The sequence below is a fragment of the Sylvia atricapilla genome, chromosome 5 (assembly GCF_009819655.1).
Source record: "Sylvia atricapilla isolate bSylAtr1 chromosome 5, bSylAtr1.pri, whole genome shotgun sequence".
NCBI lineage: Eukaryota > Metazoa > Chordata > Aves > Passeriformes > Sylviidae > Sylvia > Sylvia atricapilla.
In genome coordinates this window covers 62379424-62652683 of record NC_089144.1, presented here as the reverse complement: position 1 = coordinate 62652683, position 273260 = coordinate 62379424, and the positions used below count along the sequence as shown (strand labels likewise).

The following is a 273260-nucleotide window of genomic DNA, read 5'->3' as shown; positions in this document are numbered from 1 at the left end:
CTGGAATCACCATCCCTGAAGTGTTAAAAAAAATGTGTGGATGTGACACCTGGGGACATAGTTTAGTGGTGAATACAGTGATGTTGGGTTAACAGCTGAACTCCATTACCTTGGAGGTCTTTTCCAACCTAAACAGTTCTATGAGTCTGTATTTATTTTAAAGTTGATTCCTCTGTAGAAACAAAGGTGATAATAGAGCAGATCAGTGTTCTGTTGTTCTACCTTGTCTGGCAGTAAATGTTGCAACTGTCAGGAATTACAAGCCTGTTTCAGTAGAACTCTAAAAAATGGTATAACAAATGGGCAACAACTTCAATCCATGCGTGTGTGAGGCCTGACACTTCACTAACTTAGATGCTGTGATTGGTTTTAGTTAAAGCTTTAGTATCTCATGCAGACAATGGTTACTAACTGCTATCTGTATGCCTTGTTTTGGGTGAATAGATTTTTAAGTGGTCATTACCAAAAAGACACTCCCCCCTTCTATCCAGTTTGAAAAACATACATTTCTAAAGCTTAATTTCAGACTTCATCAGCCTGAATAAAATGCCAGAATCTTGGTTGGTCAGATAGCAGCTGGGACTGGAAAAGCTGAAGCACATGGTGTCATTGTTGTGAAAGACAATCCTTTCAATGGAATCAATTCAGGACACCGGATGTCAATATATTCTTTATTTTCCATTCATGTCTTCCATTTAAAACCAGTTTGTTCCTAAACTTCTGTCTCAGAGCCAAACAAGAAGGGGAGATGACTAAATTTTCTTTTCTTTGTCCACCCCTCCTCAGAAACATTTTGGATGTGCTGTTTTCCTCTGTCCCTTTCAAGTAGCTTGAATAAAACTTTTGTCATATGAACAGAGGATACTTTTTTTGTGTTGCTCCATATATATTACCTCTTGTTCTATCAAAGATTGTCGTGTGTCCCTCTGTCCTTTCCTTTGTGCAATGACTGCTCCATGTAGTTTATTTTTTTCTATTGTATCTGTGCAAAACCAAACCTAATAATTAAAGAAATTCCAAGTAAGAAGCTGAAATGGATTCTGACTGCTGTTGCCCTTCATTCTGCTAGCAATCCTCCTCTAATGAGTACAGCTAGTTCTTGTTCAAGAACAGATGGACTAAGGGTTTTTTTGGTGTATGGAACAGGTTTTCCAATACCATGGTAGCTTATAATATTTCAGTAAACAACTTAATTTTTAAATACAAAGCTAGAATTCACATAAATCTAGAAAATTGTTTCGTAGGAGGTGTCCCTTTTATGATTGAAAAAGACTGAAACTGAACTTGAATCTCTATAATTTTGAAGTCAATTTGCTAAGAATTGTAATTGCTCCATTTTTTAACCCCGGAAATGCATAAATGCATACAAATCTGTAAGTACATCAAAACTAATCTCTGAGCCACTGTCTTTATTTTTAAGAGGCAAAAAGGAAATAGTGTTGCTGCTTTTCATGATTCTTTAATGCTGAAAAGTTTTTATTATTAACAATTGACAAGTTGAATAGGATATTGGCTTTCTTCCTTACTTTATTGTACTGCTGTTGCTGATGGATAATTAACTTTGGAGTCCATATAAGCTCAAGAATTTTTTGATTATGGAAAGATTGCTTATTTAGGGGAAGAAAATTGAATGAAATTAGCAGCGTGAGTCAGAATGGTCTACTGGTCCTGGAGGGCAAGTCGGCAGACCTGTGTTTTGTCCCACATCTTTCACCAGTATCCACAATAACCTTGTGAGTTCTGTGAGTTCCTCCTGGAATCTGGGTCCTCTTCAGCTTTCTGTGGTGGGGACTTTTGTGTGGGTTACAGATAGTCTTGTGCTGTCAGCAGGGATCTGAAAGGCTTCCAGTGGAAATGCACCAGCAGTTTAATAGTGGTGTCTCTTACCAATGTAAACTTCACTGGGCTTGCTGTGGAACAGCACAAACATCCTTGTGCAGCGAGGATGAGGAAAACTGAAAATTTGGGTGGGAGGAGAGAGAAAATCTTAGAGCTCCATGCCTGAAACCACTTGCAGAAGAAGATGTGTTTTTGTGTCCAGCTCAGGGTTTTTCAGTCTTTTAGAGGAATGAAGACTGGTCCTGTTCTGCAGGACCAGCTAGAAGATTAAAGGAGAAAGGAAAGCATTTTCCCTTCCTCAAAAGAATAATTTCTAGACCTAAGTTAGCATGCAGGAACCTGAGGTCCAAATTTGGTGCAGCTTCAAGTAAAATTACCCAGGTTTTTTTGACACACTATTAGTCATAAGCAGTGAGTGGTTTTGAGAGTGAGGCAGAGAAAGTTCGTGTGAGTCAAGGCTATTGTACATTCAGTGTTTCAAACCTTAAATATTTTGAGACTGTGCGACTCATCAGTATTTAAAACCTTAATGTGTTCTTTCAAAGGCCTTTTATTTTGCAGAGAAGATCATTATCGGTTGGATGTGAAAAGCCACTTTCCTTTTCCCTGCAGACATCATCAGTGGGAATTCTCTGAGCTGGTGCACACACCTTCACTTGTCGGTGTGGAGCTGTGCAGGGTCTGCCTGGGTGAGAGCAGAGGTGTCAGGTACACCTTTGAGATGGGAGAAAAAAAAAAAAAGGCTTTTCCAGACACGCCTCTCCTGGCAGTGCAGCAGAGAGACAGGGCAGTTTTGCCTGCTGCTGAATCAGCATTGATCTAGGCAGATGCGGAGCAGATAAGGCTGACAGAGACCAAAACAGAGGGTCTGTGCAGTTCTTGTTGAGCAATAGGTTATGGTATTTTGAAGGGAGCAATTTCAAAGTCCGAGAGATAGAGGTCAGGCAGCAACCGTTTCCAATCGTGCTGAAATCAACCCCATTCAGGGGAAACAAGCCTGCCTTCAGAAAATCATTTTGTCACATCCCAGCTAATTTCCCCCGAGCGCTCTGTTTTAACAACTCCCGCTTAGCCTCACCTCCATCTCGGGGTGTGTTCTGTACCCCCTGCCCAGGGCGGGAGCGGGCAGAGTCAAGGTCAGAAGCGGTGGGCAGCTTTTGTTCAGGTGTGGCGGCTGCCTGCGAAGGCAGGGCACCTGGCAGGCATGCCCAGTGAGCCCTAGAGCCGGCTGCGCCTCGCCCGGGCTCCGCGGGGCTGCAGCACAAAGGGCGCTTGTTGCCCCGCTCCCCGGGAGTCTCCCGGCGCTCCACCACGAGCCGGGGAGGGCTGGTTACCATGGAGGCTGCCATCTGTTCGCTCCCTGCTGGAATGTGATTATCCTCGCTGGGTTGGGAACCAGCAAAAGCAGGGGAGCGTGTGCTGCCGGCAATTATCTGCAATGGAGTGCGTTAATGGAAGGCTGGAATTAGCTAGCTGGAGGAGCACATAAAAGGATTTTTACCAAAACTGTTAATGATTTCTAGCCAAGAGGAGCGAGCTTTTTGCCAGGTCGGTGCTAAAATTCATTTCGCATGTGGGTAATTTTTTTTAATTGAGGTAGTGGCTTTAAGATTTGAGAATGGCAGCACCACGGAAATAATGCTCATTGTTAGGAGGGTGTGGGGGGGATTGTGTTTTAAGGATCCTCGGTTGTGTGTTGCAGTTCAAGCAGTTTAATCTGGGGTAGTTCAAGTAGTAAGTCAGAACAATAACTGGCCGAACTGACACAAATGGAGCAATCCAATATCTCTTGTCTTTATGAAATGCTGTTTGCTGCCAGATCTCTTTGATTTACATGTCTTTTCACGCCGGTTGCTTTTTATCTGAGTGATTTCTTTTTGGATGTGATACGTGTTTGGTTTTCCTACTGGCATGACGGGTGAGAAGAGAGGGAAATGTTCGGCCAGAGCTGGAGATACAATGGATGTTTCGGGTATTTTATGCAGTTTGCCCAGAGGAAGCAGAGTAAGGGAGGCTGAATACAGGAGCCGGTTTTCCACTCCTCGTTCCCACCCTCTGTCCCTCTTTCTAACTCACCAACTGACCAAATATTTTGGACTATTTCTCTTACAGAGCTTAATTGTATAAAGACTTGACGTGAGTTTTTTGGGATTCTCTGCAAATATTGTGACTGTTTTGATTTACAGGATTTAATTTAAAGGGGAAAATAAAATTAGAAGTATATCTTTGAAAGATTTTCTTGTCCTATATGATACTTCTTTTGCTGTGTTGCAAAAGCTAGGGGTATTAATATTTTTTAATAATATATGCACGGTGAACATTTAAGTGCCATTCAAATTGCTGACTTAATCGAGAGACATTAAAATTTTGCACCCCCAAAATGCAAAACGCTACCTCAGCAGACGCTTTTAGTCACATATGGGCTTTCCCTTTTCAAATAAAGGTATTCTGCTGCATCCCCCATGCCAGAACTGCCATTTTTATTTGGTGCAGGGGAGAACACTACTAGAGGCTTTTAATTAAAACTGTGTCAGTGCTAATTCAACTGCTCTGTCCTCTGCTTTATGCACTGAAAATGTCAGTGTACTGGAGCCTGGACGGAAAGTTACTGATAGAGTTAATAAGTCACGATTGCAACATATTTGAGTAAGATAAATTTTTAACCTACAAGATGCTTTTCAAGTCTTGGTGCCTAACAAAAGTGTGTGGGAGGTTGAGAGGGTTTTTTATTTCTTTGAGTACTTTAACTGCTTGTGGTGAATGAGCTTTTCTTGTGCCTGTGGGAGGCTGGTGTATGTGCCCCAAGTCCTTTTCAGACATCAGGTAACACTCTCATATTGGTGGAACTGGGTGACCACCCTTAATGAAACCTGTGTCAACTTGTAATTAAAAACCCCCATCCTTTTTTAAAAATTCCCTTCCTTCCCCAGAATTTAAATATTGCATTGCCTTTGAAGTTGGTGATTTATGCAAAACTTGCTCTTAATGGGCTGCAGCGGACTTGTTCACACGTGCACGTCCCAAGTCTGTAATCGCATTGTCAGGAGGAAAGGGGCAGATTGGCTTTTGTGCTTGGCAAGAGATTAGATTAGACTTTCACCCTTCAGGTGTTACCCTGGACCTGCCTGGAGTGAAGGGCAACGCTCCCAAGGTGATGTGGGATGTGTTTCTCTTCCCTGCTCCCTTTTCAGCAAGGCAGCTGGATTCACTGTCACCGCGTGTGAATTACTGTCTCGCTGGCAACTCTTCACAGACGGCAGCAATCCTGAGGGCAGGAAGGTAATGGCTTGTGCACCCTTTCCGGAGGGGATTTCTCCTGATTGCTAACTGGGGCTGTGCCGAGGAGCCTGTTTTCCCACCGCCTCTGCTAGACCTGTGTCAAGGATAAATAGGGGACTGCACATTCGGCACTCTCCAGCTCTGATATTCTCTGATGAGCACCATGTAAATGTCCAAACAGTCTTAGGCGAACTAATTTTTATTTTTCTTTAATTTCTGTCTTGATTGGTCTATGTGTGTCTGTTGGATACTTTTTTATTATTAATTTTTACTTTAGGTCACTAGGTCAGTGTTGATTTGTGGATGCAGGATTTAAAGGCTAGACACTGTTTAATCCATTTGAGCATCTGGCCTTTCATGGTAGACATCCTATTTCCATGTAAGAGAGGAACTGTTTAGTGTCTGGTGGAAACTAATGATTTATTTTTTTAAGGCTTTTTTTTTTTTTTTTCCTAATCTTTGGTAGATTATTACAAGTGGCTCTGATGTTTGTGCTTAATGCAAATAAATGATTGTCAATGTAATCTGCTACATGATCTCTTGAAGGAGATTTAGTCTAAAATACAGGCTTTGGGGGCCAGCAGAGATGATGGGTCATAGTGAGCAGTGATTTGGTTTGGGTTGTTTTAAGAGGGTAAGCTAAACTTAGGTACATCGTCTCACAATAAAAGGGCATTTTGAGTGAACTCTCAACTAAATAGTGTCTAGAAATGCAACCTAGTACATAATGAGCTCATAATAATCTTGTTTATAGTGTCTGTACTCACTAAGCTTCCAGGAGACTTGTGATTAAATGGTAAAATCCTGAGTCAATATATAGGAAAGTGGCTTGTGCATAAACGATCACAATTGTTTTCTTCAAACAGAGGAGTCTTTCTGCCTTTCACTTGACACATGACTGTGGAATGCTCTTTGACATGGTTTGGGTTTATTTATACATTGTGTTCGGGCTGCTGCTGCTTGGTGGAGGTTTTAAATACGTTTCATTTTCAAGACACTTAGTTTTTGCTGTTTACTCTTGTAGTGGATATTAAAAAAAAAAACAAAAAAGCTCAGGCTCCTCACTGTCTTCTTACACAGCAGAAAGGCTGTTTCAAGGTTAAAGACTGCAGCTCCCTCTGAAGGGCCAGCTGTTTTGGAAAGTCCTGGTGCCTGTTTACAAACTGTTCTCTTTGCAAGTCCCATGGAATAATGGAGTTCTCCAGGCACTGGATGTGGGAGGATAAACCTGCTGACACAGGCACTGCTGCTGTTGGTCTGTTTGCTGGGCCTTAGTCACGTCAAATTGCTGGTGCCTTTTATGCTTTCTCTGGGTGGGGTCAAAATTCAAGCGTTAACACTTCTTTTTCCCACGATGCTGGAAAAGGCCGTACCAGATTGTGGAAAGTAGAAAACATCAATTTTTTATGATCGTCATCCTAAACCTGTGCAGTGAAATGGGGGAGACTGGAAGTTGAATTATTTCTGTGAATTGTGGTAGGTTTTTTTAGTGTTTTCCAGAGGGGCTTTTGTCCTTCCTTGTGGTTCCTACTCATTAAGGTGTCTAACTGCAGAACCTGAAGACTCAGAGGTGTTCTGCAAATAGTTTCAGAAAACTAATTCCTCCCAAGTAATTGTTATTCAAAGTTGGAAGAAGAACAGAATGGGAAGAAATGACTGCATGCCAGCAACAGAATATCTTGAAGTGGAATTCTTCTTCCCCCCAGTTCATCCAGTTGCTTTTACTATATAATTAGCTGTTCATTTTAAGTATAAAAATACTACTTGGACTTATAAGAGCCGTGGGAATTGTTTACTTTTTGATGAGTATCTCAGCAAATTAAGTCCTTGAGTGCATTTGGGAATGTGGAGCTCAGGATTGGAAGGAGCCATTTGGTCACTGAGGGGTTTTTGTGTGGGATTTCCCCACTGCCACCTTCAGGCACAGGCAGCCTTATAATTTACCTGTCATTTAGATGTTCAGCAGGCTTCTCTTCTGGCATATTGCAAATCACAGGCTGTTACGACTCTGGGAAGCAAACTTTAAAGAGAACTTTAAACTCTGCTAAATTATGAAAAGCCACTGTTGCACTATGCTTCTTCAGAAACTGAACAAGAAAGATTGAACTCATTGCCAGTGTCATGAGATCTCTGTCAGTAGAAAACTCGAGCAGGCACTCTGAAATGTGAATTCTGCTATCAGGATGATGCCTTCTGGGTTCAAGCCAGTCTCCTGTGCTTCAGAAGAATGGTGACCCAGAGCAGGCAGATTTTGAATTGAGGGAACAATAGCCTTCTAGTCCTGACAGATGGCTAGCAGAAATGCTTTTTCAAGTAGAAGTACTTTTCCACCTGCTGATCTTTGGAGGAACCTCCATGGCAGTTTTTGTGTACTTCTTCTTGCCTATCTGTAGACATTTTCTGGCTTGTGCTTTCTTCAGATTGTACTTTTTTGCTGTGGTTTTCCCACTACCAGAGACTCACTATACCTTCATGGAGAGGGTGTAGGTGCAGCTAACCCTTATATTAAACACTGCTGTAACTTATCTGTTCCACTTCTACTTGTAGTAACATTTACCAAAACTGAAAACCAAATCCATGTTCACCTGCCCAATTAGGTGTGGTCCATATTTCTGAGTATCTATTTTTAAAAATGTTAGCTAAGATTGAAACAAGGATTTATGCAAAGCTTTTCAGCAAAAGCTCATGAACTGGGGATTGAGGCTGCAGAAGACCTGAATTACAGACTTTCTACAATCAAGGGGTTTGTTTGAAGGCTTTAGGTAGTGCCATGGGTGGTATGGTGTATTCCCTGGAGAGCTGTGGAACATAGCTGCTGTTTGAGTAGTAGAGGGAAAATTAGCTCAAGAGATTGTAATAATACTTTAAAGAACAACTTCATTCTGTAATGAGTCATTCCTGCAGGGCAGGACCTGAACTTCTCACCTGGAAATTTTCTTCATCATCTCTCCTCCTTTGTGTTCAGCACAAAATATCTGCATCCTTTGTATTCTCCTACACTGCTGTCCTATTTTCTACACAAGCTAATATTTGTCTTTTTATTCTCTTCCCTTTCTTAAGGAGGTCACTAATGCTCAGGAAGATGAGTGAAAGCATGAAGTGGCTTTTCTGTGATTCAAAATAGTTTTACGGCTTCCCATACAATGCTTGTAGCAGTTACATTGAGATTGAGACACAGAATAAATAATTTATGCTCATTTTACTTGTTCATTGTGGTTGAGTATTGTTCAGCTCTCTAAAATATCGAAAGGCTTCATAGGTTATTTAAGATTACCTGTTGCCATTCTTTAAAGATACCGCATCACTTTTCTCTACAGCTGAAATAGTTTTTCTGGCAGCTCTATGTGTCAAGGCAGTTTCCAAGACTAATTTTGATGTCTGTTCTCTGCAGTAGCTCTTGTTCACGCCATTGCTTGGAGCCTTATGTTGCTGTTATGACTTGGCCACCCACTATAATATAACTGGCAAGTGTTTTAGTCCCTTGGCTTGTCAAGATTTCTGTAAGTCAGTTTCAGCTGTGGAAGCTGCTACAAACACTCTTAAAGATAGCTGCTATAAGCCAAAATAAATTCAAAGGCTCAGTGATGGGACTAGAACTTTGCCTGAGAACAGAAACACAACAGTGAAAATCTAATATGATGAAATACTCACAGCAGTGTGAGCACTGTTTGCCCTCAGTGAAGTCAGCAATGCTGCACCCCTCTGTTGTCTGCTAGCAGCCTGTTATTTTGGGGATATGCTCATTATGCTCATTTTAAAATCTCAGTCTGGATCACTGGAGATTAAGAGCCTTGCCCATGATTTTTGCCCACTTGTTCTGCAAGCTGTGGCTTGGTTAGGTCGTAAGAGACTGAACATTTGTGTGTATACGTTTATAAAGCTGATTTGATTGATTTTAAGATATAGTCTTACTAAACAATTGAAATAAATTTTTCCAGATTTGTCACTGATTTTACTGATCTTATTCCTGGTGTTTCCCTGGTTTGCCTGAAAGTATTCAAAAAATTTTCCCACTGTTGAAAAATTCTGAAAACTGTTGAATGCGTTTTTTAGTTGCTGCTTAACACAGGAACAAAACTTCAGTTGGCAGTTGAGGTGTTTTTTTTTGTGTGTGTGTCTTCCATGGAATGTCCTCAGTTTGTGTGAGCAGAAGTGTGATATTCCCTCAATCTGACACTAAACATTTTCAGTGCAAAACAATGCCCAGGACACAGTCATGATGAGAGGGAAAAGCCTCTCAATCCGGTGTGATCTCCTTACTGTTCTTTGATACTCTAGTCTGTTCATCATGTTTTAATGGATTAAGATTTTCTTTGCACTACATTAATCCTGTTTATCACAAAATCGGGTGGTATTTTAGAATTAGAAAGACAGCCATGAAACCTGGCTGTGTCTGTTTTATAGCTGGCATCTTCTCTGATTCCAGGTTTTTAGAGTTCAGGGACTGCAGTAAAGGAACTGTGGGGGAAAGCTTATTGATTGCTTTTGTGTTGAAATAAATGATGAAAAGTCATTACTGTCTGGCTGATGAGGTCTGGTGTGTGGATGGCAATAATTTAAAGGAAATTACAGTTTCATTAGTGCGGATGTGGTCTCCAAGGCTATGTTTAACTATCAGCACAACTTCTCTATATAAAAACAGTCACAGCTCCCTCTGATCTTTCACCCTTACTGCTCCAAAAGCTGAGGTACACTTGTACATTCTCTTGTCACCACTGTCTGTATTTCTACCTTCTTTCTTTGAATCAAATTGGTCTCTTGAATTCCTTGTGATCACTTTTCTCTGGGCAGTTGAGGAGCACAAGGCTGGATGGACTGGAAAAAAAAATCAGCTCTATGTATTAATACCAGGGCAGAAAAACCCTGCAAAGAAGGGCTTAATTTGCTGACTGTCCTGTAAATAATAGATTACATTTGCCCTAACAGGACAAAGTAAGACTACAGCTGTCAATATATTTGAGGCTGAAGGAAAGAACTGTGAACACATAGTGACATTTTTTGTCCTGAAATTGATCTGGTGAAAGATGTCCTTGCCCGTGTGGGAGGGCTGGGTTGAATGGTCTCCATCCAAATCATTTTGGGCTTCTGTGACTTTTAGGAACTGATGTGTTCTGGAGAAAGCTCATCTGATACTTTCTATAGTGTGACAGGGAGGATGGAGGAAGGTGGAAGGGGAAATTTCTTGTGCTTTCAAGTTTCTCCTTCTCAGAAAGCATAGAGGCAGATCTGAGGTAGAATAGGTTAAAAATGTCTGTACTGTCACATACTCTGTTTAAGCAATGTAAACAGGATTCAGGGAAAGACTAAACAAATAAATTCATGATGAATATGGCTCTCAGCATCTGGTAAAATACAGTTGCACAAATGAAGTGGCTGATCCATAAACTGACGCTGTCAGCCATGGGGCTTCTGTGTTTGATGCCTTCTGCAGTGGATTACTGAAACATTTACTACTGCTTCTTGTCAGATGAAGAATATTTGACTGGTTTTTCAATAATTTTTTTCCCCTGATCATATTTTGTGTAGTCTTATCTACCTCAGAAATGTATTAATGCATTCCACTCTGCTGTTTGTTGTAAACCTTCCCTGCAGGTTTTATTAACTCAAACCAAGAATAATTTGTACTTTATTTTTAGCATCTTGCACTGCCCTGATTTGATTTTTATGTGGAAGTGAAATCACAGTCATTGCAAACTGATCTGCTTATTTTGTGAGTCTGTTGTTTGGATTTTTAATGTAGAAGGGGTAATTTTAAAGTTATGAATTCATCCTTTCACTGTACTGCTGAATCTAAGGACAGTTCTGTGTAGTGGTCTTCCTGCATTGGGTCATGGCCTTTTTTTGTGGGGTGCACATGTGCTTTGTGTGTTTGTGTGTGACCAAAAGCTACAGTGACTGGAGAATGAGTCTGCTTCCCTAAATAATAACATGATTTTGCAGGATATATATATATTGTTTGTATATAGAGAAAGGAGGTTTTAGAAATAAAAACTGTTAAAATATTTTTTTAACAGAAGAATTTTGCAAATCAAACCCAGTTGATGGAGACAAAGCCTTTGACTATTTTTCATGTCTAAAACCAGAAATCCTTTAACAATTGCTGATCTTTCTTTAGTAAAGATTAATTGACAAATGAACTACAAATTCCTGACTTTTTTTTACCTCCAAGTATGGAAGATATTTTAAGCTACAGAAACCCATCTTTACATGATTGGTGTAAAACATAGAGTTGCCATAGAAGAAATGGTCCTTTTGTAAACTCTAATAGAACAGATGTCACTCAATGATCTTTGATATAGTTCTCTGATTTCATTGAATTGCAACCACTTCATTATTTGTTTGGAGAGTTTTGCAGTTGCTTGTATTACTCTTACTCTTGTATAAACTGCAGACACCAAGATGCTACAGTGACAAATGCTGTGCAAACATAGGACAAAAAGTTATTTTCCTTAAAGAACTTCTATTGGTCTCTGAACACAACCGTAGGCTTTCCCTTTGGGACATATAATGCAACTGAGCTGGAAAGAAAGAAAAATAGGATGGAAAAATACTGCTATTTACTTTCTAATTATGGCATGGTAATTGTTCATCATGTCTACCTTGAGATTGCTTTTCTTGCAATGCGACGAAGTCACAATCTCCTTGCATGTGAACCAGGAGAGGAGAGTGATAGATGTTCCTGATTTTCAGAATTTGGAGAGGGAAACGTCCTTTCAACAAATGTTTTTCTGTTGGGCTGCTGATGCAGTGTCCCTTAGTGTTTCTCACCTTCTTGAGGGTTAGCCCATCTTTTTAGCCCACATTGTTGCTTTTCCTTGTTGCAGCAGTCCTGAATACCCATTCCTAAACATCCTCCTTGCCCACTTCTGTGTGGACTTGCCCTCCTCCTTTTTCTGGTGGTCACTGATTTCTGTAAGTCATTTCCTTAACATAAAATTTCCCCCATCCTTTTATTCATTATATGCCTGCAAATCTTGAATTGTGATATGGCTGATTCTTCTTTCCTTACATGCCACTGGGGCAAAGATTGAAGGGTGCAGTTTTAAATAAGTTGTGCGCTTTGGGGTTTTTTTAATATATTTTTTTAAGCCATCCAGGCTTCTGCACAAAATCACTTGTTACTGATTTTAGTCTATCCCATGAGTCATGAAAAGGACAGCATGTGGAAGGTCCAACAGAAGTGAGGGTCACTTTAGGACACGGCTGTGTGGTGTCCTGTAGCCGATCCCATTTCCCTAAGAATAGCTGGGAGCCAAGTTGAGCCCCTCTGCAGACTACTGCCCAGCTCGTGAGAGGGGCTTCTAAGAGCACCTCAGGAACTCCTTCGGGATGAGGACAAAGCATGCTTTTATTTCTGCCCATGCCCCAAATCCTGTGATTTTGAAGTACTGGTGTGTAATGGAGAAGAGAAAGGGAGATCAGTGTGAGTCAACCACAACTGCTTTCTGGGAGCCCTGTGAAAGGGGCCTTCCTCTCTTGCACTCACTGAGATGTCTGTAGATCTCTCACATGGAAAAAGAAAGTTGGGAGGTGTTTCCATACTGAAATTCAGAAGTTCACCTTTGGAATTCTGTGTCAGGGTGTAGGTGGGTTACTGGTCCTTTGTCTGGGGGACAAAAATCCCCCTCCATTACTGGCTTACACAAACTGTGCATCACGTTCTGATGCATGTCCTGCAGCAAACCATTCCAAGCACTTTGTGCCTGAAGTGAGTCTGCAGGAAGGAGTAGAGAAGCAGAAGACAGCCATACTGAGTGCTGGACTGTGATTCACTGTCACATGAGACAGTTTGGTTTTGGGGGCTGTGTGTCACAGTGACACACTGCTCATGTAGCTCTTTAATACTTAGTTCAGCTTTCCAGGTTTCCTAACAGTACTCATGTGACTTCCTTCTCAAGTTCATCACATTAAGAATATTCAAAAGAGTTGTTTACACCGTTTGAGTCTCCTTGTCTGCAAAATGGGGAAAGTATTGACAGAAAGCTGGTATTGCTTAGTCTGAGAAGTACTTGGAGGTGGAAAAAAAGTAAGTGCCAAAAAAGAAGTGTGAGACATTTGTGAAAATTTTTAATTATTGAAATGAGGAACTCACATATGAGCCAATAATTTCAATTTGGGCTAACATAGTTTCATAGAACTAGTCTGCTGTGCAAGGGCTTAAAGCATACTGTGTTTAGTCTGTGTAGTTTTTCTGGTTATACTAAATGATGGCAACTTCTTATCTTGCTAGTATGACTATTATGACACATTAAGGAGAATGTTTGTTTTATTTAACTAATTGTTCTCCATCCCTCTTCATCTGCCTTTTAGAGAAAATTAATAAAACCAAACTTAATTCTTGGCTAACTTTTCTTTAAAGCTCATAGGTGTGTTTTGGTGACAGGGAAGACAGCTGCACCTCTCGCTGATGAGTTTTCAGCTAATACTTGCATTGTGCGATTTGCATGTTTCTGCTTTCAGAGAAAGCAAAGTTGGGAGTAAAACACTTGTGAAACCAGGGTAATAGGTTAATGAGATATTCCCCTTCTAGCAGTTTAATCTCTTCCAAATCTCCTTATCTGCTAGCTAATCAAATAGATACAGCACAATTAATATATTACCTTTTTTAAAAAAAAGGACTTAAATATGTATTTCAGAAATGGGGAGTGGTGACTTCTTTATACCTGTTCAAATGTTGCTATTTCTGGAACTGAAATAGGGTCCCTGTTTTCCTTCGTGTGTGTAAAATCTCTTTATTCTGAGTGGTAGCAGAGCTGCAGTGACTCTCCTGTCTGGCCCCTACTTTTCCTTGTGTGACCCCTTCTCTTCTCTTTGCTTGCAGTGGTCAGTAACAATTTATATAGCTGCTTATCTAAAACAATTGCTTCTTAAATTCTTTTGGAGCCATTTCTCTTGTAGTTTTCTAACCTACTGTATTGTTTGTGTCAATGTTGAAAGCTATATTGCTGATCCAATCTGAATTTAAAATCTGGCATGTATGACAGGCATTATCAGTGGTTTTCCTGAGTTGGGGAGAGCAGCCTGAAGAAAGGCTGGCAAAGCCCTCACTCACCAGCAGATGGACAACCCAGACTCCTGGGGAAAGCGGTTTGTTTCAAATGTGGGAAACTGAGCAGAAAATTTATCTTCTCAACAAAGGCTTTCCTGGGGCAATAAGGCGTTCTGTTATAAAGGCACTTCTTGTGCAAGCCCAGGCAACAGGGGCAAGCTTTGAACTCCTGGAGGTGAACTTTCAAAATACAAATATAACTTACATATTGGAGTTCTTTTGGTCTGATTATGAAGCTCAGCTAATGCCATTTTTTATTGTAATGGTGCATTGATGACCCGGGTGAATAAAATTTGTACGTGTCTTTAAGGAGCCTGGGATTGCTTGCTAGGAGTACCAGGGATGAGGAAATGCAACTTCCTAGCTCAGCAGTTGAAAAATAAATGCTCAAAACAGAATGAGAACTTGTAAATCTTGGCCAAGGTGCTAAAAACATGTTCCATTTAGGTTTCAACTCCATATGTGTGGAGCTTGCATCTGCTCATCTCAAGATGAAAAAGGCACCAAAGTGTTGAAATAACTGGAGGAAAGGTGGTGGGTTTTTTTTTTTTTTTTTCTTTTTTCTTTTTTTTTCTTCTTCTTCTAGTTTTGGCATTATCTCTCTGCCCTACAGCATCTGTAACAGAAAGGAAACAATTAGCTGCCCATTCCGGAGCCCTGTCCCCTCAATGACAAACAGATTCGCAGGGATTGTTTTGCAGGCGAGTTGCCAGTAACCCTTGGTGCTCTCCCTGCGAGCAGCTCTGCGGGGCTGTGAGTGGCAATTGTCAGTGGCTGGAGGTGGAAAGGGCTGCAGGGAGTTGTGCTTTGCACCAGTGCACGGATTGAAAATGAGCTCAGCTGGCTGCTGTGTTCTAATTCATATTGTCAGAATGGAGAGGGCTGGATTGAAATCCCACTTTTTTTCTCCTGCTGAGATGAATGTGTGCCAGCTGGGGATCACATGGTGTGGGAGCTCTGAACAATAAAAGAAAGTTACTCGGGGTAACTTCCCTTTCCAGTTAATCCTTTTGCTTTTTGGAACTGTGCGTTTCCCCAGTTCATAATTCACTCTTAATATCTTTGTGTTGTGACCTGGAGCACGATATGTGGTTTATGTAATTTAAAAATTGATTTCAAATTATTTTAATCAATTTTAATCTATGCCAAATAAACAAATGTTGGCATAACAATTCATTGTTGTTGATTCTCTTGGTCAGTTCTCTGGTATCCTGTGCGTCCTATATACTTAATTCTAGGCATAAGTTTAAAGAGGTTAGGAAATGCAGATGATCTGAAATGAGCACCATGCAATCCAAAGGGAGAACAAAGCACCAAACAGAAAAATGTACTAACTCGTCTTTTAACCTTGATGCTGCTTTGGTTTCAAACAGCCACGCAATTCATAGTGACAAAACTTTCATAGTGGTTGAGGTATTAGACAAAACAACTTACAGTAGTCCCTCCTCCTCCTCCTCCTCTCTCCAGCAGTTTGTACGTTACATAAGCTGATTTCTTTGTTTTTCCTCTTTCCTCGTGAACAGACTTCGCTCTTTTCTCCGAGCAGCCTGCTTTGCTTACGCTTCTCCTCTCAGCACGGGCTTTCTCCGAGAGGAGGAGCATCGTGCGGCTGAGAGCGCCAGCATGTGAGCTGTCAGCACATACCCAGCATCTGGGGAGAACTCCTTTCTGGCAACTTGTAGGGTTTGTAAATGGGATAAATGTGAGCCTCTCGTAGGGTTGTTACCATTGCAGAATCAGTTTCCTCGGGCAGTGGTACTGGATTACACTTGCAAACAATGTCTTCTGAACGAGGTAAGGCTGACCGGGATGCTGCTGGGAAACTTTCATCTCTCCCAGACTCGGGGTGTGTTTGTGTCCAGAGACACCAAGAGTTAAACTCTCTAGTCTGAGGCAAATAAACCGCTCAACATCAGCTGCCTTGTGATGCAATACAGCTGGAATGCTCTGGTGGCTTTTTCCTCCTATTCGCAGTAAATGAGCTTGAAGTCTCCTGAACCGATCGCCTGATACCTCTGCCACACCAGTAACCCCGCTGCTTCGCCTTGTTTTGCTGCTGCTTTCACCAGCTCGGGACTTTCTTAAAAGCAAATCAGTTTTTTGGTGTTTATAAGTGGTTTCAGTTCCTGGCTCGTGTGCCAGATTCACTGAGCTCTGTTGATAGCTGGAAGGTTTCTATAGGACATACCCATGAGAAAGCGTTGCCTCTAAGATTTATATTCTTGTTCCAGGAAGTAGGTGTACACTTGTGACTTACACCCAGCTTTTCACGTATAATGTTGCAACAAAATGATGCTTATGCTACACTTAATGTACAGAATTGGCTTCCAGAATTTTTTAAAAAAAATCTTTTACTGCACCATCCACATGAAAGGTTTGGAATTTTTCCCATCCTATGCTTGTAAATGAGATTTAAAGAATACTATTGAAAATACTGCTTTGCTTCTGAGTGCATTTTCCAGTTCTGAGAAAAACTGAGGTTGGGATAAGTTCAATCAAAAGGCATACCCAACCCTAACACTTAATATAAACCAGCAAATATTCTGAATTACGTTTTTCACAGAGAGAGGGGTGACGCTGATCTGTGGAAGGTTTGGGTTTAGCATGCCAGTCTCTCTCTCTGGAAGGAAGCTAAAGAGAGGGAAGGAAGTGAGTTTGAGGGTTGCTAGAGAAGCTTGGAGTAGATGTATGCAAATAGTTCTACCCAGTTCTCCTGATTTCAGTAGCTGTGGGTATCTGTGTTTTTAGGAGAGTACAAAGAATGCTTGTTTTTAAAAAAATTCTATTGGCTCCTTATCTGCTTGATGAGCAAGTTTGAAACTGCAGTTTTCCCTCTAGCTTTTAATAATCAACAAAAAAGATGGAAATTGCACCTTTCCTCCCACACCTTAAATACCATTTTGTTGTATCCTGAGAAGAATTTCTATGTGGATGTAGCTTTCTTTCTCTGATCCGTCTCTTAAGAGCTGTTTTATAGGCTTTGTAATGTGTATCCTGTTCCTGTAAATGTGATGTGAACCCTTATGGATTTTTCAGGAAGGATAATGTGGTGTTATAACCACTATTTCCTCTTTCTCTTTGGCTTACTTTCAGTCTGCAAAGGCCTAGGCCTGCATGATTCTTCCATGTAACAGTGCCAGTCTGAACACTGGATAGAGTGGTGAAGCTGTGATATTTAATGTTTGGGATTTTTTTTTTTTAGATGAACTATGTGATGCACCAATAAATTTGGTGCATTAAGGTGACATAAATTATACTATCAGGAGTAGGAGACCTATGTCTATAGACAGTCACAGAGAAAGGGTGACAGTAGGTGGGTCCTGTCTGTGTGCATTTTAAATCAAGTGGACAGATATTCTTGGATTCCCCTAAACAGTCTCAGAGAAGCAATGAGTGTCTTGCTGAAGCATCGGCTGCCTCCAGTCTGAAACACAAAGAAATCCTTCCAGTGCTGATTGCTGGGACTGGCTGAGAGGGCAGAAGGAGGGCCAGTACCTACAGGAAGTATAAATCCACATAGCAGTTCATTCATTGTTATCACCATGGACAGTTTGGGCAGTGGAGTGTCTCCAGGTACCTGAGCAAAGCAGTTTTTCCAAGCACTAAAGGCCCACAACAAATATTTAGGATGTACCCTTCCTGGAGTGTTGATGTTTTTTAAGAATTGACCTTGATAGATTTATATTCTTGTAGTAGCAGAATTCACTATAAGGGAAACAAACCTGGGTTCAAACAATGCCTTCTCAAAGGGTCACTGATACCGTGACTCAGAAGTCAATGGGGGACTCCAGTGTTTTCATTAGTGCCACCATTATGCTTTTCTTTTTGCCTGCAGCACTGAGTTTTATGTTGGTCTTTTATGTGACAAGGGCTATATAAACACAAAATGCCTGTTGGTTTACATCAATGCTTGTAAACCCAGTGTATTTATTGAGTCTTTACTAAAAATTTGAAATATTGATCTAATCCTCCTCTTCTCTCTCTCTCCCATTTTGCCCTGGGTTCATAATTATTATTAAGGATTAAATTCCTTTAGTGTTAAGAGTTTGGAATTTAGTGCCCATGTATTCCTTACAGTTTGACAGGCAATGCTTGACCTTGAGAAGGACAGATAGTTAGGAAACACAATCTTTTCTTTACATTGCCACAAAATTTTTAACACATTATGATTGCTCTTGCCAGTGAAAAAACCCTTGCAATCATGACCCATCACTATAAAAAAAGAAACAAGAAGGGGAGGCAACAGCTGGTTTACGTCACGTGAGGTGGAGAGGGATTGGAGTATTGCCAAACCTTGTATTAGAAAATAAATTAAATGCTTAACCTCAAACAAACGTTATTTTTACGAATTTCATCGACTTTATTTATTCTCTGTTTTGGAAAACTTTTTTCCCCATCCTACAAGCCATCCACATTTTTAGTGACTATTACAGTGCTCCTTCTTCTGATGCCAAGAGCTCAGGCTCTAAGGAGAACACTGAACACTACACAGGAGTCAGCAGCAGTCTGTTGGGCTGCAGTTTGGTGAGCAGTTTGAGTGATCCAGTGGGCAGCTGCTGCCAGGTCCCTCCCTGGGGCTCCTGGGCTCATCCAGGAGCCAGCTCAGCTCACTCCCACTGCACGCAACTCTGGTGGTAAAACCTGTGTCAGCTTGGCCGGGAGCTGTGTGGGGCTACACTGACCTGGAGAGAAAACCAGAGCCCTAGGGCTGGTAAGAAGTGGGAATTACAGGGATGTGGAGGGATGGAGCCTCTCATCTTGGTGGGGGCTGTCGCACTCTGGGGTAGCCGCAGTTTGGGTGGGAACAGCCTTTTTTTTGGTCTGTCCTGGGGCCTTCAAATATTCGCGTTTCGAAACATTTACAAAGTGAAAGGTTTGCACATCCTTGAGGTGCGTCGGATAAAACTTCAGCCTTTTCAAAGTTATTTCTCTTCTTGAAGTCTAGTTCAGTTTCATGTATTTTTACATTACATTACTATTTTTAATAGCATTTCCTATCCATTTTCCCCACTTAATGATAAATATCCATAGGAACATTAAGCTTTTTGGAACAGTATGATAAATTTTCAAGTTTGCATAGAAACAAGACATAAGCTTCGTAACAAGATCCAGCTTCATATGCTTTAAGAAATGACAGTCAAAATTCATCATACAGTTGCTTTTTTTCTTATTAAAAAAAAAACCAAAAACCCAGTAGATTTTAAATGGAAGTCTAGAAAAGAGAGGAGAGAGAACGAAACAATAGAATACTTCTGAATTTTAATCTCTCAGCCTCTTCAGAGCATGAAGTGTAAAGCTCTTTCAATCTGTGTTATGTTCAAGCGGCAGGTGCGTTCATGCGCAGGTCTGTTAACCTGGAGTGAATTGTGTGGACAGCACAAAGAGTGGTCATCTCTGGAAATTAAGGTCTAAGGGATTTTTTTTCCCCCATTTGGATTTCAGGCAACCTGTATTTGGCTCCCTTACATAAGGATGATTACGAACCAGTGGGTTAACGTGAAATGGTGATTGGTTTCTCGTTCCTTACGGAAAAGAGGCGATGTAAAAGCTGGCACAATTTGTAGCAGGCTTTGAAGAGTCTGGACGAGGAAGGTCCTTCCTGAATGATTTCACAGGAAGGCTTTAAATGCACTTTAACGAGGCTTTTTTTTTGGTGGCTATTCTTCACTTTTTTTCCCCCCTCAACCAGGTCAAAAGCAGGAAGCACTTGAATTCTTGTGAAGTGTCCAGCTTCGGGTTCTTTATATTCGCGGTGTGGCGCGGCGGAGCGTTCCCAGGGAGCCGCTGGCGTTCGGTGGCCGGCGGCTGTCACTGCCCGGGCACGGAGGCTGCCGTGGCCCTGGGGACACCTCCCGGGCCCGCAGGGCTTCTCCCCATCCCGCCTCCCTCTTCATCTCAGAGTTCACCAGTTTATGTTTGCTTGTGACCTTTCGTGTAACAGGAAGCGGGGCCCGGTAGCCTCTTGTAATGCTATTGTGCAGTTAATACCCTGCTGCCTGTTCTATAATTAGGGTATGTTTCAAGCCATCCGTTTCTAGATAATGTTTGTTTTTATTATGGTGGTTTTTTTTTTTTCCCCTTTCTGTCTTTACTGTTTTCTCCAACCCCCCTGAGATATGATTCAATAAAAGCAACATTACCTAGTGGCTAATTGCTTCTGGAAAGAGAATCTTGTCTTCCTTTCCCTACCGATAAATTTTCATCTCTGCCCGGGCTCCAGTGCATCTAAGGTGAATGAATGCAGGGAACTGGGTGCTTTATTTTTTTGGTGGCGTGACATTTCTGATGGCTTAACTTTCCCATACCACATCCTAAGGCTAGATGGGTGCCAGCTCTGGTGCACGGAAAGTGGTGGGAGCCGGCAGCCAGGAGGAGGGAGGGGAGTGGGTGGAACAACTTGTGGCCGTGACAGCTGGCTGCTGGATGAGCTCTGGGCTGTCAGATGCTGGCAGGAAGCACTGACTGCCTCAGCAGCTGGATCAGGGGAACAGTTTCCATCTATCAGTGATAATTTTATTGACTTGCATTGAGTAATTGACTTCTCTCTGGATCTTTGGCTGTTCTGCACTTTGGATATACTATATTACGTATTTATTTCTTTAAATTATTTGAATGGGCATGTATTTTACAACTTCTGGTCAGATCTTCTGAAATAACAAATCAGTTACAGTTCCAACCTTCTGTAACTAGATACTTTTTTTTTTCCACCCTTTGGGTCTGGGGGGGGGGGGTGGTTTGCTTTGGGTTGTTTAGCATCCTGTTTCTAAAAATGCTTTCTTTTAGTCCTTTTATCTACAGAAATAGCTGGTTTCATGTCTCAAAGCCTATGGATAGTTTCCAAAATAGCTCTGAGTTGAGATGAAATAACTGCACAGATAACTGGGCAGAGAACAAGATTAAAGTGTCAGTGACTTGTTAGAGAAGTTCAGAAGCAATGAATACTGAGCAAAATGATGAAATTTGTAGCTAGCTCAAATTTCTCTAAGCCCACTGTTATTTTATAATGGCTTATGAATTATAGAAGGGGAGGTCTTTCTGTCATTTTCAGGACAATCACTGCACTTCCCTGGTAAGTGTATGCTAATGAATCCTCTTGAATTATTCCAGTGATTCATATGAGATCATCAGCTGCATTTTTCCTTCAGCTGACCCCAGTATTGCAGGTGCTTTCCTTAATATGAAGTTAAATTGGGCTGCCCGACATGGTGTCATACTGTTTATCTGATATATGATAGAATAAAATAAATCCTCTTAAAACACAACAAATAAAGCGGAGCACCAGGTCAGTGCAACAACCCTTGCCCAGACAAGTGATTCTTCTGTGATCAGTAAATGTGTTTTTACAAATGGGGTGTCTTGTTTAGTAAATAGGAGCTTGGGGCACTTTGTAAATGATGATTGCCATCTGTGCAGAACGTGCTGGTGACAATTAAAAACTTAGTGAAAGTTTTAATTGTTGCATAAAATAATAGTTGGGGGGGGGGGGGGACATTGCTCACTTCACACAGCTCTGTGAAGAAAACTAAAATGAAAAAATAACTTTGGGAAAATGTGGAGGAGATGTATCCTGTCACTCTTTTGTTGTGGTAGGGTTCGTTATCAAAATGACCATTAATGCAGTAGGAACTCAAGAAAGCCACACAAAACTCTTGCTCAAGCCCTTCCTTCATCAAACAGGGAGGAAGCTGTAAAGAGACCATGGGCTAGGGAGAGGAGGAAGTGTCCCTCAGGTAGAGAACTCAGCAGTGTTCCCATTACCACGATGGGGGATGAGGTTGACAGCTGTAGTCAGGATGCTGCTGCAGCTTTGTGAAATGCAGTCATGTGAGAAGCAGCTCTTGAGCTGAAAGTTGGCATAATGAATGATGGCACTGGCAAAAGGCGTTGCTGACAAGGAGGGAGGAATTACCTGAAGTTACCTGATGCAGAAATGGGATAGTAAGAGCAGGGCAGCTGACTTGGGCTACAGGCTCAACGTGCCCTGCCTGTTCCTGGAGTGATGGAGCTGATGCTTCTCATCATACCCATTTTCTTTCTTGGTGTTCCTTGTTTTGGATCCTGTGATTCTAAGCTCCATGCAGTTTATGGTACGTGGCTGTGGGGTCAGGAATTGTATTCACTTGTAAGTCTTGTAAGTTGTAATAAAGGCAAAGAAAAAAATACTGTCCAAATCTGCAGAAAGATTTTGACATTATTTCATGAAACACAGGCCATGAAGAGTCTCTACAAGTAAAGGAATACTATTGCATATTTTCTCTCTGAACATGTATTATCAAGCACAAAGTCTAAAGACTAAAGTGAAAACAAGGCTTCGAAGGAGCATATTGTAATCCAGGAACTAAGTATGTGGAAGAGGAGTACTTTATTCCTGTAAACAGAACTCCTTGCACTCAGAGCTCTCCCTTCAGCCATGTCTTTCTGGAGATATGCTTTGAGCATTTCTTTTCTCTATGTATTTAAGAAACCTCTATTAAATAACTGATGAACTATTCCACCATTACTCACTGTGTACCTACACAGTATAAGTGTAGGTGAGTAACAGAAACCTTAGTGAAGAAATGGTGTGGTTGGCAGAGGACCTCAGTCATAAACTTCTACTTTCATACTACAGTCATTAGTGGTTCTGTGCAGTGCTTTTTGTTTTATTGGAACTGCATCAGCAGTGCGTGTTATATTATTGTGCTAATCTGAAATTGAAACAAATGTTGGAAGATAATCCCATTAACTGTTGACTCATTTTAATAAGAGTCACAGCAGATGCGCAGGTTTGCCTGCAAGGAAACGGCTATCAGAGCCAAAAGAACAAAGATCACAGCCAGACAGGACATCAGAGTGAAGTACACGGAGTCTGCCTCCTGCAGCCAGCATTGGCAGGACATTTGTAGTGACTGTGGAATTCATCATTCAGCTCCCTACTTTCTGTGATTCACTGTATGCTGAGACTGAGATCAGAGGGTTACTGATAAATCTAATTTAGTTAATATTTTGGTGCTTCCTGTTAAAGCTTGGACTTTATCATCTTGAATTTGTTGCCTTAAATATGTTTCTAGTTAAAAGTGGTGGCATCCGTAGCAACTCCATCTTTCTAGTAGAAATTACTGAAAGCTCTATTTCAGTCTAGAAATGAAAGTTGCTATCAGAAAGATGCATGATTTCTTCCAACCAAAACAACTGTAATATGTGGCAAAACACGGGAAAAGAAGCGTGGAATGCTCAAGTCTCCAAATACCAATGCAGTAATGTCTCAGACCAAGAAAACACGGGAACTTTTGGTATTGAGTTCTGTCACCTGATGCTCTGCATAACCTGCCTCAGTTTATTAAAAATGAAAGTATTTCAAAAGTAGTTTCTTCTTTTAGAATAATTTGGGTGTTGTGCAAAGTTCAACTTGCTGAAGTGTCTTTCAGTTTTCCTTCTGTATTGCTGGGCTGTCTATTTGTTTCTAGTGGTTCACCTACTGTTGTGCATACCACAATTTGGAAACATTTGCTCTCTGTTACTAAGTAAGGTACCATGTCTACCAAGAAGTCAAATATTTTCTGGTTTCTTGGCAAGTGTCATGTAGCAAGTGTTTGGTCTGACAGTTTGAAATTCAGTAATGTTTCCTGTTTAACTTCACCATCCCATGTTGTGAGTGCGTTCACAGCGGTCATTAAACTAAAAGAGCAGTATTTATGTACTTTTTGCAATCTATAATTTATATCTACCATATTCACTTGAAGGTTTATTTACTCCATGCAGAAAATGCTATGAAAGGCAGGTAATATTGGTTTGGTAGTCCTGTAAATGTTTGTATGCAGTGAAAAATACTAGTTTCATATGCTTTACATATTTTTTACTCCCAGAAAATGGTCTAGCTTCTTCTGTTGAACTTAGAATTTTTTGCCTGTGTCTGGGGAATAACTCTGCAAGAAAAAAACCCTACATTTTTGCATTTTTTTCAGCATACATATCTGCACTAATCCTTTTATAGAACCTGATCTGTCCCATATACTTTGCCAAGTTTCCAGTTTTCAAAGATAATTCTAAACCGTCTGTTATTTGCTATTTATTTTTCTGGCCAGCACCTTCTTGCAGGAAGAAAACTAATTTATTTGGTGAGACAGCCCTCCTGACTTCAGCAAAAGTGTTGGTTTTTTTTTTTCTCTTTTTGTAGTGTTTGGTTATCAGCTATTTACAGTACTTCAGCAGTGGCTCACCACAGTAAAGGCTGGCCTGGTGTTTAACCTTTATAACTCATCTACACAGACCAGAATATCAGTGTGGAGTTTCTGCACTATTCTGCAGATGGAAGCATTCACAATTCTATCACCACTGCAGTGGGAGAGGTGAGGATGTATCAAAGCACAACTGTGTGATTAACTTGGAATGATAGCTTTTAATAGAAATTGTAGAAGGAAGATTATTTTTTTTTAATGAGAGAAATGTTGACTTCCAGACTTCCTGCTCTCTTCCTCCGTACTCCTAATTCTCAGATAATTTGAGTTTAGTCCAGTTGTTGTTGACATTGGGTATGCTTCAGCAGTATAAGCCTCTTAGGAGCACGTCAGTTTCCCTCACAGAAAGAATAAATCTGGGAAGGGGAGCTACCAGGTGACCTGAGACAGGTTTGAAGGCAGATTTGAACACAACTGAGTGCAAAATCTGTCACCTCATGTACTGGATGTCTGGCTCAGGCCTCAACATGTGGTGTTGTAACTGAGAAGCCACTTTCTGCCTTCTTGTTAGTGATCAGGAAGCTGCTGCTCCCTCTTGCTCTGTCCTTGCCACAGCTCCTGTAGTGTTTGGTGAGTAAGTGGATGGGTTGGAGTAGTCTTTGGTAGTGTCAGTGTTACTTAGCACTCCTCAAGCTGCTCAGGAGTGTGTCTGCTTTGGTTGCTGTGCCTGAACCAGTGCCTTGGCTGGGTCTGTTTGCTGAACCCCCACTTTTGTCCAGGGCTGGGTAGGAAGTGTGAAGCTTTGCACTGATGTCACATCCAGCAGTAGAACAGCAAGATCACAGCCACTGGGGTAAGTGCTCTTGGGACTTAACACGTGGGGCATGCATAGCTATATAATTTAAGAGAAATAATTTTGAACCTTTTATTTTGCCTCTTGTCACAAGAGACTGTTACTTTCCTCATAGATTTTGTTTATATCTAGAAACACTGCATTTCTTTCATTCGGAATGTATGAACAAGGGTGGGATCACAGTGGCGGTAAAAATTAGACAGTGCTGCAGCAGTAGAGAAGCACTACGTGCTTGTAAGTGGGAATAAAAATAAATACAGCAGAAGAGTTAATAGTGTTGAGATTGGCTTCTGGAACTGCTGATGAAAGACCTATCAAATACTAAGACATTAGTGTAATCTTCGTTAATATAAATAAGCCATTTTTTAATCTTAGCGGCATTTCAAGCTGGCTGATTGTTTGTCTAAATGCTCATGGATCCAAGTTGTTTCTAATTAAAATGCCCTGAAAAAATAGATAATGCATCACGTAGCTTCAAACATACTTGCAGATGCAAGTGTGTTTGCAAGCATTCTAGCTTCTCATTTCCTTGCAGATGATAAGCAAAATAATTTCATGTTTATCAGATCTGCACTGTTTCTCTTTTCTATTAGTTATTATTACTTCTTTCTCCCTTACAATTCTTAAATCTTTCCCCACCTTTCTCTCCTCATGAGTGTATTTAAATGATTCCTGATTGTAAAAGGGGGGTATTAATCATCTACCAGTCCACACAGTAAGTGGCTGGTGGCATTTTGTTGTGCATGGCATTTCTGACTTCAGGTGAAGTTTCTCAGTTTTTATAATTGATAAGAGTAGCAGAAGTGTACAAGTCAGGTGAGATATAATCATGATGGAGTTCTCCTTCGGCGCAGTAAAAGGTGCAGGTTTTTGCAGCATGTCTGCATTTTTGTGTATCTGATGGGATTTTATGCTGTATTTACAGGCCAACAACTGGATTTTGAAGAGGCTAAGTGTGTTACTGCTTACTTAAACCTAGAGAATTGAGCAGCCCTACTGAAATGCATGCTACTGAATGTGGAGCAAGTGTTTGGGCTGAATATTGCATGTTTTGGGCTTTTGTTATAACAAAATGTATTATTATATTACAATGCACTTGCATACAGTATACTAGATACAGGAATTTTCACCACAGGTTCGTGTCTGCCACAGTTTTATTGTGTGCATCACTTGGAAGGTGGGATTGTTCGTTGTCTGGAAACTAGGGCTCAGATTTCTACAGATGTTAAAGGATGCTTTTTGCCCAGAAAATTTGATTACTCAGTTTTGTATAGAAATAAGCTGTGGCTAGATTTCTGTTACCTTTTACCATTCCAGCTTTACAAGGCTTGAAGATGTGACACAACTAACAAAATCACTAGCTCGAAATACAGGTTTAATGTTGGTGGTTTATCCATCTCAAGCAAATATGGCTGCCAGAGAGGAAAGAGATTTTGTTTAATGGCTTGTACAAAAATAGCAAATTTGAAGTTGCTATGTTTCCCCACACCCCCACGTGCTGAGTTACTGGTGTGAAGCCAGAACATCTCTTGAATCAGAACACCTCTTGGAGCTTTTGTTTCCTGTAAGCAGTTGCAAAAATCCCATTCTAGAGAAGCACTCTTTTCTGTTGCTTGTGTTACCCTTCTGTATTACAGCGGATGAGATTTACAAAAGGGCTTTTGCCCACTGAATGCAACTAAGATTTGTCAATCTAGTGGGGACCATGTGATGCTGGCAACAAAATTGATTCTTAAGGCAATCTAATATTTTTGCATTAAAGATTTGTTTTCAGCTGCTGCTGGTTTTGCTGGACTCTGTGTGTGTGTGTGTGCATGTGTAGACCAAATAGAATGGAAGTCTGAACAGTTGCTTGAGGAACTGGGGCTGTGCTAAAATGATCTCATCAGGCAGGTCTCAGGAAGGGCTGCTGCCGCTGCTGCTGCTGCTGCTGCTGAGAAGAGCTGTCCTCTCCCCTTCCAGCCATATTCCCAGCTGTTCCCTTGTGCAAGCAGCAGTGCCAGGGTGGCTGTGGGGTCACACCGATCCAAAATTCACTCCAGCGTCCGCCTGCCATGTCTGTGCCGCTCATCTCACGGTGCAGTGCAACCAAGGGCTGGTGCTGGCCCAGGGGAAGTAGTAGCCAGAAGCAGAAGCTGGAGCAGAAGGTGACAAGGAGGGGGGACCGTGGCCAACCACAGAGCAGCTCTATTCTCAGCAGCAGCTCTGTGTTAGGCTCAGTGTTGTGTGATTGTGAGCGATAACCTTCAACAGGTGTCAGTGCCCCGATAAAGCTGTGTGTACAAAGTGAGTTCCTATTCTGACCACAGCAGAACCTCATTTTCTTAGGAAATCCTTTTAATAAATAAGGTCCCATTTCAATGGAGATTTTTAGCCTTGGCCTGAACAGTTGACACAGAAACGCCCCTTACTGAGCTGCACTCTGGGAGCTGTGGATTTTGCAGCATGTTGGCTGACAAATCTGCAAGCTAATTAGATCTCAGAAAGGTCCAAGGCTTCACATTTTGACCCTCATTGTGAATTTGTAAGTGATCTGAATCTAGATTTATAAATTCTGTGCAATTGACTACCCAGTTTGTGCAACCTGCTGATCCCACAAGAGTTACTCTTCTTAAATTTGTTTCTGAATTAAGGACTGCTCAATTAGAGTGAAAACTGCTATGTTTGTATGGGATTCTGTAGGAAAGGGAAATAAATCCATCCTGTCAGATAGAGACAAGGAGAACTTGGTGGTGCAACCCCCTGTACCATCAGCTTGGTCTTTCTGAGAGCTTTCAGTACTCCCAACCCCACAGGAGAGGCAGATACGGCACTTAAAGTACCTTGTTAGGCTTTGAGGACTGATGTGGGGCAGAGCTCACACTGATGTAGTACAACACAACTTACTGTGGATGAGACTGATACCAAAGGAAACAGAGTCAAGTGATCCCTGCCTGAGATTACAGGCATCTGGGATGCTTCTGTAGGTTGGAGGCCTTGTTGGATTATCCTCATCACTCTGGAACAGCCATCTTTATGTTCTTGGGAGATCCCTTGCTACTTGGATGAACTAGAAGAAGGGAAAGATGCTGTGCTGCTGGTATGGGTGATGTGCTTGGGTTACCAGCCAAGTACTAGGGCTTTGGTAGCATGGATTGTTGATCTCACTGTGGACCTCTGCAGGAGTCCGTGTTGGTAGAGGCAGCTTTGGGATGTAAGGCTACTTCAGTGTTTAACAGGAAAAACAGGCTTCCAGGAAATAAAGAATAAGTACTTGAAAGTATTGTTGGAATCCCGAAAATGCCAAAGAGTCTTTAAGCAGCATGGGACAATAGTTGTAGCATCCTTTTCCATTGCTGTTCTAAGAACAAGCTTGGAAACAAAATCCACCTACCCCCTTGGCTAGGGGTGGGTGGATTTTGCAGTGGGAGAGGGAGTTGGATCAGATCAGAGGGTCCAAACTCTGCAGACCAGTTGTTCAGAAGATACAGGAAGATCACCTTACGAAATGGTCGAGTGGGTTTGGGATTTGCTTTTTACGGAAACACACAAAGGAAAACCCAGCAAAGGCAAGCAAGTGGAAAGGGTGGCAAACAACAAGAGTAAATAGAGGTACAGAAACTCTATCCTAATTTTTTTTTAAAACCGAAAATAATTGTGAGAACACTACAATAAATGACAAATGAGCTTTTCTCCTTTTCCTTGCTCCTCCCACAAAAATGTTGTGGGTTTTGTTTGGTTTTTTTTGATTCAGAGGCCAATGAATATATTGACCTAAGTGACATCTCAAAATCCTTCATATTATTCTTCCAAATTTTTGATTGTGTTCAGAGAACCATTTGCTTTTACATCCCAAAACTAGAGTGGATGGCTTTGGCTTCTGTAATCACATTCTAATAAGTGCTTTTATTACATTTTCCATTGTTTGAAGATGATTTACTTTATATTTTCTTCCATATTTCCTATCAATAACAGCATATTGATCCTATAAATAAGAATAAATTCCATTCTGCTAAGAAAAAGTCAGCTGACTTTCTGCTGTGCTGTTTTTGTTTTTTTTTTTAATACTTATAATAGGGCCCTTTCCTACCAAAAAAGACACAATTAATTAAGCTGAGTTTAGGATCCTTCCATCAATAATGAAATAAATGTTCTGAATATACAGCATTTTGTCCACACTTTGAATACAGAAATAGAATAGTTGAACAAAAATGCTGGTTTTCTACAGTTCTGTTGAACAAGCAACAATTCAAAAATGAAAAAATCTGTTAGATGTTGTCATGTTCCTAATAGAAGAGCTTAGGCTAGTTATGGTGGAAGTATATTCTTAATATCCAACTCTTCAAGGTTTAAACATCATAACAAATTTCAGTGAAAGTCAAAGTGTTCTTATGATGGGAAACTCTTAAATATTTTAATATTCTCAGTAGAGAATTGTTAGCACTAATAAATATTCTTGTATTCATTCTACCCTATACTCAATCCTATTTCTTACTTTTGTATATATTTATTTTTCAGGCAGCAGCATCTGTCCAAAGCCCTTAATACTGTCTAGAGCTTGTGCAGTGAGTGCCACAGCCAGGCTCGTGGAGCAGAATGTACGCAGTGAGGCGGCTCAGGGAATAAATGGAAGTGTGCCACTCAGACAGTCCCCACATTCAGCTTCGAGTCCAAAGCCACAAGGTAAGTGCTCTCAAATATTTTTGTAGAGAAGTTGTTCTCTCAGGCTTCTGAGAGCAACAGAGCACCTTGAGAGAAGTGTATTTGAAAGAGGGAAAACCACGGGGCATAAGCTTTCTACTGAAATGCAAGTGTTCTGTAAGTGCCTTATGATTCTGTAATTTCTGGCTTATTTATCAAAAGTATTGCTGGGTTTGAGCTGGGAGGTTTGGACACTATTTTTAAACTGGAGTGTTTGGCAGTCTGGCTTCAAGGCAGGGGTGGTGGTGGGAAGATATTCAAGGTCTTTGGAGTTCTAGCAGAGATTGAGAGGAGCCTTCCCACAGGAGTATGGGGAGAGATGGGAACTTCATGTTTGTGCACCAAAAGCTGACAAGCTGACAGTAATGTACACAGGCTAGAAATAGAGTTCCCTTGTTTCTGTCTCTCTCCATAAATATCTTCATTTTTAAAAACTAAATAGATCAACCAGTATATATATATATACACACACACATATATATACATATATATATGCACTTTATATGTATATACATATAAATATCTATGTATAATTTTTATATATATAGATGTATAATTTATATATATATAAAATCACTATATATATTGTCTCAAACCATCTTTTTGTGTGGTCTTCTCAGTAATATTGTTGATTCTGCTGTAGCAAAGGGTCACTACCTTCCAGAAATCTTGACTTTTAATCAAATCTAGACTGATATTTTTGAGAGGTGACATGCAATAGGAATTTTGGTCATTTTAAAACTTAAAAAATTAAGAGTGAGTTTAGAATGTGTACATCACAATGCTGCTCAGTGCATTGGATTCTGAGACATGGTGCTGATAAGACAGAAATGAGAATTACTTACAGAAAACTAGATGTGGAGGGCTGACCCTGGCTGAATGCCAGGTACTCACAAAGCTGCTCTATCACTCCCCTCTTCAAATGGACAGGGGAGAGAAAATATAACCAAAAGATAAGGAGAGGGGGAATCATGAACTGATTACTGTCATAGGCTAAGTGTTGAAATATATTATTAGCTGAAGTCAGAATAGGATAATGGTAAATAAAACAAAAACATCTTCGCCCTACCCCAAGCTCATTCCTGGGGTCTGCATCCTTTTCCCAGGGGTGGAGAGAGATGGGAATGGGGGTTGTGGTCAGTCCAGCACAGATTGTTTCTGCCACTGCTCAGGCCAAAGAGTCCTCCTTCTCCAGCTTCAGTGGGAGACAGTTCTCCATGAGCTTCTCCAGCATGTGCCCTTCTGTGTGCTACAGTTCTTCATGAGCTGCTCCAGCAGGAGTAGGGGGTGCAGCCCTTCAGGCACAGCCTGCTCCCCACAGGGTCACAAGCCCAGCCAGCAAACCTGCTCCAGTGTGGGCTTCCCATGGGGTCACAGCCTCCTCTCAGACATCCACATCATCCCCCATGGACCTCCATGGGCTGCAGGTGGACCTCTGCAACCCCATGGACCTCCACGGGCTGCAGGGGCGCAGCTGCCTCACCATGAGCTGCAGCACAGGCTGTGAGGGAATCCCAGCTCCAGGACCTGAAGCATCTCCTGCCTTCCTTCTGCACTGACCTTGGTGTCTGCAGAGTTGTTCCTCTCACATACTGTCACTCCTCTCTTCACTGAGCACAGTCATGTCTGTACAATAACTATTTTTTCCCCCTCTGAAATGTATTATCACAGAGGTGTTACCCCCTTCTCTGATCAGCTCAGCCTTGGCCAGTGGTGGATCCATTCTGGAGCCAGCTGGTTTTGGCTCTGTTGGACACGGAGGAAACTTCTGGCGGCTTCTCACAGAAGCCACTCCTGTAGTTCCTCCAGCTACCAAAACCTGGTCACACAGTACTAGAGCACATCTAAATCAAGGACAGAAACTAGAATCACAGAGTAATTATGTAGTGGACTCAGAAGTACCTGTGTCACTCAATGGGAAAATGCACCTTGAAGAATCTTGCATTAGTCCTAAGTTTGTCTTAAAGAGCATTAAGAAATTTTTTGAGGTGTCAAGTAAGTTTTGTTTACTTCAGGAGAATGAGAGCAAAATAAAGCTGTAATTTTTTTTTGTGTCGTTTGCTTTTACAGAACATTTACCAGTATTGTTAACTAAACTAAGATGTTTTTCCCAGTCATATGTAAACATCACTTATCAGAGGAGCCTTTCTGCACCATTTCCTAGGTCTGTGGAATGAATTCTCTACAGCAAAGAGAACATGTGTTCTTCCTAAGAAAAATATTTTGGAAGTTGGTAATGGATAAATAGAAATGTGCTATCAATAAAAAGATTTTAAGCCTTTCAAAAACAAAGCCAACACACTTACTATAAAATTTTAGCTATTAGATAAATTAGGAGTTGTGTATTATTGGATCCCATTCATTCAAGTTACACAGCTGTTGTTGCTCTTTCCTAGCCGTGTTTCCTTTTGTTTGTTAATATTGTGTACTCCAAAATGTGCCAGAGCCAGAAATAGTGTTGTAGTCTAAGAAATGCAGCTGTATAGATGAAATTCAATAATACTGATGTGAATAGTATTTTGTGTCTCCTTTGTTCATGGGTCTGTCTCCATTTATTAATATTAAATATGTGCATCAGATGGAAGTTTACAGTATATATATATATTTTTTTTTCTTTTTACTGAATTGAAGCAAAAGAAACCAGAATTAATGAGAGAGGCATTTGGGTGTCTAAATGCTCTAAGCAGACTAAGCTACTCTGGTTTATTGGTTTAAAAGTGGCCAGTATTTTTTAAAAGAGCTTTTATGTGGAGGTACAGAAAGGTTTTTGGTTTATAGCAGCAGGAAACATTTTTCCATATGGTTGTTCTAGTTGTTCAAATACTAAGTGGCATTTCACAGTGAAAGGAAACAGGATGACAGACCTGAATTATAATGCTAGTGTACTTGTTTGTGGAAGAACTAACTACAAAATGACATCCATCCAGCCTACCAAAATAATTAAAATGAGAGATATAAACATGACTTTGAGGTTGTGTTGCAAGTGTGGTACAGCCATTTGCAGCAAATTTTGCTTTATTAAGGGAAATAGAGCTTTAATATTGAGGAAAAATGTTCAAAATCTTGCACTTCAAGTGAACCCTGTACTTTTGTCTGTACTTGGTCCTCAGAAGTAGTTTAAGTATTTGGAAACAGTTCACTCAGGGTAGCTAGGTCAAGTGAATAAATTTCTGCACACAATCCAATATAAAATTCTTTCTTTTCATTCTTCCCCCCTGGCATTTCAAGGAGAAAAAAAACTGTCTGATACACTGTGAGTAAAAGCAGGATTTTTGTTCTGCAGTAAATAGTTCCATCAATATTTTGTTCCCCAATAATTCCTTCTATCAACAATTTAGCAATTCATGTGTCAGGTTTCTGTCTGGAGCAGAGTTTGATTCAGGAAAATCTATGGAATAAATTTGGAAGAAAGCCTGAAACTGGCTGAAGGCCGAAGAGGGAGCTGAGCAGATGAATTGGGGCTGCAGAGCAAAGCAGTCACAGTCTGTGTGTCTGTACCAGCTGTGAGATGTGGGGCTTTGCCTTTGCAGCAATGCAGTGCATTCCCTGATAAAGTGGACTAATCCAGACTGGAGGCAGTCAGTGGAAATAGCAAAATATGTTACCAAGTTCCAATATGAATACAATCCATAAGAGAGGAAGCAAATTGTTAAATAATTTGAAATTTGCCCTTACCTACAAATATTTGGGTAGCGATTTGAACCTTGCAATAGCAGAATTCATGTAGAGTGACACATAAAAATTGACCTCTTTTTTTCTGGTTTCTTCTATTGCTTGCTCTTCGATCCTCTTGCATCAGTTTTTTTTCATGATGCCAAATTGCTAAATACTGGGCCCTGAAACTGCTGTCTGTACCAGGCAGTTTTATTATAGGATGCAAAATATGTGGGAATGCCAACACTTCTTCAAAGCAGTGAAGTGTCTTGTCAGTTCAAGGCTGTGCATCAGTTGCTCATTTAAATTTTTCTAATGAGAGCCTAGGAGTGCTTATGAATCTCCTGCTGAGGTTGAAGAGGCATTTTTGTTTGGGTTGGAGGTGAATTTCCACTCCAAAAGTTGGCCTGGTTTGTGCTACTGTGAAATGATAAGGATGCAACAGATTCAACATGTAGACTTTGGCAGTCAATTTTAGCTGTCTATCTGTTGTGCAGTGTGAATCCTGTCTTCCTTTCTCAGCTATTATATAGTCTGTGGTTAAAAGTTTTCAGTGGTCTGGGCTTAAAAAAGCTGGGAGACCTCTTAAAGGTGTGGGATGTAGATCGTACTTCCCTGGCAAATGAAACTTGTGCTGTTAAAGGTGAATTGAACTAAAACTGACAGCTGTTCCTAGGTAGGCTTCTCCAGTCTTGGTGATCCTTTAAGAAACCTGCTACAATGTCCCTTTTATCAAAAAAACTGACAAATACCCAAATTATCTCTGTGAAGAAGACAAAGGAGAGAACAAAACACGTTGAATTATTATTGGTCCTCTTTCTTGAAATACTGCTGGAAGATTCTTCTTGTGGTATGAACTAAAAATGTGGAAATGCACATATCAAAGAAAAGATGATTTTTTTTTTCCTCTCTTTCTGCTGAGTTTAGGTCAATGGTTATTTCAAGTTGCTCTTAAGAGTATAAATCATTGGCATCTATTCAGGAGTGCTCATTTGATATTCCTGAAGGTGATGGAGCACACAGGGAGGTGATGACAGATGACTCAGCTAGGAGAGCTGTAGTTGCTTACCACAGGAACTTTTAACTTCATTTTTATTGAGTCAAGGCATAGCAGCATTGAACACATTATTTCTAAGACAAGAGATAAATGACCTTTCCTGTTATGCTTTGGAGTCTGCAAAGGTGGATGTACCTTTTGAGCCATTTATACAGCATTGCCCTTCATTTCCTTATGTATATATGCAAAGTTGAATGCACAACTAGACAATGCAGCATAAATCTTGATTTTGGCCAGTGGTTTACAGTATCAGCTACCTCAGTATATGGAAGGCTTTTCTTTGGGCAGAATAAGCAGTTCATATCTCCTAATGAGCTCGAAATTCTACAGTACAGAGACAAGAGTATTTATAGACTAAAAGAGAGCTTTTTTTTACTACAATAAGGTTACTACAATAGGCCAGTCTTTTCTCTTTTTTTTTTCTTAAGATCCTTGCTCTGCGCACACTGAAAAATAATCTGATTAAAACAAAACACTACAGAAGTACATTGAGGAGAGAATTAATGGAATTTGCTTTCCATAATCCCTGCTAACAAGGCTGACCTTACAGGAAGGTTTGAGGGTTGTGGGTTGGGGGTTTTTTTCACACTACTGATTCTTTTCTTTTCATTGATCTTGTGACTATTCTTTCTTCACTACACTGTTTCTGAACTATGTAGTAGCTACAGCAGCAGCTGGTAGGGGAAATGCTGTCTGCTAGGTGCTGATAGGGAGTAAGGAATAAAACATTTTTGTGTAAGTGAACTGGCTGTTTGGTTTGTGGTTCTCTTCTGAAGACATTATGTGGATTTTCAGTACATGGGAATTGTCCAGTTTAACAACAGGTTCATCATTGCTTGCCTTATGTAAATGCTGCTTAGCTGTGGTTTTTCAGTAACAGCTGCAAAAAGCGTGTGACACTTCCACAAAATGTCCTAGAATTTGATTTTTGTCCCAGTGGATCCGGTATAAAAATACCTACCAACTAATTCCTTCTGCTTTATCAGTAGGCATTAATTCCCTCAAGTTTAGTAGTTTTAATATATCCTTGTGAGGATATTAACATTTCATGAGATGTACAGAAGAATTGGCGAGATGTATGAGTCTATTACACAAGAGAATTCACAGGACTGGGATTTACACAGAGTCCATTGCAAGAGCAAGAAATGTTCCTACCAATTGCTGTGGTGCTGGTCAGCAAATCCACTCTGTGTCCCCTTTGCTGTCCACCTCCTCCCCGAGGGGATGGCAGTGCTTATGATCAATTATGTGTCCTGCTTTTCCCCAGCCAGCTTGTGTCTCCTTTTTTCAGCTGTCCCATGGCCTTTGTCAGCACAGCCAGCTATTCAGTGCTTGGACAATTATCTGATGCTCGCTGGCCTAATTCTGCCAGGGCTTGCCCGAGCTCCCTGAGAAGAGGGAATTTGGGGAAAGCCATTCCACTGCATTGCAGCTGCAGCCAAGCAGCTGCACGGGGCTTCTCAGGAGGGACTGCAGTTACTGCAGACACTGAAGCAGTTGCACAATTTCTTAATCTACTTATTTCAGGGTTGCAAAGTAACTCTTTCAAAAGAGTTCATTCTGAGTCGACTTTCTGTACTGCATCCTTCCCCAAACTTGCTTTTTTTGCATGTGTTAATAATTACAAAGCTTCTGAGGAATGAGGGTGCATATATGCACAGTAAAAGCGCCTGGCCTGCAGTAATTGTCTTCCTTCTCCCTCTGATTATTTAATCTGTCAGCCTTTGCAGTTGATATGATTGAAGTCTAAAGCTTTTCGTGGCAAGTTCATTTCTGCACAGAGTCTCTCATTGTACGTTTCAGACTGCAGTGATCACTGCAACCCCACTTAACTGCAATTAGGTTGTTGGAAACACAGACAAATATTACCTCCTGTATTATCTATAAATTTAATGAAGGGAAGAAATAAAAAATTGCCCTTAATCGAATGTTTCTTCAAGTTCATCACCATCTACGATTAGCATATATGCACGAGTTTTTTCAGCATCCTTTTCAAGTGTTGATTGATGGGATTTAAGATCATTCCTGTGATGCATGGGTTTTCCAGGGTAAATTAGGAAGATGTTCTAGCATCAGCAATGTGAGGAGCATGGCTTTTCTCCATCCATCTATTGTGTATCCTGTACTAGAGCTTTTTTCCCTACCACAAGAGTGACGTGTGATTCCTAAAGCCAATTCAAGTCCTCCTTCCCTTCATGGTTGCTCACTGGCAGAGTTAATTTAAAGATTTTCGTGCTGTGACTTTAGTTGCTTTATGTGTCACCTTGTCTTTTGTCTTCTAGTCACTGCTGTATTAAACAGTGGCTGATCATTAGCAACCTAATTAGAAGGACCTATGGTAAGGATGGGGAAGAAGCAAGAATAAAAAAAGTATTTTCAGGGGGGAAGGTTTTCAGCAATATAATTAGACAAAGGTTCAGTGAGTATGGGAATTTTAAAGCTGAAAGCAAATACCTTTTCTACTGATGATTATTATTGAGGTCGTAAGGGATAAGGTAAAGAATGAGAGTTTTGGGGCAGCAATTTAAATCTCTCTCTTGAGCTCCACAATATGGCTCTTTCCTTTGTGCTTAGTTCTTTTTTATTACAAGACCTGCAATCATAAACCTCTCATATCTATTTCCTACAGTACACTATAAAAACAAACACACAGACAAGAAAACTCCCTAATTTTCTAGCTTGTTAAAGTAGCATATGGTTCAGCTTTTAGTCAAGAAACGTAACGAGATCCATAATACCAAACAGTGCATGAAGAATTATATGAAGTCCTTGTATTTATAAAGCAGCTTTAAGGTTAAAACCAAGAGTATCTCTTTTTCATTGTGAGAGTAACCTGGTCTTGCAGAAGGTGTCCCTGCCCATGCCCATTGGAACTGGGTGATTTGGATTTGGAACTAGGGACTAAGGTCTCTTCCAACCTAAACAATTCTATGATTCTGTATTCTAGCAGCTCAGAGAAATATGACTGATTGATTTTTGTTGCTATTGTTGTTTGCAGTGCCTCCAAAGCCAATTCATCTGCAGAAGGCAACATACCAAACCCCTAGGCATAAAGCTTTAACAAATCAGAAACCAAGAATGGCGGAAGAGACACCTGCTGCTGTTTCTACTGTGACAAAGGAAAAGTCCAGTAAAGTGTCAGATCTCATCAACCGTTTTGAGGGAGGCAGGTATGTAATAGAATTTGGATTGGTTTGTGACTCTTTTATTGTGTGAGGATTGTTGGAACTTGAAGCTGTGAGGAAGAATGTTGGTACTGTGGTAGGGCTCACTCCTACCCCTGCTAAAGGACTTGATGGCAAACCTGAGTGTGTTTTGAAAGTGTGGGAACCAGTTGTATACTTGGCTTTACAAGGTGTGCTTTTTCATAAAGCATTAGTCCTAATTTTCCCTTAAAAAAAGAGAAACTTGTATCATTTTAAAAACAAACTGAAAAATGTCAGCAACTTGAAATTCGTTTAATATTGAAGCTAATATTAAATACTTTTGTTCATGAAGAGGAAAAAAATACTCTTATGAGTAAGTAGAAAAGCCTGAAATACTGGTTTTAATTTTATACTGTCTTCTTAAATCATTCATGTGAAGAGAGTGAACTCTACCAATTATTTGTAGTGGTATGGCAGGCATCCCTGAATGTTTTGCTTTGTAGTACTTGGTGATTTTGGTGAAAAAGTGCAGTGTTCTTGAGTTTTGATTCTGCGGTTTATGGGAAGCATTTAGAACTTTGGGAAGAAAGAACCACAGTGAACACTGCTTTCACAAAACAGTGTTTCTTGGGTGTCTTTAATTAGATGCAGGTGATGCATCTCTAAGTAGATGCATTATAAGCTCTGAAACAGAAGTTTCAGATATATCTGCTCTGTATAAGGAGAGCAACTTTCCAGAAAGTCCATGACAGAGGGACAGCTCAAGAGGCAGTCCATTGACTGTTGAGCATTGCAAGTTTTGGATGTGGTTTTTTCATGTTTCCTTGGGACACTGGGGTTCTGAAGGGATGCCTCTTGTGTGAGTGAATGCATGATGTTTAACAAAGCACATGAATGCATGATCTTCTGTGGAGCCAGAGGAATAGGGCTTTCATTGAAAGAATTTCCTCTCAAGATGGGTGAAGTTTAATCCTTTGTATGGAAGCAGCTGAGCATTGCAAAAGTGTGTTTGTCCATGGGAATAGAAATAATTTCAGAGGTTCATCTGCAAGAAACTTCTGTCATTAGGCAGAGACTAAATTGCACTTGGTCATGACAGGTGCTCAGAGATGGGAAAAAGAGATTGCTGCAGGATTGGAGGTCCTGTGAATACTTTCAGCACCAGTCTCTAATCCTGCTATCACTTTATTTTCCAATCTTCCTCCAAATCATCACCCATCTTTTAAACAGTGCAGTATCCTTACGAAAAAAAAATAATTATCCTTTCTGAAAGAAAACTCTTCAGGTTCATTGCACCCTGCACCACTGAGCCCTACATTTCTTCATCCTATGCCTGCCTGCTGTGTTGTGCAGGAACTTCTTCCTTATTATGCAACGAAAGAAAACTAGAAAGAAAGAAAGAAGGAAAACTTTCTTGTTGATAGATCTTTACAAGTAGGGATATTTTGTGGACTATGGGAAGGTGAGTTGCCTTTGGGCAACATAATTTATTAGATACACCAGTAATATCTGTCCAATGGCTAATTCTACTCAAGTCTATCATCTCTGCTTATGAGAAACTTTCAAGGTAACATGCTGAGTTCTGGATTATCCTGCTTTGGCAGTGGAGGTAATTCCTGTTTTTTGAATGAGCTCAACTCACAAAATTTGTCTTCCCTGAAGCTGAACTTCACTTTTAATTAGTGATCTTGAAATGGCTAGGTGTCATGTTCATGAACTGCAAACTGTGATTGTCAACTATAATAGCTTAGTTTCATTAGTCTGTACAGCCCACAAGCATGTAGGCATGGCAGAAAGTTAATTAAACCTGTTTACTCTGTGCAGGCAATTGAAAAATGTATGTTAATTTTATCCTGGAGTTAAGCTGATTTAATAAAAAAAGGCATAGTCTTTACATGACTAAAGAAAAAGTGATATAATTTTTTTTTATTTTGTTATGTGATGGAAGAAGATAACGCTAGAGTAAGTTATTTTTGATCTGTGTGCACAGAAGTGCACAGTATGTTTGCGACATTTGTGTGATGTAGCCTATAAATACGGAGTAAAAGTACAGTTTGTAAGCAGTTTTCATCCTTCCAGAAGATGGAGGTCCATACTAGGAATAGTTAGAGGACAGTCAGGAACAAGAGACAATGTGTTTAAAGCAGAGATAAATTTTGGAGGAAAAAGATCTTCAGAAAAGATGTAGCATGAAAAAAGGACATTGCTAACTAAGGAAACTGGAGAAAAAATGAGATAAAAATGCAAAAGTTCTCATGTAGTATTCTGAACTAATGAAAGGGATGCTAAATATTCTTGTATGCGTTTGATTAATTTTTTGTTAATTAAAGAGCTGTTAGGGAATGGGCTACTTATCAGTTTAAGCAGTGGACTAGGACTAGGGAAACCACAAGTCTTGCTCCATTTCTGCCAGCAGCCTTCTGGGACACTTTAGGCAAATTGCTTCATCTATCAATTTTTGGGTTTCCTGCTATCTTTCATGGAGCTAAGAATGGAAAAATTTAGGTTGTAAAAGATCATCGACTCCAACTGTTAATCCAGCACAGTCAAATCCACCACTAAATCACATCCTCAGGTGCTGCATCTTTACATCTTTAAATACCTCCAGGGATGGTGGCTCAAAGTTTTCCCTGGGCACCCTGTTCCAATGCCTGATGATGCTTTCAGTGGAGAAATTTTTCCTAATATCCAATTTAAATCTCCCACACACAAGGGATTCAAGACATATTGGGATTCAAGAGATATAGGGATGCAATGGTTCAAAATTCCCTCAGTTTAGGAAGGACGTTGAGATGCTTGTACATGTCCAGAGGAAGGCAAGAAAGCTGGTGAAGGGCTTGGAACACAAGCTATATGAGGAACGACTGAGGGAGCTGGGGTTGTTTAGCCTGGAGAAAAGGAGACTCAGAGGTGACTTTGTCACTCTCTACAACTTCCTGAAGGGTGGTTGTGTCAGGTGAGTGTTGGTCTCTTTCTCCAGGCAGCAACTGGCAGAATGAGAGGACAGAGTCTCAGGCTGCATCAAGGGAAATATAGGTTGGATATTAGGAAGAAGTTTTTCACTGAAAAGAGTGATTAAATACTGGAATAGTCTGCCTGGGGAGGCAGTGGAGTCACTGTCCCTGGATGTGTTTAAAAAGAGACTGGATGTGGCACTCGGTGCCATGGTTTAGTTGAGGTGTTAGGGCTGGGTTAGACTCGATAATCTTAAAGGTCTCTTCCAACCTACACATTCTGTGGTTCTGTGATTCTGTAAAATGGACGGAGCTCTGGGTTTCTAGTAAGAAAAGCGTGTTTGTAACTGTTTGAATGCAATTCAGATCTCAGTTCTTCCTAACATTAACACAGGAAAAAAAAATTTTTTTTTGGAGGGGGACTTGGTTATATGATGCAACTCTCCTATTTCCCATAACAGGATTTTCTGTAAGTCCACGTTTAACTCTTCTCTCATCAATGTCCTGTTTGCTTGGTGTTTTTAGCTCGCTGAATCCTAGTGATCTGAAGAAAGACTCCTCTATTCTCCACATTACTAAAACTCAAGGAAGATATGGGTCCACACCATCACCTCAGCCAAAACTCCCCTCCCAGCACTCACTACAGAAGCAGGGAAACAGTAGCACTGACAAAACTCAGGTTGCACAGCTGCCCACGGCCAACGGTGTCGCGGCACAGGACCGGCTGGAGGACGAGGACGGGAGATTGCTGGAGCACGAGGACGGGAGACTGCTGGAGCGCGGCTCGGCCGTGTCCACCCCCATCCCAGAGGAGGCCACGGAGAGCAGCCTGACCAACGGGGAAGGGGACAGCACCCGCAGGGAGTCCCTGTACAGTGTGACTGCCTGCGAGGAGGAGATGCTCAACAGCTGCCACAGGACTCCGAGCAGCGACACGCTGCCCCCTCCCGAAAACGAAACTCTAGAAATTGATTCTAATGTCAAGGAAGAACCAGCTGAGGAAAGCAGTAAACATGATCAACCTGTAGAAACAAAGGTAAGGAGAGAAATCGTTTAATTCCTGATATATCATTACTTTTTTGTATTTTCTCTAGGTTTTTATATACAAAAATACTCCTTCCAGGAGCAGGTCAGAAATTGAAAATATTTTGGTTGTTTTCCCTCTGAGAAAAGATGAGGAAAAAAATTTGCTTGCCCCTTCACGCACTCTCCCCCCACTACTCTTCTCCTCCTCCCCTTGGATGTTCCCCCATTAGTTATCTGAGCTTTAAAAAAAAAACCCCAAAACTCAAATATGTGTTTAGCACCATGTTTCAGCTGTGCCAGCCTACAAGGGACACATGTTAGTGGTGTATATGAAATAAAATGCCATGTGTAGTAAACTGTAATGACAGAGCTTCAGGCAGAAATGTTGTGTGAATCCCTAACTTGGATGTAGTTGTCAAGTCAAAGCTGGAAAGGCAGTGGCAGTCTGCTAGTGATCAGATAGATGCAATGTTCAGGGTACACAAAATATATGACTTTTTAGCTAGGAGAATTGCAAGGAGAATTATCATGGTGAATTTGAGCTCCCTTGTAAGGAAGGTTTTAAATGCTCAAGAGAAGCAAGTGGGTGGAAGGAAATCTGTCTTGGGAAATTAATTGCTGAAAAATGGTGCATATTTTTCACTTGTAAAAGTTTACTTATGCAGTTCGCCTCCTTGTACCAAAGCAGTAAATGTGATTAACAGCTCTGGTCCAGCCATCCCCTGTTTGGCAGGGGGAGCTTGGCAGACCCTCCCAGCCTTCCTCTTCACCATAGAGCCAAACAGCTGGTGCTGAAGAAGCTCCTCACTGCTGGCCAGGGGGGTGCCAGCACCAGTTCACTGCAGCCCTTGAGTCTGGTTAGCTGGGGGTCACATACACACATGCCTGGAGGTAAATTTTGTGACTGGGAAAGGTGGCTCTCAAATTCTCCTGTATTATTGGATGAAATATTCCAGGTAACGATACGAAAGTGGTGGGTTGTGTGGGTTTTCTTTTTTTTTAGGGCTTGTTTTTTTTCCAGTAAGCATAAGCCTGGGTACAGTCCAAGGCAGTTTTGACCTGCCACACTATGATAGTTTTGACCTCTCATAATGTTTCTGTCTCCTGTTGGGTAGTGCCTATTTCCACTATTTATGCCTATAAAGTACTGAATTCTCAGTGGGCAATGATGTTAAGCTTGAATCCAAGTCATGCAGTAAGGTGCTGGCAGTATTTTCAGGAAAAAGCTGAAAAGGGAAGCAGTTCTGTTTTAAAGTTCAGGAAGGAACTGGGCAAATGCTAATGGCAGCAATCTCATTAAAATCTGTCTTTGAGCTGCTGGGACCAGCACGTGTGATCTGTCTTGTATTGACAATGAGTCAGCTTGTGAGGTGTAATGTGACAGTAACTAGTGCTGTATTGTTCACTGGTGCTTGAAGGGTACAAAACCAAGACAAACCCATGCAGGATGACTTTTAAGCTTGCACTGATGCAGAAGTGAATCTGTAACACTGAACTGGGTCGCAGCAGCCCTTCCTGACATACCTTGTGCAACAAGGACTTCCCCTTTAGCCTAGTGAGGCAAAGAAGCATTTCTGCCACCCTTTACAGAATCTAACACTGATTTAGTTTGGATTAATGCAACCTGGAGATGGAAATCAGCCCTATGGTGGTCTAAGTAGCTGCTGCCATGCTGTCTGGCTTAGGAGAAGGATGATGAGCAGCAGGAGAGTTCTGGTGGAGCTTTAAGCTGTTTTTGTGTTCAAGCACACAGTGGGAAGAAGTAAGAGCATGAAACAATCTGTGATTTTGCTAAATGCCTACTTAGTCATTATAGAATATTAAAACTGGGATGCAGTCCAGTTGAAGTTGCACTGCACAGGATAACAGCACTCTCCTGCCCTTTTGATTAAAAATATGAGTACAATTGAATAAAAGCAAAAGGAGCAGATGCATGTGAGTCATAGTCAAACTTTGAGTCTGATATATGTATTTTGATGCTGATGCAAAGTATCTTGTCTCTTGCATGCCATGTCTCTTAGTTCAGGAAAGAGAGTGGTGCTCTCTCTCTTTGCAAATGTGTACTTGTGCAGTAGAAGTAATCTTAAATCCCCATCTGGTAGGAGTGAATTGAATAGGTGTGAAACCAGTGTAGAAATTACTTTTTGGACTTGGAAAAGAAGGCTTGTTTTGAAATAGTGTTGCTCTTACAATTATTTCCCTCCCTTGTCACTGTAGATCTGACTAAAGACAGATTATTGCAGGTTCTGGAAAAAGTTGAGCAAAATTTATTAAATTTGGCAGTGATCTGAAACAATTTCCCCAAACAACTAGAGCAGAGTATCCTTTATTTCTCATATTTACTGAATTAGTTTGAAAGTAATGAAACACAATCATAACAAGCAAAAAGACAATTAAAAGTGAAAAGTTTCCTGCCTTGCAGCAGAAACACCTCCTGTCATAAAAATTGGTTTGTCTAAACTGCGGAGGCTGAATAGTACAAGAACATCTCAATCAATTAACTTCCTGAATAACATCTTGTGGGGAATCTGCTGCTACAGCTAACTGAAGACAAGAGGACAAATGTGTCAGTGTTTATTGTGAGACTGGTAGAAAATAAGGCTATAGACTGCCTGTGTGCCACAGATGGGGAAGAATCTACTGAACATCTTCAATAAAGTCCTTACATGATGTCTTCTTTTAATGGTAGTGTTGGGGGTTCTGATGTTTCAGATGCAAAACCTGGTGGAGATACTGGATTTCTAAATGTAGAGAGATGTTTTAGTTTAACCAGGGTAAAATGTTTGGTTTTATGAAGTTAATTCTCTGTTAAGAAATGTTTTACTGTTGAAAGGCTTGAGAGGCTCTACCAACTTCTTGATTTTACATTTTTTGGTCTTCTTTAGGAGCAGTAATGGGAACAAAGCTGTGTATCTTAAGCGTAAGATATATATAAATATATAAATGCATTATAAATACGTAAGTCTTCTTGTGAACTTCTTTAGGGATACCAGGATCTTTCCACTTTCCTGGTTGCTGTGCAAGAAACAAGCAGAGTGTGATTTTAATTATATTTGTTCATACTCTACTTCTCTCACCCTGTCTGTGTTGTTTAATGTATTCCTTCAAAGCCCTCGGGGCAAGGGCTGTGTCTGAGTAAAGGTGAATCATAGACATCACTGTCATGCTGGCAGGTAGTTTTCTTGACAGGAGATGGCTCCTGTTTGGTTTGGATAATAAGAAAGTTCATACTTTCACCAGCATTTTTCACACCTCTTCTTAATTTCAGAGTTCAAAATTACTTATTTTAATTTCTTAAGCCTCTGTAGTAATATAATTATTCTAAGAATGAGCAGCTTTGTACTATAAAACTAGAGCCAGCTGAAATATTTACTGCAAACATTGGAACAGAGATTCAGGTTTGCAGTCCCTGCTGATGCAACCCTTGGTCTCTCACACTCCTGATGTTTTGGTCTGCAGATGAAATTGTGTACCTGTGTAATGTAAATGTAAGTTTTAAATATATAGTTCTATACAGCACACTAGCCATTTCTGCTTGGTTTTATATGTTGTGTTGCCATGTGTTATGGATTGTCACAGAAGCTTGAAATGTTCTTTGAAATAATTGTTCCCTGAAATTACCTTCCCCTCCCCTCAACAACACCCTCTGCTTCCCCCCTGAGGACACGATCAAAGAAAAGCAGTAGTAGAGTTTTCTGGTATTTTTGCACTGATCTAACCTCGTAGGCGGGTGTTCTTATGCTGGAATGAGAACATGCCGCAGTGATTAAAATATAAGTCATCCGTGATGTGCATTTTCCCCCACACAGAGGATCCCTCTGTCAGGTCGCGCAATGGATGTAGAAAGGAGATGCTGCTCAAGAATTAAGATGTGTAAGGCTGATGCTGAGAGGATTGGAAGTGTAGGCTCAGCTCATTTTATGAGATTTTTTTTTTGCATTTGTTATACATGATTTTCCCTCTCTCGGTTAGTTCAAGTAATCTTCTGCAAACTACAGATTGGTTCTATAGCACTACTTTAGGGAGCAAGTGAGGTTCTGGGGTGAGGGGGAAAAAAAATAAAATTAATGAGGAATCAGTAACCTCTGTGGTTTTGTGCTTTAAGTCCACATGTGAGATTTTTTGTAAATGGCTGCACTAAGCAGCAAGCTGTAGCTGTAATAGCTAATCCTCCAGCTCCCTGCCATGTCTCTTGACAGCACTTAAAACACTATCCTGTAGGTTACTGTGGTTGCTATGCTGATTTAAACAGATTTAATGAACAGCTTTGAAGTCACTATTGAAAGCCTGTTTTTAGAGAGGAGGTTTGCCATGTAGCAGTGTAACTGTGAACGCTGCAGATTAGAACTGAAATACGTTGAAATTTTGAATACTTACTGAATACCAAAATGGGGGAAAATGCCCTGAGCTCCCTAAAATATAAGACTGTACTTTATTATTTGGTACTCTTCACTCAATTTTTGTAAGGGTACTTGCAAATGTTTATGATACCCTCGTGGGAAAGAGTGTGCAGTTTGAAATCAGAAACCACTCTCTCAAACTGTCCTCTACTTTTTTTTATGAAGAATTTTTATGATTCATCTAGCAATTACCAGCTTCCCATAGGCAGTGTGATGATACTGCCATTTATTTCAGGAAGACTCTGATGTCGTTAGATGTGAACAGACTATCACTAGATCTGGAGAAAGAATCTTGTGATGCAAGTGTCAGTTTGTTGAGCCTGACACTTGCAAGCCTTAGGCATTTCCCTAATGTTTTGATATTGTAGAAGGCTGTAGTTCCATTGTTTGTTTTGGAGTCATTTTGCCCAGCAATTTATAATTATATATTCTAACATATTTAGTTTAATGTTGAAAATTGAGTGAATGTTTTAAGTTTCTGTTTGGCAGAAGAATCAGAAATATATTTTGTGGAATAAAAGATTTTAAAATTAAAACTCCCCTTAAAATGCAAAAACTAATTCCATAAAGATTTAATGAAGGAGTCCTCTAATTGCAGTCAACAATTATTCAGCAGTGAATGTATTGATGAACATAAAAACATTTTGTACCACGTTTTTCAATAATTTGTTGTGCAAAGGACATGCAGATCAAATAACTTCTGAAATGGGGCGGGGGTGAACACTGAGTGCTCCCATCTGTTCCCTCTTACTCTGCAAATCAGTTCTTCCAGCTCTAAAGGTCAGTGGTACTCAATTACCAGGATGTGAGCAGATCTGTTGAGTAGGGAGTTGGTGCTTTGGCAAAGATCCTTATACACACTGGAAAATACTAAATCTTTTAGGCTTTGAATTTTGCTCCGCAATTTGACTGATTTTTAATGTTCTCTGACTTTTGTATGTGTTGATTATACTGCGGGAAATGATGTATTTTTCAAAGTTGGTGATTATTACTAAATGTTAAACTTGTATTTCAGTTTTTGGGCTATAAGGTACTCATAAGTATTTTCAATTATTTTATTATTAAATTATGTTTTCTTCAGTATCCTAAGAGCTGCTCTTATTTTCCTTCAGGAGACAGACGAGCAGAAACGTCACAAAATTGCCAATGAACTTCTGCAAACAGAAAAGGCCTACGTTAGCCGACTTGACCTCCTAGATGGGGTACATTTTTTCTCAAATTTGCTTTTATTGTGTTGCCTTGAATTCATTCAAATGGCTGTGCATCAGTGTGGGTAAAAATTACATGAGATGTGGCACGTGTTTCACATTTTGCTGATTTTCCAGGCAGTCATTTTCTTCTGCCACGTGGCTTTGCCTTGGCTTCTATTTTAAGAATGCTATATTTTTAATAAGTATTAGAATTTTGTGGCCTTTAAAGGAATATGTTCTGTGTGTGGAGATGTTGCTATAACGAATCATGCTGGTAACCAACAAGGAGGATGGTTAACCATGGCTTCCAGTGAATTGGAGTGAATGCTGCAATCACCCACTCATTAGAAAATTACTAATTCCTTCTAATTTGAACCCCTCAATCAGAATTTTTCTTTAGTCCCAAAGAACCTAGAAGTTGCCCATTCCAAAAAGTATATCCTGTATTTTCCCATTATATATTTAGAAACAGAAATTACTGTTCCTGCAAAAAAAGGTTGGACTCTGATGCTCTGTATAATCTAATCTGATATGTCTTAAATGTAAAAGTCTGTAATTGAGTATTTTCCTTCCTAAGACTTGTTTACTTTCCACATAACACATATACATTTTGCCTAGATGCTTTGCATTGCCTTACTACAGGATATTTTTCTCAGACTCTGCAGTTTAAGTTTCTCAGGTCCAGTGCAGAAGTTTTGTACAAAGAGTGGATGAAAAGTAAAAAGTCTCAACTGATACAATAATTGTTCAGGCTGCTTGGGGATCTAAGTAAGTGTCCTCATGTAAGTGGATTTACACAGCAGGCCCACATTGTGATGGATATATGATGACTTCTAAAAGCAAAAGTATTGAAAGAAAAAAAAAAGATTTAGAGAAGTTAAAAAGACCCCACGTTAGGTCACAGACTTTTCTGATGGGTAATATTCAACTATTTTCCTTGATGTGTTCATAAGTGCACTACTGCTATGTCTGTTTTCCAAATATTAACTGGAGAGAATTCTGAAAAATGAGTTTCAAACACAGCTGCTCAACTGCTGCTAATGAGAGGAAAGCAGAAGACTGGGAAGGGAGTGTTGTGTTTCTAAACTTGGTTAAAAAGTTGTGTAATCTTTATGATCTTCAAAGTAACTAACTTTCCTGTTGGCAATGCAGCAAACTGGGCATGTCTTAGAGTATCTGTGGCACTATTTAGCTATTTTTCCTTTCAAGACACTGAGACTTCTGCTGTCTCAGTTGGGGTGATCCAAGTTCCTGTCCTCAGACCCTTTTCGTCTTTTGCAAGTCCTTACCCAGACTTCCAAAGCCCTTTCCAGGGAGATGCAATCTGTTCAAACGTGGGAGAGGGTGGCAGAGGGACAATAGCTCTCTAAAAGCACTGGGTTTTTGTGGTGATGTGCATATTAACAAATGCACATTTTGTAGCTGCACCTAGTAAAGTTGAGCCCACTGAAGGAGAAAGAATAATTTAAAAGAAACTATAGTCCACACAGAACTGGGTCCCTTCTGTACTTTAAATGATATATGGGGACCACTCATAGGCTGCCAACGACTTTGATAAAGGATAAAGGGATACAGCATTCAAGAAAAGCTGTGGGGCTAATGGTGATCAGGCATCATGCTAATTGCCAAGAACAGAGGAGTGGAAAATACTACTGGAAGACTGGGAAAGCTGAGATGATCTAGCTGTTAAAACAGACAGGATGTCTGGAGCTGATCCAAAATGGCACAGCTTCAGCTTGGCTCTCCTTATGTCAGCCCTGCCTGCAGTGCTCTCCTGGCTTACCAGAAAGAAAGTGGGGTGTAAGGGGAGGAGAAGTGTTGAAACACTTCCCGTGAGGGAAAGGCAATGAATGAGTTCATCACTACTGATCTATATTATTGAAATACTAATCTTGCCCCAGCTGTAGCAGGGGTGGATAGGTGGTCTTCCATTGGTTAAATACATTAGGCTGACAGGTTTGGGGCTCTTTTTCTGTATTGCAGGTATTCTATTCCAGACTTCTTGAGGAAGCCAACAGAGGTTCATTTCCACCTGAAGTGATTAATAAAATATTTTCTAACATTTCATCAATAAATGCCTTCCACAGTAAATTCTTACTTCCGGAACTTGAAAAAAGAATGCAAGAATGGTAAGAGACACTTCACTGGTTAATACACTCCTAAAACTGTGTCTGTAGAAACTCTCTTCCAGGGTTGAGGTAGGGAAAGTATCTTCAAATAAAGCTCTCCAGGCCCAGGGACTACTGTGAGTAAGAGAACATCTGCTTTTCCTCTGATCTGACAGGATCTGACTCAGCAGAGGACTTGCATAATTTACTCAAAATAAAGGACATGGATCTCATTGAAGCCAGTGAGATTACTCATGATCAAATGTCTTGCTAATTTAGGGATCCAGACTCAAATTATGTGCTGCCCAGTGAATTCATAGCACAGAATACAAAGTTGAGTTAAATAACATGTATGTGGTTTATGATAATGCTGAAGTACGGTAACCATTGTTGTTACTGCATTTTGTAATAAGGGGAGATTCTTCTTCTTCTGTGTTCTAGTTCTGTGTTTAAATTAAAATCCATCTCAGATATATTTCGGGGCCATTTTCCCCTCAGCTTTTCTTGACCTTTGTTTGCAGCCAGCAAGGATAGAACAGGTGTAAATATACTCTGTAATAATCAGGTACAGATGTAGTATCTTTATCCTACCTTGGGGTATGTGTGTGTGTGATTCTGGACATGTTAAAACATAGCCATGCATATTTGGTCTCTTCTGTGTAATTGAAAAAAATAGAAAAGCTCTCAAACCATTGCTGCTTCCCTACCTTCTTTGGAAATAAGAATAACTTCATTTAAAAAGAAATTACAAATACAATTTCATCCAGTTATTTGACCTCAGCACTTGTTTGGCTCCAATCTTCTATGTTATCTAGAATTTATTATGAGGAATACATAATTTCCAGGTACACTATCACATAACTCCTTTATTGTCAAAAAACACACCAAAAATGAGAAAAAAAAGCACTTTTTATGTATGAAAATCTTAGACCATACAGTGGTGCTTTAGAGAGCAGCTGTCCATGTTCTGACTATGTAAGATGATCCCCTTTTAAATGTTGATTCTTTAAAATAGAATACTTACCATGCACAAACATGTGGTAGCTCTGTCTAGTCTATAATGCAAGGAAGTAAATAAAATGTAAGCATTGTGAAATATAAGAAATCTTACACTTTATGTTCCACACAGAATTACTTGAGTAAGTAAAACCTACCCATTTCTTTTAACAAAAGTTGAAAAAAATCTGACAGAAAATAGGAATATGAAATATGAATGCACTAGAGTGCATGTTCACGAGAAGTAGAATTTAGATGTTTAAAAAACAGCTCACACCACATTATGTTGGTGCTGTGTAATTTGAAATGAAATTCATGATGTAATCTTGAAATTCTGCTCTAGACCTTTTATGGAGCGCAGAATATGGGTTGCCTTACTTTACATATTTGCAAAATGCTGAACTGCTCATTGCCATTGTGTGTATAATTATATAGTTTCAAAGGTTGAAAAGTGGTTTTGCAGATAAGCTTTGACTCTTGGTGCAGAGCTAATAAATTGCATCACGACCATATTATCTTCGCGTGAAAACAACCTTTGTGCCGTACCTGGGACAGCCTGTTTACATGTCCTTGAAACGTGCTTTTGGGAGGAGTTGGAAAAAAGGATGCAGTTGAAGACAGCTTTTTCTGATCATTGCTGAAAGAAAAATCTGGGGTAATTTTCTCTCCCCATCACTGGTCTCTGAAATTTTCTGGCACAATAGCTTCTGTCAGATACAGTCTTCTCAGCAGTTCCTCTCATTTGATGCAAGAAATCAAGTCTGTTCTATGGGTAGCTTTATATGCTTCTATTATTCTTTATCTAACAGCAAAAAAGTTGGATAAAAATTTCTGACTCTTTCCTTGAGTTTAAATTGAAAACTTGGAGTAAAAATACTTGATTTTGTAACTGGCAAAGCAGATCAAAAGCAAATTATTTTTTGGAAGGAAAGGCAGTGTGAATCTAAACTTATCAAGTGAAAGTGAAATTTTATGGGAGCTGCATTTTGAATGAGTTGAGCAACAGCTGGTGCTGAATATCTCTTACAACATATGGCTTGAAAACACTGGAAACAGCATTGTTGCAATATATTTCCCATGAAAAGCGTGTAACAGAGCATAACAGGAGCATAACAGTGATCCCACGCCATAGAATCATCAAGTGGTTTGGCTTGGAACAGACCTTAAAGATCATCTCATTCCAACTCCCCCTTCCATGGGCAGGGATACCTTTCACTAGACCATCAAACAAAACCATTAGATACAATACCCTGGGTCTTCTCTCCCCAAGGATGACCAGTAGCAGATACTTGAGAATAACATAAGAGCACTGCATGATTTCAGAGACCAACTCCCCGCCCTGTCATGTCTCCTCACTGCCAGCTCCAGCAGCAGCCAACTCCTCTGCCAGGTATTACACAGGAACTCTCTGCCCTGCTGGACCAGCTTTGGACAGCCCTGCAATATTCACTATTCAAGTACAATTTTTCTCTTCTGGGCACCTTTTTCTCTCAGAGAAGTGGTGTGCTGGAGTGGTCTGTAGAAGTAATTGCAGTAGGTTTCTTCATTTTAGACCACTATGGGAACATTGATTTCAGACTTTCAGAAATCCATACTGAGACACTGAGTTTCTGAGTCTGTCCATGAAAATGAGACATGAAATGTGCTTCCTATTGTAGTTCTTGGAGGTGCCTGTGTGCTGCTCCACATTTTTTGTGTGCCTTGGGAGTGCAGCTTCTCTCGGCCTCTCCATCTGTTACTTTACTATTTTGTTTTATCTGAAGATGCCATCAGGAATTGAGAAAAATGCAGGAAAGTTCTTGCAAAAGACTGGAATCCAAGGGATTATCTTTCCTTCATATGTTTTCTTAGATAAATAATAATTAAAAAAGGTGTTAATATATTTGTTGATACAAGGCACAGAGTGGAAGCTGTACAGAATGGGTTTAGCTCTCAAACCTAACCACAGGTTAGACATTTTAAGGATTAAATTATGGTCAAAAGAAGATAACGTGGTTTTAAGGAACTGCATATTAAATAAATTAGGCCATATTCTGTAAATAAAATCTTTCATGTCTTCAGTTTCTAGCTTTTCTTATTTTAGTCCTCTGCAAGACCTGTGGTGCCTGTACATCATCCAAGGGGATACAAACACTCTTTCTGTGTGAATTCAGATTTAATGCTTACGTTGCAACTCCATATGAGGCCATCTCAAACAGAGGGATTCTCTGTTAAACAATTGAAACCTTTTATAACCGTGTGTGACTTTTTTTTCTCTCCTGTTTGCTCTGAGATTCCACCCTCTTACTTTGCAGGACTACCACCCCTAGGATTGGGGATATTCTGCAAAAGTTGGCTCCTTTCCTCAAGATGTACGGGGAGTACGTGAAGAATTTCGATAATGCAATGGAATTGGTGAAAACGTGGACTGAACGGTCACCTCAGTTCAAATTCATTATTCAAGACATTCAGGTAATGGAGAGAATAATGTAGACCCTCAGGCAATACATAAAAATACATTGGCTTGTGGATGAAAAAAGGATTAAAGAGAAAATTAAATACCAAATCCCTTAGAATTAAGGTAGTTGTTTTTATCCACTTCACTCTGCGTTTTTCCCTTCTCCTTCCTTCATATGTGCACAACTGACCCACAAAAATCCAGATTTTTCTCCTGCAAAAGAGAGGAGAAAACTGTAAAGGCTGAAACGTCTGAAGACTAAAAAAATAGTGCATTTTTTTGTAAATACCAGAAGTAAATACCATTTTAGGATAAAGTGAAAAGGCAGTGCAATCCTAGATCCCTGTGCTGCATCCAGTAATATTATGCTTGCTCACAGTAATGTTGAGCACAGAAAGCTGAAGAGCCCGGGGATGCCAGTCTTTTCCAAAGGCTCCATTCACACCCTCTGGTGCTCCCTGTAGGTGTCTCTGGGAATTGGCAGGTGTGTGTCCTGCTTCAGTCTGAGCACACAGAAATAGGATGAAATATTTCTACTTAAATTTTACTGCTCTGTGGGGTCATGTGGTTGTAAGCCACGGAGGAAAACGCTTTATGTTTTAATGTAATTTTCATTTTTATAATCTAATGGCATCTAAAATTATGGAAATGAGTATGCATCTTAAGATATGAGGGAGGGACACTGCTGAGTGAGTTGACATTGTAAATAAAACTCAGAGAAAGCATTCCCTCCTCAGATAGGTAAAATATACCTTTTAAGTGATTTTAGTGGGCCTTTAAGCCCCTTTAAGTGATTGTTTATAATATGTGGTCATGAAGTGTTCTTATTAATCCAGAAGTAATTAATCTTGTCTGTTATTACAACCCTATTTTAAAATACACCGGAGTTTAAAAGATTACTTTTTTTTTTTTTTGTAAGAATTTTTGGTAAGACTGTCAAATACTTAGAATTAAGTTTTTACAGTAATTTTTTTGTGAAGATTATCTGATTATGTGGTTTGGTAAAATAGTTCTGTATTCTTTCAGATGATCTACCATGCATGTTTCAAAATACATTGTTTATGTTTCATCGACCATAACTTTTATTTTATGGGACCGTAATGACATTTTTGCCTGCTTCATTGAAATATGTTTACAATTTTTTAGAAGGAAAAAGTGTGTGGAAATTTGACATTGCAACATCACATGCTAGAACCAGTCCAACGCATTCCACGCTACGAGATGCTTCTAAAGGACTACCTAAGGAAATTGCCTCAGGATTCCCTAGACTGGAAAGATGCTGAAAGTAAATATCTTCAGGCCATTAAAGGAGAAATAATAAGATATTAGTAAGAGGATAATTGTAAATTCAAGATATTTTCAGGAAAGATCGAGTGAAGATTTTACCCATGAAAAGAATGATAGAATTTCTTCAGTGGAATCATGGAATTCCATGAAAAAGAAAGCTGTTGGAATTGAATTTAATGTAAAAACCACAAAGTCTTTAGTATTCTCTTAGAGCACATAAGTTTTACTTTGGTTTTGGAATAGCACACAGGTTTTGATTTGTTTGCTTTGCAGATGAGCAGGGCTTGTGGTGGCTTTTTTTTTTTTTTTTTTTTTTGGCATTTTAATTTGCTTTATGCACATTTGCAATGTGTGACTGTTATTTGTAAAAAAGTGAAGTTAGACTCATTGTATTTTTAAGCTTCTGCAGGGAAAAAGCACAGCCCACTTTTAAATTTCTTCCTCTCTGTATTTACACAAGAACAGTTCAAGATACTTGCATGGAGTGTTCAAAATCACTTGCCAGATAATTACTTTAAATATTTCATTTTTAGTACCATTACAGTAAACACTTATAAGATGAGTTGTTTCAACTGAAAAAATATAGTTTGACTTTCTGAACTACTTTGAGAAAAGGAGGGAGAGAACCATGACTGTTCTTGTCACAGAAAAATGTGATTCTAAATGCTGAAGTGCTACAGTAATCTGCAGTAATTCTCTTCTGGGCTTTCCGTATTATAACTTCTATTTGGTATCTGACTTTTTAATGCTTTCTACTTCACCTTGTTTTCTTTTTTATTGCTAACTGAAGAAATTTATTGTAGTTTGTAATTTACATAAAAACTACAAACATTTTTGTAGAATTTCCGCTGCGCCCCCCTTTTTTTTCCGCTATGTAGTACATAAATAAGTGAAAGTGCAGCTTTTTGGTTTTACTTATCTCCTTTTTCTTCTGTCTAGAATCCCTGGAAATTATATCCACTGCAGCGAGTCACTCAAATAGTGCAATAAGAAAGATGGTAAATGATCCTTGTTTTCCTGATATATTCCTGATATATTTCCTGATATATTTTTCCTGATATACTATATTCACTTTTTGATATATTATATTTCAATGTTTGGTGAAGCTAGGACAGTGAATTGCAAATCTTCCCTAAAATGGCAAGAATTGGTTTCTTGGGTCAAAGTGATTGTTCCTACTTAATGTATTTATACAGCTCCTAGAAATGATAGACAGAATCTGTCATTGCAATAAATTCTCTAGAGGGGAAAATGGGACTGACTTAGTTCTTCTCCTGGCTCAAATCACTGATACTGCACTGAATTCTTAACCTTGTTTCATCTGTTTCTGTGGGTGCAGGATAATGTTTGTCAAGAGCAGCTACTGTTTCTCTGTCTGATTGGGCTGGAATGATAGGATCTTAATTGAAATGTGAGATGTTTTGGGCAAGAAATAATGCAGACATAAATAAACAGCTGTATTTTAAAAAATTATCAAGGATATAACATTTCTAAAAGTACTTTTTGCTTTATCAACTAAATTAATCAGTCAGACCACACATACTGGGTATAAATATGTTTCCCAAGGCTGTCCCCAGATTTTTGCCAGCTCCCATCACTCAGTTTAAACTGCCTAAAGATTTGTCCTTTCAATTAAAAAGCTTTATAACTGTATTTTCACTGTAAAGGAGAATCTAAAGAAGTTGTTAGAGATCTATGAGATGCTGGGAGAAGAGGAAGACATCGTGAACCCTTCGAATGAGCTCATAAAAGAAGGACAGATCCTTAAACTGGCTGCTCGCAACACATCCGCTCAAGAGAGGTATCTCTTCCTGGTGAGTATGGTGGCTGCTGGTTATGAGAGCTGGGAAATTCTCATTAAACTGAAGCTCAGGATCTTTGCCCTGATGGATTGTGTGTTGAGATCCCAGTGTGTAAGTCTTGTGGTTCTGTGGGAGCTTTTTATCGTGGCAGGTCATTGTCTCAGCTGGAATTCAAAAAGCACGGCCATGCTCCCTTACAACGGCCTTGGAAAAGGTTTTGGTGTGGTTTGCTGCTCTCCATGCTCTGAAAATTGATGATAGGTTTTTGGTCAGGGGTCTCTGGCATGGCTCCTCTTATAATAAAGGGTAGTGACAGGATGTAGAGGCACAGCTCCTCCTTATCTGTGCTTCAAACAAAAGGAGAAATCATAGAATAATAAGACCTCAACTGGGGCTAGACAGATGACCTAAATGATGTTCCCTTCATATGAGAGGTGACAAGCCCAAATGTGCTGTGTCTGCAATACAGACTAGGCAATAGTTTCTATGAAACAGGATTCAACTGAAATGAGTTTTTCTTTTTAATAAAAAATTTTGAGAAAAATGAGAGGGGATAAAGTGATAAATTTAAACACTTTATATCTTATTTAATAACTGTGCTTCTAGGCTGGGACTTAAGACATTTAAACATTATTTAAAGTTCTAATTTAATAAAGGAATATATCTTTGTCCTGCTCATTTACTATTTTTACCCCCTGTGATATGGAGGGTTTCAGGGAATAAAAACTTTAGGAAATGCTCTTTTGTCTTGAAGAAAAGACAAATAATGTCTTCATATAACATTAGTTTGTACAAAACTTGTACAAAACAAAATTATTTTGGTATAGGATACATATAAGTGTATACACTGAAGGGAAGAGTCCTTATTCTGCAGTTTACAGTAGGTTTTGCAGAGTTGGGGCATAAAAACGGGTATTTGCTTAGAAAAGCTTTACATTGGGATAGAATATCTGGTCTGAGTGTAGTTTGATAATAAATACTATGAAGACTGCTGCATATGCAGAACAATTATTCTTAAATTCATTGAAGCTGTCCTTGAATTCTGTTCCTAAAGAAATAAGAAAGAGAAGTTGTCTTGCGTTAGAGCTTTGGTCTTCTCATGTATCAGCTGATCAGGAGAGAACCTGCTTTCTCACCTAAAGGTCCAGCTTTGTGATATTGTCCAGCTCTCAGGTGGACAAACTGTGGCTTTATCTGTGTTTTCCTTAGTGCAAAACCACGTGTTTGTTTTTTCCCCCAGTTTAACAATATGTTGCTCTACTGCGTCCCCAAATTCAGCCTGGTAGGATCCAAGTTCTCAGTTCGAACAAGAGTTGGCATAGATGGCATGAAGATTATAGAAACTCACAATGAAGAATATCCACACACTTTCCAAGTGTCTGGAAAAGAGCGCACACTGGAGTTGCAGGCCAGGTAAGCAGTCTTTTTAGGCAGTTTCTTGAGATCAAATATTACAAATCCACACAGAAGAGTGGATTAACACATTTGAAGAGTGATGCAGTAGATTTCATCTTAATATTGGTGTTTTGAAAATAGCCTAGGCTGCCAGAAAATCATGAATTGTTGGCCCAAGAATGTCTCTGATCAAAAGATGCATCTAGGGTGCATAGCACATTGGCTATCTTTGCCAATGCCCAAGATAGCTGTGAATGGGCTGGCTGGGAATTCGACAGTAGTGCCAAGGCAGCCTGTCTGACTAAAGGGTTTTAGGACACTGGGTATGCTAATCACTGGTGTCTCTGGGATCTGAGCTGCCTTGGTACCAAGGAATCTGTTCACCTTAGGGCAGGTCCAACAGACAAAGCTCTCCTTCCCAGTGGGTTTATCTCCACAGAACAGTTTTCTGCAGCAGTAGGTGGGCATCTGCTTTCCTCTGTTCTTCAGGCCCATTTCCCATCTACTGCTTTTCTTCCAGTCCCAAGCATCAATCTCCTCCTGGAAGGCACCTCTCCTTTTAGTTCTTGGGTCCTTTTCCTCCATGTGCACTCTTCTGGCTGGCACTTATTCTGCTTTCCAATTATTAGTTCTTGTATCCTCCTTTTGCCGAGTTACCTTCCCTTTACCTTTTTGCACTGCCTAGACTAAATTGTCCCTGTCTAGACTCAAATAAAGTGAGATTATCCTCCTCTCCTTTTGGGCCTGGTTAAAAAGCATGTTCTTAGCAGTCAAGATTTTATTGCAGAAAGGTGAGGATTAAATAAGCAGGAAAATGTCCAAGTGTCGGCACCATGCATATGGGGACAAACCAAAGCTTGCTAGACAATGAGCTTTCAAGCTATTTTCCTTTATGGAAAACCTGTTATATTACATCCCTGAGAATGTGCAAAGATAACAGCATATAGATATTTACCTATGCTTTAATTCAATTTCAAATTAAAGATATACTTTGAAAAATGATACAGAAAACCCCTTTCCACTAAGATCTGCAAGATTTCTGGGACATGTTTTTTGCTATCAATCACATCTACTGTAAATTACTGTGTGATATCTTGCTAAGTATTTTGTAAATTGTTATGCCATTTACCTATTTCAATGGTGAAAGGTGGCATCTTGCTATACTGTTTCTGAAGCATGTTTTAACTGGAAGAAAATTGATACAACAAAGTAAGCTTATTTTTTTAGCTTTCCTACATTAGCAGTAGGAGAAAGTTTACTGCATTAGTTTATTTTAGGTGAGGGAAGCACAGATTTTTATCTTTTGCTTTGTGATCACTATTAGAATACATAAGGTCTGTACAAAAGTGTAAAGGAGTAAGTGCCACAAAGCTCTTATTCAATTATAGTAGAAAAATCTTTATTAATATATGAGTAGTGTATGTATCCTATATCTTAATGTCCTTAATTCATGAGCTTGTATTAACACTTCATGTCCTTAATTCATGAGCTTATATTAACACTATAATAATTTTTAATTTGCTCTTGATGTATTCTTTAATAGCAGGCTTATATTTATTTTTCAAACTACTGTTGGAGTACATTTTCAATTACTGTTTTTAAACAGTTGGTAGATTATTTCTTTGGAAGATTGCTGGTCAGCTACTATGCTTAATAGCTCAGCTTTTGGTTTTTACTGTAAGCAGGTGGAAAGAATGATTTTGGCTGCTTGGACAGATTTCTTCTTCTTCATGTCCAGATGGTAGCTGGGAAGGGCAAACAGTTGTTTAGGATTCTGCCTGCTTAAAAGTTCTGCTAGTACTGCAAAGCAACACGTGGGGAGGTGTTTTGAGGTATTGTGAAGGTTCTCTTGAGCATCCTTCAGAGCAATCTATAGAAAAACTAAATTTTGTATGACTGGTATTACATGGTGCAGCAGGGGCTTTTCCCCCCAACACATTATCCAAGGAGGAGGCCACTTTTGGAGAGCCACATACACTGAAATGTTAATTCTCATATTTCTAACTTTTGTCTTCTGGTTTGTTTTGTTTGCTTTTTTTTTTTTTTTTTTTGAAGTTGAACAGTTAATTATTAGTATTGTTTAAATTCTTGAGAATTACTGCAGAGTTTCTTGGCTTTTGCAAGAAGTTGTTGATAGTGGGATAATGTTTCCTGAAGTAGTCTCAAACTAATGTGTCAAATATTTCTTTTAGTTCTGAACAGGATAAAGAAGAATGGATAAAGGTAAATTCATCTACCTTCTTTATTTTCTAAACAATTTGTCACTGAAGCAATCAGAAAATAATATTCATGTTTTCTGTCTCTACCTTCTCTCTGCTTATCAATAACTGGTCAGAATGTAGAGTCTGTTTTAAATTTTACCGTGTCTGAGGAATTTCTCCACTGTTTTCCTAGGCACTTCAGAGTACTATTGAAGCTTTTCAGCAGAGGAATGAAACTTTCAGAAATGCAATTGCTAAAGAATATGAAGACATGCCTGTTGAAGTCTCTGTAAGCTGCTGTTATTTCTTTGTAAACTTCTTAATACCTATTGTGTTCTTCATTAAGTGGAAAAAGTTTGGCAGAAACTTTGTTTTCAAGCTCATCATTCTTATAGCAGAGTAATCACAAAGCAGTCATCTTGTTGGTAATTGTTTTTCTTCATAATGTCAAATCTTGTAAACAAGCCTCTTTCTTTCTTGAAACACATAACAGAGCACCCTTTCAGTGATGCATCATGATTTTTGACTGGCTTCTTTGTAATTTTTTTTATAGATCTCAAAATACATCTCAAGCTATGTTTTGTAATTTCCTTTCCAGAGGAAGAGAATAATTATTTTCCCTATTTCAAGTACTGTGCAGCTTTTTACTAGCTTTTTAAATTCTTTCATCCTCCTCCTGCCCCCTCACCCCTTTAGAATGCTGAGCTTGGGAAGAGAGCGCCGAGGTGGATCCGGGACAACGAGGTCACCATGTGCATGAAATGCAAGGAGCCCTTCAATGCACTGACAAGGAGGAGGCACCACTGCCGAGCATGTGGACATGTAAGTGCAAACCCCAGTGCCTGCAGCTGTCCAGCAGGCCTGGGAGGCTCTGCAGGCACCTGCTTGGCTTCTCATGGCTCCTTGTCATCACAGAATCATAGAATGGCTTGGATGGGAGGAGACTTTAAATATCATCTAGTCCCGACCCCACTGCTGTGGGCAGGGACGCCTTGCACTAGACCGGGCTGCTCAGAGTCACATCCCACCCTGGCCTTGAACACCTGAGGGATGGGGCATCCTTGGCTTCCCTGGGCAGCCTGTTCCAGTGCTGTGGAATCTGCTGCTGCACTTGCAGCTGAAAGAAGCATCTCTGCATACTACCAAGGACCCTCTGCCTGCTTTAGCTGGCACGGTGAATTTGGAAGTCATTAAGCAGTGTACATTCATGTATAATGTCCCAAGGCCCTGCACAAAGTATATTGTTAGTTTTGAGAGACCTTTACTAACATGAAGCGTTTCAAGGCCATATTAAGATGGTATAATCCAGTATTATTATTTCAGGCAGCATTGTCTGAATCCACCAAAAGACCATAAAACCTGCAGTTTTTCCTTAGGTTGACTTGGAGATGCTCCCAGCTGGGTTCAGTGTGTTATTGTGTGAACATGTGCAAAGCATCAGGGAAGGAGGGAATGTGAGAGTGGGCAGAGAGTATTGCTGCTGCTTTCCGGGTGGGATGCTACAGTAACATACCCAGCTTGAAAGCAACCATCCAGCAGTGGTAGTATGAATTGTGAGCTGTCAGAAGTTAACAAAAAAAGACTAAACAATACTGTGCTTTCTTCTCTTGCCACCCAGCAACTCTGCCTGTCTCCACCAGAGGGTAGTACAAGCCCAGGTTTACTATTTGTGGTACAGGATGTCTTGTCTGATTCCTTTCTAATTTTTTAAGGGCTATGAGGGCTTGCTGCATTCATAATGCCGCTTTTATGCTTTTTTCAGAAGCTCTGAATTATTGACTTTACAGTTATCATAGAGAGTTTTCCCCCCAGACGTTTCTGTCATAAAGTTCTGTTAATGTTAAAACTGCACCCTCCATTTTTATTTCTCTTTTCGTTTAGACTCCTAACTACTTCCCTCTATTACAGTTCTGTCACATCTCCTTGTGCTTTAATTTCAAAAGATTTTTTTCATGGGAGTTGATTTGAGCTAGCAGTGGTGGCTTTCCAGAAGTGACTAATTGGGAATACTTGTCTAGAGCTACAAGCTGAAGGTGCTGATCTAGATTAGTACTGCAAAGCCTTGGTCCACAATAAAGTTTTGTTCAGATGCATTAATGGTTCAAGTCCATTTATCTGCCTTTCTTTCTTGAAATAACTACACTCATGTTTTTTATTCAAGGCATCTTTTTTTCATGGGAAAGAATAATTCTGTGGAAAAACACTTCTAATGAAACAACTCTGTTATCTCTCTTGCATTTCAGTTACATATATACTGAAAAGAAAAAAGCAGGGAAAATCAGTGGATATTGGCTTATTCATTCTGTGTATTTATGTTTGGATTTTAAAATTGTAAATTTTATATGTATAGGTATATATACATTTAAACATGCTAATATTTCTCAGCAAGTTAAAAGAGTAGCCATTTCTGATTTTATCAGACTTTCATCGTTAAAAGGTCATCTCAGTTGTAGGTTTTATTCATTCTAATATCCTCATTCCAGATACATAGAAATGTATGTTACATAAATGTACCTTTTCAGATTGGCATATAAAGAAACTGCCAGCATGGCTTATGCTGTATTCTGATTCTGTACCTGACTTCAAACTACAGATATTATAAAAAGCCTAATGCAATTTTATGCAAAGTACAAAATTTCCACCAGATAAATAGGAAGAAGCACTTCTAGTTAAGAAGCAATGGCACAAATTTGGAAAACCATTATTTTCAAGTAAGCTATTGTTGACTTATTATAAAGACATCTTTCTTGTTCTGTATAATTTAAAAATATGCAACAAAATAGCACAATACCAATTTTTAGTTATATTTTAATAGACTTCTATAAATACTTAAATCTTATACGTATGTTTTTGGTTTTTTTTCCTAAGGTGGTTTGCTGGAAATGTTCTGACTACAAAGCACATTTGGAATATGATGGTAATAAATTGAACAAAGTCTGTAAGGATTGCTATCATGTAATAATTGGTTGTACAGACAGTGAAGAAAAGAAGAGGAAGGGTATCTTGGAGGTATGTCATCCAAAAATACCATATTTTTATAGCTCCAATCATTTTGGTTCATCAGTAGGTGAGAAGTGGTAGCATTCTTGCAGAGTTTATTTTTCCTTTGAGAAAATAAAAAGTATGTGGATTGATTTCATCCCATTCCATAGATTTTGGTTTCCAGCAAAATTTTAAAAAATACTCACCTTTGCAAAATTGCTTTGTTTCTTTCAACTTCACATTTTTAAATTTTATAAGGCTTAGAACTTGCTTGCTTCTTTCAGTTATGTCAGCTCCTGTAACAAAATTTAACCTTCCCTCAAAAAATTTTCAGTTTTCTTCTTCTGTACTTAAGCCTTCATAGCAACAAACTCCACTACTACTACTACTTGATATTTGAAAATATATACCCAGAATGAAAGAGCTGTGGAAAGCTGTGGAAAAGAGGAGAATGGGGGAGAATTTTGTTCTTCCTTCAGAGTCTGAATAGTAAGATACTGTTTTGATCAGTGTATAAAATGGAGGTTTAAGTTGTCAGGTTGCCCTCACCTTTTGGCATCTGAAAAGTCAAGGTCAATGAAAATTTGACCATTTAATCATTTTGTGTTCTTTCTTATCATCTCAGGTTCGCTATTTAACTTGAGTAGCATTTTACTCTGTCTACAGATTTTAAGCAATTAATCTGATCTTTTCTCTAGGATTAGTGCTTGAATGTTTATGTTATTCTTAGAAATGTGTTTGAATTTGATTCTGTCGTAATATTTTGACTGCCAAAGTAGATAAGTTGTCATGTTGGATAGTAAGTGGCACTTCAGTGCCTAACATGGTGTTATTTTGGAAATCAGGCATTGTTGTAGATGCTCAGATACTGAGAAAGGCTGACTGTGGTGGCAAAATGAAAATTGGAGTGATATAGAAGTCTGTCATCCAAAATTACTGATGAAAAAAGGAACAGATTACACTTGCTTAGGGAATATGTGTTGTGACTGTATGTGTTTAATATCTATATTCTCCATAAATCCAGTCCTTCATGATTTTTTTTTGGTATTTCCTGAAGCCCTTTAGCAGAGCTCAACTATTTAAGAGTTGATGCGAATGGTGATAAATTTCCTGCTTTTCTGTTCTTTCTGTTTTTAGTCTTTATTGAGGGAAAGTTTATTTTCCTTTTATGCTTTCTGCTATCTCCTAGATTGAATCTGCAGAAGTCTCTGGAAATAGTGTCATATGTAGCTTTCTTCAGTACATGGAGAAGTCCAAACCCTGGCAGAAAGCATGGTGTGTCATACCCAAGCAGGAGGCTCTTGTGCTCTACATGTATGGTGCTCCACAGGTATGTACAGGGGAAATGCAAAAGATATTTATAATTATGGTCATTGGTATTTGAAGAAGAGACAGCAAATAGTTTGGGAATGGAGGAAAAATCCAAGGGTTTTCACCAAACTGTACAGCAAATAAAAAGTACTGGGTAGAATAGTTGTCTGTTCTTAATAAAGAACTTTTTCTTCTTAGGATGTTAAAGCTCTGGCTACAATTCCTCTTCTGGGCTACACAGTGGACGACACTCCAAAAAGTGCTGACCTTCCCCACAGCTTCAAACTGACCCAGTCCAAGTCTGTGCACAGCTTTGCTGCAGACAATGAGGAACTGAAGCAGAAGTGGCTGAAAGTTATCCATTTAGCTGTCAAAGGTGAGACACCAGAGTGTCAAAATGAACTGCAAGTGAATTTAGAAGAGCAGCCTGAATCTTCTAAAAGATCTGAATGCTGAAGCTCAAGAACACATGGCATTTTAAAAAGATTTCAGTTGAAATTGTGGTTAACCTTTGTGTTGACCTTTCTTTGCTCAATCAAGAAAAAAAAAAAAAAAAAGAAAGTTCTTACTACCATACACATCTTGGCACTTTATGTTTGGGAAAGAATTCTGGTCTTTTTAGGGATCTTTTTCTTATATTTATGTTCTGTCAATAAAAGTGATGTACAGGTCCGTTTCAGAGACTTTTTAAAGAAATGTGAATGCTATTAAAAATACTTACTAACTTTAAAAACTACTTGTTTGTTGTAATGCAATTTTTTTAAAATCCAGTTGCTCTTCAGTTAACATTTGCTACTTTCATTAAGAATGCAAATATTTTAAGCTTCCTACTTACATGTTAGGACTTGCAACAGGATAAAAGATATACCTCCACATTGCCAAAATAGATCTGTACTGAAATATGCAGGGACAGTTTGGTTTAATGTATGTAGTTTATAGATTGATTTCCACAGTTCTGTACATATGTTGTATTCACTTGTATCTTTTTAATTAAAGTAATGCAAATTGCTTTCACAGGTATATTGGCTTTTAAGGTTTCAATTTATCAAGGAAACAATCTAATGATTTTCAATCTAGAAATAAATACCTAAAATATGAGAAAACTATATATAATATATGTACAGTATTAAAAATGTACAATATTTGATTATTGCTTTGATTTCATGATACTGGGTTCTTATTAGTGAATAATTTATTTAAAAAAAGCATGTTTTCTATTTGAAATTAAACACAGTCCTAAATTGAAAAATACTGTTCAGTGATTTGTTTTAAATAGCTGACACTTAATGATCTTGATATTTTTATGCATCAAAAAATTAGCAGTAATGTAAGTGGCATGCAATGGACAAATGAGTTCCAGTTGTGTTTAAACAAGTAGTTGCTTTTCTTCAGTGTCCTATCACTGTTAGCTTTTAAGAGTGCAGTAGTTTGTTGCACAAATGCAGTATGTGGTTTGAGAAAAGCAACAGATTCTAGTAACCTCCTGGGAATGTGTATTTTTGCTGTGAAGGTTATTTGAACAAAAAGAACATTTTGAACTTAATTTTTTTTTTGAAGGTTAGGTATTGTAATGCTTATTTATGACAAAAATCGTCAAGGATTATTGTTTTAAAGTGGAGGCTGGTTATAAAAGTTTATTATGAAGTCTGAGCTTGCAAATCTGAAATTTTATGAACTATCATTATTAGTTTTCTGCTTCTGTGTATAACGACTCACTGGCTTTACAATATTAAGTTGCTTATGAACTTCCATTCCTATGAAGGTATTTATACATAGAGGCAAATGACCTCCCTAAATTTTTTACTGTAATATCCTTGAATGAAATATGGCAAACTCAGAGGATTGGCTATCAGTTAAAATCATTGCTGTCTTTCCTTTTTGAAACCCTTAAAGGAAGGAATACATGTAACTTCTACAATCAACTTGTCATAAGAACATTCAGGGGTCTTACTTCTCAGTAAATCTGCAATCCATATTTTAAGTTATGTCAAGCTGAAGAGCTCAGGTTCAATTTTCTTAGTAACATGACAGATTTAAATTGTTGGGTTTTTATAATGAATTTGCCAAACTAACTATCCACTGAACTCCTATTCCTGCTCTACTCTTTCTGCAACAGTATAGGGGTAAAAAAAACCCCAACCCATTTTGCATTTAGCAAGGGATTAATATCTGTTTGTAGTGTCAAACACACGAGCGTGCAGTGTCCATCGTTCCTTCATAAGAATGTTATGTAACTTAATGTTAGTGGGATGGATTTTGCTCTCACTTGCACAGATCCAAAATCTACCATAGCCTTTAGATTCCACAGCTTTACACCAGTGTTAATAATGATCAGGACATGCTGTGGTAGAGTATTAACTCCCCAGCTGACTCGGTGCATGTCAATTCTGAATTTTCTTCCTTGGGTGCTCCCTGTGTCCAGATTATTCTAGACATAATCCTAGTATTACTTTTATCCAATGTGCAAGCTCTTCTGTAATTTTCTTAGAGATTTTAAGTGACTTCTACTGGCAGCTGTGTTTACCTTTAGCAATGGGCAGCTCAAGCCTGTTTTGATTCATGTTGGTGAATACCATCAGATTTTTGCTAAGGTAATAAAAGATCTCTCTAGCTAATATATGTTATCTTACATATACCTTGCCAAGGGATAGGGGAACATTCAGGTAAGCAAGCAGAACTCTTGGTGGCTGTCTTTCCTTCACGGCCATCTCCCAAGAGTGGGTATCTTCTACAAGAACCTTAAGTGCAATTGTGGGATGTGGAGGGTTGTCTTATCACATCTCAGTGTATAAAACCACTTTCCCGTGGTCAGTGTGTTGAGTGTAAAGGAAGAAGTTTCTTTAAAGGAGTTCTCAGATAAGAAGGACTGAGCTATACTGAAAATCCGATGATATGACTGAAGAATCAATTAGGTTGGAAAAGGCCTCTAAGATCACTGAGTCCAGCCATTGCCCAGCACTGCCAACTCCACCACTAAACTATGTCCCTAAGTGCCACATCTACTCACCTTTTAAATACCTTCAGGGATGGTGACTCAACCCTTTCCCTAGGCAGCCTGTTCCAATGCTTGACCTCTCTTTTAGTGACAAAATATTTTCTAAAAGCTGATCTAAAACTCCCCCGGCCAACTTGAGGCCATTTCCTCTTGTCCTATTGCTTGTTTCTTGGGAGAAGAGACCAATCCTCTCCTTGCCATCATCTCCTTTCAGGGAGTTGTAGAGAGGGGTAAGGTCCCTCCTGAGCCTTCTTTTCTCCAGGTTGAACGCCACCAGTTCCTTCAGCCACCTCTCACAGGACTTGTGCTCCAAACCCTTCACCTGCTCTGTTGCCCTTCTCTGAGCCCACTCCAGCACTTCCATGTCCTTCTTATCCTGTCTTTCATGTCCCAGAACTGAATATAGCATTTGAGGTGCAGCCTTGCGCATGCCAAGAACAGAGAGACCATCACTGCCCTGCTCCTGCTGGCCTCACTTCTGCTGATACAGGCCAGGACACCACTGGCCGCCTTGGCCACCTGGGCCCACTGCTGGCTCTTGTTCAGCTGCTGTCAAACCAACACCCCCAGGTCCTTTTCCACCAGGCAGCTTTCCAGCCTCTCTTCCCCAAGCCTGTAGCGCTGCAGAGGTTGTTGTGACCTAGGTGCAGCACCCTGCACTTGGCCTTGTTGAACCTCTTAGAGCAGGCTGGACCCATTGATCCAGCTGTCTGGATCTCACTGCAGAGCCTTCCTGCCCTCCAGCAGGTCAGCATCCTACCCAACTTGGTGCTGTGTAGTACATTCTGTTTCTAAGCTCCTGAAAACCTAATTCTAAGCCAGGTAGGAAGCCCTATGCCAATTAAGTGATTAGAAGTTTCTGTGTTTCCTCAATGTATTGAGTAGTTGAAGCTGCTTGAATGGCAGCATCTCCCATACAAAGCCCTGCACTTGGGGCATAAGCAATTTGAAATGAAGTTAGCACCGGGAATTGTTTGTTTGGACGTTAGCCTCATGTTTGCTCTCAGCCATTACATTTTATATAGTACAGTATATTTTATTTACCCCAGCAAAACCCATTTCGTGTTCTCATAATCGATTGCTTGGTCAGAATTGTTCTCTTCTGAGTCAGAATGCCTTGGCATTCAAATACATGGTTCTGTGTGTATTTTGTGGGAAAAGTATGTATTGCCAATATTAAAGGACATCAGAAGATGGAGAAATTGCTTCTAAATTTAACCACCCTGTTGCCTTCATTCTCCACAGACAAGCCCTTCTAACAGCATCCCAAACTTTAAATTGCAAATTATGACTGCAGAGGAACAAATACAAAGTTATAGCTGCTGTGGCTTAAGAACACTGATGAAAGCAGTGAAATTAAAAGTATCATTCTAACAAGGTGGAAGCTGTTCTCATTTGAAATAAATTCTTAAATTCTTCAAGGAAAAGAAAAAAAAGGCATTAAATTCATGAGCATAAAGCTCTGTGTGTAAGGAGTAAACTGTAACTAAGCATTCATTCATAATGCATGAATGCATGTGAATGACTCTGCTGAATTATTTAAGTTTTGCAGCTTGTGTTCAAGTAATGCTTGTTTCTCACTTTAAAAGTGATCACTTCTCTGTGTGATTTAAAGCAGATTAAAAGTTATTTTAGTGGTTTTATCTGTGTTCAACCAGAACAAGACTTAATTTTATCATTCATATTTTTGATCATAGCAATATATTTTTTGAAATTACTTATTTCTTCCCTTACTATGGGAAAATATTGTATAATGATATCTGCATGTCTACACCACTCCTCCAGACCCTCTAAAAATTCTCTTTTGGTATCAGGTACACCTGCTTAGTTGAAGAGCTGCTATAAAACCTGTATTATGTAGTATTTTCAAATCCCTTTATGCTGAGTAGTTTTGTTTATTCCAAAATGTATTTAACTTATATGTGCAAAATAGATATTGAGAGTACAAAACATTCTCTTCTATTTGGAGTAGAATATTAAACCACTTTAATTGCATGTAAATATAGTAGCACCTTTTTATGCAAAACCATCTCAAAGTGCTTTATCAATCTCAAAAGATTCTAACTCCCTTTCATAGAAAAGCAGATTTTTATCGTTCATGTTTTAAAGTTATGGATGAAGACAAGGCACTGATTAAATATAGAGTAAATACACTATCACCTAAGTAAAATTTAGGTGAGATTATAGAAGTATTCCCCACAGACTTCCAAGTGGAGTCAGAAGGAAAAAAACCTCATATATTAAAATGAGTGGGAAAGATGTGGAAACACTTGACAGGATGTTTGGGTTCCTTATCACATAGCTAGTATAAAAAATCAGCTTTTCATTTCAAGCAAAGATTAAATAAAATTAAGAGAGGGAAGTTATTTCTTATACTGAAGGAAAGACTTTCAGGAAAGAAATAAACATTCCATGTAGAATGAATCCTAAGCAATAACAAAAGGTCATTCTCCATATAGCTGGTATAAACTGGCATGGACCTGCTGGAGCTATTATACCTTCAATGATTTAAATTCACATAGAATCTGCCTTACATTAAATAAGGACACTTGTGGAAGATGAAACTTCCACCAGTTTGGGAACTGCTGAGATACCATGTCTCACCTGGGGTCACAGAGCTCAGGTGAGCTTCAGATGGAGGTAACTGATGTAGGAGTGAATGTAAACAATGGAAATATATATCCAAAGGTAAATGAGAGGAATAATTTTGTGGCAGAATTGATTTATCCTTAAGGTAAATCCCTTGGTGAAATGGGCATTATTCTTAGTCTCTGTGGTGTACTGTTATTTGAAATCTGAAATTAAATACGTGGGGTTAATGTTTTTTGCTCTAGTTTGTGGCCCTGTTGGTGTGAGGAATTTATCTAGCTGGTTCTGACCCATGGGACTGTAGTAAGTATGTTCCTCAGACAGGAGTTTTAATCTGCTAGTCAGATTGTTTCCTAAATCCTTTTCCTTTAACAGATCATAACATTAATTTAATGATTATATGTGTGTGTGTTTATACACATATGCATGTGTGTATATGTATATATGTGTATTTATATATTTGAGACTATTGTTCAGATGACTTGTTTTCAAGCAGTATTTTACAATCAAAAAATACACTGTGCTGCATTCAAAATAGAATGTATAATGACTGTGTTGAGTATGCTTTCCAGAAAAAGATGGAGGTAGATCTGCTGTTGTGGCATGTTTACTATTTCAGTCTATAAAAACAGACACAAAAGCCCCCACAAACATGCAAATTCCAGTGAGGCATTTCAATCAGCTTCCTTTGAAACCTTGTGATTAACTTTCTTCCCAGAATAAACTATGGCATTTTGTTTCACCCTTTCCTTTTCCTAGCACAAGTGAATGTAGAACATATTTTTTCTCAAAATCCTCAAGGAGATTTCTTTGAATAAAACATGTTTTCAGCCACTGTGTAACACCAACCTACTTCTGTTTATAGTTCATCCTCCTAGATTCATTAACTATTTATGGTGGAAACATTCAGAAAAGAGGGAACTATATCAAAGCATTTTTGCATCTATGTGCCCTAGTATTTTTAAGCCAAATTTATTGCATGTAGAGAATAGTTTGCAATAGAAATTTTTTTTTCCTACCTGTGTATTTTCTATTCTACAGCCCTTAAAGCAGATTAACACATTAATTTTAGTGGGAGCTGTATCAGCTGTAATGTTTGACATCAGAAATACGGGCTATACATGTTAATTTCATTATGGAAGCATTTCTGACTGTAATTGCAAAAACATTTCTTAAAAGAAATAATGATTGGAAGAAGTGTAAATTTGGTTTGGTTTTGCAATAAAGTGAATAATATTAAAACGGTGAAATACAAATGCCATTGTAAGTTGTGCAAATGTAAGTCGTCATTTTTATGGTTTAGAAATATATGAATGTAAAAAATTGAAGATATTGTACATATTTTCTGTAATATATGTATATTTGATCCTAAGGTGGGCGGAGAATTGTAAAAATTAAGCACTTTAATTCATGTTGAGTACTTAAAAAGAACAGAAGTTTGTATCCTGTAAAATAAAAGCATCATTAAATAAGTATTGCTGTTGACTCTTATTTCATCCACCTACTGTCCATTTTGCTGACTAAATCTTTAAGCTTTGTTTCTTGCTGTGTGTGGTGGGGATCTAATTTGCTGAAGTGCTGGTTCCTCACAAGTACTGCTAAGTTGGTGAAAGATGTGTTCTGAGTTTATAAAGGGTGTGTTTAATGCTATGACATCCTAGGTGGCAAAGATAAAAGGTCTCTGCAGTCCTGCACAATTTGGTCCAGATTTCTGTAATGAGAATGTGACCAGGATGTTATCTGAGCACCTTATGGACTTCTGTACTGCCATCCCCATAGATAAGTGCAGAAATAAAGGAAAATGTTCAGCATAGCTCTAAATCTTTCTTAGTATTACTCAGTACTAAGTGATCAGCATGATCTCATGTGCTGAACTAAAGTGGTGCTGCAAAGCAAAAAAATGATCAGGTAATTAGCTGGATGTGTCCTTTAACAGACCAAAAGTGGTTGCAGTTGCCTCCAATTTCCATCATCTGCGCACATTAAACCTGTTTTGATTGTATCTGATTTATTCTTGGTATTCTTCTGCAGGTGAGCACAATGTTGCAGAAAACACCCCAAAACAGAGAGAGGAAAAGTTACTTACTGTAGTACTTGGTAGTTCCTGACTGGAAAGAGTTGCATACAAGAATTTTTATTTCATTTCTAGATCTTCTCTTTGCATACACTGTAAACGAATCAGTTGAATTAAGCACTTGATCAGTTAATCAGTTGATTAACCACAGAGACTAATGCTTCCCTTTCTGTTTATGTATCTTTCTGATTTTTTTTTTTTTTGCACTGTGGTTAACTCTGTTCCAAATCTCATTTTCCTCATTAAGCACAATGCAATGCCTTCTGCATGGAGACAAAAATAATAGCATTTACTCTAAAAATGTGCTTTAAGAAGAGAACACAATTATAAAACTCAAACCATGGGAAATGCGTCACCACAGGTCCTACTTAATGCCTTTAAATCAGCAGGGTTAATGAGCACTGATATTTCTATGTGGCAGCAAATTGGCCAGTGCACATCAGGTTGGTGAGGAAGTGGTGGGCGTTGCCTCCTCTGGCTTTCCCAAAGAGCCTAAGTAACCCTGCCTCATTACCACGGAATTGTTCTTGGCATTGCATCAACTTCCTGACATGAGAGAAGTGGCAGACCAGCCTTTGGCAAACACAGTATTTGGAGCTGGTTTGCTCTAAATAAATTGCTCTGGAGGGTTCTGTGGCATCCCTAATGGACAAGCAGGAGGAATCCTTATGATTGTGACCATTTTACTTGGGATCTGTTCACCCTCTGCCTTCATGGCCCTGTGCAGCAGGCAATCATGGCAATATTCAGCCTCACCAGCCCCAGTTCTTGTGGTAAGTCAGGATGAACACTGTGGAGTTTGGTTCCTTGAGGAACACCACATGTTGCATGGTGCTGTTTCTATCTCAAAAGTACAGTGTCCTGGTGTCATGAGCAGGAAGTGCTGCCTGCCCCTGTCTGAGTTGACATGGCCTCCAACCATTTTCTTACCAAAAAAATACATTAATAACTTCAACTGCCAAATTTGAATATGTTTTTGTTTGCTGTTGTCAGAAATTCTCCTTATGGAATAGATCCTTAACTGGGAATCTAGGGTAAAATGAATTTCTGGATCCCAAAACATCTTCATATTAATTTTACTGAATATTATGTTATTCAACTTACAGGTTCCAGAGGTTTCTGGATTTGATTTATGCATTTGTAATATTCAAATAACACATGGCTGAGGAAATGGAGATTGGCTTGGGAGCAGAATCTGGAATTACTCTCTCTTTGGCCTCATGTTCTCTTCTGCCCCTTCCTACTCCTGTCTTGGAGCCAGGCAGTCACAGCACTCTTGCGTGGAGAATGTGGAAATGAACTCTCTCTTGGGTTCACTGGACACTGAACTTGTATCTCTGATTCTGTGAGCTTGTGCTTGGAAACAAGGCTGCAGGTTTGTGCTCTCCTTTGAATGTGTTTTAACTTCATATGCCCAACTCACTTTTCCAAACTCTAGGTAAGGGTCCCTGCTTTGGGGAATTGGGTTTCAGACTCTGACTGCAACTGAAGAGGGGAGCCTTCTCTCTGTGAAATTGAAATAATGACCCTGTGATGGAAGAAGACAGGATTTAATTGTAGTTCTGTTTAGATGTGTTGCCTAGCATGTAGAACTACCTGCCTTACCTGTTTTATCTTACTTGAATATTTCTTGCTAAGTAAATCCAATTCTTACAGCCCAAGGTTCTGGGATGCGGCATTTGCAAAAGGTCTGCCTTATCTATGTTGTATTTTGGAATTTGACCTCAGACTAGCACGAAGTTGGTCCTATTAACTGAATGCCCTTTAGCCGTGGAAGTGCATCCTACAGTTGTGTTTCACATGGAAAGACCTGCATCCCTGTGCTTCAAGACAAATCTGCAGCACAAAGCAGAGCACAGCAGGTGAGACATGAAGTATCTGCTATCATTACTCTTATAAGAAGGGTGTGACATTGTAAATCACATAAGCTCAATTGTTACATTGCCAACTTAAAATTGGGCCAATCATAAGTAGCAAGCACAAGAAAATGTGTATCATAAAAATAAAAAGTGCTCCTCTTGGCATACTATTTTATCTTAAAAAGAATACAGGAGATGGTCTTATTCAACTACTAGATCCAGAAGTAGAAGATACAAGCTCAATTCCTCCTGAATATCAGCAAGTTTTGGTTGAGGTAAGGTTTGGTTGGGGAAAAAAGAAAGATTTTTTTTCCTTTCTAAATATCTTGCCTCAGTTGAATGCTAAGTGTGCATTTTGTTTAGCAATAAAAGTTACTTACTTGATAGCAGACAGGAGGTTACTTTATTCCCAAAACCTTGGTCCTTTAACATAAAAAGTTTTCACATGAAAATTGAACTGCAAACCATTGGGGTGATGAAAATCTACTGAAGCAACTGTTTAAGCACTGTGTCCGTTGTTTCAAGTGACCATCCCAGTGGCAGCAGGAGCGAGTACTAATATACAGGGATCCACAAGGATACAGAGATTACTTTCATCTCCAACCGAAGTTTTTATCCCTATTGGCCCTGTGAGAAAAGCTGATGTCTTCCAAATACCGAAGTGCTTGGGCTTTGTTACTGATTTATGAGGTTTGACTGATGTTCTTGCCTTGTGGCTCTCGACCTCTGCTCTCCCCTCCCTTAACTCAAAACCTGCTTTCAGTTTCACCAGCAAGTTTTACCAGAAGTCGTGTGATACTCCAAATAGCAAGTGGATTTTCATAAATAACTTCCCAGAGTTCAGATTAAGAAAATTTAAGGAACTCTCTCTTGTTTAGTTCATAATGTCCAGCAAAGTTGCATCCCTACCTCAGGATAACTTTGTCTTGTCAGAGACTGGGTGTCAGCCCAGGTAACACGTTCCTCACACTCAGGAATTCCTATCAGCACTATGATTTCTTACAGCCAGCTGAAGCACGTAGGAGAGCTTACTTTGCCAACTCAGCAGAATTCCTGGACTGTGGATTTCAAACCTCTGACTTCTGTTGCTTCTGGGAAAAAAAAAAAAAAAAAAAAAAAAAAAAAAAAAAAAAAAAAAAAAAAAAAAAAAAACCAAAACAAACAAACAAAAAAAAACCCACAAAAAACAAACAAAAACAACAACAACAACAACAACAACAACAACAAAAAAAAAAAAAAAAAAAAAAAAAAAAAGCAAGATTTAGATTCTCTCAGCTTTGGAAATCTGTGTAGAACAGCCAAACAAAGGGTCATTTCTGTCAAGAGATTTCAGGATTTTATCTCATCTTCTAATAGAGTCTGGTGTAAGAAACTGTTACAGTTACATCTGTGATGAGGTTGCTCTGGAGAATACAGAGACACCATTCAATTTGACTTTACATAATATCTGGTCTCTGCCAGTCCCATATAATTGCAGTACTGCATGGTTCCAAAAGGTGACATTAGGAAGGAATAATTTATAGAAGTATTTTGATAATGATGTTTTTGGAGCATAAAGCAGTATGAGTGTATGAGGCATAAATCTTACATACTTGATATATTTCAGTAATAATTCTCTAGACAAAAGAGGATGTCAGGAAATATGCTTTGCTGAGGTGCTAGTTTGTGGTTTCCTTGTTTAGCATAAATGAACAAATGGCAAATGACTTGTCCATTACTGTCAGTATGCCAACAAAAGAGACTCAGCTCTCTAAGAAAAATGGAAGCAAATGATGATGCAAAACTAAAAAGAAATTCATATCATGGAGAAGATTGTCTGGAAATGTTCTCCTGAGGTCAAACATAAAACCGAGGAGGTATACAGAAATTAGAAGATGACAAATACAAAACTCGTACCAAATTGATTTTTTGCATTATATATAATTAGATAATGAAATTTACCACCAGAGGTTGTCATTGGAGCCAAGAATTTAGTGTGATGGGACAAAACCATTATATGTTAAATAAAGCAATCTAGTTTGCAGTAACATTGAAGAAATATTGAACTGTCTACCTTAGCTCTTACAGTAATATCAAAACTATTTAACACACAGTTTTGGAATGAGAAGATCTTAATACTGCAGTTTTATATTTTCCCCAGAGGGCTGATGCTGGAAGGTCTTACAGATAAGGTCCTGAAGTAGATTGATATCAGGTCACATTTGGTGTGGCAGTTCCTGCCTCATGTCAATTAACTTAAATAACTAGTCTGACTAATACTGCCTTTATCAGATCTTTGAGTTTCTTGCTCAGTACCATGTAAGTCAGCCATGGAAATTTAGAGTTAAAGCTACAGATAACCATTGCTTGTTAAAATATTTATTGCTTTGTCACAGTCCTCACTGGGCTGAGGTAACTGTTGGTGCAGGCCATCACACTTCATAGCAGAGGTATTTCTGGCTCTCATTTTTTAGCCAGAAATGTAAAGTGTGTTAAACATAGCATTCTGATGCTTCTTAGCTTTCTTTTTTGCATCTCTTCCTTAATTCACTTCCTCCATGTCCACTGTGCTTCTCCGTTGGTGTATCCAGCCCTTGACAGGCCTGTCAACATCTCTGCTGGGCAAGCTGGCTTTTCTCAACTTGGTTCAACAACTGACATTTCCTCTGTGTGCTCCTTGAACTATTACACTGATAAAATTCTAAGAATAGCCCTAGTGGGACAGGCTAATGGGTGAGCTCACACAGTGCTTCTGCAGGCTGCTCTCCTAGCTTCCAAATGTCAGCTCAGATACAGCACAGCTAGATTTGATCCCCAAAGAGCTGTTTCTGTACATGCAATGCATTTCTCCTTCTTAAACTAATCCATACATCTGAATCAACTTAAAGTTTTACTGTCTACAGCATCCTTTGGCAAGGAGCTCAAAAAGTCACCAAAGCACCCGTAAGGGGCTACTGTCTTTTTTTGTTCTGAGCTGCCTCTTGCTTTCATTAGATGTCCCCAAAATGAATCTACTAGAAGAGAGAGTAAAGGAATTGAAAAAACCTGATTCTCTGTCACCCACTCCAGGTTGCTAACGATTACACAGATCTCTGGTCCTTGTTACCTTGTGCCAATTCTTTTGTAGAGTGAAGGCTCCTGGCTTTCTTAGTTGGTCTTGATACAGACCCTGTACCACACCTTTCACCATCCTTGTTGTCCCTCTCTGACCCTATTCCAGTTTTACATTCTTGCTGAGATGTCCCAGTTCTGGTCTAAATTAAGACATAAACCAGGTTTCACTTTCTCCACTTCACAGGGGTGTCCATGAGGTCATAGAGCAAAATAAAAGTGGTAGGAGAAAAGAGATCCGCACAGAAAAATAAGCTGGTGTTATCCATTGGGAGCCAGCAGCTTCTTGTCCTGTGCAACTGGGATGCTCCCATCTTCCTTGCCTTGCCTTGCCTTGCCTTGCCCTTGCCCTTGCCCTTGCCTTTGCCTTCCTTTCTTTCTTTTCCTTCCTGACACTCAAGGAAGGAGAGGAGATCAGCCTTGACAGGGAACAGCAAACCTTTAAAAAAGATTATTTGCTGTGTCAGGGAAACATTTCCTTTTGTCCTGGAATCTGGAGAGGTGGATGCCAAATGGTCTTTTGGTATTAATGGTCTCTGGGAGCCATCAGCTGTGGGATGCTGAGAGCTAATGGGTGAAACTACTGGATAATGTTTTAAGACAGGAAGCTCCATCATTCCTTCAGGACCTTCTTCCCAAAATTTTACACACGTTACCTGCTTCTATCTGTGCTGAATACACTGAATTTTGGAGTGCTTCAATTTGCTTAGCCATCTTTATGCTGTTATCACAAAGTATTATTTCTCTGACAATCAGAGTGAAATTGCTTGGCCAAGAATGAGAAACTTTATTGAAAAGATGTATAAATAAGAACACATATCCTTGTTTTTTCCTTCCATATTTGAGTGTTTCAAGACGTGAAGACTGGAAAAGACTGATTTGTATAGGACAAGAATAAGAATTCTAATGCCATCCAAAACTTGAAACTTTCAGAAGCCTTTTTACTCTGTTGCTTACAAGAAAGAACAAAAACCAAATTAACTCAGTGCCAACAAATTCATAATTTATCTTTCAGAAAATGCACTCAAATGAAAGACATTTGAAGATGAGACAGCTTATTTGTTGTGATCTTGCATCACAAGTCATCTTCTGGTTTCATTCTATCTCTTTATAACACAGCTTATTACAAGTATTAGATCTCGGAGTTTCTCACTTCCTAAGATACCTCAACCTAACCTATTATTACACACCTAAGTTACAGTATTTCAGATGATTTTCCAAGAGCCTCACAGCAAAACAAATAATATCCACGAGAAAGTGAACAGAATAAATATAGCCGTCCTAGTTGCAATTCTCGATGTGAGAACAGAAACGGAACCTTTTCACTGTGCAGTCTGTAGGAGCAGATCTCCAGGTCTGTTCTTCACCAGAAAGGATGTCCGCTGTGCCTCTTCCCTGCCCCAGCAGCTTCATTTCCCTGCTCTGTTGGCTTTGGGACAGCAGATGCTCTGGCAACTCGCGAAAGTGACAGGACAAAGGCACATTGTCTTAAACTGCGCCAGGAGAGGTTTAAGTTGGACATTAGGGATAATTTCTTCACAGAAAGTGTGACTGGGCATTGGGATGCGTTGCCCAGAGAGGTGCTGGAGTCACCGTCCCTGGAGGTGTTTAAGGGAGGACTGGGGGTGGCACCCCGCGCCTTGCTCTATTGACATGGGGGTGTTCAATCACAGATCTCGGAGGTCTTTTCCAGCCTCACCCATTCTGCGTAATGCCTGGCAGTGCCTTGCGATACAAGACCACGGCAAAACGCCGCTAGGCCCCCGCTCCGCCCCAGCAGGGCGCGGCCTACAACTCCCATGGTGCCCGGCGGCGGCGCCGGTGCGCGCGGAGGCCGCGCAGAGGCTGCCGGGGGCCGGGCCGTGCGCGGGGGCCGGCGCCGATGGCGGCAGGCGCAGGGGGCGGCTGAGGGAGCCGCCGGTGCCCGTCGCCTCCATCGCCCGCCGACGCCTCGCCCGCCGCGTCCCTTCGCCCGCCGCTATGGAGGCGCTGATCCCCGTCATTAACAAGTTGCAGGACGTGTTCAACACGGTGGGGGCCGACATCATCCAGCTGCCGCAGATCGTGGTGGTGGGCACGCAGGTGAGGCGGAGCGGGCCGGGGGCGCTGGCGTTCACCGCCCCGAGGGCAAGGTCGGGGTGTCCATCTGGCTTCCGCCGCCGCAGACCCGCGGCTGCCTCCGCCAAGGGCACGGGGGGACGCGGGGAGACGCGGCGGGCGGGGCGCCCTCGGTGCCCGCGTTCCCCCCGCACGCCTCCCGCGGCTCCGCTGCTTCAGCCCGGGCTGCGCCGGGAGCGCCTCGCGCGCCGCCCGCCCGCCCTTTGGCGCTTCTCCGCAGCGCTTCGGGCGGCCGAGGGGCTCCGAGGGGCTCCGAGGGGCTGCGGCCATGGCGGGGCCCGGCTCCGGCCGCACACCGGGGCTGCGGTGGCGGCGGGGCGCCCGTGGAGCGGCAGCCGCCCCGGTGCGTCAGCGTGACCGCCATCGCTGCTCGCTCCGCGGCTTCCCTCCTCCGACAGCCGCCCTGCAGCCGGGGCCGAGTAACAGCGGTGTGCTAGCGGGACGACATCTTGCAGGCGTGGATGGTTTTCCTTTCCCCCGAGTTCTTGTGGCGTTTGGACCCTTTGTCTTGGCTGGTGGTGCGGAGGGAAGGAAGGTGAGAGGCGAGGCCGGCGACTGTTGGCCGCGACAGTTGTAACACGTGCGTGGCAATGCTCCTGGGCTCGGAGATAGCTCGGAGCCTTCCGTATCTCTTCGAATGGGATGCTACTCTTCGGCAGAACTTCTGGCAGCTGAACGTGCCTGACCAGAACTGCAGCAGTCGCAGGGGAGTGGAAGATGAAGCGCTAAACAGAAGCAAAACTTGAAGCTAATGGATCTCTCATTTTGTTTCTGTGATATTTAAATATCTATTGAATGAGCTGTGCTCCTTGACAATAGCTTGCTCACCAGAGTCTTTAACACCACGTACTCTGTGCTTAGGATTTTTATTAATAACTTGAAACAATAGCTGTGTATGTAAAGGCAAGGGCATTTTTCTATGTAAGATTAAAAAAGTAATTTTTCCAGTTTCACTCTATGAAATATACTGAAGTGGCATTTTTTAAAAATACTTTAACCATTCTGTCCCAGTTACCTTTTCCTACGTACCAGTAGTTTCCATGAGTAAATACTGAGAGTTAAAACAGTATTGACATGTCTTTGCTTTCAGTAGCCTCCCCATCAGTATCAATGTCTATTCAGTGCTGTATTCAGGCTGTTTATGAACCCCTTTGAATTAACATGAAATTTCCTATCATACCAAAACAAAGTCCTTTATGGACTCCAGAAAAATACAGAATAAAATATCCAGCAAGCTGTATCTTGGGTTTTTTTTTTATTTTTGTCAGGGTTGCTGGAAGAAAAAAAATAGTCTTTACTGATATAGTAATTCTGTAGATGGTTATTTTATGCAATTAGTTTCAGATGAAATAAAATTTTATTAATCTCCTTATTTGAAGTTACTTTATTGGAGACCAGATTTTTGGAGATGTGTCAGATATGGCCTTAGAGCTGATAGTTTTGCTGCTGGTAGCTTGCTTCCTTTTTTTTTCCCTGTGCTTTTTAGACCATCTTGTTTCTTTGTGGCCTTTAAGTTTGTTCACACAGTTGATGTATCTGTAGCCCACTGGCATATGCTGTCTTTGCTTTTTCATCTTTGAATAATGTTCACAATAAACAGACTTGAATTTTTCACCTCCTTTTTTCTTGTAGGAAACAAATGCTGCCAGTTAAGGTTTCTGTAATTCTCTGTTAATTGAGTTATGCTTTTTTCCTTCCAATTTGCCACTTGCTTTTTTTAAATGACCTTTTTACTTATTCAGGAAGGAGAGGAAAAATGCTTTTTGAGGTAGTTTTCTGTTTATTTTCCTCTCTCTACCCTTTTGGAGTTTTGTGCTTATGTCTTCCTCCACTTCTCATTCTGTGCATTAAGTTAATTCTTTTCTGGAGTGTGTAGAACTAGAAGCTGTTTATAAGCCTTAATTCAGCTGTGAATATTTTCTGTTTCCTATGTTTCCTTTCCCCCACCTTTGTCGTTTGGGATTTGTTTGCTACCTGCCTTGTGCCCTGAACAATTGAAATGCTTTAATTTTTCCTCTTTCTAGACACATTTTGGTGCTAATTGCAAATTGTTTGTCAGTAAATTGTTCACAATTTGGATGGCCTCTTGCATTTGTAGTGCCACTTCCTGCCACTCAGTCATGAGAATTCCTTCTCATTCTCCCCATAAGTATTGTGGAAGTTATTTCTGTAACCCAGCACAGGGTCATTTAAGAAATCTGGGGACTGTGCTGGTAGAACTCAGAGGATACCTTCAGACTGCCAGTTTTTCCTCACTCTTTCAGAGTTTTTCTGCCATTCCTGGATAGGTGTTCTATTTTTTCCCCAATTCAGTATTCCAGTTCTCTTTTTAGAACTGTATGACTGAAGTGCAAAAAAAAAAAAAAAAAAAAAAAAGTGTCCAGGTTAGGAATATGATATAAAAATATTTGTTCAGTAGTGCTGTAATACTCAGTGTTCTGGTTTATACAAATACTTTGTGCACTGTATTTGTTAGGGATAACAAAGTGGTATTGAAGTGCCTCAACTAAACACATTAAAAGTACAGTAAAAGGAGGCAAGGAGGAACAAAGTAATTTGGTTAATTATGGCCTTTGGTGTGGGTAGGTGGTATCACAAAAATTAACTGCCTACACTACCAAAGTGGGCATAAGATTTAGAATAAAGTTAAGAAAATCAGCCAGACAACAAAATATCTGCCTAGAAGTAGGTAGAAATGAACTGTCTTGATTTATTTTTTGTGCCATTAATTTTCGGAATATATTTGGGATTTTTAGTAGTCATCAACTTAGTTTTATACAAACTTTAGTATCAACTTTGTGGCAAAATTCTTCTAATACTGACCTTATAAAATCACCTTGTGGGCTTTATTTGTACTTGGTAGTGTTACTTGAAGTAGAGACATTTTAGTGAACTTGATGTAGCAGCTGATGGAATTCACAGGTGAGATTCTGGAGTGACCTTTCATGTGTGCATTTATAGAGTACTTTTGCTCAGTCTCCTGTCAATACCATTTTGAGACTCGTTAGGTGTTCCCCTGGGATTGACTCACAAATGAACATTACTTTTTTTTTTTTTTTTTTTTTTTTTTTTTTTTTTTTTTACTGTTTGGTGTAAGTATCATGTTTGATGCTAATGCTGAAGCACTTTTTATTCCAAGCTGGAAGATTTCTTGATCTTTAGTCACAGCCTGAGCAGGTGAATATGTATAAATTTATATTCTGGTAAGATAAGTAGTCGAAATGCAAATTTTGCTGTTAAGAAGTTGACAGCAGTGGGAATGTACAGTCCTGACTGGTGGGATAAAGAGATGAATCCAGCAGATGCTGTCAAAGCATCCCATCTGAGAGAGCCTGGCACCTTGGTCTGAGAGTTCAGGTGCTCTGCAGAGCTTCTGTGACTTTCCCTGGCAGGGGAACAGAAGTTTAAGCCACTTAGCTCATTCAGTGCAGCCCTATGTTGTGCTGGCAAAAAGCCAGTTTGAGGTGAGAGGAACTCCAGTTTATACCAAGCAATCAGGAAAATCCCATGCCAAGCACAGCCATGTCTCACTCCTCTCCTGCTGGTTTGATTTTTGTGGGATTTTGTTGTTTGTTTTGAATTTTCTTTGGTGGTGCTTGTTGTTTTGTCCAAGGATCTTTCCTGGCAATTCAAGCAGATCCAAAACCTCATTTGTATATACATTTGGATAGAGGATGTAACCAGAGCATTGCTTCCATGCTGGCTGGGGACAGCTTTTTTTTCTCCCAAAAGTTTTGCAGACTTTCTGATTTAGTTTGGTTTTTTTCCCCTTTGTTTTCATATCTGACATTTACAGTCTCGGGTTTTGGGTGTAACTGTTTTCCTTTTTGCCATCCTTTGCTCCTGTCCAGTCATGCCCGGACTGTTCTGTTGTCTGTTTCAAACAAGCAGCAAAGTCAGGCTGACATTAATTAGCTGTTTACATTTACCAGACCTAATATAAATGTTGCTGCTGGTAGGATACAGTGCAAACAACATTTAGTGTTGTGCTGTTTCTTTTCTCTGATGGACTCCTTGTGTTTCAGAGCAGCTGAACTTTTTGGGTCCTGAAGGTTTCTGTGATTGAAAGGATGGCACTTTGACTGTTTCTATCTGCAGACTTCATATGATTTCAAATAAAATGATAGGTCTAAGAACTTGGTCCTTTAGCATTCTGTGATTCTTACTATGAAAGCATTATTAAATACCTTTTAGAGAAGATATTAATGTTCTTGTTCGCAAATGCTGGGTTATTTTGGAAGAGTGGAGAGTCTGCACAGAATTCACACTTGGAGAAGAATGTGGATAAAGAAGTCTTGTACTTCTCCTTTTTTGTTTTGTTTTGTGTGCTTTGTTTTGTTTTGATGTTTTACTGCAAGGGTCCTGTTCATCTTGTGATTGACAGTTTTGGTTTTTTTTTTGGAAAACCAGTGTTTTAATTAGACCAGGTGAATCTTGCACGTTATCCAGGGGGCACAGTGCAAAGAAAACATATTTTCAGGAAGATGGAGGGGAAGAGCATTAAAACAGCACAGGCATTTGTTTTTCACAATCTGGAGAGAAAATGGCTGTGTACTTCTTGGAAAAAAATGGTTGGTGTAGTAGCCAGAAGGTTGACTAAGTTAGAGATTTGAGGTTTTTTTAGTAATATTGTTGCTTAGAACTTTTGAAATCTAAATATGCAAGTCGGCTTTGTTTTGATTCACTTTACTGCAAGTCACGAATGTAGCAGCATACACAATACTGTGTCAGGATATCTGGCTTCCCAGTGTGAATCTTCAAATACCATAGTTCCATGACGTAACTGAGAGTCTGCAAGTTGTTTCTACTTAGATGAGGCTTTTTTTTTTTTTCCTTAAGTGAATTATTGGAGGGCTTTGGGAATTGATGGACTGAGGAAGAAGACATCTGTTAATCATTGCTGTATTTGCTGTTGTTTGGCACATGCCTACAGTTAGGTATGGTATAAATGTGGGTTTTCTGAAGAATTTTGACTGAGCTGTGTAAGTTCTGGCATTCCTTGCTACTTGTACATAAGCTGTTTTATGTGGGGATGTTTCCTGTGGCTTGGAGTCTCCCTGACTTACTCAGGAGAGTTCTCTGTTCAAGTAAATGGGGAATGCCCTGCAGGAACAACAGTCTTGTAGTCTGGACAAGATCTTGCATGTATTTTGCACCAATGAGCAGTGCATTATGCTGGTTTTACTGCTTCCTCAAGTTGGGATCAGCTTGTTGTCTCTTTTGCATCTTTCAGAAGTGTTGTTTTGTTTCAAACAATGTCTTAAAATAATTCATTTGGCCTGCTTATAGCTTTAACATTCTTTTTTGATTAGTAAATAAATTTTTAAATTTGTTATCTGTTTAGAACCAGCCTAGCTTGGGGCATTCCTCGTTTGAATAGTAAAATTTTGTTATAATACCTGTTCCAACCAAAGCAGTTCCTTTGTGGAAATTGCATGTGTACTCGCCTTTTATGCCAGAATAATTCGTATTTGCAAAATAAGGAAATTAAAAAAAAAATACTGCTACTCTTCAGTTATAGTGGGCTGAACTCTTCTGGGATGGCTACAGCAAATAACTTTTTAAAGCACCAGTGTGAGTAATATCCCTGTGGATGAGATCCCAGCACAAGTGCATTAACTTCTATTTCCCAGTGATAGAATGAAAAATTAGGAAACTCTGTATGTATGTATTGCCAAGAGCAGGATTTGCCAGCAGGACTTTTATACTTCTTGTATGACAGAAACTACAGAATTGGCACCATTTCATCTCAGATGTCTAAGGCAGATGCATTGCTTTACTTAATAGAACTCTTCAGGAATTATTATGTCTCATGGAGAAGTCTCTCCTACTTCACAGTTCCTTTCATTCCTGAACGTTTGCATTATGCCACTCCAAAAGTCATGGGGAATTCTGGCATCACTGCCTCCATTTTCTTATGCTGTCCTGTGATCTTTCTCTGTTGTGTAGAAGGAGTTCTTTGCATTTTTTTCCCTATTGGATGAATAGTAAAAAAAAACAGCAGTTTGCCCTGTTCAAAAGCAATGAGCTAAATTTTATACTCCTTTCAACTGATTTTTGTTTTGGAAGTTTCCCAGTAGTTTATTGGACCTGTTTCCTGAGCAAGGTTTTTTTTCCCCCAGATGATAATGTGCGTTGGCTCCACAAAGACATTCTGAAGTCTAAAGATAGACAAAGGTAGGCAGGGGATTCTTGTAAGGTAACTTGAAATTTGTTGCAGCTGATTCAAGTCCATTATCATTTTAATAGTCCTTGAAATCTACAACAATCAACAGTCTGAGCATGTGACCGTAAGAAATGTGATGGTTCTTGTGCATCAGTGAGACTCCAGGTGAGCCTTCTGTTAATTTGCTTTCTTGAACTACTTTGACTTGATGGACTTCATAAGAGTGAGAGCAGACTTGGCTTATTTCCTGGGCTGATTGGTGAGACCCTGTGAGCTGAAGGACAGTGGATCACAGGGGACCTGTGATTTGAGGGCTGCCTCATTGAGAACAAAGCAATAGTCCACACACCTGCTTGGGAAAATGAGTGGAGGTCCAAGGAGAGCAGTACTGAGGGAACTCCTGACAGCCTCAGCACAGCAGGCTCCTGCAGGAGGCAGAAACGAGGACAAGCTCCCTCAGGGATCGAAAAATCCTGCCTGCATGGGCAGAGATTGAGAAGGCCTCTGTTACTGGTAGGGACATCAAAGGCAGCAGGAACTTCCAGCCCTGGATCAGGAGTGAAGGAGCAAGAGGAATGAGGGCTGTACAGGCATGCTGCTGGCTGTGACAGCTAAAATACTGAAGTCAGTCCTGTGTGTATTCTCTTTTTATCTTAGCACTTTGGGGGGGAAATGGTTTTAGCATCCTCCAGACTCAGGTGTGTCTCTGTGAGATTAATGGTGGTTGACAGAGCAGAGTGTCAAACACTCAGCCATGGTAGTTTGACACAAAGGTTAAAGGAGTAACACAAGATGTTCCTGTATTTGTCCCTCCCTTTTGTTTCTGAGCAATCTCTGTTAAGTTCCTCTAGATAGCACAGCTAATAGATATTTCAAATTAATCAGAATTATCAGGATCAGAAATATCCAGAGGATAATCTGCCTGATCTGCTACTAAAGGTTAGAGTTTGTTAATGCTTTTCTGGACCCACTGTTAAGTGAATTTTTGGAGTTCAGTCCGCGCTTAAAATTGAGACGAGCAGTTCAATGACATAACAAAACAAGTGTGCTGCTTCTGCAGACTCACCCAAAATTTCTGTGGTATCTTTGGTCATCTGTAGTAGTGTCTGTTTACATCTATGGTGTGAAGGACTGCCTGAACTGAGTTTGTATTCTTAACAGACCCATATCCTTTGCTTCCCCCTCGCTGGCAGAACAAAATCAGCTTTGTGTTTACTGCCTTCCTCACTGTGTTCCCAGACAGCTCTTGGTAATGGATGCTGAGGAGTCCAGATTAAGAAGTGCGTCATTAGATAATTGTGTTCCAACAACAGATTGCTTTAGTCGGGAGTGTAATGCAATTTGAAAGAATTTCCTGATGCACGGAGGACTGTAATGTTTCCTTTAGTGTGTTTGCAAAGGATCCAGATCATTCCTTCCCCATCCAGAGGTCCCTGGGAGTGGTGTCGGACACAGTGGTTTGCTCCTATGCATGGCTTGGTGCCCCCATTTTGGCTTCCTGCATTAGCACTCCTTTGGAAGGCCTGAAGAGCAGCAGTGTGAAGCAGCTTGTCCCACACATTTGGGTTTCCTTTCGTGGTGAGGTTCTTGATAAGGATTCCAGCTATTTCTTATTATCCCTTATGTGCTTGGATTATATGTGCATGAGAAGCCACTTCATCTAAGTCTAATCTCCAGCCTTTTGAGACTGAGTGATCATTTTTCCCATGCCTAAGAAAATCTTGCTCAAGAGACCACTCATCAGGATTGGAAGAGACCTTCAAGATCATCTAAGGCCAGCCATAACCATCAACCAGCTTAGTCACCTCTAAGCCATATCCCCAAATGCTACATCTAGATGCCTCTTAATGTTTGAAATATTTTTAATAAATTAAGCACTGGTCTTCTTTGTTGGCTTTTTTTTTCCCAGTGCAGAAGATCATCTCTCATTTTCTGGTTAGGCATTTCTCTTTTTTTAAATAAGTTTGTTGAGAAGTGGTTTGTTATTTGTATCTGTGAAGTTTGTTTTTTCACAGTATAATATCAGTAGTTCTCCAGAAGTGGGCAGGAACAGGAACTCTCTCAGGGAGGCTTGCAGACCTTGTTCCTTTTGGTCAGATTGTTCTTAAGTTATTTGATAGGAGTTCAGTGCCCACTGGTCTGTTATAAGCTGCTTGCAGGGAAGGTGCCCAAAGTTGATTTGGAGAAAGACAATTGAAGAAAATTATTAATAACTTTCTAGGGTTGTTTTTTTTTTTTAAGGAAAAACAAATCCTAATAAGGCTGTATTTCTGTTTAACCCTGCTCTTTTTCCAAGTCTTTCTAGACCATTGATCTCACTGATGTCAAATGTGAATTAGATTTACTTTGAAAAATAGACATAATCTGCATTGGTGTGTTATTTGCCTATTGAGACAAATCATATTTTTGATAAAACATCTCTTTATTTCTGTGCCATAAAGCATATACAAGAAAGTCATACAATTAAAAAAAAGGCTTTAATTTGTTGCTGTTGAAATTTTCTAGAGGTTTGGCCTTTTATTTTAATATTTTTTGTCATTCTGCATACAAGCCCTACTTCAGTAGGTTTTAAAGCTCTCATATAATATATTTATGTCTTGTTTTACTGTCTGATAGTAACGTGTTGCTTGACCTCTGATCTACTTTTGAGGTTTCGAAAAGTCACCTAATGTCACAAAATTTGTGAGATTTAAGGGTATTCATCACTTCTTCTGTATCATGTTATTTAGGTTATATACTCAGCATTTGCTTGGAGTCTCAAATATGTTACTTCAGAACTGGTAGGCTGAGTGTAGGTTCTATAGCACTTACATAATGCACTTTCCAGCTGTCAAAAGCATCTGTTGGTTTCCTCTTTTTGGTTTTGTTTTCTTGTTTGTTTTTAAGAAGAGAATAGTTTGGTAGTTGCATTAATACAGAAGCATTTCCTGGATGGTGGCAATGCCTGTCAGAGCAGGTTTTTCTCATGGCATCAGTATGTAGACTTAGAGCTGCTGAAAATTGGAAGAGTTTAATACAGTATTATTAAAAAGACAAAATCTTCTCAATCAGATTGAATATCTTCAATCAGATTGAAGATTGAATAGCTGGGTCTATTTTTTATTGTTAGTTTTAATATGGTGTTTTTCTGAAATTGCTTTTAACACCCAGGCTTTCACAGATGCTTGTTGGACCAGTTGTGAATCTTACACAGTAGTCCTGCAGGAGAACATTTTAAATGTAGTCTGTCAAAGAGTGTTTGTAATTCACAGCCTTTAAGTATTTTCCAATTTTTTGCTGTTTGTTGTTATGTAAAGACTGTAATCTGTACAGAGAGAGAGTGTGGGATACCATGAAACAACGTTTATTTCCATGTTCAGGGTGTAAAACAACGTCTGTACTTAACGAGCTGATACAACGCATTATACAAAAAAATCCCAAACCAACCTAACAAAAAAACCCCAAACAACCCCCCCAACCAAACCTGAAACTGAAAGGAATATAACATTGTAGCAGTCTAATGAATACATAGTTAATATGTTTGTGTAATGGCTGAAGTTGGTATCAATACAGCCGGCCTGTGTTAGCTAACAGAGGGTTAAATTCCTCAGTTTACAAAGCAGTCTAACTTCAAGGTGTTAGAAAATAACATAGTATAAGACATGGAATTTCTTTCCGAGCACTATAAAGAAAGGCATTTTTTCCCAGAAATGTTTCTGGAGAGTTTGATATTTGTGGTAGAAAATGTTAAAATAGATTAATTTTTCTGACACCTGTTATGAATTTCATTTAACGTTAAGAGATAAAAACCATGGGACAGTTAGAAACCATGTAGCTAGAGATCTGTTCTGAGTATCCCAAGGAGGTTTCGGTGGTTACTGGCCCTTAGCAGACTCGTTTCCTTGAGTGCTTCTGCAGGGAGTCTGTCAAATGCTCCTTCAGACACTCTGCAGCAGGGTGCTGTTTGAAAGCAAACTGAGATATCACAGCATTTTTACGTTTTGGAAAGTAACGTAGCTGTACTCCACTTTTCAGAGCAGTGGAAAGAGTTCTGTGTTGGAAAGTCTCGTGGGGAGAGATCTGCTCCCACGAGGTACTGGAGTTGTCACCCGGAGACCCCTTATCCTGCAGCTGGTGCACATTTCCCCTGAGGATGGTCGGAAAGGAGCTGGAGATGAAAATGGTAAGTGTGATCCAAGGATGTGGTTTGCTTTTTTGGAAAGAGAATTCAAGTCTTTCTTGTCCTTTTAAATGAAAAATCAGTTGCTGTAATTGTAAAACTCTAGTAGGTTTATTTAATATTTGCTTGGAAGAAAACACGGCTCTTTTAACATCTGTTTTTTCCATTTAGCAAATGTCATGAAGTCAAAATCTTTTGGATATTCAAAATACTTTTAATGTTTTAAGCTCTCATATTCTTGGGAATTTCTTTTGAGAAAAACAGGCTGAAGAAAGCATTGTAGTTGTAAAGATAATTGTCTGGAGTGTGGAGAACATGATTTTCTCGTGTGTGTTTTCATCCCCTCCGCTTTTGCTGTATAAATAAGGTGTTTTGTTGAGAGGGTGATGAGTATGAGGGTTTTTAGGAGGAGGGTAGGTAATAGCTAAGTTCTGAATGAAGAGGAAGGAGGAGAAATGAAAACAAACTTGTAGTAGATGCAAACAGAATTGAATACAGAATACATGTTCTGTAGCTTGCAGATGCCACCCTACTGGGCTGCACTGAGAGACTCCAAGTGCATTAAATGTTCTGAAGCTGTTTGCTTTGAAGCTTGTCTTCTGTACTGCTTCTGTTTTATCCTTCAGCAGATGAAGAAAGTGATCTCAGTTGAAACCCCTGGGAGTTTCAATGCTGATTTTATACCAACTAATGCTCCTGATCTTAGGAAGGAGCAGCAGGGGCATGTCCACCTTCTGATTATAAGAATGATCTTAGTTGTTGGTGGACACTAACAACTGCACAGGCTTTTGTTGGCATGATAAACTTGGGACTATAAATATTAAAAATACTTATTGTGTTCAAATTTTTCTTTTTTTTTTTTTTTTTTTTTTCCACCAATACAGAGTCAAAGTTCTTTACAGTATTTGCTTTCCTGTAATATTTATGGCCTTTGCATTCTGAAGGACAGTTACTCATATTGTGCTGTTTGAAAGGTTTAAGCTCCAATCTTAATTACTGTCACAAGCAGAGAACACAGAGTTCATAACAGTTAGCCTGCAGACCATGTGAGAAATTGTAGGGACAGTTCAGGCTGGAAATGATCTCAGGAGACCTCTAGTCCCAATCTCGTCAAAACAGGCCCAGCTCTGAAGTCAAGACCAGGTCTCTTTGGTCTTTATCTGCTTCGGTCTGAAAACCTCAAAGGATGGAGAATTCAATCTCTGTGCAACTTTTTAGAAATGGCACATTAGATGTCTTTAAATACAATTTTGCATTGCTTGTACTGTGCAGTGTATAGTTTGTATTTCTACAACTTCCCAGAATGCTTGGATTCTGAATTGTAGGATAAAATATTATTTTGTTCTTCTTTGCAACTTTGCAGATGTAAAAGGAGGTTTTCTAATTGGAGTATTCTGAGAGCAGAGCCTTTTTGTTTTAGGTTGTATTTGATTCAAAGATTTGGATTTTAAATTTAAAATTCATAGGGATGTTGAGCTAAATTATTATTTATTATGCCCACTTAGATTTTTATTTTTTTTTTAACAATCAATATCTAAGATGTAAATGTTATAATCTCATCTTGTTTTTCTGAGAGATGTGGGCTTGTTTGGTAAGAACAGAGATTTGATCAGAACAGAAATTATTATTTGCCAGCTGAATTTGAAATGTCTCTTTTCTCCAAAATTCAGGCAAATTGTTGTCTAAATGGTGTTGTCACTGATCTGGTTTAGCTTTTGTTCACATTGTGGTGTTGCATCTGAGAAAATGGGATCAAGTAGCTTGGAAAGAAGAAAGCTGACAACCTATTATCCTGGCTGTGCTGTGCAATGTTGTAATAAGTGCCATTAGAGGTCTGTTTTTAGAGGTAGTTTTATTTATAATGAGGTAGATGTTCAGGTAGGGTTGAATATGGATTTGGGATTTCCCAGAGGGAAATAGTCTTGCAGAAAAGGATTTTATCCAGATGAGGGATTTCTTCTTTACAAGTGTAATGTTGGACGAGAGACTATCAGTCTTGGCATGCTGCTTTCTGAACGCTGGCACTGAACTCTCTGTGCACACAGATAGTTTTATGCAACTCTCTCTTCTCTTTTGACTCCTGTTTTCTAATTGTCACCTGCATCCATCCTAATACTTGCTCTACTGGTCTTATGTATTAACACAGCCATTTCTAAATAGCTGCTACTCTGTGGTCTTTGCAAGCTTTAATTTTACCTCTCTTGGAATGTTGGCATCCAGAAAACTCCCCAGTTTTTAGCACAAAGCACTTTTGACTGCTGGGCTGTTCACTTAGGGAGGGACAAATTATACCCTTGTGCTGTGATCACTGCAATAAATTAAGAGAGTCAAAAAGAGCAGAGATAAATTTTCCATTAAATGTGAAGTTCTGTATTTTTATAACAGGCTGATCTGTATATTTTGCAGAGAATGTGTGTAATTTGATGTGAAGGAAATGTTCTCATCATGCTTTTGCTGTTTATTGTTGGCCTCTAGTGATTCAGCACATATGGTGTGTTTGATGTGATGATACCATACTGTGGTGTTCTCTGATCAAATTGCAAGAGAAGCAGCACTTACCAGAGAACTGGGCCTGGCCTTGTGAATTATTCAATTGGCCTTGCAGTGAAGACTTATAATGGTAGCTCAGAAATGGAAAATAGCAGAGAACATACCAGTGGCCAAGTAGTAAATGCTTATAAGGGTTCTTTTGGTTTGTTCCAGGATAGGAAACAGAATGTTGTTCAAATTCTGGACAGACAGAATTGATACAGAGCACGGGAGTATTTAGTACAGATCCCTTACTTGATAAATCAGCTCTGTTTTGTCAGTCTTTTGCCCTCCACTTCAGATAGGAATCTCTTACCCCTGGCTCCCAAACAATGTGGCCTGCTTCACTGGGCTTGGCTTTGTAGAAGCACTAGAGAGAGAGAGAGAGCTTTGTCAAGGAGGGGAAGAATGGCACAACAGTTAGTATTTGGGAAATTCTCTTTGCCATGCTGCAGGAAATCCTCTGTGGTGGTGGCCTTTTCTGATTCCCAGCAGCTTCTCCCGCTGGAAATGACTAACATTTCTATTGCTTTAGAAAGGGAAAGGAGATAAATGCATAACTCACTCAGTCATCTGTGTATTGTATTGAGCTTCTTAAAGGAGTGTTATTGAGTAGGACATAACTAGTCATCACAAATTTGGTGGAGGGCAGTCCTGAGAAAAATCAAGTAATATGTGTGCTTTTCCTGAGTATTAAGTAAGGTTTTCAGGTCTTACTACAGGATATGGAAAACCAGAAAAATATGGACTGTTGCTTTATTCATGAGATGTGGTGGTGGTTTTTTTTTTCGAAAAGCAGGATCTGTCTGTTCTTAATAGCTGCTGTTCTACTAATTTCTTATAATGTGTAATACTGGATTTCATCATGCCCAAAGTGTCATTTCGTCATTTCTTTATCTAGCATTTAATCTTCAGTGCAATCATGGAAGCCAGAACAGTGGGTTGCTGAATGTAGGCTAATTAAAACACTTTCTCATTGCCTTGAGCATTGTTAAATTTACAGAAATGCAAGTCCTTCCTCCTTTCCTAAAAAACTGTTTTCCATTAAGTTAGATCTGTTGGGAAACTTTTCTGTAGGTGTTAGCAAGTTAAAATGCTGTCTCTCTGACCCGAGTGTGTCTTTTTAGTATTTATTTTAAGAAACTTACCAATAATACTGAAAAAAAATTATTTATACAAGAAAGTAAGCCTAGTACCTGGCTACAAATTCCCCATGCCACCAAAGGGAATAATTTAAGACAAAAACAGTGTCTGAGAAGGAACATATATTCATAAATACAGTGTCTTGCTGTATATTTTTCTTCCTGGCTTTAGGCCTCTCTTTACTCCCTTAGATTCAATTTACTCCCTTAGATTCAAGAGGAGATGAGCAATAAATGTTGAATATACTGTGGTTTCTTCTTCTGTGTGCATTTTACTTTATTTCCTCTGAACAGTAAATAAAACCGGTTAAATAACTTGGAATAGAGGAACCCTTTCATTTTGCACTTATTTTGGAGACTGGTGTGACATTTTGCCTGTTTACCAAGAAATACAAACAAAAGCTTTTTCCTAATGATGTTTTCTTCATAGCTCATGTGCCTGCAAAAAAGTAGGGATGAAGTTTCTCTTTAACAGATCCAAAATCATATTTCTATTGATGATACACACACATTTGACTGAGCAAGACATCAACTCTCCTGATGAACTAAGCTTTTCAAACAGATGAGTTGATTATTGTTCTGCCACCTGCATTTGGTATCAAACAAGCACAAACCAAAAATGTCTTCACCAGTTTGTTTTGCTGCTTGCACTTTCAGGGTGTTGTACAGAGATCACAGGAAAACAGAGTTGTAAATTCATCAACCCCTCGATAAGAAGTTTGGGGTTTTTTGTAATGAAATTTCCATAAATACTTTGAAAAAGTTGAAAGTTGAGATGGGCAATGCATATGTTGTCTCTTCTTAAATCTGTCTCAGAACTGATGTTATTCTTTAATTGAGTCTGAAAAATATTGATGCACAGATTTCCCTCCCATACAGTAACACTACTTCCAGTGACATTAAAAATGTTTCTTTATTCTTTCTGGTCCTTGCAATGAGTAGATGATGAGAAACATATTTTGCCAAAGAAGTTGGGCTTTGTGGAGCCCCAGTGGTGCTGTTTTCTGTGCTCTGATGAGAAAATACTTTGAGCTGTTGGAATTGAGTTAATGGCAGTAATAGTCATCAACAAGTAAACTTTGTTGTATAGAATATCTGATTAATAGGCATCATTTATGTGTGTTTAATTAAGGTCTTATTTCTGTGCATATTGCTAATATGTTACATACTCTCTCATCAATGCTAGAATAGCATGCACATCTGTCTGCATGCATTTGTGTTCTTCTTGTAATAGAATCTGGTACTGAAAGTGAATAAAATGCTGTATTAAATATGATTAAAAATGTTAAACACCATTCAATGCTGTTTCTCTTTAACTGCAGACCCTGCTACATGGAAAAATCCAAGACACCTTGCTAAAGGTTGCCTTTATCCACTTGCTTTTTCTCCCTACACCTGAAGTGCATGCTTATATACACTAATCACATACATTTCATGCCACATGATTGTTGATTACACTTTTCCTTTCACACCTCAGCTACTGTGGTGATTATTTTGCTGTCTTTTGATTTTCAGTTTTCTGACCTTGATGCATTAGAATGAGGTGATTTTTTTGCTTTTCTTCTGTGCTGTTGCTGCTTCATAGAACTTCCTGCACTTTTAATTCCCAAATCCTTAAAAAAAAAAATTTGTTGATAAACTTCAATAAATTTCAGTTTAAGTGAAAATGTTTTGAAAGATTACTTGATTGTAGGTAAACCCTGTGTTTGCCAAAAGGCTAGATTTCTTGTAGACAGTTCTTGTAGAGCAGATTGCTGTGTCAGGGGGCACAGAGGAAATGACTGCAAACAAAAATTGGAAATAGAACTTGCCACTAATACTTAGAAACCTAATAGTGAAAGTGTGAATATCTTGCAGTGTGACTCAAACTGCTGCCTGTGCTACAAAGCAGGAATTGAACATAAACCCTCCTTGGCTGTTTCTGGGACTGCTCTTGCATAGTCCCCAAGTAATTCTGGACCTCAGTGGACTGACAAGAGTGAAGGTGTTTGGTCCTTGACAGATTTGGGAAGAGACATGTTCTCCTAAGGCTTCCTTGTTATGCAGAATTCTTTTGTATTTTCTGTTTGCTTGCCTTTAGTTCTACAGGTTTTTCTAACTTTTTCTTTCAGCTGTAATTTGATCTCACTTGCATGGTAAAAGCGAAGATGCTAAAAAGCTAGATGTTTTTTCCCCAGGTTTTTAAGCTATTGCTAATAATTCTTTTGTTTTCTGTTACAAGCTGATATTTAGTGAACAAGACCATTTCTGAAAGATTGCAGGATAGGTGATTGGCTCAGGCATAGGTAGGAAGGTGGACCTTGTGTGAGACAAATTAGACATAGTTGTGATGTGCAATGTTTCAATAGACAGAATCATAAAGCTATTTCATGTCTAACTGTAGAAAGCTAACTCATTTTTCTTTTGCTGCTTGAAAAAAAAAATCTTGTAGTTTCAGTGAACAGGCCTTGAAAAAATATTAATGAAACGTCTACTTCTTTCTCATGTATCCATCTTTGTTTTCAGACGTAGATGCTGCAGAATGGGGTAAATTTCTTCACACCAAAAATAAGGTATGTTTACTCTCTGGATGAAGTAGCAGTGTCATAAATATGTTAACATATATATACTTAATTTTGTTATCTCTTCCCTTGACTTTCCTGCAAAGAAGATATTTACTGGCATTTTTATACCTGCTGTACTATATGGCAGAATATTGAGGATTTTGTGTTTTGCTTTTTATGAGTAGAAGACTCCAGAAAACATAAATGTCTGTTGTGCAGGTCATTGATTCTGCTGAGTTATCATAGTCCTTTTTGGGTTATTTTGTTGATTATTCTATTTTGTGCATTGCCAAAATTAGAATGGCTGTCACAAAGCCAAGGATAGGTGTCAGCACAGGTCATTTCAGTCTGTTGAGGAATTGGCTACTTTGGAGGTTTATTAGAAAGCGATGAAAAAGAAGGAAGAGCCTCATGTGCATCAGGGTCAAGGAGCAGAAACTGAGATGACCTAGCACTTTGGGAAGAGAGTCAAAGCTTTATTCTTGTTTGAAGACAGTCATATTTTTGTTGGCAGATCAATTATACACGTGTTCATTACTTTAAACTGATTTCCTCACCTTCTAGGCAGTGCTAGAAATTTAAGGAAAGCTAGAGAGGAGTATAGAGGGAATCAGTGGAAGGGTAGCTCTGTGCTAACCTTTTTTGTGATGGTGGCAGGAGAACAGTTTTTACAAGAGTGGAAAAATTTGAAAATTAAACTGCCCTTTGTCCTCTTCAAGATGAGAAGTTGTTTAGGCTACATGTTGCTTACTAGGTTCAAAGGATTAAAACTACACTCAAAATGGAATTGTTTGGAATTCTCTGTAGGTGGACACAAATTAACTTGTGTCTGACATTGGTTATAAGTGCTAATAACTGCCATCTCACAGAACTAGTCAACAGGTTAAATATCAATTTCTATAATTTTTAGCACTGATGAGTCCTGTTAACATCAGTTTAAGGGCTACTAATAGTTCTTATAATTTTTTTTAATATGCTGTATACTTAGAGAGTTTTTCACCACCTCTTGGAGAAGAGAACATTATTTTGCAGTCTTTGCATGCTGTGTTTGATTTTTAAACTTTTTTTTCTTCCTTTAGATCTATACAGATTTTGATGAAATTCGTCAGGAAATAGAAAATGAGACAGAGAGGATTTCAGGAAACAATAAGGTAAATCCTGTACTGTCCATCTGTTGTCTTGCAATTGATTTTCTTGCTGCCTAAACCTTTCTTAAAGAATTCTGGCAGCTAGGAGTGAAAAGCACTTAACTGTCCTAATGAAGAACACAGGAATGCTGCTTGCTGTCTTGAGATTTTTTCACTGTGTTCATGAGATAAATTACTTCAGCTAAAAGACAAAGAATTGTTGCTTTACTTCAAGATTCTGTAAGAAAAGTGCAAAAAAATAAACTTTCAGTTAAACTTGCTTTTATTTTTCCACATACCTAGCGTTACATGTAATATATATAGGACAAAAGACTGCCAAAGACAAAATAATTGGTTGGCAGATGTTTGACGTTTTTTCCTTGCTGTGTGTTTTATGGTATGTGATGAAAAAAAGTCTTTGTAGCATGAAACTACAGCCTTTGGAATTTCATTTGATGAATTTAAATAATCCAGGGCAGTAATGATGACTTCTTATTAATTATTTCTAGGGGATCAGTCCTGAACCGATTCATCTTAAGATTTTTTCAGCTAATGTTGTAAATCTGACTCTTGTGGACTTACCTGGAATGACAAAGGTAAGGTGCAGAAGTGCTTCTCTTCTGACTCAGTGTGTATTTTTGAACAGGGTGTGCCTGTTCATTCTGTGCCATTGTTCTGCATTCTCAGAAAAACTGCTTTCCTGGGGTGTGTGATGTATATTTGGTATGTCACTGTCCTCTAGGGTAGTATTTGGGTTTCTGGTGCACTTTGCTGATGCCAGAGATAGATTTGTTTATGTTTTTCCTCTTTCTACATATAATTGATGGTAAATGTCTAGGCTGTTATATTCCTTTCCATAGGAGAGGGAGCACTCCAGGTCTCAGAGCTGTACTGCAGATAGATGATATTTGGCAGCTTGGAAAATCTCTTCCACATTGCTTCTTCAGGAGTTGCTATGTGTATTTTGTGTAAGAGGCTGTCTAAAGTGAGAATATCCTAGGAGAAATATTCAGATCCTGCCTGTTTAGGTTACATATGGAATAATTTTCTGAGACATGAAGAAGACAAGATGACTTCTTTTCCCTGCCTGTGCACTCGTACACACTACACTCTGCCAGTTGTGCACATGGTTCTTGAAAACCAAGCCTCATGCAAGCATAAAGACACAATTTTGAACAGTTCCATACTGGTTTTTTCTCTAGGTGCCTGTTGGTGATCAGCCTAAAGACATTGAACTTCAAATAAGAGAGCTCATCCTTCAGTTCATCAGCAACCCCAATTCCATTATCCTGGCAGTTACGGCTGCTAACACGGACATGGCCACTTCTGAAGCACTGAAAATAGCTCGGGAGGTGGATCCAGATGGTAAGCACCAAGGCTGACTGGATGCTGTAATTCAACTGCTTTTTAAAACTCAATCCTAAAATAAAGCTGAAGTCCTTTTGGGCAAAATGCAGTAAGTAAAGTAAATGTCACCACATTTCCTAGGAAATACAAGTTTTATATTTGAGTAAAGACTTCTTGCTGCAGTCTCTGCTACTCAAGAGAATGCTGGGATGAATCAATAACTGATAGATTTTTGGCTTGCCAGCAGGCCAAGTAACCATTCTAATAGTCATGGAGTCACTTCTGTTTCCACAGCAGCAAAATGGTGTTAAGAATGTTGGGGATTTTTAGAGTTTTAGTACTTCAGAGTGGTCTGTTAGGGCATTTCGTGCTTTATTGTCCAACATTGTTTCCTTTGGCTGAGAAAACATGCCATCCTGCAGCTAGTAATTGACTGTGTAGCTGATAGTTTAGTGACCTTTAGTAAAGATAAGCTGAATTTTGGTACCCTGTATTTATGTGGGGAGAACTGACTGATTTAATGGAGTAGGAAGATTATCATTTTGTATTTACGTAAGTACTTGGAAACAGATCTGAAGCTACTGGCTGCCTGCTTCTTGTTTTTGCAAAGTCCTATCAGTACCATTGAGTAGCAAATGGCATTGTATGATTTGAAACAACATGGATTTTTACACTTGAAAAATAAGCATACTGAAATTAGGTTAAAATTTAGTGTTGTTACCATCAAATTTTTTTTCCATAAAATGTAACTCTTTCTTCGTGATTGTTTTCAAACTCCCAAGTTTGCTTTGGCTTGTCTGCCACATAACCTTGAGAGAAAACCTCTTCTGGCAGTCTGCTCAGTTAAACTGTCCTGGTTCAAGGTATCAGACCCCTTTTATTTTACTTCTGTAAAAATGACTGACAGTGTCTTTTGGATCACTTCCCAAAACTTTAAAACTTAAAGGTCTAGTGGTAGATCATGTTGCAGGTTCTGCAGGAGTAATGCTGTATACTGAGAACCTACAGTACCAAAGTAGCTACACTTCCATGAAGGTTCCAAGACCCAAGAACTTACTGATTTTACTGAGATGCTGGTTTATTTTTTTAGATGCAAAAAGTCTGTTATATTTTAAAGAAACAATTCTTGGCACATTTTTTTTCAGACCGAGAGCTCAGGAAATATTAAGGTCCCAAACAAATCCTGTGTGTGTTAGCCTACTGGTTTAGATAGGCAGTATTTACCTATTCAATGAATTTAGGTCACTAATTCTCCACTTTGCTGAATTATGAGTTTTAGTTACTCTGATCAAATCAGAACATCCCTGTGAGTGTTTTCCTTTTGGTAGGTCGAAGAACCCTTGCTGTTATCACAAAGCTGGATCTCATGGATGCTGGCACTGATGCTATGGATGTGCTCATGGGAAGAGTGATTCCAGTCAAACTTGGCATCATTGGAGTAGTGAATAGGTCTGTGTGGGCACACTGGTGCTATTTTTAAAACTGTTAATGTGAAGTAATGTTTCTTCTTTTTTAGTCATGAATATAGTTTTAAGAATAAGGTAACAATATTGAAATAAACTTCTGAATAAGCAAGGGAGAAGTTTGTTGCTCACTTCTCAAAAGCCTTTATTCTGCCACTCAACCACCTGCTAATGCAGAGAGGAGTAGAGACACTTCTAAAAGAACTGTAGTGTCACCACTTCTGCTGTTGTTCATCAGCTTGAGGGGTGCTTCTGGTCAGCTGTTCACATTTGCCCTGATCCAGCACAGGTCCTGTACATTTTAGTCATAACTGCATATAACTGTGGTACCATTTGCTGTGGTTTTTTACATTATTTAGGTCAAATCTCATGTAGTTTTGATGAAAGCATTGGTTAGACTGTGTATAGTTGCTACCAATACCTGTTTGTTGACTATGCTGCATGGAGAAACAATAAAAACCTTCACAGTCTAGGGAAGGTGAGTTATGTATGTAAAGCAAAACCCAGTTGTTAAATGTTCTGTCCAGAAAAGCAGAAGTGTAAATTACTTTTACTTTTACTTTGCATCCATTAACTAGTGCGTAACTCTGCCTTTTACCCTCAGGAGTCAGTTGGATATTAACAATAAGAAGAGTGTGGCTGATTCCATTCGTGATGAGTATGGGTTTCTTCAAAAGAAATATCCTTCCCTTGCCAATCGAAATGGAACCAAGTATCTTGCTAGGACACTGAACAGGTATTACTTGAAGATATAAGCTGATGTGTTAGACATATGTGCAGACCTTTTTTTTTTTACCCTTAGTGCCTCTTTTGGTGCTGGAAGAAAACTCTGGTTACAAACTCCTGTTCTCTCAGTTGCTGTAATTTTCCCAAGTAAATGTTTTCCTTTGGTGGCTATTTTGTGTCTCTTCTCTGTTTTGATGGAGATGATAAAGCTGAAACTTTTCCTCCCTTCTAATGAGGGACTGTTTTCTATTTTTAGATTGCTGATGCATCATATCAGGGATTGCTTGCCAGAACTGAAAACCAGAATTAATGTTTTAGCTGCCCAATACCAGTCTTTACTGAACAGCTATGGGGAGCCTGTTGAAGACAAAAGTGCTACTTTATTGCAGCTGATCACCAAATTTGCCACAGAATATTGTAACACGATTGAAGGAACAGCAAAATACATAGAGACTTCGGAGCTGTAAGTACAAATGCTTTCCTGGAATATTGACTGAGTGGTTAGGTTGACCCAGTGGCTCTCACTGGCAATATTACTACACAGGACCATAACATACTCAAAAATGTTTGAATCTAAGCAACTGTAAAAAAATGGTTTCAGTGAGAGATTTCTTCTACTTATTTGCTACTTCATTTGTTGTTTTCTTCTTTCAGGTGTGGTGGAGCCAGAATCTGTTATATTTTTCATGAGACTTTTGGAAGAACTTTAGAATCTGTTGACCCACTGGGTGGCCTTAACACAATTGACATTCTGACTGCCATTAGAAATGCCACTGTGAGTGTTCTTGTGTATTTCTGAGTGTTGTGTCTGTATGTTAGATAGGAAGCTAAAGTTTAATTCTATATGAGGGGCACAGCTTTGAAATGGTTCAGTGTTTTCCAGACAGATTTGGTTTCCTGCTAGTATGGGAATTGGTGTTGCTGAGAATTAACAGAGTAAGGCCACTTTTAAATGTCGCAGTATATAATAAAACGTTCAGTCCTTCAAGCTTGATTTTGGATGTCAGACATGTCAGTCTGCTGTTGTACTGCCTATGGACAGACTGGCAGGATTCTGCATGGTCCTGGAGCATGAGGTACTCCATAGCAATGATCTGTGTGTATGTTCCTATCCTCCTGTAAATGTAAAATGTAAAAACAGGATTTAGTAACAGGGAGGATATCATATTTCAGGGTAAAAAAGTGTTATATCTGTAGCTAAGCATTGGTCTGTCTGGTCATAGAAGAAATTACTCCAAACACTGAAACCCACCCTATCTTCATGGTATGGTATGGTATTATATGCCCAAGACTGTAAATAAATAATGGCAGTTTTTCTCTCTGAAATTAGAAAGAAAATGTCTTTCCCTTTGTAATAGATTTCATCTACATTTCATCCACAAATGTGAAGAAGCATTTGTTCAGATTTGTAAGCCTAAAGTGACGTGAGTTGGTAGAAATCTCCAAGATTCTATAAGGATGCCGGTTAATCATTTTGTCTTAAAGATAGCAACTTATAGGTTTAATTTTTAAATATTCTTGTAATATATTTTACTTCTGAGACCTGTTCTGAGTGTCAGGTGTCATCACTGTGACCTAATTTATTCCGGGCCTCATCAGATACTACTTCTTAGAAATGCATCTTGTTTTATGCCCAATTCAGCAGCATTTTCCCTTCTTTTTAACCAGGGTCCCCGTCCTGCCTTGTTTGTTCCTGAAGTTTCTTTTGAGTTGCTGGTAAAAAGGCAAATCAAACGTTTGGAAGAACCGAGCTTGCGCTGTGTGGAGCTGGTTCATGAGGAAATGCAGAGGATTATCCAGCATTGTAGTAATTACAGTACACAGGTAAAAATGCATGCATTAGGATTGGGTTTGTTACTGCTGGGGTGTGTATGTGTGATTGCTTGCTTAAAAACTTCTGGAAGTCTCCCCAGTAAAATTTTGGTTTGTTTTTAGGAATTACTGAGGTTTCCTAAACTGCATGATGCCATAGTTGAAGTAGTAACCTGTCTTTTGCGTAGGAGACTTCCTGTCACAAATGAAATGGTAAGTTTCCATCTACTGAAATTTTACTTTCAGGTAAAAGTGCATGTTTTCTGGAATCTTGATGCTTCTGTTTGCACAGTCAGGAATCCCAGGTTATTAAAGGAATCTTAACTTATTTGTTAAATTGATAGTTATTTAATATGTACATCTTTTGAATAGTATTCTATATTATAGGTGCATAAATAACCAAGAGGTGGAGTTAGGGTTAAGCATATTGTCCTGTGTTTCAATTTCCCAAGAAGAATTTTACTAAAACTTCAATTTAACATCTTCTAGTCTTCCTTATATAGGTTGTTTCCCTCCCTGGTAACAGAAGCAGTGCATTTACTGTAGAGTTTGGGATGCAGGGATGAAAATAAAATTGTAATCCTTATTCTGTATGTTTCAGAGGCATATAATGCTCTTCAGCTAGTGCAAACTAAAAGTTCAACTTGTACCTTTTTATATAAATAAGTTTTAATTTTCAAGTCTGATTTGGACTGCCTATTGGGGAGTAAAGAGTGTTTCAGTATTTGACTGCATTTGATGTGAAAAACAAAAGTCATTTTGTATACATGCTAGCTCTCATAGTGAGCCATCTCCCCTGGTTCACATGTTGTAGGTGCTTTGTGGCTGAGTGGTCTATTGCTATGGGTAGTTAAGCTGTGCTTGCCAGCACTGTAGGTCATTGGTCTGCACTGGCATTAGGTTTACTCCCTGAATTTTTGATCTGGGGATGTCTTGCATTGCAGGTCCATAATCTGGTGGCCATCGAGTTAGCTTATATCAATACCAAACATCCAGACTTCGCTGATGCCTGTGGGTTAATGAATAACAACATAGAGGTAAGAAAGTACGTTCTATTAAAATGCTTCTTGTCTCTTTAAGTGGAAGTGAAATTGATAAAGATAATGAAGGCATCAGTTTCTTTCATTGAAGCAGATTTCTACATTTTGAGGCATTAGAAATGTGATGAATTATGAATATGGTGTATACTCTAGTGATCTGTGGATTTGTTAATTTCTATTGCATATTACATTCATGATCACTGGCTGGTACTTCACTGAAAGGATTCTGCCTGCTTTTCAGTCTGGAAAATAAGATGGGCACCTAACTGAGTATTGTCTGTGAAATAAAAATTTTTAAGGGGAAATTTAAATATGTAGTTGTGAAATAGTGTTTAGTATCGAAGGTACTCTATTTTGTTTCTTACACAGTGTATCAATACTGTTCCTCTCATTCATGAAAGGATAATACAAATATTGTTTCCTCTGCTTAGGTTCTAATTTCTGCTTGTTTTTGGCATTAAGCTTGAATCTCTGTATTTCCACACTTCAGTCTCCCTGAGACATTCTCTCTATCAGTCTCCTATTTCAGCTGGTAGAGGGGTTCGCTGCTTGGGACCCAGAGAGCCACAACCACCCCAAAAGATGTCTTGCTAAAAACAGCTTCTTGGGGGGTCAGGGTGCTCCTCAGCTGGCAGAGGGGCTTCTCAGTAGGAGGGCAGAGCAGTGATTTTTCAGCTCAGTGATTTTTCAGCTCAGTGATTTCAGCTCCTGCCCTTGTGAGTTTGCCCCTCTTTTAGCCGGCCGTGATGAGAGAGAGAGAGAGAGGTTTCGTGTGGAATTTCCGCAGGTGGTACTTTATTGAGAGGGTACCAGTGAAGGGGATCCAGGGACGAGGTGCCTCTGCCGACCAGAGGAAACCCAGGAGTTTTTATGGGACATCAGGGTGGGAGGAAAAGAGTACAAAACCAATCAATTGTAACAGATCTACATAAAATCCCGAGGGGGCTTGTGGGTCTCCGGACAGGTCACTGTAACTAGAAAGTTTGTCTTTTGTCTTAGGGGCTCTGGGTGAAGTTGCGAAATTCTTTCTTAACTCCTCAGCTTGGCTCCCTCCAGGGCAAAGCAGTTAGGGCTCTGCCCACCCCCACAGTCTCCCATCAGTAATCTCGTGTTTTTCAATCCCAAATTGATAATACATTTTACTGCCATCATCCTGTGGAAGCAGTTCAACAACCGATCCGCTAGATTGGGAGAATCAGTCTGGTGTTGCAATACTTGATCTCCCTGGCTAAGAGCTTATTAATACCCTTGTGTTTATCCAACACATTGTTTTCTTTCATCACAAAATCACAGAATGGCTTGGCTTGGGAGGTCATCTCATTCCAACCCCCCTGCCATGTGCAGAGACACATTCTTCTAGACCAGGTTACTCATGGCCCCATCCAACCTGGCTTAGAATACTTCCAGGGATGGGGCATCCACAGCTGCTCTGGGCAGCCTGTTCTGGTGCCTCACCACCTTAGCGGTAAAGAATTTCTTCCTATGGAATAGGTAATTTAAATCTACTCTCTTTCAGTTTAAAGCTATTCCTCCTTGTCCTGTCACTACATGCTCTTGTAGTGTTCCTTTTATAAATGCTTACAGTACAGTTTCTACTCTAGTTTTAACCCTTTACTTCCTTCTATACATATATTCTGTACTGAATTTGCCTTGGTAGACTGCTCTTTAATCTAGTTCAAAAACAATGTGTAAGGAAACAGCTGTGAGTATAAAAATTGAGACTCAGTGAAGTTGAACATACAAAATTGTATCATCATGTGTTACTCAAACTAATTCTTTCCTAATGTTTTCCTAAACAGGACACTGAAAATTTTGAAGACTCAAACCATGTAAACCCAAGCCTTATTCACTAGACAATCAATTGTTAATTTTGAGCAAAATCAGATATTTCTTTGTCCTGATTGCTTCAAATTCTCTTTTGCTGTGAAGCAAATTCTGCCTCTTCCTTCATTTTGGACTTATCACATGCTGGCCATAGAATCAAGTCCTTTAGATTGCTTGGAGGATTTACAGCTTAATGAGGGCTGTAGGGTATCTGTGCTGAGCCAAATTGTGGAGCTTTGATGTTGTTTTTTTAAAGGCTCGGGTTTTGATTAGGGAATGTGGTACAAAAAAAACTTTGCAAAACTTCTTATTTTGAGAATTTGGTTTTGACCAGGTAATCAAAGTATCCAAATAATTGAGGGTTTCATAGACCACAGTATTAGCATGGCACTGGATGCGAAGAAATTACTCATGTTTGTCTCTCATATGGAAATCTGTAAAATGTGAATCCTGCCTATGTGTTGGTACAGAGTAATACATAACTGAGATCTTGCTGGATTGTTTTTAAAGGAGCAAAGGAGGAACAGGTTAGCCCGGGAATTGCCGCCTTCTGTGCCACGAGACAAGGTAAGTGAATGTTTGATTTTATTTTTTACATAAAACTTAATGCATTCTCCTAGATTCAATCTAAGTATTGGAGATTTTGATATGCTGCCCTAGTAACAGTCTTGGGAGCTTCTGGGTATTGAGTTTTTTCCTTTCAGTTTCATAAGATATAAGTGGAATGTCATTTTCTTTAAAAGATGCAGTTTTTGGGAGGTTTTAAATCTGGTATTTCTGAAGACTTGTTCTGTAATTGTAACTGTAATATTACACTTATTACTTGAATATCATCTCAGGTAAGGTGTAAAATGCCTGCAGATGTTGAAGATGGGCTCAGAACTTGCATGCTTATATTTGTAGCTGAGGCACACTGATTTGAAAAGATAAACAAGTGATTTAAAATATCCAGTGCCGACATAGTGACTTGTGGTTGGTTTTTGTTAAGTCACTCTTAGAACTGCAGCTTGTTGTGGTCTTACTTTCTTTGGGAGCAAGGCCTTTGTTGGAGGTGACATTTTTGGTTGTTCATCATAATCCAGTCATGTATGCTGTCTCTGGAGTTTGCTTAGTTTTACCAGGTTTTGGGATTAGTGACAGGGGTGGAAGAACCAACCAAGTGTCATGGAAAATATGGCTGTAGAAAAGAACAGTCTGACACTAAGCTGGAATTTTAGACTGTTATTTAATACTATGTGAATTATTAAGAATTCAAAGATACAGACTATAGATGAAGTTGTAACGGGAGTTTCTACAGCTGATAGAAATCTGTTTGCTAAGTTCATTACCTTAAAAAGTGAGACAAAGTCCCAGAGTAGATCTAATACCACTGCCTTTAATCACTCTCCCAAACTGATGGATCAACTGCGAATTTAAAGTAGCTATCTGGAGATTGCTTTTATTTCCCTTTGATCCTTTATTTTATTGATTTCATAGTTAAAACATCAGTGTAGGAGCTTAAATGAGATGGAAGGTCAGATAGTCCAAAATAACTATCTTGGAGATGCTTTTTTTTTTTATCATCATCTTTTCTTTCTTCCTTTTTTCTTTTTTTTCTTTTTTTTTTTCTTTTCTGCTTCTATTTCTGTTTTTCTTGCAAATTCAAAATATTTCTTTTCTGGATTTTGAAAGATGCTAGTGGGTAAAAGCGTATGAATTTTGCTAGGTAAATTTGGTGGTCTTCAGTTGAATTTTTTTTCCCTCCCTACATTTTTTACCTTCCTTAGTCTACTAAAGCTCCAGGTGCATTGGCACCTGCTTCCCAGGAGACTGTTACTGCTGCTTCTGCTGAGGCTGATGGCAAGGTCTGTCTTGATTTTTTTCCTCTAAGCACTGCATGCATGTTTCTGTTGTGGTGCACCCCAGATGTAAGGAAAGTAGTTTGTCTCTAGTAGTTCTGTCACCAGCAGTGTGTCCTACCCAGTCTGGATGTCCTCCCCAGTGTGGATTACTTGGCACTACAGGTTCTGTGTGCAGTGGCATGTCAAGACATGCCATGGGGTGGCCAAGTCACTGCTTTCTCTTTGAGCTCTCCTTTCCAATATATTGTGGTGCAAATATGCACCTAATTTGCCTCAAACTGTCCATAGATTGTTGGGTGCAACAGTTTTGTAATCAAAAGTCTTCAGCATGGCTGTTAAACTGCATGTTTTTAATGTGTTGACAGTTAAAGAAGGAGGACAGAAGATATGCTAAAATGTGAGTTTCCTGCTTCCTGCAGGGAATCTTTACAGGCTTTGTTCAAACTGAACCTCCTTTGTGTTGTTTCACATAATTGTTGAATCCCTGGTTTACTTACATTTGTGAAATGTGTTCTGCAGTGTTTTTTTACATGTTAGGTGTGCTGTCTCATGTGTTAAAATAACAGCTCAGTATTTCTCTGAAGGCTTTTCTGCTAATTGCTCTTGCTTGGAGTCAGAAAAGATGGGCAATCACAGGTTTGTGTATTCAGAGTACCAAGGGAACTCAGGCTTTCTGCTTTATTGCACATTCAGATTTTAATGCAAAGCTTCGTTTTCTGTCCTGACTAAAGTGGTTAAAATCAAAATCTAGTCAATAGTAGAATTTTAACTATTATTTTCATCAATGTTTTAGAGATTTTGATATGCTGCAAAAATCAAAAGTAACCAAGACCCACTGTGAAAATAGTGTTGTGACTTAGGAATTTGCAAGAAGCTGCAAGATTTGGTTTGCATTTCCCATAAAACCTGTCCTCTATGAGATGATGCATTCAACACTCACCCATGTAGCTTTTTTTCTGAAACTACTTTGGAGGTAGAGCAGACTCCACAGTACTACAGGAGGAGAGTGGTATTTTTGTCATTTTGAGCAGCTGTCTTGCAATCAGAAATCATGCAGTGGATCTTTCCTTAGCAATAATTTTCTCTTATTAACAAAGTTTGATTTGAATTCTTGGTGTGTTCTGCAATGCCTCTGAGCAACTGTGCAATTTAAATAAAATTTTTGATGTGTGCAGGTTAGCTGGGATTCCTCCTGTGTGCTACTGCTGATATTCTGTTTGCTATGCTTTGTTTCTCACTTTTTTTAAGATTTTAGATCAGCCTGTGGTGTTTCATTGTAAACACAATAGATAAATTTTGCTTTTTTCCTCTTATATCTGAAGCAAGACATAAATAGTAGTACAAAGCCTTGGTTGTTTTTCAAACAGGAGCAGATTTAAAAGCACAGAGTAAATAGAAGAGATATTAGGCTTGTGGAAAGGTACAAAATTAAAATTGCCCCATTCTACATCAAAATAAACTGGGTTTTTTTAATACTTATTAACATATGGTGGATGCCATCCACTAGTATTTCTTTTGTCCAGTGATTCCTAATGTTTAGGAGTTGGGTGTTATTTTTTTTCTCAGAAGATTCCTGAGCTATTCTTAGTCTGGAACTCTCCAGAATCTCTGATATTCACTTCCATAAGATGAAGACTTTTGTTTTGATTTGTTACAAAAAAAGCCTTCTGTAAATTCTAACAGCACAAATATGATCATAGCTGTGGTACCTTGAAGTAGAAATATTTTTTAGCTGTTACTGTAAGAAACTTCAGTTCATATTTAAATAAAACTTGAAGAATTTAAATTTGAGTATTGCAAGAGCTATGGTGATCTTCAAAACATACTTTCAGAATGATCTTGATAGTATAGGATGCGTGGTCAAAGCCAAATGACTTAGGAAGACCACCCCATATTTCAGAAGTGATTTGCAGACCCTTAAAATGCTTTGGAGCTTCTCCATGTGAGACATATTCATACCCTTTATTAGGGAGAGTATGAGTTCTAAAAGCTTTCATTTTACTGGTACCTTTTGTAAGCTGTAACCAGCAAAGGGAGAATAAATGTAAGGAATGTGAAGAACAGAACCAAAGGAATATATTTATGAAAATCTTATTTTTTTAGTGAGTTTTTGCTTTAGTGATTTGATCAGATGCTTCTCTACAGTGCCCAAGTTCTAATTCTGCCATGTTTTTTCAATGTGCTGTTTGTGCAGACTCCTGCTGCAGGAGCAGATGTGTCTCAGGAGCCTGGAACAGGCAGCTGGAGAGGAATGCTGAAACCCTCCAAAGCAGAAGAGGTAGCAGCAGATGAAAAATCCAAGCCAGCTGCACCCCTACCTGCTAGTCCTCAAAAAGGACATGCTGTAAACCTATTAGATGTGGTGAGTCTTGGGAGGCTAATTCCTTTTCTTTGTAGTTCAGACTCAGGAAAGGAAACATCTGAATTCCAGATCTTGTAACTTTGCTGCTAATATGTGATGTCTTTGTAAATAATTCCCACTCTAGTAAAAAGGGAGCTCTAGCCAGTCTCTTCTGCTTTGCTCCTTGCCTGATTCCGATCTCCCTGCAAGCTCCCTGCCTGCTCTAGTTTCACACTATGATTTGGATAACTGGATTCCTTTCACAAATTCCTGTGCAAGAGAACTCCTTGTCTAGATAGCTGCTGGTACAGGAACAAATCTCAGCTCAGCTCAAATTCCTGCTCTTCTTGTACTGAATTTGAATGTTGCTAATAGAGGAGAAGAATCATTAAAGACAAAACCCACTTAAGTTAAAAACAGATGAAGATATTTGAAGTATTTGGAGAGCTTTAGAAAAAAATGTTTGTTTCACACGTGGATTTTGATATGTCTCTAATTTTATTTCTGAAGAATTACATGTTTGTTGCAAGGCAGGTTACATCTAACAAACTCGGGCTAAAAGAGCAGTAGTTACAGCTTTGAGTTTTATTTACAAATGCAAATGAGCAGAATTGGTAAACTGAGCTAAACTTTGATTTTTCACACAGCCTGTACCTGTTGCACGCAAACTTTCTGCCCGTGAGCAACGAGATTGTGAAGTGATTGAACGACTTATTAAATCTTACTTCCTTATTGTCAGGAAGAACATTCAGGACAGGTAAACCCAAACTTCCTTGAAGTATTTAAGCCATGCAAATATTGTGATATTTTAATAATCATATATATCATCATGTTATTTTTATCATGTTCTCATGTTTGTAAGAAGAGAGAAAATAAATTTGTTTTTTAGAAGGGACAGCAGCATTAAATTTTGACCCTTCACAGAATGAAGCAGTTTGAAGAAGCACTTGTTTTTTCTAAGGGTTTCAAGTTCTGTATAATATTAAGTTAAAAGTTTAATTATTTAGGACATGCCTGCTTTTCTGGAGGGTGTTTCAATTCAGATTGAAGACTTGCGGCAAATAAACTGTAATAAACTCTAGATGCTGTGTACCCCAACAGAACTTAGCTTTGCCATCCTGTTATTTCAAATGGGAGGGTCAAATAGGAACTAGTCTGTGTGTGGCACTTAGCTATAAGGATGGAAAAAGCATATAAATTTTTTTTCCTACTGTGGAAAATGCCTTTAAAGATTTGCTTAAAAAAATGTCCTACTCTAATGAGGAATTCTGTAAAACTTTATTTGCTTATGTCATTGTGGAATGACATATATATTTATAACTAACTTCATATATATTTATACTTTTTATGTATATGGGAAGTTTGGTGGGGAAGTACAGGAATTTGGAAACCAGATTTTAGAGCAGGTTAATGAGGCTCACAGGTGTTTTAGTCTATCCATAAACTAATACCTTCAATATAATTTGTAGTATTTCATGACAGGGGAGCTCTTTGTTTACCTTAACTTTACTGTTCATACTGTGTAATGTCAGAGATATGAATTATTTTTTTGCCTCTTTCCCTTCCCATTTACACATAAAATCTGGTTTTAGGTTGACATAATTTAATGTGTGTCATCCCTAGCACAGTAGAGATAGGCTGGTTTCTAAAGAGCAGAGTTATTTATTCTTATATTGTGTTCTGTAAAAAAAACCTATTCATGTTTTTTTTACAATGCAGCTTTTCTATTTGGAAGGAATTAATTTTATATGAATTAGTTCTACTCTAATATTGTAAATGATGCTGCTGTTACTTGAGAGTTTTTATTTATGGTAGTGATAGATTGCTGGTAGTTTGAGCCAAGGCTGTGTGTAGCTGCTTGCCCTCATTGTGTGTTCTTCAATGTGGAACAGAGCTGGTTTTGAACGATGATTTTAAAGAAACAATCTTTATGTGCTTACAGTGTGCCAAAGGCAGTGATGCATTTTCTGGTGAACCACGTGAAGGACACTCTCCAGAGTGAGCTGGTGGGCCAGCTGTACAAATCACTGTTGTTGGATGACCTTCTCACAGAGTCTGAGGACATGGCACAGCGCAGGAAAGAGGCAGCTGACATGCTAAAGGTAATGAGGAGATCAGGAGCTCATGGGAGCAGTTAACAATATCAATGGGAGGCTTTTTGAAGACTTGTCTTCCTTTTTTCTTCACTGCTTTTTAACAGTATACCAGTGTATTACTTTTCTCTGCTAGAGGAATTGAAACCAATGCATGACCAGAAAGGATTGCATATGAGCTTTAAAATCTGCAGTTTAGCAGACTAGATAGAAAGCAGGTGCAATTTCTGTTTTATTTTTAAGCTTCACAGCATTAAAACCGTGTACGGTGAAGAAGTCTGCCCTTGAGAATTTTGTGGGTTTCCACTTGTTTAGTGATAAGACTGATTAGCTTTGATTTGATTTTTAACTTTGCACTTCCCTGACTGCTGCTGTTATATCCCTGAGAAATCTCTGCAGCATAACTGACCCTGGATTTGTGTGTTCCTGTATGCAGGCCCTGCAGCGAGCCAGCCAGATCATTGCAGAGATCCGTGAGACACATCTTTGGTGAAGACTGTATCAGCCACACTATTTATATGCATTGGAGGTTACATTGGCTTGACAATTGCTAGGCATGGTATACAGAGTAGAATTTTTATTTATGAACTCTTCTTATCTGTGTACTGCAACTGTGTAAATCTGCTCATGTAAAGACAGTTGGTTTGATTTGCAAACAGAAAAAATATGCTGTATTTTGCAAAAGAAGTCGTATTTAATCCATATAATAAATGGCTCTAAATGTTTCCTTACCAGGTTTCTGGTGCAAATTAAAGCAGACCAAGTCTTCTGTCTCAGTGACAGTCTCATTTGAACTTGGGGAAAAACGTTCAAGTTCCAGTGCCTGACTTGCTGAATGGGTTGCCTGTGGTTCAGATGGCCGGTGTAGTCTTGTGGCATAGTTTTAAGCTGCTTTTCCAGTAGAAGTTTCAATACTGTGAAGAAAAGAGAGCACCGAGTATTTTCTTTCATGAATATATTGCATGCACTGTGACAGATGGAGGTCTCCATTTTATAGCACAGTAGAGATGTCGAGCGTATTACTATGTATGTGTGTTCCCTCTTTTTTTTTTTTTTTTTTTTTCCTCTTTGTCCCCCAGTGTTTCAATGGCAGACAAAACTTCAGACTTGATTTCATGGAGTATCATGTAGGAAGAATTAGCCTGGAGCTTGCGAACAAGAGCAGCCCACTAAAAAGTGGCTGCAGAGTTATTAACGTGCACTGGAGCTTATGTATGAATGTTGGGGTTTATAATCAGGCACAAGGACACCTTCCCCTTGCTCCCCCCTGGGACCAAGCCCCTGGACCATCTGTTAGTGAATTTGCTCTGGCAGAACTGAAAAATAAAACAGATTTCAAAACTGTAACGGGATAGTAAGCGTTTCTTTTAACAACAGATGAAGTTGGCCAGGGAGAAGGGGATGCCCACAACTTCTGCAAATTTTGGAATGTATGACAGTATGAAAGAAAGTCTATGAAATTGGAATATTTATATCAGAGATTACAGTTGCTTTTGAGGAAATTTTATTGTGCTGTAAGTAGCTTTTTTTTTTTTGAGGACAATCGTAAAATTATAAAATTTTAGGTTGGAAATTAAGTTGATGAGGTTTCTTTTTTTTCTTCTGATTGTAATTCATACAGATAACTATTGATCACACTAGCCTTGAAAAAGTAAACATTTTAATTTTTATGACTAAAAATTTATTTAAACTCCAGCCAGCATACTTGCATGTACTTTTCAAGCAGAGTCACTCTTTTTGTATAAAGTGAAAATGTTTACTATAGTGTTGCTGATACTTTAACACAACTTGCATGAAAAACAGGACACTGCTGTTAACCTCCTTGGCTTGATTTTATGGTATTGGGCCAAGATAGTGAGGTTTTTATTACCATATGCAGTTCCTTCCCCCTGAAATCAGTTAGCAAAAATGGAATTCCTTTTGGTAAGGATTCGAAGAGATTTCAATCTTTGCTAAAGATTGAAAATCTAAAAATTCAGTTTACAAGAAGCTCTGTTTAAAAATGTATTTTTCTCATGGTAATCTTCGGTTTGGCATCAATATGAGCACAAAAAAGTCTGACAGATGCAACTTTTGGATACTTCACATATGATCTGAGGTTATTCATGCAGAACACAGAAATATATTCTGTGTATTTTTAAACAGCCTAAAAAGTCATGGTGTATGCATTACATGTAATGAATACAAATGAGGTACTTTTATCTTGCATTGTATCCAGGGATGATAGTTCTCAGATTTAAGAAATATGACTGATGTGCAAACCACTTTTTAAATCAATTTGGTGATCAATGAAAGCTTTTAAGTTTTGTCAAAAGCTTTATTTTCATTACATTTCTGTTTGGAATTCACCTGACACCTCTCTCCCTTTTGCTTTCAACATCCAAGTAGTTTTCAACAAGGTAGTGCCGTCCATAAGTGATCTGCTACCTAAGCTTCAACTCCCAAAGTTCAGTCAACAGTCTCTTTGTGAAGAAATACTCTGATTTGTTAAGTTTTGAAATGCCACATAAAGCAAATTAATTTCATTTATTGAAGAAATTCTTGCAAGTGATACCTGGCTCTGTAATGTCATATGAAATTTCCAGTGTTAATTTGGTTTCTGAAATGTTATGACGTGTTTTGTTTAAGTTTCACAAAAAGTTTCAATTTGGTAATGTTTGAGTGCCAAGAAATGAACTTGATTTGTAATCCTTAATGCAAGACTTTGAAGGTCCATGCTGTAACAATCCTGTTATTTAATAAACAGATAATACACAAAATTAAGTATTCCAGAAATAGTTTTGGACTAACTTGTCGTTCTGGTGGCAGGACTTATATGCACTTGTAAGTTAGTAGTATAAGTACCTATATGTGTCCAGCCTTGGTTATGATTTCACTTGTTCTTACTCAGTTCTGCATTCTTGAGTAGTTCCATAACTCATAACGTAGACAGGCTGCTCATGCCTACAGATGGTTTGGAACAAGCTGTGTTCTGGAACTGAGCTAAAATACAAAATACTTCAAAAGCCACTATTAGTACCAGCATTAAAAGAAATTATGGGGAAGCTGTGGAAAAAAGCCTAATGAGGGCAGCAATGGAAAAATTCCCAGATTAGACTGGTGGTTTGTAACTGCCTTCTAGATCACCTTATTTAATTTAAACTTGAAATAATTTTGTCATCAATGCACAAGTTTTAGCTAACTTGCTCTCCAGTGGGGAGAGAATCATGGAGGGGAAAACTCCTGGTAGCCAAGTTCAGATTAGTAAATGCCAGACATTGTTACCTGAGCTGTTGTAGTCCTGCTGTAACTAAAACACAGTATCCTGATGTGAACAGTTTGTATTTAAGAGCCAGGTTCAAGTTTTAATTAGTGAAACACAGAGGTAAAGGGGTGGTGGTGTTTGTGTGCTTCAGAGCTTACCCTGAATCAAACAGAGCAGACCTGATGTAAAACCTGCCTTAATTCATTGCTTTGTACATGAATGACAGATGTCAGATTGGGTATGGCAAACTCAGGACCCTGCTTTATGGACCACAGCAGGGCAAAAAAACCAACTTGCCACTGTGTTGTGCCCCTGTTCAGACTTGAATGGAATTATCCTGAGTAATTCTTTTTTTCTGCTGTTTTCTCCTGGAGCTGTGAGAGCAATGGGTAGCTGGAGTTTTCTGTAGTTACTACGGATCTCACTGCATCCATCTCACTGCATCCACTTTCGTTGCTAATTAAACTGTGCTTTGAGATGAGAGCTAGAGAATTGCTTCCTCAAAGTTTAGTACCACCTGGATATGGTTTTGTGCTCAATGACACTGTTTAGACTAGTGAAGGTGCTTTCCTGCTCCCATGGTATTGAGTTTCCCTGCTGCACGCCCTTTCACCCTTTACCTCTTGACTGCCACAGTAAGGTTAAATTCAAGTCTTCCAGGTTGTGCTGTACAAATGTTTTTTTGGTGGAGCTTTTTTAGTTTGTTTGGTTTAGGTTTTTTAAGGTATTTTGCACTTTGAAATCATGCTTTTATAGCTGTGTTAAATATACTTTAATATTCATTGCTCCTTGTTCACATCTGAACAAGTTTGAACAATCTCTGATTATCTCAATGTACCTGTATATAAGAAATAAGACCAGGCTAAGAAAGTACAGTAGACTTTTCCAGTCATCCTTGATCCTTGGCCCAAGTGTTCAAGTGCTCAGTTGTGATGGCCCTGTATGGTCATGGCAAAGTCATTCTTCCCTGATTCTCTGGGAAGACTCAGGGGAAGGTTTGGATTGCTAGGACTTGGTCAAAGGCAAGCATGGACAAAATTTCTTGGGGTTTATGAATCTTATTAGAAACCTTGTATGCAAAGAACTTTATTCCTTTGTTTCATATTTCTAAAAAAAATAAATTTACTCACTTATTAGAAGTGGATATATATGTGCATCTTGCACCATTTAGTGATGACAGAAAACAGGCAGGAAAGAGATCAGACATGAAACCCTGCTTCTTATTAGGAGTTTTTTTCTGTAAGTAGAAACTCTCAAATGGGCTCTGTTGTATTTCTCTGGAGGTGTACATGGGTGTGAACATGGGAGTATTTTGGTCCCAAGTGCATGTTTCTGATTTGCTCTAATGCTTCTGTCATTTAAGGAACAAGGTGGCTGTGTTATGTGGATGAACTTGCCCTTTCCCCTTTTCCTCCATGTGCTTTGAGGTAGAAATGACTCAACTACTTTGAGTAGTTTACTTTCAATTACATTGTTATATAATAGAGATGAAGCTAGAGATGTCTCATTATGAAACAGGTAAGTAGGATCTGCAAACTGAAATTAACACTAAGAACATGTTGAGCATCTGAAAGTACCATATTTCAGTTTCACTGCCAGAAGAAACGTCGTCTCTAACAAGCAAGCCACTGTATTTTATTACTGTTGGAATCATGAGTCATGGTGCAAATGAAATCAGCATCAAGTATATCAAGTAAAAAGCAACATTAAAAAGATACCTGAAACAATAACAATCTCCCCACCCAAGTATAAAATATATAGACCACATTCCAGAAGCCAAGATTAAGGCTTCCCCCCTTGTGGCTGGCTGTTACTGCAAATTTGTCTTGCAGATTTCATGGACCAGGAGGTTGTTCTCCACAGCCTAAGAGTGAGGCCTGATCCTTGAAGGCAACACTGCAAAGCAATTGAGCTTCCCTCAAGTGTTTTCTGGTCCAGAGACCCTGTGGTGCCATTCACCCACAACTCTTGGGCAGCAAAAATTACATGGCTTTGTATCTTCTGGTATAATGTACCATCTTCCAGCTGCCTGCAGAGCCTACAGGACTAGTAGCAGGATATTCCTTCTACAAGGAATGCTGGATAGCATGGATGCATCCATGTCATTCACAGGACCAAACAAGTGGAAGAACTGCCAGTCCCTTGTCACACTATGCACTTAAAACGGATTAATCAGGTTGATTTAAGCTTTGAAACGCTCTGTACTTTCAGAATGCAAAAGTGAATTTGCTGTGTATTCCCACATGAAGGCTAGAAAACTTTGGTGCAATGTCCCTATACATAACCAAGAACCAGCTTACACTAGTGCTTAATCATTTAGTCCTTTATTATGAATTTTCTGCAGCTTCTTTCAAAGCAAACCTGTTCAGAGAAATATGACCATGGTTGTCTTTCCCCCTTTTCCTGGCTACATGAGCACACATTGGCTTTAAGAAGTGGGTTTGAGTTTGCTTTGGTTCATTTTCCTAGGAGTTATCCTGTGGAATAACTGGCCACTGCTCTCCTACAACACAGAAGGCTGTTAAAGGAGGGGAAGCACATCTCCATTGCTGGACTTCAAAATGAATCTTTTCATTTTCTTCTTGTGCAGATCCTTATGAATGGTGCTTTGAATAAGGCAGAGTATCGACAATCTCTTCAGTGGTACCACTCAGCTCCTTTATTTCAACTCTGTTTCTTCTGAAAAGGAAACTGATATTGGGCAGTCTGTGAGCTGTGTAGTAATGCACAGTACAGAAACATCTTCAAGGACATCCTGAAGCAGCAGAGTTAGAGACCCATCATTTTAGGGAGATGTTCTGTTGTCACAACTGCAGCCATTTTATAATGTAATAATTTTTCTTTCCAACCCTAAGTAATGATACTCCATTCTTCAGAATATGCTGTCCAAGAATAAGAACAGTCTCAGGATTAGTTACACGGTTCCCATTTATTGAAACTCCTCCATCAGTAATTTTCCGGTACCTTAAAAACAAAATGAAAACAACTGTTAATTGCAAGACAAAGCTATTTGTTGATAAAAATTGAAAGTTCACTTAAGTTTGGGGTTTTTTTAGTGGATCCATAATTGAATACATTCTAATTCTCCTGCACTTCACTTTCAGTCCAGGTCAACAGTGACTGAAATCAACCTTAGCCTCTACTGCTCCAGTTCTTGCTGAGAAGGGTAAATACTGTTTTGAGTATTACCCACGAGCACAGGTGAGAACTTACCCACTAGGTCCATCTGGAATGGCATTTGCTTTGCGGCACAAGTCAAGAACAGTCATGCCAGGTTCAAGCATCAGTTCAGCAGAAGTAGCTTGTCTGAAAAGTTCCTGTAACTCTTGGTCAGACATTTCTTCCAGTGCCTCCACACTGCTGTAATAAAGGGCCTTAGTGCACCTGTGAGAACAAAGAGCATTCAAAATGCAGAGCTAGTCTTCTCTTCACACAAAGTGCTACTCAACTCATCGGATTCCCCTCCCCACTTCCAAAGTCCACAAACTAACAGAAATACTTTAAATACACCCTCCTTTTTTTATTGTACCCTACTGCCCTGCAAGGTTTTTTTTAATCTTTTCAGTGTTTTTTTTAAGTCTATAGGATTATTGCATTTTTCTCTTTTAACATCTAAGAAACAACTGAATAGATTAAAACAGTCCCTGAAAAGCTATGGAGGATTACCACAGAATAAATCTGAAACAAAACTGCTTGATGAACCAAACTTTACCTCTTAGCAGATTCCAGCCCCTCTCTACCATGGACAAGCTTAGTTACTTCTGCAGCCAGTCGTTTCTGAGGGCCCCATTTTTCAGGTTCTTTAGCATGCATTTCCATGATGTGGGCAATCTCCTCAAGAGGAAGGAAGGTGAATAGTTTCAGGTATCTATGAGCAGGGGAAAAAATATTTTGTCTACACAGCCATCATTACAGATTTCTTGCCTTTGTCATTCAAACCTAAGTAACTGCACTAAAAAGATTCTTAGTCAATTGAAGAAATACATACTAAGATGCTCTGTCCTTTCAATCAAATCTTTAAAACTCACATTTTACTTAATATTCTGCCTAGGGTCATCTTCAGGCATAAGACAGTGCTTTTATGAAGCTTGTACTCCAACAATTTAGTTTTCTCTCGAAACTTTTACAGGGTTTATTGGAATCGTGTGTCAACTAACAAGGTTTTGTATTTATCTTAGGAGATCCACAATATGCTAATGCAAAATGCCACTGCCAGTCATGGGACAGAAGCATACCTGTACTGGAAAGTATCTCAGCAGGAAGATTATTTAAGATCATCAAGAATTTAAAGATGCATCCCTAAGGATGTTGTAAAGAATAAAGTCCATTTTAATGAGATTTCAGTCCCGTGCAGTGTATTAAAGGTCCCTTTACTGGTGAAGTCTGAATGGCTGAAATATTTTAGTTTTAGGTAACCACACCCCCTTCTTTTCAGTCTGAAAGGTGCTGGAGATCAGAACATGGATTTGAATTATCAGGGAATAAACCTTTGAGAGAGGTAAGTAAGTTATAAAGCAGATCCCAATATGAAAAGGAAGTAACTCAGATTTAACAGTGCTATTGACAGATGAAACAGATTTAGAAAAGAACACAGAGCAACCTATTAAAATCAATGTAGTAATGTAGTGTACTGAAAAAAACTGTGATGCTACAGTACTAAAACTAATATGCCATGTAAGAGAGTCAACCCACAGGCAGAACAAAATGCACTCCGTTGTCATCCACCTTCTGATTTTCTTATGCATGTTTCAGCATATGGAAGTTCCACTATCCTGTCTACTTAGGAACCAGTTATGCCTGTTTATTTCATCAACAGTTAGAATCAGGTTTTATAAACAACGACAAAAAGCAAGTTGGAGAAACACTTACTTTTCAACTACGTTATCTTGCTGTCTGACAAAAAACTGATACAGCTCAAATGGAGAAGTCTTATCCCTGTTCAGCCACACTGCATTTCCAGCAGTCTTTCCCAGTTTATCACCAGTAGTACTGGTAATAAGAGGTACGGTAATTCCAAACACATCTGTTCCTGTCATCCTGAGAAAGAAGAGTCACTGCATGTTAAAAAAAATACACCTTGGTGAAGCTGACTAAAATACAAGCAATTCTGCAAGATTCTATCCTTGATACAAAGCTGGGGCCGATGGGCAAAAAGATGCCAGAACACTGTTCTGTGAAGAGGGCTTTAGGGAAAAATCCAGCACCCTAAGTTTTTAAGTTCTTTTGTATGCATCAAAGAGATTTATGTACTTTAAGTAGTTTATATACAGGATGCACTACAACTGCCTGTACTTTGATGTGATTACACCAGGACGTGTGTGCTGGCAGACTTGTCTCGATTTTGTCTCATGCTTCAGGGTGTTTGACTTTGGTTCCTGGATTCACTAACACAAGCACCTATTATTTTTCTTTAAAACTCATATAAACTTGGTCAAAATGTAGATATGTATCGAGCTTATGGTCAAGCCAATTAATTGCTTCTCTCAAATCACAGAAATCTGTGTGTGGCTAAATCTCCTGAGAGCTGATTTCTGCTCCTGGTGCTTTAGAGACTGTCAGCACCAATCGCACCGCATTCTGTCACAGAATCACAGCATTGGTGAGGCTGGACAAGACCTCTGAGATCATCGAGTCCCACCTGTGACCGAACATCACCATGTCACCGAGAGCACGGCACTAAGTGCCATGTGTGGTCATTTCCTTACACACCACCAGGGACAGTGCCACCGCCCCCTCCCTGGGCAGTCCATTCCATCGCTGCCCTTCTTCCGACTTGCTCCAGCACCTCAATGCCCTTCTGAACTGAGGGGCCCAGGACTGGACACAGCCCTCCAGTGGCCTCACCAGTCAGTGCCCAGTACAGGGGACAGTGACATCCCCGGTCCTGCTGGCCACACTACCGCTGACACAGGACCCTGCGCATCGCCCCCCGCCCCGCGCTCCCGCCGTACTTGGTGACGAGCTCGTATCCGGACATGATGTTTCCCATCTGGTCATGGCCGCCCAGCTGGATGCGGCAGCCGTGGCGCTGGTGCAGGTGCAGGAAGTCGTATGCCTGCAGGGCAGGATAGAGGAATTCGGCCAGGCTCATGCCCTCGGCGCTGCGCAGCCGCGCCTGGCAGCTCTGCCGGCTCAGCAGCGTGCCCATGCGGAGGCGCCCGCCCGCGCCGCCGAGGAAGCGGAGCAGCGGCTCCCGGCCGAGCCAGCGGGCGTTGTCCAGCAGCGCGGCGCGGCCGAGGCGCCCGGCTCCCGGCTCCCAGAACAGCTCCCGGTGGTTCCCGAACAGCCGCTCCAGCCCCGCGCGCAGCGCCCGCGCGTGCGCGCGCACCCGGCCCGCCGGCAGCGGCTCCCGCGCGCGCTCCCGCCCGCTGGGGTCCCCGAGCCGCGCCGTGGCCCCGCCCACCACGGCGATGACGTCGTGGCCCGCGCGCTGGAAGTGCAGCAGCGCCATGACGGGCAGCAGGTGCCCCACGTGCAGCGAGTCCGCCGTGGGGTCGAAGCCGCAGTAGGCGGCCAGCGGCGGCCGGCCCGGCTGCAGCAGCGCCGGCAGCTGCTCCTCCGCGCTCTGCGCCGGGAACACCTCCTGGAACAGCCCGCGCTCGCACTGCGCCGCCAGCAGCCCCGCCGCGCCCCGCGCCCGCCGCGCCTGCTCGTGGGCCCGGCGGCGGGGCGGCGGCGGGAGCGGGGCCCGGCGAAGGGCCCACTGCCCGCAGCGCCGGCACAGCGCGGGCGCCGCCATCGCGCGCGGGGCACGCCGGGAAGGCCGCGGCGGGCGGGGCTGAGGCGCCGGGACCGCCCCGGAGGCGGGGCTGCTGTGGGATGAGCGGCGGGAGGGGGCCGGCTGCGCGGGTACTGACCGCGGCACGAACGTGAGGACTGTGGTCACGCTTTGCGGTGGTGGGCGGTTCTCCGCGACATTAAAGATGCGACCAAACCGGCGTGTGTTGGCTGCTTCTCCGCTAGTTTTTTCCCGACCGAAATATGGGGATTTCAAGTGCTGTCAGGCGTTGGAAATGAGCCCTTCAGCTGGTAGTAGGGCGCCTGGCAAAGCGGGTGCCACATGCCTCAATTAGTCACACTGGGGCTTAAAATTTACAGAATTTATTAGCTACATAGCTAATAAACAGAATTTATTAGCTGTATTACTAGAATGTATTAGCTATATTATTTGAAATTTTTAGCTACTCTTACATATCTTGAATGCTTGGAAAGAGGTGGCTCGAGCTGTAGATAGAGGTGCAGCTGTAGGCACATGGGTGATAAAAGGAAGGCTGAAGAAACGTGGGCCCTCTGCAAGGGAATGCAACACGTGGGATATGGGGAATGCTGAGGTATGAAATGATGTTTTTGCCTCAGTCTTCACTGACAAGTGTTCCAAACACCCCGGCATAGCTGCAGAAGGAAAGGTAATGGTGAGGAGAACGAACCAGCTGCTATAGGAGAAGATGAAGTTTGAGTCTGTCTAAGGAACCTGAAGGTGCATAAGTCCATAGGACATGATGAGATACATCCACGGGACCTGAGGGGACTGGGGGATGAAATGTCTTAAGCCGCTATCCATCATATTTGAGGAGCTGTGGCAGTCTGGTGGAAAAGGGGCTCGGTTGGTCAGAGCATCGTGCTAAAAACCTTGTTACCTTTGAGACAATGGCAAGCATTTTATAGACATTGTCAAAATCTTTGCCATTCTGTGTTAGAAATAATATGTAGAGGTGATAATACAGTGGGAAGATCAATAAATGTAAATACCGTGCAGACTTAGAAAAGTTTAAATTATTAACTCCCCAAATAATACTGACAAGAGAATATCTAGTTCTGACACACTAGACCCCCCAAAATAGCCATTATCTTGTAAAGGACCTGGTAATGTTCTTCATGCATCACTTTCACACTCAGCTGAAATTCCTATTCGCTAGCACATTTAAGTGCTAGCAAAAACAATCACCATGGCAAATTCTTACTTTAGAATGTAGGTTCAGGTAAATGCCTTGCTGGAGCAGATTGTTCAATTCCTTTGTGCTGAAAGGAGCCACTGACTTCAGAGCCACTGACTTCAACCCCCTGCAATTCTACAGGCTGTGAGAAGGGTGACTGGAAAGCTGCCTGGGGAAAATCAGCCTGGGGCTGCTGGTTGAGGATGGCTGAACATGAGCCAGCAGTGGGCCCAGGTAGCAAAAAGCCCAATGACACCTGGCCTGTGTCAGCAACAGTGGGGCCAGCAGGAGCAGGGCAGTGACTGTCACTCTGCTCAGCTCTGGTGAGGCCACACCTCAAATCCTGTGTCCAGTTTTGGGTGCAAGAGGTGCTGGAGCATCTCCAGAGAAGGCTGATGGAACTGGTGAAGCACCAGAAGCTTCTTTGAAATCTCTGAATTGCTGTGTTGTGTTAGCATCCCTCCCTTTGCAATGAACCAGTTAATTCTGTTACAGAGCTAATTTGTGCCATTTTGTTTTTTTATTCGTGTCTTCTGCTTTCATTTCACAGGGCCATCTGTGGCTGCTGGGATGGTGAGCCAGCATAAAGCTCCACAACAGCAACACGAGCTTTAGAATCCACCTCCCTCAGCCCCTCCCCAGTAAATTCCCTGGTGCTGGGATAATCACCTTGTGATGGCAGATGCTCTGGTTGTGCCCACTCCCTTCCAGAAGCACACCTCGTACAAATACACCTCTTTTCTTATTATTGCTTATGCTGTACTCTGGGGGGATTTGTTTCTTTATGAGGCCTAGGGGTGGGAAAAGCATTTGCTTTCAATGTCCATGTAAGGAGTAGTCATGGCTAACTGTGGTGGCTGTAGGCAAGGGGGCAGTGGTTATTTTCTGCAGTCCTTAATCCCCCTGCAGCTTTTATCTCTTGGATTAGACAGAGCATTTGAACGAGTCGTTTTCTTTTGGTTTGTCACCCTCCCTCACATTTATTTTATTTCATTTGATCTTATTTTTCAGTATATCTATTTTTTTAAATATTCTCATCTTTTTCGGCTGAAAAGTAATTAGTTCCCTGTTTCCTTGTCTCTCCACCCAGAGATATTTGGTGCTTGTGTGTTCCTTCTCTCTTTCTCTGCTGTAATTGGTTGTTTAATTTTGTTTCTTCTTTGTGGACCTCTTTACATGTCCTCTGATAGGTGCATAGCTGCATTTAATTGGTCTTTGTGCCATATTGATCTTGTTTTAGATTGAAATTCAATATCCATCCTTCAAACACCAGACCAATTAATATGGAATATACTTTAATATTTTTCCATCCGAAATAATTTTGCTGATTTTACGAACCCAGAGGTTTGAAGACTATGGTGCTTACAGCTGCTTTTGTCCTTTAGGCTCCATCAAATTCAGCTTTAATACTAGGTTTTTCTAAGACAACCCCAAACCCAGAATCAATTATGAAAATCCATCTTTATTTTTAAAATGCTGCTGTGAGAATGTTTTTATTAGTGGCTTGTTAGCTTTCAGCAATTATTCTTTTTTACACAGCTTTTTAGACATGACAGTATCCGAAGTCAAAAATCTCTCCATTCTCCACAAACAGACATGCAGAGACTTAATTTTCAAATAAGATAGAAGTTTTGGAAAGAAAGTTCTGCATCTCCCATGAAATTTAAATAGTTTCACAATGTGTGTAGGCATGTGGTATCTTTTCCCCAAAGTTTACAGGTTGGTATCACTCACAAAGTATTTGCTTGTGGCGTAACTGAGAAACCTTTCGTGAGTATTTTACAACCCTGCCACTGTAATGGTCAAATCATTTGTTCTGAGAACCATTTACTTAAAAGATTAAGGCAAAGCCAAGGGTGATCTCTCTTGGCTGTATAATGGGATACCAGTAATGTAACCAGGGAAAGTAGGAAGTGGTCGGGACTAAATCCCATTAGGAGACGGGCCAAGCCTAAGTAGAAGAAATGTGGATGCAGTTAGAGGTGATTAAAGTGCTTAGTCTTTCCATTATAAATAATCAATCTTTATCTGTGATTGTCTTCCTATAAATCATAAAGCAATTTATCTTAGCTTTGTAAGCAAATGATTTTTCAGGCATTTTGAAAGCATTTTCACACAAGAAATCCAGAACTGATAGTAAAGGCTTAGCATTAGCATCCGTTATGATAACTAGAATAGTCATGAAAGGATCATTATTTTCATGGCAATGTACTTGGAAAAATAACACAGATTAGAACAAGAACTAACAAGAGATGATAATGAGAATGTTTCTTTTTCTAATTCAGTTGTTCAGAATGAATCTTTTATTCTGGCTGACTTAGTATTCTGGACAATGCTGATGGAAAGGAGAAAACCATTTTGCTTTCAGAATATAAACATAAATATGAAAGCTGAAACTCCCTCTGTGTGCCAGTGCAGGTAGGTAAACTTCCTGGTGGTTTGAAGGAGAGTTCAGGGAACTGCTGTGTGAAATTAAAGTAAATATAAAATGCTGATATGAAAGACCTGGGTGGAGCCTAGGGAGCAACCCCGCAGTTCTCTGGGCAGCAGCTGATGTCACTTGCAGTAGTAGGCACCCCTCCATTTGTATTTTGCTCCTTGTTCTTCCCTGGGCCCATGCCTCCTTTGCCCTTCATTATTCTCAAGAAGATGAAGGCATAATCAAAGTCAACCCTTACAGTGTTGTGGGATCTAATTCTCCAAGACAGGTAACATTTCCTATAAACCACAACTCTATGTCAATTGGCTATCAGATCACCCAGAGGCCTTGGAAACTATTACAAGAATTTCCCAGACAGGTTACTTAACTGGAATAATTTTGAAGTTACTTATTAGTGGCACCGTTGTCTTTTGTGTCCCACCATCAAGAGTGTCAGGCTGAGGGATGACTGCAGATCTGACACATCATGGGTGAGTTGTTTGCTTGAGTTTTCACTTCATGCCTGAGTTTTCACCCAGTATTTGATTCATATTTTTCCTTCAGAGAAGATCCTCATGCCATTGCAAAATATCATTATTAAATGTAACTCAGTTTAAAACTCTGCTTCTATTTATGCCAACATTTATTCCCTTCTTATGCAATAGAAGGAATTCCTGATCAGCTGTCCTCCCCGTAAAGCCAAGTTATACGTGCATCAGCCACGAGGTGGCAATACAAGAGCTTGATATGCTGAATTTTAGTGGTATTCGTAGCATTCGTGCCAGAAAAGCTTTGGGGTATTAGCTAAGTAAATACATTTACAGTGTTTCTGCAGAGTTTGGCTTTCTCTGCCAGTGTGCAATACATGCTTCACATCTGCGTAATTGACTTCATGCAAAAGCCAAGGGAGACTAAGCTGATTTTCTGGATCAATGATTGAAGCCTTTATGTGGCTAATAATTGATATATTTAAGTGGCTCTGTAGTGGATGAGAGATGTTATGCAAGGAACTCGACTGCTGTTAAAAGCAAAATACCTTGAGGAGGATGCACTGGTAACATACAGCTGTCCCACTGTGAGTTTTCTCCTGGCTTTAACTTCTGACATTCCTGAAGGCCAAGGAAACGTGGACATGTGTGGAATTCCCAGTGTGATTGCTTCACAACACTAAAGTTTTGCCTTTTTCATCCAGGTTTGATTCACTTCTCAGCATGACTCATGGCTTGGTTTTCAGCTTTATAAGAGCATTCAACACTGGTGTCAGGTGGAAATAGTTAATTTCCAGTCTTTTTCATCCTTTCTTGTCATTTTCAGGCATTAGGGAAAGTAATAATATCTCTGTATTTTCAAAGACTAGTTTTCTACCCACTGTAATGGAGAAAGTATTTTAAGACATTTTCTATTTTGACATTAGCTCTTTCAGTAGCAGTCAGTGCTACAGCTTTTCAGAAGGTGGAGTTCTCTGTTCCCTCATTCAGATAGACAAAAAGGCTTCTATCATAAGAAATGGATTGTGGACTTGGCAGATGTCTCATGTCACTATATTCACCACAGTGTTTATTTGAACATAGAGAAATTATGGATATGCATTTTGTTATTTCACATGAAAGTGCCAGCAGCCTGCTACTGTCTTTTCCTGACATGGAAACAGTTTTCCTGAGTATTTTATGGGAAATCTTACTTTCAATCAGACAATGCACTGTGAAGTCTGTTAGCAAATATGTCTTTCAAGTACTTACAAGTTTGTGGTTTAGTAAATAAATAGCAATGTAAGGAGAGGAGCATAGTAGGAACCCTCAAAAGAGTAAATAACTTTTGAGAAGGGAACTTCCCTAAGAAAGATCTGAGATAAAATTGTGCCTGTGAGTTGGGTGTTCAGTCGTCAGAAGTGCTGTGGGCGTAGGTGCTGGAACAGCCTTGTATTTCAAATAACAAAAGCTCTTCTGCACGGGCAGTGATGGCCCCTGTGTGTTTGGATACTTTGCTGCACCAGGGGCATTGGCACACGTGTGCCCTCGTCCCCTCAGAATTCAAGATTCACAGCTGTTAAAGCTTGAAGGAAACTGATTTGTCTGATTTTCCACCTGCACAATGCTGACCATGGGATTTAACAGTTGACAGAAACTGCAGAAATGGAGACCTGAATTTGGCAGGAGCAGACACAGCACAGCCCAGGTGCCTTTCAAGAGGATCTCTAACCCTATCTGTTAACATCCAACAGCTTGCTTAGAGAGTTGATAAGTCAACTTTGTCTTCAAAGCTGATAACAACAGATTTCTCCTGAGAAAACATGCACAATCCCCAAAGCCTCTTCTCTTTCTTGAGGTTGTTTGCATGCACGTCTCAGCTTTCTTGCTCAGATACTGCACAGCCTCAGGCTGTGCCCCTGGCAGGTTACATAAAAAAGAGCTTTGAGAAGCTGGCTGGTGACTGAAGAAATGAAAGTGGGCTTTGGGACATGACGTTTGAGGAACTGGATGGCTACTGTTTTTCCCTTGCAGCTTTCTACAGTTAGAATCACCAGCTTGTGGGCAAGATGCTGGACATAGATCTCACTAGGAGCCATAACAAGTAACTGATTGTACCAGCAGAAGGATAACTCATCTCAGTGTTGAGTTGATAGGGTGGTATTTCTGTCCACCTGAATTGTTCTGCAGTGTCAAATGATGAAGGTAATTTCACACTTTTATTAATCCATGGGTTTTGGACATTACCCTGATAACTATGACTGTACAGAATAGCATGTGCCTCTAGGAAGGAAGGATTTGAAAGGGAAGTGACCAGTAGCCTGAAAGTACAGTGCTAAAGAGAGAGGCCACACGCCATATACTTTCTTCCAGAAAAATAAAGCACTCTGTCTTCTCTGATCATGTAGTTTGTTTTTCTCATGTTCACCTTGAAATGGATACTGAACATTTGTTGTATTGCTCACTTCTGAATCTAATTTAAGGTGTTTAGTGTATATTCCAGCCAAAGAGAAGGAACCTGGTGATGACTTAAGCAAGACATGAAATGATGTTCCCTGACACAGCCAACAATGTCAGTGTTCATTCCAGGTTGGTGGTTATTTTCCATATATATGTATATAAATAGCTGTTACTGATGTTCACAGATGATTAATTTGATGGGTTTGTGGTCTGAAAGCTAATAATTTAAATTCCTGCTCTATTCCTGGAAGGGAGAAGCTTGCTCTTTCTCAGCAGGAATCACTAGTCAATGCACTTGGTTCAGACTGTTCATATCTTGTGTAATGTTGTGTGATAAGGGGGAATTATAGAATGGGATTCTGCTTGAAATCTTCTAGACCTGTGGGAGTTTCCCCAACATGTCACAGACTTCTTCAAATAAGTGATAAGGCAAGCTGAAAATACTGATAAAAGATAGACAAAAAAATGTTTGTTTTTCACAATAGACAGGCATTACCAACTGGAATCCTTTACAGATCAACGTTAAGATCAGTGCTGTTTGAAATACCTATAAACAATGTGGGCAAGTAGTTGGTTAGTGAATGGTTGTTGAGGAGGAGATGATATCAGCTCCCAAAGACATTTCAGGGTACTCCAACCTAATCACATTGAGAGATTTGCTGAGTATTGAGGAGCTATCATATCTAGTCTGGCTTCTCAGGCATCATGGAATTGTCAGGCTGCATGGAATTCAGGAGAAGGAGAAACCTTACAATTAATGTTTCTGCAGGTTTGTAAGAAAAAATACGTCTTTTTTTTCTAAAGCAGGATTCACTAAGAGAAAAAACATTTGTTCCTTCTGTTACCAGAAATGCTTTGTTACAATACCCATTTGCAAACAGGGAGAGTAACTTTGGCCTGTGCCCAAATCCATTTGTAGGTTAAATACAAAGTAAAGCAGAAGTTGGTACAAACATCCATCGAATATGAAAAAACAAGCCCTCACTGCCCTGCCCAGCCTGCCTTGGAGTCTCCCCACCTCATCCAAGGTCCAGGACCCTGTTACAACTCAGCCCAGGACACCTGTCCTGGCTACTTTATAGGGGTAGCACTGCCTGGCCTCCTTTTGCTCCTGCTGAACCCCCTGGTCCTGGCTCAGCCCTTGATGTACCTGGTGTGGCAGGGGTCTGCTGGATGGGGGCTGCCCTCAGCCCCCTGCTTGTCCTTTCTCCTGGGGCAGCCCAGTGTGACACTACAGGGCTGTATCTAGGAAAGGCAGGTCTGTCAGGGAAACACAGGATATCTGGGGATGCCAGGTGTCTCAGAAGGGTGGGCTTTATTTTCTGTCTTTGCTGAAAGTGCAAATCATGCTGAAAGTGCCTACTGTCACCTGCAGCTCTCAGCATGAGGCTGCTCCTAAATCTCACCCCTCATCCTTAAGAGGCAGCTATTTGTCCCCTGCCTGGAGCTGTCACAAGGTCAGCTGCGTTGCAGGTGGGGTTATAAACACTGCAAGGACACGTCAGCACTCCTGTGTGACACTGGTAAAAATCGATAGCCCAGAATCTTGAACTTTCTGAGAAGCAGTGGCTTTTGCTGGCTGTGAGCTGCAGTGAGGGTCTGGGTGAAGCGTCTGTCAGCCCAGAAGTGTTGTTTTAACTGTGAAATTACAATGTTGGGCAGGCCAAACCAGCAGAGAGGGATGAGCAGCCTGAAATACCAGCTTCTCCATGGTGATTCAGTCCATGCCAGGAGTGAACTGGATGCAGTGTCTGCTAAAGAGCATTAGATCATCCTAATGGTCATTCTCATTATCAGCTGAAAGTATGTCTGTGGTCCCACATGTCCCCAGAGATATTAAGTGGTGGGATTTACACCGTTATTTGCCTTCCCTTTGCCAATCCACCCCTGTGCAGCAGCTGCAGGCTGGGAGACGTCCATGAAAATTGAAGCTGCTCATGAAAGACGTCATGAAAATTGAAGTCATGATTTGGGTAATGGAGACTTAGAGATTTCCTCAACCAGTTGAAATGGATCTGGCAATGGTCTGTCTTCCTCATTCTGTGGGACTCCAGTGACCTGAAAACCAGGTGAACAATGTACATCGCTGTCTACTATTGCTTAATTATCATTGCAAATAGGGATAGTGAGGGTTCCTCAGCACTATGTGTATCTTAGCATTATGGCTAACTATGGGATATTGTTAGCTGTTTATATTGCTTAACGTTAATGTTAAACGAGACAAGCTGTTTCAGAGGCCAGGATAACTCCTGGCTGCCAAATAGAAGGGAAGAAGTCCAGGTGCAGCTGTGTAAGCACTTTAAATTTTTGTGTGTGTGAACCTGAAATAACCCTGAGGAATTCATTACTCAGTCTTTATCATGAGCACACAAACAAATGTGTTTTCTATAAATAGCAGTTTCGTTAACAGTGGTGGGTAAAGGAACCTCTTGTGTGTGTGGCCTTGATGCTGTGTTTATACAGAACCAGTGGATCATTATTAACATTTATTAGGGCTAACCATGACTGCTATATAACCTATACTATATATTCCTCTATAACCTATGATTGAATAACAGGTTATACCTCTGCACACATATATGGGACTAATTTTAAAATGTATATAAGATTAATGTGTGTGTATATATATATATGCATATGCATATATACATGAATACAGCCCTGTAGTCCTGTTAAAGTTCACAGAAACTCAAGTGAAGAAGGAGGAGCAAAGTGCAGGGAAGTCAAGTCACCCTGGCTGTTTGAGACTTTCCCAGCTGGCTAAAATGAATGCAGCTGGCTCTTGCTATCTGTCTTCCACAGAATTAGATCGTGGCATGCTGACATTTATTTGGTCAAATGCATTTGAGTAAAGAGGAAGAGCAGAGGCAACTTCAGAGGTCAATTTTTTGAAATACCCCAAACCTAGGACCTAGGAGTGTGGTCCTTACACTAAGCACGGGCAGCTCTTTTTTGATGGTACTTTGGAAAAGCTCAGTAATCCAGAGCAATTGCTGGGTACCTCCAAAATATATTGAGGTATTTACTAGGGACTGACAAACATTTTAAGTTCTCCTTTTTACCTCTTGTGGCTTACTGTGTTCGGTTCTTTGGAGCTTTCCACCGCTTATCTCCTGTCTCAAAAGCCTCAGAAAAACTCTCTCTTCCCAATTGCAGGACATGGACATGCTCAGAGCCACATGCCCTCCACAAGATATTGTTTCAGCATGAGTTGATGACAAGTCCTGGGAACAAGTTCAGACCTGGAGAATGGGAAGAGTGCAGAAGAGCCAAGTTAAAAAAAAAACAAAAAACAAATGCAACATTTAAACCCAAAGGGAGATCTTTCTGTTCACTGTAGTCCCTTGCCTGAATGCCTCAGTAAAACAGCATTTTTGTCTCAGGGCAGAAAAGGTAGCCCTTGCTTTCTTCTTGAAGCCCAGTTTCAGTATTGGTGTGAGGTCTGGATAGCAAGGCAGAATCACAGAATACATTGGGAAATGATCAGCAAAAAAAAAGATTTAAATACAGCCATTCAAAGGTAAGTGGTAAATCCATTAAATTCAATCAGAATTATTAGACTGTCAATCAATTACAAAAGCTTCAGTGAGACATCAGCTCAAGAAAATGTGCAGCAGCTACAGGGACAAAGTACTGGGAAAGGTGGGGAGTCATTAGCCACGAGTTGTACCTGTTTCCCGTGTGCTACATAATATAGATGCTTTATCACAGTGACATTTCTACTTCATTTATTTTATTTGAAGCAGATAAGTCACTGTATTTCACAGGCAGCAGATTTTTCATAAGACAGCAATTTAACAGTTGAAAGCTTTTTGCTCATTTGTACTCCACTCACCCTTTCCAGTTTACATAGAGGTTTTCATGTCAGTATTTTCAGATTATTTATTATTTTTGTTGCCTGCCTGGTACATTACAGTGTGGTCTTTTAGTGCTTACCTAAAGGACTATGACCACTATGTGCAAATACTGGCAGGGGGAAAGACCAAGATAGGGAGGGTTTAGCAGGAGAAATGAAGATGCATCACTGTGTTAGCCATGACATGAAAAGCTGCAGCAGGGCAGGTCCAGAGCCCCTGGAGGGCCTCCCCAGGGGATGACTGTAGGCCAAGCAATTGCCACTGGTTCAGCTGAGACCCCTCAGGACTCACTGGAGGCTCCTGCAGCCAGGCACCTGCTCAGTGGTGCTGGGATGTGGCCACCCTGCTCCTTCCTACCGTGATGGGAGGCTCCTGCTCCAGGGCTGCAGTCCTGGGAGTCTGGATGGCCATTTCTAACCCAGGCAGAGCCTCAGCCTGTCTTTGGGACTACCAAATGCTGCACAGAGGCCCAAGTCCCTTTTTTATATTTTTCCTATATTTTTTCTTCCCATAATAGTTGAGTTACACCAGGAATTAATTTAGCTTTGGCATGTATAATTTCCACTGTGTTTATGATACATTTCCTTTGTTTGGTTGTTTAACATTACCTGATGTTCTATGCTACAATGGGTGATTAATCTTTAGCTGTCATATTATTAAGCAGTTCCTACACAGTATGAATTCAAAAGCCTGCACTTCCCATTCTCTCTCAATAGCCTGGGCATATATTAAATTTCATTTCTACTAACATATGTTAGGGTGAATTATGGGCTATTACTCAAAAATAAATTGTTCTTTGATGTCAGTTCAGCATATGAATGGCCAGTTGTAATTATACCAAGTTAAAGCAGAACTTAGTGCTATTGTTTCTAGTCCAAAATACTTCTGTGTTTCTTTTAAATGGAATCAAATCAGCAATTCTCCATTGTATATCATCTCAGTGCAGCCATTATGAACGAATTTTTTCCTTTGTAGATTTGAGCTAAAAATGCGAGTGGCATGTAGATGGCATTGACAGAGGCAGAGGAAAAGTGATCCTTCCCCGTGTCCCATTTCTGATTTCCATTTCCCTTCAAAGGGACCAGCCACTGGTGATTCACTGCACTTTTGCTGCAGTTCATTTCGTTTTTATGAATGTGCTGAGTTCCCAATAACTGTGCCTATTTATCACAGGAAGACACCATCCAGTGTCTCAGCTGCCCTGGAGAGTAACATCACACAGAGCTGTGCCCAATTTGGGGTAGGGAGAGAAAGGGGGGACACGTGTTCTGTTGTCTGTTGTTTAAAGACCCCATGCACGTTCCTGGGGTTGTTTTGGTGTTAAATACTGATCCTTTGCCGTGCTGGAATGCACAGACACATTCTGTTGGAGCAGAAACCTCAAGCCTCTGCATTTAATACAAACATAGGACTTTTTAAATGAGAGGACTAAACATACTCCTAGTGTCAGACCTTAACTTCCAGGGCTTTGGTTATTTAATCTTTAGCTAGCATGCGTTTTGTGCTGGCTGAATTTTGTTATCAGCTGTGTTTACAAGCTGCTCCAAGGCTTTATGGAGTTGTAAGGCTCTTTAGCATTTGTGGTTCTGCTGTTGGGCTGCCTGTTTTACAAGAGTGTGTGTGTACTAGCTCGATTTTTGCTTTAATTATTGGCAGTAAGTACACTTCAGGAGTGAAATATGTTTTGTCAGGAGAAATCTGGAAGTGCTTTCTCAGGAGAACAATAATTAGAAAGGTTAATGTAATCTACTCTGTATAAGACTTCAAACTCATTTGCTTGGAGATGTGAAGCAGATGCTTCGTTCACAAAACTGTATTAAATTAGTCCTGGGGGGTGTCCCATTACTGTTTCTCAAGTACAGCAAAAAAGGCAAATTAAATCTATATCAATTTTCAATATTGACAATACAGTTGGCTTTTAAGTGTGTATGGTGCCCCATGCAAACAGCCTTTTACTGTGTGCTTGGTTTCACACAGCCCCTGAGAGAGTAAAAAACTGGGATTTTAGTTTTACTGTATTGAAACGATAGATCTCCTTGTCTGAGCTGTGTAGGAATGTGATTTTAACAGGATGGCAGAATCAATGCTGGAACCCCTGACCGGCCAGCCAGTTCCTTGCAATAAATAGAGACCAGTTTTGGGGAACAGTTGAGGGGAACCAGCAGAGCTGGTGTGTTGCCCCTGCCTGAGAAGGGCTTGCTCTTGTTTTGTGGAGAGGTTTTCAGGACAGGCTGATTTGCATACTGAATTGTAAAAGGCCTAATGCTGCACTTTTTGGGCTTCCATAGTCCTTGTGCTGGGCCATGAGGAGCTAAAGTGTGCTGGGGATCAGAGCCAGCAGCGGTTTCTCAGTTGGTTCATGCTGGCAGGGCAGTAACATCAGCTTCTATCAAGTTAGCTCTGGGAAACTGACGGTGACACTCCCCTGACACAAATCACATCCATGACTCTCACTCAACGCCTGCTTGTGCCTATCTGGCTGAAATTTTGGCTATGATTTCAACAGACTTGCTTGCAGGATGTTATAACCCAGATGTTTCAACCAGAAGAGGCAGAGGCTAGCCCTTAGTGGAAATAACTTTTTGATTAAGTCAAAGATAGATAAATCATTTATTGGGCTGCATATAAAGCCAGTTTTAGAAGCATTGGTTATACAGACCATGTTTCCTCCTGTAATCCAGATAGGAAATAGATTTTACAGCACAAAAAACCTTGTTCAGGTAATGAACCTGTTGTGCCTTGAACCTGTTGTGACCCCACTCTCTCTGCTAATGTTGGCTGAACTGCTGAAGAGATGCATAAAAATGAATAAAATGGGAAATCTAAGTTCTGTGAGTTTCCTCCCTTTGAGATTAGTGGGTCCATCAGTCATTTCAGTTACAATAGGTTTGTTATCTCTGCAAATAATTTTTTACTACTGAAATCATAGCCATCCTTCTGCTGGGATTAAGGCAGAAGTTTGCAAGAACAGAGGTAACTTTGGGGCTAAGATAAGAGAAGTTGTTTTTCAAGAAAGCACTTGAGAGGAATTAGTGCTGCTTAATGTATTTCTTGATCATTGCTAGAGCCAAGATCTCATATATTTTCTCAGGCTGATGGGACAGCAGTATAAAACTTCTGCATTTTATTATCTTGCTCTATATGCTCCAATTTATTACTTCCCCTTTGGCTAAACCCAAAGATATATGATACACGTAAAGCTACTTGGCAAAAACACAGAAATGCAGTTCAGTCTGAGGCACAGAGGGAACAACTGCAGAGGCAGATTTCTTAATGGAATGTGAGGTTTTCATTTTAGCACTTTGCTTCATTCCAGGTCTCCTGTCTGGGTGACCCCCAGGAGTATTATCCTTTAAGCACTGTAAATGCATTGCCTCAGGTCTGCTGGTGAAGGGTCCAGCCTCAAGCTCTCCTCTCACAGTTGTGGAGTGCTAAGCTTGAGCCCAAGCAGACTTGTCTGCACTGATTTCCCAATATAAATAAATAATATATATGCATGAAGGAGTTTGTAGTTAAATACTTTTACTTCCTCAGCAGTAATACTCCAAGTTAAATACAGCAACGGGGTCAAGAGTGGCTTTTTCTGGCTTAATTTGTTCCTCTCGTCATTTGTGCATGCTTCTTTTGTAGGAAACAAGAGCACGTTCCAACAGCAGCTTCTCTGGCCCCAACAACTTTTTCTGTTTCCCCACAGTCTCGGTTGCTGAACACCATCCAATAGGCCTGTCATGGAGGAATTTCACCTATCAAAGCTGCTGTATGATGAAAAGGAATAAGAGTATTTGGTTCAAAGTGTCTACCCCTTTATCGGGCTTTTTAAATTATTTTTAATGATTCTTTTCACAGCTGGAATAGGAGTGTTTGCACATGAAACTGCAGGCAATAGTTATTAACCTTTGATGGGTGTACATTGATTTTGCTCTCACTATTCTTGTTTTACTTGGACACTTTATTGGAATCAGGGGCCCTACAAGATCTCAAAACAATGCTCTTACCTTGTAATATGGTAGCCTGTTTGGTCTGATTTCCTAAATATGTTTCAAGTTACATCTACACCCTAAATGCTTTCAATAGTTTAACTCTGTTAAGTCAAGGCTACTAACCTTGATGTCAAAATGCTCATGGCTCCAGCTTATGTTAACTAAATCTGCTTTATGTTGCAAAATCTCCTCTTGAAAAATTCCTGGAAAAATGATTAATATGCTGGTGATTAGGAAAGCATGAGTCCACCCTTAGGATTTACAAGAAAGGGCGGGGTTATCAGAACTTTTTTAACCAAAAGGATTTAATGAGAATCACAGAATGATTTGGGTTGGAAGGGACCTTTTAAAGGCCGTCTAGTCCAATCCCACTGCAATAAGCAGAGATATCTTCAACTAGATCGTGTTGCTGCAAGCCCCATGAAACCTGGCCTTGAGTGTTTCCTAGCATGAGGCATGGGAAGGAAGCCATTATCTCTGGAAATTTGCTATTCAGCAATACGGGAATTCTCATTGATTGCTCCTGGCAAATTGCTCCTGGAAGAGTGATGTTACACCTTCATGGGAGAAGTGCACAGGAACAGGACTTTGCCTGATTTCTCTTACTGGTTCTCTGGAAGTGTGTGATCCTGGTGTGTATTTTTTTACCTTGGGCCTGAGTATTTGTGGCCATCTATGAAAGAGAGACTGGCTGGTCCTGTGGAGGGGACACATTGGTGTGTGCTCTGTGAGCTCTTTGGGTAGGTGAGGGGCACAGGGTTAACTGGGGATCTCCCACCTCTGGGGTTATCTCTGAGGTCACCGGGGACTTCTGTGGGTCTCTGGTGCATTTTATTTATTTGTCTCCTCCGCTTCCCTTTGCTTTTGGTAATACAAAAACAAAAAGTAGAATCTAGAAGTAGGAAATACTATGCCTTTTTTTGTTTTTCCTCCTTAAAATGAGATGGTTTCTCTTTTCTTCTAGATCTTAACTGAAACTTTTTCCGGGTTTCTGAAGCTGTGCCTGCTCTGCAACCTCAACCTGGCTGCTGGGGAGACAGGGCAGAGCAGAGCAAGGAGCGCTCCATTTTTCTGGTCCCCACACTCGGTGGTGGCACCCGGCTTTGCTGCAGCCATCCTGCCACAGGATGAGGTGGCAGCAGCGAGGCCGGATCCTGACAACAGTGACTCTGCTGGAAATAATTTCGTGCTGCATGTTCCCATTGTGTAAGCGCTCAGCCTGCCCGGTGTGGCAGTGCCACGTTAGTCACCAGAGGGCTGTGCTGGCACTTCCCAGGCAGACACCAACACCTTCCCTTTGTTGCTGCCCTGGGCTGGCTTCCAGCAAACATCGTGGGGCGGCCCCAGCAGCAGGGAAGGGCTGTCCCAGGTGTGAGCTGGGGCTGGGGCAGGCAGGAGAGGGTCAACGCTCTCCTCTGTAAGCAGGGTGGTTTCCTCGACAGCTGGGAATTCACGGGGATTCACTGATTCCTCTGTGGCTGCAGTAATGCACTGGAGAGACTTTCAGTGGATATTACCTATGAAAAAACCAGAGTAGTCCATTTAAACCGAAATTGAGGGTGGGTGTGCCTTTCCAGTCTGGAGTTCAGTTGGCCAGCTGTGGTTTGCAGTGCTAAATCACAGCCACAGACAAAGGACTCACAGGGAGTGAAACTGTGTGAGTCAGTCAGTTCCTGGCACAGACCAAAGGTGTCCACATGACCCCACCCTGAGCTTTTACCTCTTATGCACTCATCAGTTTTGAAACAAGGAGAGCACCTTCCTGAGAGTGGCACTTGGAGACCTACAGCCCTATTTCCATCCCACATCTGGAGCAGCTGAAACCTGCACAGCTGGGGCACACTCCCACTTGGATGCTTTTTCTGTTTCCTTCCTCTAAGGCTTGTTCAGGAAGGCTGAGGAGGCAGCAGGGAGGTGTGGTAGTTCTAGCTAGTGGCAGTTTGAGGTGAGGGGAAAGCAGCCTGACACAGAACACTTCCTTTTGCCAAAGATCCATATGTTGTTCCATGTTTCTCCACAGAAACTATCTGAGTGAGTCCTGCCAGTTGCTAATAAGGTCCCTCCTTGACAAGGTCAGCTTTTTACCTGGGCACCTCCACTTTGCTCAAGCCTCTTTAAAGCCAGTCAGCACCTTCTCTAAATCTGTTGGCTCTTGTGGTCTGACTGCTCTGACTTGGGACTATCAGTGCATGGTCTGCCTGTGGCTGAGATGCCGAACCCCCTTGGAGGTCTGGGGCTGCAGCTTTCCAGGATGAAAGTCCTCAGCTAATCCAGAGGAGAATCCTTGGACAGCATTTCAGAACCAAGGCTTTAAGTTACCAGGTCGAATCCAAACAATGTGGGTTTGTGAGTCATATGCAAGACATGCTACTGCACGTCTTCTGAGATTAGTGAGATAATGGGCTATGATGTGTATCTTTATGTCTTGTGTAGTGGTTGTGTTCCTGACTCAGTGGGCAAGAGAATGCTTCCTGAAATTAATTGCTTTGGGGGCAATTAACATCATCCACGATCATGAAGCAATGTGAGCAACAAAGCTGCTGGTTTTTCTCATCTCCCTAGGGAGGAGCTGCAGGTCTGGGACCTGAGTCAAATGGCTTTGAGCAAGAGAAGACTTAAAAAGGATGACTCTTGTCCTCTGAGGGAAAGAGGAAGGGAGAAGCCCTTTCCAGACTGACATAAAAGGCTGAGACCCACTCTCCTGGCTCACTGCAGGAACGGAGCACGATGGCCTGGCATGCATGCAGACACTAGAGACCTTTTTCCTGGAGTGCTTCTCTTCTGATCAGCTAACATCAGATTGCATGGGATCTGGCTCACTCTGTCATTCCTGGAAAGCCCTGACCTGAAGGTGGGGCATCACAGTCTGGCGGGTGATGTGACTGCCTGGAGACCTGTGATGGGACTTGGCAGCCTGCCCAAAAAACTCTTGATATCAATCAATTGAGAAAGAGGATCTCTAAGAGATCCAGTTACAGTCATTGTGGTCTTGATTTCTCCTGAGGATGGCAGCAAGAGTCTCTCTCCTCTGAGGAGTAAGGTGCCCATCAGGTTACATGTGTCAGAGTCCTAGCCAAGGCTGGTGAAGTGCCCATGCAAAATGTGCAGGGGCTTCTGCAGGCAGAGCCTCAGCCTGTCCTTGGCTGTGTCTGCCTTCCGTGGTGAATGCCACACATGCCTGACACCCAGGCAATCTGCCTGGAGAGCTACAGGCTCAAAGGAGCCTCAGCAGATGTGAAAAATACAGAGGGAGGAGTCAAATAAATGCCAGAAATGATGCAAGGGTGGGCAGAAGGCAAAGTATAGTCATGAGGGAGGAAAAGCAGCCATTCAAATTGGTTTAAACTAATACAAAACCACATTCTGGGCCAGCGATGACATCCAGATTGACCAATAAGATTTCTGTGTCCTGTATGATACAGGCAGTTGTGATGGTTGCCTGCCTTTACTTTCCACAGTAAATATCTTTTAGCAAGATTTGAGCTTCTAAGTGCTCCACAAAGCTGCTGAATCATCGTGTGTTGATGAACCTCACTAAGGAACATTGCAAGTACTGGCCACTAGCAACTAGTTGAAAACTAGTCATTAAGGGTATCAGACTTGAAAGGTGTTCTTGAAAAAGACATTCTAAGTGCAATTAGCTGGTGGTTCATAATACCTTGAGGCTATCACTCTTTCGTTTCATCCTTTTTTTTTTTTTTTTTTTTTCTCTCTCAGTTCAGTTCAAAGTCAAGTAAATCTCACATCACAGGCCATCTTTCTGCTTGATGCCAGACTTTAGTTGAGTCTGTGAGAAGATGTGGTGAGGGTGAAACAGGAAATCTGCTTGTATACCATCGCTGAATTTCAAGGGGAGAAGCATTTTTCAAATCTGAGTGACATCTAGTAAATCTTTAGCAGGCAATGAATGAGCCACTTTCAGATTGTTCTTATTTATTATTGGAATGGAGATTAATATTTCATCCCAGAGGTCAAGTAGATTTGACTGATCTCTGAATTACTGACCTGCTTTTTACCCTCTCCAGTGAATAGATCCTGTGCTTACCATCGTGTGGCCCTTTGGAACCTCACCACTTCTGCTGGAGATAACTGGTCATCTCCAGAGATTATGGCAACTTACACATTCTAGAATGTGTTCTACCAAACCCTAGCAAATGCAACATGTATTTTATTAGATTAGTGATTAACTTATTTTCCATCCAATCTGTCTTGTTTCACCCACTTCCTTTATCCCAGTGAGAGTATTCATATTGGACTTTTCATCCTTTTAGAGCACTGAGCCTATGGGACAAGTTGGAAAGGGTCTCATGTTTTTGACTCGGCTAATTCTGATGCTGCACAAAATTAACAAGAAAGCAGTTCAGCCACTGAAATTAGCACAGTTCAAACTTCTCTTGATAATTTCTCAGCTGGACATGCTGCGGGCCTTGCTGGAATCATTTTTTCTGTTGGTCTTTGTAGTTTAGAAATGGAAGAGGATGTACAACACGGGTGAAATAAGGAGGAATAATTTTATTAGCATAAACACGTGGTGAGCATTCCCTGTGAAAGGAAGCATATTAACTTAAGGAGAAATCTCAGCAGATCTCAGCTTCTGCAAAGTAATTTCTGCAGAGCTATAAAACTACAGAGCTGAAATACCAAATGTTATTCTCTGTCTGAAAGTCTGCTTGCTCTAATTAAGCTGTCTTCTTCCATTCCAGCCAAGCTAGAAATGTAGGTTTTTTTAATGCTTAAAAGATGGTTTTAGTCGTGTCATTAAAGGAACTACATTTGCACAAACATTAATAAATTCTAAATATGAACTAACAGTTTGCAGTCAGGATCTTCAAACAGTTCTTAAAAAGAGCTGTTGTATCCTGTCCTCCTTGGCAGGCAGACCTTCCTGGGCCATGTGTTCTTGTATTTTTCTTCTGATTCTGGCAAAAATGTTTTGGAAGACTGTGCTTTTATTATTAACATTATGAGAAGGGTACTCCGAAATATGAAGGGATTGTTTCTAACAAGAGGTTCTTTGCCTAAACTGGGCTAGAAAAAACAGCTGTTCTAGTTTACCTGAGCTATTTGCCCTTCTCATTCTCCTTTGCAATGTGAGGGACAAATAGCTGCTTTTCTGCATTTGTATTCTTTCAGGTGCAGGGTGAATTTGCAGTTGATAGATCAATCATTGCTGCTCTTGTCCATGAAAAGTGCATTTAAAATTAATATTGGTAGCGTGCAGCTTTCTCACTTTTCTACAGTTAGCTTTTGGCACAGGGCCTCAGTTTGTGGTCCAAAATGCACTGCAGACGTGCTTTAAAGGCAACAATCAAAATGTAGCAGGAGCTTCTGTCTAAACTTGGCACCTAAATTCCTCCTTCCAGGATTGTGGAGGGGAGTTGCCAAATAAATTCTGCTTAGTGTTATCTCTGCATCTGGCCCTCACTTGGCATGGGATGGGCCTGTGCAGTGGGAAACAAAGCTACAGCTTCAGCAGAATGTTGAAATGCAGTAAATTAAAGCCCCCAGCCAAATGAAACTTGTAATTGGTGTGTCACTTTCAAGTGAGAGAATGGCTCAGGCAGGTTCGGCGTTCTGCCTTGGTTGCAGAACTGTTGTAATTATCTTGTGTGGTTTTTAATACTTCTGAGAAGAAAAAAATAAGGATGCACTAATTTTTAGAGCTACACTCTGTTGCCAATATGCAGCTGGCATCTGAGGGCATCTGAGCATTTCAGTCAGATGAAGTCTTTGTGAGCACTAAGGCTGGGTCAAAAACTGCTGTTGCCAACACAAGGCTGAGTTACTTTTGAAGGAATGTGATTTCTTCTGGACATAGACATTAGACTGTCATTGAGATTTTAATTTAATTTCAAGATCAGACCCTTTCTCTCTGTTCCAATGCAGAGCATCTGCTGGAAACATGAGAGGACAGACTAAAAAAATGTAATTTTACTGTTGGTCCTTCTTAACTCTCAATACTTAGCTTCTTTTTCCCCTCTTCATTCTCAAAGACATTCTTATAACCCTTGCCCACAAACTGGTATAGATGCACTCAAACACACAGGTGTATTGAGAGAGACATTGGAATTTGGTGTGCTTGAATAGATTCCACACCTTTCCAGAAACGACCTAGGTGATGTGAAAGTTCTCTTGGCAAAAGAATGCCCTTGAGGTATGATATTTGCATGAGGAAGCTCCTAAAATAGATATGTGTGGGAGTTGCTGAATATATTTAATCTACATTTCTGTCAGAAATAATGAATCTCAAAAAAAAAAAAAAGAGAAAAAAACCCATCTTGATAAGTTGATAGTTATTTAAACTTGAGGCTCAGGTAACACCCAACCAACTCCTGGACCTGCTGTGCATATTGCAGTCTAAATGCTTGTAAATGCTGCTAGTTCTGCTCAGAGCATTCATGCTTTTTGATATCAAGTTTGTTCAACAGCTATCAAAAGCAAATTTACCAGAAAGCAACAAAAGAAAGCACTTTATCTGAAACACCTACTTTCAATTCATGTCACTATATATATATATATATAAATGTTTCCAGAAAGCAAGTCAGACTAGTGCTTGGTGCACCTAGTGCTTGGGTCCACCCTTGAAGGGCAGCACATCATCGTTTCACATACTTTTGGGATCCTGGAAAACACAGAAATTTCCCCTTGGTGCAAAAATGGTCCTTTCAATAAGATTTTTCAAAGCATTAAAAAGCAACATCAAAACCAACAAACTACCATATCAATACTTTGCTGAAGCTGTGGCTTGGATTTTCCCTGGAAAATGGTCTGAGGTGGATATTTGAAGGAATGGAGATGTCCCTGTGTGTTTGAGACGGAAAAGGTGAGGTTAACTCAGCTCTTGTAGCTGATGCCAGAGAAAACTGCTTGTTTTGAAGGGCACCCCGTTCATAGGAGATTTCACTGATGCCCAGAGGCTTTCATTGATCTGACAGGTGAGCAACAATAAACAGAATACTTTTGGGTGTGGGAATCCAGTAAACTCCTCAAGAACAGGTAAAACTTGTTGTTCTTTTCCTTCAGTACATTCTGAACCATACCATTTATACAGTGAATGAAGTTCAAGCACTGCTCAGGCTGTTATTTCCTCTTACTTTTGTACTTTGTAAGCAGAGGCTTAGATGTGCAATATTAAAGGGGAATTTTGTACATAAGTGGCATTATAGGTTGTTTTTTATTCTTACAGTGTCTGCATGCTTTAGGAAGAAAAATTCCAGTTTTTATTTGCAACTCATGATGGCAACTAGGCTTCAAACATCCTGAAAGGAAAAATCCAGGCTAAAGTTTTCTCTTATGACAAGGTTTTTATTTGTTCCTACACCACCTGATTTGGCTTGCTCAGTGCCTTGTATTTGGACTCAGTGCCTGTGCTCTCAGGGCAGCTTCCATCTCAGGTTAGTTGTTAACTGTAAGGACAGTTCTAACTCCTCTATCTGTAATTACTGCTGATTTATGTATTTTCAAAGAACTTCAGCTGAGGCTGGCCAATACAGCACAGTTGCTGAGACTTGGGGCTTTTAGCAGATACTCCTTAAATTTTACATCAGCTAAGGAGGAAGCACAGGATTTATCTTGTGAACAAACCATCTCCAGCTTTATTGCTGCTGTTAGAATAGCAGATTGCTGCAGCATTCTGCCTTGGAGGCATAACAAGTAAATTATTTCAGGATGAAGTTCTTTCATGCAATTTTGAGCTCTTCCCTCCTAAGGTATAATGTATTTTCCTTTCTCTATGCTCAGCATTTACTAAATGACAGATTCAGTACAAACTTTACCCTTCCATTAACTGTTACCCACTGGTGTGCCTCAGGTCTTTCTCCATTCTCCTTACTGAAGTAGGAACAAGGTTTAAAAATATGCCCTAAATAGGTTTAAAATTATGCTTTCAGTCTCCCTGGGCACTTTAACTTATTGCTTATTTTTATCTAGGTTCCCAGGTAAACTAGGACCTCTAACTCATGCTGTTGAAAAAAAAAAAAAAAAAACAAACAACGCAGCAGAATAAAACCAATGTCTAAGTTGTCATATTCATTACAAAAGAAGCTTCAAAATTTCAAACAGTACATTTTTATTCTTCTCCCCTTTACCCCTAATTTTAGTCTCTCTTTAAGAAAACAGAAAAAACCCCAAAATAATGGAGACCCGTATACCAAAATGAATCTGTAATTGGATATTTTAATGATAACTTCTAATATTTACTACTTAAAATGCTCATTTAAACTAACATGGTAACTTTAATGAGAAAAATGAGTTCCACATTATGCAAATATTTGCACTGGCAGATCAAGATTTGAATTCTTCTGCATTATAGCTTATGGAAACAGCTAAAAAACAAGGTCAAGTTTCTTCCTTGTGTCTGAGACCTTTTTCACAGCTGACTGGGTTGCTCACTCATCAGCTGGGCAAGACCCAACATCCTTTAAGTTATCTCTTAAAGGGGGGGGTGTGACTGCTGCTTTATGTGGGGCTCACATACAAGCTCCTGATCAGGGAGTTGATTAAAGGAATTTCCAGAGCTGGCCTGGTCTGGCTGATGGTGACTATTACAGCTGCAATGTAAGAGCTCTACTGAAAGGAGAGCATAAAAGAATAAAAAGTATGGTGAAGGAAGTTGTCACCATTGTGGAAAATCAAAGCTCATGCAAAAGTACAGTAGATTCTGAAAACAGATATGGGGGGGCTCTTCTAGAGTAGTGATTTTAAGACCCACTTCAAGAAAGTTTGTAAGCAACTGTTTTTTCTCTCAAACTTGTGTTTTTCCTTTCAGGCATCTGAAATTTTTTGGAGGCAGACCTGTCGGCTTGATTAGAACGACAGCAAACAACACAGAAGTACAGAAGCATTCAAAACTTGTGAAAAATCTATCTGCTTTGCTGTGAAACTAAGCTTTGTGCTTGGGAATGAGAAAGGGATGCAGCAAACATCTTGTTCTGGAGTCACTGGCCAAACCTAGTTAATGCTAATGTTAGCTGGAACTAATGTTGCTCTGTCTGCTTTATGTAGCTAGGCAGGGCCACTTGGAGTTTGCATCCCCAACCAGGGGATGAGTTTGCCTTCAAGTGGAAAATATTTACCAGTCTCCAGTTAAAGTTACCTCAAAGATTTTTTTTTTCCTATCCCCATAAGCCTAAACTGGTTTTATTTTATGACAAGAAGTTTTAAAAGCCTAAAGAAATTGAACTAAAGGGGAGCACCTGGAGCTGTAACCACTTGCACTGTACACAGAATAGGAAATACTGAGTTGCCAGGCTGCTTTTTTCTTGCCAAATCTTCCAAAGCTGTAGGAATGGAGCATCTCTGACTTCTCTGGATGGCTGTTTCTAGCATGGCATCACTTTACTGGGAAGAAGTTTTTTCCTGATGCCCAACCTGAATCTCCCACACCTCAGCATGGTGCTGTTGCCCTGTTGCCCCTTGCTTTACCACCTTTCACTACTGGCACAAGTTTAGTTCTGTGATCTCTGGGGCTTAGTTGCAAGTATTTATAGGTTGCTTTACATCCCTGCCAAGCACTTAAAAGTGCAGTCCAATGAGCATGAAGAATTTTTAAACAGTCTAAATGCTATGCTGCTTTATTGCAGCAGAGGAAGAATATGAGTTATAGCTTCAGTCATTCAGTCATGGAAATCCTTCAACAGAATTTGAAAATCCAAGATGTGGTGATTTGTTTTTGGGTTGTTTTTTTTTTTTTTTTTTTTTTTTTTTACAACTTGAAGTATTACCACATCATTGTTTATGCCAAACTACAAGCTCAGCTTTCCCAGAAAATATCCATCTTCCTCATCATCAAATCATCCTCCTCACCATCAAAAGCCCTTAGAGTAAAGAGCTGCTTATGGGGACAGATGTCTCATATCAGCAGACTTAAAAAAAAAATACTCGAAACAGACTTTATCTCTGTAGTGCACACAGTACCCAGACAATTGCAAAAAACTGCACAGCACAGGTGTGGGAAAGCTTATTTGTCTCCTTATCTGCAAATTAGGGTCAGAGACACACAGGTTTGAAAAAGTCATGGCAGGAAGGAGCAGATGGCCAATGATGCAGTATGGGAATAGTCTGCTAAATTCAGCCACGGGTGAAAGGCAGTGGCAGGTGAGTGGCCTGTTGTCAGGAGGAAATATAACCATGTCAAATACCAGTTTACTCAGAAATGCAGGAGCTGGGCTGTTTCCACCAATCATTGGGGTAAAGTTTCTGAGAAGTATGTTTGGGCAATTAAAGGACTCCAACAACTGGAATAATATTACTGAAGATGCTTCCCATCAAAGCTCTTTAGGGGATAATGAATAATAAATAAGCACATGATCTTAGCCACGACTCTCTTGTCCCTTCAGAACTTACCTTCCATGTGAACAAAGTCCCAGTGAGCAAGGCTAAATCTGCTGATGTGACCCTTGTAGTCCTGGGAGCCACCACTCTATCAACACAGCTACTGTTGAAATGAAGAAGGATCCAAACAGATGTCTCTCACTTTGTTTTGGCAAGAAAATTCTCAAGCCACTCTTGAAACATCTTTGTTTGGAGACCTTCCTTTCCCTCAACCCTGTGGCAAATTTCCTGTGTCTGAGGTTTTGAGTTTTGTGGAGGTAAGCAACATGTTACCCTGACTTCACTGCTAAATTTAAAGGAGGTGGAACTGACTTTGATGTGGGAGCAGAGATGGGACTGCTGGATTGTTTCTGGTCTCAACTTTGTCACCAGAGATGGTATCCTAAGGCAGAACAAAACCACTTTGTACTTTTTAGCATGCATGCACATTTCAGCGTGCCTGTTGTACACTGGACATCCCAAAAAAACAGTGATTGATTTATCTTGGAAGATGCTGGGGAAGAATCATATTTATCTTTGTTTAGGAGGAGAGTTATTGTTACAGCCCAGAAAGAGAAAGAATGTTGGCAAGATCTTCACAGAAACTCTCCTCTTCTTTTTCTCACTCTGAAAAAGCAATTGTTAAATGATAACATTTAACAATTTTACATGGCATGCATGTAAAAATTAAACTCTCCCCTTCCAGAAAGGTGCCTCTGCTTAAAGGACAACAGCATAAACCAGTGTAAACTATTGGCTACTTGCTGTCCTTTTAGTGATGCTGCCAGCAGTCAGGAGGGTATCTTCTTGCCCAAACCACATGAGCATTTTACAAGAATTTCATTTTTTATTAGAATTGTGGTAAAATATTTTCAGGCTTGAGATGTTACATTGGTTTTTAATTTTACTTTTGCTTTGTGTCTACTGAGAAAAAAAAAAATTCTAGCCAAGGTCCTACTGCCTGCCTGCAGGAGTGGGAACAGTGACAGAGCAAAATATGTATCTACCACAGGTGGCTGGAATGAACACGTGAGAGATCAGGGACCACTGTCCAGGGCTACACCTTCATTACCTTGGTTTTCTTTCTTGCTGGGAATCAGCTCACTGCTGTTGGCTGACTTTAATGGCTTTTTTCTCACTCTTTTTTTTTTTTCTTAATGCCTATTTAACAAGTCTATATCTGTAGCCACTACAGCGAATGTGAAAAATGTGAGGTTGCTCTGTAAAACACAACTCCATGCCTTTCAGACACCCTAAATAGCTCTTCTTTTATAGGTGAGCATATTATACACCGTAGAATTCATTGTGGTCTATTTATTATCCATAATAACCCTCACAATAAGTTAATTACAACCCTGAGGTAATAGTGAATTTGTCCACCTCTCTTCAAGCCAGCAGAAAGTAACTGATGTGATCAGGAAACCTGTCCTTGGAGGATGGGTTATTCATGCTGTGTACTCAGGAGGAATTCTTTCAAAAGCCTCTGCTCCAGTTTTTCACACCAGAAGACAATCTTCCCTCCATCTCTTTGTGTCATTTAAACTGTGCCAAATTTTCTGCAATAACACTTTTGCAAGAACATTACTACTATCCAAGGCACCAGTTTTTGACTTCCAGGTTTTAAGTAATTTCAGGTCAAGTAGTAGTACCACTAAAACAAAACCAAACAAAATACAAAAACTCCCTACAATGCTGGCACAAATATTGATTTATAGATTCTCCTTTTAATCACCATATATATATATATTATCAGACCTGAGTTTCTAATCCTAGCATTCCTTTATGTTAAAAACTCTTACCTTTTGTCCATTTACTTTAAAAATAACAAATATACTATTATAAGAATAGTATTTCAAGGCTATGTGTATATATGTTTAGAGCACCTTTTCCCAGCATCAGGAAAGAAAAAAACTCCTTAAGAACGCCTGTTTTAATTTTCAGGATGACATAACACCAGTGCTCTCACTGCAGCATCCATTGTGCAGCAGTGTTGTAACTGCAAGGCAAAGGTTCTCCAGTCTTTGAGAATTATGCAGAGTTTAAACTCATACACAGTTTGGAATGGGGCTAAGTCCAATGTCCAGGGTTTTGAGTTAAAACTCAAGTGTTCTCATGTATCCTAAGGCACAGTGTGCTTTCCAGGCAGAGTTCAACACTGATACTACAGCATTACTGATTTATTTTGTTGTTATTCCAAGCCAAACACAGCTATTCTGGTTGGAACATCTTTTCTTATGACCTTCATTGGCTTCAGAAGGTTTCTGAACTTTCTGAGAGATTTTACCCTCTTTGGCCTATCATTATTATTTTTCTGTGGCTATTTCCCTTTCTGGTGAAAACACAGTAAGGACGTATTTTTGAGGGTTAAAAAATGCCTTTAAATTTCTCTAGAACTGAGGAAGACATTAAGTCTCTTACTGAAGTTGCAGGAGGACCCAGATATTTAAATACAGGTAGTAATGATGTCCTTCTCAACCCCAGAAGGAAGAGCAGGGTGGGGATTTTGGGGACCCAGCTCCTTTCAAGGTGTGAATTGTGGTAGTCTGACTCATAGTCCTACAGCTGATTACAAATTAGAGGGTGCAAAACACAGGCATAGGTAAGAGAGGACCTTGTGCAGATTTGGAGGGACTGTGTGATCAGTACTGGAAAAAATGCCTGATGATGAGCACTGGATTTGCAGTGTGTCCCTGTTTCTCTGTGTTGCTCTGTGACCATGGGCTTGTTCAGAAGCCCCTGATACCGTGGGGGTATTTGCAGTACTGGCTCTAAATTGCAGCTGCTAAGGACATGCCTGTTTCCTCTTTTCTGTATCTGTGCATATTTAGGCTAGCCTGATAGAGGACTAATAATAAAAAGATACAATAAGAGAATGGAAGCTTGGGTTGAACAACTGAAAAATTGTTAAAGAAATGTTAAGTTCCTACACTTGAATTATTTACAGTCACTACTGGTAGATACAGCTGAACAAACAATGCAGGCAAATTCTAATTTCTGATCCTTAGCCTAGAATGCCTCTAACGTGCATTTCAGGATGTCTTTAGCTCTGAACAAGTGAAATAAGACAAAATTAGTTTATTTCTCCTTCATATGCAAACCTATTAACATATCCAAAGTAGGCCTGCAGAGAAAGGCAAACCCCTGATCTGGGTACAATCTCTGCACTAAAGCCCTTTTTGTCTTTGGTGTATTTAAGCAAATCTCCCTGCTGTGTTTCCAGAGGGCTGTGCAACATCTAAACCAATTTGCCAGGCAGAGCTCACATGGTTGCACCAGTATCTGATGTTTCAGGGCTTGTCCTTGGTGTGCTGTGATGTTGAAATACATGTTTCCTCCAGTCTGATTTCTGTTTCCAGATCTTTGCCTCCTATCAGATAATGCTTTAAGGTCATGTTATCTTCCCCACGGGATGGGTCTGGAGTAGGAGTCAGGAATGTAAACTGAGGTTTTAAGCAGCACCAGTTAAAGTAAAGGAATGGAAGGGCAGCTGCTGGAGTTGGAATAGTTTGGGAAGTTCTCAACACTTTGCATAGCTCGTGCATGATTCACTAATGAAGCATCCCCCCAAAAGGGCTGTGAAGCGACACCCATTGGGCTTTTTGGCCCTGAAAAATAAAGATAGGAAAACGTTGATGCTTCTGCCAGGCTGGAACCTGAGAGTTAAGCATTGTAACAAACGAAAACCAACCAACCAAGGGCAGCCTGACTGCCCTCAGCCTCATGGGCTGCCTTTGGAGTATGGACTGCCAGGCTAAACAGGAGCCAGGGGAGGGCTGGGGTTCTTGTGCGTGGCCTTTGATGGTGCCAACTCATTTCACCTGAAATTCTTTTATGGGCCCAGAAGGGGAAGCTGAACCTCTCTTAATAGATAACATGTTCCTCCTCAAAAGAAAAACCCCACAAAAAAGACAACCCAAATCCCGTGCCCATGCACAATATAATGCAATATATTGTGTAGTTAAATTCTGTTTAGGAAAGGAGGGAGAAGAAAAAGCACTGATGTTTAGGACCAGTCACAATAGAAAATAAAGTAGGAGGATGAAATGAGGAAAGGAATGACTAATTCTCTGGCAATATCACAATACACTAGAAAATTATCTGTACTATTTAAGAGTTTCTACTAAAACAATTCTGTGAAGGATGGTTGTACTGGGTTAAGACACAAGGCAAGAGGACCTGGGGTAAGTTCCTTGTTCAGACAAAAACTCTTTGGGCACTGTTTAGCATGTTTAAATTCAAGGTTTCCAGTCTCCTCTCAGGAACAGTGCAAGTGGGAACATTTTATTTCCCAATTGTTCATGTCCAAGACTATAGTGAGGATGATTCAAATTATTTTTCAGCTCTCCAGTGGCCCACAGTGAACTTTATTGGCAAATACCAATTAAAGAGAGATGAAAACAGCAGATTCTGGGTAGTTTTGTCAGCAAAACTGGGCAAAGAAATAATTTGCAGGAGGACTTTGATGCCAAGAGGAGCTTTACACAACTTGCCTTCAATAACACTGTCCTGTTGTAGAACAGTCTAAGCCTCCATACCTAGATTTAGTTTCAAAATGAGTTTGCCCTTTTGAAGGAAGGGCTAAGGCTTAAAAATACATTTGCTTCATCCCAGCCAAGTAGGTTCACTAATAACAAAGAGACCAAAGACAGATTTTTTGCATTAGAGAGAGCACTTTATTATTTCTTTGCTTTGTTTTCTTTTGAGTCCTGCTGAAATGTTTTTGATTGCATACAAGTAGGAGATCAGTTGTAATAAGGCGTGTCTCATGCTTCTCATGTTGCTGCCAGGTCTGAGATACTTCTTTGTGACTTTTGAACACTGCTTTGATTTTAAAGGGGCACTATCATAAATTCATTTCAATTGAAAAAGACCTTTAAAATCACTGCATAAATTGAAACAACCCCAAACCTCTGCGTTTTTTTTTTTAAGGACATCTTACTGAGAGGTACACATACATTTAGGAGTACCCAGCATGGTTGGTTGGTTGTTTTTTCCTTAAATAGCGTATGAGTTTAATAAAACTAAATGCAGGAGTATTTCTAAAAGCTTCCTTCTTGATCTTTTAGACTGCAATTCTTCATTCCTATGCTACTCTGTATTCAGGTTTACTCTTTCTGTATTAATTTTGTCTACCACTTCTTTAGGGCGGGAAAGGTAGACTTGTCCAGGTTTCCTGGTATTCATTCTTTCATGGCACAAGCGGAGTTACTTGGTTTAACAAGTTAGAAGAGAAAGTTGGATTTTAATTGTCTGTTTTCTATCATATTTGAAAAAGTTAAAAAAACAATTCCCTCAACATGCGGAGCTGTAAGTTCCTGTTCCCCATGTTGGTTTTGGACCTGCAGTATTTTGAATATGACATCTTACAAAAAATAATAGTATTTTTAAAACCTCCTACTGGACTGCATTTGATTTGAGTCATTCAAAGCAAATGTGGAGAACTAACAGCCCTCTGAAAAGATCAGTGATGGGAAAGCAGCATTGTTTCCTTCCCTCCCCAGGGCACATTCTGTTCTGGTGCACATGTGGGACTTTCTGGGACTCCTTGGAGAACTACGTGCATCTACCAGCAGAATTTAACTCCCAGATATCCAGAAATATGTTTGGACACGGTGCAGTGGTACAACCTACTGGCTCTAGGTTTCTGGTAGGAGCCAGACCTTTAGCCAGGAGTGTTGAAATGAAGAGGCCAGGTGACCTCCCCTGTGAGGTCCCTACTCCAAGGATTTTGCATCTCCTGGACAAGAACAGCTGTTCAGCAGTGAGGGTACAGGATGGGCTCTGTTGGAGCAGCAGGGCTTGTAAACACAATGACAAAATATCCAATGCCATAAAGGCAGTTCACCTCCCCTGAATTCAGAAGTGTAATACCAGAACATGTCTGCTGATAACCCCATATTTATATAAGAATTTCCTACTGGTTTAATGGACAATCTAACCCGTGGGGTTTTTGGGTTTTTTTGAGAAAAATCTGACTTCCTCAGTGTAGCAGACAGGGTTTTTTTAGTGCTTCTTTACCATCTTGAGCATCATATCATGGAAACCTGAGCCTTCAGGTCCTCAGGAATTTTTTCCCTCCTGTTGCCTATTCTCACATGTTCAGGCATAGTCCTAAAGTTGTCACATGGCACGTAATTGCTGTAGGGAGGATGATCATTTCAAGTAAGAGAATATGAAACAGGATCAGATGAATTCCTTAATCAAAGAGCCCAGCCTTTTGTGTGTGTCTATTAGGTAAAAATAAAGGCAAGACTCAACTCCCTTTATTATATATAGATTATCCATAGAATTGTTTTGAAATTGCAATTTTCTTAAAATAATCACTGAATCACCCACAAATAATTTCTCCACCAACTAGCAAAGAAAGGTAAGTTTAAGTTCAGCCCAAAGTGTCTGAAACCCAGTGCCTTAAACCCAGTGGTTCTAGTTAAAATCCTTTCTGGACACAGTTGTAAAATGCAACAGCCACGTGAGGGAGGATGAGAGGAGCAAGGTCTATGATCTATGTAAAAGCAGTTTTACGGCTGATGCTGATGAAATCTCAAAGAAGAGAGGCTTAAGAACCAGTGAGCCCATGAAAACAAGCAATACGAAAATAGTAATTTTAACTTCATTGGTGCTTTTATAATGCAGGTAATGAAACAGCTTTTTGTGCATACTCATAGAGTCTGGAGATTCTTATTTAGCTGTGTGAAGAAACAAGAGTGAAAAATGACTAAATTCTGAGCAGTGCACTTGACACTTATCCACTGTAGAAAACTTTTGGTATAAAACAGTCTGAAAAGAATTTGCTGCCAACCAGCATTTCAAACTCCTCTGCATAGAGCAAAGGCAGTCATCTGGAGCTCTGACTAGTGGTAAACCTGGGTGAAACTTCACTTCAGACATCCTGGAGAATCCATCTTTGGTTATTCCTGTGTTGGATACATACAGTGACAACAAGGTGATTATGACTAAAAACTCAAAAAAAGCTACTCTCTGTCCACTCAAGTCTTTATAGAAAATCAGCCTCTTTGTTCTGAGATACTCTGTGGTTCATGATGGCAACACCAATCCTGTGAGGATGGTTACATTAGCTGCTGTATGATCTCTGTCTTCTGTGATATCATGCTCTGATTCAATCCTTGAGTGAGTTATAGGCTTTTGTGGTCCGGCTGTTGACGAAATCCGCCTTCTTAAAGTCAGCCTTGGGAATGGAAGAAACAGAATTCGTTAACAATAACAATTCATTATCTCCAGTGCTGATTCTGACAAGGGAAGGGTGGGAAGGCTGCCTAAAAGCTGAATAAGGAGCCATGGTAGGAGTCTAGGCAGAGTCCTGTGCAGTCACAGAGACAGAACAGGCAGTTTAGTTCAAGAGAGACGGAAGGAGAATTGGAATTGCTGAATTCTCTCCCACTGACTGTACCAGGAGCCTGTTCTTCTAGCTCAGCTCTACACGCTCCTAACTTTTAGGTGACTAATAGCTGAGATTGAGCTAGCTGAGATTAACCCTATCAGAACAAGGAACACAGAGCGATACCAAAAGGACTCAGGATTTTATCATTTCTATTTGATCAATTGATTTCTGTGGCTTATTAGACTAAAGTTTCAAAAGTGTCTAGGCACTAGATGGTTCTGAAGTTTTCAGTGCCATACCTGGTGCCTCTAGGGAACCAGATTTGCATAGGAAGAGCAAATAATCAGCATTTTTGAAAATCAGGTCTGACAAACATGTCTTATAGACTTTTCTAAACTACCAGTAAATTCATAAAATTCATGCCATCAGGGATATTGCTGTGTGATAAAGTCAGGAATGCAGTTGTAAAAAAAAACCAGAGACAACAAATGCTATTTATATGCCACAATAGCCTTATCCTTGAACAGAGATTTCTGGTTTGTGGGGCAGTACCTGCTGAGTGTGATGCAACACTGTTAAAAGTTTATGCTTTTGGAGTAAATTTCAACCAAAATAATCTACAAAGAGAAACGGATGAATAATAAATGCTAACAGCTTGCTTGAGAACTTAGAGCAGTTTTAGGTTATAGGGAATTTGAAGTGACAAATTCTGAACAGCAAATACAACTGTTTGAAAACAGTTTGAAATGCAGGGTGAAGGTAGGTATGTGGAAGTTAGCTCAGCTGTGTGTCAAAAAAGCAGGCACAGAGCTTCAAAAAACCAAACTGGTTTGTGGCAGACTCATGCTGGTCATTTTTTGTTTAATCTGACTATGGCAGTAAATGTTTGCCAACACCTTTCCCAGGCCATAGGTTTTGTCTGATAATAGCTGTCACCTGGGCTACCAGGCTGTGCAAACAACAAGGAGAACAAAACTGCTCTGGTTTTAAAGCAGGAAGCTGCCTCACCCTGCCTTTGTTTTTGCTGGCACCTTAGTTCCTCTGTGCCAGGCTGGTTCAGCCAGTGTGCATGGTCACCTACTCTGCATCACTTCTCACCACCTAACACTTCTGGCAGGCAGAAGCAACTCTTCTCATAAGCTCTGCCAGCAGATATAAAACCACAGAGGGAGAGAACATGAACACAGATGAGCAAATATGAAGCCCGTGCATTATTTATGCAGGCTTAAGTACAGGTAAGTAAGAGCCCCAAATTTAGGGACCACTTGAATCCTATCATAGGTTGATTCTTAAATGTGTGGGAGTGCTAAGGGCTCCAGAGGACAAATGAAAGGGTTCTAGGTCTGAAAGAACTCATTATTTTTCTTGGTGCTTACCTTTTTGTAAGCACTGTGGAGATCGGTGTGTGACCACAGGGAGTAGAGGAGGACTGAAGCAGCCCTGCTGGCTTTGCTGAACATATTGCTGCCATTTTGCAAAAAGAATGAGTAAACATATTTAAATTCCCACATCGTAATCGAGGTGCACGTACAGACTTCAGCAAACATAACCTCACAGCATTTGTTTTATCTCTCTTTACTCCTAAGTGGTGGTTTGCCACCCTTTACTGTACTGTAGCATGTTTCAAGCTGTCCTTACAACTGAAACATACCTCCCTGCTTCACTTTTCAAATTTCTGAAATCAAGTGCTCTGTAGCCTACATCTTAGAGCAGCTATCATATTGTGCATTTTCAGCTGAGGAAAATACCCTCAGCACAACAAGCATTTGAAAGAATCTTTCCAGCAGGTAAAATGTGTGGTTAGTTAGACAGGATTTAAACTATTTAGGGCCTCACGAGGCCTCCTTTACTGAGACTGATTTCTTCTTTCATTTTGCAAAGAGAGAGCAAGGCAAATGGAATAATTATTCCTATTTATAAAGCATTATCTTTTGAGTAAATATTGATTGCATGTCCTTACATATTAAAATATGATTAAATTTTGAATCAGTTCTCTAAAATGCCAATATATTATTTTTAATTACAGATCTATAAGGTCTATAAAATGTATCCCTGCACTTAATTGCTCAAGTTTATCAGGGCTGTGTTACAATGAACAGGAAAGATATTTTGGGTACAGATGAGATCTGATGATCAGTCACTAAATATAGATCATAATTCAGATAATGCTGTGCAATTATCTTCTGAGGAGTTATCTAACATGCTGGAACCAGGTGAATTTAGCTATGAATGGGAGAGTTGTAAGAGATCTTTCCGTATTTCCCAATCAGTGCAATTCTATCCACATCACTTGTCTGGGCTGTCCTGTACTCTGAGACGAAGCAGTTTTTCTCCCCGAGTGGCAGAGGCTGCAGTTTGTTTTTTTGCCTGGGGAAGGAGTGAGGCTTGAGGAGCCTGTTACCTGTCATTCATGCTGATGGCAATGACCTTGGGCAGGCCGTGGGCGCTGAGGAGCAGGCGGGCGTTGTGCGAGCTGCTCTGGGTCAGGTTGAAGAGGGTGTAGCAGATGGACGCCGTGGTTTCACATGCAACGTCACAGCCAGGCAGACACTCGGGCAGGACTGACACCAAATCTGGCAGAACTTCTCTGGCTGCAAGTTGGAAGAGACACAAGCAATCCCATTGCAGATTTACCTTAGACTAGGTGCAGGTTTACCTTCTTCCTCCCATTCTCCCACACACTCATGGCTTCCTACCTGCATTACATCCCCACAATTCAGGTTAAGCAGCATCCCCACTACACTGGCCTGTAACTTGCCTCATGCACAGTCCATTAATACCTCATGTGCTGGACTGAACTCACCAGGCATGTGCCAACTGCAGGCTGCCACTTCCCTTTTAGAGATGTTTTATATTACGTTTATCTCTATCTGATATGGAGGTTCATTTTGCTTGGTAAATTTGGATAAATGTAGGTTCATTTTGCTTAATAAATTTAGACCTTTATAATCTAGAGAACGGTGTGCTTTCTCAAACGTTTTCCTTTAGAATTTGACCTGAATTCACACATGCTTTCAGTCAATCAAAAAGTACATCTTTTGATAGAGAAAAGGTCCACCTGAAATCCCCCAGTCTCTCTGTTATGGATAAAGCAAGGAAACAACTGCTAATGTGCAAGATGAAGCACCTGCCCCCCAAAGCTTTGTGCTATTCTGTCTTTTCCACACTCTCATACATTGTATTTTCCTGATGAAATCCCAACTTCTTATCAGTTTAATTTCTTCTCTTTCAGGGGGATTCACCACCTGTAACTGTGAACACCATATGGATTATCCCTTTGAAATCAGCCCAACAACATGTTATAATATTTTCATTAAGAGGGAATGTTCTCTAAGGATCAAACAAGGCCCAGGAGACTGTTCTGTGGAATTCTGGAGGTTAATCTGCCCCATGAGCCATCTGTATACCTGGAATATCCCCTTTCCCCTCAGTGGGAACACAAAAAAAGGAAACAAATTATATGAATACGTTTTATCCTATCAGTAGGTAAAAGTCTTAAATACACAATAAATTGTGTTCTGAGAATACTCAGAATAGAAATGCCTTTTATTTAGAAATCATTTAAACAGAATGAACTATTTTTTCTATAGCATCTTATAGCTTCCATTCTCAAAAAAAAGTTTTGCAGGAAAACTGCATGAGCTGCAAACTTCTAAAGCTTTTTGTCTAATAAAAGACAGTCTGATCTTTGCCAGAAGAATTAGAGATGTTCTGTTATTTCTTGCATTGTGCAGCTATGGCAGCACAGAACTCGGCACTCACCTTCCTTTACCCTATTTTAAGCAGAAGAAAAACTCCTTCTCCAAATCTCTGTCACCTTTACTTCAATTATGTATTTTTGAAAGCAACACCAATGGAAATATCTGAAGAGGAATACCCAATATAGTGGTAACTGTTTTTAGGCGAAACTCTTTATTTTAAGCCCTGTACAGCGGCTGCAAGTATCCCATGAAAAATCATCTAAACTCACAGATCAGGGTAATTTTTTTTTTATTTTTTGCCTGTTTCTTTTTTTTTCCAAAGCAGGAAACCTCAACGTGAAGAGGGCAGAGCAAGCTGCCAGTCTGTGCTCACCTATGTCGTTCTGCAGGGAGGTGTTTCGGGAGAGGTTCCTGAGCAGTGAGACCGCCGTCCTCCTCACCGCGGGGTGGGCGGCGTGCAGCATGGCTCGGATGCCCGGGAGGCCGTGTGCCTTCTGAACCACAGTCCTGGCCACTGCCAATGGCATCTGCGTGTTATAAATGCCTATTATAAAGTTGGCTTTTCGCAAAGATGTGTCCTATGTGATTAATAACTTTGTGGTCAGGATATAAGTTTTTATTTCTGCTGTTAGTAAAGAAAATTAGGCATAGTGGTAGCAGTGATATAGTATGCTTAAACTCTGTTTGGCTGGGATAACATCCAGTGAACATGTAAAGAACACTGCTATTGATACACCAGCTATCAGCATCTCCCATCTGAAGAAAGCACGGACCAAAGCCCAATCTGGAGGTGATGATGAAGACACAGCCAAGAAACACGCATGCTCCAAAAAGATGGATCCAAGGAGGGGCCATGCAAAACAGTTCCTGGGATATGGAAACTAGTTTATGGAAAAAATATGAATATTCAACAGATTGAAACAATAGAAAGGGTATTTAAAGAAAGTCTCTGATCTAGCAGGGTGTGGACTTGGCTGAGTGCCACGTCACCTGGCTGGCCGTACTTTGCTTTTTTATCTCCTCATTGTCTTATCTTTTATTAAACCTTTTCTTAAAATTTACAAAAAACCCCAAGTGAATCTCGTTTTTCACATGTGCAAAGGCAGTTCTGGGTCATTACCACGAGTGCAGAGCCTCAGGAAAAGCCACACACAGACAGTTCTCTGCACCAGCTGAAGCATATTTAAAATAGTTTTAAGCCAGAGCTACATATGAGTTGCAAAAGGAAAGGAAGGTGATATAAAAAGAAGTTTCAAACCCTCTTTCTCCCAGGTGTTATTTGGCTAGTTCCTCACACAAAAGTGATCTGCTGTTGTGTCAGAGCCCTCCTCTCTCCACAGGACTATCTTCCACAAAACAACTTTTTCAGTGCTTTTAACATCTGCTCATCCCTCATTGTGTGATGAATTAGCAAACTCCACACATGGAGATTTACACAGAGGAAGAAGAAGCAGACCCCATTGTCTGCCAGACAAGGAAAAGCTTCACTGCTGGTTATAACTTTCCCTTCAATGTTCTTCATTTTCCTTCACCATGTCAGTGAGCCGGTGACTTGTCAGTGGTTATTTGAGCTCAGTTGCACTGCAGCCCTGAACTCTATGCATTCATATCAAGAACTAAATGAAAAGAAGAGGAAAAAAGCTGACTTACTGGTCCAGTGCCAGCCGTGAGGTTCTGAAGAGCTCCCAGGGATGCTTCCTGGGTGTAGTTTCTGGTACTCTTTGCTATTAAGGAGAGGTATATCCTAATCAGCGTAGAATGCCAGAGCGATTCAACACCTTTGGGATTGCTCTTTTCCTCAGGTAGCGGGGTGTCCTGCTGCTTCTAAACATGTAAACAGATCAAGCCTTTAGAAACAGTGACCTCTAAGCTTAATGCATCACAAGCTGAACTAGCCATTTTGTAACTCTCAATGGGCAGGTTATTTGGAGACTGTCAAGTTCTGAGCTCAAATAATAACGTGCAAAATTTCAGTATTTAGTGATAGTGGCCAGTCCATCCAGAGGAGTATTCCTCAACTAACAAAACGTTTGCTAAGTCATTTTCATCAGCAGCAGCTGAAAGAGAATTGGTGTCAAGAAGGACTATCAATAAATTTGCATTTTTGAGGCAAGGAAGTGTCACCCTACCAGATACATCAATAACAGACTATTAATTAGTCTACAGCCTTATTCTCCAGAGGTTGCTATGAGTTATTAACCAAATGAGACGTAACTAATCATGTACTTTACCTCTTTTACTTTTCTGCTCCGTGTTCCAAAACAGCCTGGTGTTTTATCATTGTTAGAAATATTTCTTCTTTGCATATATATGCTCTGGGCATAGCTCTCAGGGAGCTCTATCTCTAGCTGGTAGGAAAGATTGTGAAGAATGCACACACAGTTCTCTGTGGCCTAAAATAACAAAAGAAAATAGAAATTGAATGCTTTGGTGTGTGTCGAAGGGACACGTATAGACACGGGAGGAGAGTTAATTTTTGGATCTTCAGTAACTGACTGCAGAGTTTCTAATGCCTCACTGAAGAGCCAGGCTTCATGCCAGTGATCCACCAGACTGCCTTTACACTGACAAATGGAACATGCCCTGGGATGTTCCTGAGCACAGAGGCCAGCTGGCACACAGGGCTGCATTCGGAGTGGGGTGAGTGCCTGTTGGAAACCGTCCTGGGACATCATAATTCCTCAACTGTGCCTGGGAATTGTTTGGGCGAGTGCTACTTGACACAGGCCAGAGGTGTGCCAAGAAATGTTTAAGAGCTTAGGAGCAAAGATGATCACGTACCCACCTCGCCACAGCATCAGCAAGAGGAAAGCTTTTTATCTTCCCCGAGGAGGAAGCATTTTTCTGTGGTAGAATGCTTTTTAAAACAAGACATTCCTTCCTGAACATGGCTAAGGTCACATCTACAATTTCTAAGTGATGAGTCTAGTGGGAAATAGCTTTATTACCAGTTCCTCCTTTTTTTGAAAGTCAAAAGGAATGAGTGATTGGTTTTAAGACAAAATGCAGTAGGGAGCTACTGACACACGTGTAATGAGCTGTATTCTCCCTGAAGCTAATGGCACTGGATACAGGGAGATGGGGAAGCTCAAGTAACTAATCCTAGAACAGAGCTATAAATGTGCAGTAATTACCACTACACAGCACAAGTTATAGCAGGCCCACCAGAAGTGCCTCACAGGCTGCAGCTAACGTGACAGCTCTCTTCTCACCCAACTCCACCAGCTGAAAGACAAGCCTCTAATCCAAGAGTCTGTGTTCAGGGTTCACCTGCACTCAGTGGAGGGAAGAAGAGTGAGAGAAACTGGCATCTGGAGGTGTCCATGTCCTCGTAGTTACTGGCTTATGCTTAGGCAGCAAGGAAAAAAAGTGCAGCTTTTTTTTTTTTTTTTTTTTTTTTTTTTCCCTAAAAAAACCCAGGAAAGTTAGTTCTATTCTAAATTATGCTAGCTCCTTAATCACCTTGCCACCCAAATGCATCTAGGTTCTTCATTTCCTAAGGAGTACGTAGCATTGAATATATAGGACTGTAACCAGATTAATTTTTTAAGCTTCTAGCTAGCTAGCACCCTGAAACAACCAAAAAGACATCTGACTCTTTTGTGTTTCAGCATTTCTGAAAGCTGTTTATCTCACTATTTAACAAAAAAGACAGAAGTTTCTACTTTTCTCTCTAGTGATTCCGAAAATGCTTTCCCAGTGCTAAGTTATACTATTCTTTTAGATTGCAGGATAAAAATACTTCAAAAAGCTTCTTACTGGGCTTTGACCTTTAGTGGCAGTTTTGAAAGCCCTGGAAATAAGTTTTGCAATTACATCACAGCTGTTCCTAAACATTGGTTTCTAAACAACAGAAAAATGTTGACTTGGCACTTTCTCCTAGGAAAAGACTTTTTATGTCAAAGAGTACCTTGTCATTGGGCTCATGATCTGCAATAGCTCCTTGGATATAATACACAAGAGAATCAATCAAGCCTTCACATTCTCTCATCTTCTTCCTTCCTTCTGGGCCGGCAGAGCTCATGTTTCTGCAGGAAAAAATATGTCGGGGAGAAGAGATTTAGTCAAAGGTATTTTTTTGTGCTCTTCTGACTAACTTTTCCAGCTAAATCTCAAAGATACTGAAGTTCAGGTTGATTGCTTATTTTCTTCAGCAGTGTAAGAAAATCTGAGCCTCTCCTAGATAAAACTTTCACTCCCAGACAAAAATACTCCAGGAAAACAAACTGCTCTCTTTGGATGGATAAGGTAAAACTTGACTCAAATTTTCATCTCAAAGTTGAGTTAATCCTTTCTAAGCAGTCAAAAAAAAAAAACAAAAACCAAACCCTTAGACTTTCTTTTCACTGTTCCATTTCCAGTTATAACTTTAACATTTAGAATGGTGAAAATACCAGAGGACATATACATGAAAAAATTTCCACCGATATCCTTTAGAATTAATTTACTTACACCAAGCTGGTTCTTGATCCAAGATGACCCATCAACAGGCACTTGATCTGAGAGTTTTAGCAGCATCTCTACATTCACATGCAAAGATCCACTCTTTGCCTGGCCTTCAAGTAACATTTGCTGTGCTTTGTAGTAAACCAAGTACAACTTATACATGAATTTAAAAACTGATTTAAAAACTCTTGAAAAACCAAACACAAACTTGCTGCTTGAAGCTGCTTGGCTCTAAACAAGCTAGTGATTTACATGGAAGAAACAACACTTACAATTTTGGGGTATAATTATTTTTACAACTCAACAAAGTCTGAACTATGGAATTATAAATCCAGGCCTTTTTTTTTTTTTTTTTTTTTTTTTTTTGACTCCTGCAGCTCTGCTGGATGAAAGATTGCACATTCAAGCTTCTTTGTTTAAAATAACATAAAATATAACCCAATCTTAGCATCCATTAAAACACAGAGGGATATGTTCCTTTAGATAGTTTCACGTTGCTTATTTTGCATGCTTACTTTGCCCACTAAAAATTACAATGTTTACAATTTTATTAATGACAAAGCCAGTATGGTTTCAACTTTCCTGTGGTTTATGACTGTAAAATGAATGTAGCATTTTATACACTGCCATTTCACTTCAAATTTTTTTTTTCCTCTGGGAAGTACTTATTCAGGTTAAATACTAAGCACTGCAATTACAATTTTACTTTAGGTCATGAGGTTAAGGATGTCTCTGTTTATGAGTTCATTTATTCTCTCATGGAATTACATATCAGAGAATCAGTATTCAGATCCCACAACATGGCCTCCTATAAAAACCCCTTTGGAATTTAATTTTACCTATATATGTCACGTTCAAGGCATGTCACCCTTTCCTGTGTTTCTGCTGACAGAAGTGCCCATGCTACAGCCCCCCTGGTGCATAGCAAAAATGGTTTCTGGGGCGCACAGACTAAAAATACTGTTAAAGATAAGTGTGGAATTTCCCTTGCCAAAGACACTTCAGCTGATGCAGTGTTTTGTTTTGTCCCAGTACATACTCTAAAATCCCCTCAACTTATTACAACTGATCCTGCTGAATGCTTGTGCAAGGAGAGGCCATGTCAGCATGAAGAGAGTAAAGAGCTTTGATAGCTCAGGAGGCAGAGAAGAGCCAGAATTAACTGTCCTATTCTGCAAGGGAAATTAATTACTGGGCTCTGTTTCATTAAGAAGTTGATGCTCAGTGTGCGTCTGTGTGCATGCCTCTACACACACAGTTACTTCTTTCTCCACCTTTCCCTGCTTCCTCAGCGTGACAATGTGGACTGGGAAGGGAAGAGCTCGTGCTCTCCCACTCATCCAAACACTGCTGTAACCACCTCACTGAGAACAGGGTCAGAGAAGAGCATTTCAGGCAAAACCTCAGCTGACAGCTTAAATTTGTTTGCTGACTGAAGCTTGAAAACTTCCAGGAGATAAAAATATTATTAGATCGATTAAAAAAATTAGATCTTTCTGAGAAGTGTCACAGAAATGTAAATGAAAAAGGTTTTTTTGAAACAATGGAGACATTTTGCTCAGAGAATTTCAAAACTGACTTTGTCTTGGCTTCCTAAGATTTGAGGTTCTTGACAACTGAAAAGCCAAGAGCTGGACTTCACTGGAGTTCCTGGAGGCCCTGAAATACTCAGTGCTTGCAACGTGAGGAGAATGCAGCCTTCGGGAGATTGCTGCTTGTGGGGCTGCTCTCCTCTAAATGACTCAGAACTTACTATTTGGCAGCACCCACCTATGAAGCATCCCTGACTTCTGGCATGCTCAGCTGTGGTGAAATGCTGGTGAATCCTGGTGAAATGCTCAGACTGTGCCATTTGCTGATGTGGATGCTGATGTGTATCTGTCTACACGCCTCATTTATCTCAACTTGCATTTGCTGCTTCTGTCCCCTCCTGCACACATGCATGGTGCAACTATATCTGTAATCAAAATAGCTCTTTGCCCATGGTCCTGTGGCATGTGGCAAGGATCAGTTAATTTCCTGTTGGGAAATATTATTGTGATCCAGAGTTGTGAGGTAAATAGAAAGAAATTGGACACAGTAAAACCAAGCATGACTTTGAAAGAAACAGAGTGATGATAATAAATGTTCAATTAGCTGATAAATGGCACCAAAGGAAAGGGATACTCCCTCTAAGCCAACACTGAGTCATACACTGACTGTTGGAAAAGGTTCTTGAACTGCTGTGAATGGTCCATGCAACTGATAAGAAGAAGGATTTTGCTCCTGGGACTCATTCTGCTAAATCTGGTAATGTGAATTTAATTCAACTACCAGACAACGTTTGGGGAAATTCCATTCCCTTCATGCCTTGCACAGTTCAAAAATTCACCATGGAGGGAAAAGTATCTGGGATCTACTTAGTAACTAGATCTGCCAGGCTTCATGCTGCTTGTTGGAAGTAACAAAATTCCTTTCAGGAATTGGGGGAGCAGATAAACTGAAGAGGAGGCGAGAGGAGATAAGAATGGATGGAAATAAACTTAAAGGAACGGCAATGCTATGCAAGAGGCCTATGGTTCAAAGACTTACTATCACCATCAGTCATTTGTTTTAAATTCTCTTTTAGAAGCTGCCATTACGAGTCCAAGCTTTTCAACACACAGGGAGAGCTCTGGCTTCACTTCTCTCCAGAGTAAATGGAAGCAGATGTTTATGCAGCCTCCTGGGCTGAAGTGCAATGATAAAATTTCCTCCAAATACAGCTTTCCACTGTCCTTGTGAGTCACTGTGTAATTCACAAGAAGCTCAGACAGGAGCTGGGACAGACAAGCTGTGTAAAATAATAATGAAAAAGGAAGGATGGCTTTTATTTTACTGGGTGAGAAGAGAGAGGTTATCTGGGTGAAGAGAGAAAGGCTGGAAATAGTTGTCTAGAAAGTTTTGAAAAACTAGAATAGATAGGGGCACAAGATGCTTCAGTTACAGGGCAGTTAAAAAGGAAGGCTCTGTAGTGAAGTACAACAGCTTCAGCACTTAAATTAAATGTTTTGAAGGGGAAAATGTTATAAATTTGGGAAAGTTCAGCATTGCTGAAGTTCTGGGAAAAGGTATTTCAAGATGGAACCAGTTCATTATCAACTTTCTAGGTGTGATACAAACTGCTTTCCACTAAGCCTTCTTTTCAGAGAACAAGTCATGCCAGAGGTTGGTTCACTTATGTATATAAATAATATTCAAAGCCATGCATTCTGCATGCTGCTGGGATCTTATCCTTTCTTATCCATACTCCTCAGAGGAGTATGGGGAAATATCTTGAAGATTTTTATCCTTTGTACTGCAACTGGCAGAAGAACTTTTATGTGTAGGACTTTGAGGCCAAGAAAAAGTGACTTTATCTTTAAGATCCTACAGGACTTGTCTACAAATGTCTGTAACACTCCTCTAGATAGTTCAATACACCAATTTTACTCATTCAGCTTATTGTCAGGCAACCAGTGAAGTCTGTTGATTTGGCTTACTCTGTGGGTCCAGGCAGAGTGCTTTTTATTATATTTCACAACTAAACAACACTATTACTTATTTTAACTTCCAGTACAGAATTCCATGGTGCACACAGGTTCTTTTTATTACCTAATGTTTGTGGCCTGTGGTTTCTGTAAAGCTTTGGTTCTTAAAGGGTTTTAAGACAAAACACAGACATAGAGAATGGGGATTAATGAATCCTTCTAAGGTCAGACTTCCTTATCAGTGACTGCATACACTGACCCAGGCACCGAGATTCAGGACCTCACAACGCTTCTGGCAATAACTGAGGACTGGTCTGGTCATGCACTCATTCCAGTGCTTGGAAGTACCTGCAATATTATCTGATAGATGTGCATTCACTTCTCCTGCTGCTGTTTTCTCAAAGACAGTGAAGGAAACTTTATAATTTGGTAGTGGTGTGGTGCAGTGCATATGCCCCCACCAGATGCTAGTGTTGGGTTTGGGCTGTGGTCATCCCTTTCAGTCAACAGTTGTAGGGAAATTTTGGAAAAGAAGTTCTGGCATTCTCCAGTAACTAAGTACAGTACTATGCATAATGTATTGCACTTCAAAGTACTACTTTTACCTTCTAATAGAAGCTGCAGGCTATAGACTTTATCAACATGCCCAACAAACATGTTAGCATTACAAAAGGGAAGACTAATTACAGATTTATATTCTGGCAAATGAGTAGGCTCCTTAAACATTTTCATAAGTAACATCATTCCCTCAGTGCACACTTTTATTACTCCATGGTGTGCTCTTCTTTTTATTGATGCAGAGATTTTTTTTGTAATTAATACATAAGGAAGGAATACTTCTAGTGACCTAATCTGGGAGGTGAGTCAATATCCAAAGATGAGATACAAACTGATTAATCTTAAAAATCTCAGCTATTTAGCTTGTACAAATAGTTGAGCCTTATTAAAAACTATTCTGAACTAGAAAGTATGTGGCAGATCATCTTTACCTGGGAATTTTCAAGCCCTTCTTTTTCTATTTCTAATTTTCAGTGTTGAAGCTCTTAAAAATGAGAAGGACTAGAAGATGGACATCATATTTTTAAAATGGATTATGTATCCTTAAGCACCTACCCAAGGGCAGTTTTAGAGACTTTTAATTAGATTGGAGAGCTCACAGCAACTCTGGAGCAGCCCCAAGCACTGACTTTGTGTCTAGAGTAAGGTTAACTCAGGGATCTATTTGATTTTAAAGAACTCAGGAACTGTTATACCTTACTTGTCACATAACAAGTTGTGTCAATCTGTTGAAACAAGTTCAGGAAGAGCAACACCAAGCTAACCCTGAGAATGATCTGTGCCCCCATCAGCTGCCTCACAGGGAAGAGACAGTTCCAGAGTCCAAACACCAAGAGAGGAGCAGCCAGACTGGTTTCTGCACAAATGCAGCTTGGACTAATTAATATGCAAAAAGGCAACTTCTTTTATTTCCTAGACAACAGCACCAAGTGTTAGCTAGAGAGGTTTTATTATGGGTGGTTAATGTTTCTTTGTGTTTGTTTTTGAGCCATCAGAGTAAATAAAAAGTTAATTATTAAGTAGAGATGAAGTTAATTATTTAGTGGGCTGACAAGAGTTCATGCAGAAAAAGATGTATTATTGTTGAGTATTTTGTATAGCTTACAATCCATTTGTCTTCTGAAACACACGAGTCAGAAACAGAGCTGTTTGCACAGGAAAAATCAATGCCATACACATACAACTACTCTGCTACAGGACATGGCAGTATAGCAGATATGTGTGAGGCAAAATGGGCAGCTTTCCAGCCTCCAAATTCCAAACCTAATTCCTTGTACTGTGCTGGAAGGAGTTTAAACCTCAGGCCATGCTTTGCAGTCGTACATTACTCCTTAGTCAGTTCAGACGATGTCCTTTTGTGCTTTTTTAAATGTGTAAACTTACTTAATGTGCAATGACTTTGAACTCACAAAGGGTCCCCATTTTATAGACTCTTAAAGGTGTTTTTATTGAAGATGTGACTTTTATACTTCAACCATTTAGGAGTGTGTTCACTGAGGCCTTTGGTGCTGGTCTACAGTAACTGCTACGGCGTCCACAAGTCTATTAGCAGATTGCAGTACTAAATACACAACTATAAATCTATTCCTCCACCTCATGGCTGCAGCTTGCTTGAACTTGTGCAAAAGGCTGGAGAGGGCTTTCTCTGGTTTTAAAAATGGCTTCTCCCTAATTTAAGTTGAATCACTTTCTAATCAGTTTAGGCACAGATTATGTTGTGTTCAAACAAGCACCTTTGGATGCAGCTGGAAACAGAACACTTCTATGTGCTTGTAGGTACCATGTCCCCTTTCTAAGTCATCTGTTCACGAGTTGAGAAGTGACTGTGGCTTGAGATGAACTCTGTGTATTTATCCAAGAATAATTGTGCTGGCCTGTTTTGTCATCACTATTGCTTTAGGTAGTTGTAGATGTGGTGCTCACCTCAGGCATCCTGTGGCATTGTAGAAGATATCAGGGTCAGGTAGAACACTTGATTTTGGGTAATCTCTGTCTGGCCAGCCTGAGTAGGGGATGAGGACAGCTTCAGTCAGCGTCTGCAGGGCTTCTCTAACCAACAGGTTCTTCAGCTGGTCATTGGAGGACAGATTCCACAACAAACCTGTAATATCCACAATAAAATCAGAGAAGCAGAAAGACTCCTCTGCACTTTGAAAGACTTAATCTCATGCCCCTTGATGTCAGTGAGTGAAGAGCCTGACTGGCACAGATAATCTGAAGAGAAGCAGAAGGGAGTAAGTGTTCACCAGCCCTGATCCAGGGCTGATATGGAAACAGAAAAAAAAAAAAAGGGGGCACAGTTATCCATGTGAATAAAATAAAACCTCTCCATAATCAGTCCAATGCCTAGCCAAGCAGTGCAGTGCTCCATGGCTCTGCACTGTCCATCTGCCACAATCACCTTCTCTGTTACCAAAGCAGCACAAGCTAAGGGAAAACAAACACACAAAAGGGAGAGATGAGAGGTGCAGAGAGTTTACAGGGAATCTGCTGGAAGACAGGAGATGCCCATTACCAAGTTTCTCTAACACTTGATAGAAAGTTTCTCATAAGAAGAAAAGCTGTGAACACAGGTTGGTTGCTACTGTCCAGATGTTAGTCACTAAACAAATCATTAAGTAATGCTACAAACCTGGTCTATTCACAATCTCCAAGACAAATTTCAAATATAATCTTGTAGAACTTATCAGGTTCCATTATGTTCTATTCCAACAGACAACAATTCTTTTTAAAGTACTCTTCCCTTGGAAAATGACACGTATTTCTGCTTTTCACTACAAAGACATTCATTGTTCCTCTGGTTGCTGCTCTAAATTTCACAGACCTCCTCCTCCACACACTGGCAGAGTATTAGTGAATGTTCCTTTCATCAGCTCACAACAACAACAACAAAAAAATGTTTCTTTTGTATCTCCTTACACTTTGAATTTAATTTCAGGTATTGTGAGCAACAGAAAAATCAAAACAAAAGCCAGCCAGAAGCGGCCCATTCCTTCTTATGGGATCAGCTCTTCAGCCTCTGAGCCAGGGGATAAAAGGAAGAATGTACTTTGCTGAAGGATAGGTAAGGCTTCCAGGAAATCAGACAAGCAGTCCAAAGGGCACTGGTAAGAGGAGCAGGTTAAGACAGAAGGGCACAAATGCAAGGAATGGCACAAGGACAGAATATACTTTTCAAAAGAACGAATACATTTGGAATTACAGGCAGATATTTAGAATTGTCTGAAGAGAATTTGAAGAGATAGTGCTCTCACTGTAAATTTTCAGACAAAACCCTACCTTTTCCCACAGACACTGTCTCTCTGGGATCAGAAGGAACCTCTCAGTGGTATTCTGGGTGTGGATGAATTTGTGCACTTTAGAAAATCCTTAAATGTTTTTAGGAGTGGATTGTTTCCTTGCACCTATGGTATATTTTTAGGAGCATGGTTTTCCCTTAGATGGTTATTTGGAAAAATGGGTGGGGTCTCCTTTGAAATTTACGTGTATTTTAATGACAGTTCTGCTTGTGCTGTAATCTTCCCCGCAGGAAAGATTTTCTTTCATTTCTTATATTTATGCTGGATGATAACAAGATCAGGAGGTTAGCTACTCCCTGGAGGCTCATCTGGCTTACCTTCAAAAGCTGAAATCTTTTGGTTCTTTCATTCCACAGCCATTTTACTTTCCTCAGTGTGCTCTCCATTTACTATGAAACTCCAATCCTGTCTTAGGTCCTGTGCTCTGTCCAAATGACATCTTCTCCTACAGTTTAGGAGAAACTTCACTCCTTTCCTAAGAGATTCCTAAGCAGCTTGTATGCCAAAGAAAGGACTAAGCCTCTGTTTACTTTATCAGTATCAATGCTTTTGGGAAGCTAGCAAATTCAGTCAAATTCAGTGACCTTGGGCAGGTCTGATTCCCCCTGTGAAGAGATCATATGAGCACAGAAATTGCAGAGAAACTGGGCAGCTCTTTTCTGCATGGGGGCATTAGGCAGACAAGTCCACAGCAGCTCTCAAAGCCCCGTCATCAGCACAAAGCTGCTTTGGTGGAGGCAGGGGTTTGGTTTTTTTTGTGTGTTCACAGACTGTGTGGCAGTCACAGCACATGCTGTAATCAGCATTTATCTCCACACACTCTGGTTGCTCTCAGTCTTTCCACAGCACAGTACAAGGCACAGTGCATGACTCAGTCTGTATTCCTAAGCCTGGGTCTTGAAGAAAATACAGGCCATCAAAGTATTCTTTGAGAACATATGATAAAATATGGATTAATGTTAGGCAAGTGGTTGTCTGTATTAACACTGATGGTCCTAATAAACCAGTGACCTTTAAAGATAAGCTTCTAAGGCTGAGATTTACTTATCTCATGTGCACAAATGCTATATTTCTGACAGGTAATGAAGTATACTATCAGAAAACTTCTGTCTTAGAGTTTTAACTTCCTTCTGTCCTAAAACTTCCTTATCTTCATGTACTTTTGTCAGATGGAGTTCTTTGGCACCCACACAGGAGTAGAAACAAAAAACTTCCCTCTGATGAGCTTAGACATCTTTATTAATTAACATTGCATGCTTTCAGTCCTTGGCCAGGAGTCTTTCACTGCAGCTCAGTGAGGTATTATCAGGTATGGAATGATTTTACTAATCCCTTATGGGGAAAGACATTTAGCTAATATGACGCCATACATTTGGAAGCTCCTAATCTATAGTCAAAGTAGGCAAGTAATGTATGATGTGGAAAGACAAATAGCCTTCTGGTGCTGGCTGGTGTAAATCCAAATCTTGCACATTAACCTTTCCCTGGAAGTGCACACTTCAGAGAGATTGCATACGTGGATATGATATTGCACTAGTTCTGTACGAAGTCAAAGGCAATGCAAGGGGTGAAATTCATTCACCCAAACTGCCCTTTGCCCTTGTAGGTTCCTTGCAGCTTGCTAGGGGAGCTGGAAGAATTGTTCAAGTGATGGCAAAAAGTATGCCCTAGTGGCATTTTCACTAAGGTACCCAGTGCATTTTCTCCTGGCTGTGCATTTGGTCTTCAACAAAGCAAGACATACTTCTCTCCTGGTGTATTTTAAAGCTATCCTTTGGAACTGACAGGCATGAAAGCACATCATAATATTTTGCTTTACACAAGCTACACCATCCTGCTTGGCATAAATATTTTTTTGGTGTCTTGTTTGTTTTGTGAGTGAATATTCATACTCAGTGACAGAAGTAATTGCTGAAAGAAGATGTCCCTTTATCTATTTCCACATTGGTGAAGGTGAACCCAGTAATATTCACAATATACCTGTGTGTTATCAGACACATTCAACATTTTTGTCAGAAATTATGAAGCTGCTAGGAAGGAAAGAGCATTGGCTTCTGGCCACATTGCCACCATTTTCACTGCTCCCCTCACTGATCTGTAATACCACTGAGAGTTAAGGCACTCTGCAGTAAATTACCGTGTGACCCAGTTCTGCAACCGATGGGTGTGAAAAACTTCAAAACATTTTAATGTTGCAGAGCTGCAGAACTGAGCTAAAAAAAGAACCAACAATACACAGCTTTGTTCTCCAGCTTAGGGAGCAGAATATTTCAAATACTTTATAAGAATGTAGGATTACAGAAGGTCTCAACATGTCTTTGCTTCAGGACAGGGCTGCTTGACAACTTCAGTATCTTTTCACTCACTGTTCTCTTAATAGATTTTGTTTCTGGTGTCTCTAAAGTTCACTTGAAAGAAATCCCCATTCATTTATTCATGTTTTCTATTTATAAAATATAAGCCTGCTCTTCCTTTGCATCCCAATTAGAAAGAATGTGGGTCACAAGCAGTGGAATTCCAAGAGACACTATGGACACATGGGACTGGCAGGGATGAAGTAGGAATCTGGGGCAGTGGAGTTTGTGGGGAATAGAACAACCACTTTCTGTCCATGGCACATGACAGTTCTGGGTGACAGTCCTCAACAAGGAAGTAGGCACTGTCACACAGAGTCAAAAAATGAAGGCTGAGCAGCTGTGCAAGCAGCAGGCATTAATTGTGGTCCCAGTCCCCTCTGGGGATCCTGACTTTCTTTTATGGACTATCAGGGACTTAAGGCTCGCTCTTGCTGCAAGCAGACTCACGTAATTTCTGAAGGAGCTTTAGGAGGGGAAGTTGCAGCTCCTTATCTCTTGTTATTGACTGAAAGAATGGTCTTGGGTAAGGACCTTGGAATTTTACCCTACGGGAATTGCTTAGTGTAAGTGACAATGGTTTTGTATTTAGTCACTAAATACATGCCTAAGTAAACAATCATGTGCCTCTCCCTGAAAGCTCTTGCACTACTTAAAGCACTTCATGCTTGACTGCAGAGAAAACACTACCTGTGATTTGCTTCTTAGTCTCTATATCCCTGGTGTGCTGGAGCAGGCGGAGCAGGAGTGGGATCCCTTTCTGCTCTGACACTTCCAGTTTGTTGTCATTGTCCTCAAACACCAAGTTTCTCAGAGCACCACAGGCTGCCCGCTGAATGTCCTCATTCTGAACCTCCAGGAGCTGTAAAAGTCTGGGGATACCACCAAGTGAGAAAACCTGTGAGTAAAACAAACCACAGCAGAGAATAGTCAGATGCTGTAAGTGACAAACTCCACTCTCCCTCTGCCCCAGCAAGCTTTTACATAGTTATAGGGACCCCTTTCATTTGCTCCTATTTGAGAGACTTGAAGCGTAGATCATTATTCATCTGGACATGACTATTAACTTCTGGGCTTTTGCATGACTAATACTTAAAACCCACAACTAAGGGAGGCAGCATGTTTTCATAATTAATGTCAGAGCATGATACTAAATCTCTCCCAGCTCTACCACAGATTTGTACTCTCTGACAAGACATTTAATCACTCTGCTGTTTAGCTTCCATGTTGGTGAAATGAGTATTTGAGATTTAATTCTGGAACACTTGTAAACAGTTTGGGTTTTTTTTTTTCCTCAGCAACCAGCCTGATGAGAAGACAGCATTTTTCCCAATGCATGTATTGAAAGTGTATCAAAGACTTAACAGTTCTTAAATGTGTCACACAGAGGAAAACCAGTAAAAGTAAGCATCAAAATGTAGAACATTAACCACTGCTGTCCAGTTAGTTACCAAACTACCCACATTTAGCAGACTACCTTTCAGTGTTTAAATCTTCAGAAGATGAGGTTTTGGCCCCAAATGAATAAAGGATGCAAAAGATGTTATTTTACAGTAGCTATATGGAAACAAATAGTTTGTTGTGGTGAATGAGGAATCCCACACGGACTGTGATATGACACAAGCAAGCCTGAGCTGACTCAGGAATGAATTTACTATGGAAAGTACCTTACATTACCTTACATTAAAATTGCCAATGGTCTCCTCCAGCATCTTAAAATATCACACGGTTTTGTGGACAAACTCACCCTTGTGCAGAATCAACAGCACATGAAAGACTCAGAAATCTGACACAAGTGTCTTCAACAGTCCAGAGTTTAATGATAAAAAGAATTCGATGCCACCAGCAGGCACTGGCAACAGGAAGAAATGAAATGTAACAAAGCCTTTTGTCCTTCATGGAGTAAACTACACAGCCTGACAGCCTCTCCTCTGACCCACCTGTACAAAAGGCACAGTTTCTTTATCCTGCTCTGCTGACCTGATTTCCCCTGCAATCAGACAGCAATCACCTAAATGCCAGCAGAATGGAATACAGGAAAATATATCCTGAGAGCAGTGGTGCATAGAACATGCTGAAGGCACATCAGCCTGTTCTATTGCAGTAGATCAGCCCTTTTGACACCAACACTGTATTTGTTTGGTTTTTGAAAATACTTATGCAGATTTTGTCTGTCAGGAATTTTAAGGCATTTATAGCTCTTATAAAATGAGTGCTATTTCAACCTAATTTGCTGAGAATTTACAAAAGCTATTGACTGGTCGTTCTAAATTTTCATCAGTAGACAAAATTCACCAAAATACTGAGACAAGTTCACAGAAACAGAAGAACCACTAGATCAACAAGCTCCCAAATATCAGGGAACAATAGACAAAGAGTGCAGGTGGAAAGGCTAAAAAGGGGACACAAGATGATGCCAACATGACAAACTCTGGTGGGCACCAAGCAGAAAAAAGCTCATTATAGGATATGTGGCATAGACAGGAAAATAGAAGGTGGCTTCAGGCTGACTGCTCCAATCTGAACACTACTCAGCCACCTGTTTTTCTGGGAAGCTGCCTGAGAGAGTTCTGAACAATAACCCACTTTCGGAGATTCAGTCCTGAAGATCTGTCCTCAGTTTGAAGTTAAGGTTGCCACCTGTACTGTTATTTTCTCCCAAAACTGACTCTGGCATGCCCTAAACCAAGTCAAAAGGATTGAGAGATGTTTGGCTGTCACTGAACTGGACTGCATGCATAGGATTATGGAGGCAAGGCTGGGATGACTGAGCACATAACAAACCAAAGTAGATGTAAGAATGTTTTCTAATGATTAAAATAAATTATTGCCTTACACTTTAGTGTACAGAATTGTTCAGCAGGAGCTCTGAACATATTTGTGTTCAGTAGTGACACTTCAAGAAAAGGAAGAAGAGAATATTTTTAATATACCCTTTCAAAAAACTTGTAAAAGACTTAACAAGTTTCTTGTAAGAGACTTGGTTAATCTAAGCAATGAACTAATTCATGTGCACACTTCCAGGGAGCCCTTAACATTTTTGCTAATCCATGTACTTCTTAAACATATTTGTACACTCCTAACAAACCCTGAAGCTTGGATAAATTTGTACCATACTCAGAATTTTCTTTTTTGGGATATTTCTGCATGCAAGACAAAAATGAGAAACAGAAGCAACTATACTGAGAAAAATTTCAGACTCCATGATTATAAAGGCTGAAAGAATTAATTCATTTGGCCTGAAAAAGAGAAAACTGAATGGGTATACACTGAGTGGGTTGAAAAGAAACTGCAACAAAAGACATAAATGCATTTTAGGGAAAATATCTAACATCAGTATCCTATAAGGTTACTTGGACTGCCTTCTTTCTTTGCATGTTGGCCCACAGTGCTGTAAAATATAGAACCTTAATTTTCTCTACCTGATTGTAACTGGCAAAAAGTAATTACTTACTTTTCTCCTGGCATCTGCTTTTTGGAAGCACTCATGCTGTATGAAAGTCACTGCAGCAAGGATTCTGGGGCTGGACTGTGTATTTTCACTCTTCAGTATGTTCACTGCACGCTCCAGTGTCATCTCCACTTCTGGGCCCCTTTAAAAGTAGAGAGAGAGAAATCTAGTGAAAAAAGACTGCAGAAAAATGATCAGTTTTGTAAAACCAGGATTTTTGTGTTTTTCAAGTAACTCTAGCTTTTCTTAATTTTTTTTTGTTTTGTTTTTGTTTTTGTTTTTGTTTTTCCTTTCCAGTAGCAGAAAATATCACAATGGCTTTAAGAGATACTGGTATTTCGGGGGGAAGAGAAAGTCATAAACAGAAGTGTGGTTCTGGAGAAAGCAAGTCATGCTTTACATTATAACAACAACATGGAAATGTCAGTGGATGCTTCCATCAGTGTTTCCATCCAGTGGATGAATGAAGAATGTGAAAGGAAGGATGAAGAAGTGGATGAGGATCAAAAGAAGGCCATAACCATGTCAGACTGACTATTACTGGCAGTGAAAACACCTTGATGTTTTCCTCAATAGGGTGATGATTGTTTTTTTATATTTTTCCTTATGCCTTCCATCAGTGTCTTAGTTCCCAGACTACATCTGTGCAGGACTAAGAACCTCCTTTCTTCAAAAAAGGAAGTTGCTCTTGTTTGAAAGATGGGCAAAGCCCCTTTTCAGGTGGGAAAAAGAATACCACTCCTTAAACTGAGAGATCCTGTGGTAGAGAGCCTATGTGGAGAGTATCAAAAATATGTGCCACCACTTCCCTCCCAGCTTCCAGCATGTTTGCTTAAATGATGATTGTTTTAGACAATCATATAAAAAAATGGAGAGAGAGGTCACTAAACACATTTTTTCCCCAGTAAATGGAACATAAAACAATTAATGGCACAAGCAGGTGTATTAGCTCTGGGACAGGTGGTTATGCTCCCCAGACTTTTTATTTGCTTTTGGTTTCAAATATGCTGCACCCAGATTAAAAAAAAAAAAAAAAAAAACACAAACAAAAAAAAAAAAAAAAACCCACAAAAAACGGGGAGAAGAAAGTTGAGGAGAATGTGAGCATTCTATTTTTCTTTTTTAATCCAGATTGATTTGTAGTAGTAGATGTGCTACCAGCCAGAAAGAGACCAGAAGGCAGTCTGTAACTCACAGTGAACCAAGCAGTAATTTGCAATAACTCCCTACTGCAGAGCTAGCAGAATCAGAATGATTTACTTGATAATCACCTCAGTACATGAATCTGTAGTTAGAAATTTTAACCAAATTGTCTTTTACATTGAAATTAGTACCTGGGAAATATATTAACTGAAGTTGAAATTTTAGATTTTTTTTTATTTAAATGAAGCAAAAATATTAAATAATAATTGACAATACTCAGAAAAGTGGAATATGGAAAATTAACCCAGATCATGTTTTTTCTTTATACTCTGTAGTGGAACTGAAGAACAGGCTTTTCAAACTTCAGTTTTAGTCACATTTCTTACATCAGCAAAGGTTTTGAGACCATGTTATAAACCCGCACACGTGACCATGTCTACCTGTTGGACACAGCAATAATTCTGGAGTATTTTGACCAAATTCAGTCACCTTCTGTGAACAGCAGACATCTCTGGTGTACTAAATTGTGATATTTCACTGACCAGCAGCTGAAGAGAACTATAACCACGGGCTTCCCAAGGTCAAGGCTGATGCATGAGCTGATCCCTCAGGGCACACCTGTGGGAACTCAGCCTCAGGATACCAAGGTGTGTCCCAGAGGAGTAGAAATCCATCAGGAGCCACTGCCAAGCTGGGATGGACACATGGACAGACAGACAGTGCGTTTCTGGGTGCTGGGGGTGTAGCTCTGCCCCAAGACTGACAGCAGCTCCACAGTCACACAGCTATCCCTTCACACAGCAGGCAGAGGATTGCTCTCCTCTTGTGAACTGCCATACTTGGATTGCTCTCCATCGGATAAAAATAACATTCCCTAGTGTTTTATCTGGCAGCAATAAGGGATGCAATACCATCCCTGACCCTCGATGGCATTTATAAAGCCGCAGCACCCTAACTCTCGTCAAAATAGAATTTGATGCAAAGATTCCGTTCCCACCCTCAAAATATTTACAGGCAAACTTAATCAGCTCTGTGGCTGACTGGCACATGAAGTGAACACCAAACAAATGGTCACTCAGGCAAAGGTTGTTAAACAGAACAATGATCTGACTTCACCTTAACTGCCAGAATATACCAGTTTTGAGACAAACACATGCATAATAATTTTGTGGCAGCTCTCAGCACGTTTAGAGGTCAGATTCTGCAAGCAGCCATTTCTCAGATAGCTTCAGGTTGCCTCTCTCTTTTCTAAGTTCTCAATCATAAGGATGCTCTTAACTGATTCACTTCAGCAGAAGATACAGATATAAATATATCTATATTAAGATATAGATAGCATCTCTGTACTCTGTTTTTCTCTACTTTGCTTTCATAGCATGAGATAATTCTTTTACAGGAAGTTTGAAAGTGCTTTTAGATGTATTTCAAATGCTGTACACAAGCTGGTCCACTACTTCTCTTTAACCTTACACAGCTATTTTGCATTCTCTTAATTCACTTGGAAAGACTTAAATTGTGACCTGAATTTAAAAAAGTACAGCTTTCTGGAAGAATTAATTACTCCAAAACCAAGCTTATATTTTTCCCCCTTTACATTAATAAGGGAGCCACAAGTAAGGTAGCAATATGTCACATAAATGCAACCTTAAAATAGGAGAATGAGAAATAACAAGAAAACTGAGAGTGTCTACAAACTCCTTGAACTGAGAAAACTTCCAGCAAACACTGAACCTAAAAACTGGCACTTAAGGAATTTTGCCCTCACAGTGATTTGCAACAGATCACAGATCTTCCATCTGAGTTAACATGGTCACAATCAAGCCACTTGCACAATGATTCAAGACTGATTTTTGCATCTGCAGGTATTGAAATACTTTGGTTGATGCTTGTACAGACAACCAGACTCCAGTGTCTGCACCTGCAAAAGAAAAGCCAAAATTGCTCCTACATGTAAATCAAGATAAAAATTGTTGGTTGTGGCTCAGAAATGAATTCAAGAATGTGCCAAAAGTTAAGCAGATTATTAAATCAGTGGGATACATGTTTGTAAATTGTCTTACTGAAAAACAAAGTCCTCCCTACTAAAAAACAAAGCCAGGTACCTATTTTCAGTATTACTACTCCAAAATCTTCAGCTGTTGTGAGCTCTTAGCTGCTTTTTTTTTGACTCACTAGCTGCGAAGTCTGAATAGAAGTCAACATAATTAACGTCAGATCTCTTAAATCCTGCACCACCCAGAGATGATAATTTCAATCCAGACCAGAAGTGAGCATAATACCATATATGTTTGCAAATGCAGCACACAACATGTAGCTGACAACAAAAAATACTTGATCTGCACATAACAGTGGTATCAGGTGATGCCTTTTCTCATACAGTAAGAAATTCATAAAAAAGAAGAAAGGTAGGACTTCGAAAAAATGAACTTCACAGCTACACAGTTATGGGCAAAAAGCCATTTCCTAATAAAACTCTTGTAAATTACACTGTGATTAACTGTTATGAAACAGAAATTTTGGGATCCTATTTGAATTATGAAACAACAGCAAAAACTCGAATAAACATGTAAGTAACCATCTCCTGTATACCAAGTGACTTGTTCTGTTTACTGAAACTTAACAGCTCTGGAAACATTCAGAATTATTCTAAAATGAAAAGATATTCACTCCTGAGGGGGAATTCAGAAATAATAAAATTTCTCTTTTGAAAATGGAACAGATTTTAAGGATTCTGAAGTCTTCTCTGGAAAGGAATTTTTTGGGGAAGTGGAGGTGGGGGAAGTAGTTTTGGGGAAAAAACCAAACAACCTTTTCCAGTATTTTAAACAATTTTCATGTAGTCTGGGGGCAGATTTGGGACTTTTTGGCACAGAGCTAACAGAGTTTCAAATTAAGATAACTCCCTCAGTGCATGTAGGATTCCATGGTAGTGATAAGCTCTGGGGTCTCAGGATTTAGAGCAGTTTGTATTTGTTCTAAGGATGGATAGTGCTACAGAGCTAAGAGAAATTTCTGCCCTGTCTTTTACCTGAAGTTCACAAAGACTAAGAGATGTCCTTGAAATGAAGGATTTTTAACTGGAAATTGTCAATCTGCCAAAAGCTGCCTCACTGATAGATTTCTGACCTATTCTCATGAGAACCAGTGTCGGTATTTTATGGACTCTTCTGAGCACAAAATCTGGCAATACAATTTTGTGTATTGTGGCTTAGGTTGTAAATTGCTCAGTGACTACCTCATGTCTCCTGATAAAATTAACTCTTGCAAAAGGGAGTCCCAAACTTAATTAACTTAAGTCCTAAGCTTAGGCAGAAGGTTTAGACCCTGCCCTGTATGAACACATATATCTTCTCCCTTTCCTCTGCTGCATTAGATGTGGATTTCTAAAAGCCAACCTACTTTCTGCCTCCTCTACGCTGGTATTTCATACATGGTGCTGGCTGCTGAACCACAGGCTATCGGTTTACTTTCTAACAAACACGTTCCTGTCAGCTCTGGCAGCCCAGAGCCAAAGCAGGTCCTGCACTGTGCTTACCCCAGCTGAGATCCATTGAGGGTCACTTGCTCGCTCTGCAGGAAACCATTTCTGCCTGCTGCAGCCACCGCAGCTGTCACTGGCATCCTCTTCCCATCCGTTTCTGCAGTGACACTGGCTATTGAAGCTGGCTGGGAAACTTCCCTCCTACTCTGTGTGTTTCTGAAGGCTGTTTGGTAGAAACTGGACCTCACAGATTGTCTGTTCTGAGACAAACGGGACGCGGCCGGAGACCTCACTTGTCCCGTGGCGCTCTCCGAGGCCAGGTAGTTTTCCTTCTCCAGAAGGTTGGTCATGCTGCGGCTGTTGCCAGGCTGGCTGTACAGAGGGACGGTGGGGCTGGGCAAGGCACCATCAGGGACAGCATCACTGGCAGTCCCCAGGCGGGATTGTCTCTTGAAGGAGCGTCCCCGGTGCACGGCATCGCGAAGGCTGTAACCGACGATCTCGGAGCGGGCGTATCTCGGTGGCACAGTCCCACTGGATCTGAGGCCCTCTCCGGGCCTCATGGAGAATCCAGCTGAAATCCCTCCATCGTAGTGAAAATTCTTGGACATGTACGCCAACCTTTCTGGATTTCGCTGGGGTGAAACCTCCAGTCTCTTCAGAGGCTGCCTTTGAGCTCTCTCCTCCATCGTCCTGTAAGCAATCCTTGTCTCCCAGCCATTCGTGTAATAGGATGGGGAGGCAACCTGCTGCAGGGGGCACGAAACAACAGGAGCCACAGTAAGGTCACAGTGCTTAGCATTAGCAGCAGAGAAACCAAACCAAAGTAAAGACAAGAATTCTACTGAGCCTGCTCTCAGAATCACAAAAAAACATGTCAACATCGCCAGTGCTGTGCAACAAATGGGATTCTGCCACACTTCTCTGTATCTGCCTCGTGAAGGCAGAAAGGAGTGCAGTCTAAACATCAGCAGATAAAGTCCAAGCATCTAGTCCTCTGTTATGAACTCAAAGTAGTTGCATAAGTCAGTTAAGCCAGGTAATGAAGAGATTGATTATTAATGGAGATTTTTCTGTTGAAACTACTTGGGGATTAATACCAACATCTCCTACTTAAGCTAAATTCAAGGCTGTCTAATAGACAGAAGAAAATTAATCAATCAGATATAAAAAATATTATACTGAAATGTCTGCATATTGATAGTAACCTTATTAATATAAGGCTTTTAGCACTCCTGTTCATTTGTGGTAATATCTAGTACAAATAGATAGTCCCTTCACTGTTTGTCTAGTGTCTTAAAAATTAAGAAGATTGTATGACATTCCAAGAAAATGAAAATGATCATTTCACCATTTCACTGACTACCCTAATTCTACAGTTGAAATTTTAGACTATTTTCTTTTTTTCTTGTACCTAATGGGGATAGACTAATGGACCATCATCTTGCTTTACATTTTTCTCTTTTCTAAACTCAACAAATCCATTGCCAACCTTTCTTTGTAGGACGTATCTTCAAGATTCTTACTTTTAGGTGTCATTTAAGGCCTCTCAATTTTTATACGTTGTCTTGTTCTCTGTACTGGACTCCATACTCCATTCGAAACCATCCAGAACCAAATCAACTTGGGACACTATCTGGCCTTGAAATAGAGGAGTCATGGACCAATTTTCTAGAATATCAGTAAGCACAGTGGCATACAATCATAAAAAGCCCAATACTTTCCATTTTGATGTTGTGTTAAAGTGTAGAAATATTAAAGGCCTTTTTTTAGGGTAAAAAGAGAAGTTTACACAAGTTATTAATTGAAGGAACAGTGTTTAGCAGAGAGATGCCAGACTGAATTCCCTTAATTTCACTGTTGAGGAGATACAGAGGGTGATAGTTGATTCACAAAAGAAGTAAAAGTTTGAGAAACTAGCAGGCTGAGGCAAAGACCATTGGATATACCTGTTCATTCTACAGAAGTTATCCAAGGATATCCTAATCTGTTGTTAGGGGATAATTAATGTTTTTATGAAGTACTAGACCTTGTTTCGCAGCTTTTACACTTTTTTCTCTTTTCTCCCCACTCTCTCCCTGGTAAACTGTATTATTTTCTTGTCATTCCTATGTCACCTCCATCTTTTCTCTTGTTGCCCTCTTATGGAAGGAATGTATTCAGGTCAAATATTATGGACTGCAGGACAGGTGAGAATAGAAATGGGAGGACAGAGAATGAAATGTGTTTAGGTAAATGCCTCTGTCTTTCCCTATACAGAGCCAGAGCTGCTTCACTGACTGTTCAAAGGCTGGGCTATTTCTTTTAACAACAAAACGGCATTCTTGAGAAATCTAAAATTAGGAAAGAACTGCCCCCTTCATACGCAGTTATTTACCAAATAAATGTTTCTGTTCTCAAGCCAAAATGCTTTCAGTTTACTAAATTGATCAAAAGCAATTGATTGCTATTGGGCTGCGTTGATTTCCTCCTTCAAATAGGTTCAAAACCAGTTATGAGCTGTGTCAAAAAACACTGCAGAAAACCAATTATTTATCTCAGCATTCAGGCCATGACCCCAAGAAAAGCTGGGCAAAATAACAAGATAATTTATGATCAGATGGTTTAGAAACACCACTGTATTGCAAGGACTGTACTGCTGGAATTCTTGTAATGATAAACCAGGTTACAACAGAAGTATTTTAAATGATAAGGAACCACTCTACCTTGTGAAAATGAAAGTATTTGCAAAACTAAAGTAATCTGTTTTCTTTTGGTTTTGGATGCTTAATTCTGTTTGGTTGGGCAGCATGGTCTCCGGCCACCCTGAGGTACAGATGTGCTGCTTGAACTGCTGTCTGGTGGGAGGGACGAAGATCTGATTTGTCACAGCCTTTGCCTTAGTGGAGTGTAAATATGATTTTTCATTTTCTACCCTGATGCCAATTCTTACAAACTCAACAGGACAGCAAACAGCCCATCTGTGTGACTGACCTGAATTTGGCTACTGGGCTCCGAAGTCATTGGAAGGAAGGGAGAGCATTGAGAGATTTCCTTGTAAACCCCTAATTTTCTAAAAATCAGGTTTTAAGAAGAAAATAAGCAAACAAACCTTGTAACACCATCTAAATGCTAGCATTTGTGGCAACAAAATGGATAAACTCTGTGTGTGACACGATATTAATTTCTACTCATTGTCTTCCTTTCCTCACCTGGTTTGCCTGGTAATATGAGAAACCGTAGGGAGACCTTGGTGCAAAATCATTCTCAGTGATCCCCATGTTATAGACACGCTCTGGTACACTGGATGCACGGTGCAGGCTGTCTGGAACCAAAGAATAATAACAGTAAGATATTAACAAAACATGGCATTGTTATAGAGGATCATACACAGTACTAGTGAAGGTCACAGCCAGCACTGACATTGATGTAAGCTGAAAATTGAACAGGGAAATGATGGAGGGGTATTTGCATTCTCCTGAAGATACAAACCATTTTTTTCCCTATATACTTTACTTAAGAGTTATTTTTAGCTTTTTGGAGACTAGTGACTCGTGCACCTATGAAAAATGTTTTAGCAAAGCAACCTGATATTCTAAATATCCCAGATAACAAGCTGATTAAGTGCTGAGAAACAGTATCACTGAACTAAGAACACTTACTTTTCACTTCAGCCACTTTGCATGCGCATGCAAATATATAAATGCATGGTTTACACTGGCTGACTATGACATGAAAATACCCAAGAGATAAAAATATTGCAGCTGTAGATTGGAGCTGAGAAACATGGGTTGATGTCTGTATCTGTTCCTGTGCACCCCAGAGATGCAGATTTCACCATGTACGGTTGTAAACAAACAGCACACACTGAGCACAGACTCTTTATTTCACAGCTGTCTACCTCAACTGCTGCTGTTTCTTCTCCCTCAGGTGCTGATTTAATGACAATGTACTGGAGCAAATAATGCCTCACTAATCCCAGGGCTCCACCCAAACAGCACAAAGAGTCTGAGAACCAACTCTATGGCTCACGGTGCTGTAAAATTGGGTTGTCCAGTGACACTTCAAATCTGCACCTGAAAGGTTCACTAATCCTACAAATAATATCAAAGATCCACAGGTTATCTGCTCTGATGCTTTTTTCCCACGACTCAGCTCTGAAAATAGAGCAGTGCATTGTGATTATTTCTTCCATTAAAACCCCAAACAGGCCAACAAAACCTTCAGGCTGTTCTCTTTTCTCATTAATAGAATGCATTTTCAAACAGTGAGTGCTTATATTAACAAAACTTTTTAAAAGCAACAGATATTAATGAAATAATTATTTTTGTTATTCCCATGTTATTATGAGAATCTGCATATAGGCATATAATTAATGCAGGTTAAAGAGGTGAAATAGAAGTTGGAAGCAAGACCTCAAATCAGTCATAAATGGGCCTACTAGGCTGAACAGATAACAGTGGTCAATAAAGAAGTTAACTGGCCATCAATTTTCAAAATAGCAAATATTACCTGAGTTAATACAGAAAAGAAACCTAAAGAACCAATCACTGATCTGCCCAAAGTGCTGAAGGTAAAATTTGTGGACCCCATAATAGAGTAAAACACAATACAGTATAATGGAAAACGCTGATAATTTGAGTTCAATCATAAATTACAATTACTTTGCTTGTGTAATCATACTTTCCAATTCTCTGATTTTGGCAGATTTAAACACATATGAGCTGATTTTTTAGGACACATTCACAGTAACGTTGTGTCATGAGAGCAGAATGGTGCAGCTTGGTCAAACTCATGATTTGCATTGTAATAATTCCTTCCTGACATTACAAGGTTACCACAGCCCAAGGGCTACCTGAGTACATGAGAAAGAGGCAAGAGGAAATTATTCTCTTATACTACAAAAAATTCCCAGAAATGTGCACCAACATCCCAAATCTACAAATTGATATGGATGTCTCATTTGTGCCATGTAATTCCCACAGCAATGTACTATTTCAGGTTCCCAGTCAGAGTCCATCTCAGCTAAGTTCTAGCTTTTTAAAGATTCTCTTCATTGTTGTATGTTAAAGGACTTTCATACACTAAATCTTGAAATATAAATACCCATCATTTTCTGCTTCTACACAGTTTTTTTATTTTCCTGTTTACTGTAGTCAGTGAGAAAGTACTCTCAGTTATCTACTTATGGCATAAAGGTCCTTTCAGCAAGTAGTTTTTGTATATTTTAAGTAACTCTAAGCTGGTGTTTATTAAAAATAAAACTACAAAAGATAGGATAAGTTAAAAACAAGGCCATCCATTACCCGGTTGAAGGTAAACTACATATTTAACAGTTCTCTCCTTTGAAAAACAAAATACAGTCAATCAAAAATTACACCATGCAGTTTTCTTTCAAGCAGTCCCTTTTTCCACCTTCACTCTCCCTGTGAAACTATCCATCAGTAAAAATTTTTCTCTTTCACAGATAAACACAGTATATGTCAACCTATGGAATTTCACTTTGCAGTTATCTCTTGCTTGCTCTTATCACATCAGTATATTGTTTTGCTGGCCTTTTACCTGTAGATTTATTAGGCAGACGTAAAAGGCATGCCATTTTACTGTGTGCTGGTTACTTGTGCCAAAAGTCAGCGTGCTAAAGGAAAAAGTGGGAACTGAAATGCTGTGCTTTTCCAACAGTTATGGGATGCAGAATAGGTGACTTGATCAGCGAGGCTTCCTTCAGTTTGTTTTCACTGTACCACAAAAATCTTACACACCCAGTGCACTGTTTTGTTGGTTGATTTTAAAAAGCCATGAATTATTATTTTTAAAATTTATATTGTGTTCTCATTTTCTCATTTAACTCATTAGATAGGACTAATACTTTCTGACTGTGATTCTCTGTGTTTTAAGTCTCACAAAAAGTCTCTCTCCTCAGAAAATAAGCACATGATTCAGTTACTCATCCATAGGGGACAAACACTATTTGAGAGGCCATAGGACACCACACTTGATTTCCAGCAGCCAGTCAGGAAAAAAACCAGTTTTATGCAGGCCCTGCATTATGTCTGTCAACCCATAAGGGTACTCTGGACAACTCAGGCATCTCAGACAGCAGCAGACATCCATGTGTGGGCAATTGAGTGGAACTGCTTATCACTTCCCTCTCTGCTGTCCAGATGAACTAAAACAGCTGAGGAACACCTTGGATGTGGTCAGTGGAGGAGGCAAACTAAACCCCTCTGCTCTCCTCCAGGCCTAAAATAAAAGCTGTGCAGAAGTCACCTGGTATTGCAACCTGGTGACGAGAGCACAAGAAGAGAATTCTGATATCAGAAAAGATAATTACAGTATCATGAGGCAGCAGGCTGTAGAAATTGAGCAAGCAGCAATCCCATCTGTCTCCACAGAGGCTCTTCTCAAGGCCCCTTTTTTCCCCTGGATGTGACAAGCCCAGCACCTCCCAAGGCCTTGGAAATTTCTCCGCAGCAATCACTGCCTATGGCTGCAGACAGACCAGCCTGATGTTTGCTTTGCATTCACAAACTACAATGACAAGAGGCATCTCTAAGATATCTGGGAGATGAAAAAAGACGATAATCTCCACTAAGGAGCTGGGTGTATCAAATCCCCCTTAAGTCATGTACAGTGGTACTCACAACTCTCTGTCGTGAGTCCTTTTCAACGCTTTTGTTTTTGAATGGACACCATGAAAGCCAAATTTTGGCTTTGATCCTCTCAGTGCAGTCACCAATGCAGCTGTACCTGTACACATCAGTCTAAAAGGGGACTGTCACACACCTCAAGTGCCCCCTGCTCATTGTCCACTGCTGCTCAGGGCACCTGGGTGGTCACCTCCCCACGGGGACTCAGCATCCTGGACTGGCATCCTTCCATCCTCTTTTATACTTCAGCACTCAGGATGGACTGAGATGATGACATTTAATAATGGCATATCAAAACCACCACTGAATGCCTTAATCTCGAGATCAAAGGGCCTTGCTTTTGATTGTGCTCCTTCATCACTCTGCCAGCACAAGCCTGGTCCCAGAGGAGTTTTTCTAACATTTTGTGTTGCTTAAGACATTTACACAAGGGTTCAAATTTAAGAAAAAGATTTCTTCTGGCTCAGGAGGCAGAGGCCAGGAATGTAACAAAACCAACAAAAAATTGAAAGTCAACACAGATATTTTTTTCTACTTCCTTACTCCAAAAAGATAGAAACAGAAAATTACTGTGGAACAGTTAACATGCCAGCATTCTGCAAAATAGAAAGTTAAATACAGTTAAATACCCTGAGTCCCTAAAAGCAATTGTAACAAGAAAATACTAAGAATTTTAGAAATTAATAAATGTGAGGAAGAAATAAGTCTCTGATTCCCATCATCTTATATTGATGCTGTTTATTTGAAAATCATGCAAGATTTAATTCTGCTTTTATTTTTTTCTGTTAAAACTTGCTAGAAAAAGAATCAGTACACAGTCAGCAGTTCACTAGGCCATTTGGTTTTGTGTGATACATTATTCAATTTTCCCCTCAATTTTACAGAGAAGATCTGATAAGGATGCCTTAAAAAGCCAATCAAAATCCAAAGGGAACAAGGTCAGATGCAAGTGGACTCATAAACAGAATGAAGTTTAAAAGATTCCTAAGATGTACCTAAAATAAAAACAGCATGTGCAACAAAACACCAGTCATTAAAGTCTGTGATTCTAAATGCCACTTTGATAAGGTGGAACTACCTACCATTGCATTTCCATGCCTAAACAGCATCCAGAAATTTGATACGACTGCTTTAGTTGTTCAAGACTTTTAAGGACAGTGCAATCTTTAATTTATAGAGGCTTGGCAGTGGATAAACTGGACAAGTGGCAGCTGTTGTTGAACTGCTTGAAAAGCTATTAACAATGCTTGACAACATCTTGAAAAGAGCTGAGGACGTGTAACTTCTGAATTTCTATTGTCAGAAAGAAACACACCTTCCAAAAGGGGGAGGAGGGCATGAAACAACAAAGAGTATGGGGATAGGAGGAAAAAATAAGGTTTTTTCATATAAAAGCAGCGCTGAAGGCTAAGCAAACACCTCTAATTTGAAATTCTAAGGAGAAATTATGCTGCCTGACAAACTGCTTCTCGTGGCTTCAAAGTTTCCAGCACAGTCAGTAGAAAGTGGGTGTGCACCAATGACACTGGGCAAGACCTTTCCTACCCCTGATTTTTCATACCCAGTGGTTATGTGCTTGGCTAATTTTAGGCATGCATGTGAACACTGTGGTTAGGCATGCACTAAGTACCTTGCTGAGCAGAGTCTGAAATACTCCTACAGACAGGACACTTATATCACAGGGGACTCCTCCTGCTCCCTCTAAATCTTTGTAATCCTTCCCTGCAACTGCAAACAATGTAGGAACCTCGATGAATGTAGCCAGAAAAGGCCTATAATTCACAGAAAGGGACCCTTTTGCATGTAAAAGAGGGCATATTTTTTTAAAAGTTCCTCACACATCAGAATTTGAATGTTTCTCAAAGCATGGTCCAGTTTTGAGCAAGTCTATATAGAAAGCACATTGGGAGACACATGCATGTATATGCATATTTCTCAGGAAATTCAACATGTTAAATGCAAGATTGGCTATGATTCACATTGTATATATTTAAAATATAGATAGATATGCATGTATTATCCATATGTATAAATTCATGGAATGCATTTCAGTTTTGATTGGTTTTTTCCTAAGTTTTGCAGTGGGATTAAACATTGTACAGCAACTTGCCCATAAAAATATGTTTGAAAAAAGAGAAGTTCATTTTTTATATGAACAAGACATGTCACAGACATGTCTTTTTCCACCCCTTATCCTGAAGTTTAAAAGTTTTGGCGTCTGAGAAATGCAAGGGCATCAAATACTTGACCTTTAGAAAAACAGAGCAAACCAAGATAACTATCCCCAAATACATCAGGTCTTAATGTATTCCAGAGAAGCCAGGATGACTTGAGAGCATGGGAACTCTGTTTTCACAGTGTTTTATGCATGGTTTAGAGACATGAGCTCAGGTTCATGACACTATATCATTTATAAACTACGATTTAAAAAGCTTTTTGCAGGCCCTCTGCTGAGAGAAAAAGAAACTAAGCATCTCTAGAAGTGTTTAGACACTGTATTTAAATGGCAGCAGCCAAGCTAAGGACTTGCATGTTTATCTGCACATTGCACACCCGTTTATGTGATTTGTACAACTGGTTTCTACAAGCAGAATATGTCCATTTTCACCGTGAGCTGTTTTTTTTTAAATAGAAGCCAGACAAAGAACAAGAAAATATCTGTCTGCCTGACAAGACAGATGACTGAAGCATGGTTATAAAGACTTTCGTCTCACAGCTTTTTTAGCAAATGAAATATGACAGCTTCCTTAAGGACAACAGAGCAACGTGGCATGCAGCCTGCCAAGTCACTCGTATCTTCCCGTTTAGAAACAAAATTAAAGTTTCATGGTGCATAAAGTTTTCATGAAGTTACGACTAAACCCCTCGAGCATCTCGCCTTTAACCCTCAGCAGCTGGCAGACACCCCGAGGGTGCGCGATGAGGTCGGGCTCTGCTCGTGGCACAAGGTGCGGCTGCGGATTCCCTGACGGGTCTGCCCTTCTGGCTACAAGATCTTGGAACCGAGGGATGATTGACGTCAATTTGTAAATTCCTATCACGCATGTCGGAGAACTGGGTAAATAATGTCCGATAGTATTTTCGTTCTGTGCTTCTCCATTCATGCCTTTCCTAGAGTTACTTTTCCAAACTTTTTTTTTTTTTTTTTTTTTTTTTCCCCACGGTTAAACAAGACAAAACCTTTCCTATGATTCTTCTCATTTTACTTCGCAGACAGGAGCAGTGGGTAAAGCTAAAGCATGAAAACAAGCAGATGAAGCGGCTGCTGGATCAGGAGAATTCCGGCTCGGTTCCCCTCTCGGGCAGCGCAGAGCCCGGAGCGGCCCCGCCACGCTCGGAGTCAGGCGGAGGCCGGAGGGAGACACTTCTGACTCGCGGCGGTGGGAAAAGAGTAAAGGAAGAGGCGACAGAGCCACGATTTTCTGCCCGAGCAGTCCGCAAGCCCCAGGGCCGGGAAGCCGCGGACACGGGGCCAGCCGGGATCCCACCCCGGAGCCATGTCCCTGCTCCCACCCCGGAGCCGTGTCCCTGGCCCCATCCCGGAGCCGTGTCCCTGCTCCCACCCCGGAGCCGTGTCCCTGGCCCCATCCCGGAGCCGTGTCCCTGCTCCCACCCCGGAGCCGTGTCCCTGGTCCCACCCCGGAGCCGTGTCCCTGGCCCCATCCCGGAGCCGTGTCCCTGGTCCCACCCCGGAGCCGTGTCCCTGGTCCCATCCCGGAGCCGTGTCCCTGGTCCCACCCCGGAGCCGTGTCCCTGGCCCCATCCCGGAGCCGTGTCCCTGGTGCCATCCCGGAGCCGTGTCCCTGGCCCCATCCCGGAGCGGTGTCCCGGGTCCCTCCTCGAGCTCCCGCCGCCACCGCAGAGCATCGCGGCGCGGAGATGTCACTCACCATTGTACAGCGAGCCCCGGCTCTTCCTGGCCAGCGTCTGCTGGACCTGCCGGTGGATCCGCAGCGCCTTCTCCTCCCCGGCGCGGTCTCCCGAGAGCTTGAGCCGGTCGTCGGAGGGCAGCGCCAGGCTGGAGCTGTCCAGCTCGCCCAGGATCTGCTGGCCCAGCACGGTGCGGATGTAGCCCTGCTCGGGCCCGCGGCCGGCCATGGGCACGGCCGGGCTGCGCAAGGCTCCGCGGACCTGTTGCGCCTCCGCCGCTTCCCCAGCGCCGAGGCCGCCCCGCCCGCCCACAGGTACCGGCCCCGCCCCGGCCCTGCCCTCCCCTGATCGCCGCGATCCCGCTCCCCTCCCCTGCCCTGCCCTGCCCTGCCCTGCCCGGCTCGGCCCAGCCCGGCTCAGCCCAGCCCGGCCCAGCCCAGCCCGGCTCAGCCCAGCCCAGCCCAGCCCGGCTCAGCCCGGCTCAGCCCAGCCCAGCCCAGCCCGGCCCAGCCCGGCTCAGCCCAGCCCGGCCCCGGCCAGCGGGGAGCCACCGCCGGGAGCCGCCTCCTGTCCCCGTCCTCCCGGAGGGGCAGTCCCTTATCGTCCTTTTGTGTTTGTGTCTGTGTGAGTGTGTGCTCGTGTCGCACCCGCCGGGACACGAAGTTGCCGTGACACACATGCCCCTTTTTGTGAGCAAACGCACCGACTTATTTTAAACATAGAATAAATATACGCTGTCTTCATGTGTCGCACCTCATAGATGCTTTGCATCACGATGTATATAATTCTACATTCTTACACCATTACACATTTTGTACGTAAGTCTTCAAGAAGACGCTGTAAGCGCCGTGGTCCGTACTGTGAGGACCAGACTTCCAGGCGGGAGTGGTTATAGGGCTGCTGGTTCGGGAGGTTTTCCTGCTGTCTGGGGTATTTTCCAGGCTGCCCTAAGGGATTGCAGAGAGATGAATTGCAGCCGCCTTCTTTCCGTTTCGTTGTAAAGAGGTGATGAGGGAATTGCTCAATTAAAACTTGGAAAAACCCCGCCTGGCTCTGCTTCTGCCGTCGGGAGCGGGTTTTGCCCCCTGAAGTACAGCTGGGGAAAGGCTGAAGCTCTCACACGATCTCAGGACACAGCTCGGAATTGGTGTTCAAGCACTCTACTCATGGAGGGTTGAAAGGAGGAGGAACAAGAGAACGTACAGTCTTCTGGGGAAAGGAAAATGCAGGCTTTAGAAAAAAAAAGTAAGAGATCCGGGGTTGCATGATTAAAAAAACCCCAAACACAAAACCTCCACCAAACTACACGTGAGTGTCTTCACAGAAAACTCGCTGACTCTTAAAAGCAAAGGAAAAGTAATGTGGCTTTTAACTTCACGTGTTGTTATTTCAGAGTCGTACTGGCACTCAAAATGAGCTGTTGAAGCTTGTTTTTTACCAAATTTCAGACAGCAGCGAGGGTACAGATGGCTGGGGAGAAACTGGGGTGATCCTTGACTTAGGGTACACTGTGACATAAGAAACTAGGCACCTTCTCACAAAACTCAGGATGGAGAGGAAGAACTGGCTGCACACTAGTCCAGAGTCCTTTCACCCCTGATTTTTTACTCTTTGTTTCTCTCTCTTTTTTTTTTTTTTCTTTTTTTTTTTTTTTTTTCACCAAAAGAGAGGGGGAGGGAGCTCAAGCCCTTCTCATTACTTGGACTGACTTAAAGTCACTCCCCTTTGTTCTAATGTCGCACCCACAGGAGACATCATGTTAGTGACATGTGAAAATAGTTTCACTGGTTGAGGGAAAATGAGTGACCCAATCCTTTCCTTATAAATGGAGAAAAGATATATCAGAGCAGAAAGACTGGAGATGGTGGGGCAGAGGGGGGAAGCAGCTGGGAAAGAGGAGAAGGAATTTGTGGAGAGGAGGAAATCAGAGGTATGTGGCAGAACAGGCAGATAACAATGGTTCCTCAGGCATACAGCTTTTTTTGTTGTGCAGTAGGACAGGACTAACTTGCACCCTGCCCTGTTAATAAAACTGTGTTCATGTCATCAGTCAATCATACACTCCTGACGAATATTGGCAGAATTAGGATGGGCAGGAAATAATTGTAACAGAAAAGTGCAAGGGTAAAAAGAGAAAGAATGGACTGGATAGCGTTAGGAAAAACAATGGAGAAGACACATCACAGCTAGAAAGGAATGTAAACTATGTCAGAAGCTATGTTAGACCCTTTTGCTGACATGCAGACAGTCACAAAAGCATTACCAGTAAACAATAGATACTTCATTCTCAGGCAGTATGAGTGAGGAGATTAGAAATAGTCTAAAAAAATGTGAAACATTTTCTCCCCTCCTCCTTTTCCCTGCCCTCTTCTCCATGCATCAGTTCCAGCACAAACACGAATTCTGGATAGTTTTTATAGTCAAAACCGATTTGGTTTAACACAAAAAAAAAAATGCACCTGAAATGGATTTAATATCTAGAAAATAGTCTTGCAAAGGGTGTCTTCAGATGCCGCTGACACCACAGAGAGGTTTACAAGCTCTTGGCACAGTGACATTGCCTCTGTTGAATTGTTATTAACTTTATTTAGCAAGTATGTACATTTATTTGTGCTTGTGAGATCTGTGGCAAAAGAAATAGCAGTTTGCTCTTGGCTTTAAAATCTTTAATTAGATTTCTGAGATGGATTTCTCTCCTTGTAACTAGGAGTGCTGGCTGGAAAGTTGGGGGTGGGAGGAGAGAGGAGAAAGAAAGAATTTTGCCTGCACAGCAATTCAGAAAATGCTTAGCCAAGATCTAAAATAGAAATGAATTAAGTTTTTTTCTTTGCTGAAGAAAACAAACAAGTATCATGTAACTGATTGCCCCTTCAACAGCAATTCCGTGAAGTGGATTTATTTTGGACTAATATCCCATCTCAACTGAATGAAAAAAAAAAAAAAAAACAAAAAAAAAAACAACCAAAAAAGCCCCACCTAAGTCTTTTGAGAGTGAAATACTTTAGCAGTGTCATTTGCAGATGGAAAGCAACATAGCTGGAATTGCAATCCAGCTGCCACAATCTCTAAAAGATTGCAACTTGTGATGTATGTTTGCTCATTAGGATTTTGAAAAAAGAGAATTAATTACAGTGCAAATGCTGATAAAGGGATGTGAAACACCATATAAAAAAATTTGCTTTCAGCCCAGCCTCTGATACAGTCAAGCAGATCAGGAAACTAAATCCTTTTTTTGATAAGCCGTATTTCTTATTCTTGCCAGATGTGCTTGGCCTAAACCACAAAACCTTTCTCCATCAGAAGTTTCCCACAAATGATGTTAAATGAAAGCTGTGGTGATTTGCTCTTCTGCTCTTTTTTTTTCCTTCCCAGGTTCCCCCTCTCTCTGTTAGGACTTACGGAACCAGCTAGGTTTGTACCCTGGAAACAGATGATTTTCAGCTGCAGGAAAAAGGGGTGTAAGTATTCCCAGTGATGTGTTCAGTTTAAATGTGAATCAGCATCTTAAATACACCCACAAACGTGTGTGACTCTCTAGGACCACACAGAAAACCAAGTCCGTTCACTCAGGGCTTGGTTTCCCTTCCCTTTTTTATTTCGGATCCCGTGGCTGAAGGTATTATATATTATAAGTGCCGGCTAGTCAGGAAGAGCAGGATTTTTTTTTTTCCTTCTCTATGTGTCCTCTTCCCTCTGGTTGAATTTGCCCCGCCAGGGAAAGGGAACCAGGGAACCAGCTCCCTCCTCCCCGCCTGGAACTGGAGCATCCCTCGGCGGAGCGAGAGGCCACAGTGCCACCGCGTGTCCCCGCGCTGAATTACTGCATTTTTGTCTGTATTCCAGTAGCGCTTTTTTTTTTTTTTTTCTTTTTTTTTTTTTTTTTTTTTTTTTTTTTTTTTTTCTTTTCCTTCTCCACTCTAACATCATTTTTGGAAACAGAGAAGCAGAAGGTCATCTATTTGGTCCTGTAGGATAATTTAAAGTAAACACATTTTTTTTTCTGAGACACCTAGAGGAAAAGTGATATTTTTACGTGGGTAAAATGCGTGTGATAGAAGTTCCCTGTCTGTAAAAACTATTGTAATAAACAAAGTAAGGGCTGTGATCGAGACTCTCTTCCTGACCTAGACACAGTTCAAGGGAGCAGCAAATTGCCCAAGGAAAGGAAAATCACAGTCACACACACATATACACACACATGAGGAAAATTATTCTCATTGAGACGTCAAAAACCTCCACTCACTTCGATGAGGTGGCCGTGGAACTGCTGGTTTTGAAAATCTGAATGACTTGAGCAATGTCATAGCAAAACCTCTGTATGGCCATGAGCTTTGCCTTATGTCTCAGGAGAGCCAAGGACTGCAGGTATGTGGCTCCTCAGGCTTTTATTTTTTTTATTATTGTGCAGTAGGGCTCACCTGCATCCTGCAGCTGGAGGTGCTGGTGCCTCTCTCCCCTAGAGCAGGGTGGCAGCTGATGCCAAAATGGTAAAATCCATGCTTGAGCCACAGTCTGAGGAGCAGTTTTGCTGTGTGGTGTCACTGCCACACAGTGCTGATCTGATGGGGACGGGCTGACACTGCCAGAGATCTGTCAGAGACTTTGCTGGGGTGAATTCAACCAGGGGATGTTTTTGGAGGCTGTGCCCAGCACAAGCTGTGGGGTTAGATTGTACTCTGCTACAACAGAGCAGTCTCCAAGAGAAAGGTGAGTGTGTTGGTGTTCCTGCCCTTGTGTATAGTGACATCTGTCCTCTGGGATGCTGTAAAAGGGTTTTGGCACAGTGGATGAGACAGCAGGAACAGAGGGAACTGCGATAAAGTCTTTAACGTGCCTGACTGTGAATAATCTCTATGGAGATTCCCCAGGTAGATCCTGGGCAATGTTTTACTGGATAGTAGGCTCCTCTACACTGTGGGTAGTGGACAGGCTGGTTGCACAGCCCCATTGGGAAGATAGTTTTCAGAGATTAAGAATGGAGGAGACAGCATTTAACTAAATTTTCCATCTCCCAGCTGAGCCTTTGTGTTTAGCAGGACCACTTGCACGCTGTGAACTGGAGGTGGGGTGGTCAGCAAGTTCTGGGGGAAGGTGGCAAAGCCCCTTCTGTCCCAGCCACTCGATATCCTATGGATAACATTCCCCTGTCTGGGCTCTCCGTACCCAGTTTATCACAGCAGGCTCAAGGCTTGCTGGCAAAGCAGACAAAACTGAGCAGCAGGGAAATATGGGCAAATCTGGTAATGCTGCATTTAAGCATCCATAAAATAACAGCATGGCCCTGTCCATGTGTTGGACTATTGTCCTGCTGACTCAAGCAACTGCCTGTGCCTAAGATTTGTTCTCTTGTCCTCATTTCTTTTCTTTCCAAATCCCTGTGCTCTGTTTTATCCTATCATTTTTAGACTCTCACTTTAACAATCAAGTGTAATATTTTAAAAGTGGTGGTTTTTTTTTTTTTTTTTTTTTTTTTTTTTTTTTCTCCTTTTCCAGTCTCAGAGATGCACATAAGCAGTTTTTGGAACAAAGGTTATGCCCTGCATTTGTCAGTTCTTGAGTCATCTGAGCACTGGGAAGACAGCCAGGAAAGATCTAGGAAGACATATTCAAATGGTCTTATCAGATACTGTGCTATAAAGAGCAGCAAGGCAATGTGACTGTCTGCACGGTTTGGAATGAAAGGAATGGAGCAGAGCTAATGTCAGGAAGCTGCAGTCACTGCTTTGGGTAACACACTTATTTTGTTGTCTCAGGTGTGGATACTTTCCCAGGCATTAACATTTTGGTCACTGTAGCAAAAGAATGTGCTGTATATGTAGGTGGAGGTATAAATATTTTGAAAGTGAGGACGCTGGAGTTTATTTGTGTTTATTTGAGCTGTTATTGCATGCAGTAGCACCTAGAGGCTCTGAATTTTATCAAGGCCCTCTTTCATTGAGGGCTGCATGTGTGAGAGTTTTTGACTTCACCTTGTGCTACAAGTAAACAATACCATCCAAATGACTGATGTCTCATCTTTATACACAAGTCAGGGATGGAGAAGTGAAATGTTTTTCCTGAAGAAATGTGGTATCCCAGAAAGTGAAAACCATCTATTATTTTTTGGCTCCTAATTTTGAAATGCATAAGATATGGGTATTGAGGAAAATATTAGAGCAACATTTTAAAATATTTTTTCCCCCAGCATTAGTAGAAGAGTTTCTATTGGTCATATTTCCCCCATCAATAAGATTATAAAACTTTGAGATAAAGCTACTCTCTCTTTTTTTTTTTTTTTTTTTTTTTAGATATAAAAACTGTCAACCCCTGTCCTTCAGGCAAAACGAAAATGCTATTTTCATTAAAATATCCTAATTTCTTTTCCTTCTATATTTAGTGAAGTCATAGAAATCAGTGCTAAGGGGGCTTGAGGAGTATACTCATTTTCTGCTGTAAAACAGGATTAACTCTATCTAAAATAACACAGATAACTTCCTAATCTGCTTTTAATATATTTAATGCATGATGGGAGACTATTTCTGTATCATTCTGTTTATCCACAGCCTGAGGATGCACACATGAAAAATCTGTTATGATAGATGCTCATCTGCATAATTCCAGGTAATGCATCCTACCCAGTCACCATAAGAAAATTACAGAATGCACTAAAACTTACAGGAGATGAAGCTGGAAGGAAGCTGAATTGTACATGCATGTTCATTTTGGAATTCTTAACTTCACAAAGCAGTCACAAAGCTGGCTGGCCTCTTTCCTTGGGGAAGGAAAATCTCAGTTAGACTCCAGCTGCCAGAAGAGTTTATAAGCAATCTGTGTAAGGCCAGCAGGTCCAGCTGGCCAGCAAGGACTGCTCTTGAGATCTGCTCCATGAGCACAATGATTTCCCAACAGTTTAGAGAGGTTTTCTGGGGCTGGGCTTCTTTTAGATCAATCAGGCTGATTCATATTTTATGGGCACATTTTTTGTAAGTGAGGTCAGGAAAAGTACAGTCCAATCCGATCCTGGCTCAAAATAAGTGCAAACAGGTTTGCAGTGTAAAAAGCTGCCTGTTTTCCTAAATTTTTCAAGGTTTATTACTCTTTTTAGGTTTTGCTGTTAGCACAAAGAGTGATGGGTATAATACAATGAAAAAGTTAGTGTCCTAGGTATTTCCAGCACAGTTTAGAGAGTGCACAAGAACCATATCTGTCCCAAATCAGATCAAAGATCTAAGATAGCCTACCATGCTGCCATGGTGGCCAGCAGTGGATATAAAAACAGTCTGGTATAAAGGTACAAACAGTACTCCTGGAGTATCCTTCCAGAGGCAGTACCTTTGTGTTTAATTGTCTTTAATTATTATCCCCCATTGGTTTGAATGATGCATTTTGCATGACTTGCCCCTCTGTAATAGGTTATACAGCTTAATTACAGTGTATGAGAAGATGCATTCCCTTTTGTGTTGTTCCAAATTGCTGGATGATAATTTATTTTGATGTAATCTATTTTTTTACTACTATGAAAAAAAGAGAAAGGAATAAGAGTTTCTTATTCATCCTGTCTGAGCTACTGATTATACAGCTCACTATTATGTTCCTCTGAAATTGTTTTTCCAGGCTGAAAAGTCCTAACCTTTTCATCTCCCTTTCTATGCAAATTGTTTCAGGCTGTGGGTCCCCTTTATCAGCCTTCATTTTTCTTGCTCAACTCTACAATTTTTAAGATGGGATGCCAGAATTGCACACAGTATTTAAGGTGCTGAGACATCATGGACTTACACAGTGATATAGTCATTATTTCCTTTCTTTTCTTGCCTATCCTGCACCTAATAATTCCTTTATGTTCAGTTAGCATTTTTGGCTGTTTCTAAATTGACATTTTGAAGTCAAACACTAGTGCAGAGGATTTTTATTTTTTTTTTGACCTTCACATTCCTTGAAGAATGTTGAATATAAACACATTTTAGTGGTTATTACAAATGTAGTTCCTTGATAGCAACATTGTGACACGAGCCAAAAATGCCACTGGGAAGAGAGTCAAAACCAGACGCCCTCACCTTGAGTTGCCTGACTAGCTTATCCATGAAACACTCCTGTACAGTGTCTAAAAATACACAGTGACATTTTAATCTACATAGGAGTAGTTACATTCTACTATTATTACGGTGTTTCCAGCGCTGGCAGACTCTCTGAAAGAGATTTTTCCCTAGTTTGTCGCTGTGGTTAACTGTCCTGATCTTGACCTGGATTAGTGCTAATGCGTAGACTTTGCTTTGAGAGTTGCTTTAAAATATTTTGCCTGACACATCTGTATGAGATTTGAGATTTGCAGTTGGACATTCAACCAGTGCTCTATTTCTGGTGGTCTTGCAAGGTGTCCATGGGGCTTTAGAATACACATCAGCCTTAATGATGAAGGTCAAGTGTGTAAACACACAGTTTACTGTGGAAGTCTAAAGGTGTAAACCAAAATATTTGTTAGAAACACATTTCTAACCTGTAGAGAGTAAGCAATGGATGAACCCCAAATTTAAATTGCTTGCTTTGTTCCAAAGACTGCAAAATGTTTGCCATGTATTCCTGAACCCAACTTGACAGCATCATCCAAACAGACAGCTTGGCACCTTGGGCCCTCCAGCCATCTGCAAAATGAGATGAAACCTTGGGAGGGTTCTTACAAACATTCTCTAGCTGTGGCTTGATCAATATACACAAACCCTCTTTGCTCCCTTGTTGCATAATAAATTCATGTATACTTCTCCATATCACAGCACCTGCCATCTGTCAATCCAGATGTTAAATCTGGACAGTGGAAGTTCTTTGTGCCAGTCAATTGTTCCTTGCTATATGCTATGTCTCCTGAAGTCAACTATCATTTTAATGTTAGCAGGAGATTTGGATGCTGCTGTTTTTTTTGGCAGTTTGTGGAGTCTTTTAGATAAATTACAGAAATATGTGCAGACCCATTGTGCTCTCTGCAGTATCCTGTTCATTTTTAGATTCATGAAGACTGTAACTAGGAATTTCCCTCTCTGTGCCAGCAGGCACTGTGTTTGACTCCTCTTTGGCCACTCCAGGCAATAATTCCAAATGTGAGAAGGGGATAAAGTGCTTCCTGAAAATCTGAAATAATGCTTCCAAATAGGTCCCTGATGTGAAGCCACTGTCAGTAATGCAGATACAGCATGGATGAATATTGTCTTGGCCTCCACTGAATCTGTTTCATTTGGTTTTGGCAACACACTTGAGACTTTTTTAAAATGGAACCTGTCAGTCTCTCCGCAATCTGAATCCAGTCTGGCTGATCTTGTTCAAGTTGTACTTTGTTTTGACATTGATGAAAATTAATTGATCCCTAGACATGGTGTTGATGCTAATTTATTTCCTGCAGCAGCAAAAAACCCATATCTCAACAGGCCATTTAAACTGGAATATTCAACCCAAAAGCAGTCTAAGCAGACAAGGACATTTTTTTTTTTTGTCTAGATCTTATTTGGAAGAAGGGACTGCACAATGTGCAGGAGCCAGTAATTTAATTGGAAAATCACTGTGGACATCTTCTGTTACTGACAAGCTCCTCTTTGAAAGCCCTGCTGAAAGTTTTCCTCACCAGACCTGTAATCATGTGCAGAAAAATATTGGAATTTCTTCCCGAAACTCTGCTTTTCTAACATAGGAAGAACACCGAAGACTTTCAGTTGTTAAATCACTCTTTCATTTAGAATATAAATTAATAACTCAGGGCATCACAGTTCTGTAAGACACTTTTACAATTAAAATGGATGAACCATTATAAATCTCCTTCCTGACCACTCTGATCCTTGCAGGTCTGTTTGTTTCCCTTTGCCCATCAAGAGGAAACTGCAGAAACCCCTACAGCTCTTCTACTTTGCTAAGGAAGTGCCTATCTCAGGGCCAACTTTCACATAGTTTGCTGCCAAAATTATAGACCCCACTTCTTTCTTTGCACTTTCAGGAAATGCTTTTGTTCTTTCCTTTGTGGTGGATGTCGCAGCAGCTTGGCCACAGGGTCAGACTCCAGGCTTTCCTTGCTGCATCTGCTGCAAAACTAGAAATTTCTGTTTTATTGGGTTGGCTTTCTGTGAAATTGGCAGGTGAAGGGGCAGCACCAAATCTTCTGTCAGTAGCTGGCAGGGGACTCAAGATGAGCAGGTCTGTTCTCTTTTGCAGGCTGCCCTTCACTTCTCCTGAGGGTCTCTCCTGTCACTGTTTTATGCCTTTTTCTCCTTTCTCCCTCTGTCTAAAGAGTTCAGCGTAACTCAGAGTACAGTGGCACTTGCTCTCTTGCAAGATGCCAAATATAGAAAAACCCACAGTATGGAAAGGAAAATAGGTTGTTTCATCAAAAATATATAGGTAAACATACATGTAAAATGCATACATCTAATTTTATGCATTTTAGATGGAAAAAAGATGAAAATTTGTGTCTGTAGGAACTGCAGTCAGTTGGAAAATATACATGAGCTGCTTTCCATTAGCTTTCCTCTCACTACTGGGATCCATCTGTTTATTCCCTCCTGGACTGAGTATTTTAGCTCCTCTTTTCTCCATCATAGGGACAGGGTTAAAAAAAGATTCTGTCTTCTATGCTGTACTCCACAGCTCTGAAATGACATCTTGGCAATAGTTCAAATCAAGAAAATCTAATACTGTTAATATACATCTTTTTGTGTTGTATCAGCTTTCTAGGATTGTTTTTTTTTTTCCTTAGCTTTCTCTCCTACCCTGTTATGAAAGCTTCTCTGAGCTTTTTGAGCTCCTATTCAGTGCTGGGCTGCGCTCTGCGCTGAGGTTTGGCAGTCTATTAGTAATGGGTGATGTGGCTCTTCATTTTTTATGTGTGAGCACACAGAGGAATGCACAGACAAGCACAGACTAATGCTTTCATTCTTATATCCAGGGGAGCTCACTGGAGAGGAAGAAACTCTGGATTTCTTGTCTACTCATAGCTATGAAATAGAACTGCAAATTGTTTTCTAGGGATGTCAAGATTTTAATCAGTTGCAATTCTACATGGACAAAAAACCCAAAGAAAACATAACTTACAGCATGAAGAACATAGATCTGTGCGTTCTGTGGTTGTATGTGGGACCAAACTATGCATGTTTCATCCATCCAGACCAGAAATTTGACCCTTTTTCATCAACATATTCCCCAACCTGTATCAGTACGGAGCTCATTGTGTCTTTTCATGGATTGCTGTCTGCAATAGAAGTGGGGGACAAAAATGCCTTGGGCTTCTGCCTTGTGTCCTGATCATGTCATTGGGAATTTGGCCATAAAATATATGTGCACTATATAATGTTTGGCTTCATGTAGCCAGGGTGTGACAAGGAGGAGTGATAAAGTGTTACTGTGCCTTGCATCCTTGTATGAGCTGGGATTTGTCCATGGCACAGCCCGTGTCCTCTTCAGGAATACTCTGCATCTATCTTCTAAAAAATAACCACAGTAAGTCAGGCTATCAGGCAGGGCAGCATGACAAATCTGAACTTGCCAGTTGTTAAATGGAGACAATAGAAAACCCCAGGAGATCTCCTACTTCACTTTGCCTAAAGTCATACAGGTCTTGAATCCTGAGATCCAGTCCAGGACTTTGACCCTTCTGCTGGCAATTTATTAGTTCTAATTATAAATTTAATGGTTCTTTGAGCCGCGTCTCTCGTATTAATCCTCAAATGGTAATAATGCTGTTTAGGTAGTTGAGTCTTCTCTCCCTGTTTTTGTCTCTTCCAGAAGAAGAAGTACTCAAAAAGACAGATTTTTTATTTGTATTCAGTTTTATAAAGGATAACTGTATATTTTTATGGACTTCAGTATGAAATAAAAGTGAACACAGTATCAAACACAGGTTATTTTGCTTCAACTTAACTACATTTGTCAGACAGAAAGCCTTGTCTGTGTTCTTTTCCAAAAGCTGTTTTTTAATTACTGACATTGTTTCTTGGTTACTGTACATAGAAGAAAAGTGTGACTGCATTTGTCAGCCACTTTTCCTACACAGTGTTATTCTTTTTCAGAAATGATATAATCTTGTACCCTACTGAGAAATAAATTAAAAAGCACAGAGATTTAGTCCTCAAATTAAACCTCCAAATAAAGTTGCAATTGCTCAAAGTGTTGTTTATTTTCCTTTTTCAAACTTAGTAAAAGGTTGCTTGGAATATAGCTAATGACAATTTTGATGGAGTTATAAGAAAATGTGCTTGTATAATGCTTGACTTCAAAGTCACAATGAAAACATTGCAATTAGGTTCTGTGAGACTCACTGAACTCTTTGATTTCTTTATGTGCAGATTAAAGACCTTGCAGGAAGTATTTGCCAGGTAGGAGCAAATGGCTTACCTTGAGCAAGGTGAAATCTGCTTCCAGCACAGAGATGGGGAAAGAGTGTCATTTTCTGTTTTCATCAAGAGGAAAGAAGTAGGAAATGATGAAGAAAGAATAATAAAAAGAGATGGGAAATGGTCTTAGATTAATTCACATTGAAACTAGAGCCTTCATGAATTGAGTAATAATAGCAAGAAAGTATTTGAACTTGGGGTTGAATCAATCTGCTCTAAACTTTAATGAACTTTGAATTGTGTCTCTGTATTGTTAGTGTCTTTTTAATGGAAAATAATAAAAGATTGGAAATATAGGCAAGTTACATGTTGCAATAAGCATAATAATGAGACTATAAATATACTAAATTGTTGTAATAAACATAGATCTGAAAATGTAAAATAAGTTTCTGAAAGCAGAATATGTTGGGATATCATAAAATGTCTCATTAAAATTTTGGATGATTTATTTTCTAATTTATACTTCTAAACTTTTTACTGAGACAAGTAATAAAGAAAAATGACAATTTCTGTTTGGTCGCATAGGCCAGTAAAAGTTTCAAGAAAGTTATTTTATGTAAGAGAGAAGGAAGGGTGGGCTGAATTTATCACACTATAAACCGAAATGGGGATTCATAAAGTACTAATGAGTCTGCATATTTCATACTCACCATATATTCTGCAGAAAATGAAGGTTACATTGTGGGATACTCTCTCCTGCTGGGACCAAACTGACACGATGTCCATAAGGAATTGCAAATTTACCTGTTGATACACTGTGGGTCGAGGCCTGAAGAATAGATAGAATGTAGTATCCTTTTGAAATGACAAGGAAGTAAAAAAAAGACAATTACACTCAAGGATATTATAACCCCTCCAGGACCGCAGAGCTCTAGAAAGGGATATTTGCACAAGCACAACACTTCAGGAGAAACAAGGGTAAAATATGATGGCTATAAAATAATGACTAGGTAGTACAACCTGGAGGCCACTGAAGATGGAAAGACTTCTTTTGAGCAACAATATTACTTTTAGTGCTTTTTTTTATTTTTTTATTTTTTTTGTTTTTGTTTTTGTTTTTGTTTTTGTTTTTTTAATTTTACATTGAAATAGCAGAGATAAGTCATGGCTGAAATAAAGACATTTCTTGCATGTCAAGCAAAATGACGTGTTGAAAGGTGTGAACTTTAATTATGACCATCAGGAGAGCTTTTAGCTTTAAATTTAGCCTCCATGAGATGCATCTGAGACATGTGATAATCATTGACAGTTCAAAAATCTCCCACAGAGCAAAATGAAAGGGACCACTTTGGGCATTCATCTGTCAGAGATGCTTCAGTTCACAGAAATAAGCTGTTCTGTGTCAGAGGCAACCTAAATTAAGCCAAGTCAGTGATGTATTGGAAGGTACTGCCTTTTGTGGGATATTGATGGGAAATACGGAGGACCTCATTTCAGATAATTGAATGAATCCCCAAAAATAATCACAGAATAATTTGTGTTGGAAATGACCTTTAAAGACCTCCTAGCCCAAGCCCCCTGCAATAAACTGGGACATCCTCACCTCGGTCTGCTTGCTCAGAGTCCTGCCTTGGGAACCAGAGGAACTATAGCATTATTGTAAAGCACATTTAAGAAGAAACAGGCTAAACCATCACACAAATATTTCAAATCTGGGATGGTAGTGTTGTACACACAAATCTCCCCCAGAACTTTCTGCTCTGCTCCTCTTTGTTCTTCCTGTGCTGCTGCACAGTGCCTGAGTGATTCTGCCCACTCTCTTGGGTCTTCATTGAAACTGAGATTTCTTTCCTGGGAGTCGTTGCCCAGCTATCCTTCATCAGATTTTACCCCTCTCCAGTCTCTACAAAGCCAACAACAGGATGACATTCCCCTGAACTTTCCAGAAAAGCAATGCAGGAAAGGAAGTTCTTACAGGCTGTTGGATTATTTTTTGTGTGTACAGTACAGTTCAAAAGAATATTGCACAGCTTGCATGTGACTCTTCCCTCTTTGAAGGTCTATATCAAACCACGAGGCCATGCAGTGCTTCTAGAGGCTTTATTTTGTTGGAGGAAGAGCAGCAAGGATGAGAAGCACCAAAGGGAGCAGCAGAGCTGTGAGGAATGGCTGGTTAAGCATGTGTTGGTGTTTATTAGCCCTGCACATGCCATCTGCTGAAGAAAAAGAAGGAACAAAAGAATAATCACACTGAGTGGATTTCGCTTCTCCCTCTGTAGAGATTTTTTTGTGGATTTTTCAGGGGAAACAGGACCTGAAATCTCTATATGCAATCACATAAGACAGTTACTGTCACTGAGAGGTTCTTTCCCTGGAAAGGAGTACCTGGCATAAAAGTTCTCAATATAAACACACAATATAAATTAAAGCTTGCAGCTTACATTAAGAGAACTTCAAGAAGAGAACACCAAGGTTATGGATTCAAGGATTTTGAGTTAAGGAAATGTGAGAATTAAGACACACGTAGAGTATGTACAATTCTAGCCTGGCCAGCACAAATCTGGCAATAATAACTTATAGGAAGATTTGCAGTGGAAGGGCTCAGAGTAAACAAATGGAAAATGAGTCATCTGTTGTTTAAATGCCTTTTGATATGATAAAAACTTTAGATTCTGATCAGTAAATACACTGAAGGAACTTTATAGGAACTTGGCTGCATTAAACTGAATTTTCAAAATGACTCAAATAAAGGATTGGCCAATTTTAGCAATAAACTCCAGCTTCTTTTGGAAATAAGACTTTAATGCTGTGATATTAATGTTGCAAGCATATTTTTATTCCCCAAATAAAACTAGAAAGAAGGAAAAGAAACTACAGTATGAAGAAATTGGAGCTGAAGAATTAAAGGACTTTGCCAAAAAATGCTGGGTATGAACATTTTGTGTGCATTTTCCATGTCAGCTGGAGGTAACAGATTGCCCAAGGGGCTTTACTCAGTATCTGCCTTGGCCATCAACTAGAAAGTATAAACCACAAAATTATTCCTATGGGTAAGAACTGACCTGTAATAGTTCTTTGTAATCTCACAGCATTGTTTTGGGAGTGAAATATAAAATGGAGACACAGTTCTGTATTCTCATACGTGTGAAATCTTAAAGAAGCCATTTCTGTATGGCATGCATAAAAATTTCAATATTATATGTAGTATTTACTAAGAGCAGTGCTAAAAGCAGGTCATTTCTTTCTTTCTTTCCTTCTCAATACCTGCTAGCAGCATTCTTAGTACAACACTTTCATTTGTCTGTTCTACATAGTTCTGCTTTGGCTGGATAGTGATATCAGCTGAAATAAGACTTCTCATCTCCAGCCACTCTGTCAGCTATGCCTTCATGCTCTGATTTGCAGCAGAAAAACGTGCAGGTTTTTTTTTTTTTAATTTCAGAAGATTCATAGTTTTTAAAACATTGATAACTTAGGTCTTTCTTTTGATATTAAACAAATAATTGTTTTCTCGTTCTTCCACTAAGATGCTCTATGGTTTTGATAGTTGAATCCTGTGGCCTTTTAAAGACAGCAAGAGAAACACATTATCTCTCTTTCACATTAATTATGCTGGTAAAGGCATAGAAAAGGTTTTGATGAATTATAAAATTAAGGGACTGCTGCAGCCATATCTTTTTTCTCTTTTTCCCTATTTTCCTTTTCTTTTTTTCTTTTTCTTTGCTCTATTTATCTTTTTTTTTTCTTTCTTTCTATTTCTTTCTTTCTTTCTTTCTTTCTTTCTTTCTTTCTTTCTTTCTTTCTTTCTTTCTTTCTTTCTTTCTATCTTTATTTCTTTATTTCTTTCTTTCTTTCTTTCTTGGTTTTTTTGTTTCTTACTTTATTTCTTTCTTTCTTACTTTTTTCCTTCATTTCTTCCTTTCTTCCTTTCTTTCTTCCTTTCTTTCTTCCTCTTCCCCTTCCTCTTTCCTTCTCTTGCTTTCTCTTTCCTTTCCCTTTCCCTTTCCCTTTCCCTTTCCTGCCTTGAATATGAGCAGTGGTGTGTACTCTGCCAAAGCTTTTATGCTTGTAAAGCAGGGAATATTTTTTGTCCCGGGGCTGAATCACACACCTGTTGCAGGAGTGAAGACAGGGTGAGCAATTCCAGACTGAGCCCTAAGGCCTGTTGGCCTCTGTGACGCGGGAAAAATTCCCAGTTGTGGCGCAGTAAAAATTCCCTTCTGACATTAGGGTGTTCTGGGCAATAATGAGGTGTGGTACGCAGTATTGTAGCTCTGATATTTTAACCACCTTAAGACCAAGGTTGTTTACATACTTTGTGTGACCTGTGATGTCAACTAAGTTGTGGATGTATAAAAGTCACTGCTGTCAACAATAAAGGAGAGAGCGACATGATAACCACATTGGCTAGATATGTCAACTGCTCTGTCCAGCCTCCTATTAATTAGGGACCCCCTTTGTTACACATACCTAAGTGATGAGCATAAAGAAACTTGACATAGCAGAAAACCAGGTATCTTATAAAAATAGGCTTTTTTACCATATAATTTTTGTGTGTATGTGTGTAATTTACTCTAAATCTCATATCCTAGGTTAAATCAGGTTTTTCTGAAGCCATCTTTGTATTATTTTAAAAATTGATTTGTGTTTCCAACTGCATAGGAAAAGTTTTGTTGAGGAAGATAAATTGTGCTCTATTAAAAAATCAAACCAAAACATGGCTAATTTAAACAGCAATTTTTCTCATGCTCAAAGTTTATTAAACTATCAACTGACAAAGTACGCCAGCTTCCCTGCAGTTGACAAATAAATAGGCATTTTACAAATATTATGTGGGATGTACAAGCTAATATCAATTAATAGGTTGCCAAGTTAAAATTTTTAATTGTGTTCAGAGTTATTTAATTAACTTCATAAATTTCAGGGAAAGAAGAACCGAAACATACAATCTAAAAACATCATAATACAAAAAAAATCTCAATTAGCTGTCACAGAGTTGTAGTGCTGTCACACTTGTAGTGCTGTGGTTGTCAACAAAGCTATAATAAAAAAAAAGAAACTTGGTACTCCTGAGCAAAGGAAAACAGCTTTTTTTTTAATAAATACTGGTCTATAGAGTGAATATGACACAAAAGGTACTCTGGAAGAAGGGATAGATGGCTGACAAGATTCCTCTGTGCAACCCTTTTTAATATTTTTTTCCATGCAAGGTTTAAGATCAGTTAAATACTGTAATTTGCTGTCCAGGGGTTGGTAAAAAAGATAATATAGACATTGAGGAGGCTCAAAAGTCAGTCACAGCTTTGCTACCACAGACTTTCCAAAAAGAACACCCCAGATGTTCCATCTTTTGTCTGAGGTAAAGCAAAGAGATGGACAAGGCTGAGGAAAGGCCTTCCATCTTTTGCTGTTATAGATGCTGAGTCAAGAGTTGGAGATATTTCACATGTCCTCCAAGCTGTGGCGACATTGATGAGGCAAAAGAAGGGAGAAATCAAAGCTGTCTAGGGCCAACAGTTTAAGGAATTTATAGCCCCTGTTAAAATCCCGATGCTGGACGACTCTCAGGGACTGGAATTTATCACTCTGTTGTATCGGGCTGTTTGTGTGAGATAAGATGAAACGAAGATGCCAATTTTTAATTGAACAACAATTTTCACAAATCATTTTAAGTGACCTTTCCTTTCAGCCTCAACAGACATGGAAAATACAACGAACTACTGCAATTCTGTTTACACTTTTTACTTTGGAACCAAACTCCTCATCACTGCCGAGAGTAATGGAAAAAATGAAAACCACAAAATTTCAATGATCAGATAAATTCAGCTTCACGTTGCCTCAAAGTATTAGCTGATAACCAGGACTGATACATTTTCTCAAATGCATTTATCCTCACCTGCATAATAAAAACAGAGCTTCCTAGGGATCAAAGTACAACTTCCAAATTGGCTTAGCATTCTTTTGTGAGTAAATGAGTACAGACGTTTCCCTTCCATTTTATCAAACCTGCCTTTGGTTTGTGCCAAGCCATTCAGAACATGGTCTTTCAGCGTGTTTGTGAGCTACTCCTGTCTGTCATTTCACTAGAGATTGTATTTTCCAAGAGTGATCTACCGTTTGAGCACAAATAATCATCTGCTCCATGAACAAGACAGGGGCTAATTTGTGGGAAAAAGGTGGTCATCCACTGAAACAGGCTGAGGTCTTGTGGGAAGCCCATCCTTGGAGACACACAAACCCTTCCCTGACACAGCCCTGAGCAGCCTACTCTGGCTGTCCTTGATCTGAGCAAGGGCTTGGACTTGATGGTATCTCAAGATCCCTTCCCATCTCAGCTATGCTGTGAGACTGTCCAGGTCAAATTCCAGCATGTAATTGAAATAATATTGTCTAATTTCTAGATATAACCAACCTGTAATTTAATTTCTGATCCACCTGTTCAAGGCATGGGCAAATTCAAATTGCAATTGTAATTGAAAAAAGTTAGGTCTGTAACACAAATCACAGTTTACAAACACTCTTATTCTTGCAGAAACTCAAATATATATACTTAAAGAAAAATAAATGAATTTAGGTACCTAATATCAGAAAAAAAGCGTGCTATCAGATTTTTATGAAATGCCATTCTTGATTATGTTTATTAAGATTTGTTTACTAAACTGATCTACCTATTTTCTTCTCATCTAATTAAAATTAATTACAAGAGGAGTAATTATGCTTGCAGTCAGATCTGCTACACTGAGTAGATTATTTACTTGAGCTCTAATTTTACAGCTGCATCTGATTTTGCAGTATTGGATTTTAATATGTGGATGCTCATCTTCTTGCAGTTTCTAAAATGAAATTACTTATGTTGTGTGTGATTACTGAGAATTTCAAGAGTCATTTTGGTCAAGAGTGAGATAATTTGCCACTTTCTCATGGAAAGATGGAATTTAAGCTGAGAAGATTGCTGTGTTGGAAATATACAGTTGGTTAAGTTAGTGTTCTTTCTCTGAAGAGTTTTAGAATAGTCATTTTATGAACATATGAGTGTGACACTGGCTTATGGTGGGCAAATAGAGAAATTCCTACTCAGTTTAAAAGGACATTTAGCAATTGCAAGAAGATTGGAATCAGTGGGGATGGGTTCATTATGTTTCGTGTAAGGAAATGGTGTTTGTTCTAATACAACAGTTTGTTTATGTCTATAAATACATTGCATATATTTCATTAAAAGTCTTAATGGTTTAAAAATAAGAGGTGGTTTGACTAAATGAAACAGGTTCAGCACTTTATCTGGAAGACAAAAATAGACTTATTTTTTTCAGCAAAATATAAATTTTCTTCTTACAGCCAAAGGTGATAAATAGAAAATAAAAGCTGAAAAATTGTAAAAAACGTTTTCTAATTTGCACATCAGCCTCAACTTCCAGGATGAGACTGTCATCCCAGTGGATGAAGATATGTTTTGATAAAATTATTGTGGTGGAAGAGAAAAGAAAAAGTGTTGGATGAGGTGCTTGAGTGCAGCCTGGCCAAGTTTGGGGCAAGGGCTGAGTGGGGGCTCCATTCTCCCCCATGCACATTTCCCACTCATTCCAGTTGAGACACAAAATGCTCAGTATGATTACTTTATTAAGAAGTAATTCTCTAGTTTAAGAATAAATTGGCCAGTGCATACTGTGCACCAGTGATGAAATTAATGGAACATAGCCATGAGAATAGAAACTGAACTTACTGTCCAGGGGGGTGTTTGCGATTTAAACCAGTAACACCTGAACCCCAGCAACTTTTTCAGAAACAGCAAATGGCCTGAGAATGAAAGCAATTAATCAACTTTGAAAAGCAAGAGCCACTGAGGTTTATTTATTTCAAATTGCTAAACCAGTTCTATACAAGCCTTCTGTAACCAAAATACCCATTGTCTTCCATTACTGATAAATTCTATTTCTGCTGAAGGGGAGTGCTTTGCTCATCTTCATTATGGTAGCTCCTATTTATCTGAGATAAAATGCACAGAAATTTGCTCATGTAAGCTGAAACATGTTAAGAATTGAAACTATGTAACCTTGTTTATTTGTTGTGTTTTGCTTGGGTTTTTTTATTTCTATTTTAATATCTAGGTAATGTTGCAATGAAACACAAAAAATTTTCCAATGACTCTAATAAAAACTCAGAAAAGTATTTCTCCTTGATTGAATTTTCTGATTATTTTATGTAACCAGAACACACTAGGCTCTTTGAAAATGTGATGCACTTTAATAAAATAAAAGGAGCACTGGAAATGTAGCAATGATATTGCATATGTACCATTCAATAAAAGCACCAAAAAAGAACCCAAAAGCAAAACATATTTAAAAATCCATTATTTAATGGTATTGCGCCAACATCATGTTCTTTTCTTCAGTGAACATCCTACTGCCTTAAAAATGCTCCAAGCATTTTTCAAGTATGCAAGGATAAAAGGAGAAAATTAAGAGAAAGATGATGTTGAATAAACATTTTAATATATAAAATTTTTATAGTAAGTTAAAAAAAACCCTTAAATAGAGTGCTTTAGATATATACCTAAGAAATATTCCTTATTTAAGCAAAAGTCATTTTTCCTGAAAAAAAGGAGAAAATTTTAACTTCAGTCAGCAAAATCCATCTGCCAATAATTTTTGCAGATCTTCAAATATACAAAGTCTACAGACTTCTTTTCTTTAAATAGAAAAGAGGAGCTTTCTGACATTCTTCTTGAATTGCTTTGCCTCTTTAATGTTGAAGAGTGCTCTTCTTAAATGGAAATTCCTGCATCAGTCTGGTTTTTCATGAGTTTTTTTCAAATCTGATTAACCTTTTCTTGGAAAATTTGAAAGCACCAAGCTTTACTAAGAGTTCCAGACCAAACTTTTCAAATAAAAAAAGAAATTTCAGCTCCATGGAGATAAATTCAGCCAGAGATTCTGGAGAGTTTAATGCCCAAATGTTTTAATCTCAAAAAATTTGATAATAGCTTTTTGTCTGAATGCCCTATTTTCTTGATTGCCTTCAAAATTTAACTAATTGATAACTAAATTAAGCACGGCTTGCTTCCATAGGGAGTTTTGTATTTATTAGTGAAAAGTTATGGACACATATTCCACAGGAGGGAGCCTCTCTCCCACTGAGCTTGGAGCAGGGCTTAGGCATCAGATATTTTTCTCTTTTAAAATCTGTGTAAAAAGATAATGACCCGTGCAGAAATTTTGAGCATGTTCGACTAACTTCTAAAAAACAAAAACCAAAACCAAAACCATAAACAAAACAAACAACAACAACAACAAAAACCCCTAAAACAAACAAAAAAAACCCCAAACCAAACTAAAAACCAAAAACAACAACAACAAAAAAGGAACTTGGAACAGGTTTCAAATATATCTTATGTTTTGGGATACTACAAAATAGAAAGGTCTTCCAAATTCTGGCTTTTAGAGAAAAATTTTCCAGTTCAATAACCAGCCTTGCTGAAAAGGGTAGACTTTTAATTGTACACATTGAAATAATGCCTGAGCTAAGCATGATCAAAACAAACAGGGTGAGTTTATTACACTGGCAGAGATTGTGGCAGCCCCGGACAGCTCATGTGCATTTGGAAGGATGAAGCTAAATGGACTTCTTGTCCTGCAGGCTGTTCAGGAAATTAAACTTAAAAAGGATGGAGGTTAAATAGTTAGGTCACTCAGGAAACAGGGAGAAGATTAAACTAAGTCTTAATGAAGACAAGTGGCAGCAACCTCTACATCAAACTGCAGGCTGTGCTCAGTTCTTCCTACAGGACAGGACACCACGCTTTGGAAGGCTGGTTCTGGCAACCCCAACTCAGGGTCTTCATTTTCCTAAATGCTTTGTATTTCCTTCCCTAGCAAATTTCTAAGGAAGTTTAAATGCAGGAAACATTTTGGATTATCCCTTGGGGATGCTTCAGGACTCTGACAGTCCAGAACGTGAATTTTTAAGAACAGATTGCACTGCTGTTGTCTCCAGTCCTTTCACACTCAGTTTTTATTTTTCACTTATTGCAGTTCCTGGGCCTTGCTGTCTGCTTGCAGGTGATCTCAAGAAAGCCATCCTTGCAGAATGGTAAACAGGATTCATGTTCTCACCTGACACCTACCTGAGTAGATTGCATATGAAATCTTACAGAGGGGTGATGAAATCATAATGATTTTTGCATAATCGGGGCATTCTTCGTGCTAAATGAATCAGTACAGTAGCAGATTGACCAAAATGCAAAGAGTTGCTTTTATCACATTATGGGACAGCAAAAAAATTTGAGAGACAAAGTCCTTTTTACTATTGTTCTAGCTATTACTACCAATATTAATAATACTATCATTACAACAACAATTATCATTGTAATAACAACCGGAACAAAACAAATTGTAAAACTTAAAAAAAGTTTTTTCATGTTTCCTTTGAAGGAATCTTTCCCAGGAAAAACTGAATAAAAAGGAAATATCTCTTGAAATCTATGAACAGGTTGAAAAAGGCTTCTTGATAATCCCATCTTTAACTCTTGCAGACGCAAAATACTTATTATTTTATATTTTGCACAAAAATGCCAAGCGTAGAGGTATGATACTTTGGAAAGTTTATAGCTTACAATGACTTTAATGAACCCACAGTTCCTTTCCTCTTTAAATAGGAACTAACACAAAATATTTCCTTTAGGGATTACTTAAAATGTCTCACTGGAGCAGGAAGTCCTAAGTGAGGAAATTGTTCCATGAAAGATGATAAATAAAATGCCACGTTGTGTTCTCTGCTGTACTCACGAATGCAATGTGATTGTTGCCAGAGCCAGGCTGGTCATCCAGAATTCGTGCATGAGTGGAACAGGAGCAGCACAGCTGAAATGTTGCTTAAGAGACAGTGAGTTGTTGAGGAGCTCACATCTAGTTCCCTCATGCCCCACACAATAAGGAGCGAATCACTTTTGTCCCCAGAGAACTCAGATTTCCCCAACAATGAAGGAAGGAAAAATCTGGTAAAAATTCTGCCTGAGAACCTGTCTGCTCTGGGTTTTTAGCATATGTTCTTTCTGCATCAGAGATAGGGAGTTCAAAGAGGGCAAGTGTCCTGACAGAGGTTTCAAGGTAGATCACTGCTGGAATAGGAATAACCACACACATTCCTGTAAGCTCTTGCAAAGTCACCATCTCACAAATATTTTAAAGATTTAATAAGGTTTGTCAGAAGCCATCTGAATATTGAAAGTGAAAGAGATGCTGCTGCATATTTTATGAGATATTTTTCAACTGCAGTGATAAAATTTTTAATGCTATTTCATCTTTTCCCCTAGAACCACTGACAAAACAATTGTTTTACAGTGTTCTCAGACCCAGGATCTATTTAATAATGTGGGGAAGTGAATATAAAATACAAGGGAGACAACAATGAATACTGTTTGTTTCTCATTGAAAAATTCCCAGGAGGGCCATGCACAGAAGATTGGTTTTAACCCTTTATATTTTTGCATGTTAGTCAGAAATGAAAAAGTATATGTTTGAAACATATATATATTAGAGAATATTATCTGAGCACACACTGAGAAATGTTATTTTTACCATGTCATTGTTTTGTCTTTATTCTTTAAAGATTGGACAAACTGAAATATTTTTATATTACCTCCCTTGGTTGAAACTAATGGTGATGAATTTACCAAAATAGCAGCTTTTTTTTTTTTTTTTTTTTTTTTTTTTTTTCTGCAGGTAAAAAGACATGGACAGAATTTTGTTGAATAAAATCACCTCCAATTAACTCCTCTCTTTCTCTAACTTCATCAAATATTCCTGCCCAGGTCTCATCACCTCTTCTGCTTCATTCTGCAAAATGATCTTCCACACTTCCTTTTTGATATCCTTCTGTTCTTTCCTAAGCTCAAATTTGTTATATATATAGCAAACTAAGAATTTGGATGCTTTATAGTGCTGCACATTTGCTATTAACAGACCTGTGCCATGTATTACCCCATAATTTTTCTTCTAACATTTTATATAACATTAGGAGGGGTCCTAAGATGAGTTCCTAAGTCAATGGGTTGATCAGAAAGGCTCCTGAAAAGGACAGATTTATTTGGAATAGCAACAGGCTCTGCCTGAAATAGAAATACTTTAGGGCCCAATTTCTACCTCAAAACCAATCAATCTTCATTGTATCTTAACAGATCATTAGGAAAACAGAGATGTTACGCTTTTAAAAATGGAAGAGAATGACTTGTATTGAAATAAAAGTGGTGATGTCCTGGTTTTAACGGAAATAAATTATAGTATTAACAGATCCATGGGCTGTCTGCATTTAGCAGATAGATGAATTGACAATGTGAGCTGCTTCTGTAGTATTTAGGTGTTTTTGAAAATATGGATGGCCCGAGTGAGACAAACCAAATTGTTATTTAGAGATCTGGAACAAATGTTATTAGTACTGTGTAAACAACAATGCTGTAAAGTCAGCGAATACAGGAAACTCTCTGTTTCCATGCTAATTTCATTTTTTTAACACAGAAGTATGTTAGTAACTGTATAGATCATCTAAATTCGTTTCATTGCAACAAAAGTTATTCCAATATGATAACAAACCAGAAATTTTGATAACAAAAAAATGAAATTTATATTTTCATGCTGATTTAGCTTGTTAAAATGATTTGTCACCAAATCTGTCTCTTAGAAGTTAAATACACATGGAATAATCAAAGTAAACCCCAAATCTATCACTAATATTAAATTATCAAACTTACTTCTCTGAAGTACAAATCTATCTCTGATAAACTATGTTTTAGTTAATGCTTACCTTGACCAAAGCAGTGCTTACACAGTCCCAATAACTTTTCTACTCCTCCCAGTGCCCTAAAAGTGAGAAGGGACAAAACCTGAGTGGTGCTTGGCTGCCTGCTAGTGCTAAAGCATGACAGTGAGCACTGATTCAACTCCACTGAAATACAGGGGATGTTCTAGAAGGTTTGAAGCTGATGTCAAAATGGAAGAGCATTAAAGGGATAAGTGGCTCATTATAGTCAATTTGATATAGTGTCAGTTAAAATAATGGAATGGTTTCATAACAAATTTAGGTTAAAAAGTATAATTAATGTAGATCAATATGAACTTATGAACAACTGATCTCGTGTGGCTCAATTAACCTGACATCTTTCATTATGACTTATTTCATAGAAATAATTATGTCTGTGCCCTATTCCAGGGCTTCTGCAGGGTTGTTTGACCTGGTTATCAAGGAGCATGAATAATACAAAATCAGTGTAGAACATATCAAGGGATTGTGCAAGCCAGATACACCAAACCTTAATTGTTTATGGAGAATTTCTCTCCTAGGCAGCTCCAGTGAGTCTTGGAATGATAAGGTTTTGAAAGAAGACTTAAAACACTATAGCTTTACTCTTTGGCAACTGAAAATTCCATGTATTCTTAAAATATAAACGAGGCAAGTCTGCAAGCAATCTCAGCCACTTCATAACTTGAGTCCATTAAAAAAATAATTATCCATAAATCCACTTATTGTGATATTAAGAAAATAGGTTGCATCTACAGAAGAAGCATTAAAGGCCAAAATGTTGTTTAGATGCCAAGTTCCATTGGGCAGCAAGCCTTTAAAGGAGGAACATGGATGATCTACCCAATGCAAAACATTTTGATTTTCTTCTCAGGTTGGCTGTGATGACAACTGACAGTGATGAGACTGTTTGTGGTGCTGCCTGTGGACCTGGACCTTTCTGGTGTAGTAGTGCCAGTACTGCTCAGACAATGGCAATTTGTCTGCTCTAAGAACAATTTCTGAAAAAAGACTTCTTGGCTTAGTCCTAATTTTTATCTGGCAGTAGGAAAAAGCATTTTGGCACCTCAGATCCTTATTACAGCTTCAATGGAAATAAAATCCACGTGAGTGGGTTTGAAGAACCCAATCCGCTTACCAGGAATACACTGATTTATGAGGAAGAAAATACTTCAGTAGTTGCGATTTATTTCCCATTTTAGATATTTGTATATCTGGCATAGAAATTAACTAGAGGAACTCATTGAACACTTTTATTTCATAGGAGCAGCAGTCTAGGTCTGTGTGCCTGTATTCATGGATCCAGTGACTGCTTAGATATCCTTGTTTCTCTCTGCTGACTGTAAGGGACATCAGTAAAAAGGAACACATAAGTCTTGTAGATGGCTAAGTTGGACAAGATGAAGCCTACACTGGCTGGTGATTTCCTAGCGAGGTACAGCCAGCATCCAGACTCTCCAAACTCAAAATCACAGGAGGCCCAAGCTGCCGAAATATTCAACTTCCTAAAGAGTAGGATTGTAGCAGCTTAGAAAACAGTAACAGAAAGAAAAGAATAACTGCGGCACCTCCGGCAGGTGAGAGGAGGACCTGCTACACCACGAGGGCACCTGAGGTGCTTAATTCTGAAGAGATGAGTAATTACTTTCCTGCAGCAAGGTACTGAAGCACACACACATTTAGCAGCAACATCAGCATTGGCCAATGCACTTTCAAGCAATTTGCATGATGCTGGGTAAGTGGCTACAGTACTTAGCTAAATCATGGCCACGGGGCAAGAGACAATTCCCAATTTGCATACCGTGCTGCTAATAGCTTTTCTGATCTCTGTAATGGAGTTCCGAGGGCACAAAGCACAATTAAATTAGAGAAAAAAATAATAACAATGCACTTAGTGATGCAGTATCATATCTTTGCATGATGGCATTCCTGTAAAAGGACAGCTAATCAGTTTATTTACTTCCAGGAAAAAAGTTTTTTTGTTTTTTTTTTCCTGACAAAAGCAAAACCCAGCCCCATGAAACACTCAGGTACAATTTTATCTGGCCACTGTGTAGAAATACAAAAAGCTGACAACAGAATCAGGTAAGGCGCCACCACACTCACTTTGCAATTGATACTCTGGTTATAGAAGAGGTGTTATTAAAAGGGAAAAAAAGCTTGAAGAGCTAGTTAAATAGGTGAGCCTTTGCCCTTTGTCCCTTTACCCCAAGTTAACCATTCATCATAAGGTGAAGAAGATACAGTGGCCTTGCTGTAGCCCATGAGCAGATTGCCATTGATTACAACGCTACCACGGCTAAAAGTTGTATCTCATAAATATTTCTGAGCAAAAAATGACAGGAAAATTATGGACAGACTGTCATAGGCTAAGCAGAACTCTATCTTACTTACTCCACTCAAATTCTAGTCTCTGTAATGTAGATGTTAGGAAAGAAGGAGAATAGATTTTAATGAACTAAAAATTTACATTACTAAATTTTGCTAAATTTTAACTAGCTACAAAGGTATGTTACTATGTTGATTTTGTTATGAAGTTGTTATTTTTGGCCCTCTTAATACTGTCATTGGCATTAACATTGAAAATATTATAAACAGAAGTTTGTAAGTAAGGTCATAAAAGGTGTGCCTGAGCTAAACTAAGGGTCCTTTCAGTAAGAAAAGATGGTGAACACCATTAAAACCAGGTGAAGACAATGTAAGTTGAGTGAAGCCCCTGCTCTATTCAGGATACACCTCAACATGGGTGTGTAAAATTATCTAAGACAAGGCTGACAACGTTCACTGAAGTATAAAGCTGTGTGTGTTCCTCCTGGTGTTTGCCTTAAATACCCAGTTTTAAATTATTTTCAGTACTAGATCAGTTTTTCTCCCTGTAAAGCTGTAAAGCTGGGCAGCAGTTCATCCTCCTGGGCAGCTGGGTCAGCTGCTGGTCAGTGGAGCTTTTCTTATCTTCTTCTTCCCTGCAGTCCCTTGTGCCTGCTGCAGATACTGAGGAAAACATTGGCGTGATGCCACTGCTGGGGGAAGGAAAAACACACATGCTAAACTGCTGGGAGCTTAAATAACAGCCAAAGCAAATTCCAGATTCAGGTGATTATTTTTCAAGGCTTTTTATTAGGTTTTTTTCTTTTACGTTAGCTATCCAGAAAATAAATCTGTGGAATAACCAATCAATCATTTAATTTCTCTGCTGTACATAACCCAGATGGGACAGGACGTGTTTGTTCTTCATTTCTCTTTGATCCAAGTTGCTCTTGCCTTTAAAAGCCCACCTGAAAAAGTCAAGAATGAGTGATTGCACCTTTTATGACTGTGCCTCACATCTGTCACTGCTGCTAATTTTGTGTGACAGTCTTGTTAAAGTTTGACCAGCCTCAGTATGGGTAGTTTCACTATCAGTGAAAAAATTAAAATCAAGGTTCTCAGAAGGTGGTAGTGTTATTGCATCATCTGTTTATTGCCTAATGTGTTTTCAGAGGTCTTTTTGACAGTACTACTAATAATTTTCATGATAAAGGCAACTTGGTTGTTGGTCTCCCCATTTGAGCTGCACAGACACCACTGAGAGTGAAATAGGCTTTTGAGGGATCTGGGAACTCCCCAGGGGAGCTGTTCTTTCTGTAGTCACTTAATGTCACATCTGAAAATGCTCAAACTAAAACCTCTGATGATCTGTGTCTCGATGTCAAACTGGCTCGCCTCCTTCTACAGCAGCTTAAAGATTTTTCCAGCCTTAAAGAACCTTGTTTGGGTACAGATGATACACGGTCCCATGCCTCAAGTCAATATTTGTTTTGGAAAGTTGATCTGGAGATTAGATGTTGTTTTGGAGCAGTTTTTAAGAGCTGCTCAAGGCCTGCAGCGCTCAGAATAATCTGGATGGAGTGGGATTAATGGGTTGAGCACAGGAGAGACATTCAGTCACAATGTATCAAAAATCATCATCTGAGCATTGGTTGGGCATAGAGTTATACGTCTGCACAGGTGATCTGGTTTGCCAGCCTTGTAGATCTAATCTTCAATTCTAGTTTATATTTAAAATGTCAGCTGAATTTTACTGGTGTGTGGGAAACATTTAGTCTTACTCTTTTATCACTGAGAACACATTGCTGGTGATTTAGGGCTTAGTTACCTCGTAAGAATTGCTTTATGTTGCTGAAGATTATTTACCATATTCAGTCAGCCTAAATTCCACCTTACCCTCTAAATCTAGTGTTTCTCACAGGCTGGATCTTGAAAGCTCCTAATTCAATCCCTCTCATGCTGTGAATGACTTTGTCCATAGAAGTAGGTGAAATTTAGGCTTTCAAAATATTCTCATTTCTTCTTTAAAACCAGAAAGGGAGAGAGAGAGAATCATGGTATAAATATGTTCCTTGTAATCTGTGCATCCACCATGAATAATTGTGTCCATGGAGTGGATCTTGAAAAGAAGCTTTTTAAAGCAGAATGAGAGGGCTATGACAGATGAAAGCAAAAGAAAAGAAGGAAAAAAAAAAAAAAAAAAAAAAAAAAAGCTTTCAGTTTCAGACCTCTAGAGATTACCAAAAAATATGGTAACAGTTAGTTTTTTGGAGTATGGGGCAAAATGAGTTTCTGCTAATACAGGTCCTCTAAAGAAAGGTTTCTGGGAAATTGTGGTCCATCAGAGCTGATTGGTAATGCAGGGTTGGTTTGAGAGTCACTGCTCAAGGGAATTTGTTTGCATGAAGGAGACAGAGGCAGCATCAGCTTCACCGAGTGGCTTTTACTCTGATGTGGCTCTTGGAGATGTTGTCCTTTCCTGGAAACAAAGGCAGAATTTTGCAGTGGTACCAAGACACCTGAAAATGAAAATACTTTGTTGATGTTAGAAATCATGTATAGACAGGATTTAAATTTCCCAGATCACTTGTAGATCACTGTATAGATTCAGTTGCAACCAAATTTCTTTGCAGTATGGAAAAAATCACACATTAAACCCCTTAGTTCTAATTTTCTAAGATGTTTCAGATGAGCATTTGTTAGTAGTAATGGAGATATTTTGTCTATTGGCAGCTTTTAAAGAAAATTTTGTATTGCATAGATAAGTCTGGAAAAAACACAAGGAGACAGGCTGCTAGATGTCAGATGAGGAGAAGCAGTAGGTGTCTGAGTCATCTTCCAGAGTTTGTCCTCACGTAACCTCAAAAATGCTTCCAGTTTTCTAAGAAAAGGGCTGTGAAAATGTCATTGCTCAGTTTGAGGAAGATATTTTAAATCCCAAACAAAGCAGTTTGCTACTGCCATGAAAAGGTCTGAAAAACGCAAAAAGAATATTTTCATTAACAATGGCATATGATCCAGTTTTAAAAATAGATATACGCTGGAAAAGCTTCACTGGAGGGGAAAACATCACAAGATTGATTATAGGATATAGTGGGACATGGACTTGGACCTTCTTTGAGTGCTTGGCCATCCTTCCACCTCCCTCCCATGATGGTTTAATTACCAGGGGAAACCAGGTGGAATTGGAACTCCGTAACCTCTTTAAGCTTCCTTCTTTCCCAAACATGTGGGCTAGGCTGTAGGAAGAGTGGCAACAAATGATTTTCCTCTTCCTGGCACACAGCGCAGAGGAGCTCGTGCTAGAAAGGTCACTTCTGGCTAATCTCTTGTGGACCTTAGAGCTTGATAGAAAAGACAGGATTTTGTCTCAAGAACATACCAGATCAGAGAGAAAACACACTTCAGCAGGGACTTGAACAGAAATAAGGATTTTCTGGTGAATGTTTCTTGCTTCTGCTTCTTTTTAGTGGCCAGAACTTTATTTTCTGTTAGCTACGATCAGCATAAGTGCCTAGTGGAAAACCTGGCGCTGTAACAAACCTGAGGAATTGAGAAAACTGTATATTTGTTCCTTCTATCTAGTGAAGGAAGACGCAAAAGGGCAAGGTCATACATGTAAGAAATGCAGGGGACCATAAGACAAGTTTTAAATAAAAGTGTATTCTTATTTGAAAATCTGTGAAAGGGCAACGATTTGACTCAACAGGTACCTTGGTGTGCGACATAGTTTAAATGAAAATTAATAGGTCCAGAACTGAAGGCTTCCAGAGTTAAATACCACTTTTGCAGAGATTAAAACCTGTCCTCTTAGAAATAATGATGGGTTTAGAGCCTGGAAACCATGTCCTCTGCCAAAGAACTGTGAATAGAACTTGCTATGTAAAAAATATTTTCCATAGTCACTCTTTCCACTGGCAGTGAACTCCTTCCACTTTAAATTCTTGTTTGACATTGGTCAGACAAATAATACCGAATTCAATATGTACAGTACAAAACGATTTATTTAATGAGGAGAGAGCAAAAGGAACTACCAGTGCTATATCAGCTTAAACAGGTAAATTTTAGTGTACACTTAAGGCTGAGATGTGTACCAAATGATATTTAATACCTCCTTCTCCCCAGCTATGAGTAATTTCAACCACAGTTTATCAGGACCCCACTCTCTTTGCTATAAACTTCACAGTGCAAAAGACACATGTTATTTCCTCCCGCTGCCTGCTTGCAATTACCTTTACTTATTTGGGAAATAATACATTTCATGTAAATCACAGTTGTTTAATTGCAATACTGCAGTGGGATAAACCAGCCCAAATAGAGACCTTTTCTTCTTTTTTTTTCTGGACAGGCAAGGAAAGCAAAGACTTAAAATCCACTGAGGTTGGAGGGATGCTTCCATTGCTTCCAGTGCTGAAATAATAAAAAAACCAAACCTATGGAAGTTATGCACCCAATATGAGAGCTTTTGCAAACCTCACTAGGCATCTGCCTGCCTCTTTAAATGTCAGATACTGTTGTAAATGTGGTTGTCAGTGAACTGCCCAAGATAACATGGGAAAAACACGGGGTGCCAAACCTCAGTTCCCTTGTATTTCAAGCCAGTGCTTTAAAAACCTCTCCTTTAATACCTGCAGACTTGAATACATGTGTATTGATACAGCCAGGCATTTAAGATATTAAAAAATATCTTGATTTAAGCAGTGGTTAGGCATGAGGTACAGTAAAGTTTTTTTGTGATTGAAGAATCACAGTGTCATGGAATTTTTCAGGCACAGAAGCTTTGCATTGCCTTGGTAACAGATAGCTGTCAATTGCTTTCAGCCAATTAAATTACTTCCTAATTTTCAGTTGGTTTCCATAGTTGGGTTGATAGTATGATTTGAAATCACTTTGTGACTATACAGCTGAATGTGCAGGCAGTTGATATTACTTAAAAGAGGTCTGCAAAAACCAGTCTATGGATGTGTCTGATTAAAGAATTTGAGATAATTTCTCCTTTGGTTGTAATCAGAACAGTATGAAATCTGAGTGGTGAGAAGGAAAGAGGTGAATGTCCTATAGAAATGCTTGATGTGCTATTCCCACATGCAAGTTGGTTTGGGAACATATTCAGAGGGAGCCTGCTCAGTTTTTTTTTTTTTTAATTTTTTTTTCCCCAGGTTTCTTTTTCTTTTTGAATTGTAACAGTTAAACAAAATGCTTTGCCTTCTAGATGTGCATAGCTGTGAAGAACCAGCCAAAACAAGCAGTGTGCTCAGCTTTGGAGGTTAATGCACATAAATATGTCGTATGTGCTCCTTGTACAGGGCAGGGGAGCTTGAGGTTAGAAAGCAACGGTTGTAAATTGATCTTGAGTTGCTGATCTAGCTCAGTTAGTTCCCTACTGCCGTGCTCTTGCCAGCAGAGTGCTGTAAGTCAGTCCCAGCCTGCCCTTTTGCACCCAAACCCATCCACTGTGAGGAGATGTGTGCAGCCCTTCACGGTACGCTGTGGTGGGCAACCAGACAAGGGCAGGAAAGCAGGAGGTGTATAAACCATGTCTGGGAGTGCAGCATTCCACGCTGTCTCTTCTGGGGCTAAGGTACGTGGAAGCTGCATGCTGGAGGAAACATTGTTAGCATCACATCGTTAAAAAAAAAAATCCACAAAAGTCAGGGAAAAAAATAAAAGGATGTAATAATGGCATTCTGTACAGCAGAGATGGAAAATCACAAACTTAATTCACATTTACAACAAACATAAATGTCTAATACTCTGGAGGCCTATCCTAAAGTTGGAATGCAGATTTGTCTCCTTTGATACCTGAACAAATATAAAAAAATTCCTGAATGATTAATTAGCGATAAAAGTTAAACCAGAACCAATTCCTAGCTCTAAATGAGTAATTTCTGTTTGACTAAGACTATAGATTTCACACTATAGCTGTTGTGATTTGCACAGCTTTAGAAGTTGCACATATTCAAAATATTTTCTTGTAATTCAAAGACCTTTTCCATATTTGTTTTAAAACTAATTCCAGTTCTCTAACAAAGTAAGCAGAAAAAACTTAAATTTTATTAGATCTGTCTCAGATTAAATTATCACAGCTCCCTGCCAAGATAATTACTTAGGTACTATATGTTGTAAATTAATTTAATTAGCATATATGAATGAATTTATTATTTTTGTTTCTGAAATGTGGGTTTGGATATATTGTAATTATTTTACAGTGTTAAGAACAATAAAATATGCACTTGTTTGGATTTTAAAAAATGTTTTGTGAGCTCAGTTACTTGAAAAAAATACAAAGAATTTATTGTAGTAAAGCTTATACCTCTACTCACATGAGATCATATTTCCAAGCACAGAGACTTACCTTATATCACCAATATGCCTTCAATATTGGCTTTAGAGAGCTCTGCTGCTCTTTATAATATAAATTAATTGCCTGATATCCAGGGGTGACTTTGAGAGATAATTAGGTATTAGTTTTTCATTCATGTCTCAGATTTACTTTCTTACAGTTTCTCTGTATTGGTTAAAAATATTGATGGATACTTCTTCATGCCCTCAAAGATATAGATATTAGTAAGTACATTTGGAAGTTTAAATAAGTTTTCTGCTGTGTATATTCACAGTTCCACTTTAGCTTTTCAATTTGGTATATTACAGACTTTTATAAACAATAAATGAAAAAAGGAATATTTTGGACAGCAAGTGTCCTAAAATAGGAAGGTATAATTTATTACCTAAATAAACTTAAAATAGACAAGTCCATAAACTGATGTTCACATTTTTGCTTTTTAAATTTATACATTTTTGCTTACACTTTAGAAATATGTACATGCTGCTGCCCCAACTTGGCAAAGCCCTTTAGCACATGTTTAACCTTCAGGGATGCTTTTTAATGTGTATGTATTAATAATTGACTGCACACTCTATAAGAGCCTAAACAACTTACTACCTGCAATTTTTTTTTTTTTCATCTAAGTAGTCCATGTGTGTTTATGGTAACAAGTCTGCAAAGCCTGACCGAATGGACAAGACCTGCTGGAAAACATTAAACCTCTAAGATGTGCCTTGCCAGGACTGATGTTCTGTCATTAGCAAGAGCATGAGTGCTGCAGCTCAGAAGTGCTCCTTTGCTTTTCACAGATGATTTGGAAAAAATTCCTTACACATTGATCTATTTAGCGTTAATTTACACTGGCATTGTAGGCCTTTTGCTAGTCAGAGCTTGGTGTCTAGAGGGATTAATTTTGTATAGAAAACAAAGTATTTGCTGGAGTCACATATTGTGTGCAGCTCTGCACCTATACGCAGAGCAGACCTGGAATTTTTCTTCCTGTTCTGTTCAGAGAAAACCAGGACTGTTTACCTGCTTAAACTTAAAGGCCTTGCCAAAAAGCTTGGTTCAAAAACTTTTTCTCTTTTCTTGCTATGAGTGCAGCTCATTCTTTCTTGCTGACCCTCTGCTTTCTCTGTTACTTCTCGCTCTGACTGATGCATACAGGGAAATCTCTCTACTCAGATAAAACCTTCATGGATCCCTGTTTTGAATTTTGGGTGTTATTGTGTCAGCTAGTTAGCGTAGGTTCAGCCTTGTGTGAAAATTTTTATAATAGAAACAAAATGGATTTCAAAACGAGGAAAGTGAGCAGGAGGGTTAGGGGAAGGCACGGTCTGGTCTGACACCCACAAACATCCTACACCAATGCTTATTTGTCCTGCTTTAAACTGCCTCTGAAGCTACTTGGTTCTAGAGGAAAAATTTATTTTTCTCCTTTTTTTTTTTGTCAGTGGTCAAAATTAAGACTGCCCATTACAACTTGCAGTGCTGTTTACTCAAGCTGTTAAGCTTCCTCATATTCCATAAACACATTTCTTCATCACTGTTTTTTCTTTTGCACTCATCTCTGTTAATCAACTGCTCCTTATGTAACATAGACTGTAATGAAAATACATGACGCAAACTGCTCCAAGCCACAGATCACGAACCTCTCATCTTGCACTTTCCAGTCAAGAAGCATTTTGTTTAAATTATGTGCATTGTGTTCATTCTCCCTTCAATTAGAGTAACCAGGTAAGGTAATTGGGCACCTTGCAAATGTGGCAGCTGCAGGCAAATAATCATAGCTCCAGCACCTGCTCCCATGGCAACTGATGTGTTTACACTCACAAAAGTGCACATTTTCTTCCTTCTACACAGTAGAGAGAAATAAGGATTTAGAGCTACAAGGAAAGAGCTTACAAGGATAAATGTTTCAGCAAGTGGTTGGAAGAAAAAGTGCGTGTTGTTTGGAGAGAAAATCTAGGGAGTGAAAATAACAATAAGGAGCTGTTATCAGACAACAATTAAACATCATCTTCACCTTCTGGACTCAGGGTGAAGAGGCAACTCTCAGAGGCAGATGTCACTCCGTTTAAAACAAATTCCTCAAGAGAAAGGGGATGTGGGAGGGACCCCAGAAGTTAGTGGCTCAGCACTGCTTCTGCAGATGTGACTCCAGTGCTGCTGCAGACACACCATGTTTAGAGGATACTTTGCAACGACTGCTGCTTTGGAAGTTAAAAACTGTTCCTTCAAAGACACCACGTGAAAACATCATTGCTTCCAGCTTTGGCTGCGAGTTTGTACATCTGCTGCATCTACTTGAGTGTTGCCAAGAGGCAGAGAGAGATGTGAGTGGAAGTTTAGGGCCTGAGCTATGTGCACGCAGGGAAATTAAGACCTTTCACCTTTCCTTGCCTTCCCAACAACACAGCATTCTCTGCTTCTCCTGCAGCAAATCCAAGGCAGCCAATACATAGGCACTATTTTCACTTTCCTGCCCAACATACTCAAAATTTAAACAGAAGAGAAGCCTGGCCATGCTGGGAATTTATAGCAAAGGTGTGTCTGATCATGTGGGTGGTTTAGGAAAAACAACTATGAAACAAGCACAGATGTTATTGTAGGAAAACTGGTCAGGGGTAGCAGAGTTGATCTTGCTTAAATTCTCATGTGGGCATAAGAGAGCCTTAAGCTCTAGAAATACATCTGTCATTTTCTTTCAAAAGATGGTGCTCTGAATGAGTATCTCATAAAAAAAACATTAAGAAATGCCAGTCTTGCTTTCTTAGACTGCTCTTTTCATTCTGTGAGGTGCTCATCCTAATGAACACTTATTCCTCTGCACTGTGGCTCTTGGTTGACTCAGAACAGGTTCCAGTCACTAGAGTAACATACCCGAAACAAAACCACTTCCTCAAGCAGAGGTGTGGACTGATGACATAAGCAGTTAAGACACTTCTGACATTCTGTAATGAGCTGTGAATCTTAAAAGGAGGAATTGTAACACTGCAGCTTAAGCTTGCTGCTCCTGGTTACCATGAATTGTTCAAGCTTGGAGAATCATGTCCATGAAAGTTGGACCAAATTTGGTGGTTCTGAACCAGGACAGGTGACTCGCTGTCTGTTTATGGCTGCGGCTTACCCCAAAGTTACAAAAGAGGCACACGGGTTAGGATTGCAAAGCTCTGCATCATTACCTGATAAAGAAGGAGGAAATTATATGCCCCCTCCATTTGGCTATCATTTAGCAGAATTATGAGGAAAGACGTAAAAATGTCTTAGTTGAAGACTGTGATTTACAATTTAAGCACTGACAGCTGGTACTGCAATGAGACCCCCCTTTACTTGTATGCAAATTCACCTACACCAGTGGATCTCTGCTGGGGCATCAGTCCCTCTCTGCAGAGATTTCATTGCCAGAGTGTGTTTTAAATCTTCTGATTTGTTTCTTCAGGTAAAAAGATTCTGCTGTGGCCAAACAGATGGAGTACATCAGTAGGATTAGGCACATCAAGATTTAGCTCTGCAGAAATTACCCCTGGCACTGCCATAGGTGGTCTAGGTGATGTGGTACATGTTTGGTTTTTTTCTCTGCCTCTTTTTCAGATTTTCCATATATGAAACGTTACCCATCTACTTAATATTGCTTAGGAATGCTACCTGCAGTGCCGAAGTTCTTGACCTTTTTTGTCCAAATTATCCTTAATTTTGAGATTATAATGATATCAGCCAAACTGGCTTTTAGATTTAATTTCTGCTGTCAAAGATTCCTGGCTGCAATCCTTTAGAAGAGCTGTGACAGACTTGCCTTAGTGACTGCTCATAAAATGTCAGTTACATAGAGGTGACATCAAATGAAAATGTTAGATGTGGAACCCCACATAAAGGTAATAGAAAATATTAATGTATATTTATCTACTAAAAGACTTCATTGATGTTTTAATCACTTTCTAAAAAGGTTCTCCTAGTACAGTTTTCTTAAACAAAATGCTTTGAGCACATTCAGTCATTTCTGCTCTCTTCAAATACACTATTTCAATGCTGTCTCAGTGGGAATAGTGTCACTGCACAAAGATGTACAAAAGAATTTTATGGAGGACTGAATCCATTACCTTATTTAGGCAAAAACTTATGATGGATTAATAAAAATTTCTTATTATTCCCTAAAGCAAGAAGGACACCAGAGTAATATGAAAAAAGGCCCTAGAAACTGTAGATTAATTGACTCCATCAAGGTGTAAATATTTTGCAAATGGTATGGCTTTGCCAATTTAAGTTTGGAACAGAGAAATTGTGGCAAATTTAAAAAGCCTTTCTCCAAAGTTTCCTAGCTAAAATTTGTATGTAATTGCTGTGTAAGTTTTATTTCAAAGAAAAGTACTCTAAAGCAAAGTCAAAACCAGTCAACAATGAAAAATGTTGTTTGGCAATATATTTCCTTGTTTTAATTTCATGTTTCAAATTTCTTGTGTAAATCATTGGTATGTCACTTTTTGAAGAATTTTATCTCTGCCCAGATGACTTATGGCTTATTCTTCAATTTGTTAGCCACTTAAGGTAGTGTAAAACAGGCTACAGAAATAAACAGGCTAGAAGAGCTATTTGATTTTTGATATCCATTTGGAGACATTTTTTGCATAAGTTTGCAAAACCTGAAGTAAGTTTTTTTTAAGAAGTCAGCCCTATAAGAGGTATGAGGAGGTGATATTTGTGTGCCTGTATTTGAGGAGTGCAGTTCCCTTGCCAGAACACGGGTGCACAGTACTGCTGAAGCATTCTGAATATACACTGGAGCTTCCACAAGATCAAATGAAACATGAAGCTGTTCAACGAGAAAAAAATTCATAGTGTGGCTTTTTGATCTGAACATACTTAATTTACTGAAATACACAGTGGATTTTTGTGAATTTTTCAGAATTCCCTTTTTCACATAATTTGTGAATCTGAGTTGACACAGTGTTCCAGTGTGGGAGAGGAACCTCAGAAGAAAACCCAAAAGCATTAACCCACTAACACCTGCACTACAGTCTTTTTTCAGCTGTAGGAAGCAGCCTCTTCTCCTCCAGCCCCTGTTCAGTTACTCTAAGTGTATTGGATCAAACAGGACATTTGTGTCATTCCAGGCTCAGATTAGCAATACAGACAGCTCAACAAGTGGTGCATACCTAATGATGCTGTGATTGAATCATACATCAATAACTAGTGCTATCAGTGCTCAGTGTAATCCCAGTCAACATTATTCTAATCATTTAAATGGCAATGGTGAAGATACTACAAAAGCAGTAGAATTTCACTGTATGGCTCTGCTCAGTGTTCTCACAACCATATTTTCACTGTAAATGGATCAAGAAAGGGACAGGAGCTCTGCCCTTGGGTAAGCTCAGCACTTGGGTAAGGGTGTGCAAATCCCCTTTTGGCTCCCAACTGCCCAAGAAGGTGAAAGGATGTGTTCATTTGAGGTAAAATTAAAGTAAAAAAACCCAAAAATGCCTATTTTTCTTTCCGCATCCTCCAGAAGCTGCAGCCCAAGCATTTATTTCTGCTTTTGTTACATTCGAAGGTCTTATCAACAGTTTACACTGAATGTGTAAACTGTTTACTAATATTACTGTAAGCAGGCTAACGAGATCCAAGTTTAATTAAGGACTGTGTTTAATTTAGTTTGTTTATCATGACTGAAAAAACCAAAAGGCCCCAAACAACCGAGAAACTTAAGGCAGCCATTCATCAAACATGTTCCCATTAAAAGTGGCATTTGCCCTACATCTGGAAAAGGCAAAGGACTTTTCAATACTGTACTGTGGCTTTCTGAGTTGCTGCTGGAAATGACCTTTCCAAAGCCTTGTATCTCTGTTGCATCCTGAAGTTTTCTTCCTTCTCTTACTTTTGAAAGGCTGTTCCCCCTCAGGATAAGTCAGGGTACATCTCCTCTGTCGTCAAAAATGTGTGGGCCTATTTCATAGTTACCCTTCTGACCTTATCCTCTGAGGTTCCACTGAAACTCTGTGCTGTGAGACCTCCATAAGGCTCAGGAGCCCAGAAATCAGTGAAAAATCATTTTAAGAGGAACAGGGAGAGATGGTGTGGAGGTTTTAAATTTGCCGAATTTGTTTGCTAACTGAGAGATAGGATTTTTGGGAGAAAAAGGCAAAATCAAGCTTAACTTAGAAGCGAAAACAGATAGATTTTATTAACATACACTAAGAAGAGAAAGAAACAACAACAACAACAACAACAACAACAAAACTAACACAAATTAATTTTTAAAACCAACTCTCTTCCTACAAGCTGTTGATTTTCTACAAACAGTGTAAAGAGGCAAAACTCAAAACTCCAGGTCAGTATCACTAATAAACCAGTCTTTCATGAAGTCTTTGAGAGAGAGAAGTCACTCCTGTGGTTTGGCAACTTTCACACAAAAGCAGCCTGCCCAGAGAATCTGCATTTGTGGAACTTCCCATATCACATAGCTTTTCTCGTGACTATTTATGGGCCATGGATTTTACAAATTGGGGTGGTACCTTTTAAAAATGAGCTGCTTCAGAAACAAAGGATCTTTTTCGACTCACGGAAACAGAGATAGTCTTCTCACTTCTTCACTGGCAGAGGGCTTCTTCTCATCTCTTTCTGTGCAACCTTTCATGGGAGCACAAAAATATTTACTCAGTTCATCACAGATACCTTTGCTCAAATCCCCAAATCATCTCCCCGATTTACGTTGTCCACAATTTCTGTTACCAAAATCCAGAGAAGATTTTCAGCTTAGAACCAAGACAACTTATCATCTCTATCACTAAAAAAAAAAAAAAAGTCACTTTTTCCTTTACTGGCTTTGAGATTTCTATATTGTCCCTTCACATGTCTCTAACTTGGCTTTTTCTCTCATCCCTGAGAAAGGTCAGTGTTTAAAGGTTCAATCTGTGTCAGGAAAGAGTTAAAGCTTGCCCAGGCCTAGGCGAGCAGGTGATCTCTGCCCAGTGTTACCTGCTCACTGGACAGGGGAAAAAGAGGAGGTCTTCAACATAAATTCAGCTTCTATATGAGTAGTGCCAAAAGTTGCGTTTTGTTTTCTGAGCGGTCAGAATTGCACATCAGTCCAAAACCTGCCTCACCATAGGTCCTTGTCCTTTTCATAAAATTCTAAGGTCCTAGCAGAGAGATACTGTTTCAACCCATGAGAGATGGCCAGAGCATAGCAGCTGCATTTGGTTGTCTCCATCCCTGGTGAAGGCTGGGTGAAGACAGTCCCTTGAATATATCTGGCTTGCTTTGCCAGAGCCTTCACAGATATTCTCTGAGGATCTCCAGCAGCAACAAACCCTCAGGCCACTGGTAGTGAAGCCTTTTTGTCTGTCATTCTGCTGAGAAATCCAATTCACATACATTGTATTTCTAAGCTCATGAATATCCTGCGCAGCTCAGTTAATATTTGGAATCTGTTTTCTGAGAGCAAGTCTCCAGGATGGAGTCATTGTCACCACCATTTGCTGATGCACAAGGACCAGCAAGTGCAATTGAGGTTAATTGGCCACTCAGGCACTGTGATCTGCACTTCTCACCACATGAAAGATTCAAAATAGGCTCAGACAGTGTCCAGAGCACAGAAAGGAAAAAATTGGTTCTACAGAGGAGCTTAAAATCTTCTTGGGAACTTGGGAACATTTTGAAATTTTTATACTTTGGAGCATCAGAAGGTGAAAGTAAGGCTGTTTCCATCTGAGCTTTCTTTTTTTTTTTTTTTTTTTTTTTTTTTTTTTTTTTTTTTTTTTTTTTTTTTTTCTTTTTTTCTTACTGGAATGTATCAGCTCAGCTGAGGATAAATTTCAGAAAATGGAGCAATTTCATTTGCTGTCAAAGTGTCCTACATGAAGGATTATATACCTTTTGTCACTTTTGTAGAAGCAACTATATTTTCCATATTTTGACAGTTGTTATCAAAAGAAAAAGTCTGAAGATTGTTGTTGTAGAAGTACTGTTAACATTATTTTATGAGATGTTCTCTTTGCAACCTGATGTTTGACAATCCACCACGATTGTTAAACTTTCTCTTCACGCAACATAGTTTTATGATAAAACTATTGGTAACCACTCCCTCACTTGCTCCAGAAAGTAATGATGCTTTGATTTTGGGGGAAAGTGTCTTGACTTTCTGAGTAAATATTGCCATGGCAGTTAGTTGCACATCATCACCCATACTAGCATAAAACTGAACTGATACAACTGGATATGCTTGAAGGAATAACAAGAACTGCCCAAACTTCTCCCTAGAGTTCTCTGTGTTGTAAAGATAAGACCTCTGAGGTGTCTCTAGTTTTGAAGGGGGTTCAAAGTTTTGTAAATCACCAAATTTGAAGCTGGTCAACTGTCCCATCTATGCATGTGACTGTTTGGGGATCCTCAGACCCCTCAGCGAATAAACAAATTAAGCTGTTCCCACAGGCACAGCACTGATACCCAGCCACAATCAAATCTCATCACTGCAGCTCACTTCAAACCCTTGCCACAGAGTCACTGCTGCACTCCTACCTTAGAGGGAGAAATTACCCAAAGCCTGTTGTATTCTGCTTCAAGTGTGAAGCAACTCTTGCTGACATTAGTGGGAGGTAGTAGAAAATGTAACCACCTAAGACGACTTTACTCAAGTCACAGGGATAATTTGTGCTGTCAAGAAAAGCCTGTAGCCTGCCTGAGGTCAGGCTGACTGGCAAGCTTAGCTGCTCTTTCAGTCAAGTGCTGCCCTCTTGCTTAGTACCAGCATTTCAGAGACAGTTCCAGACAAATGCAAATGTCCTGCAGGCAGGTGTTTATTTGAATTTTCATCTCTTCATCTATATAAGATACTTTGAATGTCTCCGTGGGCTAATAATAGGCATGGGGATGTCACTTAAACTGCAGTAAACCAAAACTCTGTGGCTTAAGGAAATGGCTGTTTGTGTAGGGAAGGCAAGAACCGACTAGCTGTTGACACTGATCGCTTTCTTTGTGGCTATGGGAAATGTAAGAACCTATCTTTTCTTTGCTTCTACTGTAACTACTGAAAATATGAGGGAAATTATTGACCAGCCATCCTGAATTTTCTTATTGTTAGAGAGGCAGAAAACACACTTAAAAGTGCTTTTTTTAGGAATGTTGTTGCTGGTGTGATAAATAGGATGGGATACAAAAGGGGTCATTTGGCACCAGCTGAGTGTGGAGGCTCTCTCAGACTTGCGTTTCCCAGCTCAGAAAGACACTCATGGCTCTAAGTTGCTCATATTAGGCACAGCTACTTTCTTGTTGGTCCCTTGGCTTTTATTATCCATTATTTCAGCTCTAACAGTTCTTGCCTGCCTTTTATTTTGACAGTCTGCATTGCTTGGATACTAATACTGTATTTCTTTTGAATTTAATCTGCCAAAATGGAACAAAACTGTTTTCTTGAGTACAATTTCTTTCTCAAGACAAGGACATTGGGCCATTACAACAAGCTCTATAAGTTAAAAACATTTTAGAGATTGTAACTTTGTTATGGGGAAGGGACATAAAACAGTCAGGTTTGAAATATTTACAGCTGAAGGGAGTGCAGAATGGGTAATCAGCTTTCTACCAGAATTGGATATAAGATCAAATTATAGAGATGTTAATGGGACCCTTTACGGTGCTAGAAAATTTCCTGCCACTTTCTTAGCCTGGACTTTGCTTTCCTTCATGGCAGACTTCTTCCATCTTTGTGTTCTTTCACATTTTTGAGGTGTAAACGACTTACAGATGGCTCAGCAAATTCTAAGTTGAATTACATCCAGTGCTGAATTGAGGCATATTACTAAATGCTTTCTATCCTTTACCTTTGAATTTATTGCAGTTTTATCCATCCATTTGAGGGCTGAAGCCTTCAGTTCTTGGCACGTTTCTTAGAGGTTTTCTGGAGAGATTGATCAAAACCCAATTCGTTGACTTTTAAGAATGAAATGTAAAAATGGGTTGGAAATAATTTTTCCAATTACTTTGAATGGCAGTGGTTCTTCAGGAATTAAGAAATGTGAAGTTCAACAAGGTCAAGATAGAGCAGTTTCTTTCATCCTCACAGTGCAAATACATTTGAAATTGTTGATATTCACTTGTTGATAATCTTTGCAAATGCAGAGACAATACAACAGTATTATAAGTATTTCTTCATCTTGCTTAGTTTATTAATTCATCTTTAAATTCTTGCATCTGAGGAATGGTAAAATTAATCTTCCTTTTGCAGGAAAAAAATTCCTATTTTTCCTTGTCATAATAATTTTTACCATAAGGAAAGAGCATTTTGTGGAAACCACAGAAAAAAATGTAACATTCTCAATTGTGAGTGTAACATTTCTAAATATGATATTTAAATTAAGTCAAAATTTTTCAGAATAAGTGTACTTAACCTTACACTTATAAATGAAGTTCAGGTTGAAATATATTTATTGCTCAAATTATTTTGGAAACTAAATATACAGATGAGCCGCACTGCGCTGAACAAGACCTTGAAAATATTGATATCAGTTCTCCATGATAAGCAAATTTTACAGTTATTGAAATAATCTATCATTATTATTGCTGCTGATGAAGCACCAAAATTTCATCAAGTCTTCAAAAAGTAGTAATTTAATATAGTATTGTATAGCATTTCATTATTACAAAACTGTTCAGGCCTTCTGAGGAAGATGGAAAACGTTGTTTTCCTCTGTTTTGTCTTGAGTTTTTAAATTAATTAATGAATCAAGTTGAATTCAACATGGACAAAAAAGTGACCTTGACCAACAAGATCCATTTAATATCTTTGTTCCTTCTATGTGTTCCACCTATTTGGCATCGATTTATAAGGAGAGCTTGCAGACAGCTGTTGCTAGGGGACAGGAGCTTTTGTAGGTTCCCATTAAAGCAATATTCCTGAAGAAGAAAAGTAATTTACATGTTACATGTTTCAAGTGATACCTAAAAAAAAAAAAAAAAAAAAAAAAGGTCAAGCCCAAATAAGTTATAAAGGGGAACAAGAGTAATCTATATGAATAAAACCATATTTGTATGGCATAGACCATACATTCTGATCTAGATGCTACTCCTTTGCAACCTGGCAGACAACCTTGATCATTTTGTATTTTATTGAATTCCTTCCAGTTTATACCTCATAACCGAGATCAGAATATATAGAATAATTTTTACCCACCATATACATTCAGTACTTCCATTTAACAGGATAACTTTTATATTGACCAAACTGCCAGTCTCCAGGGTAAAAGCCATAGGAGGGAAGAAAACTGTCAAGACCACATTTTCTTGTTCCCCAAGTAGTCAAATGTTTTCTGAATTGTTGCCCTGGAGGGGAGAATGCCTTACTGGGAAGAAGAACCCCTGTGATGAGACTGTGTTTTTATAGCTGTTTATATCCAATTCTTTAGTTCTTCTTGTTTTCCTCTTCTTTTTTTTTTTTTTTTTTAACTGCTCCATGTATATAACCGTTTATTTTATATTAAACTTTATTTTATATACATTAGAAATAAGATGAGAAAGGAGAAAGATATTGAACAAAGTGTTCTACAGAGAAAAAGAATAATTTTCTTTCATCAGGGAAAAATTAATTATTTGCTTTAATCTTTGTGGAAAAGGTAGATTGTGCTGGATACCTTTCATATCAATTTTAAAGAGTTGCTCAGAATTCAGACTGGAGTAGGGAAGAGAACAGCTCAGGGAATATTTAAATAAAATTGTTACATTAAAATTTGCAGGATTTGATGAATTTCATTCCAAGAAATGAGCCAAAGTAATCTCTGAATGATTAGTGATTATTTCCTGGATGATGCAGACAGAAAAGATCCCAGAAAACTAAGAAAAACAAAACCTTGCATAAGTTTTTCTAAAAGGAGCCAAGGAATTATAAGTTAAGCAGTCTGGTTTCAGTTCCTGGAAACAATATGAAACAAATTATTGAGGTAATTTTAGGTACCTAAGAAATTTAAGGGTTGTAACATCAGGCAACAAGGAACTGCCAAGAAAGAATAGTATCAAATTTTTCCAATTACTTTCCTTGAGGATTGTGGCAGTCTAGTGTGGAAAGGACAAACAATAGATATAGATGTAAATTAACTCTGATAGCATTCTTAAAATACTTTCAACATCAGAATATCATAAGTTTAGGAAATATGGTGTGCATGGATTTGCCTTTGGGTAGCTATAGAAGTAGTTGAAAACCTCATAGTCAGTGAAATGACATCAAACATGGAGGACATGCTGAGTAAATCCCCTTAAGCATTTGGTCAAATTCTACTTGGCATATTCATGAAAAATTTGAGTAGTGGAATGGAGACTATGCCTTTTAATCTATGGCTTGTGCAAAGATGAAAAGGGTTTTAAGTATTTTGGGGAAAATGCTAAAAATGCTTGTGGCAGTTGGGAGAGTTGCTCAGAAACTTGAAAGGTTGCAGCCAAGTGTTTAGGAACCAAAGTTCTGGGCCTGAGAAAAAAGAAAGCAAGTTGAAATTTGAAACAGGATATTTTTTTTTCCTTGAAGAAAGTAAAGAGTACAGTGGAAAAAGATATAGTAGGAAAGTACTTTTAATTTTAGATTCATGAAGCAGAAGTTTGTACAGAAAACATCTAGTTACACTCCTCGCTTAATTCCAGAGAAGCCTTGGAATGTATATTATCTCTGTTTGGGAAATGAAATTTTAAGGCAAAGACAAAATAAAGAGAATCCAACAGTGTGAATGATGGGTTTAGAAAGCAGGACCTGAGAGGGACCTGGCTCCCTGAGAGGTGGTCGAGGGTGACTTGACCATGTGTTTGCAATATCAACAATCACTAAATGTTTTCCAAGGAATGAAGAAATCAGTTTGCCTTTTTTAATAAATGGTGACGATTTTGGATGCAAAAGCTTAGGAGACTTGGGAGGATGGTGAAGTATAAGACTGGATAACCTGAAGATGCAGAGAATTTGCTTTTATGAGAAATTGCTGAGATCAGGGTGCACTACAAATTATGTAGGGTGGTCAAGGCTTATATGATCCTGGTTTTGGTGGGGATATTACTTTAAATGATCTCTGGGGTAATCTTCAGGTCTATCAACCACAAAACAATATCTGAAAAGAAGTTAGAGAGGATTCATTGCTCATCTGGAAGAGCCAGTGCTGAAGGAGAGAAAAAATGTCAAGCTCAGGACAGAAATTTGAGCTTTTGAGGTGTGGACTCACATTGTTTTATGAAAGAGCACAGTAATCTCTTTTTCATGTTAAACATGTCAACTTTCAGAAACTATTGGTTCTTGGCACTTCCTGTCATGTAATTATTTTGCAATCTCTAAAAAGTGTTGTGCAACTAGAGGATGTTATTCTTTTATCTTGACTTTTTAAAAGCAAGAATATTTTGAGTATTCCATTAAAAAGCTCTAAAGACAATCAATTTGATACTTTCTTTACAATTTTCCACATTAAATTCTCATGTGGTAGTTTTCTGACATTTAGATTAACTGAATTAATTTGTAGGAGTGAGATCAGGTTCAGAGTGATGGGGTGATGGAGAAGAAAAGGATAAGACAATTTATCCCATATTTGAATGCCAGCTCACAAGCTACTGTTTTGTCTGGTCACAGACAAAAACCAGTAATGAGCTGAATGTGTTAATTCAGTTTATATGATTGAATAATCTCTGGCTGTCAAGTTATGTGCTTTGTGAAAGCCTGAATGTGGATTGTCAAATTGTCCATCCAGGAGGAAAAAAGCTTTTTGCTTACAATGGGCTAACAATTGTTTGACAATTTAATTATACAGCAGGGGAGTTCTGAAGAGGAAATAGGGAATGGAGGCAAGTCAGCTTATCCACACTGAAGTTTACTGCTTTCAGCTGAATCTGAAGACAGCATATTGCCTCCAGAACAGGTTTCTCACTCCACACATTCCAAAAAGCTTGTTGGATGGGTACAGAAAGGGGGAGTCTGTTAAAATTTGGTCTGAAGCTAAATTGCTTAGAGCTTATCTTCTATACCTGACACTGGACTCCATAAATCTTTGCGCCTATCTTGTCAGTTACAGTTTCTTTTAAATACCAGTGGTTTTTATTTGCTGTAACTTTATTCACGCTTTGTCTATATAAATTTTCAGTTATTTGGTTGGCATCCCACATTTCCTCTGCATGGTGTCTCATTTTAAAACCAGGGTCCTGGCCCAGACTTTCTCTGGCCAGAACAATAGTGTGTTTCTCTAGGGCATCCAAAGAGCAAGATGCATCTTCCAGATCCTCAGGACAGCTCAGGAGATGACAATACAAGAGATAAGGAAGAACTCTTGTCATCAGCATGACTAGGAAATTTTGGCCTTAAACAGTAGATTTGAGGAAATGAAAATATCTGGAAGATTATTAATCAAATTAATCACTTCAGAGCTACTTTAGCTTTTTTGCTTCACTGTCAGACTTGTGAAGTGTCATGTCTAAAGGAACTTTTTTACCATAGGGAATATCACAAATTCTGTGTCTCTGAGTTCAGATCAACTCAGTTCACCAAGTTTGAAAAACAGTTATCAGACACTAAATTCTCCTTTACACTGACTTGAACTATTTATAAACCAGTGACCTAGAGAGGACAGTCTTGCAAAGGTGCTGTTAGTTTCCCTTGCAGTGATTTTCCTTCTTGACAAAGAGTGAGGAGCTGAAAAAGTTTGAAATCAAACATTTGACTCAAATATCCTTAGACACAAACATGTTCCATTTCCTTTAAAATGGACATAATCTTGCTTTACTTTGCAGTTTGAACAGGGAACATAGAAACACAGCGAAGCCTTTTTACAAAACACAGTATTTTTTGATCGTGAAGGACAATGCAGAGACTGAAGTAAATTTCTGTTAAATAAAAAGACATTGATAACTTCCAGCTGGCACTACTGACTCTCATAGTCTGGCTGGCTGTGTCTGGGAATCCACAGCACAAGCTGGAGAAAAGGTCTATTAGCACCTGTGGTACAGCTGAGAAAGTAAAAAGGATCAGTCAGGGAAAAGGATCAGTTCTGCACTCCACCTTTACTTGAGATTTCTGTTCTAGTATAGAGTTTTAGATCATATTCAGGTACTCTAATGTGTTGTCAAAAAATAAAATCCCTTTAAAGACTTTGGATAACATGCATAATAATAACGTAATAAAAATTGAAAAAATGCTAAGTGCTGCTATGTGATCAGGTTATTTAACTTTTTAATTAGACTGCTTCTTCAAATAAAGTAACCCTGAAGAAGAGGGTTATTTTTACTGATTGAAAGGTCAAATTTTCTAGACAATGACATCAGATGATTCCATGCAGTGTATTCTCTCTGGACTTCTTACTGAGATGTATTAGATTAATATTTGTATTTCCTTTGTCATCATACAACCATAAGTTTGTCTCCAGATGTGCTTTCTAAAGTGTGTGACAGGACTGCCCTTCTTTGGATGACTTTTTACTTGTACTTAGAAACAGTTCCCCAGTTTTGACAGATTCACAGAAGAGTTGAGGTTGAAGAGGCTTCTAGAGGTCCATCTTCCTCAGGTCCCTGCTCAAGCAGAGACACCTAAAGCAGGTTGCACAGGACCATATCTTTTAAATATCTCCAAGGGTGGAGAGCCTATAACCTGTCTGGGCAACCTCTGTCAGCACTTACCCACCCTTAGAGTAAAAAAGTGTTTCCTGATGTTCAGCGGGAGCCTATGTATTTCAGTTTGTGCCCATTGCCTCTGTCCTGTCACTGGGCACCACTGAGTAGAGCCTGGCTCTGCCTTTTTCCACTCTCCCCTCCTTTGTGCAATTGGCAAATGTGCTGTGAGTGTGCTCTGTCCCATTATCCAGATCATTGATGAAGATGTTAAATGGGTTGTATTTATTAGTAAAGCCTGGGCAAGCAAAAAGTATAGATTTTCATGTTAGAAGGGTGCTGCTACTAGTCTGCTAGGAAAAACAGTGATAATTTCGTGTGTTTTTTCTTAGGATTCGTGAGACATAATGATGGAGCAGAAGAGACTATTTGCTTTTAATTGAACCCTCCTTTCTCCCAAACCAATTTTGGAGTGTTGTCTGTAATGACTCAGAAATTTGCTGCTCTACACGAAAAGGGGGAATCTTGGGAATCAAAAGTATTCAAAAATAAAGCTAATTATGCAACACTTTTCATGAGTTCTTTTTGATGAATAATTGGTGACTCTTGGGATAGCTGGTAGGCATTTTGAATTGAGCTAGACCTTGTTCATGGGTTCATGAACAGTATTTTTTTTCCCTAAAAATTTTTAGACCTAGCCTTTGTATAATCAGGAAAGAACAAGTTGGAATACCAATTGGTAGTTAGATGGCTCTTCCTCTCATTTCTATAGACTTGTCCTATAAATCATAGTCTGGATAATTACAGTCCTGACTATAATATAGTCCTATAGTCTACGACTCATCCAAATTGGATTATCCATGGCTAAATATTGTGGGGCTTTTGCTGTTAACTGGTACAATTGAGATTCCATTGGTTGTACTTAGGTCTTTCTTACCTTTTCTCACTAAAAAATTCCTTTATCTTATTAGATTTGGTAATTTTAGAATGGATCTGTTTTCTTCCGGTAAAAAAGTGTGACATTTGAGTACATTGTATTGAAACAAATAGACAGAAAATAGAAACAATGTTTAAGGAGCACATTTATTTTTTCTTTTCTCCTTCAACATCTCCAAGCTGAGAATCAAACATTGCTTCCTAAAGAAAAAACTTTAAAGTTAGTTTGCTCAATTTTTTTTCAACAAGACAAAAAGAGACTCTGTCCAACATGAACATTCATGTTCCAGTAACTACATGAGTGCATTCATGTCCTTTCTCATGGGTTAGACAATGCCATAGAAATGGTCCTCCTGTCATTCCATGTTTCACTTTATGACATGAAAAATATTTGAAAACCCAGAAAATAAGAAAATTCATCATAAAAGCAAAGTGTATTTTTTTTCCATGAGTTTAGTTCCCCAAAAATCAAACTTTCTACCTTGCATCTGAATTCTGTTTTAAAATCTTTTTAACTATACTTTTTTGACAGTTTCTAATTAAAAAAAAAATTGTGGGTTTGTTTCTTTTGGTCAGCTTATTGGAAAAAAATAGTTTCTAGACAATATGAGTTTATGGGAGTTGTTGCTTTTTTTTTTCCTGTACTAAACAGAATGAAATCAGTAAAAAGAGTGATTCCCTTTAAATTAATGTGATTTCTTTTTTGTTTTTGAGCAGTCTGATCACACAAATATAGTTAGGTAAACCAGTAGCATTTGTGGTACAGCATTTTGTGACATCAGCTAGGCCAACAATTTTGAATTTAGAATGTTAAATCAAATGGTTTGAATCTATCAGCATAAATGGTTGAACCTGTGACTGCAATTTAACAGCAATAGTGTAGAATAAGCAAGTCATGATATATTGTCAAAACGATGGATAGGTTGCAGAGATAAATTGGTAACAATTAATATTTTGCAACCTTGATTAAAGGATTTTCTCTCCATTTAACTGATTCATCTCCTCATCAGTTTTCTTCCAGTGTTATTCTGACTTGATTAATGAAAATATTTACGTCTGAAGTCCCAACTGTAAACAACTCAAACTCTTATTAGGATGGGAAAACTGTTTTTTTACCAAAGAGATTTAGATATTACCATCATTTAAATTGCTTAGGCATTTTTTTAAGTGAACTTCACCTATTAGCCCTCTGCACTATGAGGTAATTTAACACATGTATGTGGCTCAAGGGGCAGATTTCACAGCAGCAATATTAAGTCAGTAATTAAAGAAGATAGTGGGCACTATAATCAACAAGGTGAAACTGATACAAAAAATTTTCACCAAAATACAAGCACAATTTCAAGACTAAAAATAATGTGGACAGTTGCTCTTTGTAAATGCAAGTGTCTTCTTCCTTATCTCAGTGCAAGCAGAATAAGAAAATGATCAAGAGAACATCAGTCAAAAAGAAAGTGTGGACATAATGAATGGACTGTGATTTTGCAGAGCAAAGGCTAGAAATACATAGTTGACCAGGAAATGCAATTTGATAGTCAGTTATTTGCTCTTATAAAAACAAAGGGATAACAAGAATACATTTGCAATTCAGAAATGAAACTTATGAATTGTAGTTTGATTAGACCAAACTAGCTGGGTGATTTAACGAGGTCAAATAAAGGGCTTCCTGGAATTATTTGCTCTTCCTTCTGTGATTTGAGGAAAAAAGAAAGATACTCTTCATAGAAGTCTTTCTTGAAAATTTCCTACAGTACCCTCATTATTTCCAGACATGATCTTACATTCTCGTGTCCCTTGCTGCCCTCCCTCTTGTACTTCAGCATGAGCAATTCTGGGTAGCTGTGTTCCTTAAATGATAAGTGACATCCACTAAGTCGAAATCAGTGAGCTTCACAGTTTGATCAATATTGTACGATTTGGAATTGTAAAGTTCATGACATTTTAAAGTATTTTCTGCAGCATTTTGTCACAGCATTAAATAAAACACATTTAAAAGTATTTACTGAAGTATGTTGACCTGATGAAAAGTTCAGCATTTCACTGAAAAGTAAGCTTTTATTTTTTGGACGTAATATAGAATAACATGAACTTGTAAATATCCACCAAGAGACTTAATTACCAAAGGAAATAGAAGATAAATCTGGAATTGCAGATGCAGGAAATAGAAAGGATCTCTGAAGTCTGCAGTAATGGCCATGGAAACAAGCTTTCTTTTCCGATTAAATAAGATAGCCATGAAACTCAGCAGATGTGCTCCTTTATAAGCGGCCTCATTTTGAACTCAAAGGCACTGGGAACTACGAGCCTTGGTAGAAACAACAACGGATAAGGCTGTGCCATCCACAGTTCATCCACATCAGGTAATGACGAAACACTAATTGATGCAAAACCATATCAAGAAGCCTTGGACTCAACATCACCAACCGGAACTTACTAGTCAGCATTTACAGCACCCCCAGATTTCTCACAGCACAGTTGGTTACTATTTACCAATAGCAGCTCCATGTGATCAAGTCTTGCTTGTAAATCACTCTTGTTTAACAAAAATGGACTTAAAAGGAAATTAAATAAGCTATTAATTAAAAAAAAACCCTTGAATAATACACTGCCACTACAGCTAAGATGAACTGTGTGCAGGTATCCATACAGAATAGTTTTCTCTGTTCAAAACTGTGCTGCCATAATTGGTCGTGCCATGTCTGGGGTGTGTTGTGTCTGCTTGCACCAATACAGTGAGACAGGAATTTGTGCCACAAGAGGTGCAGCACTGTTGGATGAGATCACAGAGCAGCTGATTGGGGTCTTCACACTCTGCTGCTTTGCTCAGCTTTTCTTCCTGCTCTGTCTGGGACCAGAACTGATGTTAACACTGCCAAAATTGCTGCCCTCTATCTTCACAGCTGACTGACAGAGCAGGCGCCCTCTGGACAGAGGAGCTTCTCCACGAGCCTGTGCTAGCAGCAGGCACAGAGCTGGTCAGGACTGGTGTTCTGGCTGGGAGTGATATGTACATGTCCAAAGGAGAAGACTCATGGGGTTCATGAGATGCAGTGAAAGGGATGCAGCCAAAGATGGAGTCAAAGGGAATTTGAGAACTCAGCTTGTTTCCCAGAACCTGAGGTGGGTCTGATGGGTCAATGATGCCCAACACATCACACCCCACAGGAAAGTGCACCGTCCAGTAGGATCCATTGCAGTATCAAGTGAGCAGTATTGCCTTCCAAAATGTTTAGCATGGGGTGAAAGCTTCTGTTTTGTTAAAATAATAACAGCTTGCAGTAGGATACAGCCAGTCTATAGAGACCAAAGATCATGAATTGTTAAATCTGCAATGAATAGTTCATTGAATCCAAACACTTAGTTGAATCCAAACACAGTGAAAGGTAAATCTCTGTAAGCAAGACCCCTTAACCTCTCTTTTCCTACCTGACAAAATAAAAGTTGAGTATATTGAAGGTCTTCTAACTTTCACCATAATAATGTATCTGTTAGCACATATTTGGAAAACTTTTAGTACGTGACACATTATGAGCTTTATCTGTGCATTTTGTTTTGGAAGTTGTTTTGTCACAAAGGTTTTGAAGCTCGTAGCTGATCTGTCAACTCCAAATGGCTGCTGGCTACTAGGGATGTAAAATTCTGCTTGGGTATTAAAATTTTTATTTTCTACTCAAAAGTTTGCTCCATCATTTATGCTATTGAAATGGCTATTTAGCATCTGGCTGTTGTGTGAGTTAATGATACAAAAAATAGCTGTTGACATTTAAGAAGCCATAATATGCACTTATTATCAAGCAGAGAGGCAGAAATGTTTATGTTGTTAATTATATCGAGCTTCCTTGTCAATTTTTAAAAGATTAATCTCCCTTTAGAAAGGTCCTATAATATTTCTTGTTTTATACCACATTTGTGAGCAGTGTAGCTGAGTTGTGATATTTAGTGTATTGAAGTATCAAGAGCACCATCACATTTGTGAAAACTTTTATTAAAAATTTTACATGTTTTGGGAAATTATCTCAACCTACCATAACAGAGAAAACAAGATTTCAGTGGTTATCTCCATCCCTCCAGGCCTGGATCTTTTATGGATTTGCTGGGCCTGAAAAGCCCCATGTTTATAGCTGTCAAGTTGGTAGATTAACTTCCATATTGTCTCTTGTGTCATCACCACAACAATATGAAATTGTGAGAAAATGTCTCCGTCCTTGTGCTTCTTACACATTCCCCAGAAACAGAAAATTCAAGAAACACAATTTTAACGAACACAGTTATTTGAATAAAAACATAATTATTTTCCTCTAAAATGATTGCTATTCAGCTAATTAAAAATTGACAGACCCAAGAATGTGAGCCTCTGGTTGATTTTGAAGATGATATCAAGACTTAGAACACATGTCAAGCTTGAAGGACAGCAGTTCTGTGATTTTCAAGTGCAGTCTTCCCTCATCTTGGAATGCAAACCGAGCATTTGCATACCCAAATATTAATTTTGCAGATGTATTCTTTCTAGGAGTGATAAAGCAAGAAGTGATGAGACACTTTAAAATAATAATGCACTTGAACAGACAGCTTGACACTGGACTGTGTGCAGAAGCACTCGCTTTTCTTGGAACCTCAAATCTTCATTTATTTATTACTTAATCAGGTACACTCAAACTCTGAAGAGGAGATTGACTTGTAATATTATCATGCCTGGAAAATACAAAATTTTGTTATGAAAGAGACTACTGTCAGGGAACATGGATATTTTTCTCCTCTACTAATCCAAACAGTTGTCTTTATTCCTCCTTACTTTCTTGTCTATTTTGAAAGTGACAGGGAACCAAATTATTGCATACTCTTGAAATAAATTCCTCTACATCACTCCATAAACTTCTGTACTCTCTGCATGAGTCTCCTACTTGCCTTCATCTCCTCCTCTGATGCCTGAACTTTTGTGTGTTAAATATTTCCAGTCTCTCATTGATTTTTTCCTCTCATTCTCTTCTGAAGCATTCCTTTTCTCCATGGCAGATAGGTCTCTAAACTCAATATAGCTCTTAGAAAAGTGGTTCAATCAGGATTTTTCCTGTGCAATGCTCCCAGTCTCCGTATCCAGATCTGCCTGTGTGTTTTCACTCTGCCAATCCTATCATAAAGTATTCCTTTTTCCATTTTCTATAGTTAATAGAAATTACTTGAGGTTTCTCTGGCTTTAAATTTTAGTAGAAAATGAAGATTGAGCAGGTATAGGAGTTTTGTTCTATCCCAAGGGTTCATGAACCACAGTCCACTGCTTTGGTCAGAAATCAAAGAGGAGGGTACCCAGCTACTTTTTCATTGCTTTTCTTCCCCCATTTATTTCTTTAATGTTTGCATCTGTCACAAAAAAAAAAAAAAAAAAAATCTGCTCTATGATGCCATGAAAACACTATGAAATTTAAGAATGAATTAGCTGCAGCATCCAGCATTTATCATGGTGCAGAGAAATGCCAGACAGTTGAAAGTAAAACATTACCTCAGTTAGCCAAAAGGATGGACATGGCTTTGTCCTCTGGAAGCCTTCCATTAAGGTAATTTGTCTTTGGCTAGCCTGACTCTAGGGGAATATTGAAAACATTGTGTCTGCAGAGACTGCTATGTATGTGGCTGACATATGTATTGGTGAAAAATCTAGAGTCACCTTCCCCATAACATTTATGGTGCTGCTAAATTGATGTAAGTTAATTTCAAGAAATACGATGAATGATAACAAACTGCAAGTCATGTGATGATAAAGGTCCCATCCAATCTGATTTATGTTTGCAAAAACTGTAATTCAAATGAATGTTTCAAATTTGCTTTACCTATTTATAAAATAAATTAGAGGCTAGACGATTAGTGCAAGGTAAATAAGGCGAAAAGATTTAGCAGATTTATCACTTCTAATTCTTAGTTGGGGGAATTTCTGTAGGTTATTAAAATGACATCTACTTATTTAATTAAATGCCTGTCACTAATGAGTGCTTCACAGTTAGCTTTGTGTGTACTGTATTCATAAAGGGGTCTGAGTTTTTTTCATTTTTTAGGGGGAAATCCATGAACTGCAAGAAAAAAACCCAAAACATGTAAAACATTCAAACTTCTTGTTTCCCCTAAGAGTTATAACACAACTCTCTTGTTGGAGTCCAGGACATCCCCTTGGATGACCTGGGACCTGACGAAGGGAATTTGAGGGGAGATCTCTAAGTATCAGGTTTTTTTCTGTTTCTCTGTTAATGATCCTGATCTCTGTTAATGATCATAAAAATATGTGGTCAAGGGATGTTACAACAAACAATTTCATTGTAGTAAGTGTGAAAAATAAATGCAATACTAATACGATAAAAAACCTACTTCATTCAATGGCAGATTTTGTTTACAAGAGATGACTTTCAAAGAACAGCAAGCTACACACCAGATTAGCCGAACTATTAAGGATTAAAGATTCATTTTTTTTGGTCTTGAATGCAGTGCTTTTTGTGCATTTTTTTCAGCTTTGCCTGGATCTTCCATAATAAAACCATGTACAAAAAAATAATCCTGTATATACTTCTCTAGAACCATAGCATCTACTTTCTCATGTCTTGTCACACTTCTGTCAACAGATTTTTAAGCTTATTCAGGTTTTTCACAACTTGGCAAAGTTTGTTCATTTGATTAAATGTTTGGTACAGTAAAGTTAAGAAGTGCCAACAGCTGAACAATACTAAGCAGCATTAAAATGAAAACAGCCTTCGTTTGGTTATATTAATTTTTAGTGTTGTGTTTGGCTAGAATATTTGCTTCATAACAAGATTTTAAGTCTTTATCAGGATGCTTCCAAAATTTACCACTTGTTTTGGCAAAAAAATCCCCAAATGATCCATAGAGAGATTCTTGCAGTTTAGTTGTAGCTAGTCACTACGTCATGATCATGATTAACCCTTTCTAGGGATTTCTGTTCAGTGTTAGATAACATGTGTTGCCTTTAAGTTATCCTGAATACCTCGAGCACTTTTACTTACTGGAATTACATTGGAGCAGGATACTTAACACGGAAGATGAGTTCTTCAATATTAGCATTCTTCTAAAAATTTTCAAGAAGTTTTACAAATTCTAATAAAACTTCTCAGCTGATAGTCAGCTGACACATGGCAACCTAGCAAAATAGTCTTGGCAAGTTTTATGACAGGAACGAGAAAGCTGGATTAGCAGTGGTCTCATTTCCAGCTGTTTCCAAAATAGTAATATGCCAGTAGTCTATTTTAAGCAGAACTTAATATCCTGAAAACACAGACATCTGGTTGGTTATTTTTGTCAAGGGCATCAGTGGGTTTAATCATATGTGACCTGTTGAGGACAAAAAATCCATAACATCACCTTGAGTTACCTGAGGCTGATGGAGTATCAAATATTTTGTAAAGCCATCGTGTAGGGTACACAAGATGTGCTTCAGGTGGGTGGTGCAGCTGCATTGAGGCTGCTTTGAGGCACAGTCTGTCAGAAGAGAACTGTTGGCTGAGAGCTGAGGATTACCCAGTATCTGAAACCTGTCTGATATGTAGGATTTTTCTCCATCAATTTTACAACCTCAACTACTTAAACAATAGCAAAATTTCACTTAGATCAATATAACACTATGTCCAGAGAACATAATCCATGTATTTGATTTAACTTCAAAATAAGTGTCTTTCTAGCAGCTGAACATCTGTTGGCATGGAGCCTTGTTACATGTCCCTCAGAGGCTGGAAGTTAATAGCCAGATGCAAAGCTTTTTCTATTGCTTTTCCTCATTTCAGAAGATCAGGCTGACAGTACCAAGGGGTGAGAAATTGATTCACCTAGTCCATTTATCACTCAGTCTAACCACAAAAATATAGCCTGTGTCTCAGTATTTTGATGAGTTGAGCATTATATAAGGAGCAATTTCTACCAAGAATCTCTCCTGGCTATGTACCAGGCAAGTTCTAGGGAGGAATTACAAATATTACATCCTTTTGCTAACAACTATTAATAGTTACTTGTGAAAGCCTACTTTCACAATTTTTACTAGTGGAGTGTCCATTTGCATTTGGATTTTGAAGCCCATTTATTTTGTTTTATTCATCTTTCAGGGTGATCCAGTGGCTCAGCAGCATGCGACAATTCTCTTTGTTGATAGTTGTTTGTATAGTACCTGGAAAAATGAGAGAGCAAAAATAACTTTGTTTGCTAGTACCGTTTTTATTTATTCCAGCTTCTTGATTTGGTTTGTATATGTATCTTTGCCATTGATAATTTAAGAACCAATTTGCTTTGAGAAAACTCATCTAGTGAAAACTCATCTTATTCCTGCCTGGGGAGTCAGACCGAATGACCTTTAAAGGTCCCTTCCCACACAAAGCATTCTATGATTTTATGATAACAGCAGTCAAGTTTGGGGGCTTCTACTACTTTGCTTAGTTAGAAAACTAAGTTTCTGGAATTGCAAACTGAGTACCAGAAGTTAGACAGGGAAGTTGAAGGAGAAAATAACAACTTAGAAGAATTAAATTTTAAAGGCAACATATTGCAAGGTGATATAAAAAATTATTCACTTGATCAAGAGTGCACAATGGAGATAAGAATATAATCCAAGAGAGACAGTGCTTCTAGTCTGTCATCTGTTATTTATAATGAGAAAATGTGGTCGGTGTGCAGTCCTCAGATTCCTAGTTGAAACTACAGTTTCTTTGTTACACAATAAGGACTAAATTGGGTGTTTTCTTCAAGCTGTGAACAGGGAGCAGCATGTGGCTTGTCTGTTCCAAGAATAAACCCAGAAACTAGACTGTGTTTTGAAGTTTGAAACAACTCTTTTCTGGTTGTTTTTTGTTTGGTGTGGGGTTTTTTTGTTTTTTTTTTAATTTGGTGGGGCTTTTTTTTTTTTTTTTTTTTTTTTTTTTTTACTGTTTAGAGACTACCTTAGTTTCCCATCTTGTAGTAAAAAAAGAGTGCTGTATCCTTCTATGGTGTAATAAATGAGGCTGACAGCAGATGTGCTAATGTCTCTGTAATTCTAAATCCTCTAAAGTGGATGTAATCCCACCCCGAAGGTGTATCTTTCAGCTTCTTCAGGTCGGACAGAGTAAAAGGATCAAAAGCTTTTCTCATAAGGCTTTCAGAGTGAAACAAATCATTTTAATTGGGAGACGCATTTTTTATACAGAAGGCAGTTTTTCAACTAAAAATAATTCATATTGTACTAGTTATAAGCACTTTGACATCTCAGAGGCCATCTAGAAGTGTATTTTAAACTTATATTAAGTGCTATTTTATCTCTTCCTATCAGAAACTGCAAGCTGATCAGTTCAGATATTTTGCCAGGTATAACTCCTGTCCATACTTGTTTTCTTCCTTATTTTAAAGATACACAAAACAAACTTTAACAAGGACTTCAATGTCTGTTTTTAGATTGACTTTCATCAAGCATCAAGAAAACAATACTGGAATAATTTTATAGGCAGTTTGGTAAGGTAGATGCTTCTGGGATCCAAATTATATATCATATAACAGAAGAAAATATTGAAAGGAGAATCAGATAAAATATTAGTGCAAGTTAAAAAGCAGACAAGTTGAATTTTAAATGGAAGCATCTCCCTCTTCAACAAATACAAAGAAAAAACTCATAAAGAAATTTTAGATGCCTTACCAGTGAATGTCTCACTTTCTAGAAGTTTATCCTCTTGGTTTGTTTCAATCTGTTGTGACCTACACAAAGAAAACAGTAAGAATAATTTTTGCAAGAAAAAGTAGAGGTCCATCTCTGCTTCAGTGTAACCATAGAAAAGGATCATGTAATCAGTCTAATCATAGAAAAGAAGCTGATATGAGTTAAACAGTTACGATGTATTTAAACTAAAACATGATAAAGCTTTCACTTTAGTTTCTGTTATAGTTAGACCTATTTACATCTAGCAGTTTCTGTCTCCACAATTTTCTAGAGAAACAGAATATTATTCAAAAATATGTGCATACTTTGATGTTAGGTTGAAGATAAAGAAGGAAATGATGGCCAGTGCAATGTTAAAATCCTTTCTCTTAGAATGACCTTGATGCATACATTAGATCTTGTAGTAAATGCAACCCTCCACTTAACATTAAATGAAATTTTTGCTCTGTGTGTAATTTCTTTACTTGCCACCGCACTAAATTGTTTCATTTCTTCTTCTGCCTTTCCATCATCTTTCTAAAATAAGTATATGCTTTTCAAGTCTCTCTCATCCTTTACAATTTTTTCATGTGATCTAACTCAATTTTCCTTCTATTATTTAATAGACTAATTCTACCATCTTTTCCAATGATTTCCTTCTTCTGTTTCAGTTCAATAAATCCAGGACCTTTTTTTTCCTAGTTAAAATAACATTAATGAAGGAATTATGGGATATTATATGGCAAATAGCTTTGCTAACTTTTTGCTTTTGGGGAACTGAAGTTGGAGGAAATGGTGCAAAACAGGTGTACAAATATACATATATATATATATATATATATATAAAGTTGAGTACTGGGAAGGTATAAATAGCATAGCAAAGGCAATTCTGAGGGCATATCTTAATCATACACTTATTAAAGTGACTTTGCTTTTAGTCCAAGGCCACTGTTTCAAGCATTGCTATTGGAAGAAAGGCATGTTTCCAATCTTAGAACACATCTTGGAAACGCTTTCTTTATTTTTGCTATACCAGCTGCAAAGAAAATTCACAAGAGAAACTTGCAAATACTAATCTCCAAGATTTGTGATTAAAAAATACTACCAAAATTCCCTCTAACAAGGGCTGCCAAAGGAAATAACAAGTCGTCTCACTGCGTGGTAAGTGAAAAATCCCTGCTGGAAATATGCAGGAAGGCTAGCAGCTGATACCTGGACCAGAATTTGGTTGCAACAACCAAAGAGAAAGGCAGTACTCCAAGGGAAATTTATTACAGCCAAATTCAGTCATGAGGCAAAGGAAAGTTCACAGATTTTTTCGTGTTTCCAGATGCATATCTTGAATAGTTTAAAGAACTGAAGATAAGAGGAGAAAGCAAGAAAAGGAATCCATCCTGTGTTTTTACAGACCCAAAATCAGTGTCTACTGAAAAACAGAAATTCAATACTGTGAAAAACATACAGCAGATAATTAACATGACCAGTAAGGACTGAGCCCTGCTAGATGAATAAGGGCATCATGTTAGCAGATGGGGTGTTGAGTCTTTGATCACAGGAGTTAAAGATGTGCAGGAGTCAGTGTAATCAAGAATTAAAGCATCTCTTCAAAAACAGTTTTGAAAGCTCCTTTGGATGCTCTGGACTCAGATGCAGAAGGTGTGTTATGATCTCAGTTGTCAGAAGCCCTATATCAGAACAAGAGGAAACTGGTAAACTCAGAGCGTGAATGCAAGAATCTTCATCCTTTCTGAAGGGGTAGATCAGGAATTAGAGAATTCTCCTAATTATGCTTACATTAATATGCTATAGCAACACTATCCTCTTTAAAAATAAAGGGTTTTTTTTGTCTTTTTTTTTTTTTTTTTTTCCTTTTCATGGATATATTAAGCCAACACTATATTTTGGTTTTGTAATAGGCCTGGGTGTCTTCTTTTTGGTTAACAAGATGGTAAGAGAAAGTCCTACTTATTGAGTTTAGAATTTAAATAGGTGTGACAATGAGGGGATGACAAGACTGTTATCATTCTTTAGCAGGTGGTACAAACTGATTAACTGGCTATTCCATAAATAATAGGCAGTCTGTGCCAGAGTTTTATCACAGATTGTCTTTCCTGAGTATCAAGACAGTGAGTCTGAAGACAAACTTCAAGCAAACATGGCTGCTCTGTGTGGAAGAATAACTTGTTGTGGGAAAAGAAAATTCATAGGCATAATCCTTAAAAATATTGGATAGAAAATATGTTTACATTTCCCTTTCAGAGTTTACTAAATTGGGGAATAGCATTCCTAAACCATGATATGGAGCAACCCCAACAATCAACCCTTGATCACATGCAGAGATAAAACACAACTGTATTCACAGAGGAACATTCAGACTTGTTTCAGGGTGGTCCCAAACCATCTGTCTGGGAAGAAGTATTGAACACTTGTGCTTTTCAGCCCAGAGAAGAGTAAAAGTAATGCAAATATATTTATTGGGTTGAAAGTGCTCAAATTAGGAGGTCTTAATTCCAATAGACTTTGACCTTCCAATGACAGCAGGGAAAGAAGAAAGAAAAAAAAACCCAAAAGAATGAAACCTGGGGTAGATATCAACTAGTTACGAACTGTACTTGGAAGGTAAGATAAACTATGAAAGAGATTTGGATTTTAGAATATGAGGAAATAAAATTGTGCAAGATCTATCCTAAATGAGATGGCAAGGGAAAGAGTTAATGAAAGAACAATAGGAAGAAATAGAAAACTGTCTGCAGAATAGGTCATGAAGGTGATTGGTGGTGGCCACTTTGAGACCTTTTATAAATGTGATATGACATGAAGATCAGGTCTGTTTATGCAGGAGCACATCATGTAAGAGAAAAACATATTGCCTGTCTCTGAAGGTTTGTTGGGAATTTGAGCTGAACTGGCACTGCTCTTAGTACTTCAAATACCAAAGATCTATACATTCTGAGAAAAGAATACAAAAGCTATTACCTTGATGTCAGCATCCATAATGAAGTAATTGAAATATTGTTTGGTTAAGTAACTATCAGGATGCTTATTTCATTATACTGTTTCAAAGGTATTGTGAATACTGAAACCCTAAACAAACAGGAAGAATTGCCTAGAATGGTAGCAGTAATGCAAAGTAAAGAGAAAATTATAGATTCTATTTAGACCGAGTTTCCAACTAGAAGATGTTAGGCCAAGAAATGTTTTTTCAGAGCAGAGGAAAATAAAAACTAAAAGTTGTTGATAGACTTAATGGAAAAAAATTCTGGGTCTGTGGAGGGGAACTCTATTTTTATTTTTATTTTTATTTAATGCATAACCTCCTGCTTCTGAATATTATCCATTGTGACACAACACATTCAAATTAAATTCAAGTGTTTCCAGTTTGTTTGAAACAGTCCTTTATCTGCAAGTTGAAGTTTGGCAACAGCTGTTTTGTGGCAGGACAGCTTTCTGCAATTTCAGGCAGTCAGCTATACTGTGGTTTTTTGCATCTTCACTTGGTGATCGGCTTCCTGTTATATTTGTGATTATTTTTCTGATCCCTGATTGTGCAATCCCAGAAAACTCTCACCAGTTTTTCTAAGATATCTGTTTATGCAGTTAGATTTCACTCAAGAAAAACATAAATCTGTAGAGTTACAGTTCTTGAACAGGATTTGCCAATTGTGTGAATGCAGGTATGTTTGATTGCTAGCTTTTCAGGTCAGCTCCACTTCTATAATTCAGGAGTTCCTGCAGTGTATTTCTCTGGACACCAGATCTATAGTTTATTCTCTTCATACTGGTCCTGTTTCTGTTTTGTTGACAGGATTCTGAGAGTGGCAGAAAATCAGACTAAATTAGCTCCTCTACAATACTGATTCTGGGGATGAAGGAAGTACTCTATATTTTTATCAAATAGATGATTTTTGCTATAATAATTTAATTTTCAACTCAGAAAGTGAAACACAAGCTGTCCACTCAGATAAGCTCCTCAGTGCAAGGTATATTGACCAGTTATTTATGTCAGTTATTAGCAGCAGAGTTCAAGTTCAGTGAACAATTTTGTTGACTATGCCATTACTGCAGATAGTTCCATAGTCGGGTGCAAAATGCTGAGGTTTATGTCTGTCACTTTGTGAGCTGATATTTTTTGATCAGCTAATATTTTACTGATATTTTGCTACACAGTACAATTTAAGCAAGGATGCAGCAGTATTAGATATCCTCGACTGCTGAGATCTATAAACTCAGACTCATAGCACATGTACTTATCCAATGGTTCCTGTTGGAGTCCATACACTCCAGTAAACATCTGCCAGAACACAATCTGCCAACAGATAAAAGTAAGCTCTTGCTTCTTCAGGGTATGGAAAGTTCATGGAAACAATCTTACCATAAGTGTAATAAGTAACATATTTTAAATGATTGAGAATGTGACTTGTGAAACTTTACAAATGAAGAAACATTTCCACCTTGTGACCAATAACCATGTATTGCCCTTTTGCAGAATGAGGAAATGCTGCTTTGTGATGCCCTGAGTAGTTAATCACTGCTTCCAATCGATCTTCATAACATTTCTTTAATGCCTTGAATCTCAGATCTTCCTTCTGCATGCTCTGCATGCCAAGACAGTGTTGATTCATAAAAAATACAGCTCACTGGAGTGTGAAGTCAATAGAAGATCACCCCCTAACTGCCCTACTATGGCAGTACAGAATGCCAGATTTAATTCCTTAGCACAAACTGCTGTTAAAAAATTCCAGTCTTGTTTGTAATGCCAGACACAGCCTTAACGCAGTTTGGGTTAGAGATATGAGCATTGATCTTTTAGAAGATTTGCTGTCTGCCCTTGTTTTAACTTTATGTGTGCTCTATTTTGCTAGGCTAAGAAATTCAGTGCCAACTTTGATATTTGTTTCCCATTGTTACCTGTGGAAGGAAAACAGCAGAACTTAGAGAAAGTTTGGATGCCTGCTTTACAATAAGCAGCTATTTTGGGGCACTTGGCTATAGAATTGATTAACTGGGCAAAAATATGAGAAAACAAGAAGCTGTCCTCTTCATCCTCATGCTTCTGTTCAGAGCACTGAACAGGGAGAGCACAGAGCTCTGCATGGGAGAAAAGGTCCAAAATCATCCATGTTCATTTTCTTGTTGCTTCAGTGATGCCACCGGAGGAGCTAATATAGCTTCCTTATTCATTTAGATATTGTCATCTATTGAGATACTCTCTTCACAGTTTGCTTTCTGAAACACTGCTGAAAGAAGAAAATACTGAAGAGGAGACTGAAATGGGAATGGATAATGAATAAAAAAGACTTTTTGGAAAACTTAGCTTCACTGCCAATAATTAGGAATGTTTTCTTCATGTGGCAGCAAATTAGAATGAAGAATTGGGTTTTGAAATGGCAAAAATGAGCAGGGTATTTCCAAACCCCTGAGATACAGTGGGAAAAAAAATGAGATATGGATTTTAAATAGTCTAAGTTTAAAATTCTGCAAAAATAAACCTAACTAATAAGGTGCTACATAGCTTAAGTCAAAAGCCATCTGACTGTAACTTTGGCTCAATCAAGTTTCATGACAGCCACATATACATCCATCCCTTAGAAAATTTAGCTTTTCGTTGCTTAATTTTTTTTAAAGTTTTAAAAAAGGACCAGTATAATTAATTTTGTATGGCATTTTGAAGAAGGAATACAGCTTAGATTTTTTAATTTTTATATGGTCTTTGTAAAAATCATATTAAGATTCTTAAGATCATACAAAGATTCATAAAAGATCATACAAAGATCTAGAAATTATCTAGAAGGCAGGACGAAGTGGAAAATCATACTGAATTCTGTCTAGGATTAGAATTCAAATAACGTTATTGAGATTCTTACCTTTAAATACTATAGATTTCTGCTTGGTAACAAAAAATTAGTTCAGACTATTTTAGGTCTGGAAAAATCCACATACAAGCACATCATGAAGTAAGGTAAATAAGCCTCCTTTGTTTTTCCTATATAATACATTCTTGAGTTATATTCAGACAGTAAAGCAGTTGATTTTTATACAGGAACTAAAGTTTGCTCTTGTGAAAACCAGTTGCAAAAAGATTTTGAATTAGAAACATTTCCTACTATCATTTTAACGTTAATAAGAAAGTAACAAGACCCCATTAATAAACATTGTTACAGAGAAATTACAAATAGGTTATATGTGAGGGTGAATTTCAATCAACAGTTTCATCAATGCGATGGATATTCTATTAACAGTCTCATTTTCATCTCACTAGTTTTCCAGCAGAAAGAATTTACTGACCCTGCATGTACTTGGTTGTAATGAGGCTTCATTTATATTTTCACCGCCAAAATACCAGCATGATTAAATTTTAAAATAGAAGGGGAACAAGGTCATTTCTACCAGTAAAGAAAACTTGTAAAAAGAAACTGATCCCACAAAAGTGATTGCAAATATCCTTCCTTTCTTTCTTTGCACAAGACAAGGGGAGAATGCAGTGGGTGGTTGTTCTGCAGTAGCCCCAGGCACATGTGCCCGTGGTGGGTGAGGATGGCCCATTGTGACCTCACAGCGTTGGGTTTTGGTGCCAGTGATACCACCTGGTGAAGGATTATGATGCCTCATAACCGTAGAGCTGGTCTGGGAGCAGAAACCTTACCCGGACAAGCTGGGAAGGTTTCCTTCCAGGGGGACCTAAGCATTCCTTCCACCTGTCCCCAGGCCAGCCAACAACTGTGGCCCTTCTCCCTCTGCCTGCCCGACATCCACATTTGCAGTGCTAATGAGAGGGAGCAGCTCAACATCCCGAGCAAGCCCTTTGGCCGTACAACTTCCAGCACCTTCCAGGTCTCTCTTCGCAGCACATGGCGAGCAGTGCCGAAGAAGACACGGGGGAGATGCTGAAGGCAGCATCGGGAGCGAAGTGCCCCATCTGCCTGGGCGCCATGAGGAAGCCGGCCTTTGTGGCCTACTGCATGCACCAGTTCTGCTTTAGCTGCATCCAGCACTGGGCCGAGGCCAGGGAGAACTGCCCTGTGTGCCGGCAGTCCCTGGAGCAGGTGCTGCACTCTGTGCGAGGTGACGATGACTACAAGCTGTTTGTGGTGGGCCTGCCCACCCGCCTGCGCAGGAGGATGGCCATGGACAGGGCCCGCGGCTGCCGCGAGCAGCATCACTATGACCTGCGCAGGCGGCCGGCCACCGACCGGCTCGCGGCTGGCCAGAGCGAGCCCATGGCCGGCCAGAGCGAGCCCATGGCCGGCCAGAGCGAGCCCATGGCCGGCCAGAGTGAGCCCGTGGCTGGCCAGAGTGAGCCCGTGGCTGGCCAGAGTGAGCCCGTGGCTGGCCAGAGTGAGCCCATGGCCGGCCAGAGTGAGCCCGTGGCCGGCCAGAGTGAGCCCGTGGCTGGCCGGAGTGATCCCATGGCTGGCCGGAGACGGAGAAGGCCTTTGGCTCTCCGGATAGAGCGCATGGCTGGCCAGAGCGAGACTGTGGCTGGCCAGAGCGAGCCTGTGGCTGGCCAGAGTGAGCCCATGGCTGATCAGAGCGAGCCCGCAGCTGGCCAGAGTGAGCCTGTGGCTGACTGGAGTGATCCCATGGCTGGCCGGAGACGGAGAAGGCCCTTGGCTCTCCGGATAGAGCGCATGGCTGGCCGGAGAGAGCCTGCTGCTGGCCAGATTGAGCGCATGGCTGGCTGGAGAGAGCACATGGCTGGCCGGAGTGAGCTTGTGGCTGGCCAGAGTGAGCCCATGGCTGGCCGGAGTGATCCCATGGCTGGCCGGAGACGGAGAAGGCCCTTGGCTCTCCGGATAGAGCGCATGGCTGGCCGGAGAGAGCCCATGGCCAGCTGGAGTGATCCCACGGCTAACCGGAGACGGAGAGAGCCCATGGCCAGCTGGAGTGATCCCATGCCTGGCCGGAGACGGAGAGAGCCCATGGCTGGCCAGAGCGAGCCCGTGGCTGGCCGGAGTGATCCCATGGCTGGCCGGAGGCGGAGAAAGCCCTTGGTTCGCCCCATAGAGGACATAGCTGGCCGGAGAGACACTGTTGCTGGCCAGATTGAGCTCATGGCTGCCATGAGAGAGCGCATGGCTGGCCGGAGCGAGCCCGTCACTGGCCGGAGCGAGCCCGTCGCTGGCCAGAGTGAGCCCATGGCTGGCCAGAGTGAGCCCGTGGACACCGAGAGCTACCAGGGGCAGGGGGCTCCAGGGCCCTCCAGGATCACAACCAAAGCAGCCCCTGCAACCAACACTTCTCAGGAGCCATCCCACAGGACTGGCGCTGGTGCCCCTCTGGACACACACAGTGGCACAGAGTAGCTGTGGGCCCTGTATGGTTTTCAATGAAAAGTTTGGTGAATTGAAAGAAATGGGTGACTCTGGCCTCTCTTTGTCTCCCCGCCCAAAAATCCAGACTTCTTGACCATTGAGCAAAGCTGTATATATTAATCTTAATAAATTCAGGTAGTTGTCCTACAAAGAGAAAGGTGAAGCAACATAGCCCTGAATAAACTTCTGAATGAACTATAAAATGAAGGAATACAGCTTAGAAACAGAACTCAAAGTACTGCTGAACTCATTGCAGAAGTAGATGTGCTAGAGGGCTACAAGCCCTGACAAGTTCAGGCAAGACTCTGAAGGAGAAAAAGATCAGGACTTATGTATGTGAGACAGTACGAGCCTGTACAAGTATGTACTAGCCCATAGTCAAGCAATGTTACTAAGAGACATAGATATTGTTGTTATGCTTGAAAGGTATATAAGCCAGCAGTGTGTCCAAGAAAATTGGCTTCATGATGCAAACTGTGGGGATCCCATCTCTTCAGTCACCTGACAATAAAATATCCATGTTCAATATTAATATCATTAAGATAAGAGAAAATAGAAGATGTCTACTCAGACCTTGATTTATACATGTCATAAATCAAAAGAACCGTTTTGCAGTATTTAACCCTGGTTGTCCTTCTAAAAACTGAATCACAATGTCAAAGAAAAATACATTACCATAAAAACACATGGTAACACATAGGGCTGAAAACACAGGTCAGGAAAATACACTTTATGTTTGTCTGAATCAGAAAACTAGATATCATACATATGACATCTAATCGGCATTGAACCACTCGATTTCCAGTATGACTCAGATAACCACATGGTATTTCTTTACTATAGGCTGTACAGAATACAACCTACCAAGAAATTAGAAAATGCCTTTTGTTTTGTATGTTTCCCAGTAATAATAACATTGAGCACTCTGCTTGTTAAGTGTAATTAGTGCAGAGGGGAGTTTTACGCAGTATTAAGTGGTAATATAATTTACAGAGGCAAACTGTCTCCTAACTCACAGTTATGTCAAATTTCCTATGCAGAAGAGTTTGTATTATGTTTGATACATATTCATAAGCAGACACAGTTGATGTCATCCTTCACCTAAAAACTAAAGAAAAACTAACAATGCAAATCCTTTACAATTACTTAAAGTTTGCCATGAATCCAAATTGGATATCTGTAGTCTTTTTCCCTGACTAATAGAACTGTGGCCCTTTTAATTCCATGATTGAAGATAGACATCTCTCCATTTTTAATGATTTAAGGTCATTATACATAACCAACCTTAAAAGAACTTGTTTTATGAATAACATTGCAAGAAGAGATACATTAAATGAGAGGGACTGGTTAAACACTTGAAAGATGTGTTGCAGCCTAGACAAAATAGGAAAACTGCATTAGGGTCAAGAAGTCCCTGGAGCTGTTTAGCACCTGGGACAGCATTTAGGGCCACTATCAAGGATGCTTGTGCTGCTCTCCAGATGTTGGCTAATGGCTGCTGTTCCTACTGATGGTTCTGTCTCGGTTGTCTTCCTCTCATTCTACCCCTTTTTCTTCTCCAAAAATAAAATAAAAGTGAACAAGAAAAATCCAGGTCATTTAACAGATAGCTGATAAAAAAGGGAGAAATGTAAGAGGTGAAGTAATAATAATAACACAGGAGGGTAACTACAGATTTTTCTACCAGGACATCTGTTTTCAGATCATAACACAAACTTATTACATAGGCTGGTTTAAGGGCTGGTGATGAAAATGAGCAGAAAAAAATCCCTAATATGTAATTGTGAGAGCAGGGCACAACTGGGAGTTACCTTGGCTCTGTTGGTAAATTTATCCTTGTGTCTTTGGAGTATATACACAATAAATGTGTATGATCCATGTATGACAGACACATCTATGTTACAGTAGGGATAGATAAAAAATTCTGATGTATAGATGACTAAAGATATTTCTTCTCTGGAAGACAAATCCAAAATATAGATCTCTTTTGCAGCTTGGGAAACTAGCCCAATGCTTAGATTTGTAGGACTCGTTTCTTCATGACATCTTGGCCAGAGAATTTTATTCTGCAGGCATTCGAGCAGCTGAATTCCACACAGTGAATATTTGAAGATTCCTTATTTCAAGGTAGAGCTGGCAAAGCAATAACAGGCATTGATTGTACATTTGTTCTGCCATTCAGATCAAAAATGCTTCTGCAGTCCTCCAGCTAAAGAAAAAAAGCATTAGCAGAAGATGTACCTGCCAACCACAGCTATTCAGCACTGAGTCAGATCTGTCAGACTCTGCATTGCATTGGGAAACTTTATTCTTTGAACTGTTTTACTTCCATTTTTAAGACTAGAGATAATGTCATTACACCACTTAACTTGATTGTATGTGATCCATTTCATAGGCTGATTTATAGGCTGTTTCAAGGACAGGTGAGCCTAAACTCGAGAGCAGATTTTCAGGCTAAGACACAAATGGAGATCCTTTTCAAAAGCAATTTACTTTTTCTTAGTGAAAACATGGTAGGTAAAATTTAGAAACAAAATAAAACTTCAGAAAAGATACTCTAAAAGCAGTAAAATAATTAAAATAAGTAAAAGTAATAAAAAGGATCTTCACAGATCTCACAGGAAAGGTTGTGGAAATATAGCCATGCAAAGAAGTAAAATCAAACACAAATAAGTAAACTCATTAAAATTAACACAAATAATATCGTGACAAGTTTTAATATGTCATTTTCTGTACTTACTTCAGTCTTTCAGTTACATCCAATGCAGCTATTCTAGCACATGCTCATTTCCCTATCTGTTCATCAGCAGCTCTGCTTTTGGGACAGATATTCCATGGTTAGATCAGTGTTATGGCTCAGCACTGCACAGCTTGATGCACAACCTGTTTGTGACCCACACCATGAAGCCTTTGAGCTGGCACATGGCACACACATAACAGAGAAGAGCCCCAAGAGCTACTGAGAGCTCTTAAAATCTTTCTCCAGAGAGCTAAGTGTTACTTCTCATCAACTTTGTGAGCACAAACTTCTAGGACAGCTATAATTAAAAGTACAGCAGAAACTTTTTCTTTCAAACTAGATAAAATTTAAGTCCAAATTAATCCTACATCCTAACAATAATTATTGCCAGCTAAGGTAAAATGTTTCCAGGCCAAAGCTCTGCTAAATGACAGCAGCAGAATACACGTGTCTGCTTTGTACTTAGAAAGCTGCAATTGTCTAAAGACTTTTCTGTCCTTTATTGTTTGTATCATCATAACTATGATGCCTGGGGCCAAAAACTGATGTGCTACGAAAACAAAAGGTAAACGTAGTAGTTGACAAAATAATAAACGAAAATAAATGTGTTGTGTTAATTGTGTTATGAGGAGGGTTGTGGAGGAAAGTCGGGTCTCATCCAGCTAGGGGAGAAAGAAAAGGAAGCCTCCAGAGAGAGCCAAGTTCTGTCTTTGATGCCTTGTGGGAAACAGGGGAGGCCAGAGGGCTGCCAGAAGTGCAGGAGTGTGGGACTCAGCCCATGGGCTGGAGGACAAACATGAAAGTATTTTAAATAATCTAAACTATAGAGAAAGAAAAGAAATAGAGGAAACTTCTTGTCACAGACAATATGAATTATCACCAGTTAAGTGGGAAGGAAAGAGTAGAAATAATTGTCCAGTTGTCTTAATATAGAGGAATTACCACGGGGAGAATTTCTCTTACACTGCTGTTTTTCAGAATCCTCCTGAAAAATCCAGAAAGGGGAGACATGCATAAGATATCAAGGTTTGCTAGTGATATAATATTATTCACACTTGTCAAAACTAAATTAACTGCAAAGGATTGCAGAAGACTTTTGATTGAGACATAAAGCATCTGATGAAACTTCTATTCAATAAATGCAAAGTCATGCACACAGGGAAAACACAGTCTTAACTTTATACACAAGTAGATAATGATAAGATTGAAATGAAATATTACCAGTTGGAGTCATTGTAGATAATTCTCTGACAACAGAGTAAACAAATGCAAAAAGCTAATACAGCATTTCTGCTGGATCTTAGGAACAAGGACCACCCTTTCAAGAATTAAGAAATTCATCCACTAAACATCTGCTAAACAGGACTTAAAAATTCACTCATATATTCATTTTAATTGATGATAAACCTAATAAAAATAATCTGAAATCACAGTTTGTGTCTAGGAAAGTGCTCGAGTAGTTTAAATTAATATCTGGGTTGCTTGGGAAATTCAGGATAAGTATCAAAGAAACAACGTTATTTCAGTCTAACCTGATAACACGAGGCAAGGTGAACTCTGAAGACTGAAAAGTTTTGGTTTCAAAAAAACAGTGGGATTGACAGGGCTCCATACTGGGACCTATGGTAGGACAAAAACTGTTGGAAGCTTATTGACTCTGTGCCTCTGGCAAGGCATGCCAACTGGGGATGCATCTTGAATTCTATCCCATCAATTCTTTCACACAGAGCAGTACAAATTTAAATATATGACCATAATAATTCACTTTGGAAAAAGGAGGGCTGTTTTCTCAAGAAACCTCCCCCATATTATGAGCACAACACACACAAATACATTTTGATTGCTCAAAGTGTAGCCATCTTTTCTTCCATGTAGGGATCCTCCTGTTGCACACACTTTGCCCTTGCCCTCTCCCAAGCACTGAGCAGAAGCTTGGAGTGCCTGGAATTCTACCTGCATTATTCTTGGCAGGAAGAAATGGAGCAAAACTTCTGTACAGCGAGCACAAGTTTCTGCCTATAGAAGTAAAGAAAATAAAAATAAACAACTTCACAAAAAACATGCAGATTTTTACATTACCAAAGGCTACCAGAGCTGAATGTTTTTGCATTCATACAAATGTCATTTTGGCTCAAAATAGACTGGCAAAACAAATCATTCTAACTGATCTCAGAGTCTGATCTCTGTGATAAAGCAGGACGCCATGGAAGAGCAATCAATTCAGAATAAACCTCTTCAGTCTGCTGTGTGCACAACTTTGGCTAACACAGCTAAGGATTTCCTCCGGGGAGTGATTGCAGATACATTTTTTTTTAGCTAAGGAGAAATATAGATCCCAGTCACAAGCGGATATTGCTGGGCATTATATGGGAAAAATAAGTGAGGTACAATCTGATTTTGAGAAAAGCTACCAAAAACTCTAAAAGTACTCCTAAAAGCAGGTATTACAGCATTTTGGGGGAGGTATTGAACTGTACTCAGCAGTCAGAGAATCAGAAGGAGATGGACACCAAAATAAGACTGAACAGGATCCATTAACACACCAAGTGAACTTTCCACGCAACTGGTGCATTGACTGGGAACAGACACAAATCACCACTACCAGCACTGTCTTGCTGCCCACCTCCCTTGCCTCTGCTGAGTGGATCCCACCTTCCAGCCTTTACTTGAACCAGGTCTTAATGTTTTCCAGTAGCTGGATGGGCAAGTGGGGAGAGTAGGGGTGACATCAGAGTTGAGGGTCATTAAGGAATATTGAAAAACTGGCTTTTATTTGCTGGAGCTGACCAATATTTCTGAAAAAGGCAGAGGCAGCTGAAAGTTGGGCTCAAGCGCTTATAAACACAAGTAGCTATAGGCACAGATAGGTAACTACAATACTAAATGGAAAAAATAAAGAGAAAATATTTACTTACCTTAAGTCATAATCAGCAGGCAAGCCAAACGCATTAGTCCAAATACCACTCGGAAAAATCTAGAAGATAAACCAGGCTATCCACTCCAAATGTTGACAGAAATGTTATGTCTTGCCTTTACCTTTGGGCAGAAGAGAAAGCATAAATACAAACTCTTGATAGCCTGTGACAGCCTGACCCCATCAAAGCCAGGTAACACATACAACAATTGTACTTCAGACATTCATTAGGTCTATTGAAACCTGTGTTCAAAACACAGGCCATTACGTGCCTGTGGATCACAGAAGGGTTTTTTTGGTCAGACTATAACTGATCTTTCTATGAGTGCATGAATCTAAAACATTCCCGTGCATGGAAAGAAAGGTGTGGGTTTGGGGGAGATCCAGCAGTAAACCAGCAAGCTTTTCAAGTTCTGTTCTTCACTTTTTTGGGAAAGAACATATGGATACCTTGCCTCTGTCAGCTGTGCTTCTGTAACTTTACATGCAGTGTATTTTTAATAATAAAGATATAATGTGATGCATTTGAATGCAATCTTCACTTTTCTGCCCTTAGTTACTGCTTTGCCCCGGGAGCCCAAAGTTTTGTTGCTAGGAAATCAATGTGCAATCAAAATTTTCCAAGTAAAATTTTTCATTTGAGAATAAAACATTCCTATTAAAAGAGACTTTTTTACAATTTACTTTATTGAGTAGCTGGCCTTCCAGCAAATGATTTTATACCCTATACTGCTTCCTTTGAATTGGTTCTAGCATATCAGACATCCACACCACTGAGTTGCTCATGAGAGCTAATGAATAGAGGAACTATGCAAGCCCCATTGGACACTGCACCTCTTCCTGCAAGAAATTCTTCAGGATGAGAACACACTGAAAAATACGATAAAGTGTGGATCTAAAGTGTTTTACCTGTTTTATCTATATGATTATTCCTTACTGAACATTAATGGTGACATTGTATTCCTTCACTGCAAGATCCATCTACAGTACTTAAGTCTACCTCTCCCACATTTTAAAGAACATTTTATTGAAAAATTAGGATAATTCACAGCATCATATGCTGTGTAAGATTGTCAGAGTTCTCCAACCTGTAGTAATTTTTCTCTAAACAGAAAAACACTCAACCATTATCTTTTAATCAATGTTGTTAGAACTTATAGAGTTACTACTCACTTTAAACTGTGTAATTTTGTATTTTCAGTACTTAAAAATTATGACCTATGTATTGTTTTTGGTGCAAAAGCACTTTCCAATTTCTCAAAGAAATAGCACAAGAACTTTATAGGCTAAATAAAGAGCACTTCAAATGCTCTTTAAAAGCATCTATAAACTCCTTTCTTCATGGACCTCATGCTAAATACACTGTCAAATTCATGTAGGAATAAATGAGAATTTTAGAACACTAAGTAGAAACCATATCACATAACTACCTCATAGGAAGCAAGAATATTACACATGCATTTTCTCTTGTTGTCAGACAAAATAGGAACTCACTGAATTTAATTCTGTATTGGAGTTCACAGCCTTATTTTATCTGATTTCAGATAAAATTTTTATCTGATTATTTTATTTTATCTGATTACAACATCTGCTCAAGGATCATAAAATCATTCGGTGGGTAAAACTCGCCATTCTCCTTACATAGGTTCATTCTCCTTACATAGGTTCATTCTCCTTACATACATTCTCCTTATACCTCAAAATGACAGGAGCATGTTGAAGGCAATTGCTAAACCCCAAATTTTATTTCTGCACTTAGTTGAAGGGAGTCTGTTTTCAAGCTGGTGCAATTAGCATGGGTTCAAATATGACATTGATGTGCAGCTGGATAAAGCAAGACAATAGTGAGAGGAGAGTGTTTTCAGGAGGGTGTTTTCCTTGACATACAAACGTTTCTATGGTTCACATCCTTTTTCCAGGATAAGGCTATCTTTCAGATGCTCAGAGATTTGGGGATGACCACAGCCGTGCTGTAGATGCAGCAAATATAAAGATAAGGCAATAAATATATATATAAACTCTAGTGCACTGCTCCATGGAAACTGTCAGTATGTTTCCAAGGCAGCCAAATCAAGAAAAGAACAAGGCTTTAAAAGAGTGAAGTAAAAAGAACAACAACTAACAGCTTGATGTGCAAGGAGGTAAATTTTGGAAAGAGCTTAAGCCCCGTTGGAAGTCAATGGCAGCTGTGCTCTTAAATCACTGAGGACTTTCTGAAAAGCCCAGCCAGAAGTGCTGGGGCTTGATGTGTTACTGATTATTTATTGTCCAACACAGCTATCCTGGAGCTGCACTTTCATTCTACCCTGTGCTCTGCCCTGGAGCTGCTCCCCTCTCTCATCTTTCTCACAGATGCTGTGCTTCCGAGGACTGTTATCCCTCCTCATCTTCCTCTTCCTCTCCCTACCCTTCATATCCATCTCCCAGCTTTATAGCCATCAAACAGCCCAACACTGTATGGCCTTTCTAACAGGAATGTGACACCAAAGTAGTGTCTGCTCTCAGGGAAAATCACCAAAGGTTTGGGCTGGCAGGGAACAGCAGGTATAATCCATTCCTATCGCACAGATATTTCAGCCTCAGTTGGCAACAAGAGGAGGGAGAGCCATGCTGATAAGCACAGCTAACCTGGGCCCTAAGAAGGCCTCTGAAGAAGTGAAAAAGTAGAATTAATTTTTTTTTTTCCTAAAAGAAAAAGCTTCAAGAGTGGCTTGTTATTTTGGAAACTGGTCCTACCAGGCTGAGCTGACCTCGAGCACTGCATTACTTCCCAAGCTTCCAGCCTTTCCGTTTACATTAGAAGTAAACAAAACACTCCAGTGTGCCAGGGTATATAACATCTCAGTAGAAGCTCCAAGCAGCCTTAAAGTCACAGTATTTTCTAGCAAAACAATTGGAAAATGCCAAAGCAATAAGAAGTCTTCTGGAAAAAAGTAAATCATCTTTGTAATATCAACATCCACTAGGTGAGATTTATAAGGTTTTATAATCTAAAACCAAAAAAAAAACCAAAAAAAAAAAAAAACCCCATAATACAATAGCTTTTTCATACACACATGTAGAAGCCTATAAACTATGCAATAGGAATTCTCTTCAAGCCACTCTCTAAGACTTTGACAATCAAATACAAAAAAATGATGCTAAACCAATAAATAATCAATTATATGAAGCCTTTTTTACCACTTTCTGTGTCTGGAAATTTCCAGGCAGTGAAATCTTCTCCAAGATCAAAATGTAAGAAGTCCTTTATGGCAGTTGCCAAAGAAAAGTACAGACCCAATATATTAACTGAAAGTATTTTGAGCATGGGTTAGAAAATTTTCCCTTCCACCTCAAACAGAACTGGAGTTTGGTTTTCAGTGCATTTATCACTCTAGGTTTAGTCTAAAAACAATGAATACAACAATTTTAAGACTAAATGCTCTCTATATATATTAAGGAAACAAACATGTCAAGCATTCCTTTAATTTAGAGTATAACTGAGATTTAAAGCTAGAGATTTATTTAGTTAATTTATAGTGAAATCTTACAGGCATGAAGAGTTTTTTTTTACTGAGAAAGATAAAAATGTATTTATACTCTGTTCTTCAGCTGAAAATTGATCTCCCTCTCCATGAAGTATATGTGAAGAGAGAATTTTCTTTCAGGACACTGACCCAGTAAAATCCTCAAGGGAGGCTTTAACTACTGAAACATCAGGCAGATTATCTTTCTGTTCTCATATATGTGGATCTAAGCATGTAATCACAATTAATGTAGAAAGTAGCTAAAATAAAAAGTCTTGACTGGGAATCAGCACAGGGCAGTGGCTTCTCTTGTTGCTTTTAGTAGTGAAATTTGTTGCCCTAAGCGCTAATTTCAAAAGGATTCAACCTATTTTCACAGCAATACTTACTGAAGCTTTTCTGGGGGAAGGACTATGCTTCACACATTTAATTCACTGTTACTGAGAGGTTTCTGAGGTAAAGTTTTAGAATAAAAGGTCAACAATACTATTTGGATTTTTATTAATATTAGTAATGAAACAACTGGCATCATAACATCCTGTAGTTAAACTCCATATCTCCAACCCAGGATGATTGTGGCAATGGCTCGTACATCTTTGCAACTTGCTGCATTTTCAGGTCAAGATGATCTGACAGACACATCCACAGCACCAGTGTGAAGAATTCAGCATGCCTGAAAACTCCCTTCACTCTACAGGATCAATGAAAAAACCATACTTTTTGTCATAAACTCAGATGATTCCTGCTTTTCACAGGGTAGAAACTTTCAGAAGTCGTGTGTCCACAGCAGCTTTTATTGCATGGGTGTCAGATTTTCTGGGGAGAGAAGGAGGAGGGAAGGGCAGAGACACGGAGGGTTCCCTGTGAGGAAATGCTGGAGCTCCAGTGGGTGTGCCAACTGCTACTGATCCTAGATAGTGGGCAGTAAAGTCCACAGTACTGGGAACCAACAGAGTCTTGCCCCAAATTTTAGATATGAAACATTGCCCTCCTGTACCTGTTTGAATAAAAGGTATTACTAGACCAAGGGCAGGAAAGCATCCAGCCAGCAATGAATGGGAAAAATGAAGAAAAATTAACCTTGTGGTCCCAGTGCCAAAGATGTTGAATGAGATCCATCTGTTTACATGATGAACAATCACTGGGCTCCAAGGAAGGTAGGCTTTGACCACCAGAAAGACCAGGCTATGGGTCACCTTCCTAAGGGACCAGTCAAATGAGGCAAAGGAGACGGAGTCCTGAGGGAGTGGCCAAGGGAGCCTCACAAAATATGGGCACCTTTATCACTTTGAAGCCACTCTGGAACAGGCAGCATTTTTCATATCTCTGTGTTTCTTTTGGGACTTGACTAATCACATCCGAAAGAGTAATACCCAGGCTGGTTTTGTATGAAGGTCATACTCCCTGTTTTCACACTTTACCCTTGAAGTCTGATAAACTGCAGTGATCAAGTAGAACTTATTTATAAATCTACTTATTATTTAAAGTTATAACTCTCACCAGGCTTTTAGCTCACTTTCTGCTTTCAATTCCTTGCCCATCTTCAGACATTATCTTTGAGATGTGATGAATTTGCCCGGCAAAGAAAATAGTTTTGTCTCAATTTCTAATGCAGTTATTCTGACCTTTTCCTTCAAGCACAGATAAGGCACTTAGAGTTATCTCTTCTGTCATACATTATCACCTTTTCAGAAAAGTAGTTTTGAGAAATAGTGATAAAGGTTTCAGTTTGCATTTTCTTTAAACTGTTGAATATGAGGTGAGGAAATTAGGCAAACTGTAAATGTATACTGTACTAATTATGGAGAAGCCTCATACGGAAACAAAAATTTGAAAACATAACACTATTAGCCATTATAAAATTAGAGTCATAAAACCCAGAAAATATTGTTGATTTTCAATGTCTCCTTTACTTCAGCTCCCTGGCACCTTAGGATCATTTTCTACATCAATTATGGTTTTTACTTTATCTTTTTTAAAAATTAAATTTAAAAAGACATAAGTAGAGAGGTTTTTAAATTTTGCTGAGAACATATTTCTACTCCTTTTTCTTCTCAAACTATTTCAACGATTTATCATCTGACTTTTCTCCATATGTATTGAATTAATTTTTTTTCTTGTGCATCTGAAAGTCCTGCATCTTATCTGTTCTCCTTCATTAAATTCCTCCAAGTGTTGCTGCTCACTCTTTTCACTCACACTGTGATCAAAGAATTATCTACATCTGAAACGATATACCCACCTCAATAAAATCTGATTTTTTCCCAACACACATTTTCATGTGTTTCTCTCCCTCTTTGGAAGCATCCAAAGCAGACTTAGTGCATGCAAGAGAGCAGAAATAGCAATAATGTATCCATAAGAAAGCAAAGAGAATCCAGGGAGGCAACCACTTAAATTTACATTTGCTTTGGTGGCAAAGAATAAACCCCATTTGAAATATACACCGAATAAAGAGGCAAACCCTGTTTATTTAGCATAACGTAGAATCATGATTTGTCACTATATTAGGAGTAGGTTGGAGCAGGACTCTCTTCCTGTGGCATTTGGGTGCCCCCCAGGACATCTTTGCTCCTGCCTGCCAACCTGATTTGACCCTGCTTATTCCGTAGACCTTTCCTGCTGGCTGCATATCTGCAAGCAGCATGCTGTAAAAAATTAATTACCTGCTGAAAGAATCAGCTTTGGAAACATGACAGACATAATTCACTTGGAAAACAGGTGGACTGCTACTGCAGGGTTTGAATGCTTGCTCAGGCAGGGCAGTATCTCAGTTTCATTGCCTACCCTCATCATTATGAAGTGGATACCAGGCACTCTGGCTAAGAAGTGTAGTGGGAATGTAAAAATAAAAAGTATTCCTTTTCTGGAAATTTAAATGGACAACAGAATATATTTTGTAATTTTGGAGGTATTTCATCTGCCACTGCACAAAGTCTATACCAGACAAATACGTTGGGCAGTGCAACACAAAAATGGATGCTTAAACACCCAAATGGATTTTTCTAAAGATTGCGTACATTATAAAAATGCCAGATATTTGAGTAGTTTAATTTAAAGTTGGATAATTTGCATCCTCAGAGGAATAATTAATTTGAAAAATACTTAAAAATTCTACCAGTAAATGAAGGCTAATATTTTTTTCCATAATTGTCACAATGATAGCTGACTTGAAGTGTTTTATTGATTTCCCTATAAATAACTTTGAGCTATGGAAGAAATACACTTCATGTGATGTATCTTGGCTTATAGAATAATCACACCATACTGGAATGAGGATTGAATCTGCTGCAACAGCTCACAAAGCCTCATTTGGTGTGTCTTCTTTGGGTCACAAAACCTCATCACATTCTTTTGATAAACCTCTCCATGGCACCACCTAACTCAAGGGCTATTATTGCATCATGACTGAAGCATTATTCTCAGGTGGGCAGAATCTGATTGATCCATCAGAACCGCAAACTGCTCCCAACACAGCTCCTGGCCTTTTTCTCAGAAGTTGCCCCCTCAAATGTGCTGCACACATGGAGGGACATGGGGAGAGTAAGGTGTTACCAATACAGAATCAACAAGTTGCAATGTCCACATCCTGCAGCAGAAGCAGACAGGTCATATCTTGCAGAGTGCAACTCCCTGCCAGATGATCTCTCTCACAGAAGGGCTCAGATAATCTGACCCCTGAAGAGAGCCATTACTTAAGGTCCTTCAAGTTCCCAGATGAGCCACAAGAACCCGAGGCTCAGCACAGAAGGACACAGTTCATGGAAACCTTCATGGGCTTCCTGAGAGGAACATACCTTCCCTCATGAAACTACAGTGTTGCCTGCATGGTTAACAGCTGCTGTGACCCAGGATGGTCTCAGCACACATATATGTAGCTGCTAATCTTGGTAATTTCTACTATTATTGCAGAATATTCTGTTTGGCATCTGTCACCCATGGCACCAATAAGAGCCTGAGATATGTGGCTGAAGCACTGCAGGATGGTCAGTCAGCAGTAACCATGGTGTACTAAAAGGGGAAGTTCCAGACCCTTGAGAGAAGTTGATATAAATTTTATTAATATTTTAAAAATGCCCTCAAACCTCTTCAGCAACAGGCTTGTCCAAAATTCCCGATTATCACAGGTTATTGCAGCCTGCTGACTGGAAAAAGCTATAGATCTTCAACTACCATATTGTAAAAGGAGAAGGAAGAAATTCAAGAACAGACATCACTGTCATGAGCAGCTGCTACTTTGCATGCATTTTTCCTCCTCTACGTGATTAATATTATAAGAAAAATAATAAAAAATGTCACTCATAAGAATGAGTCACAACGTGTGCCATGGCATTTATGTAATGACAGTGCTGGCCCAGGAAAAACTGATCTGGCTTGCCATTGCATTGATGCCAAATATGCCCAGACCTAGAAATTCTGGCTTTGAAAAAAATTAGGGCATCAAAGTAACAAGTCACGTTAATTTCTTTTTTTTTTTTTTTAAGCTTTAGAGAGAAATGGCTAGGGGGGAAAAAAATCTTACTGGGTGACTGAAGGAAGACAGGCACAGGCTATGCTGAAAAACTGTGTTAAAATCATGTAATATTCTGCTGAAATTTCAGTCCTGACTTCATTTATTACTTTTCTAAAATAGAAGCAAGGCAATATTTTGTTTGCTGTGTTAACTATCAACCTTTCCATATCTTCTGATTCTGTTCATTGAAACATTTACTCCTCCCCATCAGTCAAATAACACTTTTCCCTATCTTGTACAGATCTATACTTATCTTACCCCCGGCTTGTGTTTAGGAAGAAAAGAAATATTTTTCCTAAGTATAAGAAATTCTAGTAAAAGTAGGTAATGTGACTAGCAAACCAAAAAATAGGTTTATTGTGCTTAGTAAAGTGACCGTCCTCACCTCATATTCTTATCTCCATTCCTGCAACGTGTTACCCTGAACATAGACCAACTGAATTTCAGAATATTTTGCTTCTGAATCTCGTGGAACAATTTGTTCTGAACTTTTATGGACTGACTCAGGATACAACTCAGCAAAGTAAGGACAAAAACGTGTGGTGTTGAATTCATGCAACAAGTTAATTAGGTGAAGAAGAGGGATGCTGATTGTTATTCCAGTGGCTTAATGATAACTATTGGTTTCTAAAATAGCTACCTGATGTGGTCAATGGTACTGCATTTACCAGCAGAAATTTGGTCTACCCAAGTAATATTCTAGCACATTTTAGTTCACTCACCTGTTTCAAATCTGTGTTAGTGCCCCTTGCTGGATGTTGAACTGCTGCTGCTCCCGCCATAGTAAGAGGAGGTAAATACAGACCACAAGTTAAACAGGAAAAGGCACAAATTACATTGGCCCAAGGACAGCTACAACAGCCATAAAAATGGGGAAGGTGATCTGTTGTTTATATGCAATGCCTAAAAACATTTCCTATTTTCCTTGGACACTTGAGGGAGTCAAAGATTTTCACACAGACTTTTGTTGTCTGAAAAGTAAAGATTTTTTAAAAATTACTTTTACTTTTCAGTTCATTCCCTCAAGGTTCAGGTACATCATTGCTGTGACTCCTATCTGCTGTGTTAATGAGAATTTCCATTAGCATTGGAAAGCTGCTCTCAGCAGCATTGTCTGCCAGCCATTGGCATTGCTCTTGCTTGGATACTCACTGCCTGGAACTTACATCTGTCTGATCTCACTAGTTCAACACAGCAGCAGCCACCCAATTTGGGCTAGACCTTTAATGCATTCAGCTTAGAGAAGCTTTGCATCTCCAGTGCAGGATTTGTCTCATTACTTGTTAATTGAATCTCCTTTGCCGTAATATATGACCTAACAGCTATAGCAAATCTCAAACCTCAGCACACAGGCTTGCTTAATGAATGCAGAGTAAACTAAATTGCTTTTTTGTGTTTCATCACCATCAGGAAGTTTTTGGTCCTGTGATCTGAAGGCAGCTTCCCTGTTGACTTAACTCCCAATTAACTGTGATGTACCTCATCCTTTTACTTAACCTTGCTAATTATGAAAGCCTTTATGTGCCTCTTTATCCCCCCTGTGGAGTAGAGATTCCTTTGAACTTGAACACACTGTTGCAGGAAGCAAGGCAAAGAGCAGTCATGTTTCTCCTCTCAGGCACTTCTATGGTACCTCTACTCTTTCCCCTGACACCTGATACTGGAATCACATCCGGAGGTCAGGATGAAGAAAGCCTCGGAGGTGGCTCAGTTATCTAGTGCCAAATGCTTTTTCATGATACCAAAGCCTCTTCTGTCAATAAGTAGTTAAAAAATCCGCTTTTCACTCTCCCCAGAGTTATAATTCTAAAAACAGAGGGCTTGACTTCAACTGTATTCCTGCACCTGTGTTAGCAAACTTTAAGATTTGGATTGCCTTTTGTCCTGGATTTTTTTGCATAATGTACTCAAATAGAAGCACAATCTGTATTTTTTGCTCTGTTTTGAAACATTCAGAATGACAGACCACTCTGTTCACCTTTAAACATGTTGTGTTTTACTTTGTGTCACTTTTCCTCTTCCCTCCTTTACTCTCATACATACCTGGATGAGGAAGAATTCAGTAAATTAACATTTGATAGGCTGGGGAAAACCATACACTGGGTTTTAGGAGAGATAAAGAGGATAGATTTTAAAATCCTCTCAGTATAAAGAGACCTGTGCTACTATGTTTTCATCAGAACCTTAGTATTGTGGTGCACAAGGTTCTGACATTATTTAGCCACTGAAAACCATCTCAAGCTGATAACTGTTTATAACCACTTACTCAAAAATTAAGTACAAAAAGTTATATTGTCCTCAACTTTAATTTCAAAGATTTATTCTGGTTAAGA

General features: G+C 39.6%; 4 protein-coding genes across 8 annotated transcripts; 2 read left to right on the top strand and 2 right to left on the bottom strand.

Annotated features, from left to right (window-relative positions):
- Positions 1–29673: 29673 nt before the first annotated feature.
- Positions 29674–70860, top strand: FGD4 (FYVE, RhoGEF and PH domain containing 4). Its single transcript, XM_066319733.1, has 16 exons — positions 29674–29839; positions 37567–37738; positions 41194–41704; positions 47207–47296; positions 49268–49413; positions 52683–52839; positions 53972–54110; positions 55052–55110; positions 55780–55926; positions 57155–57327; positions 59502–59532; positions 59704–59799; positions 60207–60332; positions 62379–62519; positions 63682–63822; positions 64002–70860. The coding sequence occupies exons 2-16, from the start codon at positions 37647–37649 to the stop codon at positions 64257–64259; spliced, it is 2307 nt and encodes a 768-aa protein (XP_066175830.1). The 5' UTR covers positions 29674–29839; positions 37567–37646; the 3' UTR covers positions 64260–70860.
- A 7401-nt stretch (positions 70861–78261) lies between these two features.
- On the top strand, positions 78262–113444 carry DNM1L (dynamin 1 like). 5 transcript variants are annotated; one of them, XM_066319728.1, is made up of 20 exons: positions 78262–78492; positions 88709–88856; positions 93847–93885; positions 95030–95076; positions 96147–96218; positions 96704–96790; positions 97397–97559; positions 98870–98990; positions 99609–99740; positions 99987–100193; positions 100385–100505; positions 101399–101554; positions 101666–101755; positions 102487–102579; positions 104917–104973; positions 106173–106250; positions 108442–108609; positions 109236–109345; positions 110531–110690; positions 111118–113444. In XM_066319728.1, exons 1-20 carry the CDS (start codon positions 78391–78393, stop codon positions 111172–111174), a joined length of 2208 nt encoding a protein of 735 aa, XP_066175825.1. In that variant the 5' UTR covers positions 78262–78390; the 3' UTR covers positions 111175–113444. The 5 variants fall into 5 exon arrangements, with proteins under 5 accessions (XP_066175825.1, XP_066175826.1, XP_066175827.1 ...); XM_066319729.1 differs by lacking the exon at positions 93847–93885; XM_066319730.1 differs by lacking the exon at positions 106173–106250.
- A 2789-nt stretch (positions 113445–116233) lies between these two features.
- Positions 116234–131473, bottom strand: YARS2 (tyrosyl-tRNA synthetase 2). Its single transcript, XM_066318768.1, has 6 exons — positions 131420–131473; positions 119877–120922; positions 118795–118962; positions 117638–117793; positions 117139–117309; positions 116234–116889 (listed from the first exon to the last, which is right to left on the bottom strand). The coding sequence occupies exons 1-6, from the start codon at positions 131471–131473 to the stop codon at positions 116730–116732; spliced, it is 1755 nt and encodes a 584-aa protein (XP_066174865.1). The 3' UTR covers positions 116234–116729.
- An 18875-nt stretch (positions 131474–150348) lies between these two features.
- On the bottom strand, positions 150349–189386 carry PKP2 (plakophilin 2). Its single transcript, XM_066319727.1, has 13 exons — positions 189133–189386; positions 181805–181917; positions 178668–179359; positions 173993–174131; positions 171229–171436; positions 166809–166986; positions 160304–160421; positions 158625–158786; positions 158044–158217; positions 156767–156920; positions 155094–155283; positions 154069–154156; positions 150349–152539 (listed from the first exon to the last, which is right to left on the bottom strand). The coding sequence occupies exons 1-13, from the start codon at positions 189338–189340 to the stop codon at positions 152471–152473; spliced, it is 2493 nt and encodes an 830-aa protein (XP_066175824.1). The 5' UTR covers positions 189341–189386; the 3' UTR covers positions 150349–152470.
- Positions 189387–273260: the final 83874 nt, after the last annotated feature.

Bases quoted from the DNA above. Each gene is read 5' to 3' on its own strand.
- PKP2 (XM_066319727.1), bottom strand. From the start codon at position 189,340: ATGGCCGGCCGCGGGCCCGAGCAGGGCTACATCCGCACCGTGCTGGGC. The intron at 166,987-171,228 runs GTAGTGTTTTCT...TGGATATTACAG, and splicing joins GACTAAGAAGCAAATCACAG to GTTTGTTGTGGAATCTGTCC. The intron at 156,921-158,043 runs GTAAGTCAGCTT...TATAACACGCAG, and splicing joins TCACGGCTGGCACTGGACCA to ATGCCATTGGCAGTGGCCAG.
- YARS2 (XM_066318768.1), bottom strand. From the start codon at position 131,473: ATGGCCATCCAGACTCCCAGGACTGCAGCCCTGGAGCAGGAGCCTCCC. The intron at 117,794-118,794 runs GTAAGTGTTTCT...CCCTGCTCATAG, and splicing joins CAAGATAACGTAGTTGAAAA to ATACCTGAAACTATTCACCT. The intron at 117,310-117,637 runs GTAAAGTTTGGT...TTGTTCTCACAG, and splicing joins GGGCTGGAATCTGCTAAGAG to GTGCACTAAGGCCCTTTATT.
- FGD4 (XM_066319733.1), top strand. From the start codon at position 37,647: ATGGCGGAAGAGACACCTGCTGCTGTTTCTACTGTGACAAAGGAAAAG. The intron at 52,840-53,971 runs GTAATGGAGAGA...ACAATTTTTTAG, and splicing joins TCATTATTCAAGACATTCAG to AAGGAAAAAGTGTGTGGAAA. The intron at 55,111-55,779 runs GTAAATGATCCT...TTCACTGTAAAG, and splicing joins ATAGTGCAATAAGAAAGATG to GAGAATCTAAAGAAGTTGTT.
- DNM1L (XM_066319728.1), top strand. From the start codon at position 78,391: ATGGAGGCGCTGATCCCCGTCATTAACAAGTTGCAGGACGTGTTCAAC. The intron at 98,991-99,608 runs GTCTGTGTGGGC...TTTTACCCTCAG, and splicing joins ATCATTGGAGTAGTGAATAG to GAGTCAGTTGGATATTAACA. The intron at 110,691-111,117 runs GTAATGAGGAGA...TCCTGTATGCAG, and splicing joins AGGCAGCTGACATGCTAAAG to GCCCTGCAGCGAGCCAGCCA.